Consider the following 288,358-nt stretch of genomic DNA (forward strand, 5'->3'; position numbering starts at 1 on the left):
CCTTAGAGATCCTGTGTTTGCATGGGCATATTTTTTTGGAATTTTCTTTAGGAGGTGTGTCAGGGCAGAGTGGGCATTCCTGCATTAACCAGTTAGCGCAGCTACATTACTACATGCTGATTAGTGCATGCTTAACAGAGGAGCCATTACTGCCTCCAAAATAGGTAACATGAGCGCATGGCCATTAATGAAATAAACGGAAAATAAGGGTTTTGGTTTTTTTTTACAGCCACAGTAAAACTGGCCTGTGTGGGAATGACCTGCATAGTAAAAGGACCCCATATTGTCTGAATGGCTGGAGAGAGAGAGGGAATGTGTGTATCAGTAATGCAGCATGCAAATGGCTGGATGCTGTGAAATACCCGATCACAACGTACGTGAGTGCAAGTGGTATTAATGGTGAGAGTGCAGCACGTGTTGAAGAATGACAAATATTGAGAAGCAAAGTCACGGAAAATGCCCCAGTATTTTCAATAAACAAAACACTAGTATGCTGCGGAGAAAAAATATTGAGATTTCTAAAATGGACACCATTATACTTACATTTACACTGTGTGGTCTACAGAGGAAGAGTCATCAGTTTAAAGTAGCTGCCTAAACAAACCCTTGGACAGAGAGACTTGCAGAACAAATGGGAAATGAAAAAAAAAAAAAAAAAAACACATGAAAGCAATTATTTCCTTTCTTGGGACTGGCAATTTCTTCCTGCTCCTTTAGCTTGCCAGCTAAATTGGAACCAGCCTCTGCTGGGCCATGGTGCCATAAGCCTTCCTGCATAACTACTTAGGTCTTTTCTCTTCGATTTATATCTCCCTCCCAACTCAGCTCAACCATCAAAAATGTCCTTGGCCAAGGGCTACCTGTGGGAGTTGACTAGGTATTGATCCTAGGCATCAGCATTGAGCATTGACTAAGATGTGCTGTGAACACTACTTTCACCACTTCCCCACAGTTAGTCAATCACTTGGCTGGCTCTAAAAAACAGGAGCTGGACCTGAGAATCCAACATAGGTCCTCTGCATAGCAGTGTCCAATGCTGCTACTGAGCACTGGCCCTGCCAGTCAGAGGGCAATTATATCTGATATGTTTAGTTATTCACATTTTCCAGTCTTAAAGATGGAACTATAGCTTTAACCATGTCTGACTGTGCAGTTTCCAACTGCTGCAGGCTTTACATTTTTTTAAGTGATTTGAAATAAATATTGCTGAACTACAGTATACACTTTAGTAAATTACATTTTCAGGCTTACAGATGGTTGTTTTTCAATCTTGTGTTGAAAGGCATATCAAGAAACAGGTCAATGAAAACCAACCCCTATAAACAGCATGCTTCAGATTATCTTAAAATACATATTCTGATGAATGCTAGGCTGCAAAGAGAGAGAAATAAGGAACAGACGACAGGAGACATTGATGTCCCTTTACAAGTCATTGGAGAGGCCCCACTTGGAGTATTGTGTTCAGTTTTGGAGGCCATCTCTTGCTAAGGACATAAAAAGACTTAAAGTGGTTCAAAGAAATGCAACGAAAATGGTATCCGGTTTCGCAAGACATATGAGAAAAGACTTGATGACCTGAATATGTATACCCTAGAGGAAATGAAGGATAGGGTTGATATGATACATTCAAATACTTGAAAGGTATTAATATATACAAGCGAACATTTTCTGGAGTTGGGAAAGCAGTAGAACTAAACGACATGAATTCAGGTTGCAGGGGGGCTGACTCTGGAGTAACGTTAGGAAGTACTTTTTCACAGAGAGGGTGGTGGATGCTGGAATGTAGTCCCATGAAAGGTAGTGGAGATGAAAACGGTAATGAAATTCAAACATGTGTGGGATAAACACAAAGGATTCCTGTATGTAAAGAGAATGGAATCAAAACAAACTTAGTAGTGCCTTAGACAGCAACTTCAGTAATTGGGGAAATAAGGCCAGACTTCTATGGTCTGTGCCCTGATTATAACTAGACCGATCAGAATTGGCTGGAGTTGGTTTTGATGTCAACTCCAGTAGCTGGGGGAAAAAGACCAATACTGGACAGACTTCTACGGTCCATGCCCCAAAAATGACAAGGACTGATCAAGATCAAGTATACATACGTTATAACGCATCATACCTTGTTGGGCAGAATAGATGGACCATGCAGGTCTTTATCTGTCATCATCTACTATTTACTTACACTAGCCCTAGAACTGGTGTACATGCTTGTGCCTAGATGCCGGAGATACATGTGTAAATTAGAGTATTCTATAAGTTATATGTGTAAGTCTGAATCCTGCCGACTCCGCCCATGCATATGCCTACCCGTAAAATAGGCACTATGGAAGATATACAGAATGGTGCATAGCCAGATTTTTGGCATTTACATGCATATCTTCCACTATTCTAGTCATTTACTGTAAATGTTAGCGCCTTTTTTATAGAATCACTCCTGACGTATTCATTGAATTCTTCATTAGCTAAAGTATTAGGAAGTTGGGGTGGGGTAGGGGGGTTCCACCTTGTTGTATGCAATTCATGGCAAATAATAATAACCTAGCAAACAACACACAAATAAACTGATGGCCTCACTCTGTGTGCATTGTGGGTATTAGTACGACACTATACTATTTGCAGAATACTTTTCAGTGTTTTGTAATTAAGAGAGCACCAGAAATACCACTGCTTCTTTGTGAAATGTATCTTTTGGGTCATTCTTCAGTTGCTCATGTTGTAACTGTATTGTAGATGTTTTTTTTAACATCTGGAGAAGTCCAGTAAGATACCTGGGCTGTGACTGCTGAGTTTATTGTATCAGCTTTTGCCTTAGATTAGGTTTTACTTCTCTCAATGCTAACTGAATGCTACTTCTGTAGTGCTGCTATCCTGTACACTTCTCTTATCACCTGCTCTATTTGGAGGGTTACTTAAAGTCTGTACTCCCAGCGGAACCATCTTCATTGAATAATGTATGCTTCTTTTGTTTAGCTTTCTATTAGAAAGAAAAAAATATATATATTGGATAACTGGAAGCCCATCCGATACATGTGTCCCCAGGGATTGCGAGCTAACTGATCCCTGTGTTGTGTTGAGGTCCCAGCTAAATCACAGTTTTATACTGCACTCTCTCGCTTAGTTCTTTCTTGTTAAATTATTAAAAAAAAAAATTATGGTAGAACATGAGCAAATCATGGAATTTCAGTTTTCTCTATTCTGGTCCTCAGTTGGAAGATGCATCAGTCTCCCACAACATACAACTCCTCTTGACCCATCAATGAATCCTTTGGTCACCAGCACAAAGGAGGCCCCACTGAGTACAGCCACATGTTTCTGTGACACTAGGGGGGATTTAAGTACACTCCACATGCCTCTGTGATTTTGGGGTGGGAAAGAGGGAAGGAATTTCATACCATCTGATAGTCACAGATAAAGAGGTGTTTCACCTACAGACGGTTATTTGGCTATAGAATAACTGACCAGTTTCAACAACCACAGCTCCTATTTTTATAATGACAAATCTATAGCAGCCTTGCTGCTCCCTAGCTCAAATTCCCAGAAAGGCCCATAACCAAGACTCATCAGTGACACTGCTACCGAATCTGTCCACCTTGGGACAGTTTCAACGGGCTCAAATAAGAAGTGTTAATACTGCCATATTTTCTAAGGAAAAAAGGGATGTATACTGGAAGAGCAGCACTGTACCCTTTGTAACCTCAATAAAAACTAAATCATGTTTGTCAGATTAGAGAGTGGGGTCAGTTGAACTTAGAAAATGTGCACTGTTCAGCCTAAGTGTAAAAACAAAGAGTGACACTCACATCCTTTGAGTACAAATGCTGGCACAAACAAAATAAAAATAATAAATATTTAGCTATTTCGTATTTCAAAGACTAAAATTTCCTTGAGTAGCCCTAAAAAAAATCCTTCTATCCTAAGAAGGGCCAGAAACATGGGCAAGAGCAAGAGGGTCTCAGGCAATAAGACCCACCTGCAGGACTGACAGGTCACGTAGGCAAATCACATGGTGATGGCTATTCCCCCCCAGTGAACCTCAGTCTGTTACCACAGAATAAAAGACCATATAAAGTATAATGGGGAGTGACACTCCCGGTTAGAATCTTTCATGTCAAATGGTTTGTCCAGCGACTGCATTTGGGCAAGCCCGTAGGTAACAATGTATAGTATAAACACCAGTTCTTATAAAAACAAAAAGACAGCGCCTGCAATCCAGTTTAACTCAATCTCTTTTCATGTTCTCTGGGAATATTCTGGTCTTTGTTCCTCATTTACAGAAGATGATCTGCATTTCCCATGGCGCTGGAGACAGCTACTGTTGTTCCCCCAGTTCGCAAAGACTTCTTACCATGTTTTTAAAAATGTTATAGCCCCTTCTTCTCCACTGTTTCTTGGGTACATTTCTTGGTGTATATTAGTGTTGTAATACTAGAGGAGAGTTGAGTATTACAACCCTCAAGGTCTAAAGATGTAAAGGTGTAGTGGAACTGACAGCCAAGAGATCATTGCACCACAAGATGTGGCCTTTAAAACAGGCAATTCCTGAGTCCATGTAAGGAGTTCAGGGCGATCTAAAGATGAGTTAATGACATCTGGTTACCAAGCAACATAGCACTGGCAAAAAACTGGAAGGGACTCCCATGACAGAGTTCTTCTCAGGGTCAACCACCAGAAGTTTCATTTGTAGTGCATTTTTTTTCCTGTAGTGTCTTTCTTTGATATTGCTCAGAAACGCCCTCTTCCCTGGTAGGATATTTTCCCTTGAGTAGAATATTGCTTGTGGTTTGATTCAGGCTCTTTCTGGAGAGTGCTTTTTCCTGCCCTCTGTGGCAGTGATGGAAGCAGCAGCTACCTGGTGTTCTGAAGCTCTTCTCTAAGCCACGTGGGCAGCGTCTGACCCATTTTATACAGTAGCTTGGAAAGCTCAATGTTGTGGTCCCTGTAATAGTCTCTCAGGAAGGCTCTAGACTGCAGGAACAGGAAAAAAAATAAAGAAATAATTAGTGATGAAGGACTGTATACTAAAAACTAGATAGCACGCAACTTGTCTAGTTCAGACTCTGGGCATTGGTTGTCTCAATCCATTATCTTTCCATTATCTGCAGTCTGTGTGTTTTATTACATGTAGCTAGGAGCCAGAGACCTTTTGTTGTAAGAAAGATATAGGGCTCGATTTTCAGCAGGTAGCAGGCAGTGATTTTTAAGGATCTGACCACCACGGGCTAAATTTGGCCCTCCTGGTGGTGATGGTTGACACAAAGACTGTACATGAATTCAACAAAGCTTGGGACAAGTATATGTGATCTCTTAGGCAGAGGACGAGATAGTAGATAATATGGATGGGCAGACTGGATAGGCTATATTTATATTTTTTGTTACATTTGTACCCCGCGCTTTCCCACTAAATAGCCTTTATCTGCCATCATGTTTCTATGAGAGAAATTCTATAAATAGCACCCAAAATTAGGCACCAGCAAGATCCGTGCTAGCCAATTCTATAAAGGTTGCTTAGCGCTAAGTAACCTTTATAGAACAGTGCTTAGTGCGGATTCCTTGGGCCAACGTTGAGCGCAAGGAATTTTGCCTGCTGAAACCTGATGTAAATGCTGGTGCAACCAATGGCAGCTGGGCACGGTAAATGACCATATTGTACAAACTATGCCCAAATTTTGAGAACACCACTGACACGCTCATGCCCCCTTCTGAGTTACATGTAAAACAATTTGTTGCAGTGGTTCTCAAACCTAGTCCTGGAGGCACCCCAACCAGTCAAGTTTTCAAAATATCCACAATTAATATTCATGAGAGAGATTTGCATGTAGTGGGGGAACTGTATTCAAATCTCTCTCATGAATATTCATTGTTGATATCTGGTGCTGAACTATCCATTGCTGTGGTTCTACTTTCCTTAGGTAGTTATCTGAACTCCAGCCCTGAGGATCGATAGAATCCAGATAACTTCTGGTCTCACTCAGCTCTGTCCCCAGACCATCTTGGCACTAATCGGAGAGTGTGCAGCAATCAGAGCAGATATACAGTGGCAGTCTCCAGTTAAGTGTTGATGGATATCTGCTCAAGAGCCAGTTAGTGCAATTTAAATTGTTTTTAATATTGACCCCATAATTTCCTAACGCAATATATGATGGCAGATAACAGAGTGGTCTATCCAATCTGCCCAACCGGTCACATTCATCATCAGTTCATGACTATACAAAGGTGCTTCTCAACTCAATCCTCAGGGCAGAGCCAGCTGGATTGCAGGGAGTTCACCATGAATATGCATGAGATAGATCTGCATACAAAGAAAGCAGTGCGTATAAGTTTATCTCATGCATACTCGTGTGTATCCTGAAAATCTGAATGGCTGGATATGTCTGGAGAACTGGATTTATAACCCAGGCTCTGTAAAATATACTTGAAGGAGAAGTTTGGAGTTTCTTATGCTCAAGGGTGTTATTCAGGGGTAAAGGACAGTAATTTGTTCAGACACAGAACAGGGGCAGACTGACCGTTCGGGCAACCAGACAGTGCCTGAGGGCCCAGAGCAATTGAGGGGCCCAGTACCTACTCCCCACATGACCGACATTTCTTTCCCCTCCATCCTAGGTCTGGCACTCCCTTTCTTTCAACCCCTCGCCCCCTGCGTTTACCTCAAAAATTCCTTTCTCCGTACATGGTCCTGGCATAGGCTGCCTGTCGCGGACCAAAACTTTCTCTCTGCCACGGCCCGTCTCTTCTGATGAAACATCCTGCTTCCACAAAGGAGGGCCACAGCAGACAGAAGGTTCATGTCAGCGGCAGACAGCCTATGCCGGGGGCCTGTACGAAGAAAGGAACTTTTTGAGGTAAATGTGGGTGGGGGGGAGCTGATATCTGGCCTTGGGAAGGAGAGCTGGATCTGGAGGGAGGCAGAGATGTTGGAACTGGTTGGGGGGGGGTGCTTTCTGGGGGAAGAGAGAAAGAACAAGATGGAAATAGTTGGATCTGGAGAGGGGGAGGGGAGAAAGATATTTGCTCTGGAGAGGAAAAAAGGGGAAAGAGATGTTGGGGGAAATGGAGCGAGAGATGTGAGACTCAAAGGAGGGCCCATGATCCTTATTGCCCAGGGGACCAGATCCCTCAGAATAACAACAAAGAAAAGGTAATACTTATTGCACAACTACCTGCATGCTTCTTTTTCTTCCTCTTCCCATATCATTACATTCTGATTTACCTGGTACCATCATTTTGAAATGTTTCTCCACATTTGGTGCTATGGGAAACACACTTCCCAGCATGCCTAGAGCCCTTAATCATTTTTCTCATTCAGTCAGAGCAGCATGGAGTAAAACTGACTGCATTATCAAAATATCAAAACTAGAGACAAGCTAGGAGAGAAGAGTTCTAGCTTTAGAGAAACAATAGACTCCCTCTCCCCTCCTCCCTACCTTTTCTTCAAGGAGGGCTAATGAGTGTATAACATTCAGAGACACTGATAGAAGAGAAGAAATATTGCAACAACAAGGCATTATTCCAATGCAATCTCTAATAAATGGCTTGTGTAATTTCTTATAATGTTCTTAGAAGAATTTTGTTTGTACATGATCAATATGTATAAATATTTCTCCAAAACTGAATCACTATGGCCAGACTCGGGCACTTTCATTGTGACAAAATCCCTGGTTTCTTCACCATCTGCAGGGCATGAGTACAATTTCCTCCCACGCAGCCATTGGAATTCAAACAACTCACTCCCAGATGGGAGGTAAACAGCAGCCTAACGTACGAGTCTTTTATGTGAACAAACATGTCATACGGAAGCATCTGAAGTGAGAGTAAAGCAATATTTTGGGAAAAAGAATGCTTTTTTTCATCACCATACAACTAGGGGACTACAGAACAAAAGGAAGAAAAACCCCATATGTGCTGTACTGGCAAGATTTCAATTTTGTAGTACTCTCTCCTTTCTCAAGATAGGTAGCTTCTTACTGAGAGTGAGTGCAGTTGTTTTAATGTGTATACCTCAGAATCCAGTATGAACGGAGATCACCCAGCACCAGCTGTTCTACAGATGTTTCTCACTGTTAGACAGTGGACAAAACCCAGAGAACTTCTAGTCTGCAAATGGGGGGCAATTCTATAACTTGGCCCTTCATTTGAGGTACCCCAATGCCGTGTACGAAGCGCCAATTCCACATCAGCATCTGGGTGCCATGATGCAATTATATCAGCATTGGGATGCCTAAACAGACACCATCAGTTCTGCCATATCTATGAGTACATAAGTATTGCCATACTGGGAAAGACCAAAGGTCCATCGAGCCCAGCATCCTGTTTCCAACAGTGGCCAATCCAGGTCACAAATACCCGGCAAGATCCCAAAACTGTACAAAACATTTTATACTGCTTATCCCAGAAATAGTGGATTTTCCCCAAGTTCATTTAATAACTGTCTATGGACTTTCCTTTAGGAAGCCGTCCAAACCTTTTTTAAACTCCGCTAAGCTAACCACCTTTACCACATCCTCCGGCAACGAATTCCAGAGTTAATTACACGTTGAGTGAAGAAATATTTTCTCCGATTCGTTTTAAATTTACTACATTGTAGCTCATTGCATGCCCCCTAGTCCTAGTATTTTTGGAAAGCGTGAACAGACGCTTCACATCTACCTGTTCAACTCCACTCATTATTTTATAGACCTCTATCATATCTCCCCTCAGCCGCCTTTTCTCCAAGCTGAAGAGCCCTAGCCACTTTAGCCCTTTCCTCATAGGAAGTCATCCCATCCCCTTTATCATTTTCGTCGCCCTTGTCTGCACCTTTTCTAATTCCAATGAGAGACCCACCCACATGAATACCCCCTCATATTTATGTGCTAAGAGGGAAATTCAATAAATGGTGCCCAAAGTTAGGCACTGGGATGATCCGCGTTACCAGTGGTGGACTTACCATTAGGCCAACTGAGGCAGGGGCAGGGCCGGTCAAACCCGGTAAGCGGGGTAAGCGCCGCAGGGGGGCGCCTGCCTTCAAGGGCGCCGCTGCGGCGCTGCGCCGCCATACCGCACTGCCCTTTGGTACTTTAAATCTTTAATTTACCTCAGTTCCAGCAGCCGCATCATTTGAAAGCCCTGCCCCGTCTCTAGCCTTCTCTCCCTTCGTGAGTTCGTTCCGCAGTCCCGCCTTCTGACGTCATTTCCTTGAGGGCGGGACTGCAGAACGAACTTACGAAGGGAGGGAAGGCTAGAGACGGGCAGGGCTTTCAAATGATTCGGCTGCTGGAACTGAGGTAAATTAAAGATTTAAAGCACCAAGGGCGGCGGGGGATGGGGGCGAAGGAGAATCGCTGGACAGGGGCAGGGTGGGAGAAGAGAGAAAGGAGATGCGGGGGGGGGGGCAGGGGCGTGCAGGCACCAACTCATAGTCTGCAGGGGGGCGCCAGAGACCCTAGGACCGGCCCTCAGGCGGCACTCTCCCCTTTCCTCCACGTTTACCTCAATTTTTCTTTTTCAAAAGGCGGGCAGTGGCAGCGATTCCCACAGGCTGCCCTGCCGCCAGCACCAGCCTCTTCTCCCTACTATGGCCTGCCTCTTGACGTAACTTCCTGTTTCATCAGAGGCGGGATGCAGTAGAGTGAAGAGGCTGGTGCCTGGTGCAGGGCAGCCTATGGGAATCACAACCGCCTTTTAGAAAAGAAAAAAATTCAAGTAAACATGGGGAAGAAGGTTGAGCAGGGAAGGGGAGGAGATGCCAGACCGGCAGGGGTGGCATCTCATCCTTGCCTCTGCCAGCAGATTGCCTTATGCTACACTAGTATTCTGTAAAGGGTGCTCTGCATGGAGTGTCCTTTATAAAATACTAGCTTAGCGTGCATTACACACCTATCTTTGGGAATGAGCATTTCCAACAGCCAAAGGCTGGCAGCTAGGCACAGAAATGCAGGTATTCTATAACACTGTATCTAAATACTGGGAACACCACGACCCACCCATGCCACGCCACCTTTGGAGTTGTGTGCTATGAAATTTAGGTGTGCAAGTTATAGAACAGGGTACAAGACAAGGCAGATCTGCATAACTCCTAATTACTGCCAATTAAGTGCTTGCTAATGCCAATAATTGATTGTTATCGCCTAATTAGGTAATTAGTTTATGCATGGATCTGGGATCCGTGCCCAACTTTGGGCAACATGTAGAGAATTTGGCGGTAAGCAATTTGTGCACGCAAGTCATATAAAAGCTCCCAGAACTCAAGTGCTAGTACCTACACATTTGGCATGCAACTGGTGCTTAACTTTAGATGCCAATTTCTAGAATGAGGGGTAAGTGCTCTCCATGACAGTCTGCACACGATATCCATAATGTCTGTGGGGCTACTGACCCCAGAAATTAGCAAACCCTGAAAGGAAAAGATAAGGCCTGGAAACTGCTTGGATTGTGCCTGCAAATGTGTTTTTTCAATGACTTACATCAGAATCCATCTCGGGGTATTTCCTTCCTTTGCTTTTCCCTAAGCACTTGGTTTTCCCTCCTTCCAGAAGCTGGCACCAAAAGCCTTTTTTTGGATCAAACCTTCACAAGGAATAAAACAATGAAAAGAATATAAACCAGGTGCAGAAAAAAAGAAAAGCTGTTTCCAACCAGCAGTGCTCTCACTGATGAAGGATTCAGAAATAAAAATTGTTATCAAGCACAAGGATGAACAATCTTGGCAGAGAGCCCACATATAAGCAAACAGAGTGAAAGGAGCCTAGAATGGATTTCAGTCAATTTAATTGGACATAACTTAATACATTTCTTGATTAGCTTTCGAAGGTTGCCCTTCTTCGTCAGATCGGAAATAAGCAAATGTGCTAGCTGACAGTGTATATAAGTGAAAACATTCAGCATTACTATGACAGTCTGACAGGGTGGGAGGATGGGGGTGGGTCGGAGGTATGCATGGGGACATCAAAGCATATCATTGATATTCTAACAGGATGGGTGTGGATAGGTGAGGAGTGGGGTGATCAACAGACATACAGCTTTATGGTTTATAATGGGCTAAGAACCCCAGATCCTTGTTAAGTCCTTTCTGTTGGGTGTTAAAATATTCAATCATTCTGACTTCAAAGGTCTTACGTTCTTGTATGGTTTTAAAGTTACCTTTCAGGATTCTCACTGTGAAGTCACTGGTACAGTGTCCTGGTCCTGTAAAATGTTGACCAACAGGTGTGGGAACCCTACTGGCACCAGCATTGTTCATGTGATGTCTATGTAAATTGAATCTTGTCTTAAGCATCTGGCCTGCTTCTCCAATATAGCATCCTTCGTTACATTTTTACACTGAATGATATATACCACATTGGAAGATGAGCAAGTGAAAGATCCCTTTATGTTGAATATCTTTCCTTGTGGATGACTTTGGGGTCCTGTGAAATATTTTGGCATAGTTTGCAACTGGATAAATTACAGGGAAGTGTGCCCTTCTGTTCCTTTTCAGTCTGTGATGGAAGTTTACTTCTGATTAGCTTGTGTTTTAAGTTGGGTGGCTGTCGGAAGGCCAGTACTGGTGGGGATGGGAATATCTCTTTCAGTAATTCATCCTCCTGGAGTATAGGTTGTAGATCTCTTATGATTTTCCTCAGTTTTTCCAGCTCTGGATTGTATGTCACTACAAGGGGGATTCTGTCTGTGGATTTTTTTCTCCTTGTACTGTAGCAGATTCTCCCTGGGTGTTTTGAGGGAGGAGGCAATATTCTTGGAGATATTTTGGGGTTGTAGCCTGTTTGAAGGATGCAGTCAGGCTTTTAAGGTGTCTGTCTCTATCCCCTGGGTTAGAGCAGATACGGTGGTATTTTGTGGCTTGGCTGTAAATGATGGATCTTTTTGTATGTGAAGGATGGAAGCTGGAGTTGTGGAGGTAGCTGCATCTGTCTGTGGGTTTCTTGTATATAGATGTTTGTATACAGCCATCACTGATTGAGACCGTGGTGTCCAAAAATTTGACTTTTTCTGGGGAGTAGTCAATTTTGAATCTGATTGTAGGATGGTATGTATTGAAGGCAGAATAAAATTGTTTCAGAGTTTCTTCACCCTCCGTCCAAATCATAAAAATGTCATCGATGTACCGGTAGTATTTTAGAGGTTTGGTCTGGTGTGTATTCAGAAATGTCTCTTCCAGCTCAGCCTTAAAAAGGTTGGCATATTGGGGTGCTGTCCTGGTGCCCATCGCAGTGCCCATTATTTGTAGATAGATATCATTGTTAAGCGGAAGTAGTTGTGAGTTAAAATGAATTTGATTAATTTTGTAATAGTTTCTGGTGAGTATTGATGGTCCAGTGTGGATTTTTTTTTTAGGAGTCTTCCACATGCAGCTATGCCATCCGCATGTGGAATGTTGCTGTATAGTGATTCTACATCCATCGTGACCAGAAGGGTGTTAGGTGGTGGTAGTTGCTTGATATTTTTCAATTTATTCAAAAAGTCTGTGGTGTCTTGTATGAAGCTGTTAGTTTTGTGTACGAGAGGTTTCAGAATTCCCTCTATGAATCCAGATATTTCTTCCGTGAGTGTGCCAATACCTGATATGATTGGTCTTCCCGGTTTGTGGATCTTGGGTAGCATGTAGAATGTGCCCACAGCAGGCTGGTTGGTATGAGTTTCTTCAGGTGAGGTTGGCGCTGTGTAGGAAATGTTTTGATAAGGTCTTTCAGCTGTTTTGTGTAATCCTGTGTGGGGTCCTCAGTTAGCTCTCAGACAATAAATACTACAGGAAACTGTCTGTGCCCCTCGTCAATGTATTTTTGTATGTCCATAATTACCACTGCGCCTCCTTTGTCTGCGGGTTTGATGATAATGCGTTCGTTAGTTTGTAGGGTTCTTAGGCCGCTCTTTCTGGTGGGGTAAGATTGTACAGGATTCTCTTTTGTTTGTTGGAAAGTTGGGATTTCACCCTATGTCTGAAACTTTCTATGTAATTATCCAGCTTGTAGTTTTGTCCTCCTGTGGGGTGAAATAAGTGTTCTTTTAAGACTGTATTCTGGTCTGTTTGGTGTCCCTTTATTATAGAAATGTGGTTTAAGGCGCATTTTTCTAAAGAATTCTTCTAGGTCTGAGTATAGTTGGAGTTCATCTAGTTTCCTGGTATGGGCAGAATGAGAGCCCTTTGGATAGCACAGATACCTCATGCTGTGATAATTGATGGTTCGAGAGGTTTATTAACCCCATTTGGTTTGCATCTGTAAAGGTGTGATCAGTATTCCCTGGTTTGTTTGGGCTCTGATTTTCACATGCCTCAGATGTGTATCCAAGTGTCTCCAAGGTGTCTGGGGATGTTGGTTCTGCAGAGCTGTAGCTATTCAAGGATAAGCAGTTTCTCTCTCTTTGATTTTGAAGAAGAGAATATAGCTTTATTTCCTTTTTGCGGATAGCAATGTATTGGTTTTTCTCCTTGGATGTTATGTAGGTCCTCTTTAAGTTGGTTCACAAGGTGTGGATGTAATTCCTCCATGTTCCTCATGATTACATCCTTTGGGTTTGTATTATTCTTTTTTCTTGTAGAGTTGATGTATAAGTTCATTTCTTAGTTTCCGACTAGTGCGTTGCAGAGTTTCTCTGCATAGTCAGAATTGTAAGTAGTAGCCAAAGGATTTTTGATCCTCAGTCCTTTGGGAATGATGTAATTCTTCTTGCAGATTGTCAGAAAGTAAAGATGACTGTTCACTTTTGTTTCTTTTTCCAAGAGTTTGTTCATTTGCTTTTCATGCGGCTGTATGCGGTATCTTCCATCTTAACTAGAGGAGTGTGGTAGCCGTTTTAGTCCACTCTTAAGGTTATCAATAGAAATCAAACAAAATAAAACATGGAAAAGAAAGGTATCATCTTATTTTCTTTCCATGTTTTATTTTGTTTGATTTCTATTGATAACCTTAAGAGGTGGACTACACGGCTACCACACTCCTCTAGTCAATTTAATGAATGTTATTAGTCTAGTATGTCAAAATACATTAAAAAAAAAATCTATGATCAGGTACAACAGTCCATAATGCAATCAAACATGACTGTTCAGATTTATTGCGACACGTTTGACTAAAAACGTTTGTTGACTCCCTTCTTGACTGCTCTCTTTTCCAGCTCCCTTGAGCTGTTGCTTGTTTTTCCTGCAAAGGGGTTTTACTCTGTTTGTTAGAGAGCCTACAAATGCAAAGGTGGCCTCTCAATGTTCTCTCTCCAGAACCTAGTCAATGAGATGTGGTAAGCTGTCAGGATTGATCCTTGCTCTTACTCCTTATGTAACCAAGAGGAAGTCATCTTAATTCACTGTTTCCCAAATGTACATTATTTTTATTTATTCATACTTGTATCCCACAATTATCCAAAAACAAGTTTGGTTCAATGTGGCTTACATTTAACAGTTGTTAGAGATTACACTGATTCAATTACATTTACAAGGTTGTATGATGCTGTGTTTTACAGTAGTTGGCAAGATGGAACATGGTAATAATGCTCCTATAACAAAAGCAATGTTTCCTTCTTTCTGGATTTAATTACTCACCTTTCCAAACCTATGCTCTGAGTTACAGTTCAGGTACAGTAGCTAATTCCTTGTTACAGAGAGTTACAAACTAAGGGGGTTGTTTACTAAAGCTTAGCTCAAGTTATCTGTAGCAGGTCCGGTAGGAATAAAATGAACCCTCCTGCAGATAACGTGAGCTAAGCTTTAGTAAACAGGGGGAAAATTGATATTGATGTGCAAGGCCACAGTAAGTCACTGGGATCTGATGCTTGGCTTCTATGTTTCTAACCATTGGGTCACACCTCCATCCTATGTTAGAGACCTCTTTCCTTCTGTGAGTCAGTCAGGTGCTTGGGGTTGTTTTCAACTGTAAACTTATACTCAAAGCACAGATTCTGTTCGCTCTGCCTTTTTTTTTTTTTTTTTTTTTACTGTTCACCATATTCGTGCTATCCGTTCTTTCCTGTTCTCTCAGTCTATTCGCACCCTTCTCCTCTCTTTGGTAATTTCTAAAATTGACTATTGTAATTCCCTCTAGTCCAGTCTACCCTTGCACGCCCTGAAATGTCTTCAACTTATCCAATTGACAGCAGTTAAAATTATTCATCGCCTACATCACTCCTCTCTGCCTTTAACACTGGCTACCTGCCTCTTTCCGTATTCGCTTCAAGCTTCTTATGCTAGTTTTCAAAAGGATGTCTCCCCTCTGCATATGCCTGCTTACATCAGCTTCTCATTCCTTACTCCCCATCTCACCTCCTGTGCTCCGCATCTGATCACCTGTTTTGTGTTCCTTCACCTACCACTCTTCACCTTACAATCTCTCGTGACACTGCTTTCATGGGCCCGAAGCTTTGAAACTCTCTTCCCCACCTCCCTTCCTTCATTTAAAGTCCTTCTTAAGACTCACCTTTTTTCCCTGGCTTTTGAATCTTCCCCCTCTTAGGGCCTCTCCCCTTTATTCTGGTTAGCATCTTCATCTGCACTGTACTAGAAAAATGTTGCCTGTTTGGATCTACTTTGTGGTATATCAAGCCCAAATAAATAAATAAAAATTAAAAGGTGAACATTCAGCTGGCGGCAGTGAGCATTTTTTTTTTTTAGCAGTTGTTGGTGTTTTTCCCAGATGTCAACACTGGGCCATGTCCAGGCTCCAGAACTGAATAACTGGGTTTATACAGCCAGCTCTCTCTTATGCAGTTAAGTGTGATATTCAGCAAAGACAAGACTGACTTTTATGCAGCTTGATTTAACCACCAAACTTAGGGGTCCTTTTACTAACCTGCAGGGAAAAAAGGCGAGCGGTAGCGGCGGGGGTCATTTTCCTCACATGCCAGGGCCCTTTTTACTGCAGTGGGTAAAAGGCCTCCCAAAAAAATGGCTATGTAGTGGGAAGCGCTTACCGACACAAGGGCTCCCATGGTAACTGGGATTACCACTGCGCTAAAAAAAAAAAAGAAAGAAATTTCCAGAGCACCAGAAATGGCGCGTGCTCGACTCGAACTACCGCCAGCAGCTGCATTGGGCCTGTGGTAGTTCAGATTTAGCGTGTGGTAAGCTCATGTTGGATTTACCGCCGCTTTATAAAAGACCCCCTTAGGCAGTTAAGTGCTGAATATCAGCATAACTTCATAAGTGTTGAGGCCGCCCCCAGACTACCCACAAAATAACCAGCTTTGAGTTTAACAGTCTGTGGTGATATTCAGCGGCACTAACTATTAAGTGCTGCTGGATAGCAGCGGAGAGCTCCACACCACCAATTTAAGCAGCCAGGAGCCATTTCTAGACGGTTAAATAGCTTGGAGTATCGACCCCTAAGTAGTTTGCAAATGTGAAAAATATCTCTGTAGCCATCCCTCACAGGTGGCAGCTGCTTATATCAGTCTGATCCTTGCCAAAGTTGTCATTTTTCATACAACACATGCTCAAATGATCATTTGCAACTAATGACAGTGCAGGACCCCAAACAGACTTCATGAGCCTAACCAGATGTTGTAAGAATAGGCACTTACGCTAGGGTTTTACGATAGTCAATGGTGTTCGTGACTCCAAGGAATTTCTGCACTGTCTCCATCATATTTGCTGGCTCTGTGCGGAGCAGTTTCCCATCCAAAACCAGAATCTAGAAAAAGGATAAACAGGCTGACAAAAGCTGGCCAGTCATGCTCCTCATGTATCTCTTGAGGTGCTTGGTGGGACAGGACAGCTATATAACATGCATGTGCATTCATTTGTGTGCTGAAAAGAATTTACTGCAGGCTAAATCAATTTATCGTGCGTTAACCTATGGATTAACAAGGTTAAGTCAATTAGTTCATATTAAAAAGTTCTAATGCAGATTAAAACATTTTTATTAAAATATGTGTTTAAAATGAACTGAAAATTTGCTACTACCTAGAAAATGAAGGGATGGTGGATGAACTGATATGTAGGGCGCTTTGAGGGCACCCCACCCTCTCTTTTCCTTCCAACAGTCCTGGCAAGGGTTAGAAAGCCCACCAGCCTGGCTGCTGCATGTGCATTGTTTTGTGTAGCCTGAACCAGGGAGGGGAAGAGGAAGGGATAGAGAGGAGTTTTAAAGGTCTGATTGGCAGCCTGTCAGCATTTTTGTTATCACACCGGGATGCTGAACATAGCCCATTTTGGTGTGAGGCCATTTTGGTCTGCCTTCCTCTATGGCTGTTCCCCAAGAGGGGATGCTGAACAGAAAAAGAACTGTGCAGCACAAAAGAAAGGGATAATCTCATTACCTTCGGTCTTCAGCAAACCCCCCTCCTGGAAAGTGGCAGCCTTCCAACTGAAAAGTCACAGTGGGTACTTGTCATCTTCCAGTGGTGGTGGGGGGTGGGGTCCCCATAACTCATTTAATGTCTGTCCCTGGCCATGACGCTTCATGCTTCCCCTGAGGTTATGAGCCTGCTTCTCAGTATGGACAGGCTTCTCACTTAGGCCCAGATGCACAAAACTTTAACGAGGAAATTTTAAACCATAGCATGCATTAAAGGCACTTTTCCGACAACACTAGCAGCTAACGAAAACGGAATGCAAACGAGAAACTACCATTGAAATGTGGACAATTGGGAATGCACTAGCATACCGACCATTTAACGAACCATTTACCATCAGAAATTTAATGTCAGCTCAGACCTGTCGTTAAGGCCTGAGCTGTCATCTCCCCGCTGCCCCCTGCACCATAAAAATCATGTGTAGTAGTAGTTTAAAAAGAAAAGTGAGCTCCCCGCTTTCCCCTGCATAAAATGTCTCCACAAACATTAAAAAAGGATCGGGAGGGGGCAAAGGCGCTCATCAGGAGCGTCCTGTGTGGACGGCCTTGCCCCCCCCCCCCCCCCCCCGCCTGAAGTCGCCTCTGCGCCCCGCTTCTCCATGTATGAAATACAAACTGTTAAAAATCTACACTTTAGAAGCGCCGGGCCCCCCTCCCTTCCTGTCTCTCTCTTCTCCTTCTGTCGCCAATGCTCCGCCTCCCGCCATCCTCCGCGCTCCGCCCCCCTGACAGAAGAACAGCTCAAGCACAGTCAATGAACTGGACATGTGTAGATACTCTACTGTGCATGCCAGAGATCACAGTAGTCCCTGAGCTACACTCCCCCAACAGGTGTACTCACTGATCAGAGTTCCCACTCTGCAAATCAGCTGCCCAACTGAAGACCATAAGAACGAGGTGCCATACTGGAACAGACCAAAGGTCTATCAAGCCCAGTATCCCATTTCCAACAGTGGCCAATTCAGGTCACAAGTACCTGGCAAGATCCCAAACATACTGAAAAACACCTGGTGCTTCTCTTTCGTGATCTCCGTCTCTGCAGCGTACCGCTGCGGGAAATCCTGACAGAACATGCAGCTGGATGCTCCATGGGGTTGGAACACCTTAACTGATGCACTCTGGTGACCAGTTATAATGCCAGAAATAGTGCCAAATGCCCTTTAATTACTAGAGGCTCCTTCTCTCTTCCCCTCCCTGGCCTGTCACCCACAAATGAAGATTGCACATGTGATAGCACATCTTGGTGAACTTTGCCCACACCTGCTGGGGCAGCCAGAAAGGGGAAGAAGAGTATGGGTGCAGCAACCTGGTATGCTAGCCGGTCACCCGCTGCCATGTTAATGGCGAGGTCGGCAAAGGCATGCTCTTAGTCCCTTCCGTTATTTCCCTAACCCTGGGGTTTTCAAGCCAATCCTCGGGACATAGCAAGCCAGTCAGGTTTTCTATATACCCACGATATGCATGAGATAAATTTGCATACAATAGAGGCAGACTGGTTTGGTGTGTCTCAAGGACTGGATTGAGAACCCCTGCCCTAGCCTGTTCTCCACGAGCTTTCATCAAAACAGATTCTGCAGCGTAATCTGTCATCTCATAGCCGGCTGCAATGTGATAATGTCTGAAGAATTATCCAAAGAGAAAAGCACAGTAAGGTTGCACATCTCATCCAAAAGATACTGTGGAGTAATTTGATAAAGTATGTTTTTAAACCAGGTGTGTCCAACCTTGGTCCTTGAGAGCCACAACCCAGTTGGGTTTTCAGGATTTCCCCAATAGATATGCATGAGATCCATTTGCACACATGCCTCCATTGTATGCAAATAGATCTCTATTTCATTGGCGGGAGAATCACTAGATGCAATTGTTGACAAGCTGGACTCGCAGTTGTTTATATATGGAATTGACTACTCTACCAAAAAAGGTTGTTGTTTGATTTGATAAAGATCTAATCTGTTTCTACAACTATCCGGTCTGCGAGCAGTCAGACTGAAGAACTGTTAATAAAAGATTTCCAGCTGTTGTCATTTGCTTGCTTGCTTTGTGCAGACTGCGGACTCTTGTTTGTTTGGTTTAAGTATTCTTTTAACTTACACGCATAATTGGGAGACATGCCCATGCCCCTCCCATGCTCCAACTATGTGCACACAATAGTATTCTTTAAGTTACACACATGACAGACACGCCCATGCCCCTTCCATGCTCCACCTACGTGCACACCCCTTTGCAGTTATACTCTAAAGCACTCACTTAGGTGCACATGGCATGCGTAAAGACATGTGTCCAGTTATAGAATTGCCCTTCACATATCTAGCAAGTCAAAATCTTGCTTCTGGTGATATTTTCTGCATGATTTTAAGTTCTTTATAAAATTGCGGGGTCGATATTCAAAACGATTTAACCAGCCAGAAACGGCTCCTGGCTGATTAAATCACTTGAGCAGGGCTATCCACTGATATTCTGCGGCACTTAACTGGCTAGTGCCGCTGAATGTCACCACAAACTGCTAAAGTCAAAGCCGGCTATTTTGTGGGCGACCCAGGGGCCAAGTCGGCATTTATGTGGTTAAGTGCTGAAATTCAGCAGTTAAATCAGACCACATAAAAGCCAGTCCTATCTTTATGCGGTGTCGCTTATGTGCTGTCGCATTTAACCGCATAACAGATAGATAGCACATAAACCCAGATACGACCTGGCATTGAATATCCAGGAATAACGCTGGCGGTGGTCAAAAAAACAAAACTCACTGCTGCCAGCTGAATATCGACCCCTACATTTGTTTTAATTGACCAATAAAATCCAGGCACTATTGCTCACCTTCAGGCCTTGTCCTATTAATTAATTAAATTTTGTAGAATTATCAAAACTCCACGTCCACCGATTTATTATTAAAGACATTGCCAGGGAAGGGGCTCGAATAATCAGCACAACTGAGAGAAACAATTAGAAAAAACATGAACATGACAGAGTGCAATTTAATAATCTACAACCTGAAGTCAATCCCTTGCTCCTTGTCCTACCTGGTTAGCATGGTAGTGGTTCAACCAGCGTTCAAGGTGGGTGGCATACCAGCCAGGTATCAGGCAACGGTTCTGTAGTGCCCGTAGCTTCTGAGGGGAATCGTGTCCTGCTGTTACAACCTCGTGGAAGGTATATTTCAGGGCCACCGGGTCATCATGCGCTCGCTGGTGCTTTTGAAAGGAAAAGGAAACAGTGAGCTTTTCTGTGAGCCTGCTGTGCACCACCTTCCGCTCCGACTAAAGCATAACTTCGCAGCTTCTTAGAGGGACCACACCCAGGCAAATTCTGCTCAGCTCAGAGATTTCTTGATTCTTGAGAGCTCACGTTACCAAGACCTTTAATTATATGACCAAAGAAATACAGGGGATTTATGTGACCTATAACTAAAGGGATCTACAAAAAAAAACCCTGAGTTCCTGTCGATGTGCCTGTATCTTTAAAGCGCTATTGCTTTCACTGGACATCGATAAGCAATTTTCAGATAAGTCCTTATGAATAATCCTTCGGATACTGTGTGGATCGCCCACATTTGGGTACAGATCCCATGGGTAAACTAATTAGTCAATTAGATATTAATTACTGGAGTTCACAAGCATTTAATTGGCAGTTATGAGGAGTTACATGTGGATCTGTCCTAAGCCCTGGTCTGACATGCATACCTAATTTTAAGGGTCAGGGGCATTCCCAGAAATTAGATGTGGTGTTATAGAATACTTGCATTTCTACGCCTAACCACCATCAGTTAGGCGCAAGCATTTACCCCAGCCTTTGGCTGGCATAATGCTCATGCCCAAAGTTAGGTGCAAACCCCCAGATTCTATATAGCGCGACTTAAGTTGCACGCGCAAATCCGGCTGTATTCTGGATTTGTGTGCGCAACTTAATTAGTTAACAAGCCAATCAGTGCTAATTGTCAATTAAAAAGTAATTATTGACAATAGTTGGCATTAGAATTTACATGCACAACTGTCTAAATGTATTCTGTAACGTGATACTCGTAAATTTTAAGTCGCGTAGTTGAAAAGCGGGTGTGGCCACGGGTGTGGAATGGGTGAGTCGTGGACATTTCTAAAATCTATGTACGTTGTTATAGAATACACCTGGCCCACGCCTAATTTAGGCGTCGGGATTTACACCAAGTTTTATTTGGCCTAACTGCTTGTTACTAAATTTAGTTGCACGGACGGGCACTCGGCGTATTCTATAATCCACACGGAAATTTAGGCTTAATTTAGGCATACTTTATAGAATATGCCCTAAGCGGCGGTTTTTTTGGTGCGGATTTTTCAAGCGCCGTATACAGAATCTAGCCCAAAATGTCCACCAAGCTAGTCTTCAATAAAGGAAGCTCCATGCAGATTGCTCTTTACAGAATACTAGTTAGTGTGGATCATCGAGGTACCAAACTTTTGGTCCCATGTATTGAATCTAGCCCAATATGTATTAGTTGGGCTGCTTTTCTAAATTGTGTTTTTAGTTTTGTATTTTTTTGACCACTGAGGATTGATTTTTGCATATTAAAAATTTAAAAATATGGACTGCTTTGTAGCTGGACTAAAACATTCTAAAAGAAGCTGCAGAGTGTGAATTGTCATTATAGCTGAAAAAACATACATGCTGCTCTTTCTCCACATATGCTTGCAGAATATTATGATGTTCTCTGCTTTTTTTTTAATGTTTTGTCTACCACTTTCAATTTTTATGCCACAAAGTCTATTCTAACCAGAGGATGAATGCTGTCTCTATACAGGTCAGTACTTGTCACCTGTTGGCTTGAAGGCAGATGCTGAAAGTGAAACTTCCTGTGCAGTTCCCCTTTCAAAACCGTTCATTGTGTGAGAGCGGTGGGAAGGTAAAAATGATATTCCACATTTGGATCAAACTAACTTAAAAAAATGGAATGAAGAAATATTTTAAAGAAATGTCATTATTAGTACCATGAATAATTTGTGAACACCACACATATTGGTCTGGGGGCTCAGTGGCAATACCGTGCGCTACCCTCCTAGATAGCTGGGTTCAATTCAAGCCCGGCTTCTGCTCCTGGAGCCAGCCAGGGCCTGGGAGAGTGTAGGGAGGATTGGTATGCAGATTGGGGGTACATGCATATGGGGTTCTAGAGGGAGCCGTGGTCTGTGGCTCCTGAAAGCCCAAAGGATGAGGGGAACACCCACAGTAAAAAGCATCAATTTTCAAAGCTATTTTCACTGCATGGTTCTATGAAAACTGCCCACCCTGTGCGTGGATAAAATTATGCATAATGTTCCATAAGACACACACTTTTACCCAATTCAGCAGAGCACAGTCAAGGTATGTATTGCAATAGCACATGTACATTGTTTTAGTCAGAAAAAGTACCTGTTTATTAGGGGGAAGGAAATTATGACTCCACAAAAACAACAAATGACTGTATCATTGCTTTATATATACCGTTGTATGTTTTTTCTTTGGCAATAGGGCGAGAGGGAAGTACCTGCAGTTTTCACAATAAAAGTACGTGTGTGGTTTCACTTTGGAAACCAATGCTAAAAGTACCTGTGCATTTTGCAGTAATACAGGCAGTGTGAAAATGTCCCTCAGACTGACTGCTCTTTGCTACTGTATGTTAGCATCTGCTGTTTTCAGTTTCTGATTTTGACAGGCAGTGTGATGCTGTTCAATATGAAACTGGTCATTTTGATTACCAGCTCTGCAGAATTCTGCACTTCACATGTTTTTGACAAGCTAATAGAGGACAGATTCAGCAGTTCATGTTGCTGCACACCAGTCGCATAGCCATATCTTCAAGTTTTGCTCTTTGCCCCCACTTCATCCTACTCTCTATGCCCCCTCCTGCAATCTCCAAATATACGCGCTGGTGACAGTGGCACAGGCAGAAAGTTTTAACGGGGGTTGAGCACTCCCCCCCCCCCGGGGTACCTTAAAATCCTCGTTTCCCTCCAGTCTTTGCCCAGCCAGCGGCAGTGATACTGGCACTCATAGGCTGCCTGCGGCCTGTACAGGGACTTTCTCTGTGAACCTTCCCGTCCTTCAGAAAACAAGAAGTTGTGTCAGAAGGGGCAGGACAGTTCACAGAGAAAGTCCTGGTGCAAGCCGCAGGAAGCTTATGAATGCTGCTGCCACTGCCTGGGTGGAGACGGGAGGGAGATGATTTTAAGTCACAAATTTCTTTTTGGGGGGGGTGGGTGTCTGACAGGGGATGTGTACACAACACATGCACCTAGAATAAATACGTCACTGGTTGGTGAGGATCCTCAAGTTCTACCAGCTGTCCTCCACTGGCAAACCTGGCAGATAGCGGCACTTTCCATGGCTGCTGCCTCATCACCCCCCACCCCAGTGCATGCTCAGTTTTGCAAACGCCAAGCAGGCGCAGTGCAGTGGTGGCAGCGTTTAGAAAGGGCCGACTGCCAGGCCACTAGTGGAAGACCTCTTTGGCTGGTGGCCCTTGGGGATCCCTGTCAGCCCTAGCAGCAGACGGTGTGGCAATTTGGGGGGGGGGTACTGATCCCAAAATGAGAGGGACCAGGCCTCTGAGGCTTATCACATGGCTTTGCCACTGGTGCACACTCCTTAGTTAATTTAAATATTTAGCTCTCCAGCATTCATTGGATCACATATGTATTTAGGAGCACTCTAGGTTCATTCCCAAGCCTTCACAAGACTGGCAGGAACCCCAACCTCCCCCCCCAGAAAAAAGCTGGGCTGCTGGAAGATACAGGAATGTACAAGGGAAAGACTTGACACTGTTTGAACAACCAAGGGAAGCAGAGACCCTTGGGTTGAGGAGGCGCACAAACCAACCTCTGCCCTTGCTGCCCAAGCTCCCTAGTTTTTGTTGCTGTGTGGGATAAAAAGTTGTCTCCACCCCATTCTGTTGCCTCTGCTAATGACTATCCTCACCTTCAAGAAGAAGAATGCAAGCTGGAACCCACCCTGCAGGTTAGTCTGAAGGGGCTGAAATTGAATGTAGAGATCTCATACAATGCAAAACTATTTGTCACTTTTTCTTATAAAAAGCATAAAGATGCTGCATGTCTACACCACATAGACAACACATTCATTTCTGTGAAGGTTCTTTGGTTCAATGGTAGGAAAAATAGCAAGGTACTTCCATCAGCCCACTGCAGATTACCCTCTTGTCTTCTGAACTCAAGTCCAAGCCCAACCAACAAGTCAGCAGTGAGCTGAACTGGCAACCTTCCCCAGTCTCCTGCCTTGCACTCTCAGGGCTGGCTCAAACACATGAACAACGATGACACAGTCTGTCAGCAGGACACCATGAGCTGTAAATTACAGATGAATGTGCACATGCCACAGGATTACCTGATACCAGGAATAGGCCCTATCAGCAGGGTTGATGAGGATTGTGAGGATTTTGGCCTTTGGCAGTAGGGCTGCAGCACGTCTGGGCGCTACTTCGGAGTCAAAGTAGTTGGCACTTTTCTCATAATAGAAGTCGGAGGTGGTGTTTGAAGGGATAGGAAAGAACTCCATGTACCTGGGGAACATAATTCAGAATACAATTTCTGTCTAAACTAGGGTTTGTAACATTGGTCTCTCTTGCTTCAGATGGTTCAGTAGATAGTGGAAACGTTATTGCCCAGGCCCTACCCAACATCTGATATCTTCTCCTGGTTTCTGTGGTCAGAAGAATGTGTCCGGATTTTTTCACTAGCTGGGTATTTCTCATTTGAATACCATTTAATGCTAAATTACCCAACAGTGAAAAATGTGGGCTATCAACTGTAAGTTCCCCCAGATAATGAGATAATAAAGATCAGGTGAAAAAAAATGTTAATAAAATTCATACAACAAAAAATTAGCATAACCACACCCACTCTACCACCCCCAAATATGCCTCAGCGCTATAAAATGCGTAGTGCCTTTTAATCTGTGATTAAGCATGCGTTAGTGCTTATCACAGTTTAGTAAAGGGCCCCAAACCGAGCACAAATTTGTGAGCTCAGTTTTTTGGAGAAAATAATCAAAGATAAAGGCCCATGTTTACAAAGCAGTGCTAGTAGCTGCCGGTGTGGTAATGCCAACACAGTTTCATTCACTTTGAATGGGCTATGTCGGCATTGCCAACATGGCTTGTAAACAGGGGGGATGTCTGTGCATACTTATATTTTTATTACTGTTGCAAACCCATGAGTTAAAAAGTACCAGTGGAGTTGTACTAGCACGAATAGTTTGATTATTGCCTCCCAAAATGAGGGTCTTCGCCGCAGCACATGTGGCTCCCAGCTCACTACTACTACTACTACTTACTACTTAACATTTCTAAAGCGCTACTAGGGTTACGCAGCGCTGTACAATTTAACATAGAAGGACAATCCCTGCTCAAAGAGCTTACAATCTAAAGGACATGTGAACAGTCAGACTGATAGGGGCAGACAAACTGGGGCAGTCTGGAATTCCTGAAAGGTAAGAGTTAGGTGCCGAATGCAGCATTGAAGAGGTGGGCTTTAAGCAAAGACTTGAAGATGGGCAGGGAGGGGGCTTGGCATAAGGACTCGGTGAAGGTTGTTCCAAGCATAGGGTGAGGCGAGGCAGAATGAGCGGAGCCTGGAGTTGGCGGTGGTGGAGAAGGGTAATGAGAGGAGGGATTTGTCTGTGAACGGAGGTTTCGGGTGGGAACGTAAGGGGAGATGAGGGTTAGAGGTAGTCGAGGGGCAGCAGACTGAGTGCATTGTAGGTAAGAAGGAGAAGCTTAAACTGAATGCCGGTATCTGATTGGAAGCCAGTGAAGTGACCTGAGGAGAGGGTGTGATATGAGTATATCGGTTCTGGCGGAATATAAGACGTTGCAGCAGAGTTCCTGAACAGATTGAAGAGGGGATAGGTGGCTAAGTGGGAGGCCCGGTGAGGAGTAAGTTGCAGTAGTCAAGGCGAGAGGAAATGAGAGCATGGACGAGGAGTTGGGTGGTGTGTTCAGAGGAAAGGGCGAATTTTGCTGATGTTAAAGAGGAAGAAGCGACAGGTCTTGGCTATCTGCTGGATATGCGTAGTAGAGAAGGAGAGGGAGGAGGCCAAAGATGACTCGAGGTTGCGGGCAGATGAGACGGGGAGGGATGAGGGTGTTATAACTGAGATAGAAAGTGGAGGAAAAGGAGAAGGGGGTTTTGGTGGGAAGACGATGAGCTTGGTCTTGGACATGTTCAGTTTCAGGTGGGGTTGGACATCCAGGCAGCAATGTCGGATAAGCGGAGGGCACTTTAAGGAGGGAGTTAAGGGTGCGAAGAGACGACGGGGTTGGAGCTGAGAGAATGGTCAATTGGGTGTAATAATCCTGTTTGGCAAGGAATAGGGAGGATTGGAAGGAGGATAGCATGAATTTGTAGTGAAGGAAATCTGAGTGGGTGCGGGATTTCCTCCAGAGGCGTTCAGCAGATCGGGCGCAGGACTAGCGAAGGTAACGGATGCAAGGGGTCAGCCATGGCTGGGAATAGTACGCTTAGTGGGACGGGAGGTTGGATGGTGCGAGGGGTGTCCAGAGCAGAGGAGAGTAGTGGCATTGTAAGCGGAGACAGCCTTGTCGACAGACTCGGAGGACATGATGGAGGGGAGGAGATTAGAAATACTACAGGATAGGGTGGGGGGTCAATAGCCTGGAGATCTGGAGGTAGTGGTTAAGTTGGACGGGGGCTGAGGGGGGGGGGGGGGGGGTGAAGAAGTGTGAAGGTGATCAGGTGATGATCGGAGAGAGGGAAGAGGCTGATGTGTGAAAATTGGAGGGAGAGCCGGAAGGACGGAGGACGAGGTCAAGACAATGGCCGTCTCGGTGAGTAGGGTGGTGGTTAGAGCATAGCTGGAGGTTGAAGGAGGATGTTAGAGTGAGGAACCGAGAAGCGTGAGGGTCGATTGGTCATCAACGTGTATGTTAAAGTCTCCGAGAATGAGGGACGGAGATGAGAGTTCGAAGAAAGACGGGAAGCCAGGCATCAAAGTCTATTTTTTTTGGTCTATTAGATGTAAGCTCCTGAGCAGGGACCTGTCTTTCTTCTATGTTTGTGCAGCGCTGCGTACGCCTTGTAGCGCTATAGAAATGCTAAATAGTAGTAGTAGTAGATAAGGAAGGAAGAGAGGGATTTATTAGGGGGGCGGGTAAATGACTGCCACTCTGAGTGACAATGGGTAGAATAGCCGGATGGAGTGTGCTTCAAGGATGAGAAAGCAGTGAGACTGCGGTAGGAGGAGGGGTTGGAAACTACAGGAGGGCGAGGAGTTAGAAGCCCGACGCCTCCACCGCAACCAGCTGGGCGGGGGAGTGGGGAGAAGAGATAACCTCCATGGCAAAGGGCCGCGGACTGAGGCAGTCATCAGGGGAGAGCCAGGTTTCAGTTAGGGTGAGCAGTTGAAGGGAACGAGAGATGAAGAGATCGTGGGTGAAGGGCAGTTTGTTGCAGACCGAGTGGATGTTCCACAGGGCACATGAGAAGGGGAGGGAAGAGGGGGGAAGGAGGGGAATAGAGACAAGATTGGAGACCTCACGGAATCGTTCGCGTGGATAGGAGGAGGACAGGTGAGGGGGGCCTGGATTAGGATTAATGTCTCCCGCGGATAACAAGAGGAGGAGCAAGAGTGGGTGGGGGAGGGTGGGGGAGGTCGGGGTGACGAAGACGGGATGCACGTAGGAGGAATGGCGATGGATTAATGGCGGGAAGGAAGTGTTGAAGGTTAAAAGCTAGGAAGGAGGAGGGGACGAGAGATGGTGAGGTGGTGAGGGATGGGGTGAATAGGGTATTGCCGTAGCGAGTGGGATGGGAGGGGACATGGGGGGGGGGGGGCAATGATTTCCAGAGGTAGACAGCGGTAGGGGAGGGGAAAAAAGATTAAGAAGGGACAGGGCAAGGTAGAGAATGTGGACAGGGGCCATAAGTAGTGATTAAGGTGTGACAGGTGTATGTGTAGTGACTGGGGTGTGAAGCAAACAGGTAGAGCAGAAAAGCTGGATTGGAGGCTTGGAATTGGTGAAAAGCACTTCTGATAATAAAACTTGATGCGGATGAGTGACTGGCATCTAAGGGTGTTACACAAGGCAAACTTTTATAGAGTGGGGAAAAGAAGGAGCAGTCGGGTTGATATTCAATGCGATTTAACTGGATAGAAATGGCTCCTGGCCAGTTAAATCATTTTGGAGGTACTCTAGCCAGTCAGGTTTTCAGGATACCCACAATGAATATTCATGAGAGAGATTTGCATGCACTGCCTCCACTGCATGCAAATCTATCTCATAAATATTTATTGTGGGTATCCTGAAAACCTGACTGGCTGGGATGCCTCCAGGACCAGGTTTGGGAACTACTGTGTGGGAACTTAACTGGTTAGTGCCACTGAAGATAACCGGTTAGCGCCAAACTGAAAACCAGCAAATTTGCGGGCATTCTGGGGGTGGAGTCAACACTTGGCTGGTTAAGTGCCAATATTCATCACTTAACCAGGCAGGCTAACCGCATAAATAGGACCACATAAAAATCAGTCCTATCTTTATGTGGTAAACCATACCCGGATAAGTGCTAAATATCTCACTTAACCAGCTATACGTTAGCTGGCTCTGCAAACCCAGAAATTTAATGCCAGTGCCCAGACATACCCCAGCACTGAATTTCCAGGTTTAACACCGGCAGCAGCCAGCAAAATGCTGAACACTGCCGGCTGAATATTGGGCCCAGTGTTTTTTTTCTAGCAAAAAAGGTGCCAGTACTCAAATGCCAGGTCATCTTTAAGGGGTGGGGTAATCAATGAGGGACCCACCCTGCAACAGTCAGGCCCCCTGCAATCACTCACAAAATCTATGGAAGGACATAATTGGTGCATAGAGCCTCAGCTCTTTCATTAATACTTGGGGACCATGGGTCAATGTTAGCAGGTAATGGAAAAGGTGCCGGTACTCAGTACCCTTAAGTACCCCATGAAAAACAGCCCCGAGTAGGAGTATGAATTACCAGTCAATGCCTTTGTGGTAATTGTGTCCATTAAAGAACTGGATCTCCTCGAAGGTCTCGGAGCTTGGGTAGTTACTGCTCAGGTCCGGGTGCATCCCCAGGAACAGATAGAGAGCTGTTGTCCCTGGTTGAGATAGAAAAATTAACAAACTGAATTCAAGCATAGGTGATCCTCTAAGTGGTATGTGCTGCCTGAAAACTTTTCAATGAGCTTGCCATCTTCTTGAGGCCTCCCTTCAGGTTCAGGCTCACTTTATTTGATATAATGCTAACGAGGATATCAGTGTACAATACAAACTACAAGAAAGTCTCAATCAGAAAAGAGCTACAATAATAGATGACTGTGAAGTGCAATCTATTCCGACAACTTAGTTATGACTTTGGTCGCACAAAGATATCTAATGTTATTGGCTCAACTCTATGGAATGCTTTACCCATCTACCTTAAGATGGGAGAATCCTTACAAAATTTTAAGGAATCTAAAAACCTTTTTATTTACTGATGCTTTTTCCCTTGATTAGCCCACCTGAAATAGACTGGATGACGGCAATGCCAGCTCTGGCTTTTGAATATATTTGATTTTATTAATCTGACCCTTGGTTTTAATCCCTATTTTAGTTATTATTTAAGTTTGATTTGTTTTCTCTCTCATTTCTCTTACTATTCCTTTCCCAAACTACAATGAATTTCCTTTCCTTTTCAATCTGTTGAGTATTAAATTATTGTAGACCGCTTATAAAATTCTATTCATAGGCGGTACATTAAGATTTTATTAAACGGAAACTTGATTTCCTTGCACACTTGAAATCATTTGAATCCTAGAAACTATCTTCTATGATCAGCAATGACTTAAAGAGGGCAGTATCGCACTCCTGCTCATTAATACAGACATGTCCTTCAGTGGCGTTCCGACCCTGACACCCGGGGTGGATCGCCGATGCGCCCCCCCCCCCCCGGGTGCAGCGGGACCCCCCACCCCCGGCGAAATGACGCACACCTGTTGCCCTGTCTCCGAGAAAGTTCGCAATTCGCATGTGTTCACTGCTCCCTCTGAGTCTGCCCCAGAACAGGAAGTAACCTGTTCCGGGGCAGACTCAGAGGGAGCAGTGAACACATGCGAATTGCGAACTTTCTCGGACTGAGACAGGGCAACAGGCGCGCGCCGCGGCACCCCCCCAGCGGCGTGCACCCGGGGCGGACCGCCCCCACCTTGGTACGCCACTTATGTCCTTCTTGCCCATGAGTCAGATCAAAGGGGAAAAAAAAAACATGCCTAGGGATAGCATTCTGGGCTGAGACAACCATTAGCCAGAGATCTGGCAGTCATCTAAGACAGCAGCTTCTTGGGAGCAGCAGAAAGAGAGCAAAACAACAGATCCTGACAGCTACACAAACTCAAAGCACATACTTTAAGTTACACACTACTTTAACCTGTGATAGAGGTCTGTAAGATAATGAGTGGAATGCAATAGGTCGATGTAGAGCGTCTGTTTATGCTTTCCAAAAATACTAGGGACAAGGGGGCATGCGATGAAGCTGCAGTGTGGTAAATTTAAAAAGAATCTGAGGAAATTTTTCTTCACTCAATGCGTAGTTAAACTCTGGAATTCGCTGCCGGAAAAGGTGTTAAGGCGGTTAACTTAGCAGACTTCAAAAAAGGGTTGGACAGCTTCCTGGAGGAAAAGCCATAGAATGTTATTGAATGGACGAGGGAATAATACAGTATTTCTAGGATGGGCAGGACAAATTGCTTGTTATTTTTGGCCACTGTCGGTGACAGGGTGCTGGCTCGATGGACCTTTGGTCCTGGCCCAGCATGGCGATGCATTATGTACTTATGCTTGAGTGATGATCTCGGTGGGGGCCGAAGGCTGCAGACTAGGGGCACAAAAGCTAATGGAAATACAAGGCTAAGGGTACTCATTACTTTTGCAGTAGCTCTGATGGCAGTCCATCAATACTATTAATAAAGAAATTCACATAAAATAAAATGACGAGGTCTCTACACTATGACCCTTATTTTAAAAGCCCTATTTGTGATTTACACATATAAATACCTGCATTTATACCGCACATATGTATAAAATCCAATTTTAGAAAGCCAGCATTTACATATGTATGCAGATTTGAAAGGTCTGGGTGAGGCTTGGTCAAACTAAAATCTACACCTATGATCTCCGTTTCATAAAGGAAATGTATGTGTATGTTCCTATATATCAACATCTGGCTTTACAGCTGCTCCCTTGCACATGTCAGTTTGTAAAAAGTGCTCAGTTGGGCCAGTTCCTTAACAGAGGGATTCTTCCCTTTATTCACCAATGCTTATTTCCCCCTCCAAAATTAAAATAAATAAGGATCAAGGCCTCTGTTGTTAATTAGCAGCATGTATACTGTATGTTTGTAAGATGGCAGAGTCACAAAAGTGTCAGTGGAGGAGTAGCCTAATGGTTAGAGCAGCATGTGAAAACCCGAGAAGCCTGGTTCTGAATCTACTACGGCCACTTGTGATCTTGGGCAAGTTCCCTAAACCTCCATTGCCTCAGGTACAAACTTAGACGTAAACAGGCAAAATCCATACTGTTCAATGTGATAAAGAAAAAAAGTGCTGCTGTTTAACACATGTAGAAGTCGGCTCTTAAATGTGTAAATTGCTGTGCTTTCTCCATCAAGTTCTCAGAATGTATCTTTGTAAAATGGCTGCTCCTACTAAATGTACATTCTTGCATGAATTGGGGAAAAAAGGCTCTACATCAGCCAGTGGCATAGCTACGTGGAGCCCCCTGCCGATGAGCCTCTCGACCCCCCCTCCCGCCGCCAACCCTTCCCCTCCCCGCTGCGCAGGCTACCTTTGCTGGCGGGGGACTCCAACCCCCCGCCAGCCGAGGTCCTCTTCTTCCGGCGCAAGGCCTTACGTCCTCAGACTCAAAGAAACAGAATGAAGCCTTGCAGATCAGCCACTGGCTGCGTTGCTGGCTGATCTGCAAGGCTTCGTTCTGTTTCTGTGAGTCTGACATCGGACGTCAGATTCAGAAACAGAACGAAGCCTTGTGCCAGAAGAAGAGGACCTCAGCTGGTGGGGATTGGGGTCGGCGGCGCGGAAGGGGGGGGGCTAAAATGTGCCCCCTCCCGCCGAAGTCTGGCTACGCCCCTGACATCAGCAGATCTTTTTCTAAAATAATACCAGAACTGCACACATCCAGGGTAATTCCATAAAAGGTGTCTACAATTAGGCACCCAGAAGGGCACCAGTAGGAGCTTATTCTATACAGGAAATAGGCACCTACTTTCCTTTATAGACTACTAGTGTAACCGGGCATATGCATGTATAGCATTTAGCACAAGCACTTATACCTGCCATAGAACTGGTGTAAATACTCGTGCCTAAGTGCTGGAGATACACCTATACCCCAGATTCTATAAATGGAGCGCAAAACTGCATACGCAAATTAGAGTGCACGCCCAATCTGAGCGTGCAATTTGAGTAACAAGCCAATTAATGCCAATAATTAGGCGCTAAAATTATTAGCGTTAATTGGCAACAACTTGGATTCGTGTGCACATCTTGCTAAGTGTTATTCTATAAAGATGTATGTGGGCAACTTTTTTAGCCTGTAACTGGAAAGGGGAGGAGCATGGGCGGGTCAGGGGTGTTCACTTAAGATGCACATAGTATTACAAAATACGGGGGATCTGTGTCTAATTTATGAATGAAGATTTGCATCAGGTTTCAGTTGGTGTAAATCCTTGCACTCAAAGTTGGGTGTGGATCCCAGTGCTATGCTCTATTCTATAACGGCGCCCAACACGGAGCATTATTTATAGAACAGAAGTCGGCACTCTTTTTTCACCGCCCAAATGTGGGCACCATTTACTGAATCTAGTCCGTGATGTATAGTATTCTATAAGTTACACATATATGTGGAAGTTCTGTCTGTGCCTTGCTCTGCCCCTCTGAATGTGCTCCCTGCTATCGAAGATGCACCCATATTTAAAGAACACTGCTTTGATGGAATATTGGCATGTAAGTACATACATACACGTTTGCACACATATGGTAACATTCTAAATATTTACATGCATATCACACACAAATGTTAGCACCTATGTTATAGGATTGCCCTCATCCTAATCTGAACATACCAATTCTGATTTCTACATTCTCTAAAATATTGTGCAGAAATGCTCCTAAGCAGCACCTAATCTAAATTACACAAATATTGTTAGAAGAAGTAAATAACTCGCACATTAGGACCTGGAATGAATGGCTACAGAAGTAACTGAACACACAGCAATGGCAAACTCTCCATGTGCTCATCTGCAGTTACTTGTATGAAATTCTCATACCAAAACCTCTTCCCGACACACCTGACCCCAGTGATAATACATCACCTATGCAAAGCCAATTAACGCAATGCTGGAGAATTTTATTCCACATGTGGTAGGAATGGCCAATTATCACACAATCGTGGTCATTAATTAAAGATTAGATAAGAAAGATAGTGAATGATACATACCTGTAGCAGGTGTTCTCCGAGGACAGCAGGCTGATTGTTCTCACAACTGGGGTGACGTCCGCGGCAGCCCCCACCAACCGGAAGAAGCTTCGCGGGCGGTCCGCACGCAGGGTACGCCCACCACGCATGCGCGGCCGTCTTCCCGCCCGTGCGCGACCGTTCCCGCCAGTTGAATGACAAGCAAAAGATGAAAACGCAACTCCAAAGGGGAGGAGGGAGGGTAGGTGAGAACAATCAGCCTGCTGTCCTCGGAGAACACCTGCTACAGGTATGTATCATTCACTTTCTCCGAGGACAAGCAGGCTGCTTGTTCTCACGACTGGGGTATCCCTAGCTCTCAGGCTCACTCAAAACAAGAACCCAGGTCAATTGAACCTCGCAACGGCGAGGGTACAACAGAAAATTGACCTACGAAGAACAACTAACTGAGAGTGCAGCCTGACCAGAATAAATTCGGGTCCTGGAGGGTGGAGTTGGATTTACACCCCAAACAGATTCTGCAGCACCGACTGCCCAAACCGACTGTCGCGTTGGGTATCCTGCTGGAGGCAGTAATGTGATGTGAATGTTGGACAGATGACCACGTCGCAGCCTTGCAAATCTCTCAATAGTGGCTGACTTCAAGTGGGCCACTGACGCTGCCATGGCTCTAACACTATGAGCCGTGACATGACCCTCAGAGCCAGCCCAGCCTGGGCGTAAGTGAAGGAAATGCAATCTGCTAGCCAATTGGAGATGGTGCGTTTCCGACAGCGACCCCTAGCCTGTTAGGGTCGAAAGAAATAAACAATTGGGCGGACTGTCTGTGGGGCTGTGTCCGCTCCAAGTAGAAGGCCAATGCTCTCTTGCAGTCCAATGTGTGCAACTGACGTTCAGCAGGGCGGGTATGCGGCCTGGGGAAGAATGTTGGCAAGACAATGACTGGTTAAGATGGAACTCCGACACCACCTTCGGCAGGAACTTTGGGTGGGTGCGGAGCACTACTCTGTTGTGATGAAATTTGGTATATGGAGCATGAGCTACCAGGGCCTGAAGCTCACTGACCCTACGAGCTGAAGTAACTGCCACCAAGAAAATGACCTTCCAGGTCAAGTACTTCAGATGGCAGGTATTCAGTGGCTCAAAAGGAGGTTTCATCAGCTGGGTGAGGACGACGTTGAGATCCCATGACACTGCGGGAGGCTTGACAGGGGGCTTTGACAAAAGCAAGCCTCTCATGAATCGAACGACTAAAGGCTCTCCAGAGATGGCTTTACCTTCCACACGATATGGTAAGCACTAATTGCACTAAGTGATTCCTTACTGAGTTGGTCTTGAGGCCAGACTCCGATAAGTGCAGAAGGTATTCAAGCAGGTTTTGTGCAGGGCAAGAACGAGGTTCTAGGGCCTTGCTCTCACACAAACGACAAACCTCCTCAACTTGAAAAAGTAACTCTTTTAGTGGAATCCTTCCTAGAGGCAAGCAAGACACGGAGACACCCTCAGACAGACCCAACGCAGCAAAGTCTACGCCCTCAACATCCAGGCCGTGAGAGCCAGAGACTGAAGGTTGGGGTGCAGCAACGCTCCGTCGTTCTGCGAAATGAGAGTCGGAAAACACTCCAATCTCCACGGTTCTTCTGAGGACAACTCCAGAAGAAGAGGGAACCAGATCTGACGGGGGCCAAAAGGGCGCTATCAGAATCATGGTGCCGCGGTCTTGCTTGAGCTTCAGTAAGGTCTTCCCACCAAAGGTATAGGAGGATAAGCATACAGGAGGCCGGTCCCCCAATGAGGAGAAAGGCATCCGACGCTAGCCTGCCGTGTGTCTGAAGTCTGGAACAGAACAGAGGCAGCTTGTGGTTGGTCTGAGAGGCGAAAAGGTCCACCGAGGGGTGTCCCACTCTCGGAAGATCTTGCGTACCACTCTGGAATGGAGCGACCACTCGTGCGGTTGCATGACTCTGCTCAGTCTGTCGGCCAGACTGTTGTTTATGCCTGCCAGGTATGTGGCTTGGAGGAGCATGCCGAACTGGCAAGCCCAACGCCACATCCCGACGGCTTCCTGACACAGGGGGCGAGATCCGGTGCCCCCCTGCTTGTTGACGTAATACATTGCAACCTGATTGTCTGTCCGAATTTGGATAATTTGGCAGGACAGCCAATCTCTGAAAGCCCTCAGCGCGTTCCAGATCGCTCGGAGCTCCAGGAGGTTGATCTGCAGATCCTTTTCCTGGAGGGACCACAGACCCTGGGTGTGGAGCCCATCGACATGAGCTCCCCACCCCAGGCGAGATGCATCCTTCATCAGCACTTTCGTGGGCTGCGGAATTTGGAATGGACGTCCCAGGGTCAAATTGGTCCGAATGGTCCACCAGAGCAGTGAAGTGCGGCAAACTGGTGGAGAGGCGGATGACATCTTCTAGATTCCCGGTGGCTTGAACCACTGGGAAGCTAGGGTCCATTGAGCAGATCTCATGTGAAGACGAGCCATGGGAGTCACATGAACTGTGGAGGCCATATGACCCAGAAGTCCAACATCTGCCGAGCTGTGACCTGCTGAGACGCTCTGGTCTGCGAAGCCAGGGACAGGAGGTTGTTGGCCCTCGCTTCGGGAAGGAAGGCCTGAGCCGTCTGGGTAGTCAGCAGAGCTCCTATGAATTCCAGAGACTGGGTTGGCTGGAGATGGGACCTTTGGGTAATTTATCACAAACCCCAGCAGCTCCAGTAGTTGAATAGTGCACTGCATGGACCGGAGGGCTCCTGCCTCCGAGGTGTTCTTGACCAAGCCAATCGTCGAGATATGGGAACACGTGCACTCCCAGCTTGCGTAGATACGCCGCCACCACCACGAGGCACTTTGTAAACACTCGTGGGGCAGAGGCGAGCCCAAAGGGCAGCACACAATACTGAAAGTGCCGTGCGCCCAGCGGAATCTGAGATACTGTCTGTGAGCTGGCAGTATCGGGATGTGAGTGTATGCGTCCTTTAAATCCAGGGAACATAGCCAATCGTTTTTCTGAATCATTGGCAGAAGGGTGCCCAAGGAAAGCATCCTGAACTTTTCTTTGACCAGGAATTTGTTCAGGCCTCTCAGGTCTAGGATGGGACGCATCCCCCCTGTTTTCTTTTCCACAAGGAAGTACCTGGAATAGAATCCCTGCCCTTCCTGCCCGGGTGGTACGGGCTCGCCCCGCATTGGCGCTGAGAAGGGCGGAGAGTTCCTCTGCAAGTACCTGCTTGTGATGGGAGCTGAAGGATTGAGCTCCGGAGGACAATTTGGTGGCAGGGAGGCCAAATTCAGGGCGTATCCGCACCGCACTATTTGGAGAACCCACTGGTCGGAGGTTATGAGAGGCCACCTTTGGTGAAAAAATTTTAACCTCCCTCGACCGGCAGATCGTCCGGTACGGACACTTGAGGGCGCACGCTGTTGACGAGAACGAGCGCGCTGGGGCTGTCCCTGTGCCTGACGAGGCCTTCGGGCCAGCTGGATGTACCTACGCTTTGCAAAAGAATAGGGTACAGCCTGCCGGGCCCGGGAAAAACGTCCACCTGCTGAGGTGGATGCTGAAGGCGCCTCGTGGGAGAGCTTGTCGAGGGCGGTTTCCCGCTGATGCAGTTGGTCCACCAGCTGCTCGACCTTCTCACCAAAAATATTATCCCCCCGGCAAGGGACGTCGGCCAGTCTCTGCTGGGTGCGGTTGTCCAGGTCAGAGGCACGCAGCCATGAGAGCCTGCGCATCACTATACCTTGGGCCGCAGCACGAGATGCCACGTCACAGGTGTCATAGATACCCCTGGACAGGAACTTTCTGCACGCCTTCAGCTGCCTGACAACCTCCTGATAAGGCATGGACTGCTCCGGCGGGAGCTTATCGACCAGGTCCGCCAGTTGCTTCACATTGTTCCGCATGTGGATGCTCGTATAGAGCTGGTATGACTGGATGCGGGTCACGAGCATGGAGGATTGGTAGGCCTTCCTCCCAAACGAGTCCAGAGTGCGAGACTCCCGCCCCGGGGGCGCCGAGGCGGTATCCCTCGAACTCCGTGCCCTCTTGAGAGCAGAATCCACGACCGCCGAGTCATGGGGCAATTGGGGCCGCATTAACTCTGGGTCCGAGTGGATTCTGTACTGGGATTCTGCTTTCTTGGGGATGATGGGATTAGATAGCGGTCTCATCCAGTTCCGAAGCAGTGTCTCCTTAAGGACATTGTGCAACGGCACCGTGGAGGACTCTCTAGGTGGTGATGGATAGTCGAGGACCTCGAGCATCTCAGCCCTCGGCTCATCCACAGAGACCACGGGGAAGGGAATGCAAATAGACATATCCCTTACAAAGGAGGCAAAGGAGAGGCTCTCAGGAGGTGAGAGCTTCCTCTCCGGTGAAGGCGTGGATCAGAGGGGAGGCCCGCAGACTCCTCTGAGGAGGAATATCTGGGGTCCTCCTCTTCCCCCCACGAGGCCTCTTCCTCAGTATCGGACATAAGCTCATGTAGCTGAGTCCTGAACCGGGCCCGGCTCGACGTCGAGGCACCGAGGTCTCGGTGTCGTCGAGCGGTGGACTCCCGCACCGGCGGGGACGAAGCTCCCTCCATCGACGGGGACTCCACCTGCGTGGCGGTCGAGACCGGCGCCGCAAGCGTCGACGGCGTCGACGGCCTCGGCACCGGGCTAGAGCTCGCCGGCGCCACAGTCATCGGCGCCGAGGTGCCGGCACAGCCTGGCGCATCAGCCCTTCCAGGATCCCCGGAAGGATGGCTCGGAGGCACTCGTCCAGGCTCGCTGTCGGGAAAGACGTGGGGCCGGTAGAGGCGTCAGTGCCGGAAGCTGCTCGGGTCCAGGAGAGTGCACCAAGGTGCTGAGACCCTGACGTGGCGGTACCTCCACCACCGAGGGGGACCTTTCCTCTCAACGAGGACGCTTCGGCGTCGACTCCTCCCCGGTACCGAGCGTCGAGGGCGACCGGTGACGGTGCTTCTTAGCCTTCTTGCGGTGCCCGTCACCGGTGCCAGGTGGTATGGAGGAGGAGGAGGTCGATCCCCCTCGGTCCCGGGTCAGACAGGGTTCGGTCCCGAGGGCCACGGGCTGAGGGAGTGACCGGGGCCGACTGCCCACGCGGCCTCTCACCCCTACCCTCACCGGAGGACCGGCGGGCCGACGGGACCTGTTCTCCTGGGGTCGATGCCATCGGTGCCGATTTCTTGGGCATCGATACCGGTACCGAAGGGCCGGGCGTCGATACCGATGCCGTCGAGGTCGACGTCGAGGGGCCGGCGCAAGTTCCAAAAAGACGGTCCCGCAGAACTTGCCTCGCAACCTGAGTCCGTTTCCGGAGACCGAGACACAGAGAACACGACTTGATATTGTGCTCCGGCCCGAGGCACCAAGCGTGGGTGTCGGTCTGCGAGATCGGCCGGCCGCACCGACCACACTTTTTAAATCCACTCAGGACCTTCGAGGACATCGATGGAAAAATCGCGTCGGCGAAGTTAAAGTCGTCGATGGTGGCGGAAATCACACCTCGGAAAAATAAATCGATCGCGCAGCCACAAGGCCGCAACGCAACGCCCTCGCTAGAAAACGAGGAAAAAAAGGAGCGCGTGCTCTTTTTTTTTTTTTTTTTCAGAAAAGAAAAACAGGAGCGCGCGGCAACAAAATCTAACGAAAAAATAAACAAAATCGCGTAAACGCGACGGTCTTTCCGGGGCTGCTAAGAGAGAGCGGCGACGGCACGACTCTCTCCAGGCGCGGAAAAGAAAAGACTGGTGTGAACGGTCGCGGCACGGGCGGGAAGACGGCCGCGCATGCGCGGTGGGCGTGCCTTGCGTGCGGACCGCCCGCGAAGCTTCTTCCGGTTGGTGGGGGCTGCCGGCGGACGTCACCCCAGTCGTGAGAACAAGCAGCCTGCTTGTCCTCGGAGAATATAAATCACAAGCCGGCACTAGTCCCTTATTAGGTTATTTCATTCGTATTATGCTGACATTGTATCTGTGTTATTTAAATGTTTTTCTATGCTGTCTATTACGGTTTCATTTGCATTGTATTGACACTTATTATATTTCTGTTAAATGATTGTTCTACAGTTCTGTTAAATGTTTGTATTTCTAACACTGTTTCATGTTAGTCCTATTACTAGGTTTCAAGTTGCTGTTTCCAAGTTTTCCTCATTTATTGTATTTATGTTTATATTTGGTTATTTTACTATTGTTATGCTGTTAACTAAGTTTTATGTTAAACTGTACCTGCTGTACACCGCCTTGGGTGAATCTCTTCATAAACGTGGTTAATAAATCCAAATAAATAAATAAATAGATCCTACTGGGATTTGGAGAAGGGAATGCAGACTCGTGTCCACTTACTGCAGGTAGCCAGAATTGCACTGGCATAGAAATGGAAAACTCCAACTGATCCAGCAGTTGATTAGTGGCTGGTCTACACTTGGGACATGCAAGAATCACATAGAACAGGTATGGAGCCCTTCTGTTGGAAAAATAAAATGCAGGATAGTAGAACCTATGGCAAGGACACTGATCAACTCAAACCAGCCCCAGAAGGAATTTAATCTAATTTGAGACTTCTCAGCCTCTGTTATAATGTTTGATGAATTCTAAGGGGTAAAAGTCTACCTAGCACACCAACGGTTAGGCGCCAAACTTTTGGTTTGGCAACAGGTTAGGTGCCAAAACAGGGCTGAATCGGCAGTTAGGCGCCACAACCAACTCTGCTGTTATAGAATACTTGCTTAGCGCCCAGTTTTCTGAAGCTCAACTTAAGCACCATTTATAGAATTTCCCCTCATGTGTCTGTGATACACAAACCCAATAGGAACTGAAAAAAAAACCAAAACAAAGATAAGCAACAGGAAGTGAACTGAACCACATCAAGCTGTAAACATAGTGAACAAGTAAAGAAAGTGATGGAAGTGTTATATGTGTGGCTAAGGAACCTCTTGCTCTAAAAAATAAAAATAAAAACAGCGTGAGCAAAATCCCTTCCCCTTCTCCTTAAAGAAAATTATAGGGGTCATTGGAAATGGTTTTTCTGTGGCTGATTGCTGTCACCATTTGAACCCCAAGTATAACTATAGGGTCCGCATTACCCAAGGCCTCAAAAGATCTCAGCATGTAAGAACAAGTAAAACACATTAGGGAAATCAAAAGCTACAATGAAGCATCGGCTGATTAATCCCAGAGACAACATAGTTATCAGTGGATGTCTGAAGTTGCTCCCCCCACTGGTGAGGTCACTCCACTTCCTATGTAAACTGAAGCTAAAGCAGCAATTCTCGCTACCCCTGTGAACTGAAGAGCCAAGACTGCAGCATCAGGGTGTTCCATACATTGCCCCACGGCCAGTACAAATTTAGGACTACTGATCACTAGCACTGAAGTACAGTAGGATATAAGACACTACAAGAGGTAGAGTCAAAAGCAACACCAGGAATGTTTTTTCATGGATGCCTGGAATGCTCTTCTGAGACAGGTAGTGGAAGCAAAAATGGTGCTGCCATTCAAAAAGAAGTAGGATGCACACAGTTCATCCGTGCAAGGCAAGACAATGCAAACTAAGCATAGAGCACTTCAGCTATGTAATGACTTTGCATGTCTAACCAAATCATGGGGAAAGTACCTTGCACTGTGAGGCAGGTACAACCTCAACAACCTTCCTGGGCTGACTCTATGGGCCATGCTGGTCTTTCTTTATGTTACTATGAGTAATATGCTACCTGTTTTCTGGGGTCCAATGATGAGAAGCTTTGGGAATCGGTCACAGGTTTTCTCTTTGGACCAGATGTCTTTGTGCCGCTTGTCTTCACAAGGATCCTGGTACAACACAAGGCAAGGATGTGTCAAACATATAACTGGTGAGGAGAGCATACATAGTGAAGAGGTGGTGGAATGGAGAGGCTCCATTTTTAGGCTCTTACATTTTCTTCGTACACAAATTTAATTCGTTTTCAAATTATCACAGCGAGTATAAAATTATTCTAGACCGGGGGTTCTCAACCCAGTCCTTGGGATATATACAGCCAGTCAGATTTTGGGATACCCACAACGAATATGCACGAGTTTGCAAGCATTGCCGCCACTCAGTACAAATCTATCTCATGCAGATTCATTGTGGGTATTCTGAAAACCTGACTGGCTGACTGTGTCCCGAGAAGTGGGTTGAGAACCTGTGCTCTAGACATCCTGCTGCTTGTATTCATATGAGCAAGAGATGGAACAGTGAGTACCACGTTAATCCTGGAGTAACTAATCCCACCCATCCAGGCAGGTGATGTCACACCTGGACAGTATTAGGAACCACTTGGGTAGTTCCTAATACTGCATTAATCACAAGTTCATATTGTCAACTCCAATGTCAAGGACGAATATGACTGGAAACAAATTCACATTAATACTGGAGTAGTTTCTCACAGTGAACAGTACAGGGACTGAAACCAGATTAACTAATGCAAATCTGGAGTGATTAATTGCCGTCAAGTTGAAGCCAATGCCTGGCGACCATATAAATGGACTTTCTCCAGAATGTCTTGTCTTCTACTTGTGTTTGGAGGTGCTTTAAGCGTGCATTCATTGTTGTTATGTGTCAATCCATTTTATTGCTCATCTTCCACACCCTCTTTTACCTTCAACCTTTCCTACCATAATTGATTTTTCTACACACTCTGTCCATCGCATAATATGTGAGCTTCTAGCGAGAATATAAATCTGAATACTGAACTAGCAAACTAATCTGGGAACAAAAGGGTTTGTGTGTAAGCTGTACACACAAATAATTTACATTAACAAGGAATGCAGCAATAAAGGCACAAATTATATTATGACCAAATGTTTTAGAACAATACATGCATTTTCTGCTACATTACCAGATATGAACAGCTGGGGCAGGGATAAGTAATGGAACCATTTAGGCTGCAATGCACAAGCCTAGAGAACTTAAGAAGCAAGACATGATAGAAGATTGAAGGGTAGAAGAACACCGTAACTCAGTGCAAGCGGGCCCAATTTTAAGGCCTATTCCGATATTTACTCTGGGATTCTCTTCTCTTGTTCTCCCATTAAGGCGACAATGATCCTATCAGTTCCTTTACCTGCCACAGAGGATCCTTCTCCTCAGGAAAGATCTGGAAATATCTCTGTGCAAGCTGAAATGGGGGCAGTGTTTGCAGCTTCAGGTTAGTCCACGAGTTCAGGAAGCGAACCAGGTGCTTGAAGGTATATAGGCCCAGGCGGTCATTTCCGTAGTTGGACAAGTGAGTCATAAAGATGCTGATCTGAAGTGGAAGAAGGGGAGTGAGAAAAGTTTAGAAGTCACCATTCCCACGGGCCTCCAAAGATCCTCAAAATGATGCTATATACGGTAGACATTGTTAACCTACATTTAAAATCTAAGAACAAACCAATATCAGTATGAGATTTAGGGTGGTAGTTAGGTCAAACAATATCTCCCCGGATGCAACTTTTCTCCATGGTATAATTGAATGCTGTAGGCAGACAAGGAAGGGATATGGTATGAAGAGGACTAGAAGGTTGAGCATGGAAAGCAGACTGGAGGAGTAGCCTAGTGGCCAGAGCACTGGACTGAGTACCAGGGAAGTCAGGGTTCAAATCCCCCTGATGCTCCTGTTTGATCTTGGCTAAATCATTTTGCTTTAAATTGCCTCAGATACAAACTTAGGGCTATGTTTTGTAATATTTGTTACTGGTAAATAGGTCCCACTGCCTAAAACAAGATCTGTGGTGAATAATGTGGATTAATGAGCAATAGTGACTTTTAGTAAATCTACATCTTAAGATTGTGAGCCCTCTAGGGACAGGGATGTACCTTCTGTAGCTGAATGTAACCTGCCTCAGGCCCCCTACAGAAAACATGCGAGCTAAGTCTAAAGAAATAAATAAAGGAGCAGCAAAAGAACTCACCCTGAGGGGATACTATAATCATAAAGTGGAGCTATTTATTTCAGTTTATAAATCGCCCAATTGAAGCTCAAAGCAATGTATAACAAAAATAAAATACAGTAACATAGTAAATGACAGCAGATAAAGACCTGTACGGTCCATCCAGTCTGCACAACAAGATAAATTCATTTACATGGTATGTGATACTTCATATATATATACCAGAGTTTGATTTGTCCTTGCCTTTCTCAGGGCACAGACCGTAGAAGTCTACACAGCACTGTTCTTGTACTAAGTTCTGAAGCTATGTCGAAGCCCCTTAAAATTTACACTCCAGCCACCATCCCTATCTATTCAGTCACAATCAGGGCCCAGCTCCCATTTTGTTTCCCAATTACCAGCGTCGCCACCCAATCTCTGCTAAGATTCTGTGGAACCATTCCTTCTAAACAGGATTCCTTTGTCTTTATCCCATGCATTTTTGAATTCCATTACCGTTTTCATCTCCACCACCTCCTGCGGGAGAGCATTCCACATATCCACCACCCTCTCCGTGAAAAAATATTTCCTGACATGAGTCCTGAGTTTGCCCCCCTTCAACCTCAATTCATGTCCTCTAGTTCTACCGCCTTCCCGTCTCCGAAAAAAGTTCATTTGCGGATTAATACTTTTCAAATATTTGAACATCTGTATCATGTCATCCCTGTTTCTCCTTTCCTCTAAGGCATACATGTTCAGGTCAGCTTGTATGGTTTGCAACGCAAATCCCATACCATTTCTGTAGCTTTTCTTTGCACCACTTCCAGTCTTTTTACATCTTTAGCAAGATACGGTCTCCAAAACGGAACACAATACTCCAAGTGGGGCCTCACCAACGACTTGTAGAGGGGCATCAACACCTCCTTTCTTCTGCTGGTTATGCCCCTCTCTACGCAGCCTAGCATCCTTCTGGCCACTGCCATCACCTGGTCGCATTGTTTCTTCACCTTTAGATCCTCAGACACCAACACCCGAAGGTCTCTCTCCTGAGTCAAGCTTACTAATCTCTCCCCTCCTATTCGCTATCTCTCTTTTGGGTTTCTGCACCCCAAGTACATCACTCTACACTTCTTGGCATTAAATTTTAACTACAAAAATTACCAGAAATCCAAACTAGTATATCCCTAAAGAAAAATTGTTTTAAAATTATTTTTTAATATGCAAATAGTGCTTCAGTTACTGGGCTGTCATTCGAACTGACTGGTAGTTAATTATAGTGTTAAGCCCGTCCAGCATCATCACACCACCGCCTCCTACCCTGTCTAATGAACTGAACTGGAGCTATAATCAACTATAGCCCCCACAGTGCTAATAACATATGGGCTTAATGGATTAAAGTCACTTATCTTATTGAAACGATGGCTGTAGGCTTTCTCAGCGTTCGGTGGTAGCCCACGAAGACCATGAATGTAAATATAAGGTGAAAAAAACATAAGGTAGAAAAAGTGATTAAAACAAGAATTCTCTTGTCAGAGCTTCAGTTCCATATCAATACTGTTGTTTCTTGTTCCCTGACATGCTGGCATGTTTCGCTATCCTTGTGTAATCAGTGGAACCAGTATCTGTAGTGTCTAAACAATAACGTAAAATAAAAAACAAAACCCTAACATTCATGAGTCACAAAAAAACCTGTCTTGTATAATAAACATATATAAATGCGTTAATAATAGCTTCTCAATTTTAATAATGTCAAGCAAACCTGTAGCTAGAGCTGCTCTCTCACACTCCCAACTGGCAGAAAACACCGGTGCATGCGCAGAAGTTTAGTTTGCCCCACCCTCTCTTTTATAGCTTTTATCAGAAGTATGTGATAGACCCCCAAACTCCTTGTTCAAACCCGTAGGACTGACCGTGTGCCAGTGATATATAAATTGTTGTTCTCTGTGTAACAAGGTGGACATTATTTCACCCCCCCCCCCCCCGTAGTACACTGATTCTGAAATAAAACCACAAACCGAAGATCTGTATCAACGTGTTTCATTTGTGTCCAATGAGCAACCAGTGGGGCCTCCATCTTCTGATGATGTAAGTTGCTCAGGTGTTCTGCTATGCAGTTAAATTTTAACTGCCAGACCCTCGACCATTCTTCTAAGGTTCGGAGATCCCTTCTCATCGTTTCTACTCCCTCCAGGGTATCCACTCTATTGGCTATTTTCGTGTCATCCGCAAAAAGGCAAACCCTTCCTTCCAACCAGGGCCGGTCTTAGCAAGTGTGGGGCCCTGTGCAGACCAACTTGGTGGGGCCCCATCCTAGCCCCGCCCCACCTAGCTCCACTCTTAGCCCCGCCCCACCCACCCTAGCTCCACCCCAAGGTATTAAAATTGTTTTAAAATATATGATACAAGCAACAAATGAGCTCCTTTTATTAACGACCATATGTAGATCCTTCAAGAGGTAGTGTGTCATGATTTAGGTTCTACGCCCTTTCTGATGTTTTGGTACCACTTCAGTAAGGCCAACACACAATCTGTCCACTGCAAAACAATATACACAAATGTGCAAAAACACACTCATAACCTTACCAAACCATAACAGCACTAATTTCAAGGACAGGACGAGCTACAACCTTATGCGTGGAAAGGCAGCACTATAATTACACCGGGCTGTAAAACACCAATACACTACCTAATGAAAAACAAAACAAAACAAAAAGGGCTGCAAATACTACACACTAGCAGAATACTGCACCTTGATCACACATGAAAAACACATGACACAACAGATATGAAAGCAAAATACTGAACTGGAAAGTTACCTCAAGAAGTCAGACTCAGCATGCAGCAATACTCGAAAAATTGAAACTTACATGCAAAATGTGACAGATGCACATTTCCAAAAGCTGACATATTCCAATTAATAAATTCTGAATAAAAAAATGTTTTCTACCTTTGCTGTCTGAGCATTTAGTTTTTCTATTAGCTTTGGTCCCAGTGTCTTCTGTTTTATGCAGTCTTCTTTCCATTTGATATTTTTTCTTTCACCATGTCCACCATCCTCCTGTGTCCTTATGCGTCCTATCATTTGTATCCCTGTCCCTATCATTCTCTAGTTTCAACGTCTGCCCTCAAAGCGTTCCAATCCAATCCTTAAATTCAGCAATTTTCCCTCCATCCATATCCAGCATTTCTCCTCAGTCCCCTCCCCTTCCCTCCATCCATGTGCATCTACTTCCTGTCTTCCCTTCCCTCCATCCATGTCCAGCATTTCTCCTCGCTCCCTTCCACTCCATCCGTGTGCATCTCCTTCCTTTGTCTTTCCTTCCCTTCATCCTTGTCCAACATTTCTCCTCTATTCCCTGCCCTCCACTCCATCCATGTCCTGCATTTCTCCTCTCTTTCCTCCCCTCTATCCATGTGCATCTCCTTCCTGACTTCCCTCCCCTCCATCCATCCACATGTCCAACAACTCTCCATTCTCCCTTGCCCTCTCCTCCATCCATCCATATCCAGCAAATTTCCTCTCTCCCCTACCCCCTCCATCCACCCATGTCCAGCAATTCTCCTCTCTCTTCTGCCCTCCCCTTCATCCATCCATGTCCAGCAATTCTTCTCTCTCCCCCTGCCCTCCCCTCCATCCATGCACAGCAACTCTCCATTCTCCCCTGCCCTCTCCTCCATCCATCTCCAACAAATTTCCTCTCTCCCCTGCTCCCTCCATCTATGTCCAGCAATTCTCATCTCTCCCCTGCCCTCCCCCTCCTCTCCAGCGATCTCTTCTCTCCCCCTGCCCTCCCCCCCCCTCCCCCTCCATGTCCAGCGATCTGTTCTGTACCCCTGCCCTCCCCTCCCATCCATGTACAGCGATTCTCCCTGCCCTCCTCAGCTTCCCGACAGCCCTCCTCTCTGTTCCTTCCTGCCCCACCCCGCGCGTTTAACCCTTTTACTCTCCGTCCAGGAGGCAGCGATCAGCGTTGCCTGCCAGTGCCTGCCCTGAAATTGTGCTTCTCCCCAGGCTCCGCCCCACTCTTTTTTTCACTCGTCACAAAGCGCTGCCATTCACACAGGCAGCTCCGCTCCCCTCTGCCACGTCCATCCGGCCCTACTAAACAGAAAGTGCATCAGAGAGGGCCGGATGGACGCGGCAGAGGGGAGGGGAGTGGAGCTGCCTGTGTGAATGGCATAGCTGCACGATGAGTGAAAAAAAGAGCAGGGTGGAGCCTGGGGAGAAGCACAATTTCAGGGCAGGCACTGGCAGGCAACGCTGATCGCTGCCTCCCAGACAGCTGTACCCGGAGCCGCGGGAGACAAGGCAGCGACAGGCTTGGATGGGTGGGCCTGGAGGCAGAGTTGAGGCGTACTGCGCGGGGCCCCCTTAAGCGCAAGGTCCTATGCGGCCGCCTCGGTCTAAGACCGGCCCTGCTTCCAACACTTCAGCAATATCTCCCCACAAATATATTAAACAGAATAGGCCCCACCACCTACCCCCGAGGAACTCCACTGCTCACCTTCCTTTCCTCCGAGCGGATTCCATTTACCACCACCCTCTGCCACCTGTATGTCAACCAGTTTCTTATCCAGTTCACCACTTCTCTGGGGGACCATATCAAAGGCTTTGCTGAAGTCCAAGTAGATTACATCTAGCACACGTCCTTCATCCAGTTCTTTGGTCACCCAGTCAAAGAAGTCAATAAGATTCGTTTGGCAGGATTTTCCTTTGGTAAAGCCAGTGAAGAGGGACCAGATCCGCTTGTCTCCAATCCCATGGAACCTCTCCCATCTCTAAAGATCTATCAAATAACTCTCTAAGAGGTCCCGCCAGGACCTCCCTGAGCTCCTTCAGTATCCTGGGATATATCCCATCTGGCCCCATAGCTTTGTCCACCTTCAGATTCTCGAGCTGTTTATAAACTCTTTCTTCCGTAAACTGCGCAGTATCCACTCCATTCCCAGATGTTCCCTTGGCAGCCAACCGCGGTCCTTCTCCAAGATTTTCCTCCGTGAACACCGAGATAAATAATTGTTTAGCACGTTCACTTTATATTCATCACTCTCCACATAGGCCATTCTCATTCAGGCTCGCAATTCCATTCCCATCTCTTCTCCTTTCTCCAATATATCTGAAAAAATGTTGTCACCTCACTTTACATCTTAGCCATTTTTTCTTCCGCTCGCGCTTTCGCTAGCCGTATTTCCCTCTTTGCTTCTTTAAGATTAATCAGATAATCTTTTCCATGATCCTCTCATTGCTTTCTTTTGTATTTCTTGAACAAAGCCACTTTTGCTCTTATTTTTTCAGCTACTTCTTTGGAGAACCATTTAGGCTTCCTGCTTCTCTTGTTTTTGTTTACTTTCCTCACAAAAACATCAGTCGCCATATTTAGAGCAGCCTTTAGCTTGGACCACTGTTTTTCCACACCTTCTGCGCCTTCCCATGCCAACAGCTCCTTCTTCAGGTATTCCCCCATTTTATCAAAATCAGGATGTCTGAAATCCAGTACTTTGAGTTTTGTGCGTCTGCACTCAGCCTTTGCTCTTATTTCAAACCATACGGTGTGATGATCACTATTACATAGGTGGTCACCCACCTGGATATTGGAAACACTACCCCCATTCGTGAGCACTAGATCCAGCATCGACCCTTCCCTCATGGGTTCCGTCACCATTTGTCTGAGCAAGGCACTTTGACAGGCATCCACGATCTCCCTACTTCTTTCCGATTCCACAGATGAGGGTATTAAAAAAAAACTTAAAACTACAAACATTAGAAAATCCAATCAAAATGAAAGTACCATAAAATCCTAGACTACTTGAAAACAATGAGGCTGATTCCACAGAATGTTTGTAGTCGTGGTGCGAAGCCTTACGCCTGCCAAAAACTGGTGTAAATCCTTAAGCTCAACTGGTCCAAAGGCAGGGGATTGGGGAGAGAGAAAGAGGTGTTGAATGCGAGGAGGGGACTGAGAGGAAGGTAGAAAACACTATCTATGGGGGGAGGCATGTAAGGGCCCCATCCAAGGTAACTCCGGGCCCACCCAAAATAGTAGGTCTGGTTACAACACTGGCATGAATTTACAGAATACTACGCATGTCAGCAGGGCATCTAAGCGCTCTTCTGTAAAGGGTGTGAATAAGTCGCATAGGGTCGGATTCAGTAAATGGCGTCCAAATTTAGGCACTGGAAAGATTCGCGTAAACTTGTATTCTATAAAGGGTGCTCTGTGCCAAGCACTTTTATAGAATAGCTCTTAGTGCCGTTTCCTCCGCCCAACTTCGGCACACCCTTTGGGTGTGAGGACTTACACCTGTTGAAACCTGGTGTAAATTCTGATGTGCACATTGGGTGCACTACCCTGGAACTCTATAATACTGCACTTAAATAGTTGGAACACCTCTAACCCACCCATGCCCCTCCCATGGCCACACCCCCTTTCAGGTTGCACATGACATACTTTGGGCATCCAGCGTTATAAAACAACATGTAGGCAGATGCACACATAAATCTAAATTAGTGCCAATTAATGCCAATAATCTGAATTGGCTTGTCAATTAATTTATGAATGCATCTGTCCTGCGCACCCAAATTTGGATGACTTTTATAAAATCTGGGGGATAATGAATACATGCAAGGGAATACACACAGGCACATCTCCCACTTGTATGTGTAAATTACAGAGCACTGTAAGTTATGTACATCCCTGTCACATTTATGCGACTGCAGATATGCCAGTTCTGTGGGTGTTGTAACTGCAGTTATGCCAGGTCTGTGGGTGGTGTAACTGCGGGCATGGGAATGTTAGGCATGCTGATGCCAGATCTGGGTGCCCAACTGCCATTACAGAATAGGCTCTCAACATGCGGTATCAGAACACCTAAAAGGGGGCGCCCAGTAATAGAATTGCCCCCTGACTATCCTAACACCATAAGCAGTGGCACTTGAATGCAGACGTCTCTGGTTCTCAGGTGGTTGCTCTAACCACTAGGCCACTCCAGCAGGCTGGGATGTTAACATTTATTACCCACTGCCCCCCCCGCCCCCCCCCGATATTCAAAAGCATTTAACTGTTAGGGGCACCTGGCTGCTTAAATGCCCCATAACTGACAATTTGTGAATTTTCAGCGGGACATGGCTAGCCATGACCTGCTGAAAATTTGCAGTTAGCAGCTAAGTGGTTTTCAGCACATTGCTGGCTAAGTTTGACAGCCATATTTGGCAGCGTGAATACCAGGCCTTTGGTCGGTTCAAACCTGACTGCTAAATAGCGGCTTGGTCGATTAAGTATGAACCGCATGCATTGAAAATCCAGGATCAGTGCCGACTGTGGGAGTTAACCGGGCTAACTTCTGCGGCCCTTGGAGTTTAAATGACAGCACAGGATATCAAACTAATAAATCAAGTGAATTGGAAATTGTTTTGCCAATGAAGTGGCTCAACAGCTTCACTGGCTAACTGCTCAATGCTTTCTACTTCTGTATATGCAACCATTGAAAAAGTATTTAAGGAAGCTTTAGAGGAGCTTTGTGTGAGTTAGGTTTGGGGTTGCTGCCCTGGGAGTGGTTAGTAGTAGTAGTTGGGTGAACAGTCACCATGTAGCCTTTGTATGACTGAAATGATCTTTCCAGTCTGATATTTGGCATTCCTTTTTTTTTGTTTGTTTTTTTGCTTTTAAATTGTACACTTAGTCCTATGCCTCAGAATAGGCAGTTTAGCATATCTAATAAACGAAGTGTTTTACTGAAAGAAGCTGGATCAGTGCAGATCCTTTCCTGGCATAGGTCTTTTGGCTTTAACAGAATCTGTAAATGCAGCCGCACTCACAGGGTTCAGCAGCACTGTCAGGAACAGTTCCCCTCCTGTTAATGATCTTGTCCAGCTCATTTGAACCACCTGGGTATTCATTATAGAAGATGGTGTGAGTGAACAAGCCACAGGTCTGGCGGGGAAGAACCTGCAAGGAAGATAGAAGAAAGAACAGTTAATGAGCCCTGGAGTAAACAACAGATAGGAAGAGATACACTGTGCACAGCCAGTGTATGGGGTAGTGGGTTAACCTTCAGCCCGAGACCCTGCCCCCTCAATTAACTTTCTTGGCCTAAGCCTGCTCCCCTCCCCCCCCCCCAAGACTTTGATAATTAAACTCAGCAATCAGGGTCATCAAACAAACATCCTATAAAAGGGCAGGTTAAAGTATTTGCTGATGGTTCTTTGACTTATTGTTTTGCTTTGACTGCAGCAGCTCTTTGCTGTCCCCAAGAAACTGCTGTCCTAATATAAGTGACAGCAAAAAAGGATCTGAATGGTCCATCCAGTCTGCCCAACAGTCACACTCATTATCAATTCATGATTAAATCAACAATGAATATTATGGCGTTTCTGGGGACACAGACCATACAAGTCCGTCTGGCTCTGTTCTTACCTTTCAACTACTGGAGTTGCTGTTGAAGCCCCTATCTGTCTGGTCATTTGTGGGACACAGACCGTGAAAGTCTGCCCAGCACTGTCCTCACATTCCAACCACTGAAGTTGCTGTTGAAGCCCTTTCCAGCCCATCCTAAACTGGACTGCAATATACAGGACACAGACCGTACAACTCTGCCTGGCACTAGCCCTAGTTCATCACAGCTGGAGTCACCATCTAAGCATCACTTGACACATCCATACACATGCAGCCATTTAAGTTTAGGTGATCCTAGATGATCACCTATTCTTGCCTAATAGTTAGGATAGCCCTGACACTGTAGATGATACAGAAAAGGCTAGGTGAAGACACATTTGATTACAGAAGCCAAAGATACTTAATGGAAGACTGTTGTACGCTATCATACACATCTAGAAAAGATAAGTCATGTCTAACTTATATTGTTACATTCTGGATTGTATTTATTTACAAGCTAGTAACAGATGGGGTGGCTCTACAGAGGTTTAGGGCCACTGAAGCTATCAGGATAGTTCATCAGGGGATTTCTTCTCACTCAAGTTTCTAAAAACTTAACTGGCCAGGTTAATTGCATAAATAGGACCATATAATAAGTCCCATCTTTATGCGGTAACCCATAGCTGGTTAAGTGCTGAATATTGTGCTTTAGCCAACTCTGAAAACCCAGAAATTCACAGCTGGTGGCCAGACATGGCCTGGCATTGAATTTCCGGGTTTAATGCAGGCAGTAGTCAGCAAAACATTCATCGCTGCTGGCTGAATATCAGGCCTGTAGAAAACAGTGATGTGTTCAAAGCCAACATATACATGTGTATATGTACGATGGCAACATAAATGGGTGTGTACTGGCACATAATCGTTTATCCTTGCAACTTAACTGGCATTTAAATGTTTATCTTGCATAAAAGTCCAAGTCCCCATTTTACAAAGCCAGGATATGCACATACCAAACCCAAGAACATGCAAATGGAAAGAGGGCATGGTCTGGCTGTGTTATGGATAGGATAAGGATGTGGCAGGTAAATACACGTTTATTCACTATTTCAGAAGAGAACTGAACGTCTATATCCTAGAAGGTTAACAACAGGAGTTACACCTATTATGAAGCACGTTTAGGATTTGATAAACAACTGCTTTTGAGCAGCACTTCACTGTAGGGAATTAGGAGGGGTAGTCCCCTTAATCCACCAGTGCCCAAATGCCAAATTGGCAAGGAAAACTGGTCCTCTGGCCAGATGCACTAAACTTTACGAGCCTTTGACGAGCCAATAACGAGCCATTAACGAACAAGTAGTAAACCGTGGCATGCACTAAACGTTTTTTTTCCGACGGCGGTTAGCAGGTAACGAAAATGGAATACAAATGAGTAACTACCATTGTAATGTGGACGATTCGGGATGGACTAACCATACCGACGATTGCACCGACGCATTTACCGCGATATATTTAATGTGTGGTCAGAGCTGTCGGTAAGGCCGGAACTGTCATACAGACATGTCATAACACGTCCTTGTGGGCATCCTTGCCCCCCCCCCCCACCCGAGGTCGCCGCTGCTCCCCGCTCCCCCCTGCATTAAAAAAATTGTGATTTTAGGTAGCCCCGGCCCCCCTCCCTCCCTTCCTTGCTCTCTTTCAAAACAGCTCTCGCCATCCTCCGCCCCGTGCCCTGCCCCCACCGCCCCCCCCCCCGAGGTCATCGCCGCCGCTCTCCCCCTCCACCAGCCCCCCCCCCCTTGTCTTACCGGGCCCTCGCAGCGCCTCTCACCTCTCTGTGAAGACGCTGGGAGGGCAAGAACAGCTGATCCTCTTCGCTGAAGAGTCTTCGGACGTCCCTCCTTTCGTTCCTGGACGAAGGAAGGAAAGGAGGAAGGAAGGGAGGGAGGCCGGGGCTGCCTAAAATCACGATTTTTTTAATGCAGGGGAGTGCTGGGAGTAGCGGCGACCTCGGGCGGGGAGGGGGGGCTGTCCTTAAAGGACGTCCATAGGCACTTTTTTTTTTTTTTAACATACCGACACTTTACCAAAGGTATTCATGCATCTGACTTTTGAATACCACACCGAACATTTCTGAGGTGTTTTTTTTAGTGCATTCTTCGTTTTTTCAAATTCGGTAAGAACTTTTACATTTTACATTCTTTTACGTTTGGTTGATGCATCTTGGCCTCTGTGACAGTGTCAGGATAATACACGGTTTATGCATGTATCAGACAGGAAAAGGGCTTGGAAAATTAGGGCCTTAAATTCATACAGAGTTGTTGGAATGTGTGACTGGACATGTTTCTGGGGTTTGTAATCAATGCTCTCCACAGCTGCTTGATGTATTGTTTGACAGTGGACAGAGGATCATTTCATCATGTGATACTATCTTGGAAGAATGAATGCACCAAAAGGCCAGACAGCCATTCCAGAGAATACAGGCCAGTTTAAAAAAAAAAAAAATCCAGGAGGCAACAAAAATCAAAATAATTCTGTTTTGTACAAAGTCAGATGGTGCTGAAAAAAAGTATCATTGCTACTGTTTGTGAAAAACAGGAATGGAGATTTACAAGTGTTAACAAAAAAAATCACTCATAGATAATAACAGAGGCGGAGAATTCTCAAGTGACCACAAAAATGTCATTCTTACTGCCTGCCAAGAGAGACCAAGCATTGAGCCTGCAGAAACAGGGAAGTGTTGCTAAAACCTGGCCAAATCAACATTGAAGCCTGCAGAGATTCTACATTTGGGTATATGGGCATTTGTGGATATGGAACGTGGTATGAAAGGTGTTCAGGGGCATCTTCATGGCACTTTCTTCTGGCTGATCCACACATCTTTTTTTTTTTTCTTCTCTCAGACTGATCTTTTACCATTGTGCTGAATATAGGAACCAGTTTTGTGGGTGCTTGAGCACCTCTAATATTGAGAAAACTCTTTGACTGTGTCCAAGGAGGGGTCATTTCCATTGGGTTTAGCACCCCAATCATTTTAAAAAGTTGGCTCCTATGGTGTTAAAACGCTTTCCTAATCTCTGCTGTTCCACTGTTGCCCTCCAGAGGCTAAAATGTTATTTGAGTGGATCAAGCCGTTTATGTAGATCAGCTTCTGTGTGGGACTAAGGCAGTTGATGTGGTTGTGAATTACACACAAGGGTGGTCTCTAGTAAAGCTATAGCTCAATTTTATCACTACTGACCCAGGGCTAAGAGTACAAAACCAGTAGCCATGATGCTCTCACCCCCAAAACCAAAGGTCTACAGGACCCAAACTCAAAATCCAAGCTAGATCTCTTTCATTTCTTTGTACGTCCCTTCTCACTAGATTCATGAGATTTTATGTGGGCAAAGGTGTATTTAGCCACGTAACAACGTGACTTGAAAATAGCTGTTTCTTTTATTGTGGGTAAGGATATTCACACAGTTTCACAGCAGTAAAAAGTGAACAGGGTTAGGTCAGAGGATGGAAAGTATGCTTTGCACCTGCTGGCCTACATTTGCAAAGAAAAACTCCCCATGAGATATTTCCTTTTAGACAGTTTGTGCCCCTTCTGCCTCCCCCCTCCACACACAGGTACAAAGAACTATGGACTGTAAGCGCAACTTGAAAGATGAAAATGACCTGACCCATGACCAGTCACAAATAGAGTGCATGTTCCACTGGATTCTGTATGGGTTGCCCAAATTTGGGCTTGGATCCTAGAACTGCGCATAAACTAATCAGTCAATTAGGTGCTAACAATTGTTGGACTTAATAAGCACTTAATTGGCAGTAACCAGGAGTTACTCACGGATCTGCCCTACGCCCTATTCTATAACATGTGCACCTAAGGAGGCGTGGACATAGGAGGGGCATGGGCAGGTCAGAGGAGTTCCCAGAAATTAGGTGTAATTGTCGCGCCTCTCGCGCTTGCCGCGCTCTCGAGGACCTTGGCATACCTTCAGGCTTCTTCCCCGGGAGCGCGGGGTTGTGAGTCCTTTAGGCAAAATCACCTTCCAGGTAGAGAGGAGATAAGACTGGACCGGAACTCCGGACTGGAGTTCTACACCGGAACACTCGGAACTGGAACGCACCGGACGGGTGCGCACTGGAGTGGGGCCCACTGGACTGGACACACTGGAGTGGCCCCACTGGACTGAAACATACGGGAGTGGAACCCGCTGGACTGGAACACACTGGAACGGAACCCGCGGAACTGGAACACCCTGGACCTAGGCTTCACCTACACTTGACGGCCTTCCCCCTCGGGTTGAGCCCTCAGGTTCTGGCAGCCGGTAGGACTTACAGGAACAGCAGGAATGAGGGTCCAGGGGTGCCCCCTGGCACCTAGGCGAAGGCAAGGCAGACAAGCCGGGTCTGTCCGGGTTCTGGCAGTCGGCAGGATTCAACACTGTCTCTGGAGGTGGCTAGCAGGACGGCTAGCTCAAGTCACTGTCTCCGCAGGAGGGCTAGCAGGATGGCTAGCCTAACACTAGGAACAAACACAGTCTTGGGATAGTGGCTAGCAAGGGCGGCTAGTCTAACACTAGGAACAAACACAGCCCTGGGATAATGGCTAGCAAGGGCGGCTAGTCTAACACTAGGAACAACCACAGTGAACTAGGAGAGCTATGCACAGGCTACAAGCCACACGGTGCCTAAGCTGGCTAGTCTATCACTGGAAACAAACACAGAGAACTAGCAGAGCTATGCACAGGCTACAAGCCACACGGTGCCTAAGCTGGCTAGTCTATCACTTGGAAACAAACACAGAGAACTAGCAGAGCTATGCACAGGCTACAAGCCACACGGTGCCTAAGCTGGCTAGTCTATCACTTGAAACAAACACAGAGAACTAGCAGAGCTATGCACAGGCTACAAGCCACACGGTGCCTAAGCTGGCTAGTCTATCACTTGAAACAAACACAGAGAACTAGCAGAGCTATGCACAGGCTACAAGCCACACGGTGCCTAAGCTGGCTAGTCTATCACTTGGAAACAAACACAGAGAACTAGCAGAGCTATGCACAGGCTACAAGCCACACGGTGCCTAAGCTGGCTAGTCTATCACTTGAAACAAACACAGAGAACTAGCAGAGCTATGCACAGGCTACAAGCCACACGGTGCCTAAGCTGGCTAGTCTATCACTTGAAACAAACACAGAGAACTAGCAGAGCTATGCACAGGCTACAAGCCACACGGTGCCTAAGCTGGCTAGTCTATCACTTGAAACAAACACAGAGAACTAGCAGAGCTATGCACAGGCTTACAAGCCAGACGGTGCCTAAGCTAACTAGTCATACACTGGAAACAAACACAGAGAACTAGCAGAGCTATGCACAGGCTTACAAGCCACACGGTGCCTAAGCTAGCTAGTATACACAAACATAGAAACTCACTCAGAGCAAACACTGAAACTGTGTACAGAGCACTCTATACAGCAGGACCTTTAGATGAGATCAGATGAGATGTGATGAGATCAGATGCAAAGGCCAGGACTGTAGTCTCCAAGTCATTAATAAAGCCCTCAACACCAGAGCTACAGCTGCAGCAATCACCTTGCAACCAAACAGAGGCTTGACACTCAGAACAGGCATCCCATAGAAAGTAACAGCGGGAGCCATCGTGGATACTGGCAGAGACGAAGAGGCGGCAGCCATCTTGGAAGAGGCATAGCCCACACAGGTGAGGTTCAGTAGGGCAATCAGCACACAGAGCCAGAGAGAACCTAGGACAGACACAGACACAGAGACAGAGACAAGCAGAAGCCAGCACAGACACTGACTCCCAGAAACAGGGTAAGTCTGAAGGTGGTCACGGCCACTGACGGGACAGTATCCCCTCCTCAAGACCCCCTTCTCGGCCTCCCGGAGGCGGTCAGGTATCCAGGGGTAACTATGGTGAAACTTCCTGATAGGTCTCAAAAGCCAGACATAGATCACTGGGCTGAAAGTCACAATGAAGTTCAAACTGGCAGACAAAAGTAGAACTTGTGACCAGGAAGCTCCTTCGAGTCACCACGGGGCAATCTCAGGAACATGGATGCATCAAGAGGAACACAATTCAAAAGTAACCCTCTCTTGAGGGAACCCACAATGTCTTGAATCTCTTGGCAAATCCATGACATGACAGGAACAGGGCTGGAATCACTACCCCAGCTGACATCAGAAGCTGGGCTGAGGCTCAAAGTGGCATTCCCATCGTGACAGGAGCTAGAAATTTGAACAGAAATGGATCTGGAACTAGCACCCGGGTTGGCCTCAACCCCTTGACTGGAACTGGATTCAGGAGCCTGACTGGAACGGGAACTCAGCAGAAAGTCAGCCTCCTGACGAACACTGAAACTTAGGACGACCTCAACATCTTGGTCGGAACTGGACACGGACTCAGCCTCCTGGCTGGAACTGGAACTCGGAACAGGCTCAGCATCTTGATTAGAACTGGAACTTGGAAGAGATTCAGCTGCAGGGCTGGACGCACCCCTCTGGCCGGACTGGAACGTCTCTCTAACATTAGCTTCGGGCGGCGTCTGCCGAGCAGGGTTCAAGAAGCGACGGCCCTGGTATCCCCAGAGCATGCTAGCAGGCTGAAATGCAGAAAATGGTTCTCTCCGGGCCTCCAGCCGTTGAACACACCTTCTCTCAGCCATTGCTTCGGAGGTCTTCTCCCAGGCTGAATCAAAACAAGGTCTCTCATAGTCCTCTTGGAACGTCATCTCATCCTCAAGAGCAGACTCAATATCTTGGCTGACCTCTGCACTCGGTGCAGATTCAGCATCTTGACTGGACTTGCAACTCGATCCAGACTCAGCATCTTGACTGGACTTGCAACTCGGTCCAGACTCAGCATCTTGACTGGACTTGCAACTCGTGACGCCCTCTGCCTCCTGGCAGGGACGTAACTTTAACTGAGGCTTGGCAGAACACACCCTTTGGACAGGGATCGGAGGCTCGATCTGAAGCGCCCCTCGAACTGGGCTTCGGAGCTTGATTGGAGGTACCCTCCAGACCGGAAGCGGAGGTGCCACCTGAACCACCCTGTGGACTGGCACCGGAGGCTTGGTTAGAAGCCCCCCTCGAACTGGACTCAGTGGCTTGACTGGACGGGTCACTTGAACAAGAACCGGAGACTTGACCCGAAGCGCCACTTGCACAGGAATCTGAGGCTCCATCGAAAGCTTCCCTCGGGCTAGACTCGGAGACTTCAGAGGGCGTGCCATTTGAAGGAGGACTGGAGGCTCGACCCGAAGCGCCACTTGCACAGGAATCTGAGGCTCCATCGAAGGCTTCCCTCGGGCTAGACTCGGAGACTTCAAAGGGTGCACCACTTGGACGAGGACTGGAGGCTCGACCTGGAGCGCCACTTGCATAGGAATCCGAGGCTCCATCAAACGCCTTCCTCGGACTGGCCTCGGAGACTTCAAAGGGCGTGCCACTTGGACGAGGACTGGAGGCTCGCCCTGGAGTGCCACTTGCACAGGAATCTGAGGCTCCATCGAAGGCTTCCCTCGGACTGGAGTCGGAGACTTAAGCTTCCTCGTTACTTGGACTGGAATTGGAGGTTCAGTATGAAGCATCCCCTGGACTGGACTCAGGTGCTTAGGAGGCAGCGCTACTTGAACTGGGGTCAGGGGCTTGGTCCGACGCCTCCCTCGGCCCGACCTCAGCGGCTTGGCTGGAGGCTTCACTCGGAAAGGCTTCCAAGGCTCCACCGGAAACCCTCCTCGACCTGGACTCAGCATCGGTGGACTAGGATCCCGACGAAGAGCTACCCCACCATAGTACGGCCGGCTACTCGGCTGAGGTGGTCGAAAAGACCCGGGCGGAGAACGTTCCCGGCGTCTTCTTTCGATCTTAGCCTCCGGAGTATCCCACAGAGCTGGGTCTTCCCGAAGTCTGAGGCGGTACTCACGGAGCGTGATGGCCGAATTCATGTCAGAAACTGGGTTATAGTGGTTAGAAATTGGGTTATAGTGGCCCAGACTCCGGTAGACACGCTTCTTCTCCGCTGCTGCTTCAGGAGTAGCCGAAAAGGCTGGATTCGACAGAAGTTCCTCTCGGTATTCCCACAGCTTTAAATCGTGATCCAAAATAGAAACTAGGCTGTCCCTGGAATCAAAAAAAAAATAATCAGACTTTCCCCTCGGATTGTCCATAGGGCACGGACTTATGGGCATGAAGCCCACCTGGACTGATGATCTCGCCAAACTCATGGCCTTTGCATCCTGTCGCGCCTCTCGCGCTTGCCGCGCTCTCGAGGACCTTGGCATACCTTCAGGCTTCTTCCCCGGGAGCGCGGGGTTTGTGAGTCCTTTAGGCAAAATCACCTTCCAGGTAGAGAGGAGATAAGACTGGACCGGAACTCCGGACTGGAGTTCTACACCGGAACACTCGGAACTGGAACGCACCGGACGGGTGCGCACTGGAGTGGGGCCCACTGGACTGGACACACTGGAGTGGCCCCACTGGACTGAAACATACGGGAGTGGAACCCGCTGGACTGGAACACACTGGAACGGAACCCGCGGAACTGGAACACCCTGGATCTAGGCTTCACCTACACTTGACTGCCTTCCCCCTCGGGTTGAGCCCTCAGGTTCTGGCAGCCGGTAGGACTTACAGGTCCAGGGGTGCCCCCTGGCACCTAGGCGAAGGCAAGGCAGACAAGCCGGGTCTGTCCGGGTTCTGGCAGTCGGCAGGATTCAACACTGTCTCTGGAGGTGGCTAGCAGGACGGCTAGCTCAAGTCACTGTCTCCGCAGGAGGGCTAGCCTAACACTAGGAACAAACACAGTCTTGGGATAGTGGCTAGCAAGGGCGGCTAGTCTAACACTAGGAACAAACACAGCCCTGGGATAATGGCTAGCAAGGGCAGCTAGTCTAACACTAGGAACAACCACAGTGAACTAGGAGAGCTATGCACAGGCTACAAGCCACACGGTGCCTAAGCTGGCTAGTCTATCACTGGAAACAAACACAGAGAACTAGCAGAGCTATGCACAGGCTACAAGCCACACGGTGCCTAAGCTGGCTAGTCTATCACTGGAAACAAACACGGAGAACTAGCAGAGCTATGCACAGGCTACAAGCCAGACGGTGCCTAAGCTGGCTAGTCTATCACTGGAAACAAACACGGAGAACTAGCAGAGCTATGCACAGGCTACAAGCCAGACGGTGCCTAAGCTGGCTAGTCTATCACTGGAAACAAACACAGAGAACTAGCAGAGCTATGCACAGGCTACAAGCCACACGGTGCCTAAGCTGGCTAGTCTATCACTTGAAACAAACACAGAGAACTAGCAGAGCTATGCACAGGCTTACAAGCCAGACGGTGCCTAAGCTAACTAGTCATACACTGGAAACAAACACAGAGAACTAGCAGAGCTATGCACAGGCTTACAAGCCACACGGTGCCTAAGCTAGCTAGTATACACAAACATAGAAACTCACTCAGAGCAAACACTGAAACTGTGTACAGAGCACTCTATACAGCAGGACCTTTAGATGAGATCAGATGAGATGTGATGAGATCAGATGCAAAGGCCAGGACTGTAGTCTCCAAGTCATTAATAAAGCCCTCAACACCAGAGCTACAGCTGCAGCAATCACCTTGCAACCAAACAGAGGCTTGACACTCAGAACAGGCATCCCATAGAAAGTAACAGCGGGAGCCATCGTGGATACTGGCAGAGACGAAGAGGCGGCAGCCATCTTGGAAGAGGCATAGCCCACACAGGTGAGGTTCAGTAGGGCAATCAGCACACAGAGCCAGAGAGAACCTAGGACAGACACAGAGACAGAGACAAGCAGAAGCCAGCACAGACACTGACTCCCAGAAACAGGGTAAGTCTGAAGGTGGTCACGGCCACTGACGGGACAGTAATGTTATAGAATACCTGCATTTGCACACCTAACTACCATGAGTTGGGTGCCAGCATTTATGGCATAAATGTTCACGCCCACAGCTAGGTAAGAAATACGCACTAAGTTAGCATTCTATGAAGGATGTTCCGTGCGGAGCCCTCTTTACAGAATACTAACTTAGCATGGATCATTCTGGTGACTAACTTTGCCCACTATTTTGTATAACCTTAGCAAATATAGTAAAATCCATCTAGTCAGAAGACCCAAGTTATATTCACCAAAGGTGATAAAACAGGAATGGATTCTAAAATTGGCATATTTCCCCACTCTTTTACATAACTCTCGCAGCAGGTTTCATTGTTAAGGGGCTGCAAAGATCACTCTGTCAGTGTCACCTACCATGATTCCATTATGGATAAAACCTCGCCGGTATCGAGCAGGTTTTAAATGGGGATACTCCTCCGTGCTTGTGATTTTAATACCCCAGATCTGCTTCCAGGCCTCATACAACTGCATATGCACTGGGTACACCCCAGAATGATGGGGAGCTACTGCATACCCCATATCAGCGGGGATGCCATGTTCCTGCCAGGAAAAGAAAGTAAAATGGTTATAAATTATGAAATCCAGCTAGATCTAGTACAGAAAGAGCTGATCTAGAAGTTGCCAACAAGAGCTATGTGACACAGCAATAACTTATTATCTATACATAGCTATGAAGTACTGAAAGCTGAACTTCATGGACCTCTGGTCATGTTTTTATCTGACTATACAACCTCCAGAAGACCATCCACCTTTCTTTGGCAGGGCTGCCGAGATGGGGGGGGGGGGGGGGGGGGGAGGGGGGCAGGCAAAATTCCCCAGGGCCGGGCCCAGTGCTGACAAGCTTCTTCCTGCCTGCCTGCTTCCGGGTCTGTCCTCTCCTGTTCCTGCATGCCGCCCAGGACCCAGATGATTGCATTAGTGCGATATTGCATTAATGCAATCATCCGGGTCCCAACTCCCGGAACAGACAGGAGCAGAAGAGGACAGACCAAGGGAGAGGGCAGGAAGAGGCTTGCTGGGGCCGGGCCTGAGCCCGGGCCCCCCCTTGGAGGAAGACAGAAAGGTAAGGGGGCGGGTGGGAGGGAGCAGTAGTACGAGGGGCAGTGTGCAGCGGTCTGGTTCTACCCCGGGTAAAGCTGTGTGTCTCGGCGGCCCTGTTCTTTGATCCCCAACCCGCAACTGGCCATACTCACAACAGCAAACTTTTTGTTCATCAACATCTGCTCAGCCAGAACAGACTGATTGTGGAAAAGGTGTGGCTGCATGTGGCTCCACATGTGAGGGAACCACCAGAACTCTCTGACATAGGAAAGCAGCAGGTCATCACCTTCATCCTCTGCATCAGTACCTAATGGGCCAAAGGCAGAACTTTGACTATGCAAGTATCAACATGTTATAGTATTTGATTGGTTGACTTTCTATATGCGATCAGACATTTAAAATATTTTCAGAAAATGCAGAAATGAGACTATAAGGGAATCTATAGGAAATTACTGTTCCCCTTAACAGCACTCCCTCACAGTCACAGAGCCACCTTAAAAGGCAGGCCACAGAACAAGTAAGAGATGGCCTGGAGCAGGGAGGGCGTGGTCAAGGCAGAATAAAAAGCATAGAGCAGTCAGGGTGGCCCAGAGGATAGAAAAACTCCAAGTTATGCCTCCACCAAAGGAAGTGTAAACTGCAGAAGCTCTAATCACTAGGCCAAGTTTATCTTGCAGCCCTGCTGAAACAGTATCCTTGGAACTAAGGGCCAAGCCTGGCCCAATTTTGCTTAACACTGGAGGACAGAACTTTAACTCTGGGCCCAAGACAAGCTGGTTGTGCTGCCTTTAGAGGGAGACTAGTGCACGCCGTGGCCCTGCCAGAACAGGCCATGGGAGAGAACTTTATATTGATTTTTTTGTGTTTATTTTCTCCTGACCTGTGAAAGGAACAGGTCACCCATTTCCCTGCACATAAAGTGATTTTTATTTTCATATTTAAACCTCTTGTGTGGTTGTGGTTTTTCAAGGCTCCAGGCCCGTCCTTGCTCACTCTGCTACAGATACCATGAAGAAACAATCAAAGAACATGCTAGCATAGAAACATTAAAGGCCTTATTTAACTAAGCACCTGTCTCATACACACAGCGAGGATCATTCTATAACAGGAAGCCCACCATAGGCACTGGTTATGGTGCCTTTCTTAAGCCACACAATAAAGAAAAGTAGGTGCCCACTTTCCTTATAGAACAGTAGTACACATGGCTGAAAATGCACAAACTAAGGTGTGATCACTCACACTAGTCCAGGGATTTTAAAATCCAATCCTCAAGGTCCACAACCCTGGTTTTCAGGATTTCCACAATGAATATATACGAGATGTACAGTAGAAGTCCAAAAATCTGGACTGCTCAGGGATCGGGTCAGTCTGGATTTTCTGGATTCTCAGGCAGCCCTGCTGCATCACTCTCCCAGGCCCCCCCCCCCCCAAATAAGGAACACTTTGACAGCATTAAAATTTGCCCGGTTACCTTAAGCAGGCTCAGTTAACCCACAGAGCAGTCTGGTGCAGCACATCCTTTATGTTGTCTCTGCAGCGCTGCCTCTTAATACTAGGGTTGCAGTTCAATTAAAAACTTTAATCATACGATTAGGGGCCTAGCCAGCTGTTCATGGAGGGGGTCATACATTTACTCTCCCTCCCCACCTCACATTAGATATCACCTTTGCTGGTGGGGATGCTGAAGCCAGTCAAAGAAATCCACTGCCAAAGCATCCTCCTTCCTCATTGTGCTGCCTCAGGAGTGAGGAAGTCAGTGGGGTGCCTCCAGCCACGATGCCAGCACTCCCTGAGCACCCTGTTGACTTCCTCACTCCTGAGGCAGTAAGAGGAGGAAGGGCAGTGGATTTCTTCAGCAGGGCTTTAGCTACCCCACCAACCACTGAACAGGTACTGCAGTTTTGGCGGGGGCCTTCACCCATTCTCTCCCTAATATGTGCCCCTCACCCCTGAGCCTTCACCCATTCTCTCTCTTATGCCCCCCTGTGCCTTCACCCATTCATGCTCTCTCTCTTTCTGTCCATGTGCTCCCCATGTGCCTTCACCCATTCATTCTCTCCCCATGTGCCCCCTGTGCCTTCACCCATTCATTCTCTCTCTCTCCCCATGTGCCCCCTGTGCCTTCACCCATTCATTCTCTCTCTCTCCCCATGTGCCCCCTGTGCCTTCACCCATTCTCTCTCCCTCCATGTGCCCCCTTGTGCCTTCACCCATTCTCTCTCCCTCCATGTGCCCCCTTGTACCTTCACCCATTCTCTCTCCCTCCATGTGCCCCCTGTGCCTTCACCCATTCTCTCTCTCTTTCCATATGCCCTCACCCATTCTCTCTCTCTTTCCATATGCCCTCACCCATTCTCTTTCTCTTTCCATGTGCCCCCTGTGCCTTCACCCATTCTCTCTCTCTCAAATGTGCCTCTCCTCCTGATCGCATCCTCCCTCAATTCCACCCTCCCTCGCTTGCTCGTCCACTCAATATCTCTCCCACATTGCTGACAGCTCTCCCCTCCCAGTTTACTTTGTTATTTAAGTTTTTGCCCTGCAGCGGCAGTGTATTGAAATGCTGCCTTGGCCTGCACCGGGCCTTTCCTTCTGACCAAGTGCCCCCTTCTGAAAACAGGAAGTTGCATCAGCCCTTCTTCCTCTGCAGCTCTTTCTGCCGGGGCTCCACAGCAGCAGCGCACAATATGATCAGCACAATAGTGGCAGCATCGGCAAAATGCTGGGGGTTGCCTACTGCCCCTCACTGCTGTAGTGCTGCTGCTACAAGGCTCTGCAGTGGTGAAGTTCGGCGGGATGGTGGGTGATCCCCAACAGTTTGCCGATGCTGCTGTTCTGCTTGTGTTCTGCGCAACAACTCTTGCTACTCTCCATTGAGCCCCCGGCAGAAAGACCTGCGGAGGAAAGCGAGTCCCAGGCAACTGAGGAGCTGGAGCAGCAGCGGCGCTATTGGGGAAAAGCGCAGATAGGGCACCGGAGAGAAAAGAAATCAGGCCAGGAGATGAGTAAAGTCCTGGTGCCTAAACGTCCTGCTCCCTTCTTCATGTCCCAGTCCAATTCTCCCACAGTAAAGTTGAGGGGGTGCTTTAAAAATGTATATATAAGGTGGTGGTAGTAGAGAGGAGGTGGGGGTTAGATACATTCCATGTTGGTCCTACCTCAGAGCTACAGAATTAACAAAGCAAATTCAGACTCAGCTCTTTCCCTGTTGACTCTGTGTCAGCTCAAGGACAGCTTTTGACTGGCAAAATTCAGATGACAGTAATTGAAGATGACCTGGTGATCATTTATGAAAAAAAAAAACAACTCTGTACTTTTAGAATCCTCTTGTGTTTATCTTAGCAATTGCATCTCACATTGCCTGGAGTAAAAGGGGGGGGGGGTCTGATGATGTCATTACTAAAATATATATTGACATTTTCAATAAAAACAAATTCAGTTTTACTCCTTGTTCAAAGGTCAGAGCAGGGAACTTTCCTGTACCAACATGTACATAGGGAGGGTAATGTTAAAACAGGATGCCTAAGCTGTGAAGGCACACAGGTGCCTATACTGTACTTATAAAGGCAAAGATCTGTGCCTAAAAAAACTTCATAAAATAGCTCCCTGGGAAGCTGCCGCACAATTTTACACCCACATGGAGGCAGGAATAACTTTGCCATGAATGTGCCAGTAAGAATCTATTATGAATCCTGTATTTTTATCGATGTGAATCCAGATCTGTATATTGCACTCTCAGAGGTATACAGTGGGGCCTGTGGGACGCTGTGGGAGTGGACGAGTAGTCAGTGGCCCAATCCTACTTCTCCCACCGATACTTCTTGTGACCTCACCCTCCACTGCCTCAGGCACAAATGTAAGGCCTCATGTACTAACCTGTTCTTAGGTCCAAGTTTCAAAAAAGCGCCCGTTTTTATAACGGCACCATAAATGCTTATGTACCTTTATAAAATGGTACCCCGAATCAGCCCCAGTAGTGCACAAATTGTTATCTGCTCCAAAGCGGGTTTGTGCAAAGTTTCTATGCGTGTGCCCCTATGTGATATAAAATATATATGAACATCACAACTCCGCCCGAGCTCTGCCCAGGTGCTCTTACGCGCAAGCCCACATAAAAATGTGGACAACCATTCAGCAAATGCACTTTGTACAATGTGTATACCGTCACGCAATTTGTAACACCTAGAAAAACTATTTAAAAAGTTATTCCTTAATTAACTAAGCCCCAGTGAGAATAATACGGTTTGTGTTACATCATGTGAATTAACTTGTATTAACATACTTTAACATATTAAAGCAGATTAGTAAAAGAGGCTCCTAGATTTAAAAAAACAAAACATCTTGGCAATGACATATCTACTGTACCTCTATGTACTCACCTTTGAGCTCAAATTTAGCAAGGTGAGCAATTTCATTTACAATTCAAATCTTAGTGGAATTCATGGCTAAACCAAGCCTGGGGCCATAGTCTTATTATACCTATGTATATCTTCAACAAAGTACTTATGATTTATAAATAGTTCAAACTTCTTTTGTAACATAGGAATGATGGATGGTGGTCGTAAAAAGCACACAAATATTTAAGAGCTGCAAATTCAATTTGAATGAGCAAAACCAAAAGAATTTTAAAATGACAGAATGGAAGAGGCTTCGACTGGGCAAACCAAGGTGTGTTAGCGTTTTTAGCTCGACCTAGAAATCAGCTGGTGCTAAACACCAAGATGCCCATTTTATTCCTATGGGCATCTCAGCGTTAAACTCCAGCTGATTTCTAGCACAAGCTAAAAACGCTAGCACACCTTAGTAAAAGACCCCCCAAGTGTAAGAAGCCAGCAGGTCCATTTTCCTGCACACTTCAAAAGAGCAACTGAATTTCCAGCACTTTCTGGAAGAGAAATATTTGCACATTCCCAGCAGAATTTCTGCCCAACTTCAGTTTGGGTGCAAGGTCTTACTTTTGCATGGAATATTTCCCTCTCAGAATCCACAGGAAATCCCATCCTTAGGCACAAGATACATTATTTTATTAAAAAAAGTGAAAGCGGCAGGCTTTATTTCCCCATTATATATGTCTTCACCCAATCTTTAAATCTAGCCCTTAAAATCAGGTGCACAAAATGCTATCCTGTTCCACACCTCTGCACTTCTCATGGCAAGAAAGTTCACAGGACAAAAACCAGTATCACCGGCAAACAGATTTTTCTTTTATGGGAATGATATCTGACACCTCTTAGATCTTCATCTATTTGTATCCACTCTGGAAAGTCAATTAACAAATATCAACTATTAGCAAGCACATTCCTAAATTGAGATATTACATTTCAAGAAAGCCACCACATCCGAGATATTCCACCGAGGCAGTGCTGTAGCCCCTTACCGGTATGGAAGAATTTCCCTGAGTAGCCCAGGTTGAAGGTGAAATTTGGGATGTGAGTACGCAGTTCTTTCTGTGCATCAAATAAAGCCTGGAATAGGGAAAGAGCATGGTTGAAATCAATGTCATCCCCATTCATGAGGTACAATGTTGAAACTCCCCCCATATAAGCTCAGCTGGATCCTTAAACTGGAGAACCAGAGTCGGGATCCACATAGAAAGACCCTAGGCCTGAGACTCTCACCACTCCTGAGGGCTTCAGAATCCACAAATTTTGGTCAAGATTAATATACACAAATGACTGGAAAGGTAATCTAAACTACTTTACTTTCTCAGTTTGATTGCTTTTTTGGAGATGGACCTTCTCTTATCTATTGTACCTGTATGATTTGTATTAATCACAATTAATCATACACTATATCCCTGTATTAATACATCTATCAGTGGTGGTTGGTAGGCCACAAGATAAGTAGTGTAACAGGCTGAAGTGTCCTCCTCCATTTTCTCCATCACTTTCTCTTTCCTTGCCCTTTGTTCCGCTCCTGTCTCTCCACCTACTCCCATTCTTATTTCTCTTATGAGGAATTGTACCTCTCTGTCTTAGTGACAGTAGAGGCTCTGAATTGCCTTCTCTTTTCTGAGTACCAGGTAAGCAGCAGCAGGGGTTCACTTCCTCCTATCTTGGAAATGTCTGGCAGTTGCATCTTTGGATGTCCTGCTCCACTAGATAGACTTCCTCCCTTCTGTACTGCAGCTTGTCTCCACCTTCCCAATAAATGTTTGAGTGCAGAGCAACTGAGCTAATTGCACCTGAGAGTTTAGGTACAGCCGTGCCGCTATTGCACAAAAGGCCTTTACCCTCCACTGGTCCTTTTCTTTGCTAACTGCCCTCAGAGCGACTGAGGGGCAGAAGAAGAAAACCATGTATTAGAGCCGTGTGCTGATGGCCGAGCGCACAGCTTCTAACACAAAAGAGACAGTTTTGCCTGGTGATGCAATAAACTAATCATATGCAAATTCAAAGCATGTGGAATTAGTGCACTAATCAGGATAAGCCTACAGAATGTATTTGCATAAATTTCTGCACCGAGGGCAGTTAGTACTGTGTGTATATCTGAGCCAAAAAAAAAAAGGGTTTCGGTAGGCATCTGTACATGGGCTGGAACATTACTCTGTGGATATATATCAGCCTCACAGAAATTTCTTACACAATTTTTTTTGCGATGCCCTTATTTATGCACAGAACATTCCAGAACATGTGTAATTTGTCATCTGCTTGGACCTGCGCACAGAACCATCACCTCATGTTTTGTCTTAAAAATTGAGGGTAGTTATCCTCCTAGTAAAAAGAAAAAAAAACCTGTCATTAAATCCTCACAGACCCGACTGCAGAATGAACTAACCCCTCTATGCCTCCTCAATTTCTAGAGTTCTGTTCACCGTAAAGTCTTCTGTATACTTCTTTGCATTGGTGCCAAATAAGTAATTGCTTCATTCCCTTCATTTTAATATGCTCTGTGCCAGTGTCTTATGTGTGGATTGGTGCAGCATTATCTTTGCATGAAACATATTTCTGCATCGTGCAACCATACAATTGCGCACAGACATCTCGCTAACCGTACTAGTATTCTACATCAGCCCCTGAGTTAGTCATGTCTAAGGATCTGATTACAGCCAGGCTGATATTGGACAAAGGACCTCCGCCCTTTTGGGATCTTGCCAGGTACTTGTGACCTGGATTGACCACTGTTGGAAACAGAATACTAGGCTTGATGGACCGGTCTGTCCCAGTATAGCAACACTCATGTTCTTATGTCCTTCACAGAACCCCTTCTTCCCTCCTTCCCATAAAGCAGTTCCAGGAGTACTCAGTGCTGCTCCAACAAGGGAAAGAGGATATACCTTAGCATGCTCCGCATTAAGCTTGTCTTTTCATTTACGGGAACAGGTATTTTGGTGGTGTGATTGTGCCATTGCACCTTAACCCTAGATACCACTGATCTCACTGTTTAACTTCAATGCCACTGTCAAGACTACAGAAGAATAAAACAATAATAATGATCAATACCTTCACATCTTCAACCTTCATACGGGTACCTTCCTTGCCCACAAAGATGTCATCAATATCCACCAGCACATAGCGATCCAAAGTAAGAGACAGCCTCTTGCCAGTTAGGAAGGAAATGGCATCCACAAACACCAGCTTGTGAAGCCAGAAGTTCAGATTGTTGCCAAACAGCACTCTCTGGATGCCGTCATGGAGGCCCAGGTCCTGTACCACAGTAGTATGCAATGCTGCATCTACATTCAGGTGCGGTATAGATTCAGCCGACTTGGTCTTGGCCTGCAGGACTGGCTCGTAGGTGGAATGATTCGACTGGAAGACAGTCCAGTCCTCGCCAGGGAGCAGGCCCTTCTCCACCTCACTGGGGCGTGTTATGTACAAGAGCGGTGACTTTGGATTGATAATGCAGTCTTTCAGTCCCAAGTTGGAGTGGAGAAAGAGGGGAAAACCCTTCAACTGGGCACTTAGTAAACTGTTTTCGTTGGCCTACAAAGAGAAACATACAATGGATATAAAGAATCTTCAGAGAAAGGAGAACCTGCAGAGCAAAGTGAATTAAAAGGACAGTGAGAAGAATGACAAGAGAATGAAAAGTAGTGTGAAAGAAAGAAGGAAGTTAATATCAGAGTGGACTAAATTAATATTGCATATACGTTGTGTCTAATTAATTGTGGCCTATACACTGTTCACATATCAATATACTAAACAGTGATAATTTAACATATATAATATTTTTAGCTTTATGCTCCATCTTCCCATCCCTCTCCATTTGCTTTTGCCCTTACCTGCTTCAAGCCAGGGTACAACCATTTTCAGGGGCAGCAAAATTCAAGTACCCAGTGATATTTATTTATTAAGATTTATTTACTGCCTTTTTAAAGGAATTCACTGAAGGCAGTGTAAAGCAAGAACAAATTAAACATAATAGGCAATCACAGCAGTAAAAATATTCAAATAATACAAAGTATGGCACAGTATACTACTTACAATGTCAACACAATACATAATAAACAATTTTAATAGACAGAGTAGGGTATAACAAAAGACAGAACATATAGATAGGTAAGAGAGTAAGAGGAGTTAGAAAATAAGGGGACTAATTTAAAGAAAGTTGCACATAAGGTGAAAGAGGTAATTAAATAGTATCTCAGCTAGGGTAGGAGTGGATAAACATGTGGAGAGAGAAAGAGAGATAGTGTGGTGTAAGGTCTGAGCCCAATGGCTGATGCCTCGAACCACTTGTTAAACTGACCAATCAACCTCAGGGAATGGTCAACAATTGCCATTTGTAAACCGACACGATTGTGGGGGGGTAAAGTGGGGGGGGTAGATTAAGAATATTTTAATGACATTAAAAATTAATAGAAAACCTTTTCCATTTGTTATGATGATTATTTGTTCTATTAGCAGAGTAAACCATTAACCATTGTCATCACAGTTCACAGATTCTATAAAGCACCTAGTACTACTACTAAGACTCTTGGGCAGTCGCTAGTCAAGCACATAATAAATATGAGCTACTAAAATACAATAAAGCATCTACTACTTCTAAATCACTTTATGCAATTCCTAGTGAAGCACCTAATAGATATGTGGCTATTTTAGAAGCTGTATTTGTGTTTTGGACATCTGAAAGACAGCATTTCAACAACCATATTGCATGAACGTCCAAATTCTGATTTTACACAGCCAAGATATGGATGTCAAACTGTTGTACATCCACATGGAAAGGGGTGTGGTCTGGGTGGGACTGCTACTATTTGGGTTTCTGCCAGGTGCTTGTGACCTGGATTGGTCACTGTTGGAAACAGGATACTGGACTACATGAACCAATGGTCTGACCCAGTATGGCTATTCTTATTAAGGAGGGGCCAAACTTTTGATGCTCAACTCCAAGTTCAGAAGGGGAAGAGACATCTATGTCTAAAAAGATGGACTTCTGTATTTAGACCTGGTACTTGGTGCGACCAGGTTACAGGAAAGTGCTCGAACTGAGCAATTCTCCACTGGATGGAGACAGGAAAGTCACAGTAGATATTTTCTGTCCCTGGAGGGCTCACACTGTAAAAAAAAAAAAAAAAAAAAAAAATTTACAGGTAGCTGCAGTGGGATTTAAAATGGCATCCTCTGGTTCTCAGCCGGTTACTCTAACCATTAAGGCGATTTCTCCACATGGATGTCTATATGGCCATTTTATGTTTCTCTGCTGCCACAAAAATGCCTTGTTTTGCCCTGTTCAGTTTGAATGTTTCAGTTAGTAAAATGTATATTCATGTCAGCAGATCCTGTTCTATGAAAAATGGACATCCATATCCACAGTTGGACATCCTTTCTAAAATGCCACTCATGAGCTAATAATGAAATAAAATAAAGCACCTACTACTACTGAGAAACATTAGGCAAACCCTAGTGAAGCCCGTTTCATCTACAATGTTGAGTGTTGGGACCAAGCCTGTTCTGTACAATATAATCATTCTGACACAAATATCTCTATATATAAAAGGCACCTCCAATGTTCTAATGAAGCCTCAGCCGGAAGTTTGAAGCGGTCTAGATATCCGGTTTCCCCATGAGTGTCTGCCCCGCCCTCGCGTCACAACGTGATGACGTCGAGGGCGGAGCAATGACACTCGACGAATCGCGATCTCCCCCTGCCCCTCGGCGGCCATTTTCAACAGGCAACCGGCATCACGGAGCACCGCAGCCAGGCAGGAACGTGGATCTTTCCTGCCTGCCACAAACATTTCCTAAAACACAACCGCAGTGGATGGAGGGGCAGGTGAGACAGCAGGGTCGCTGGCATGGGTGGCTGCAGGGGGAGATGAGGGTCGCCGCTGCACATAGGTGGCTGCAGGACATGGGTGGCTGCAAGGGGGCAGGACGAGAGGACGGTCGCACGACATGGGTGGCCGCAGGGGGGTAGGGGGAGAGCAGGGTCGCTGGACAGCAACGGGCATTTTTTACTAGTTTTAGATAATGGGAGTTGCTTCAGGTAACAGAACACAAAATGTCAACCACTTAACCCTCCATTGCCCCAGGTATACATAAGTACCTGTATATACTCTGTAAACTGATTTGAATGTATCTATAACCTGTGTGCCTAACTCCTAGGCACACCCCTGATCCTCCCATGCCGCTCCCACATCCATTCCCCCTAGAAAATGGGCATGATAGAATTTGCGAACACACCACCCAATATTTAGTGCTATTTAACCGGTTAGAACAGATGCTGACTGGTTAAATAGTGCTTAACCAGCTATCTGCCAATATTCAGCAGGGGGATAACCAGCTATCCTCTGCTGAATATCCGTGGTTATCAGCTGGCAGAGAACCAGCTATCTTCAAGCCAGCCGGAAAAAAACCCAGATATTCAATGCTGGTCACTGGAAACAACCCAGCATTGAATATCCGTGTTCACTGCAGACCGTGGAATCGGGGCCACAGCTTCTATAACAGCAACTAAGGGCAGTTGTACACACAACTGCTAATTAGTGTCAAGTAACACAGATTAAAGCCAATAAACTTCAATTAACAACCAATTATTAAATTAAGTGGTGTGTGCAACTGACCTTACTGTATAAATTATGCAAGAAAATCTACATGCTAGCTTAAATTTGGGCACACAAGTTTACAGAATTAAGGGGTTACTGTGTGAAAAGAAGTCTAGTCAGGAAACAAAGACAAACCAACCAACATCTTTAATGACCTTATTCAGGGGCCCTTTTACGGCTTACCGCTCGCCGCCGGGCTACCGCAGCAGTCCGGCGGTAGGTCCCTTCTCCAGCGCATGCCATTTCCAACACTGCAAGAATATTTTAATTTTATAGTACCAGTGTGTACCCGACGGTATGGCAGTGCTGGACGCTGCCCGGTTACCACCAGATTAGCGCAGGAGCCCTTACCATCACTGCAATGGGTGGCAGTAAGGGCTCCCCCGAAATGGCCATGTGACAAATGTCTCACTTACCGTGCGGCCATTTCTTGAAAAAAAAAAAAAAAAGACCTGTCTTTTACTTGTTGTAGTAAAAGGGGTCTCGGCTCGCATCAAAAACATGACACGCTGCCAGTGCAGGCCCCCTTTTGTTGCAGCTTCGTAAAAGGACCCCTCAGTGCCTCAAACTTCATTCTTTAGCTATAAAAACATCATAAACCACAAGTCTGCAAGGAAGCTGAGGTGGAGAGTTAAATGCTATGGGTGACTGATAAGAAGCATTTTGCATTAAAAAAAAAAAAAAATTTAAAACCATTGTACATTCTGTAGTGGTTCAGAGTGCAGTGATTTCCCTGCTCTAAATGCACAGTAACCATGTCATAGCACTAGAGGCATGTAGGGATTTGCACGTTATTCTACTCATTCTACCTATCACTCCATAACATTAAAGCCACCCAAATAGGAAATAATTCCAACAAGGCTAAATTCCTAGTACAATCTCTCTGAAACCACAAGGCAGATCAAGGCTCAAAACACCAAGATCCAGCAAAATAAATACCAAATCCAGCATCTGAAAATTAATTGTAAATCATCATTATAAACCTCTGGAGTCTGCCACATAGTCACATCATTGAACTGTTTAAAAAAAATCTTCCATAACAAATCCCCTTTCACATGTGACAGAATCCTAATAATAATTCTCATAGACCTGCCAAATAGGAAAAGTTTCGGATTATCTCAAACATATCTAAACCTCCATTATCCATGCTGCAAAGGTCTCAAATACAAAACAAACTATGCATCCAGCTTCTTCTATTTAGGTACAGAACTATGGAACGCACTGCCAAAAGGAGTGAAAACAATCTACGACCATCTAAACTTCAGGAAATCACTAAAAACTTACTTATTTAAAAGGGCATACACTACTGACCCAACATAGCTGACAATGCCCTGCAACGCAGCAAATCCAGCGATCGTACTGGACACTATTTAACCTTCCCTCTCTCTGATCCCCTTATGCCTGAAAGAAATGGACCCTTTATTCGACCACAATATCACCTTGTATTTGTTTCTCTACCATTCTTGGGCAAACGCCTTTGGTACTATGTAAGCCACATTGAGCCTGCAAATAGGTGGGAACATGTGGGATACAAATGTAACAAATAAACTGCTCAGTACTTTATACAGAGCTGGCCTGGTCCACTGCACATTACTCACTGAAATAAGGTAATCCTCAACTACATTACCTGTCTGACTTGTTTCCCTCCCTCATCGTGTGCCCAAGTTTAGCTGTCGTGCGCATGCTGTCAGCATGCTAGATAAAAATCAAACAATGATGATGTAGCAAGTGATTCAGAAACTGTGTGTTCAAGAAGGGTGGGATTGTATATCAAGTACAGGCAACCAGATGTGAGAACAAGACAAAGACCAAACCCCTCGCCAAGAGTTTTATGAAGTACACGCTTGATTAGTTCAGATGTGGTGGACTGGATTATTCTTTTGCGTGAAAAGAACAACATATTCACTGAGTGTTCAATTGCAAATCGATGCCATGACTTCATTAAGCGATTCTGAACTGCCAGCACATTATACACACTGTTGAAAGAGAAAGGCCAAGACACTGCAGCATGTCTGCTCCTATTCCCTGCAGGTTCATCTATTAATTGTGTGTTTTTAATGTTATTTCACCAGAACTTGCTCGCAAAAACACTACGCGTGTTGCCACTACCAAACTGACTCCAAGTGAAGCATTCCAGCTTACAACAAGCAATAAGGGGGCAACTGGGCACTTTTATTTAGGTGACCTGAGGCCACACGGTAAGCTGCCTAGGTAATGTTACAGAATAACAGTATAACCAAGGCTGTGGAGTCAAGAGTTGGAACCAATTTTGGGTGGGGCGGGGTGGGAATCGGAGGCAATTTTGGCTAGAGTTGGACTCTAGCTTCAAATTAAAAACTTATAACATTACAGTATATGGTAGCATTTATCATTTTATACTTATTGGGCCCGATATTCAGCTAATGGTGGGCAGCGCATTTGCTTCCCCCCGCCAGTGTTAAACCCAGATATTCAAAGCCAGGCTGTATGGCAACTGGCAATGAATATCTGGGTTTATTTTGGCAGCTAAAAAGTTAAATTGACTATGCTGCTATTCAGCGCCAATCGGTTAACTTTTTAGCAGTTAAAGATAGGCCTACTATTTAAACGGCCTATTTTGACTGTTCAACATAGCTGGTTTGGCGCTGAATAACCATGCCTAACTAGTTATGTCGTACGGCTAGCTGCTAACTGAGGTATTCAGCGGGAGACAATAGGTTACCTTCCATAGAATATCTGTGGTTAGGTGCTTAAATCCTCCTGGCTGATTAAATGGTTTGGAATATCAGGAGATTATCTATATATACAGTGGTGGAAATAAGTATTTGATCCCTTGCTGATTTTGTAAGTTTGCCCACTGACAAAGACATGAGCAGCCCATAATTGAAGGGTAGGTTATTGGTAACAGTGAGAGATAGCACATCACAAATTAAATCCGGAAAATCACATTGTGGAAAGTATATGAATTTATTTGCATTCTGCAGAGGGAAATAAGTATTTAATCCCTCTGGCAAACAAGACCTAATACTTGGTGGCAAAACCCTTGTTGGCAAGCACAGCGGTCAGACGTCTTCTGTAGTTGATGATGAGGTTGCACACATGTCAGGAGGAATTTTGGTCCACTCCTCTTTGCAGATCATCTCTAAATCATTAAGAGTTCTGGGCTGTCGCTTGGCAACTCGCAGCTTCAGCTCCCTCCATAAGTTTTCAATGGGATTAAGGTCTGGTGACTGGCTAGGCCACTCCATGACCCTAATGTGCTTCTTCCTGAGCCACTCCTTTGTTGCCTTGGCTGTATGTTTTGGGTCATTGTCGTGCTGGAAGACCCAGCCACGACCCATTTTTAAGGCCCTGGCGGAGGGAAGGAGGTTGTCACTCAGAATTGTACGGTACATGGCCCCATCCATTCTCCCATTGATGCGGTGAAGTAGTCCTGTGCCCTTAGCAGAGAAACACCCCCAAAACATAACATTTCCACCTCCATGCTTGACAGTGGGGACGGTGTTCTTTGGGTCATAGGCAGCATTTCTCTTCCTCCAAACACGGCGAGTTGAGTTCATGCCAAAGAGCTCAATTTTTGTCTCATCTGACCACAGCACCTTCTCCCAATCACTCTCGGCATCATCCAGGTGTTCACTGGCAAACTTCAGACGGGCCGTCACATGTGCCTTCCGGAGCAGGGGGACCTTGCGGGCACTGCAGGATTGCAATCCGTTATGTCGTAATGTGTTACCAATGGTTTTCGTGGTGACAGTGGTCCCAGCTGCCTTGAGATCATTGACAAGTTCCCCCCTTGTAGTTGTAGGCTGATTTCTAACCTTCCTCATGATCAAGGATACCCCACGAGGTGAGATTTTGCGTGGAGCCCCAGATCTTTGTCGATTGACAGTCATTTTGTACTTCTTCCATTTTCTTACTATGGCACCAACAGTTGTCTCCTTCTCGCCCAGCGTCTTACTGATGGTTTTGTAGCCCATTCCAGCCTTGTGCAGGTGTATGATCTTGTCCCTGACATCCTTAGACAGCTCCTTGCTCTTGGCCATTTTGTAGAGGTTAGAGTCTGACTGATTCACTGAGTCTGTGGACAGGTGTCTTTCATACAGGTGACCATTGCCGACAGCTGTCTGTCATGCAGGTAACGAGTTGATTTGGAGCATCTACCTGGTCTGTAGGGCCAGATCTCTTACTGGTTGGTGGGGGATCAAATACTTATTTCCCTCTGCAGAATGCAAATAAATTCATATACTTTCCACAATGTGATTTTCCGGATTTAATTTGTGATGTGCTATCTCTCACTGTTACCAATAACCTACCCTTCAATTATGGGCTGCTCATGTCTTTGTCAGTGGGCAAACTTACAAAATCAGCAAGGGATCAAATACTTATTTCCACCACTGTATATTAAGGCTTGTTTTTCCGAGGTAACTGTAAGGCTGTTTCTAGATGCATTGTTGCTATTTTAGATTCTTTAATTTGTAATTTTTCAATTTATATTTCTTATTACTTCTCATTCAGAAATTTTTTTTAGGGCTGCATTTCGATTAAAATTTTAAATCGGGTGATTAAAGATATTTTATTTACTTATTTTTGTTCCCACTCCAGCTTCTTGTGACTCTAGGCAATGAAGGTTTTAAGTGACTTGCCCAGAGTCACAAGGAGCTGCAGTAGGGGGAAAAGAAAAATACAAAAAAACTTTAATCGCACAATTACAATTTTAATCAAAACACAACTGTTATCTATATATATCTCTGTCATGGATCTAAAGTACTGAAAAATATATTTATTAGTACTTTAGATCCAAGGGAAGGAAGAAAGGAAGGAAGAAAGAAAAGAAAAATATAAACAACAAAATGTAAGGCCTAATATCAGTCAGAATTGGAGTCTGAGTCAGACAGTAGAAAAATAGAGGTGTAGGAGTTAACGGTTTGGTGTACCGACTCTACACCCCTGAGTATAACCCATCATCTGCGTAGCTAACATGTAGCAGCCTGCACTTGTACCAGCCATAGAACTGGCGTAAGTGCATGTGCCCGTGCAGCTGAGACATATAACCTACGCATGTAAGTGGGAGTTCAACCCTTATGTATGACCCTTTGCAAATATGCACGGTGTAAGTGACATAGGGATTTGGGAGAACGTTGGCATTTATACGCATGTAAATTTGAGCACCTGGTTTATAGAATTGTCCTGTGTGTCCAAATCAGGAAAGCAATGAACGCCTTGCCCACAATCTTATAAGAAATGTTAATTATAAATCCTTCAAGAAGGAACTCTCACACCGCTGGGATGACACTGACGATTTATTGTGCCTATAGATTTTACAATTTGCTGCCAAACGACAGCTTCTTGGGGATGTCTTGATTTGGGTTGATAGTTGCTGCCTTTTTTTTTGTTTGTTTGTTTGTTTCCAACAAGCATTTTATTGCATGCTGGAACACAGAAGCCCTATGGGCAGGTCCCAAAATGCTCTGTATTAATCTTGGAACCAGCTGCTGCTACATTGTTTTTTCCTAGTATAAAAACGGCAGGTGTTAGGATGGAGGTTTCAAGGCACCTATGCTTTCTGCAGCTTTCGCTGTGTCTAAACAAGCACCTGCACATCTATTTAATGCAACAGAAGCTTAGAAAATCAACAAGGCTGAAGCAAAGCCCCCCTTCCTGACCTGCGTGCCATCCTAATCCATTTTCAAACTCAAACACTTCTTCACCCCAGGCTAATTACTCCACTCCAGAGTTCTGGTTTAATTAACCTGGCTGCAGTCCCTGTTCTGTTCAAACTAGAAACTGCTGTAAGGGGACTGATGGATTAGTTTCCTATGGTGCTCAGACCTAACACTGCAGCTGGCTCCACTAATGTCTCCGCAATCTGGTTCTGACTGGTTATTCCTGAAACTGCTAATCCAGAAGTGGGCAACCATGGTCCTCGAGGGTCATAATTTAGTTGGGCTTTCCAGATTTCCTCAATGAATATGCATGAGATATATTTGCATACAATGGAAGCAGTACGTGCAAATCAATCTCATGTATATTTATTGTGGAAATCTTAAAAACCCAACTGGGTTGTAGAACCCAAGGATCATGGTTGCCCACTCCTGTGCTAATCCATGGCTGACATTACCCGTCTGAGTTTGGAGTTAGTTACTCTAAGTTTTTCTAGAACTCCCTCTCTAGAGAGCTGACTCAGGGATCCTTTTAGTAAGGTGCGCTGAAAAATGGCCTGCGGTAGTGTACACACGAGTTTTGGGTGTGCACAGAATTATTTTTAGCACACCAACAAAAAAAATGCTTTTTTTTCCCCCGAAAATGGGCATGCAACAAAATAAAAATTGCCACACATCCAATTTGGGTCTGAAACCTTATCGCAAGCAATTGACCTAGCGGTAAGGTCTCATGCGGTATTGGTCGCCGTGTGTCAAAAAATAAAAATATATTTTGCAGACGTGCACCAAAACTGAAATTACCGCACGGGCCATGCAGTAACTCCAATTTGGCACACGTTGGCACCTACGTGTCTTAGTAAAAGGGAAATGGGACTTGATATACTGCCCTTCTGAGGTTTTTGCAACTACATTCAAAGCGGTTTACATATATTCAGGTACTTATTTTTGTACCAGGGGCAATGGAGGGTTAAGTGACTATTAGGCATATTTTCAAAGCACTTTGGGAGGCTAAGTTCCATAGGTTTCTATGGAACTTTGGGAGGCTAAGTGCTTTGAAAATGAGCCTGTTGCCCAGAGTTACAAGGAGCTGCAAAGGGAATCGAACTCAGTTCCCCAGGATCAAAGTCCACTGCACTAACCGCTAGGTTACTCCTCCCCTCAGTGGCTAAAAGGCTGGGGCAGGGGAACTTTAAAGCATGAGTGAGGAAAACCTGAGTGCAAAGAAACCAAGGTACCTAAAAATTCTGAAGTGGCATCTGCTGTTGGCCAGGCCTAGAAGGAGGTACTGCTGTTTTGACCAGCCCAGGAAATTAGCACCGCTTGATGCAGCTTTCTGAGGTCCAAGAGGAGACCTGCTGCTGCTCTGGCAGGCCCAGTATAAAAAGGATTGTTATATAGATCAGTGCTTCTCAACCCTCAGCTGGAGGCACACCTAACCAGTCCGGTTTTCATTTGCACATGCTAGAGATTCATTGCATGTAAACCTATTTATGCATATTTACTGTTGTAATTCTGAAAATCTGACTGGTTAGGTATGCCTCCAGGAGTGAGTTAGGAAGCAGATTTAGATGATACTGGTTATATATCAAATTTCTAATAAACGACCAGTGGTGTGCTGAAGCCGGCTTGCAAGAGCCGGTTGTTAAATTTACTGGCATCTTGCGAGCCGGTTGTTGGCCCGTGCGAGCCGGCTCGCCTCTGCTCCCCCGCTCGTCCATCTGCCCTCTGCAGATCTACCGATAGTAGCCCTGGTTTCATTCTTGCCCCGCCGCCCTGCTTTTAAAATTTTTATTTCCCCTCGAGGCACGCCAGCATTGAAGTGAAGGCAGCAGGCTCAGCTCGGTTCCAGCCTTCGTTCCGTTCCTTCGCATCATAGCTCCGCCCTCGCCTGACGTATTTCCTGTTTGCGTGAGGGCGGAGCCATGATGCAACGGAACGAAGGCTGGAACCGAGCTGAGCCTGCTGCCTTCGCTTCAACGCTGACGCGCCTCGAGGGGAAATAAAAATTTTAAAAGCAGGGCGGCGGGGCAAGAAGGAAACCAGGGCTACTATCGGGGAGCAGAGCTGCAGACGGAAGATGGACGACCAGGGGAGTGGGGAGGGCTGGAAGAAGGCAGATGGAGAAGAGGAGGGCAGGGGGGAGACGAGGGTTGCTGGACATGGGTGGGTGGATGGAGGACAGGGGGGAGACGAGGGTTGCTGGACATGGGTGGGTGGATGGAGGACAGGGGACAGGAGGGTTGCTGACATGGGTGGGTGGATGGAGGGCAGGGGACAGGAGGGTTGCTGACATGGGTGGGTGGATGGAGGGCAGGGGGAGATGAGGGTTGCTGGACATGGGTGGGTGGATGGAGGGCAGGGGAGAGGAGGGTTGCTGGACATGGGTAGAGGAGAGGGAAGGGAGAGAGAAGAAATGCTGGACATGGGTGGAGGGGAGGGAAGAGTGAGGAATGAGATGAGAAGAGGGAAAGGAAGAGAGGAGAATAACTGCAAATGGATGGAGAAAATAGGCAGAAGCTGAGGTCCAGAAATGAAGAAGAAAGGAGGAAAGGAAGCCCTGGAAACGGAGTTAAGAGGACAGATAGCAGCAGAATCGGATACTGGGCCAGCATGAGCAGAAAAACAGTCACCAGACAACAAAGGTAGAAAAAAAAACTCATTTTATTTTCATTATAGTGTTTGGAATATGTTCACCTTGAGAATCAGGTGCTCAACATTAAAAGTTTATATTTATTTACTTATTTATGGCATTTTATCCCACATGAATTAGATTGGAACCTGGGATCATTTAATAGTTTTTTCCTTGACAGAGTAATGCATTGCCCCCCCCCTAGCCAGCTCTGCAATTTGGGGGGGGGGGGGGGGGCGCCGAGGTGGACCGGGGAGAGAGCTTGTTAAAAATTTACCAGCACACCACTGTAAACGACCCATAAAAGTCTCTATGGCCTGGGCTGTTCCTTCCTGCTCAAAAGAAGATAAGCTTGGTGAAAGGGAGGGTGCAAAAGCTTAGTAGCCATGGGAAGAGGGAAGAGAAAAAAGAAACAAAATAAAAACATCTGGAAAATAGAACAAATAAACAACAACAAAATCAAAGGTATATATATATATATATATATATATATATATATATATATATATATATATATATATATATATCACAAAGTCCTAAAAGTTTTGGCTGGCAGTCAAGTTTTGTAAATATTTTTCCTACTGTTGTTGAAGAGCAAATGTTTACAGCCTCCAGGGAATGGGAGGAAAGGAGACTCTTGCTATCACTTAACACCCAGCTGAGTTCCAGAGGGAGCTACTTCAATGGTTAGGCAGAGGGGGGAGATGGGTATAAATAGAAGAAAAGCTCCCAGTAGCTGCTGCTGAAGACTCCTGGGCCCCAATGATCAGAAGCAAACACAGGTGCTAGAGGCCATTAGCACCAGACTAGTGCCTGCATTTGTCTGCACCCCAGGATCAGAGCTGGTGAGCTCATGAAACAATGTGCTCACAGGCTCTGACCGCTAAATGCATGCAAATGATCAGCAGGCAGTGTACCAAACAAGGGCGTTACTCCCACTGCAAACCAGTTCAGCGCTGGCGTTAGGATTTGCCAGTAAGGGAGGAATGGGGGAGACCCACTGAAGAGGTTTGATAGGTCCAGGATTTTCTCCTGGACCTATCAAACCTAAGCCCACCCAACAAACACAAGGCCTCCTGAAGGTCCAGTGGACATCCAGGCCTCCCATCCCCCAAATGATACAGAACCCTGGTGGTCCAGTGGGACCGCCAGCCCTCCTTCCCGGCACCCCTTGCCCCGGCCTACCTCGTTGTACTAGTTGGAGGAGGGAAGGACTAGCAGTACCTCCCTCCTCTTTGGGTGCAGCCTCAAAATGGCGGCACCCTGCCCATCCTGGGATGCGCTGAGCGGGGCTTAACAGATCTTTAAGTCTGTCCCCATAAGCTTTATGACAAACACCACTGACCATTTTAGTAGCTGCCTTCTGGAAGGACTCCATCCTGTTTATATTTTTTGAAGGTGCAGTCTCCAGAATTGTACACAATATTCTAAATGAGGTCTCACCAAAGTCTCATACAGAAGCATTATCACCTCCTTTTTCCTACTGGCCATTCCTCTCCCTACACACCCAGATATTCTTCTAGCTTTCACTGTCACCTTTTCTAGACGTTTGGCCACTTTAAGATGATCACATCCAAGTCCCACACCTCTTTCGAGCACAAAAGTTCTTCACTCCCTAAACTGTATTGTTCCCTCAGGTTTTTGCAGCCCAAATGCAGGACCCTAAAATTTTTAGCATTAAATCTAAGCTGCCAAATGACCATTTCTCTAGCTTTGCTAAGTTCTACCTCATGCTATCCACACCATCAGGGGTGTCTACTCTACTCTATTACAGATTTTGGTATCATCCGCAAAGAGGCATACCTTACCAGACAGCCCTTCAGTAATACTTACAAAAATGTTAAAAAGAACTGGCCCAAGAACCAAACCTTGCAGCACACCACTGGTAATATCTTATTCCTCAGAATGAGTTCCATTTACCTCTACCCTCTGTCACCTTCCACTCAACTGGTTCCTAACCTAGGGCCAGATGCACTAAACCTAACAAGCCATTAACGAACAAGTAGTATACCCTGGCATGCACTAAAAGCCATTTTACGACGATGGTAGCAGCTAACGAAAACGGAATGCAGATGAGCAAATTGTGTAGAAACCCTATTGTAATGAGATGCACTAAGCTTTTCCGATTGCCTTAATGCTGGAAACTCCAACGAGAGGTCTGTACCTCTCGTTGGGGCTGCGCGGGATCGAAAACTGATGAAAAACCGCTATAAAAATCATTCCGCACTCCGCCGCAATAATAAAAAAAAGTGCAGTCGAGGCTGGCCATCGGAAAAAGGTGTCCGTTTTTGCAGTGGCGTACCAAGGGGGGGGGGGGGCGGTGGGGGCGGTCCGCCCCGGGTGCCAGTGGGTGGGGGGTGCTCCGCTCCCGCCGCCTCCTTTAAACAAAAATCGGCGAAGCAGCGTCGCAGGCAGCGCCTCGCCTGCCCTGCTTGTGAAAAAATCAAATCTCCTTCTCCTCGTCTTGACGTCGACTCGGGCCTTCCAATCAATCACTATGTCCCGCCCGCCCTCGCGGAATTTACCTTAGAGGAGGGCGGGACATAGTGATTGATTGGAAGGCCCGAGTCCACGTCAAGACGAGAAGGAGATTTGATTTTTTTTACAAGCAGCAGGGCAGACGAGGCGCTGCCTGCGATGCTGCTTCACCGATTCAGACAGTAGTGAGAACGGGACTGAGGTGGGGAAAGAGAGGGGCGAAAGGGACTCGGGTGGGGATCTCAGATGGGAGAAGGGGACTGGGGTGGGGGTCTCAGACAGGGGAGGGGAAAAGGGGACTGGAGTGGGGGTGTTCAGAGGGGAGAAGAGGACAGATCCTAGATGGAAGGGGGAGCGAGAGGGAGGGCAGACCCTGGATGGATGGGAGAGGGAGGGCAAATGGTGGATTGAAGGGGCAGAGAGAAAGGGCAGACAGTGGAGTGGATGGAAGGGAAAGGGCAGACAGTGAATGGAAGGGGCAGAGATAGAGGGCAGATGTGGATGGACGGAGCAGGGAGAGAGGGCAGACATTGGATGGCGGGAACAGCAGAGAGGGCTGACACTGGATGGCAGAGAACGAAGACAGATGCTGGATGGAAGGAAGATGGTGAAAAGAAGATGAGGAAAGCAGAAACCAGAGACAACAAACTGTAAATAAAATATATATTTTTGTTTTTTGCTTTAGGATAAAGTAGTATTGTAGCTGTGTTAATAAATGTTTATAATAGAACATGTAAACAAGGTAATCTTTTTATTGGACTAATTTTAATACATTTTGACTAACTTTCGGAGAACAAAACCCCCTTCCTCAGGTCAGGATAGCATACTGTAACAGCACTATACTGTACTGACCCGAGGACGGAGGTTTTGGCCTCTGAAAGCTAAATGTATTAGTCCAATAAAATGGTATTATTTTACTTTCTATATTTGTTTTATTTCTATTTGTTAATTTGTAAAGTGGTGATTGGTACTTGTTAGTTTTTTTCAAATTTACATCTGCTGTCTTTATATTTTGCACAGTACTAGGGGACAGTTTCTGTTTCTGTGGTGTTGCATTGTATGCAGAGTCTGGCATTGGGGGTTCAGTTTAATTTTTGTCTAAATAGAAAGTTTATGATTACTTATCCTATAGTGGATTAGGGTGTATCTGTGTTTGTGAAAAAAAGACATGGCTTTCAGTTGGCATTGACTGTGCAGGACCTACGATCTGTACTATTCTGTCTGGTTTCGTTTTACAATAGGTGAATTGATGTTCTAGTGCTCACTGTAGTGTTTTAAGATGCTTTCCTTTTCCTTCTGTGACTCGTAGAAATGACTGCTTATGGTATGGTAGAATTGCTCTAGAGGTCCTGAGTGTTTTGTATTCTCGGCATGCTTAGTACTGGATTTTTTTTTTTTTGGGGGGGGGGGGGGGGGGGGGTTGTTAAAAAATGGCCGGCCCCGGGTGTCAACTACCCTAGGTACGCCACTGCGTTTTTGCCGTCATTCCGCCCCCTCCGCAATATTAAAAAAAGTGCAGTTAAAGCCGGCCACTGAGAAAAGGCATCCGTTTTCGCCATCATTCATCTCCGCAATAATAAAGAACGTCTTTTTTGGCCGTGCTTCACTCAGCTGAGAGACCTGGAAGTCTCTGAGCCAATCAACGCGCTAAACGCGCTGTGATTGGCTCAGAGACTTCCTGGTGTCTCAGCTGTGAAGCACTGCCAAAAAAAGACATTTTTATTATTAAAAAGGGGGGAATGTGTCTTATTTTTCATCTGCCTGAGACTGCAACAATCTCCTATGAAGTTGTGATTTTGCGTGCCTCTTCTCCTACTATCTCTCTTCTTGAGTCAGATAAGAAACTGTTTAATATACTGTTAGCTGTCGCTTTGCATTTAATTGTTTCACATTGAAAAAATAATGCGCACCTGAATTATAATGAATGGTGGAGCTACGTCTGTGTGATAAGGAAATACGAAGCACTTCTTGCCCATAAACATCATAGAGTGAAGTCTGTCTTGAGAACTTGGGTTCGCTTAGACATTTTTTTTGTCAGGCATCCCATAGCCCTACTTGACCTTTGCCACTAGGTATTGTCATGGAACGTTCTTATATTTACACTTAGATGCCATGGTGTGTTTTTTTTGTTGTTGTTTGCTTTTGTGTATCCTTTTATGTTGTATACTATTTGCTTATGTGTATTCTTTTATGTTGTATTTTGAAAGCCTTAATAAAAATATGATTAAAAAAAAAAAAAGAACCTGGATGTATAAGGTAAAATTATGTATAATCATACCTGATAATTTTCTTTCCATTAATCATAGCTGATCAATCCATAGACTGGTGGGTTGTGTCCATCTACCAGCAGGTGGAGATAGAGAGCAAACTTTTGCCTCCCTATATGTGGTCATGTGCTGCCGGAAACTCCTCAGTATGTCGATATCAAAGCTCCATCCGCAGGACTCAGCACTTAGAGAATTACACCCACGAAGGGACACTCTGCCCAGCTCACCACCGCCGAAACGGGGGAGGGGAATTAACCCAGCTCATCCCCACACAAGTGGGGGAGGGGAATCCGTCCAGCTCATCCCCGCGGAGCGGGGGAGGGACACCACACCCGCCGATGCGGGGGGATCTGGCTAATCCTGCAACCGCAACCGCGGGAGGAGCTGACTGACCCTAACACCGCCGAAGCGGGAGGGGTACAAAGCTGCCCTACAGCCGCACGAAGCGGGAGGGAGTGCCGGCAGAATTTATGTCTCAATCCAGCCCCGTAAAACGGAGGGGAGAGGAATGCAGCAGCTCACTGTAACACAAAGTCGTCTCAACTCTTGAAGAATCCAAGTGAAAGAAGAACTTGAACACGAAGTCCTCCTGAAGTAACTGAAGGCTAAACTTGAACCTAAAATTCAACCAGAATATAAACAGTACAGATATCTGGGAGGGGCTATGGATTGATCAGCTATGATTAATGGAAAGAAAATTATCAGGTATGATTATACATAATTTTACCTTCCATATCATCAAGCTGATCAATCCATAGACTGGTGGGATGTACCGAAGCAGTACTCACCCAGGGCGGGACATAGAAATCCCTGACCTCAACACTGAAGCTCCAAACCGGGCCTCCGCCCGTGCAGCCACAGTCAAACGGTAATGCTTGGAGAATGTATGAGCCGAAGCCCACGTTGCCGCCTTGCATATCTCTTCCAAGGAGACGGATCCGGCCTCTGCCATCGAGGCCGCCTGAGCTCTCGTGGAGTGAGCCTTCAGCTGGATAGGCGGCACCTTCCCCGCGGCCACATAAGCCGCTGCAATGGCTTCCTGGACCCATCTTGCCACTGTAGGCTTAGCAGCCTGCAGACCTTATGAGGACCTGCAAACAGGACAAACAGATGATCCGATTTCCGGAAATCATTGGTCACTTCCAAGTATCTGATGATGACTCGTCTCACATCCAGATATTCAAGAGCGGAGTACTCCTCTGGGTAGTCCTCCCTACGAAAGGAAGGGAGACAGAGCTGCTGATTCACATGGAAGCGAGAAACAATCTTGGGCAGGAAGGAAGGCACTGTGCGAATAGTCACTCCTGCCTCAGTGCACTGCAGAAAAGGCTCTCGACATGAGAGCGCCTGGAGCTCGGAAACTCTTCTGTCTGAAGTGATAGCCACCAAAAAGACTGCTTTCAACGTCAGGTCTTTCAGAGATGCCCTCGACAAGGGTTCCAAAGGCGGCTTCTGCAATGCTCTTAGCACCAGGTTGAGATTCCACGCAGGCACCACTGAGTGCAGAGGAGGGCGCAGGTGATTAACTCCCTTGAGAAAGCGCACCACATCTGGCTGCGAAGCCAGGGAAGCACCCTTCAGGCGGCCCCTGAAGCAAGCCAGAGCCGCTACCTGGACTTTAAGGGAACTGAGCGACAGGCCTTTCTCCAGACCTTCTTGCAGGAACGCCAACACTGAAGAATTGGAGCAGTGAAGGGAGAAAGTGAGCCTGCTTCACACCATGCTGCAAAGATACGCCAAACCCTGGCGTAAGCAGTAGAAGTAGAGCGCTTCCCTCGCTCTCAGCATAGTGGCGATGACCTTGTCTGAGAAGCCCTTCTTCCTCAGACGCTGCCGCTCAATAGCCAGGCCGTAAGACCAAAGGGAGAGGGATCCTCCATCACCACGGGACCCTGATGTAACAGGCCCTGCTCCACTGACAGCCGCAGAGGATCGTCGACTGAGAGCCTGAACAAGTCTGCATACCAGGGACGTCTGGGCCAATCCGGACCCACCAGGATTACCCTGCCGGGATGCTTTGCCACCCGGTCTAGCACCCTGCCCAACACGGGCCAGGGCGGGAACACATAGAGGAGCTCTTGTGTCGGCCACTGTTGGAGAAGAGCATCTACTCCCAGGGATCGAGGGTCCCGTCCTCTGCTGAAAAAAGCGCGGCACTTGGCCATTGGCCGATGACGCCATCAGATCTAGGCTCGGCTGGCCCCAGCGCTTCGTGATGTCCAAGAACGCCTGAGCAGATAGTTGCCACTCTCCGGGCTCCAAGGTATGGCGACTGAGAAAGTCCGCCTTGACATTCATGACTCCGGCAATGTGGGCCGCTGAAAGCTGCTCCAGGTTCGCTTCCGCCCACTGGCAAAGACTCATAGCCTCCTTGGCTAGAGGGGCGCTCTGGTACCTCCCTGGCGGTTGATATAGGCCACAGCCGTGGCATTGTCCGACAGGACCCGTACAGGCTTCAACACGAGTACCGGGATGAACTCCAATAACACCAAGCGAATGGCTCTGAGTTCCAGGAGGTTGATAGACCACTTGCCTCTGCAGGAGACTAGAGCCCCTGCGCTGTCCTTCCCAAGCAGTGGGCTCCCCAGCCCATCAAAGAGGCGTCTGTCGTGACGACAATCCACTCCGGGGTCACCAGAGGCAATCCTGCAGACAACTTGTCTGTCTGCGTCCACCAGCTCAGCGCCTTGCGCACTGCTGGGTCCACGGGAAGGCGCACAGCATAATCCTCCGACATCGGAGTCCAGCGCAGCAGCAGAGATAGCTGTAGTGGTCTCATATGAGCCCTGGCCCAGGGCACTACTTCCATCGTGGCCGTCATAGAGCCCAACAGCTGCACGTAGTCCCAAGCCCGAATAGGAGAGGCTACTAGGAACTAGTCCACCTGAGCCTGAAGCTTGACAATCCGATTGTCTGGCAGGAACACTCTGCCCACTTGGGTGTCGAATCGAACTCCCAGATACACCAGGGACTGAGTCGGGCGCAGCTGGCTCTTCTTCCAGTTGATGATCCATCCCAGGGAGCTCAAAAGAGCAACTACCCGGTCCATAGCTTTGCCGCACTCTGCATAAGAGGGGGCTCGGATCAACCAGTCGTCCAGATAAGGATGGACTTGTACTCCTTCCTTTAGCAGGAAGGCCGCTATGACCCCCATTACTTTGGAAAAGGTCCGCGGAGCAGTAGCCAACCCGAAAGGGAGGGCTCTGAACTGGAAGTGTCGTCTCAGGACTGTAAAACGCAGAAAGCGTTGGAGAGGAGGCCAGATGGGAATATGCAGGTACGCTTCCTTGATGTCCAAGGAAGCCAAGAACTCTCCTGCCTTCACTGCCGCTATAACAGAGCGGAGAGTCTCCATGCGAAAGTGCCTCACTTTCCAGGCCCGATTGACCCCTTTGAGGTCGAGGATAGGCTGGACAGAACCTCCTTTCTTTGGAACCACAAAGTAAATGGAGTAACGTCCCTTGCCAATCTGATTTTTTGGCACCGGAACAACCGCACCCAGGCGGATCAGGTTGTCCAAGGTCTGCTGCACTACCACAGCTTGACCGGAGACTTGCAGGGAGAGAGTACAAACCCGTCTCTTAAGGGTTGGCAGAACTCTAGCTTGTAGCCGTCTCTGATGACTTCCAGCACCCACGCGTCTGAAGTTATAGTGGTCCACTCGCCCAGAAACGAGGACAGCCGTCCTCCAATCTGCACTGGGGCGTGGACCAAGGCCCCGTCATTGGGTACGAGACCCTGGGGGAGGACCGGAGGGAGCACCTCCGGGACGGCGGTCTCTGCGAAAGAAATGCTGCTTGGGGGAGAAATTCCTCTTGAAGGAAGAGGGGGCAGAGGAACCCGACTTGCCCGGGCGGTATGGAGGTATCGGGACGAGTACTAACCCGAGCCCTGACCTCTGGTAATTTCTTGCCCTTAGACGTGCCGAGATCGGTCACGATTTTGTCCAGCTCGACCCCAAAGAGCAGCTTGCCTTTAAAAGGCAATCTAGCCAGGCGGGATTTAGAGGCGTGGTCAGCAGACCAATGTTTCAGCCAAAGCCACCGCCGCGCAGAGACTGTCTGAGCCATGCCTTTAGCTGAGGCTCTCCAGCAGGGCCGTGCCGATGCGGTAAGCGAGGTAAGCGCCGCAGGGGGGCGCCCACCTCTGGAGGGCGCCGCCGCGGTGCTTACCATCGCCCCGCCGAGGCCTTTAAATCTTTTGGTCGCCCCGGGTGTCACCAGAAAGGGGGGTGCCGCCGCTCCCGCTGCTCTTCATCCTGGCACCCCCCCCCCCCCCCGCACCAGCCCTTTAAATTTATTTGCCGACGCGATAGCGAGCGCAGCACCTCGTGTGGAAGTAAAGGAAGCGGATCCGATCATCTCATTGGGCCTTCCCTCACTGTCCCGCCCTCCTCTGACGCAACTTCCTATTTCCTCTAGGGCGGGACAGTGAAGGAAGGCCCAATGAGATGATCGGATTCGCTTCTTTTACTTCCACACGAGGTGCTGCGCTCGCTATCGCGTCGGCAATTTCTTTTAAAGACGGGTGGCAGGGAGAAGACGAGCAGGGTGAGGGTGGGGGGGACAGATGGGGTGACCGTGAAGGTGGGGGAGGACTCGGATACCAGAAGGGATTGGGTGGGAGACAGATGGGGTGAGGGGGACTCGGATGGGCAGAAGGGACTGGGTGGGAGACAGATGGGGTGAGGGTGGGGGGCACTTGGATAGCAGAAGGGACTAGGTGGGAGACAGATGGGGTGAGGGGGACTCGATGGGCAGAAGGGACTGGGTGGGAGACATATGATGGGGTGAGGGTGCGGGGCACTTGGATAGCAGAAGGGACTGGGTGGGAGTCAGATGGGGTGAGGGGGACTCGGATGGGCAGAAGGGACTGGGTGGGAGACAGATGGGGTGAGGGTGGGGGGCACTTGGATAGCAGAAGGGACTGGGTGGGAGCCAGATGGGGTGAGGGGGACTCGGATGGGCAGAAGGGACTGGGTGGGAGACATATGATGGGGTGAGGGTGCGGGGCACTTGGATAGCAGAAGGGACTGGGTGGGAGCCAGATGGGGTGAGGGGGACTCGGATGGGCAGAAGGGACTGGGTGGGAGACATATGATGGGGTGAGGGTGCGGGGCACTTGGATAGCAGAAGGGACTGGGTGGGAGACAGATGGGGTGAGGGGGACTCGGATGGGCAGAAGGGACTGGGTGGGAGACAGATGGGAGAAGGGGCATGGAGCTGGAACTGGGGTCTGAAAAGTGAGCAGGAGGGAGAATGGGGTCATGCCTGGGGCAGGGGTGGATGGGAGAATCAATGGATCTGGAACTAGGGGCAGCCGCAGGTGGGAACTGGGAGCCGAAAAGAGGGGGCAGTGAGAGAGGGGGGATAGATCCTGGATGGAATGGGGAGTGAGAGGGAGGGCAGACCCTGAATGGATGGGAGGGGGAAAGAGAGAGGGGCAAATGGTGAATCGAAGGAGCAGAGAGAAAGGGCAGACAGTGGATAGAAGGGAGTGAAAGAGCAGACAGTGGATGGAAGGGGGCAGAGATAGAGGGCAAATGCTAGAGGGAAAGGAGAGAGAGAGGGCAGATGGTGGATGGAAGGGGGAGAGAGAGATGGCAGACTGGGGCAGATGGTGGATGGAAGGAGCAGAAATAGAGGGCAGATGTGGATGGAAGGGACATTAGAGAGGGCAGACACTTGAGAGCAGAGAGAGAGCGAAGACAGATGCTGGATGGAAGGAAAACGGTGAAAAGAAGATAAGGAAAGCAGAAACCAAAGACAACAAACTGTAAATATATATTTTTATTATTTTGCTTTAGGATATAGTATTTTAGCTGTGTTAATACATGTTTATAAATAGAACATGTAAATAAGGTAATCTTTTTATTGGACTAATTTTAATACATTTTGACTTAACTTTCAGAGAACAAAACCCCCTTCCTCAGATCAGGATAGGATACTGTAACAGCACTATACTGTATTGACCTGAGGAAGGAGATTTGGCCTCTGGAAGCTAAATGTATTAGTCCAATAAAATGGTATTATTTTATTTCTGTATTTGTTTTATTTCTATTTGTTAATTTGTAAAGTGGTGATTGGTATTTGTTAGTTTTTTCAAATTTACATCTGCTGTCTTTATATTTTGCACAGTACTAGGGGACATTTTCTGTTTCTGTGGTGTTGCATTGTATGCAGAGTCTGGCATCGGGGGTTCAGTTTAATTTTTGTCTAAATAGAAAGTTTATGATTACTTATCCTATAGTGGATTTGGGTGTATCTGTGTTTGAAAAAGACATGGCTTTCAGTTGGCATTGACTGTGCAGGATCTACGATCTGTACTATTCTGTCTGGTTTCGTTTTACAATAGGTGAATTGATGTTCTAGTGCTCACAGTGTTTAAGATGCTTTCCTTTTCCTTGTGTAACTCGTAGAAATGACTGCTTATGGTATGGTAAAATTGCTCTATAGGTCGTGAGTGTTTTGTATTCTCGGTATGCCTAGTACTGGATTGGGGGGGGGGTGTTAAACAATGACCGGCCCCGGGTGTCAACTACCCTAGCTACGCCACTGCTGCCGACGTCTCCCTTCCCTTGCACTCGTTGGTTCCCTCAGTGTCCCGCCTTCTTCTGACGTCAGAAGAAGGCGGACACTGAGGGAACCCAGAGCGCAAAGGGAAGGGAGACGTCGGCAGCGCTCCGCTTTCACTGACGCTGCTGCGACCGGAAGTAAAAGATTTAAAGGCCCCAGGGTGCGGAGGGAAGGGCAGAGAGGCATGGATGGGAGGGCAGGGCCCAGGGAGAGGACAAATTGCTGGAAGGGAAGGGGAGGGGAGAGAGGATTGCTGGCTATGGATGGAGGAGGGAAGGGCAGAGAGGGACAAGGATGGACATGGGGGCCCAGGGAGAGGACAAATTGCTGGAAATGGAGGGGAGGGGAGAGAGGAGGATTGCTGGGTATGGATGGAGGAGGGAAGGGCAGAGAGGGACAAGAATGGACATGGATGGAGGGCAGGACCCAGGGAGAGAGGAGAAATTGCTGGAAATGGATATAGAGCAAGAAATGAAGAAGAAAGGAGAAAAGTAAAGAAATAAATGGAAAGGAAGCCCTGGAAATGGAGTTAAGAGGACAGATAGCAGCAGAATCAGATACTGGGCCAGCATGATTGAAAAAAGAAAGTCACCAGACAAAGGTAGAAAAAAATTATTTTATTTTCATTTTAGCGTTTGGAATATGTCCACTTTGAGAATTTACATCTGCTATCTTATTTTGCAATGTATAGCAATTTGTTTCTAAGAATATTGCTGACAATTCCTTTCAGTGTGGCAAGTGGTGAGCGATCATTTTCATGGGGGGGGGCGTGATCATTTTCATGGGGGGGGGGCGCCAACTGATAGTCTGCAGGGGGGCGCCAGAGACCCTAGGCACGGCCCTGCTCTCCAGACATCATACAGCAAGTCTGCCAAACAGGCTAAGCCCGATTCCAGGGCCGGCCAATCAGCCCTCAAGGAATGATCCGAGGGGGAAGCCCGCTGCACCATAGTCCGGCACGCCCTGGCCACATAGGAGCCGCAAACTGAGGCCTGCAAACTTAAAGCAGCTGCCTCCAAGGACGACCTTAAGGCCGCCTCCAATCTTCTGTCTTGGGCGTCCTTTAGGGCCGTGCCACCTTCCACCGGCAACGCCGTTTTCTTAGTCACCGCAGTGATTAAAGAATCCACGGTAGGCCACAGATAGGCCTCACGTTCACTCACAGCCAAAGGATAGAGGCGGGACATAGCCCTAGCCACTTTAAGGCTCGTTTCCGGGACATCCCATTGAGCCGCAATTAAGGTGTGCATGGCATCATGCACGTGGAAGGTTCTAGGCGGGCGCTTCGTCCCCAGCATAATGGCAGAGCCAACAGGGGCTGAGGGAGAGACGTCCTCCGGAGAGGAAATCTTCAAAGTGTCCATGGCCTGTAACAACAGGTTGGGCAAATCCTCTGGGCTAAAAAGCCGCGCTGCAGAGGGGTCATCCGCTCCATCCGAGCGGGGATCTATCTCCTCCAAGGAATCCGCAAAGGATCGTTGGGAGACCTCAGACACGCTGCCCTCATCTACATCGGAGGAGACAAAAGTCCTCCAGGCCTGGAAATCAACCCGAGGGCGTTTACCTCTGGGAACCTCAACCTCTTTATCAGAAGAGGGAGCAGGGGCAGCGTTTTGCATGAGGAAAGACTGATGCAGCAGCAAAACAAACTCGGGGGAGAAACCCCCCAGACTGTGCACTTCCGCAGCCTGGGCAACAGCCCTAGACGCACTCTCAACCGGCGCTCGCAATAGCGGGGGAGAGACATGCTGCGCATCCAAAATGGCGTCCGGCGCGAAACTCCGTGAAGGAGCCGCGCGGGGAAGAACGGCGCTTAACTTTAGCCGCTTTTGTGCCGTCGCCCAAATTAAGGGCGTTCATGGCATTAATGTCTCCAACCTCAAGGGCGGCCCCGAAGAAGCCGTCCGAGCCGCGTGGCCGGCCAAGATGGCGGAGGCGAGGAGCGGGGGATGGGCGTTTATGGCGGGAAAAAACCGCCACGCCGGAGGAACGACCGGGACATTCATCGGTCACTAAACTATCACCCATCAAGGGCGAATCAGGTTGTAAAACCCCCGCATCCCCTCTAGAAGCGCTCCAGCGATCCGGGGAGCGACCCTTTGCGCCCTCGCCCTCCGACGCCATTGCCACGAGGAGAAGAATCGGGGAACCCCCTGCCCGCTATAAAAAGGTAACATTACCTGCTTGCCGCTCCGAGCTGTAACGAACTGGGTGTCCCAGTGAGTAGCTGCAATGAACGTTTAAAGAAACGTCGAATTAAACGCCTTTAAAGACGTTTAAAAATATATATATTTTTTTTTTTTTTTAAACGGAGCCAGCGGGAGGGGGGAGAAAAGGAGGGACCTGGCACCACCAGGTTTGCACTTGCTCAAAAGAGCCCTCAACCCCAGGCCTCAACAAAACCTAAGGATTAGGCTTGGAGGCCTAGCCAGAGCTGCTGCTGTGTGTGACCACCACCTGCTGAGATAGAGAACATACTGGGGAGTTTCCGGCAGCACATGACCACATATAGGGAGGCAAAAGTTTGCTCTCTATCTCCACCTGCTGGTAGATGGACACAACCCACCAGTCTATGGAATGCCGGGCCATTTCTGGCGAATGGCATTGAATATCTAGTTTAAAAAAAACAACACACTGATATTCAGCTCTAACTGGTTAACTTTTTAGCGGTTAAAGATAGGACAGCTATTTATGCAGTCCTGTTTGACGGTCAAACTTAACCGGTTAGGCGCTGAATATCGGCACCAAACCAGATAAGTAACGAGATATAGCCGGTTATATGCAAGGTGCTAACCAGCAATATTCAGCAGAGATAGCTGGTTATCTCCCGTTGAATATTAGGGGTTAGGCACTGATATGCTATTTAACCGGTCAGTGGCCTTATCTGGCCAGTTAAGTAGCTTTGAATATCGGGGACTGTGTTTAGAATGGAATTTATTTGTGTAGGTGCTAGGCACTAATTAGTGATGTCATTTAAGCACGTAACTGCATCTATTCTGTAAATGAGTGTGTACATCATACATGGCACCTAAATTTAGGTGACCCATATAGAATCGGCCTTTGTAACTTTTAATAAACGGATATCTTGATGGAAACAGAAAAAAAAGGGGGGGGAATGACGACCAGAATGGCTGGCCATCCAAAAAAAAAAAACATCCATTTTGGCCGTCATTCCCCCCTTGCAATAATAAAAACATTTTTTTTGGTAGTGCTTCACTCAGCTCAGATACCAGGAAGTCTCTGAGCCAATCACAGCGCGTTTAGCCGAGCTAAACGCGTTGTGATTGGCTCAGAGACATCCTGGTATCTGAGCTGAGTGAAGAACTACCAAAAAAAAAAAGTTTTTATTATTGCAAGGGGCCAAAATGGACTTTTCTTTGTTGATGTCCAGCCATTCCCCTCTTTTTTAATAATAAAAATGTCTTTTTTGGCAGTGTTTCACAGCTGAGAGACCAGGAAGTCTCTGAGCCAATCACAGCACGTTTAGCCGAGCTAAACGCGCTGTGATTGGCTCAGAGACTTCCAGGTCTCTCAGCTGAGTGAATCACGGCCAAAAAAGACGTTCTTTATTATTGCAGAGGTGAATGACAGCGAAAACGGACGCCTTTTCTCGATGGCCGGCCTCAACTGCACTTTTGTTTTTATTATTGCGGCGGGGGTGGGGTGAGCGGCATGGCGTCTTCGGGAGGCACAGGCCTATTTGGCATGCGCAGAGCAGCCAGCATAACGCTTTGCTGCTCTGCGCATGCTCGACCGGCCGACTGACCGACTGTTTTACGATGGAATTGAGAATGCAAGTGAGCTACGAGTAGCTCATTTGCATTCCCTTTCCTTGATGCATAGCCGTTCCCTACCGATTCGCTATGGAATTCAGTACGGAACGGCTCTGATGACGACTTTAGTGCATCTTGGCCCTAGTCAGTCACTTTAGGGCCAATACCAAGGGCACTCAGTTTATTAGTGGTCTATGTGAACCATGTCAAAGGCTTTACTAAAATTGTGCCTTCAAGACTCTTCTCAACTGTTACCACTTCACCCAGGTCAATATGGAGGGGGCAGTTTTGCTCCACTGCACGCATGAAGCTGGAGTTCTGACTCCCTTAAGAAAAGTGGGAACCTAAATATGAAATAATGCAATCCTTTTAGAATATTTGGATTTAACATATCCGTTTTTCTAAAAAATTAAGAATCAATATTCCAAAGGAATAATTATTTTTCAATCATCCTTCCCATCTTTAAAGTTTAATATTTTGATGCAGTCTTTAGGGGCAGTTCTGTCATTTGTGTATGCTGATATTACTGTTTTATTTCCATTCCCAATGACCAAACCTGATGCACACTTGAAATTATTACATTGCATGGCATTAATAGAGAATTCGGTTACTTCTCACAAACTTGAAATTGAATAAAACAAATAGAATTTCTCTGGCTTGCGAAACCACATCTGTGGGTTATAAACAAATTACTTGAGCGTGCTTGTTCACCGCCGCTGCCTTGATTTTCTCTCCTCACATGCTGTTCTTGACCCACTACAATCTGGTTTTCGCCCTCTCCACTCAACCGAAACTGCGCTTACTAAAGTCTCCAATGACCTATTACTGGCTAAATCCAGAGATCAATATTCCATCCTCATTCTTCTTGATCTTTCCGCTGCTTTTGACACTGTAGATCACAGCATACTTCTCGATACCCTGTCCTCACTTGGATTCCAGGGCTCTGTCCTTTCCTGGTTCTCTTCCTACCTCTCCCTCCACACCTTTAGTGTTCACTCTGGTGGATCCTCTTCTACTTCTATCCCTCTGCCTGTTGGCGTACCTCAGGGTTCTGTTCTTGGTCCCCTCCTCTTTTCTATCTACACTTCTTCCCTTGGTTCATTAATCTCATCCCATGGCTTTTCCTACCATCTCTATGCTGATGACTCCCAAATCTACCTTTCTACCCCTGATATCTCACCTTGCATCCAAACCAAAGTTTCAGCGTGCTTGTCTGACTCTTCTCTCTCCTTCTCTGCTCATAGCCAGCAGATTGCCAAGACCTGTCGTTTCTTTCTTTACAACATCCATAAAATCCGCCCCTTTCTTTCCGAGCACTCTACCAAAACCCCTCATCCACACCCTTGTCACCTCTCGTTTAGACTACTGCAATCTGCTTCTTGCTGGCCTCCCACTTAGTCACCTCTCCCTCCTCCAGTCGGTTCAAAACTCTGCTGCCCGTCTCGTCTTCCGCCAGGGTCGCTTTACTAATACTACCCCTCTCCTCAAGACCCTTCACTGGCTCCCTATCCGTTTTCGCATCCTGTTCAAACTTCTTCTACTAACCTATAAATGTACTCACTCTGCTGCTCCCCAGTATCTCTCCACACTCGTCCTTCCCTACACCCCTTCCCGTGCACTCCGCTCCATGGATAAATCCCTTCTTATCTGTTCCCTTCTCCACTACTGCCAACTCCAGACTTCGCGCCTTGTCTCGCTGCACCCTACGCCTGGAATAAACTTACTGAGCCCCTACATCTTGCCCCATCCTTGGCCACCTTTAAATCTAGACTGAAAGCCCACCTCTTTAACATTGCTTTTGACTCGTAACCACTCGCCTCCACCTACCCTCCTCTCTTCCTTCCCGTTCACATTAATTGATTTGATTTGCTTACTTTATTTATTTTTTTGTCTATTAGATTGTAAGCTCTTGAGCAGGGACTGTCTTTCTTCTATGTTTGTGCAGCGCTGCGTACACCTTGTAGCGCTATAGAAATGCTAAATAGTAGTAGTGGCTACCAGATTTGAATTATAAATTGGAAATTTCTTTCCCAATCCTCAGAGTGAAAGTGGACGCTCTTCTCACATTGAGAAATCAAGTAGATAACATTATTAAGAATTTATACTCCTAAATAAACAGAGAAGCTATAAAGTTTTTTGAACTACCAAGTACTTGGACACCCAGATAACAAATGAGGTTTCAGGGAGTGTGAAAGGGAGGAGCTGCAAGGGCTGGCTAGTGGTGCAGTGGGAGGAGTCTAGAGCATCAGTGAAAGAGAGCCCCAGGGGAGGGATAGAGGAAAAGGAGGAAAGGGAAAAGAAAAAGAAGCTTTAACTTTTGGTCAGTGGCCAGTTACAAAGCTGGCTCAATTAACAGTGGGGCCCCTAGGAGTGTGGGGTCCTCTGCAGCCACACTTATTGCCCTTGCTCAATGTTGTATAGTAACTAAGTAAATGTAACTAGTTACTGTACTTAAGTAAAAGTTTTTGTTACTTTTACTTGTAAAGAAGGATAACATTTGCTACTTTTACCAACGTAATAATTTCATCAATTACTACTTTTACTCGGTTACATCTGATGCTTGCAGTTAAAAGTAAAAAAAGTAAACGTGGAAGGAGATGTAAATGGCAATTCCTCAGTAAACCAAATGAAACAGGAAAACCTGGAACAGGATTTTGCAATTGCAAACCTCATCACACAAACAGTGAATCATCTCAACTTAAATTTTGCTGTTCAGCGAACATAGCCTAAAAGAACAATGGAATTGCCTGTGTTTGTTGAACTGGTTATTGGTCTTCCGTTGGGTTCTTTTAAACTGGAGAGGAAGCTGAAGCTAGTAGCAGTTCTTGGTGAACAGACATATGTATCTACCACAACAGACTGCTTGTCATACCATGGGAAATTTTACATTGGGGTGACTGTCCACTGGATTAACAAACAGTCTTTAGAGAGGAACTTTGCTTGTCTGGCCACAAGACTGAAAAGTTCCCACAAATTTGATGTTCTTGCATCAGTTCTTGAAGCTATTCAGAGTTTGACATCAGACAAAAAAAGTTAGATCAACACAATGATTCCAACTTTGTAAAAGCCTTCTTTGTTACTGGACGGCATGATGATGATAAAGATGAAGATGAAAGTGATGAATTAGACAGCACCACTTCTAAGGGCAATGATAATGACAATAATGGTGATACAATACTCTTAGTAAGTTCAATAAGTGTTTTGTCTACACCATGGGAATAAGTGGGGGAAGCAGACAAAGCAAATTCCCTTGATCATAACCTGCAGCTCCCGTCAAAAGACATCAGTAATATTCTAACCTGACCTGATTTGAAGGAACGTTTTTTCAGACTCAATACACTTTCTGCTAGTACAATTGTTGAATCTTTTTAGCTATGCTGGGTTAATGACTCGCACAAGTGACAGTCATTTAAAAAAATGTAGCTTTACTAAAAGCAAAAGTGGATTGAATTGTCAAGCAATAAATTTGTTGGCGTAAAAATATTAACAATAGTTACATTCATTGTAGTTGCGGTACTTTAACGTTTTACTCAAAAAGTATAATATTAGGCAATAACTTTTTTTTTTTACTTTTACTTAGTTTTTTTTAATGTGTTCCTCACTATACTTTTACTTTAGCATTTAAATATACATTTAGTTTTACTTTTACTTCCGTACTTTGAACAACACTGCCCCTGCTTAAGACCAGCCTTGCTGAAAACTAGAGTCCAAGCCTGTGCTAGGAGTCATTGCTCTAAGGTTTACAAATTTACAATGGTGCAAACGTTGCTCCAGGTTTATCAGTGAAAGCAGCCAGGTGATTTTAGAGAGAAACTGAAGCAATGTTTGCACTGTTGCAAAATGTGCACGGGGGATATAGGAACAGTAGAGCACAGCCTGGTCCTCACCTCAAGGACCACCTGGCTAATCTGGTTTTCAGGATATCCATAATGAATATGTATGAAATACAGACTTCTACAGTTGGGAGCTCAATTTTGGCTAAATTGTCACAGCAAATTAATTGTAAAGTTGCATGAGGTTAGATACATTTTCTTTGACCTGTAACAAAGTACTTCTTTTTTGAGTGGCAGACAAACCTATCATAGGTCTTTCCCTTCCCCTACTTTTACTCCTGAGTAATGTGTTAGTTGTTAATCCAAGATTTGTATTAGATTAGAAACTCATCACTTTTTCCTTTTTGGTACAATTTATTTTAGACTTTGAGATGGTAACACTCCCCATAATAGCTGTTTGGAGGATTTCATTTTTCATTTAATTATTATGTTCTGGAAATAATCTTGTATTTTGTTCCTCAGATATTTTTTGTAACAAGTTGTTACTTGGATCTTATAATTGTTGAAACTGTTGAAAAGAAAAAGAAATATACTTGCAGTATACCCAGGAATCAGTGCATGCATGAAAATATCTCGTGCATATTCACTGTGGACAATCTGAAAAGCCAAATCAGCTAGATATAGCTCAAGGACAGGGTTGAAAGTGAAACCCACTGCATATTGGTATCTTATATAGAAAAAAAGGTGTTACGTGAATCCAATTTGTTTTTCAGGCTGGCTGCTTCCTCCTTCCTTTAGATTTAAGCACAATCAGAACCAGCCTGTATTTCATTTACAATTACCTGGTGTTTATCCCTATTTTCATAGAAGAGTAGAACATGACAGCAGATAAGAATCAGTAGGCCCACCTCATCATCACAAAGTTCCCAGCAAAAAAATCCAGTTGTTTTCTTTGAGACCAATTCATAGAACTTTTGGTGCTATGGTTTCAGCAGAGAGCCCACATCCATAGCAAATGTTATTGAGATAAACTACTTCATAATCCAGCAATTTCTCCCCACCCCAGACATTTTAATGAGATCTACAGAACTCTTTTACCTGAATGAACTGTGCAAACAGATACCAGAAGCCTACTGTGCAATTTACACCTCTGTGAAAGGATTAACTATCCTTCTTATCTGACCTTTTGTTGTCTGTAATGAGGAGGTGGGTCACTGGGACCAGGTATCCTTCCCTCATCTCTGGGCTCTCCTGTATCTCCATAAGCACTTGAAAGCAATAGTCTTGTAAAATGATTTTCTTTTATGGTGTTGACACTTGAAGCAAACAAAATCATTAGCTTTCCCTTTACAGCACTACCACCATAGTCTGTAGACTGAAGTTTCTGAAAGTTCCTCCCATATACCATTAAGTAAGTAGAACTCAACAAAAGTGAAACCAATTTAAAAAAAAAGTCAACATAGGTAGAGGCGCCTCAAGCACTTTGGTTTATTTGACAGGGCCTGAACTATGAGCCCAGGAGGGTCCCTTGTTAACATTCTACCTAGCATGGGGGAAGTTGTCATTTAAATGCCATTGAGAATGTGCCAAATCACATGAATGGAGCACTAATAATAAAAATCCTACGGGGCTATAACAAAGTTCAAACTGTATTATTTCTCAGCAAAACTAATATCTCTATCAACTTATGACTATAGAATCACACTTTCTCATCAGACAGATGAGAAACCAGAACACTGTACCAGTGATTTCATGGTAAGAATCCTAAAAGGGAACTTTAAAACAATACAGGAACTTAGGACCTTTGAAGTCAGAATGATTAAATATTTTGACATCCACAAGACAGGACTTAACAAGATCTGGGGTTTGCAGCCCATTATAAACCATAAAATTGTACTGCTTTGTCACCCTTCTATCTCCATGCATATCTCCCTGACCCTCATCCACCCGACTCTTCCTCTCACCTATCCACCCTCATCCTGTTAGACTGTCACTGAAATGCTTTGATGTTTCACTTATATATATTGTCATCTACCAACATTTACTTATTTCTGATCTGACGAAGAAGGGCAACCTTCAAAAGCTAATTAAGAAATGTATTAAGTTATGTTCAATAAAAAAGGTATCATTTTCTTTTCAATGTTTTATTTCTATTGATTACCTTTAAAAGTGGACTAACACAGATACCACACCTCTCTACTCATCAGACAGAAAAACTACATATAGCACAAAACTTATTGTTGCAAATATCTTTTGTAGGACCATCAGAATGGCATATCTCAGATATGGAGTCAGAGTCAAAATACTCCTAATGCCTTCAATCTTCATCAGTCCATTTTTATATGTAAAACTTGATATTTATAAGCAGTGCGTTTTTTCTAACGTAAAAGGTGCCGGTACTCAAATGCCAGGCCACCCTTCAGGGGTGAGGTGATCATGAGGGACCCACCCCACAATGGTCAAGCCCCCTGCAACTAGTCACAGAATCTATGACAAGGCAGAATTGGTGAGTAGAGACTGAGCTCTTTCACATAAACTTGGGGTCCATGGGTCAATTTTAGTAGACAATGAAAAAAGTGCCGGTACTCAGTACCCCCAAGTACCCCCACAAAAAAAGCCCTGTTTATAAGCCTCACTGATGCATAAACACCTGAATAGTGCAGAATATTATATATATATATATATATATATATATTTTTTTTTTTTTTTTTTTTTTTTCCCCCCACCCACATTGTGTCCATTTTTGGAAGCTTAAAAGCTAAGTTTAAAAAAAAAGTGTGTGTGTGTGATAAATATATACTAGTGAAAAAGGCCCGTTTCGGACAGAAATGAAACGGGCGCTAGCAAGGTTTTCCTCAGAGTGTGTATGTTTGAGAGCGTGTGTGTGAGACTGACTGTGTGAGAGTGAATGTGAGAGTGTGTGTGTGTGTGACAGAGTGAGATTGGTTGCGAGTGTGTCCGTAAGAGAGAGAGTGTGTGTGTGAGAATTAAAGTGTGCCAGGGGCCCCTCCCCCCCTCCATCCCTTCCTCCGAGTTCCAGGGTGGTCCCCACCCTCCCAGTTCCAGGGTCACCTTCCCTCCCAGTTCCATAGTCCCCCTCCCTCCCGCCCTCCCAGTTTCAGTGTCCCCCTACCAGTTCAAGTGTCCCTCCCCCTCCCTCCCAGTTCCACGGTCCTGTCCACTCCCTTCCTCCCTCCGAGGTGCTTGGGGGGGGGGGGGGTTGCTATTTGCTGTCAACCTAAGGAGACACTGCTTCTGGCGTCCACCAGCTAATTCCTGTCCTGACCCAGAGGCAGCTGGAGCTCCCTCATACTCTTTCAGTGGCACACATTGACAGGCAAAGACGGGGCTGACGCAGCCACGGGCACTTACCTGGATAAACTTTGTATTGTTGACAAATGAGCTGAAAATACAGAGTTTAAAATTGCTGTTTGTACCACATAGAATAATTTTTAAAGCTGTTTTAGTGATATTTAATTTAGATTTCATGATATTCATATGTACAGATGGGAAGCTTTCAAATAAATTAAAAAGGTGTGCAATAAGAATCCAAAAACAAAAACCTTTTGTCCTTTACCTGTTAAGGTGCAGTTTATCCAGTAGAAACAGCTTTAGAAGTGTTTCAGATGGAAGAAGGAAAAAAAAAAAAACGACAATGTGGATCAGCAGCTCCTAGGTGTGCTTGGTTTTGAGTGTATGGGAATGACGGCTATGTTGGTTAGTGGAAACAGAGATTAACCAATGGGCTTCCTTGCTTACAATGTGTAGTAATCGTCCTGCAGCATGGCCAGATTTGGGGAGGAGAGGGAGGGCGGCGGAACGGTGAGCGAGGGGTTGCGGGAGGGTGGGTGAGGGGGACTGTGGGCTGGGGGATGAGGTCCAGTAGCGATTTTGTTTGGTTTTGAGTGTATGGGAATGACAGCTGCGTTGGGGAGTGGAAACAGAGATTAACCAATGGGCTTCCTTGCTTACAGTGTAGTTGTTGTCATTATGACCCGCCCTCGACGTCATCACGTTTGACGCGTGGGCGGGGCAGAGAGAGAGAGAGAGAGAGAGACTGTGTGTGTGTGAGAGACTGTGTGTGAGAGACAGAGTGAGTATGTGTGTGGGGTTCCGAGTTCCATGACCCCCTCCTTCCTTCCGAGGTCCAGGACCTCTCCCCCTCCCTCCCTCCCTCTCCTACCCTCCGAATTGTTGGCCCCCCTTCCCTCCGAGTTCCATGCCCCCTCCCTCTCCTCCCCAGCGTGTTCCATGCCCCCCTTTCCTCGGAGTGTGTATGGGTAAGAGATGGAGTGTGTATGTGAGAAATAATGAGGGGCTCCGAGTTATCATGACGTCTCATTGTTTTTTCTGCTACCTCCTTGGCCACTATGACTCCGTGATTTGCCACTGTGATTGATTGTCTCTAAGGTAACTCGCCTTCAGCTACAACTGGAAAGGTCTAAGCTAAATCCGAAATCCAATGCAATTATTTTACCACTTGAGCAGAGAATTTGCACGTCTAATTGCATCCATTAGGTAGCAGAGAGAGGATTTTTGTGCAATATTGCCAACCTGTCAAAGCAGATGACCACAGTCTGTCATAACACAGACTAACATTATAACTTGCAGTACAGCAAGCTTTAAACACACTGTCTGAGAAAATTCTTTTTGGAATTTATCCGGCAGTGCAAACTGGTTCCTTGACAGCTCAAAACTGTTTAGCATTTCATAGATCAGACCACATGAGCCCTGGCAAAGAAATCGCTTTTGAGTGCATTGCGTTAATGGACACTCAAATGAGGAGTGGAGTTGTGTGTTTGATTCTGCTCCCTTACCCCGCCCTAGGTCGCTTGGATTTTTCGATCTCGTGCCTGTGCGTGGTTAACTCACAGACACCATGATGGGATGCGAGCGTCTCACGGGTGGAGCTTAAAGGATGGAGGCGTGGTAAGTGGCGGTGGCGTATCGGGGAACTTTGGAGCCGGTTGCAGCACGCTATCAGGTGGGGCAGCATCTTTAGCTGTGGGAACTAATCAGAAGATGGAGGTTTTTAGAAGATGCGGGTTGGCTGGAGTGGGAGTGAGAGGGGTGCTGTGAGTGGCTGTAGTAGGTTCTGTAGCAAGTGACGTATTGTGTGGGGGGGGGGGCTGAGGGTGGCTGTATGATCAGAAGATGGAGGTCTCCGTTGCAGGTAGTTGATGTTCAAATCAGAAGATGGAGGTTTTTAGAAGATGCGGGTTGGCTGGAGCGGGAGTGAGAGGGGTGCTGTGAGTGGCTGTAGTAGGATCTGTAGCGAGTGACGTATCGTGCGAGGGGCGGGGCTGTGGGCGGCTGTATGAGTGGTACTGAGTGAGGTTATAAACACAACAGGGCTTCAGTGGAACGGAGTGAGCTTCAGAACGTTGGAGTTGCAAATTATGTGGGGGTGGGTGGAGCTATGAGTGGTGCTGAGACCCTGTGAACACTACCGGGGAGGCTTCAGGGCTTCAGTGGCACAGAGTGAGCTTCAGAACGTTGGAGGTGGGAATTATTTATATAGATATGGTAAAATTGTCTTACCTGATAATTTTCTTTCCTTTAACGCAGTAGATGAATCCAGGAACTAGTGGGTTAAGTCCACCTACCAGCAGGTGGAGATAGAGATAAAGAAACTAAAGGCAGTGATGCCAGACGGCCAGCTCCTTCCTCAATTAGTACGTCATTCATAAGCACTTGCCAAGGCCAAAAATATGAAACCAACAACAACCAGAAACCATCCTCACTATGAAAAACAGAGAACCAAATAAGAACTTCGAAATAACTGCAACTTGATCCAGAAATCGGAATCCTTTCCGTGTTCCCATATCTGTCTGAACTCTGCAAGAGAGAACCCGGAAGGAAAAAATAGCCACACTGTGCGGAAAATGAAAAAACCGTTGGCTGAACTAGGGAGGGATCCTGGATTCATCTGCTGCATTAAAGGAAAGAAAATTATCAGGTAACACATAATTTTACCTTCCTTGTCACTTGCAGCAGATGAATCCAGGAACTAGTGGGATGTACCAAAGCATTCCTTAATTAGGGTGGGAAGCCAATGCTCCCTGCACCAACACTCCCGCCCCAAAACTCGCATCCTCCCGAGCAGACACGTCTAGCCTGTAATGCTTCGCAAAAGTATGACGGGACACCCAAGTAGCCGCCTGACAAATCTCTTCCAGAGATAAGGCCGATGCCTCTGCCCAAGAAGTCGCCTGTGCCCGAGTACAATGCGCCTTCAGGGCCACTGGAGACGCCCGCCCTTGTAGCAGATACGCTGCTCCAATTGCTTCCCTAATCCAGTGAGCAATGGAAGCCTTAGAAGCCACCTCACCTCTTTTCGATCCCAACAAGAGCACAAACATGAGCCGAGCGTCAAAACTCATTACAGATCTGCAAGTACCGAAACAAGGCTCTCCACACGTCCAGGAAACGTAGTGAGGCAAACTCCCCCGGATAATCCTCTCTTCAGAAAAGACGGAAGATAAACCGCCCGATTGACATGGAAAGCCGAAACCACTTTAGGTAGAAACGATGGCACTGTCCGGATCGACACCCCTGCTTCAGAAAACTGCAAAAAAGGATCTCTGGAAGACAAAGCCTGAATTTCAGAAACCCTCCTAGCCGAAGCAATGGCCACCAAAAACGCTGTCTTAAGTGTTAGATCCTTCTCAAAAACCTTAACGGTGGGGCCTGGAGGGCTCGCAGTACCACATTCAAATGCCACGCTGTGCACAGCTGCTGCAGAGGAGGCCGAGATTGAGGTGCCCCGCGTAGGAAACGGACCACATCAGAGTGAGCTGCTAAAGAGGAACCATCCAGTTTGCCCCTAAAACAAGCTAGCGCGGCCACCTGCACTCAAAGGGAATTACATGCCAATCCCTTTTGAAGACCATCCTGAAGGAACTTCAGAATAACCGATTCAGCACGCAAAGCACACCATGCCGAGAAAGCTTTCCACAGTCACGCGTACGCTGCTGAAGTAGACTGCTTCTGTGCCCCCAAAAGATTGGCAATGACTGGTCCTGAAAATCCCTTCTTCCTCAGCTGCCGCCTCTCAATAGCCAGGCCGTAAGACCAAAGCGGGAGGGATTTTCCATCTGAACTGGCCCTTGATGCAGCAGATCATGAGTCACCGGAAGTTGCAATGGTGGCTCTGAGAGTGCTCAAACAAGATCCGCATACCACGGTCGTTGGGGCCAGTCTGGGGCCCCCGATGCGGCAAAGAACTCTCCCTATCAGAGGCCACAGAGGAAAAACATACAGTAGCTTTTGTTCTGGCCATGGCTGGAGAAGAGTGTCCAATCCTGCGGATCCTGGCTGCCGTTTATGGCTGAAGAACTGGTGAACTTTGGCATTGCAAGCCATGAGATCCATTACTGGTCTTCCCCAATGTTGACAGATCAGCCGAAAAGCCAAGTCCGACAGTGTCCATTCCGCTGCGTCCAAGAGTCCGGCTGAGAAAATCCGCTTGAACATTGTCTTGACCCGCAATGTGTGCTGCCAACAGACTCTTGAGTATGCGCTTCCGCCCATACTAGAAGACAAGATGCTTCCACTGCCAAGGGAAAACTGCGAGTGCCCCCCTGCCATTTGATGTAGGCCACCGTCGTGGTGTTGTCCGAGAATACATGAACCGCCTGCCCCTGCAGAAGGTCTTGAAAACTCCGCAGTGCATTCACGACTGCTCGCAACTCCAGACGATTTATCGGCCAAGTCGCTTCGAGAGGGGTCCATGATCCCTGGGCTGCTAGATGAAGACAATGGGCTCCCCAGCCCGCAAGGCTGGCATCCATCATGACTACCACCCAATTGGGAGACACCAGAGAAACACCCTTCTGCAAACTGGCTGACGAGAGGCACCACGCGAGACTGTCCCTGGCCCGGCTCGACCAAGGAAGGCGTCGTTTATAATCCAGTGACGTCGGCGACCATCTGCTCAAAAGGAAATTCTGAAGAGGCCTGTTAGCCCTTGCCCATGGAATGACCTCCATGGTCGCCGTCATGGAACCGAGACAGCGATGACTCAATAAGGTCCGTACCTGAGAAAGCAATTTGATCCTTCGCCCCTCAGGGAGAAACACCTTCCCCCACTTCGTATCTAATTGCACTCCAAGATACTCCAGACTCTTGTCCATATTGACCACTCAACCTAAGGATTGCAACACAGCAATCACTCGGTTGGTGACCACTCGACTCTCCTCTGCTGTCGTCGCCCGAATCAGCCAGTCGTCGAGATATGGATGCACTCGAATCCCCTCCTTCCGCAGGAACACCGCCACCACCACCATGACCTTGGAAAAAGTGTGTGGGGCAGTGGCCATTCTGAAAGGAGGGACCCGAAACTGGAAGTGCTGACCCAGCACCGCAAATCTGAGAAATCTCTGATGGGGCTGCCAAATGGGAATGTGCAGGTAAGCTTTCTTCAAATCGAGAGCCATCAAAAACTCGTCTGGTTGAACAGCAGCAATAACTGCCCTTAATGTCTCCATGTGGAAGTGACGATCCCGCAAAAACTGGTTTACTTTTCCGAGATCGAGAATAGGCCGGTTGGAACCACAAAGAAGATGGAGTACCGACCTGTGCGCCTTTCGAGAGGAGGCGCAGGCACGATAGCCCGTCCTTAGCAGGTCTCGCAAACACTGCAGAACCGCTGTCCTCTTGGCCCGCGATACACAGCAGGACTCCAGAAAAAAAGTCTGAGATGGGAGAGAAGAATTTTAGCTTGTAACCTTCTCAGATCGCATCGAGGACCCACTGGTCTGAAGTAATTCTAGCCCACTCTGGAAGAAACAGAGAAAGCCGACCACCGATCTGCTCTCCTCCCGAGTGGACCTGCGCCCCCATCATTGGGAGGCCCGAGGAGCCCCCTGACGAGAGGGGGGTCCAGCCGGACGCTTCTCGTTGCAAAAGGAAGAACGCTGCCCAAAACGAGGACATTGAAAGGCTGCGTTGGACCGCCCCGGGCGATACCGTCGCATCTCTCTGAAACGTGACCTCGAGGCTCCCTGCCAGGAAGACGCTGACATTTGGAATCCCCCAAATCTTTAACAATCTTTTCTAGGTCTTCCCCAAAAAAGCAATTTCCCTCGGAAAGGCAATTTAATGAGCCGTTGCTTAGAGGCCATATCTGCGGCCCAATGACGGAGCCATAGAAGACGCCGAGAGGAAACGGTCAAGGCCATGAGTTTGGCGGAAGCACGGACCAAATCATACAAGGCATCCGCCAAGTACGCCAGCCCAATATCCATCAGTGACATCTGAGGAGTTCCCAGCATATCAGACTCCGAAATCGAATCCATGACAGAATGTAGCCAACTGAGACAAGCTCTAGCCACATAAGAACTGCAGTATTAAGATGTTTATACATTGGTGAGGCTTATCAGATATCAAGTTTTACATATAAAAATGGGCTGATGAAGATTGAAGGCATTAGAAGGAGTATTATGGGGCTCATTTTCAAAGCCTTCCAAAGTTCCATAGGTTTCTATGGAACTTTGGAAGGCTAAGTACTTTGAAAATATGCCTCTGACTTCTTATATATGATATATGCCATTCTGATGGTCCCCTCCAAAAATATTTACACCAAAAAAGTTTGTGCTACAGGTGATTTTCTGCCTGATGAGAAAGGATGATTGGGAATGTGATGTCATTATTACTATCAAAAGAGAAGGACTGTACCTCCTTAAAAACAAAAAGCCACAAGTGTCTACAAAAGAGACCTTGGAGGTCATCAAACCTTGCATCTTTGAATATTTCCATCTCTATTCACTTACTTTCACTTCCCTTCCAGTAATGTTGGAATTCTGTCCAGATCAACCCTGAACTACTGAGGGCAGCCACAATTGAAAATTTATGTCACTAACTACTTCTTGCCCACTGGATTAGATCAGACCAAATTGGTTATGTCATCACACATGGCATTTACATATGACCACTGAAGGAACCACCCAGACCACTTAAGAATTTAAGGTCCAGTTCTACTGTTCCAGCACTCAACTCAATCGACCTCTTACTTTCCCCAAGATAGAATGGTCTGATGTATGCAAATTAATTGCAAGAATATTCATTATAGACATCCTGGCTACAGTAGGCATGAGGTCTAGGCACAGTCCCACAACTTCCTGCAGCAGCTCATGGATAGATTTTGTGGTTACGAGTCAGAAAATTCTGCAGGACACTATAAAGTTATTTTTTATGTCTTGTATGTGTACAGATATGTTTTTTTATTTTATTGCTCTTGGTGGAAGTCAAAGGATCTTAAGTGATCAGTGCTGGGGAGCGAGGAAGGGGTTTTGGCACAGTTATGGGATATCATGGAAGGAGCATCACAGATGAAGAAAGAGGAAGAAAGTTCCATGATGGACAAAGGATGAGGTATCTAGAATCAGAGAAGAAAGGATCAGGAAGGGTGGGAGGATAAAGTGAGAGGGAAGGAATCCTTTTACCTGGTGAAGATCCCCTTTCTTGAATACCCCCCCCCCCAAACACCACACTTCCAGTGCTAATTGCCTCTCTCATACTTCCTCCTCTATGTAGATTACCTTAATCCCACACCACACACATTCAACACTCACAAAAGCATATTCACCCTCCAGCTCATCTTTTCACATACATATACCATCAAGCCCCTCTCTCATACATACAGACACAAACAAACATCCTTGCCTACCCACTCTTCCACAACCCCTCCACATAGACCCCAGTACTAATCCCCTCATTCATACTCCTTCCACCAACTTGATTCCCTTTCACTCACACTTAGCCACTTTTCATGCACCCCCCCAAATCCAGCTCTCCTCATCCACACACACCTCGCTCGTCCCCATTTGCTTTCCCTTACAAACTATTCACCTCATGCCAATCTATCTTCATTCTCAGCCAGCCCCTGAATCTTCATTCACTCTCCCACAGGCACTCATACTTTTCTGCTCATCCTTTACACACCACCCCACAAATTCACCCCCTTTCACCCACCTCTTCCTGTCAATCCTCCCCACCCCTCATGTTGCCAATGTTTCCGGTAACAATCCAGAATAGCAGGCAAGGGATATCAGTGATGACTCAGGCTATGTCACACCGGGCCCTACTTTAGGTCGAACCAAATGGGACATACTAGTGCTTGGCAGTTCAAACCCACCATCAGCTCCAGGAAGCAACGAGACAGCCCAGGGCACCATTGCTTATCACATCCTATTTCCAGCTAATCAGCATAGAACAGGAGTTGCATACACTCATAATACCCCTCTTCTGCCACTTCTCTTGGCTGACTGCTATTTTAAAGAGCTATAGCATTACACAGCATGGGATGTGTTTTGATACTCTTGCTGGACCTTGGGTCTGAGATTAAGCACAAATGATGAGTGCCAGTTATGATTGTATTCTACTGATGTAGACTATTTTCTTTCAAGAACTAAAAATGCAGAAATTCCATACAGACCACAGAACTGGCTGCTGCTGTTACCTTGAAGAATCCAATGATGCCTACGCCATACTCAATGCAGTATTTATCGAGCAGTTCACGATTCCAGGCATCCAGATTAACATACTTCAAGATGTTCTCATAAACAATGAGGGCAAAGCGCCCTCTGTCCTTGTCGGTCAGAGTTGGCATGTCCCCTTTTCCGGGGGCAATTTCTGTTCGATATTTGAAGCGGCTCGATTCCAAAATGGCCACGATTTCCTGACCCAACTGGGAATAGAGGCTTTCCACAAAAACAAGCACCAGAGGATCCGTACGAGATGAATCAACTACTTTGAGGGACTTTAGCGGGAGTAGGCGAGATGGGGCTATTTTAGGCTCATCACAGTCTGGGGCTAGAGCATCCCCTGAGGGCTCTAGCCCTCTATTCCACCCGTACAAGTAATACGCAGAAATAAAAACACTGAGAAGGCAAAAGGCAAAGAGCAAAAATAGCACCATCTGAGGGCTGACTTGTCGGTAAAACCTCCGCAACCTCAAACACACAGTCATCATTGCTTTATACCCAACCTTATTTTTTTGTCCCCCCCTCAAATCATTTAATAATTGAAAAAAGGAAAGCAATAAGTTTTTTTTTAAGTTTATATTTTCCCTCCAGTTGTTCCCTGGCTTTTCATGTCACCATGGCAAGTCCATTGAGAGTCCTCTTCCAGTGTGAAAGAATCATCAATGTTCTGGAGACGGCTGTCCTGGCTCTCTTCTCCTCAGGCTGATCCTGCTCATTTCAGTGCACCAGGTTGAGAAGAAAGTAGGTCTTCCAAAAAGGCAGATATCCATCTCGGCTATATTGTTGTTGTGAGCACGTACTGTGAGCGTCACATGCTGTAAGGAAGAGAGAAGGAGAATCAATGAGTTATCCATCCTATCTAGTATGGTTTACTGAAGATTTATATACACTGCCTCTTTTGCAAACACAAGTCTACAATTCAAAATTCCAAGAAAAATGAAAAGAACTCCATAGTATAAAGGAAAGATTCAAACAGGGAGATAGAAATATTCTAAGACAGTCATAACTGCTCAATCCAACCGAGCCTAGACTAACTGCCTAGATCCTCCTCACCAGCCCATCAACTGCCTTGTGAAAATAATGTGGTTTTAGTAGGGTTTGAAAAGCTTTATAGGATGGTTCAGATCATAGAGATAAGGGTAAACTGTTCCAAAGGCGGGAAGCCAGAAAATAAAACACAAACTTCCGAGAATTCCCAATTGGCTTGAGACCAGGAAGAACTAATCTGTGATTGCTTATAGAGTGCAGGATGCAAGCAGGAGCATAGGACAGTGATGGTGAACCTTTCAGAGACCGAGTGCCCAAACAGCAACCCAAAATCGAATTATTTATCGCAAAGTGCTGGTATTCATTATGGGCGGGGTTACCACATATGACTCCACCCCTATGATAGCCACACCCCCTACACCAGCCATGGCGCATATAAGCAGACATCATTGAAAATATTATACTAGTATAGGAGGAAAAAATAACATGATTTTTTTTCATTATAAATCATTTCTGTAAGCTCTTACAGCTCCAGTATACCCAGTGCAAAATAAGACAGCAGATGTAAATTCTCAAACTGGACATATTCCAAACACTAAAATGAAAATAAAATGATTTTTTTCTACCTTTGTGGTCTGGTGATTTTGTTTTTCTATCCATATTGGTCCAGCCTCTGATTCTGCTGCTATCTGTTCTCTTAACTCCGTTTCCAGGGCTTCCTTTCCATTTATTTCTTTACTTTCCTCCTTTCTTCTTCATTTCTTGCCCTCCATCCATGTCCAGCAACCCTACTACTACTACTATTTAGCATTTCTATAGCGCTACAAGGCGTACGCAGCGCTGCACAAACATAGAAGAAAGACAGTCCCTGCTCAAAGAGCGTACAATCTAATAGACAAAAAATAAAAATAAAGTAAGCAAATCAAATCAATTAATGTGAACGGGAAGGAAGAGAGGAGGGTAGGTGGAGGCGAGTGGTTACGAGTCAAAAGCAATGTTAAAGAGGTGGGCTTTCAGTCTAGATTTAAAGGTGGCCAAGGATGGGGCAAGACGTAGGGGCTCAGGAAGTTTATTCCAGGCGTAGGGTGCAGCGAGACAGAAGGCGCGAAGTCTGGAGTTGGCAGTAGTGGAGAAGGGAACAGATAAGGATTCATCCATGGAGCGGAGTACACGGGAAGGGGTGTAGGGAAGGACGAGTGGAGAGATACTGGGGAGCAGCAGAGTGAGTACATTTATAGGTTAGTAGAAGAAGTTTGAACAGGATGCGAAAATAGATAGGGAGCCAGTGAAGGGACTTGAGGAGAGGGGTAGTATGAGTAAAGCGACCCTGGCGGAAGACGAGACGGGCAGCAGAGTTTTGAACTGACTGGAGAGGGGAGAGGTGACTAAGTGGGAGGCCAGCAAGAAGCAGATTGCAGTAGTCTAAACAAGAGGTGACAAGGGTGTGGATGAGGGTTTTGGTAGAGTGCTCAGAAAGAAAGGGGCGGATTTTACGGATGTTGTAAAGAAAGAAACGACAGGTCTTGGCAATCTGCTGGATATGAGCAGAGAAGGAGAGAGAAGAGTCAAAGATGACCCCAAGGTTTCGAGCTGAGGAGACAGGGAGAATGAGAGAGCCATCAACAGAAATAGAAAACGGGGGGAGCGGGGAGGTGGGTTTGGGGGGGAAATGAGAAGCTCGGTTTTGGTCATATTTAATTTCAGGTGGCGTTGAGACATCCAGACAGCAATATCAGACAAGCACGCTGAAACTTTGGTTTGGATGCAAGGTGAGATATCAGGGGTAGAAAGGTAGATTTGGGAGTCATCAGCATAGAGATGGTAGGAAAAGCCATGGGATGAGATTAATGAACCAAGGGAAGAAGTGTAGATAGAAAAGAGGAGGGGACCAAGAACAGAACCCTGAGGTACGCCAACAGGCAGAGGGATAGAAGTAGAAGAGGATCCACCAGAGTGAACACTAAAGGTGCGGAGGGAGAGGTAGGAAGAGAACCAGGAAAGAACAGAGCCCTGGAATCCAAGTGAGGACAGGGTATCGAGAAGTATGCTGTGATCGACAGTGTCAAAAGCAGCGGAAAGATCAAGAAGAATGAGGATGGAATATTGACCTCTGGATTTAGCCAGTAATAGGTCATTGGAGACTTTAGCAAGCGCACTTTTGGTTGAGTGGAGAGGGCAAAAACCAGATTGTAGTGGGTCAAGAATAGCATGTGAGGAGAGAAAATCAAGGCAGCGGCGGTGAACAGCACGCTCAAGTAATTTGGAGAGAAAAGGAAGGCGGGAGATGGGTCGGTAATTAGAGGGACAAGTAGGGTCGAGTGAAGGCTTCTTAAGGAGAAGTGTGACCACAGCATGTTTAAAGGCAGCAGGGACAGTCGCAGTGGAAAGTGAGAGGTTGAGAATGTGACAGAAAACGAATAAGAGCAGGAGAGATGGCATTAAGAAGGTGGGTGGGAATGGGATCAGAGGAACAGGTGGTACATTTTGAGGAAGAAAGGAGAAGTGTAGTTTCCTCAATAGTAACTTCAGGAAAGGAGGAAAGGGAATGAGGGGAAGGAAAGAGAGGAGAACGGACTAGTGGAGGGAGAGGTGGTGAGGTAGAGAAAGCAAGGTTTATCTTTTGAACCTTGTTGTGAAAGAATTCAGCAAGGGTCTGAGGAGATAATGAAGGGGGAGTTGGGGGAGGGGGCACCTTGAGGAGAGAGTTCAATGTGGTGAAGAGAAGTCGAGGGTTAGAGCCAAGAGAGTTGGTCAGTTGGATATAATAATCCTGTTTGGCACATAAAAGAGCAGATTGAAAGGAGGTCAGCATGAACTTAAAGTGTAAGAAATCAGCAAGGGCCCGATATTTCCGCCAGAGGCGTTCGGCAGAGCGGGTACAGGAACGTAGGTAGCGGATATTAGAAGTCAGCCAAGGTTGGGGTTTTGTACGCCTTATAGGGTGGGTCATCAAAGGTGCAAGAGTGTCTAAGGCAGAGGATAGAGTATTGTTGTAAGAAGAAACAGCCTCGTTGACAGACGTGGATGGTGCCACAGTAGAGAGAAGGTTTGAAACATGGGAGGATAGAGATGAAGGGTCAATATCGTGAAGATTCCTGGATAAATTAGATAAGATAGGACGGGACTGGGAGGGAGGAGATTTAAGTGTAAAGTTATAAGATGGTGATCAGAGAGGGGAAGATCAGAGGCAAGGAAACTAGAGGGTGAACAGTTGGAGGAGAAGATGAGATCAAGACAGTGACCATTTTGATGAGTGGGGGAGGTGGAGCATAGCTGGAGATTAAAGGAGGATGTTAAAGCGAGGAACTTGGAAATATAAGAGTTGGAAGGATCATTAGCAGGAATATTAAAGTCACCAAGGATGAGAGAGGGGGAGGAAGAATCATGGAAGAAGGCAAGCCAGGCGTCAAAGTCACTGAGAAAGGATGAAAGGGACTTATCAGGGGGACGATAAATGACCGCTATTCGAAGAGGCAGAGGAGAGAAAAGGCGGATAGAGTGGACTTCAAAGGAGGAAAAACAATGAGATTGAGGTGGAAGAAGGGGTTGAAATCTGGAGGAGGGAGAGAGAAGTAGTCCAACACCGCCCCCGCGACCAGCAGGGTGAGGAGTATGTGAAAATAGATAACCGCCATGGCACAGGGCTGCGACTGAAGCAGAGTCATCAGGGCAGAGCCAGGTTTCTGTTATGGCGAGCAGATGGACGCGAGATAAAGAGGTCCTGGATATAGGCGAGTTTGTTACAGATAGAGCGGGCATTCCATAGGGCGCAAGAGAAGGGCAGAGAAGAGGAGGGGAGTAGAGAAATAGAGATGAGGTTAGAGAGGTTGCGGTGAGATCTGTAGAGTTGGGATAATAGTTGGTGAGGGGGGCCAGGATTGGGATTGATGTCACCGGCTGAGAGTAAGAGAAGGAGTAAAAGAGAGCGGAGGAGAGTAGGAGAGGTGTGGCCATGAAGGCGTTGAAGGCGAGAGGTATTTAGGTGAAATGGGGAAGGCAAAATGGAGGGAAGAAAGAGGCGGAGATTAAAAGCCAAGAGGGAGGAAGAGGGTAGGAGAGAAGGTGAGGTGATGAAGTCGATGGATGGGCAGTGAGTTCCTGTAGTGGAGAGAGGTAGGGGGTGAGGGAAAAGATTAGGAAGGGACAGGGCTAGGAAGAGAATGTGAATAGGGGCCATAAATGACTGAGGTACTTTAGCAACTGGGAAGAAGATTAGATGTAAAGAGAAAAATGCCCTGGCGCGCGGCACCTAGAGCGGAGGCCCTGAGTGGATCTGAGTGGACCTGGGTGTCACCCCCTCTCCCCCTGCCCTCCCTCCCAGCACCAGGCAGCCCTCCCTCCCAGCACCCAGCAGCACCCAGTATCAGGCCTGCCTCCCTCCCACCCAGCACCCGGCCTGCCGCCCTCCCACCCAGCACCCAACATCAGGCCTCCCTCCCACCCAGCACCAGGCCTGCTGCCCTCCCTCTCAGCACTCAGCAGCACCCAGCCTCCCTCCCTCCCACCCACCACCCAACATCAGGCCTCCCTCCCACCCAGCACCAGGCCTCCCTCCCACCCAGCACCCAGCAGCACCCAGCCTCCCTCCCTCCCACCCAGCAGCACACAGCACCAAGCCTCCCTCCCACCCACCCAGCACCAGGCCTGCCTCCCGCCCTCCCTCCAACCCAACAAGCATCAGGCCGCCCGCCCGTCCTCCCTCCCTCCCAGCACCAGGAACCCCCCTCCTCCTGTGAAATTTAAAAAGCGTACCGTCCTCCTCGGGATTAAGGCAGCGTAGCGCATGTTCTTTGCTCGGCGCACCTTCGGCCTTTCTGTCTCTCAAGCTCTGGTCCCACCTATGAGGGGCAGGACCAGAGCTTGAGAGACAGAAGGGAAGGCCGAAGGCGCGCCGAGCGAAGAACATGCGCTTCGCTGCCTTAATCCTGAGTATGGTACGCTTTTTAAATTTCACAGGAGAAGGAGGGGGTTCCTGGTGCTGGGAGGGAGGGAGGACGGGTGGGCGGCCTGATGCTTGTTGGGTTGGAGGGAGAGCGGGAGGCGGCGAACTGGTGTTCGGAGGGAGGGAGCGTGGGTGGACCAGCAACGGCGCGCGTGCCAAGGAAGAGGGCTCTGCGTGCCCTCTCTGGCACGCGTGCCATAGGTTCACCATCACCGGCATACGATATTGTAAGAGAGGTAGATGGAGGCACCATAATATAATAGAGTGTCATGGGGTGAGGGGAGAAGTGTGTCTTACAAGGTACCTAAATTAGTTTTATTTTCTGTTTTTCCTAAGAATTTTGTCTGTTCATCTTCACATAAGCTAACATAAAACTTTATTATCCTCATCTGCTTTATCCATAATGCCACTGTATATTCCAGTATCTTGCCAGGTATTTGTGACCTGGATTGGCCACAGTTGGAAACCATATACTAGGCTTAATGGACCTTAGGTCTGTCCCAGTATGGCAATGCTTATGTTCTTATGTTATGTAAGTGGGTTCTCCAATTGAAGAGCTCTAAGCTCCAGGACAGGATATCTGCCCACAAGAATGAATTTTTTTTTGTAAAATGTCCATCCAATTCTAAACTGTATCTTCTACCAACTCCTAAATCTATAAGCATCTCCATGTGAGCAGAAACTCAACAAGAGCTCCAATCTTGCATAGCTCCTTGAAACAAATTACTACTATAAAGAGAAAAGAAAAAATAAAAACAAAATGAAAGCTTCATGCCAGTTTTGGTTGTATCTTCCTTTCCAGGCACTGAGATGTTGTACCCTCTTTTCAGGCACAAAGATGTATCTCTGATTTCTCTAATCAACTGGATGAAATGCAATTATTTTAAATTTAAGTTCAATTTTAAAAAAGAGAAAAAAGAAAGGGGTAAGTGGATTTTGCATGGATTTCCCAGCCTATACCTCTCACACAGAGACAGTTCATCACATTTTCAATCCTGCTTTAAGAAAAGTTCATGATACCCCCATCCAGCATCTCCACTATATATCACCATCATTCACCAATATGAAGTCTGATTAAGATAAAGATTCAAGAACCTCTACTGTCTTATTCCTGTCACCTGAGATGATATGTTTACACTGTGAAAGAGTGCTAAAAAACCAGAATGATCTCAAGTGTTTACTTTCATTTTAGAAAAGGAATTTACAAAACAGGATCAATCTATTACAGTTTCACACAATAAGGAGACCGCATACAAATCAGGCAATTTCTTTAAAGCAGTCATGTAACTGATGTCTTTCAGGATTCTCCCTTCTGTAAGTTTTACAAAACTGATTCAGAATCAGAAGACTCAGAGGAGGGAAATATGGGAAATTTTTGTAAGGGCCTATGCAGAAAATTTGACTTTATAATGCTTTAGGATAGGAAACGAACACAGAACTTGACAAAGACATCTTGGTAAATCTACTGCCATTAGGCAGTAGATTTACCAGGCACACAGACTAGACAAACAAGAGACTTGAGGAACTGTATTGGTTATAGAAAAATGCTTAAAATCAAAAAGGCTATGATTAAGGAGTGCCAGGGCTTAAGATTTCAAAGCAGCCTGAAACAGGTGGATTTTTATGCAGGCTTTGAAGACTGCGGATTACAGTGTAAAACCTGATTGTACAGAGAATGGACAACACACAAATACAGATATACACACAGTTCCAGGCTGTCCTTTAATCCAGTGGTTCTCAACACAGTCCCTGACTCTCAACTGATTAGGTTCGGTACATCCTCAATTAGATGTGCAGGAATCACATCTCAAGCTTTTTGATATTTTGATCTCCATTGCCCTGCAGATGATTCTAGGCAACTGGAAAAATGCAAACATGTTACATTCTGGATACATATTTAAAACAAGATTTGTTGACATTCTATTTATGGATATATAAAGGCTTAAGACAACCAGTGTCATATCTACTCGTACCCTTTAATTTTCACAGAAAACTGCCAGTTCACTCTGTCTCTGTATAGCATCTTCCTTCTTTTCTTTTTTAATTTTTTTTAGTATTGTTTTTTTTCCATAATTGTTTTAATAGTTCTATTCATTTGAGCAAGTAATGTATTTATCAATGAAACATCATTTTGTATACATGTATACATATTTTTGTTACTTTACTTTAAAAAAATTAACAAACAAAGATTTGAACTCAACCCAGTCCCTGGGCATTGGATTGAAAACCCTAGTTTAATTCACTCCTTTCCCAATAAAAAGAAAACATTTAACTACTATAGATAACTTGGTTTTAGAAAGGTAGGATGTTTGTAAAAATATATATTCCAGAAACTATTTTCATTCAGATAAATTGTCCAGCTCTATCTAGTCTTTGCTGTGTCAACGTTCAGGTTTTTCAGTTTTGACCCTGCTTATATCTTGGTCTCCAGTACTCTGAGATTGAATGCCTGAGGTGCCTCCTTTCTCTACCCTTTTTTAATGTTATTACTCCAAACAAATCACTTTGCCTGTTCATGCCTGCAGATAATTTGCCTCTAAAATGAGGGACAAATGTTCACTTCATTCACATGGCCTCATGCCTGAAGGCAGGGTTGCCAGTTAGCTTTATTCCCTTTCTCCTTCTCCCCTTCCCACTACCAGGCAGATTGATCCAGCCCTGGTTTAGTACTTACAATTTCTCTAAGGAAAGTGGGAAAACCAAGCATGCTATGAGAGCAAAACCAGGTTTGAATCAGTTTATCAAGCTAAGAATGGAGTATGTTGGCAGAACTACCTGGAGATATGGAAAGACGAATCAAATAAGAAATGCAAGAGAGAAAAAGGGGATATAGAAAGAAGAAAACAGCAATTAAAGCATTTAAGATGAGAAGAGTGAGAAAGAGAAAATCTACATTCTCCTTGGCAGCAGGACAAATCAGATTTTATTTTATTCCTCTTATGTATACCAGAGTCTAAGAAGAAGAAAAGATGAACTTAATTTCCTTTCAGATTTGAATCTGTGATCTAATTATTCACTTTTCTCCAAAACAAACTAAAGGCGATTTATGATCAGGCACAGTAGGTATTTCCCAGGGGTGTAGCCAGACAACAGATTTTGGGTGGGCCTAGGCAAGAAGTGGGTGGGCACCAAGTGTTCTCCCACCACCAAAAAGTATCTCAGCTGGCGGGAAAACAGTTCTTTCCACCATGGCAGTCTGCAGCAGACATGCACTGAAAACTGAGCATGTGCAGGTGCCAGTATCATGGAGAGTAGCATTTTCTTTACCATCAGGGGGCACTCTTCAGCTGGTTGGAATCCCCACCAGCTACCGCTAAATGTGTGTTACTGTTGGGTGGGCCTGAGCCTTAAGAGGGTCACCTCTGGCTACGCCACTGGTATTTCTGTAGTCAAAGATAGCTTATAGTCTTCGTTTTTACCTCAGTCACTAGAGAGTGAAGGCACAAGAGCAAATACTCAAACATTACCTCACACCTCCTAAAATCTAAAGTAAATGAGACCATGAGAACAGGAGAGAATGTACAGCCAAAGCTTGCTGAGGGCCTCTCTTTAGCAAATATGTTCCTCCTCACCACACACAGTCCCAGGCTTTGAAGTTTAAGCCATGAAAAAAAAAATCATAAATTATGATGCAATTTTATGATGTTTAATATAAAATCACAGAACCAAAAATAAGTCATTGTTCTGTGGTTTTTATATTATATACCATAAATAGGGAGCCTACAAAATCAAAGGAGAAAATAGAGACTGAACGGGAAGGAGAAGAGAGTTGAGTCAGACGAGTTTAAAGTGCAAATCTGCCAGAATTAGGGACCGAAGTATTGACTCTGCATTTTATAGGAATTTATGAGGGACCAAGGAAAAGACTCCCAGCTTTCTCTGCCCCTGGGTGGACCACTCCCAGCTTTTCCCTATTCTCCAGCTTTCTTTTTTTCTCTCTGCCTCTCCCTCCAAGCTTTCTTTCCCCATCCCTCATCTTTTTTTCCCCCCTCAGCAGTTCAGTACCTATATCAATCTTTCTCATCCCCCCCCCTCCCAACACACACACCCCTCCTTCGGAACACACACAGCCATAGCGCTCTTGCTCACACTCCGTGACACATATTCCAATTTCAAGTCTGCCTGCTTCTCTTACTCCACTCCCCTTGCACTAAATCAACCATGACAAGCAACACCCTTTCCAGCTACACCCCATCCTCACCATTCCCTCAGTTTTCTTTCCCAGCTCCGTACCCAACCCACATTTAAAAGATCTTGTAAATTCAATCAAAACATAACATGTGTCCTATAACTTGTTAAAATTCAAAATAAAACAATACGCATTACTTTGTTAAATATGCAAGAAAAACATTGATGCCCCAATATTCAGCACTTTTGCTGTCCCCAGCATTGAATATCCAGGTTTTAAAAACTGCCAAAAAGTTAATCGGTTATGCCAATAAGATAGCTATTTATACGGTATTATATGTCTGCTAAACTTATCCGGTTAGATGCTAAATATCAGCACCTAATCAGATAAATCCAGTGATATAGCTGGTTATATACTATGCACTAACTGACAATATTTAGCGGGAGATAGCCAGTTATCTCCCACTGAATATTAGTTCGTAGGTGTCGATATGCTGGTCGTTCCTGACCAATTAAATAATGCTGAATATTGGGGGATGTTTATTATTAACAAGGACTCTGTTCTGCCCTTCCAATGCCTGGCACGAATGGCATGCAGCTTAAGCCAGAGTATAGAACTTCACTATGAGAACTCTTGAGCCAACATTTTCTTTAACGATGTAATCAAGCGAGGAAAAATAACTTACAGTTCAGATGTGCTGGACAAGAGTTTTTGCCTTGCAAACTGGTAGGCAGATGCTCCAAACTCCGGCGCTGTACCGAACAGCGTCAGAGAAATACTACCAAATCAGCACAGAAAAACAACTCCCTAATGCTCAACGCTAATCAGATGAAAATACAGGAACGCTCATAGCGCTGAGCATTAGCGAGTTCGGCAGGAGGATGGTGCCTGGTGCATGCACTCAACAGTTGTGTATTAAACAACTCTTGAGCACATGCCCAGAACACCAGATGGGGAGGAGAGGAGGAGGAGGAAGAAGTACCAGTAGTCCAGCTCTGAAGGCAGTGGCTCTCATTCCCTCACACTTCAGTGTCCGCATGGGCCAGAGTGACCTCGACTAAGAGATGGACCTGCTGAACCCGTACTTGGGGGCGATGGAGAACACATGGAGGGGGTCACTGCTGGACTTGATCTCGCCTCTGGGGATGGCAGTGTGGAGCCTGGGCACTGGCAGTGGCGGTTGCAGCGCTTCTTCAGGGCTTTGCCTAAGCCATAGGATGATAGTGTGCAGTACTTCCCCTCGGAGGATGACGTGATTGAGAACTTCATGGAAAAGGACTTCCATCATTTCTGGAGCAAGATCAATGTGCCTGTTTATACCCTAATGCCAGCTCAGAGCTGGCATAGGGTTTACCATGACAGGGGCTCCCTTGTTCTGTGTGCGTTTTTAAAGCAAATGACCTCTTTTTGAATACATTTCCATATAATTAGCGTTGATCTAGGGCAAGCTCATTAATTCCCACAGGAGGTGCATCTGAGCATTGTGTGCTGGCAAACGCAGGTGCTAGTGCGGCACTTATCGCCTCTAGTGCCCATGTTTGCTTCGGAGCATCGGCGACCTGGGACTCTGTTAACCAGCTCTCTTTCCCTGGAAAAAAAAAAGCTGGGAGGAATTCAGCAACACGCCCAAGAGTAATGATGTATATACGTTTGTACTCGTAAAATATTGATAGCATCACAGTGGTTTAAAAAGGGGTCATATAGGAAAGTACAGAATAGGCAGATTCAGTTCACAGAGGAGATAATGCTGTAGACTAACTCTCACAGACCGATGGAGAGAGAAGGGGGGCTAACTAGCCCAGCATGTACAGAAGAACAAAGCAAGCCAACAGGAAGAGTCCCATAAGAATATGGATTTGTGACATGTGCTCTGGAAGAGCCTATTACAAAGAACTATAAGATTACAGGGATTGGTAGTTCAAAGTCTCATTCTTTAGTTTAAGGTACAGGTAATGAATCTGTTACAGACAACGTTTAACATATATTCACAAAAACAGCCTGCCTACATACAAATGGGAGCAGAACAGACTGATAAAAAAAAAAAAAAATTTTAGCCCAAGTTTTGATGTTTCAAGTTTCCGAATCACGGTGTGAATGGGGACATAATTTGGTCCCCATCCCCATTCACTTTTGATCCATCCCCTGCCATTCCCATGGTATTAAAAACCGTTAGGCTACCAACACTACAGATTCCTGTGGGTTTCCCACTGTCCCCATCTCCCTGCACACCTCTACTGGGCAATTCTATTTAACATTGCAAGCAGCAGTGATGGGAAACTATGGAGAAAAAGTAATCTATTTTCCAAGCTGAGACTCAGCCTCTTCCCTCACTGAGGTGGTAGGTCAGCAACCCCAGTGCACATGTTCAGCAAGCAGAATATAGCATCAAAGATGGTGACATGGTGCATCGGAGAAATGATTACCCTGAATCTAGCCTTTGTCGTCTGCTAGCAGTGCATGGTTCACAGTGACTAAGTAATGCGGCACCTTAACTCCCATACTGACCTTGTATTGTCTCACAAGACTGTGAAACTGGTGGAGAAGTTTAAGCACTGTGTGGATCAAACTTGCTGAGAACTGTTGTTAAAATGGGTGTTAGATGGTGGAGAGACAAAATGTAATTTGAACTAATCAAAATATTTATATTCCTCTTGTGCAATCTTTGGACCATGCAAGGCAAATTACATCATAATCTTCACAACAATAACATTTTGAAAAAAGCTAGAGATGAGCACAGACAGCATTTTTCAATTTGTTTGGGATTTTTTTCTTCCTGACTTTCGGTCATTTTTCAGTTCATTTCACACATTTGTTCTAATAAAAAATTTTACGCAGCTAAATTGATTCACCATTAGATTGGTTTTGCACACATTAATTTAACAAATGCACGTCTCTAATAAAAGTAAAGGACATTCAGAACAGACATGTCCTGGCACCAGGGTGAAATGTATAGGCGGCTTGGTGGCCTGGCCTGAATGAATGCAGTCTCTGCATGATGGGGATAAACAAGTTGATCTCTGGAGATCTTTTACCATTCTATTTTTCCTCTGATTTTCTGTTTTATTCGGTTACAGTGCCCCTTCGCCAGAGTGATAATATTCTCCAAGCTAATCTATATTTCTTATTCTTTTGTACATATGGAATTAAAATATTACAACATTTAAAGCCAGGCCAAAACCCCCTAAATATCATTTTGTGTTGCTTCTTTCAATTGCAAAACAATACAGCACTTGAGCTTTGCACATTTATACCAATGGCACCATTTTACAGATCTTCCTCTCTTGCCAAGTCTCAGTGTTTGAGATGCATCACCCTTGGTATCTGTAAACATCTATTCAAGAATCTGGAGATGAAAAACTTTGCAGCATAACCAGGCATTGTACAATGATATAAGAATGGTGATATTATTTGTTCTCGGCTCTGGTATACTGCAGTGCATGACAGCAGCAGAAAAGGAGGAGGAGCAAAGTGATGTTATCCGGTCACAGCTGGATAATCTGAAGCATAGGCAAGTCAACTGATTTGACCAAGGTCATACAGAGTCAGTAGAAGAATTAGGCCAAGAACCAAGATTTTATGTCCCTCAGTTGGGCACCTCTACTGCTTCTCTTAGGCTACGGCAATGAAAGGAAAAGAAGGAGACAGGAGATAGTGCTGTTACTATTAAATGTGGCTGAGACCACAGGCCTTTCAGTCACAGGATATATTATACGACAGACACAGTATGGCAGAAGGCATTTTATAAATAGAGGGAACACCTGCCCAGAGGACTCTAGTCCTACAGCGATGCCTTTGCAACATTTAAAAACAAACTTCCATTGCATTTCTCCAACAATACAGAACTAAAAGTTCATTTTCTCTCTTCTCTCTGCAGTTTGCCCCCTCACTACTCCAGTTCCAAGAGTTAATCAGCTTCAGGGGAGAGTGTGTAATTGCATTCATTCTGCTCAGTGGATTGGAGATGCTTAGTCCACAGTTTACAAAGAGCAGTTTTCAGGCCCATGTTTAGAGGATATTTGTGCCAGCCTCTTCTGTGGGTTTTTTTTGTAAGTTTATCGGTTTTTATTCTGGATCAAAACCACCGAACATCAAACTCTACAGCAAGTCTAGGCAAAGGTATCAATCTGTTACATGATAATGAGCAAACAAAAAGAGAAAACACCTTAACAGTATAAAACTGGAAAACATATGATCCCAATTTCTGAGAAACTCACTACTGCCCTACCCCATAACCCTTTTCCTTTTAAAGTACAACTGAAGGCCATTGTCTGGACTGTTATGACCCCAGGCCACCACTGAAATGAATGTGTCCAATATTTCCTAATCGCGCCCCCCCCCCCCCCCACAATCCAGGCAGAAGACCCTCAAAACTGCCTTTTGTGGGACAGCCACCAAATCATGGATATGCTCCTGAACCTATTCAGTACTGCTCTTCTGACTTTGTAAATAGTAATTCCAAACAGACAGAAAAGTATTTTTTCCTCCTTTGGGTAGCTTGAGCAGCCCACACCTCCCACATTAAGACATACAATCTGCTTCTCCAATACCAAAAGGAGGGAGGCTCATTTTGCAACCAATGATTAAATATGCACTTCTTCCCAAAAGCATAAGCTTTACTAAGAAATAAGTGCGAGTTTTTATCTGGAATCCCATATGCTTCCCACTTATTGAATAAGACTCCCTTCCAAGAAAAGACTACAAGCTGACCAAAAATAGTCCCCAAGTATCTATGGCGTGATCTCCAAAGAGCTTGGTTACCATCACATCTCCAAAAGGTATGAAAGAAAGTATTGCGCCCCCCCCACCCCCCGCTGAAATTTAGGGCATGGGCAAGAGGCACCCAACCTGCTCTAGAGGCTTGATACTATGATATGTATGCCCTGTGAATCACTCTCTTGGAGTTCGGCGCTATTAACCTGTTTTGGGATATCCTTAATCAATTTAGGAAAGTCTACCCCCGCCAAATCATACCCAAGGTCTCTACTCCAAGCCTCCTTAAGAGGACCATACTCCCGTGGAGGGAGAAGAGAAACCAAAGCTCTAAACAGACCAGATACAGAGACCTGTCCAAAAACGTCCCCTTGTAAAAAATCTCTGACCCAGTCTTGTTTTCAAGGCTACCTGATCTAAGCTATAATAGTAATGGTATAGTTGCATATAAGCAAAGTAATCTTGGCAAGTTAAAGAAAGCCTTTGCTGTAATTCTAAGAATAGAAAGCACTCTCCTCATTGAGAAGATGCCCTGTCAGGGTGATACACGATACAGACCATCTCCTAAAGAGACCAGGCTCTATGCCTGGCATTTGCGTTTATAGTGGAACCCGGGAATGTAATTTATGATTAATACTTCAGTGTGCAGGATTCTTAATCGAGTCCCGCAATTACTGTTATTATATAAAGCACCGGTGAGAGCACCGTAATCGTCTTCAGTGAAACTGAGGGTCCACTTTTTCACCAGTAATATTTATACAACAGATTTTGCCATGTCACATTCTCTCTATGTATGTTATTTTTATTGATTGGAAGAGCCATTTAGTTATTTGATTTTTGTATCTCTCTTCTTATAGAGTTTAACGAGGAAAACTAATTTTAGAGAGATTAATCCTCCCCATAAGCGATTAAGGTAAATGGCTCCATTTTTCTTTCTTGTTGTTGTTAAAAGACTTCCCTATCATCAGGTGCTTTTAATAATCTATTCTTCACCACCCCCTCCCCAACTCCCTCTTTCCTTAGGATGCCTGAATTAAGAATATGAATTATTTATTTGAAATTCCTCATATGTTTTTCAGTGAATTACATTCAGGCACAGACCTAGTTAAGGGGCCCTTTTATCAAAGTGTGGTAAAAAGTGGCCTTAGCATGCCTTTATATGGGTCATTCACATGTGCTAAGGCCATTTTTACCACTGAAGTAAAATGGGCAGGCTACCACTAACCATTAAGTAGGTGGTAAGTGTTCACGCACTAATTGGTTAGTGCACGGCAATGTAGCTGCACTGATTAGCATAGAACATGCTCACTCTCCACTCCAGACCTGCCCCTAAAAAATAAAATTTTACTTTTTTAGCGTGTGGCTAGTATGTGCAGATCTCAAAATTACTGTCAGATGTCTAAACACACTCCATGGTCCGACATTTTTGCTGTGGTTAACAAGTGTTAGTGCTTATCGCAGCTTGATAAAAGCGCCCCTAAGCGACTTGCCAAAGAGCACAAGAAGCAACAGTGGGATCTGAACCAGGCACCCCTCGATGTCAAGCCCTGTACTAACTACTAGGGTACTACTCCATTACAAATATAGAGAGATATTATTTCTTTCTATAAAGGTATCTGGTGATCAGCACACAAGTCGATCAAATACAGCATGAGGATGAAGGCACAGTGTGGCAATACTGTACTTACTTTAATGATGTAGCCATGCAGCTTTCTGACTTCTTTATTCAAATAAATTAATCTTCTCCCCCAACAGCTGGAAAAGTGCTTAGGCACATCATCTCCTTCTACCAGGCCAGGTCTCAAAAATTACCAAGAGCACCCCCATTGTTCTCGCCCTTCCCCGCCTTCTCTCAACAAGATGAAGTTTCACCCCCTTTCCTCACTGTCAATAGTCTGTCTATATGCATGTTTTGTTATACTCTGGCAGATTAGTAAATCTAAAAACTTGAAACGAGCTGCAGGATTTAGTTGCTTTTATTGCAAGATTTGGTCATGTCAGCAGGGGATGATGCACTTAAGAGCCTCTCTGGCTGAGAGGGAAACGGACTACATTTGTAAGGTTGCACAACAACACTTTTAAACAGTATCTGCCATGCTCACCTCTTGCATAAATTTAAGGATTTGGGGAAGGCAAGAGTTTTCCCACCAGACATGAGGGGCTCTCACCCTCTCCCTTTCCACAAACAGAAGGAGAAGCACCTCCTGAAACAATTCATGCCAACTGTTCGCCAAAGCACAGGTCCTTCTGGGAATCTTCAGGCTACTACATTCATAGACAGGCTTAAAGTTTTGTGATGGACATAATCAAAGCAGCAGAGAACACCCCAATGCAAAACAACCTCTCCCCCATGCCACAACAAAGTACACTATTGTTAAAATCTACTTGCAAAGGACTGGAAAATAATACCCTGTGATGCCTACTGGAATCAGATAGAGCTCAATGTTATAGTCCATTGTTTATTCTGTTTAGATCACCAGTGTTATATTGTTCATTATTATCTGGAGAACAAAGCACTCACAGGAACAAGAGCTGAGCGCTCTCAGCAACTACAAAAGAAGAGGGGAAAGCATGCTAAGCATGGCACATGGAATTCTTTCCAACTGCTCTGCAACTATGTGTGTGCACATTTGCACTGTTTTTATGGGCATGCGTGCATCTGTGCTGCCTTTCACCTAGAAAAGACAGGGGAGGGGTAGTTAGAATGGAATAGAATCCAGACATTCCACTTGTTTATAAACAATAATAAAATGACATGAAGGGTGATAATGTATTCCATTGGACATCACTCTTAACAGATTTCAAAGTACAGATTTTACATTTTAACCACAGGGTGCCACTGTCCCAAGACAACAGGTATTGCTGTGCTTCTTCACCACTAGGAATTCTATATAAGAAAGCTATATGGGTGAGTCATTAGGTATCACAGCACTTTTTATAAAAAAAAAAAAAAAATGCACATCAATCACCAAGATCCAGCCCAGCAATGATGGGGAACAGTGATGGGAGAGGAGGTGGATGGGTAACGCATGCAGCGCACGTCTTGTGAACTGTCATTGGAATTATTTTCAGCCCCTGTGTACGAGTCTGTTTTGTCTGTACATCATCTGTTTTATGTTTATACCTTTTGTTTGTTTATGTGTGTACCTGATTTGTGAATGTGTGTTTAGGTTCCTGTATGTTTCTATGCCTGGGAGAGAAAGTGAGACAGGAGGGTAGTTTGAAAGACTCAGGGCCTGATGCACTAAGCTCACCAGATCACCGCAAATGTGCTCCTTGGGGGTGCGGGGGGATGCGGGAGGTAGTCCAGTGGACCACCACGGGATTTTGTGCAAGCTGTCAAATGGCTTTCACAGCTTCAAGTCATAAACAGTGATGGATGCACAAAGGGGAATCCAGGCATCTAATTTGCACGCAATCCCCTTTGTCCACTGGTCGCTGTTCACGACCTGGTATTTTTTTTCCCACGGCACCCCTATTTAACAAGTGCCACTGTGCATCGGCCCCTTAATTCCTTAACGTCTATATTACAGTGAATCTATGTATGTTGCAGCTGTTAGTCTCCCATTGTGCCATATTTTGGGGTGGGGAAGCGCCTTTATTTCCCTGGAACCACTAATCTAATCTGGCCTACTTTCGAACTTATGTATCTAGTCACCAGTTTCCTTTCCATGCCAGTTTTTCTCTCCCTTGTCTCATCAGTCAGCTCATGTAAATTCTGACAGCAGTTGCCCAACCGCCAAAATATGCATACATCCCTCTCCGTCCCAGTCATACACAGCTCTTTCCCGATAGGTCCCAGAGATCAGGACTTGCAGCAGCATTTGCAAAGGAAATTAGTTGTCTATTCCTTGCTGCATCACACACCTCTTTGGGAAGCTTGCCAGGTGCCCTTGGCCTGGATTGGCCACTGTCGTGGACAGGATGCTGGGCTCGATGGACACTTGGTCTTTTCCCAGTGTGGCAATACTTATGTACTCTTCGATGTTCTACCCTCTCTGCACAGATTTCCTCTATGTTGTCCTTGGAAAGAGCATTATTGCTTTGTAATTTAACTTCTTGTCTAAGTAAGATTACAGAAGTAGACTACTTTTTTGGAAAAGAACTGTAAACAAATGAGCAGATTATTTTGTATGGTTTATTTTTTCACTTTTACTCGGCAGATCAGCAACTGAGAACAGATCCTTTCCCCAATTCCTACTGGTTACAGTGATCAAATGGGTTTCTTTTGCACATACTTTGACACTAATGAACCTCATTAATAAGCCAGGGCATATTAGGTTCCTGCTTTAATACTTGCTGAAGCTCACACAGGAACACATCAAGATAACAACACAGCATGTAGGAGCAGTTCACCGAATAGAACAGAGAGCTGAGAATAAGGGAAGACTGTTCAAATCCCACTACTGTATCTTGTGACCTTGAGCAATTCACTTAATCCTCCATTGCCTTAGGCACAAACCTTGGAGTCTATATAGTAACCCTGTGTTAGAGCTGTGCATTAAAATTCAGCGCGCTGTTAACCAATTCAAGCATAACACAAAAATTGTTGCGCGCTCCAATGTAATGAGCAAATAGCACGCAAACAGGGCAAGTGCAAAAATGTGCAGTAACATGGGAGAGTACTCTGGATACAAGCGTACATCAGTCTGCAGAAGTGGCAACTATACTACTACTTATTTCTATAGCGCTACTAGATGTACGCAGCGCTGTACACTTGAACATGAAGAGACAGTCCCTGCTCAACAGAGCTTACAATCTAATTAGGACAGACAAACAGGACAAACAAGAAATAAGGGAATATTAAAGCGAGGATGATAAAATAGGGGTTCTGAACAAGTAAATAAGGGTTAGGAGTTAAAAGCAGCATCAGATTTGAAGACGGCCAGAGAGGGAGCTTGACGTACCGGCTCAGGAAGTCTATTCCAGGCATATGGTGCAGCAAGATAAAAGGAACGGAGTCTAGAGTTAGCAGCGGAGGAGAAAGGTGCAGATAAGAGAGATTTACCCAGTGAACAGAGTTCCCGGGGAGGAATGTAGGGAGAGATGAGAATGGAGAGGTACTGAGGAGCTGCAGAGTGAATGCACTTATAAGTCAATAAGAGGAGTTTGAACTGTATGCAGAAACAGATAGGAAGCCAGTGAAGTGACTTGAGGAGAGGGCTAATGTGAGCAAAACAACACTGGCGGAATATTAGTCATGCAGCAGAATTTTGAACAGATTGAAGAGGAAAGAGATGGCTAAGTGGGAGACCTGTGAGAAGCAAGTTACAATAGTCTAAGCGAGAGGTGATAAGAGTGTGGATGAGGGTTCTGGTAGTGTGCTCAGAAAGGAAAGGGCGAATTTTGGCGATATTATAGAGAAAGAGACAACAGTCTGCAGAAGCGGCAACTATGTCTTGTGAACAAAAAAAAACCCTGCACTGGCACTTGGCAGATTGCATGCGCTTACAGCTGCACCTCTGCTGAAATGCAAAAACTATACGCACAGAATAGCAATAGCAATGCACAGAGTAGAATTCCAGTACAATTGTAGGTGCATGTGTTTGCAACTCCAACAAGTGCCAATATCTATTTGGCAAGAGTCTAACACTTTACTCTCTCTTCAGCACAGGGACATTGCCAGATACTCAATTTTCAGTGGGCCTGAGCCCAAAGTGGGTGGGCACGATAACCCTCCACTCCTCCCTTCAAGTGGAGGAGTGGCCTAGAGGTTAGAGCACTGGTCTTGCAATCCAGAGGTGGCAGGTTGAAATCCCACTGCTGCTCCTTGTGATTGTGTTAAGTCACTTAACCCTCCATTTCCTCAGGTACAAACTTAGACTGTGAGCCCTCCTGGGACAGAGAAATATCCAGAGTACCTGAATGTAACTCACCTTGAGCTACTACTGAAAAAGTTGTGCGCAAAATCTAAATAAATAAAGGGACCTGGCATCTCTCAACTCCATCCCCCAACCCCCTTCTAACCCTTTAAAGCCTTCAGTTATTCACCAGTAGTGAGCAGTGACTCGTATCTATTGCTCACGCAGGCCCAAAGCATTCCTTCTGACCTGGTTCTGCCTGTGCGAAAACAGGAAGCTGCGTTAGAGGGAAAGTCAGGGCCCGCACAAGCAGTGTGTATGAGTTGCTGCTCACTGCCAGTGAAGAACTGAAAGCTTTAAAAGATACCGGGGTTGGGGCAGTGGAGTTGACAGACCTGATTGCCTGTGGAGGAGGGAGGGGGGAGCAATGTAGGGAGTCTTCAGCTGGCGGGGCTTGAGGGTCCCTGCCAGCCACATCACAGCTGTGCCAGGTGGTCCTGTGCCCACCCATTGCTGTGCCACTGCTTCAGCATACCTCCCCTCAACTCTGTTTTACTTATTTTAAATCCATGTGCTTCATGGAAGCCAAAAAAGTTGCAGGCCCTTCTGCTCACAGTAGGGAAGAAACAAGCATGACATTTTCATTAACACTACCGCAGAAGGAGTTAAAGCTTTACTCCTCCTCAGACCTTGCATAAAAAAAACCCTCACAGTTGCACTGGGCTCTCTAGTCTTCTGCACACTTCTCTGCATTGGCATAGAATAGCTAACAGCTTCTTTATGTTGTGCATTAATGTCTACCTGAAGCTTTTCACACAGTTAGCTTGTGTGTAAAACTTATTTCTATATAGGGCTCACTATTTCGCTGGCCCCTTAAACTGTAAACCCTCAGGTCAGAGAAACACCTACTGTACTTGAATGTAACTGGCCTTGAACTACAAAGGAAAAGGTGTGCGTTACATCCAAAATAAAAATAATTGTAGATGAAGTGCTCTATCCATAATGCCTAAACTGGGATTTCCCTCTCTGGTACTCTACTCCTTGGGGGTAGATGCAGGTAGATGCATGGGGGAGGGTTCCTCCCCCCCCCCCCCCCCCCCCCCCCCCCAAAAAAAGCAGGATGGTTACTACTATTTCTGTAGCGTTATGCTCCATTTTCCTGGTCTTAGACCGTCTCTCTTGGCATTTGAGGACCTTTTGCTCTCCAAATGTAGTACAGAACAGCCATGTGGTCCCGATACATCCAAGCAACACTGGTCTTATGTTTTACCTCCTTCGTCCACTGAATTTGGTTCTCTCACATCAAATCTGTGCTGCTTCCAATTTCTTATCAAGGGGGCTCTTGCCAGTGCTGCTCCATTTAGTGAGTCAACCTTTGGTTTTAAGAAATTTATTGAACAGCTCCCAAGAGCTGTCAGGACCCCTCCCTCCCACCCTCCAGCACCTCATGCTGTTTTCCAATTTTGCATCCATGGGAAATCTCTTTAGAAAAGTTCAGTGTGACTTTAAAAAGTCAATATGACACATTTCTGCTGAACTTCAGGGAGGTTTAATCCTTTTTTCTGGCATGAAAGCAATCCAAGTATAATCAGTAGTAGATTAGTAGTAATTGGTAGCCTTTCATAGTTATTTTGCATGAAAATAAAGGTTAACAAAAATAGCATAAGGAGATACATTTATTATTGTACTAACATAATGCATTTCTCAAGCACCTGCTGTACACTGCTTGGGTGAATCTCTTCAGAAAGGCAATTAAGAAGTCCCAATAAATAAATAGCTTTCAAGAGTTGGCATTCCTTCCCACAGGTTAGAACAGAATCTAGCTGCTGCTTTCCGGAGTAAGGGATCAGTAATCTGTAACTGATATGGACCCAGAGACTCCCAGAAGGGTGACGTCAAACGTCATATGAAGCCTTCTTAGTTCCTCACTAGAGATTGCTCTTCTGAATGACTGTCAAAAATTGGCCCTTTGATCCCCCCCTCAGTGTGTAAATGTAGAGTTAATATTAATTCTCTTGGCTATGCTATTATTAATATAATGGGATACAGCACAGTAGTGCTTATTAAGCGGGAAACTTATCTGCTGTCACGCTTCTCACGGAAGCACTGGGTTGTGAGCCCTTGGACCACTGCCGTGGAGCGGCAGTGGCAGGCAAAATCACCTCCAAACCAGAGACAAGGCAACACAGGACTGGAACCCTGGACTGGAGTTACAGCAGAGGCAAACAAGCTGGAACAGGCAGAGCAGAAAAAGCTAGACTTCACCTGCGCTTGACCGCCGTTCCCTGGGAGTTGAACCCCCAGGTGCTGGCGGCCGGCAGGACTCTCAGGACAGGGCAGGAACTGGATACCAACAGGAAATCCACGGGATCTAGAATACCCAAGGGAGGCTAGGCAGAATACTAGAATAGGACCCTCAAACAAATACCACACTAGGTAGAAGCAGACGGGGTTAGAATCAAGACAGGGGTGCAGGGCTATGGCTGGAGCTCCAGTAGCTGAGAAATACAGGCAGAGGACAGGACTATGGCTGAAGCTCCAGTAGCTGAGAAATACAGGCAGAGGACAGGGCTATGGCTGGAGCTCCAGTAGCTGAGAAATACAGGCAGAGGACAGGACTATAGCTGAAGCTCCAATAGCTAGAAATACAGGCAGGGAGCGGAGCAATACTGAAAGCTGCCAAGCAGCCACTAAGAAAGAAACCCAAGCCAGGAATACAGACCAGAGGCAAGACTAGAAAGAAACCCAAGCCAGGAATACAGACCAGAGGCAAGACTAGAAAATAAGCAATAGAACCAAAACTAGAATAAGCTACACACAAGCTAACTAGAATTCAAGCAAGAAATTCAGACTAGAACTGGACTAGGAAGAAGTGCACAGCGCACCCCAAAATACCAGGGACCTTAGACGATGCAAAGGCAAACACAGAAGTTTCTAGGTGATTAATAAAGCCCATCAGCAGCTGAGGCTCAGCTGCAGCAATCTCAAGGCAGCTACGGGTGCTGTTCAGGCTCAAACAAGAAAGACAAGTCTGGTAGCCTGGAAGATCCGGACTTGACCAGGCAGGGACAGCAAGACGGTCCATGGCAGCCACCGGTTCTGGCCACCAGAGGGCGAGAGGAGCACCACCTAAGAAGCAGGCAGAAAGCATACTGAAGCATAGAGAAGCTCAACATATACAGGTGCAGCACAGAGGAGCAATCAGAGCCATGCTGGAAGCAGCCAGCACTCAGAGACAGAGCTAACCTAGAAAGAACAGACAGAAGCCAGCTTAGAAGCTGACCGCCAGAAGTAAGGTAAGTCTGAGAGGGGTCACGACCACAGACGTGACATCTGCAGAGCTACAAAATCGTTTTTAGGAAAGCACAAATTTGTTAATGCGCGTCACTACCAGAAATGTTAAATGTTTCACTGCTCCCTAAATGTCCTGATGGGTCAAAAGGAGATTCATTACTTCTCTATCCTTCAGAAGTGAGGAGTAGCTTAATGATTAGCACAGCGTGCTAAGAACTGGGGGCAATCCAGGTTCGATGCCCCCTGTAACTCTTTCCGACCCTGAGCAAGTCACCTAACCCTCCACTGCACCAGGTATTAAACAGACTGAACCCTCTAGGGGCAGAGAAAGTACATGTATGTAGTATGTAAACTGCTTTGGTTGTACCACAGAAAGGAGGTATATCAAAAACCTAATAAAATAAACATTGTTGTGTCATCTCCATTAAGCCATGGGTACAAGTAAAATCTTGGGAAGCACCAAGCCGTTTATTTAAAACTCTATTTCTGGATATTCAATACTGGGTCTTGTCCGGGCACCAGCATTAAATATCCAGGCAAACGTTGCCGGATAACACGTACGTGGTTAAGTGCAATAGTCAGCACTTCTTAGTGGCTTAACTGGAAACAAACTCCTGCCCAGTTATATCACTTCTTCCTGCCCTATCTGCTGATAGTCAGCAGCACTGAATGGGAACAGTGACAGAAAAACTGTATCAAGATTGGACTGCTTTTTATATGGCCAAATTTATGTGGTAAACTTATGTGTTTAAGGGATGAATATCAGTACTTAACTGCATGAGTACTAAGTACAGACTCTGTCCCAGGATTTATTTGTTACATTTGTACCCCACATTTTCCCACCTATTTGCAGGCTCAATGTGGCTTATATAGTACCATAAAGGCGTTTGCCAATTCGGTTGATAACAAATACAAGGTTATATTGTGGTCAAATGAGGTAGGTGTGAAATCAGGCATCATGAGGGTCGAAGGGAATGAAGATTGTAAATTGTCCAGTACAATCATTGGTTATGCTGTGTTGCTGGGTGTGGGAATTTACGTTGGATCGGTGGGATAGGCCTTTTTGAAGAGGTGGCTGTGATGTGGCTGGCAGGGATCACCCACATATTAGGCTCGGGTATTAAACACAATCTGGTTAAGGGCTGCTGAATATTCATAGTTAGCCCTGGACAAGCTATTGTAAACTGTGTGGAGCCTCTTTTGGATGTTTAAATTGCTTTGAATTTCGGGTGGTGTTGGGGGTGGGGAACATGAAGAATCCGATAGTTAACTGAGGGGAGCCATAGAGCTCAAAGTTCCTCTATGGCACTCAATACTCTTGTTACAATCAAGGTGGGTTGTATATTATATACAGGTACTTACTTTGTACCTGGGGCAATGGACGGTTAAATTACTTACCCAGGGTCACAAGGAGCTGCAGTGGGAATTGAACCCAGTTCTGCAGGATCAAAGTCTGCTGCACTAACCACTAAGTGGAGGAGTGGCCTAGTGGTTTGTACCTGTATATAATATATAACCCAACTTGATTGTAACCACAGAAAGGCAATATAAAGTCCCATCTCTTCAGACACATATACACACAAAAATGGCTGTATAGAATCACTCAATACTCTTGCACTGGCCCTGAGTGTGCCAATGTGCCTCTCTTTAACTGTTAATGACATTCCTTGATTGAAAGACTTTGTGCTTGGGAAGCAGTAGGACTGGAAAATGATTCAGTCGGCAGTGTGTCTTGTAACAGAGAGCCGTGAGTTGAAGCCTTGATAAGTAAGGGAATGGAGCTTACTGAATTATTTACCCCCAGCTTTACCCTGATTCTGGCCCTACAGCTGTCGTGTAACTTTTCGGTGTGTGCTGTTCCAAAGGTCATTGTCAGCCTGCATTAAAGGGACAGGATGGACACAGTAAAGAACACTACTGTGTCCCTGTGCCAGAATTTAAGCTAGCCGGGCATAGAAGCCAGCTTTTAAAATGATGATGGGGGGTGTTAAGTTCAGCACATAACACTCCTCCCTAGACACAGTATTGGGGATGCTCAAGCTCCCATTGCAGCCATAGAGGCCTCTACATTACAGCAGTCTTAATTCTGACTGGCCTTCTCAGAAACAGGTGGAGAGGTAGAGGAGCTGGATCAAATCCAGAGGGACCAAGATCTTCCAGAAGTCACTTCCTCCGGTCCATGGAATATGTATCCTACTGCAGATTCAGCTGCCATGGTGGCCATATTAATTTAGGGGTAAATATTCAGCCGGCAGCAACAAGGTTTTTTTTTTTTTTTTTGGGGGGGGGGGGGGGGGGGGGTGGGTAAGCTGCCACTGGCTTTATGCTCCATTCATTGCCACACCATGCCTGGGCATCAGCTTTAAATGTCTGGGTATGTGCAGCCGGCCCTTAAGCAAATAACTGAAACCAGACAAAAATAAGACTGTTTTCTGCAATCAGATTTGTCCAGCTACATTATGCAGTTAAGTGCTAAATATTGGCATTTGGACCACTCACAAAATAGCTAATTTCGGCATAGGTGGTTAGAGGGAATACTTGGCGTAACCATCCGGTTAAGTGCCGCTGAATATCGATGGATAGCCCCACACAGGTGACTTACCCAGCCAAGAGCCTCTGCCTGGTTAAATCATTTTGAATATTGACCCCTTAAGCATTATCTCTTGCAATATACAATGGCACTGAATATTATAGGCACAACACTGAATATGGCTGTAATGCAGTTACTCCACCGGAACACTCTCATTTAAGTCTGCTAATCAACAGAATCTGAATAATCTGGATAAATTTAATGCCTGCTCTTGCTCTGACCCAACCCAGTCCCATATTTTATGAATAGTATTGGGCCTGATTGCTATCCAAGTCATTTAAAAAAAAAATAGATGGATAGCAAAGTTAGTCATTCACAGGCAGCTGTTTGAATATTGGGTTGCTAATGGCAAAATGCCATGTATCTGTTAAACACTCAAGACCGAAAACATTAGATCTATTTCTTTCCATTTAGAGAACCGGGAGGCGACAGAGTTCTAAGATGAGGGGTTGGAAACTTGGGTTGCGCTCTCTCAATATGTCTTGCTCTTCTGCATATGTTCCTTGCATTGACACTCTGCTCTAGTGGCGCTGCACTCTCGTGTTCAGGTCTACCAGTGCTGAAGTTTCCTTGGAAGAAATGATAGCTCCTCAGACATGGAGCTTTTTCCCTTCACCCAGGAAAATCTCTCATCCCATGTGGCCAATTAGCTTCCTCCAGGCTTTCTGTTCTGTTTCTCTTCTTTCCGACCATGGCTGCCTAGTGCTTCTGTGCACATTCAGTGACGCGGTTGGGGATGCTAAGAGTAGTTTGTTTGTCTGCTTTCTACACCTGTCACCGGTCTGTGTCTATACCTGTGTGTACTACTGATGTCCTGAATGTGAACAGAAAAGGGGCAGGTGTTTTGAACAGGAAGACAAGGCTGGCAGAGGCTACCAAGAATGCATATGAAGTCACAGATCGAAAGAAAGGCTTATTTTAAAATAGCGGGCGATGTCACCTGAAACATTTTTCTTATTCTTTCTAACCCAAAAGGCGCTGGAAAGAATTATACAAAATGGTTCAATAATATTTGTATGGGGTCTGTGTGAGAAGATGTATGAGAACAGACTTAAAGACCTGAACATGTGTACCCCATAGGAGAGGAGAAACTGAAATGAATGATACAAATCAGGGTTCTCCCCAGGACCATTTGGATGGGTGTGCCACCAAACTGATTTCACTGACCATCTAGGTAACCTAACAGAAAATTGTATAATACTACACAGTACTCCCCTATCCCATTCAACTACTCCTGAATGCCACCCAACTGGCAAAACTGTCTGGGGAGAACAATAAAGATACTCAAATACTTGAAAGGAATTAATGAGCTAACACATTTTTTCAAAAGACAGGGAATTTCAGGGAAATAAAATTAAAATCAACATCAGATCATCATTTTTTATGGAAAGGGTGGTAGATGCCTAAAACACCCTCCCACTGGAGGTGGCAGGGACATAAACAATGACAAAATTCAAAAAAAGGTATGGGATAAACTCAGAATCCCTATCTAGCAAGAGGATGGGATCAAAGCAAATCAAAGAACAGAGAAGGATGTAACCTGAAAAGAGAGGCATGTACATTCCTAAACAAAGGCACAGAGGAGGTTTCCTGCATGTTCTACACAGTGGCAGGTACCATTCACTGTTGGACAGACTAGATAAGGGTTGTCCAACTTTGGTCCTAAGGGCCACAATCCAGTCGGGTTTTCAGGATTTCCCCAATGAATATGCATGAAAATATATTTGCATGCACTGCCTCTATTGTATGCAAATAGATTTCATGTGTATTCATTGGGGAAATCCTGAAAACCAAACCTGACGAGGGCTGAGGTTGTTCACCTCTGGACTAGAGATAGTCTTTATGCTGGTCTTTATCTGCCGTCTGTTACTATGAATAACAATTGCAAACAATAAACCATACAACTGAACCAATTCATCCAGGGTACACAAAAGAAGAACTGAAACATGGAGGATTCAACTTACTTTCCTAGTGATTAAGGCTACAGAAAAGAAAAAAAAAAAAGGGGGGGGGGGGAACAACCTTTGTACAAAGCAGAAGATACACACAAACAGCAAAGGTGACAAGAGTCCCAAAACAATGGTGTGGTGATTGGTACAAATGACAATATGAGCCGTATTTTGGCTGTAAGGCCTGCCTCAGGAGTCTACAACAAATGATAAAATCATATATATGTATGCAAGCAATAGATAAATAGTACATAAAAAATATTACACAATAAAGTATATATAAAAAAATCATTAAAATTGTAGAACATCCAAAAATAAAGATAAATATAAATACAATATGAAATGAAATAATGAGATACTACTACTCTAATCACAAAAACCAAGGAAAAAAAATACCAGTACCAGCAAATACACAATGGTTATAGTTGAGTAATGCAAACAAACAAACTGCACTAAAAAGAAAAACAAAAAAAGTATTATGTTTCTTAGATACAGTGAATAGGAAGAAAGGGGGGGGGGGGGAATTATCTTAATCAAAAATAAAACACATACGCTTCTGGGACACATAGAATGAATAGAAAGGGAATATCTGGATAATAAATGCAACAGAAACCGCAAAAATAACTTCTAAAAGTGAAAGCTCTTTGTTGTATTGCCAACCATAAAGTATGGATGAAGCGAAAATACTTACCTGTAGCAGGTATTCTCCGAGGATAGCAGGCTGATTGTTCTCACATGTGGGTCGACGTCCACGACGGCCCAGGAAACTGAGCAAATTTTTGAAGCAAAAATAAAAGGTTTTGCCCAGTCTTCTGGCGCGTAAATCATGCGCTTGAGCATGCTCCTTAGTTAAATCAGAAAGCATACAACTAACTAGTAACAACTCCAAAGGGGAAATGGGCGGGTTTGTGAGAACATTCAGCCTGCTGTCCTCTGAGAATACCTGCTACAGATAAGTATCTTCGCTTTCTCCGAGGACAAGCAGGCTGCTTGTTCTCACGTGTGGAGTATCCCTAGCACCCAGGCTCACTCAAAACAATGAACATTGGTCAATTGGGCCTCGCAACAGCGAGGACATAACAGATTGACCTGAAACCATAAACAACTAACAGAGTGTAGCCTGGAACAGAACAAAAATGGGTCTAGGGGGGTGGAGTTGGATTCTAAACCCCAAACAGATTCTGCAGCACTGACTGCCCAAACCGACTGTCGAGTCGGGTATCCTGCTGAAGGCAGTAGTGAGATGTGAATGTGTGGACTGAACCACGTTGCAGCCTTGCAAATCTATTCAATGGAGGCTAAGTGAGCCACTGATGCAGCCACGGCTCTAACATTATGAGCCATGACATGACCCTCCAGTCAGCCCAGCTTGTGCGTAAGTGAAGGAAATGCAATCTGCTAGCCAATTGGAGAGATTGTGCGATTTCTGATGGCGACTCCCTTCCTGCTGGGGTCGACTCCCTTCCTGTTGGGGTCGAAAGAAACAAACTGGGCAGACTGTCTGAAGGGCTTCATCCGCTCCATGTAAAAGGTCAATGCTCTCTTGCAGTCCAAGGTATGCAAACTGCTTTCGCCAGGGCGGGTATGAGGACAGGGAAAAAATGATGGCAAGACAATTGACTGGTTCAGATGGACCTTACGAGCTGAAGTAACAGCCACCAAAAAAATGACCTTCCAGGTCAAGTACGTCAGATGGCAGGAATTCAGTGGCTCAAAAGGAGCTTTCATCAGCTGAGTGAGAACGACGTTGAGATCCCATGACAGTAGCGGAGGCCTGACAGGGGGATTTTAGAAAAGCAAACCTCTCATGAAGCGAACAACTAAAGGCTGTCCAGAGATAGGCTTACCCTCTACACGGCGATGAAAAGCACTAATCGCACTAAGGTGCACTCTTACAGAGTTGGTCTTGAAGGTATTCAAGCAGGGTCTGTGTAGGACAAGAAAGAGGACCTAGGGCCTTGCTGTCACACCAGACGGCAAACCCCCTCCATTTGAAAGAGTAACACCTCTTCATGGAATCTCTTCTGGAAGCAAGCAAGTCTCGGGAGACACCCTCTGAAAGACCCAAGGAGGCAAATTCTAAGCTCTCAACATCTAGGCCGTGAAAGCCAGAGACTGGAGGTTGGGATGTAGAAGCGACCCCTTGTTCTGAGTGATGAGGGTTGGAAAACACTCCAATCTCCACGGTTCTTCGGAGGACACCTCCAGAAGAAGAGAGAACCAAATCTGACATGGCCAGAAGGGTACAATCAGGATCAGGGTTCCGCAGTCTTGCTTGAGTTTCAGCAAAGTCTTCCCTTCTAGAGGTATGGGAGGATACGCATACAGAAGGCCTGCCCCCCAATGTAGGAGAAAGGCATCTGACGCTAGTCTGTCGTGGGCCTGAAGTCTGGAACAGAACTGAGGGATCTTGTGATTGATCTGAGTGACAAAAAGGTCCACCGAGGGGGTGCCCCACGCTCGGAAGATCTTGCGGACTATGCCCATGTTCAGTGACCACTCGTGAGGTTGCATTATCCTGCTCAACCTGTCGGCCAGACTGTTTACGCCTACCAGATAAGTGGCTTGGAGAAACATGCCGTGACGGCGAGCCCAAAGCCACATCTGGATGGCTTCCTGACACAGAGGGCGAGATCTGGTGTCCCCCCTGCTTGTTGGTGTAAAACATGGCAACCTGATTGTCTGTCTGAATTAAGATAACTTGGTTGGACAGCCGATCTCTGAAAGCCTTTAAAGTGTTCCAGATCACTCTTAATTCCAGGAGGTTGATCTGCAGACCTTTTTACTGAAAGGACCTGGCTTCCTGAGTGTGGAGTACATCTACATGAGCTCCCAACCCCAGGAGAGATGATCCGTCATCAGCACTTTTTGTGGCTGAGGAACTTGGAATGGTCGCCCCATGGTCAAATTGGATTGAATCGTCCACCTCTGAAGAGAATTCTGAAAGTCGGTGGGCAGTTGGATTACATCCTCTAGATCCCCCGCAGCTTGAAAAAAACTGGGAAGCTAGGGTCCATTGAGCTGATCTCATATGTAGACGTGCCATGGGCGTTACATGAACTATGGAGGCAGTGTGCTCCAGAAGTCTCAATATCTGCCGAGCCGTGACCTGCTGAGACGCTCGAACCATGGACACCAGGGACAGAAGGTTGTCCGCCCTTGCCTCAGGGAGATAAGCTCGAGCTGTCTGAGTGTCCAGCAGAGCTCCAATGAATTCCAATTTTTGGACTGGGGTGAGATGGGACTTGGGATAATTTATGACAACCCCCAGTGTTATGATTGGGGTCAGAACCCCTCTCAAACGTACCTCTTTCCTGGGGGTCAGCTTCTTAGATGGCTTCTGTTTCTTTTCTCTGTCCTTTCTGAGCTGGCTCTGGCTCTCTGTGCTGGCAGCTTCCAGCAGCATGGGGTTAATTGTTTCACTTTACTACAGCTGTGTGTGTGGACGGAGCTAGCTCTAACTCTCTTTGGGTGTACTGGCTTCAAGTGCTTCACGATGTTGCATTGGTGTGGGTTGGGCCTCTATGGGTTTCAGTGTGCTCTCTGGGTCAGTGTGCTGTTGCCTGGGTCTAGGGAGTGTGACATCATCAGGGAGGGCCTTGATAAGGAAGTGGTCTTGTTTCCTTCAGGGCCTTTGCAGCGGTTGTGTTTGCTTTAGGTAGGGTGGTGCAGTGTGCACTTCTGACTTTGTGTCTAGTTTCCCTGCTTGATTTTGCTAAGGTCCAGGTTAGTGTTAGTGCAGTGTGCACTGGTGTCTGTGTGTTTAGCTTTCCTGCTTTTCCCTTGTGGTTCCCCTGCTTTTCCCTCTTGGTTTGGAAGCATTGCTGTGTGTAGGGCTTTGGAAGCTCTGTTGCTGTTAGAAGTACTTCAGGGTTTGGTGCTGTTAGGAACACTACATATTTTGCTGTTAGAAGTACTTCTGGGTTTGGTGCTGTTAGGAACACTACATATTTTGCTGTTAGAAGTACTTCTGGGTTTGGTGCTGTTAGGAACACTACATATTTTGCTGTTAGAAGTACTTCTGGGTTTGGTGCTGTTAGAGGCACTTCAGTTCACTGTGAGAAGTACGTCAGTAGCTTGGTGCTTAGTGGAACCTGGGTTAGGTTAGTGCGGTGGTGCACTGCTGTAGCTTGGGGGCTTAGGAAGCTCCTTTGCTAGCGTGTGTTTGCTTTCCTGCTTTTTCCTTGTACCTTCCCTGTCTTCCCTTTTAGTGCTAGGAGCTCTTTTGGTTGTTTGGTGCATAGGAGCACCTTAGTTAGTTTAGAGTTGTAGAGCACTGCTTGTAGCTTGGTGCTTAGTAGCACCTGTGTTAGCTTGTGTATTTAGTTCCCTGCTCGGTTAGTTTAGGGCTTAGGAAGTCCCCTTCTTGAGCAGGGCTTAGGAGCTCCTGGTTAGTATAGGGCTTAGGAAGTCCTTTTGTCAGTTTACTGTTAGGCACACTCCTGCTGGTTTAGGGCTTGGGAGCACGTAGATCAGTTTAGGTTTAGGAGTACTTCTGTTTCCAGTCCTGGTCCCTGTGTCATCCGGTATCCAGTAAGTCCTGCCGGCTACTCGAACCCAGGAGCTCAACTCCTGGGGGGCTTAGTAGCTAAGTGCAGGTGAAGCTGTGTGGACCAGTCCGGTGTGCTCCAGTCCGGTGTTCCAGTCCTGTGTCCTCCAGTCCGGGGGATTCCAGTCCAGTGTTCCAGTCCGGGGGGTTCCAGTCCTGTGTCCTCCAGTCCGGGGAATTCCAGTCCGTGTGTTCCGGCTCGCTGAGCGGTGCCTGCAGTCCCTGCCGGTGTCGGTGTGCTTGCCCAGTGTTGGTTGGTGGGTTTTGCCTGCTGCTGTCGCTCCTCGTCAGCAGCCCAAGGGCTCACGTTTGCTCCAGCGCCCGGCCCCGCGGCCTCTGAACCTGAGAACCTGACACCCAGTAGCTCCAGCACCTGAATAATCATTTGCATGGACTCCAGAGCACCTTCCTTTGAGGTGCTCTTCACCAGCCAATCGTCGAGATAAGGGAACACATGCACTCCCAGTCTGCATAGCAACGCTGCCACAACAACTAAGCATTTTGTAAACACTCTGGTCATAGACGCCAAGCCAAAGGCAGTACAAGGTACTGAAAATGCTGTGTTCCCAGCCAAAAATGTAGATACTTCCTGTGAGCTGGAAATATCAAGATATGTGTGTAAGCATCCTTTAAGTCCAGAGAGCATAGCCAATCGTTTTCCTGAATCATGGGAAGAAGGGTGCCGAGGGAAACCATCCTGAACTTTTCTCGGATAAGAAATTTGTTCAAGGCCCTTAGGTCTAGGATGGGACGCATCCCCGTTTTCTTTTGCACAAGGAAGTACCTGGAATAGAATCCCAGCCCTTCTTCCCCTGGTGGAACGGATTCAACCGCTTGGGCATATAGAAGGGCAGAGAGTTCCTTTGCAAGTACCTGCTTGTGCTGGGAGCTGTAGGACTGAGCTCCCAGAGGGCAATTTGGAGGCTTGGATTCCAGATTGAGGGTGTATCCTGTCACATCCCTCGCTCCCTCCGGCTGCTCCTCTGCGGGAAGCAAGGGCCGGGAGGAAGGACCCGCAGCCAGAGAAGGCTTACCCGACGGTTTCCCGGATGGGTGCCGGTTCCGGGTGCAGTCGGCGCCGAGCCGGTGTCCATTGCGGCAATAGCCGGCCTTCTTGAGGCCGCAGCTGAGAGCCAGGGCTGGCCGCGATGATGGCCGCCTTGTCCGGGGCCGAGCCCGTGGGCCGGCGATCGCGGCTTCCAGGCTCTCGGTCGCCGGCTATGGGGTCTGTGCTTGCGCCAGCGGGGAGGATGGTGCCGAGACGCGATGGCTGGCGTCTTCTCCACATTCGGGCGCGGGAACCCGAAGCTCCGCCTCAGAGGAACCAGATTGGGATGCCGGTGCTGTAGCTCCGCCTGAGAGGCCGGACGGAACCAACCAGAGGGATTTCTTCAGTAGCCGGGTTTCGATTGGCCGGCCATGTCGGCTGGGGCTGGGCGGTTGGATGCTGACAGTATTTAAGGAGCGGGGCTGAAACAGGACGTTGCTTCAGGTTCTGTTTCCCAAGGCCAGTCTTTGTGTGTTCTTGTTTCAGTGCGTTCCCTTGCTCTCCTGGTTTGACCTTTGGACTGTTTCTGGACAACTCTGTTAGCCACCTGCCCTGACCTGTTGCCTGTTTGTGGACAACGCTGTTAGCCGCCTGTCCTGACCTGTGGCCTGTTGTTGGACTACTCTGTTTTCCACCTGCCCTCCCCCGGTACTTGGTCAGTTCGTCAACCCCGCGGTTCCGGAATTCCCGTTGGCCGCCTGCAGCTGGGGGCTCAACCCCCGGTGAACGGCGGTCGCCGCGGGTGAAGACTTGGGGTTGCATGGCTGTCCTCTGAGGTCCTTCGGGGCCTTGCGGGACCTAAGGGCTCACCTTCTTTAAAGACAAGACATATCCTAACTGGACAATTTGAAGAACCCACTGGTCGGAGGTTATAAGAAGCCACCTTTGATGAAAAAAATATTAACCTCCCCCCCCAACCGGCAAGTCGTCCGGTAAGGAACATGTTTACTGAGGCTATGCTGAACTGGAGCCAGTCAAAAGCCCGTCTCTTGCTTTTGCTGGGGAGCCGCAGTGGCCTTAGGTGCACGCTGAGAACGAGAGCGCTGGGACTGAACCTGGGCAGGCTGCCAAGAAACAGGAGTGCACCTATGCCTAGCATAGGAATAGGGAGAACTCCTCTTCCCTCCAAAAAACCTCCTAGATAAGGTAGTAGCAGAAGACGCCCAGTGGGAGAGAGAATCCACAGCATCATTGTGCTTCTTGATCTGGTCAACTAGATCCTCTACTTTCTCACCAAAAAGGTTATCCCCCCGGCAAGGAACATCCGCCATCCGCTGCTGGATAGAATGATCCAGGTCAGAGACACGCAGCCATGAAAGTCTGCGCATCACTATACCTTGGGCAGCGATCCTGGATGCTACATCAAAAGTGTCGAACGTACCCCTGACCAGGAACTTTCAACACGCCTTCTGCTGCCTGATCACCTGGCGAAAAGGCTAGGCCTGCTCCGGAGGGAGTGCATCAACCAAGCTGGATAGTTGCCTCACCGAGTTCCATAAGTGGATGCTCGTGAAGAGCTGGTAAGATTGAATTTTGGCAGTGAGCATAGCGGCCTGATACGTTTTCCTCCCAAAAGAATCAAGAGTCCTAGCTTCTCTGCCTGGGGGTGCCAAGGCATAGTCCCTAATACTCTTGGCTCTCTTGAGGGCGGAGTCCAACACCATGGAACTGTGGGGTAACTGAGACCTCATCAATCCAGGTTCACCATGGATCAGATACTGGGATTCAGTTTTCTTCGGGATCACAGGGCCAGAGGGAACGACCAGTTCCGCATAAGGACTTCCTTCAGTACCTTATGTAGAGGAGCCGACACAGCCTCTCTAGGTGGAGAAGGATAACCCAAGACCTCGAGCATCTCAGCCCTGGGCTCATCCTCAACTTCCATAGGGAAAGGAATAGCCGTAGCTATTTCCCAGACAGACTCTCCAGTGGAGATAGTCTCCTTTCTGGTGGAGGGGAAGGGTCAGAGGGAATCCTAAAGGACTCTTCAGAAGAAAAGTACCTGGGGTCTTCCTCCAATTCCCACGAACACTCCTCTTCCATATTGGATAAGACCTCCCTCAGGGCACTCCGAGACTGAGCTGCCTCGATGCCTAGTCACGCCCGCCTAGACTGCGGTGAAGCTTCCTCCACTGACGTCGAAGGGGAGTCAACCTGGGTGGCAGCCAACGTCGATGCCCCAGAGACCTCTCTGCAGGGGAAGAGCCAGATGCTGCCACAGCCGGCAGCATGGAAGGCACAAGCACCCCAGACACCGAAGCAGACTGGCACAGCAATCCCTCCAGAAGCTCTGGAAGCAGGGCCCGGATGCGTTCATCGAGAGCCGCCACCGGAAAAGGCTGCGTGGTTGGTGGAGCAGCCGGTGGCAGAATCTGTCGAGGCTCAGAAGGAGGTATCGGGCTGCCACGAGATCAACGCATCGGCACCTCCTAGAGGGGGAGTGGTCCTCTCAACACAGACGCTTTTCAGGTGCTGACTCTCGACGCCCAGGAGATCCCGGCACCGTGTGTCGAAGGAGAACGATGATGGTGCTTCTTAGCCTTCGTGCGACGCTCGTCATCGAGACTCCTCGGTACCAATGAGGACATGGAATCCTCACGTCTCCTCGGGGCCGGGGCCTGCATAACAGGAGGCCTTGAGGCAGGTGGAGACCCACTCGACTCCTCACTGCTCCCGGCATGTGGTGGTCTCAGGGCAGCCATTACCTCTCCTTCCAAAGTCGATGCTCCTATCGATGTCGACGACGCTGACCTCGGAACCGATGTCGACGTTGAAGGACTGGACCAAGCCCCAAAAAGCGTTTCTTGTTGGGCTTCTCGAGATGCTTGTGCCCGTTTCTTCATACGAAGAAACAGACTACAAGCGGCTGGGCTATAGTCAGGCCCAAGGAACTGGATACACCAGGCGTGGGTATCGGTACCTGAGATGGTCCGGTTGCACCGAGTACAATGTTTGAAGCCGCTGGGTGTCCTCGATGACATGGACGGAAAAACAGCTTCGGCGAAATCAAACGACACGATCATGCCAAAAAAGCAAAGGGCACAAAAAGGGAGGCCGGCCGCGTTGAAAAAGAAAGGAAACTTAAAAACAGGTTGAAAACTAAAAGAAACTACGGGTAATAGTTTTTAAGAAAATGACAAAAAAGTCGTCAGTCTCTAGTTCCAGGGCCCAAAAAACAATGAGATCAGAAAACAACCTGTTACCTCATTGCAGACGAAAAAGAACAAGGGGGGCACGCTCACGCGACGGGCAGGAAGTTATTTTTGCTTCAAAAATTTGCTCCATTTCCTGGGCCGACGCAGACGTCGACCCACATATGAGAACAAGCAGCCTGCTTGTCCTCGGAGAAAGAAAGATACCATAATATATGAGAGAAGTCACAAAAACGTATATGAAAGTACCAAAAACATAATGGCCATCACAAATGTAAGTATACTAGATAATATAAATTAGAGTCAAGAATATAAGCGGTATATTTGCCCTCAATAATATATAAAGAAAAAAAACCGACATAAGGGAAAAAAACTGGTTAACATGGCAAAGAATGACTATGGAGAACAGACTATTGTGCACTGCATGACGCCATTTGCAGCATTAAAAAGATTAAACATGTGCAAGAACAAAAAAAAAAAAAAAGGCAGCAACAAATCAACAGAAATCCAAACACCAAACCGTCATCAATGTTCAACCTGCAGCTGACCCAACTACAGTATGAAATCCTAGTCCCCTCCTCCCCCCTCCCCCCAGAAGCAATGTAGCTCCAGCTTTATCTAGATGATCAGCTCCTGAACACCCATTATCTGCCTTCTCTATGGCTATGTTTCAGGCAGCACCAACAGTTTCACACAATCAAGAGGTCGCAGTCTTGCAGAGCTTCCAAGTTACCAGCTCCAACAGGGAGATCTTAGACTAGTCCAGGATTTCTGCCAACCTCATCTTCATGCATTATGGGACCTGAGGAATTGATTTCAATAGATCAGGGGCTACAAATCCCACACTGCTTTGGGATATGTTTAAAACCCAGGACTGGCCAAAATGTTTGCCCCCTGGAACTGGGTAACTAGGCAGCCCTGGTATTCGTCAAACCTGAATTTCTGCTCCCTACTAATATTCTCCCAAACTTTCTCAAGTCATTTTGTATGAGAAAGTGATGCAGGTCTCTGCCAACATATCACAACAATACTTCCTCAGCATGCAGCAGCCCATTTACCAACTGTTCATACTGGCATGGCATCAACCAAGCCGGATCTTCCCCAAGAAGCATCATTAAAACTAAAATTAGTAAAGGCAGCCTAACAATCTGGAAGATAGCAGAGAGCCAAGTAACACAGTTCCAGGCTAGAGACTTTTTTCCACTTTTGATTTTGAACTTGCATCCCAAAGCAGCGTGGGATTTGCAGTGCCTGATCCTGCTCACTAGAATCACTACAGCAAACCCCATAATGCACCAGGATGGGGGTGACAGAAATCCAGAACTGTCTCAAAATCTCCAGTCAAACTGGGTAACTTCTACGCAAGGAGCACAGGAGCCAACTTTTCAAAATGATTGGAAGTGCTAAACCCAACAGAAATTATTTCTCCCTGGGCACTGTCAAGGAGTTTGCTCAATTTTGGGAGTGCTCAAGCACCCACAGAGCTGGATACTATGTCTCTGAGATAGTAGACCAGAGGCATACCTAGTATATTTGACACCTGGGGCTGATTTTTTTTTTAAACACCCCCTCCCTCTGTATGAATATTTTTAGTAATAATCCATGAATCATGCAACAAGGTGTACCTAGGAAAAGATAGCATTTTTTTAAAATTTTTTATTTATAACCATTTAAATTTTTACAAGCAATAAAACAACTTGCTGGAAATACAGAGAAAGTAATATGTAGGAATTATTTCAGTCAGGTAATTCTATTCTCTTCCTTAGACCACTAAATAGGGAGAGTGAAACAAGATAAGGAGATCAATTAAACAGTAAACAGAAAAAAAAAACCCGTATTAACTTGATTGTCCCCAGATATTACTCATCTAATTCATTATTCCACATTGATCATCTGGTTGGCTTTTTCAAGGCCAATACAGTGTATAGTCAAATCATTTCATTGAAAAACATACTTATTGTCCAATATTAGTTAGAAAGAATACATCTGATTACATTCTCTCTCTTTTAAAAACCAGAAGTTATTTAACAATATAAATACTTAAGTCTCTAATTCAAATCCCACTGATTAAAGTAATCCGTTTTCACAGACTTCACGCCTTTTAAAGTAATAATTTGAGGAAATATTTCTGAGGAAAACTTTAGGAGTCATACCCAGAACTCTGGGAAAAACAATAATCTCAATATTAATCATCTATAATAATAATATTCATTTTATTATTCAAAATTTCTGGTCTATTATCATAACCACTTCTTGCTCACGTAGAATCATTTGTTATATCAATTTTTTACTTGCGCCTTCCAGATGGTATTCAATGTAACCTCCATGGGAGCCAAAAACTCCAAGTTGATTTCTCATAGGTGTTTAGGAGTGGTTCCACCGATTTGGGTTCAAAGATAGCATTTTAAACATTGCAGTGAGCACTAGAACATCAATATACCCATTGTAAAACTAAACAAGCCAGATTAGTACAGATTTTGCACAGTCAATGCCAACAGAAAACCATGTCTTTTTTGCACACACAGAGCACAGATACACCCTCATCCAGTATAGAATAAGTAACCACAAACGAAAAATAGAAATATGCACACAAAAATTAAATTGAACCTCCCAAGAAGTCAGACTGCATACAATGCAACACCATAGAAACAGTGATGCATGTCCCCTAGTACTGTGCAAAATATAAAAGGCAGATGTAATTTGAAAAAAATCTGACAAATGCCAGTCACCACTTAATAGAAATAAATCAAAAATGGAAAATACTATTTTATTGGATTAATACAATTTTCAATTAGCTTTCAGAGACCAAAACCTCGTTCCTCAGGTCAGTACAGCACACTGCTGTTAAGATATTCTGTCCTGACCTGAGGAAGGGGGTTTTGGTCTCTGAAAGCTAATCAAAAATGTTAAAATTAGTCTCTTCTCTTCTCTGTCCCCTCCCCCCCCCCCCCCCCCCCCCCCCCCACACCAATACTGCTGGTGCTCCAAACTAGCAGCAGCAGCAAAAGAAGTTAAAAACAGAATATCATAAATTGCAGGGCTTGCATTCAACTACCTGGGAATGCTGGCTCTGCTCTGGAACTGGGAAGTTACATTAAAGGGGCGGGATTGGCAGCAGCGGGATGTAGAATGCAGACCCACTATTTGACACCGTCGCTGCTAATCTGGAGGCGAAAAAAGCAGAAGGCAGCCCAGTGGAGGTACAGAATGCAGGAAGGTGTGAATTCCATGGAACTGATGGCTTGGGATCACACTTAGAGGGAATGGTGGTGGGGAAAGCAGTAACCAGCCAAGGTTAGGGTTAGCAAATGGCTCCAGACACCCCCTTATGATCTGCACCCAGGGCACTCTGCCCTTTGTACGCCACTGTAGTAGACTATACCAATGTATAAAAACGTGGCAAAAAGCCAATAGATATGCAAAGCACCATGGGATCAATTATTTAAAAAAAATAAACCCCAAAAACAACAAAAACCACACCCACACACACAGTAAGCAACCTTCCCAATCTAAGAAAAAAAATTAGAGGTTGTCTATGGCAAAGTACAATAAGAAATACAATGCAAATTCACAAAGCAGTAAATGTGCTTAAAAATACTGTTGCTTTGTATGAATGTACTTGTCTTTTCTATCCAATATATGGCATCCTACCAAAAATTCACAATCAACCAACATACCACACCACATTGAAACAACTTCAAATACTAGGAATCATTCTTGACAAACATCTAACACAGGACAATCAAATACCAGCAGTAACATCAAAATGCTTCAGGACACTATGGAAACTGAGAAGAATATGAGACCATTTCCTTAGACAATCTTTCCGGATACTGGTCCAATCAAGGTTACCATTGAACCTAGACTACTGCAATGCAGCATAAGTAGGGTGAAAGGAAAGCACACAAAAATTGCTGCAGTCCAAAACAAGGCAGCAAGACTGATTTTCAATAAATGGAAATATGAAAGAGCAACCTCACTTCTTGAAAACACTACACTGGCTACCAGTCAAGGCAAGAATATTTTTCAAAGCGAGCACCATAATCTGACCACCCTAATCTTCAAGATACTATTCGGAATGGCACCAGAATATATGCTTAATATGACTGAACTATCCTCGAGAAATGCCAGCCCAGAAAACAGGAACTACCTACTCCTACATCTACCTAACTGCAAAAACACCATCTACAAAAAAGCGAATGCTACATACCTGTAGAAGGTATTCTCCGAGGACAGCAGGCTGATTGTTCTCACTGATGGGCGATGTCCACGGCAGCCCCTCCAATCGGAAACTTCACTAGCAAAGGCCTTTGCTAGTCCTCGCGCGCCCATGCGCACCGTGCATGCGCGGCCGTCTTCCCGCTCGAACCGGCTCGTGTTCGTCAGTCCCATATGTAGCAAGACAAAGACAAGGGAAGACACAACTCCAAAGGGGAGGCGGGCGGGTTTGTGAGAACAATCAGCCTGCTGTCCTCGGAGAATACCTTCTAAAGGTATATAGCATTCGCTTTCTCCGAGGACAAGCAGGCTGCTTGTTCTCACTGATGGGGTATCCCTAGCCCCCAGGCTCACTCAAAACAACAAACATGGTCAATTGGGCCTCGCAACGGCGAGGACAAAACTGAGATTGACCTAACAATTTATCCAACTAACTGAGAGTGTAGCCTGGAACAGAATAAACATGGGCCTAGGGGGGTGGAGTTGGATTCTAAACCCCGAACAGATTCTGAAGCACTGACTGCCCGATCCGACTGTGGAGGTAGAAGCTGAAGGCTGCCGGCGGGAGAACTTGTCGAAAGCGGTATCCCGCTGGTGGAGCTGCTCTACCACCTGTTCGACCTTCTCTCCAAAAATATTGTCCGCACAGCAAGGCGAGTCCGCAATCCGCTGCTGGATCCTATTCTCCAGGTTGGAGGCACGCAGCCATGAGAGTCTGCGCATCACCACATCTTGAGCAGCGGCCCTGGACGCAACATCAAAGGTGTCATACACCCCTCTGGCCAGGAATTTTCTGCACGCCTTCAGCTGCCTGACCACCTCCTGAAATGGCTTGGCTTGCTCAGGAGGGAGCTTGTCCACCAAGCCCGCCAACTGCCGCACATTGTTCCGCATGTGTATGCTCGTGTAGAGCTGGTAAGACTGAATTTTGGCCACGAGCATAGAGGAATGGTAGGCCTTCCTCCCAAAGGAGTCTAAGGTTCTAGAGTCTTCGCCCGGGGGCACCGAAGCATGATCCCTAGAACTCTTAGCCTTCTTTAGGGCCAAATCCACAACTCCAGAGTTGTGAGGCAACTGAGTGCGCATCAGCTCTGGGTCCCCATGGATCCGGTACTGGGACTCGATCTTCTTGGGAATGTGGGGATTACTTAAAGGCTTGGTCCAGTTCGCCAGCAATGTCTTTTTTAGGACATGATGCATGGGTACTGTGGACGCTTCCTTAGGTGGAGAAGGATAGTCCAGGAGCTCAAACATTTCAGCCCTGGGCTCGTCCTCCACAACCACCGGGAAGGGGATAGCCGTAGACATCTCCCGGACAAAGGCCGCAAAAGACAGACTCTCGGGAGGAGAAAGCTGCCTTTCAGGGGAGGGAGTGGGATCAGAAGGAAGGCCATCAGACTCCTCGTCAGAGAAATACCTGATGTCCTCCTCCTCCTCCCACGAGGCCTCACCATCGGTATCAGACACAAGTTCACGAACCTGTGTCTGAAGCCGTACCCGGCTCGACTCCGTGGAACCACGGCCACGGTGTGAGCGTTGAGAGGTAGACTCCCTCGCCCGCACCGGCGAAGCTCCCTCCGCCGACGTCGTCGGGGAGCCTTCCTGGGAGGAGACCGCAGTCGGTACCGCAAGCGGCACCGATGTCGGAGACCTTACCCCGGGCAAGGGGCCAGCCGGCGCCTCACTCGACGGTACCGGTGGCGCAAGCACCCCCGGTACCGGAGGGGAAGGGCGCAACAGCTCTCCCAGGATCTTTGGAAGAACGGGCCGGAGACTCTCGTGCAGAGCGGCTGTGGAGAAAGACATGGCAGCCGATGCAGGTATCGAAGTCAGAGTCTGTTCCAGGCGTGGAGGCTGGTCCGGGCTGTCCAAGGTGGAGCGCATCGACACCTCTTGCACAGAGGGTGAGTGGTCCTCCCGGTGCCGATGCCTACTGGGTGCCGACTCCCTCGGTGACCCAGAGCTCTCGGTACCGACGCGGGAAGGAGACCGGTGTCGATGCTTCTTTGACTTTTTCAAACGAAGCATGTCACCGGAGCTTCCCGGTACCGACGAGGACGTAGAATCCAGCCGTCGGTTCCTCGGGGCCGAGGCCGAAGGTCGGTCTCGGGGGGGCTGTACCGCAGGAGCCCTCAGGGTAGGGGGAGACCCACCCGAAGGCTCACCGCCACCAGCAGGGGAATGGACAGCCCTCACCTGCACTCCAGTCGAAGCACCACCGTCCGACGACATCAGCACTAGAGGAGGTCCCGGTACCACCAACGCCGACTTCCGATGTCTCGGCCCCGAAGATGCAGAGGGTCGATGCCTCGATGCAATCGATACAGTCGCGGCCGAGGGCGGAGGTCTTGACGCTGTCGACGTTGATGCACTCGATACTCCCGGTGCCGATGCCGACGAAGAGCCCGAGAACAAAACGTTCCACTGGGCTAATCTCGCTTCCTGAGTCCTTTTCTGTAAAAGGGCGCAAAGACTACAGGCCTGCGGGCGGTGCCCAGCCCCCAGACACTGAAGACACGACGCGTGCCTGTCAGTGAGCGAGATTACCCGGGCGCACTTCAAGCCGCTGGGAGACTTCGATGACATGGGCGGAAAAATCACGCCGGCGAAATCAAAACTCGTAATTGCGGTAAGGCACCAAAAAGAAGGGGAGAAAAAACTCGACCCGAGGCCTCAAAAGGGCCTACCCCGAAAACGAAAGAAAACTTAACAGGGGCCAAAAACTAGAAATACGGGAAAGGGAAAAGACCGAAAGGCCCTTTTCCGAAATCCCTTTTTTTTTTTTTTTTTAAAGCGAAAAGTCAAAAAGACGCGCGAGGGTCAACTTAAGGGGCGCGAACGGCGCAAACACGACCGTACCGAGCGCGGACAAAAGAAGACTGACCAACACGAGCCGGTTCGGGCGGGAAGACGGCCGCGCATGCGCAGTGCGCATGGGCGCGCGAGGACTAGCAAAGGCCTTTGCTAGTGAAGTTTCCGATTGGAGGGGCTGCCGTGGACGTCACCCATCTGTGAGAACAAGCAGCCTGCTTGTCCTCGGAGAAAGTATCCTACACAGCAGGATTTAGATACCTGGGTTCCAAATGGTGGAACTTGATACCAAAAACCATAAGAAGCATTAGTCTCCTCCAATTCAAATAAGAAATGAAAACCTACCTCTTCAAAAAATTCTATAGCTAATCACAAAGATATCGGCTTCCTTTCAAATCTCTTTCAAAAACTCTATGAATAAATATCACCAAAACTCTACAACGGAACACAAAAGCTACTACTACCTTTTCAAATCTATCTCTTCAAAATCTCTATGAATAATCACACAAACCGTAGATGACCTCTGCACATTGCACAACACTATTGCAACTCTACCAAAATGTAAATTGTAAGCCACTTTGAACCAAAACTTGTTTTTGGATAATAGTAGGATAAGAGTGAATAAATATTCAATATTCTTTAGATTGTAAACTGCTTGGTCCTGGGCATTAGAAAAGGCAATCTAGGAAATCTGAACAAATGAACTGTAATTATAATAAAAGGCAAATAATAAAAACAAAAGCCTGGTAAAGGCCTGCCCTGGAAATCAGCTACAAAGTACAAACATTAAAATTACCAACTTATCAAAATGATTGGGAGACTAATCAACACTGAACAAGGTACCCTCCCCCCGGACCCCATGAAAAAATATTCTATACTGGGGGTGCTTAAGCACCTGCCAGAGCTGACATCTATGCCCCCAAGCTGAAAAACAGGGAAGCTGATGCCATGTAACCTCACCTGAAGTGAAGAAATCATTCCTGTAAACAGATGATGAACAGACACAGGGACAAGACACTGCTTTGGAAAAAGGCCAGGCAGGAAACTAAAATTGCTCGCCTTCCTCTTCCTGATTAAGAAGAAAAAAAAAAAAAAAAAGACCTGCTCAGTGCCAGACACATGCGATTTGTAGTCTTCTGATCATTACTGAACTATGTTGAGCAAGACTCGGAGACGTGCAGAGTCCAACTGACGTGGAAAGAGATTATCTAGAAAGTTATGGGAATACCAGATGGCTCAAGGGATTTGGCACCTTACATCTCTCAGTCACCCATTCAAACACTGCTCAGGGTGGGCAATCAGTCCAATTCCAGGGACCACTGCTGAAGTGTTCCTAGCATAGCTTCAGACAGATTTCACCAATACGAGAAAGCTGCTGTCTTGTCACAGATGCAGTGGTTCTCCTAGACAGAAATATTTGGGGTGGAAACAGTGAGGGAAGGGGGAGGGGGCAAGCCAAAAGCAACATTTCCACACATCATGCCTACCACATCACACCCCTCTACTTTTAAACTAGCAATATAAGACATCAGGGCCTTCTATACATAACTTAGCCAGTTTCAACTACTCAGTAAAACCACCATTATAATTCATAGCATCATTCAACAAATTCTTCTATATGGGCGTGAACTCTGGACTCTCTACAGATTGGACAGAATCTTAATAGAAACCATGAAGCTCCAGTTCTGTATCACAAACTCCATATTCCCCAGCCATGGAGCAATTCCTCTTACAACTCACCAGACAAAAAATACTCAGATTGCGATCATCACCTCAGGAACAGCACATGCTCTCTTCCACTTCCAACCACATTGTTTAAAGCAGTTAGGTTTTTGCTTGTGTGATGACTCTACAGGATGTGGAGACCACTGGTCCTGAGCATGGGAAGCAGGAACCATCTTTGGCAGCCCTTGCTCCAGTAAAAGGGCCAGTTTGCAAAATAACAAAAGTCCTACAAAATGTATCTATATATAAAAACTCACACCATAACAGTTTTAAAACCCCAGGATTCAAATTGCAGCAATGTCAACTATGAAAAAGACAGCACTATACACTAGGTCCTAGAGCACCATTATACCTACTACTGGGACAGATTCCTACACAGACACTACGTGCTAGCAGAATTTCACCTTGGTCACAAATGAAGAAAATGGACTGACCCTAACCTGATAGGAAACCACAAAAATACAGAAAAAAATAAAATGGAGACCTCCAAGAAAGTCAAATTCTATAAAGCAGTGCAATACTGGTAAACGAGAAACAGAAATGCATTTTCTCCCATACTTTGCAAAATACAAAAACAAGCTAATACATTTTCCCGTGATTTCCTGTTTTATCCAGTTAGTTAATGCCCCTTCCTCAGAGTGCTACAAAAATAGGATATATGTACATTTAAAGTGGAAACCCTTGCCAAGTTTCAAAACAGTTTTTTTTCTTTTCTACCCGAGGCTGTTTACTAAGCTGCACTATAGGCACACTGTTTCTAGCATGCACTAACACTAGAGACACCCACAGGAATATACGTGTCTCTCTAACATTAGCGTGTGCTAAAACGCTAGCATGTCTTAGTAAACAGGGCCCTTAGTTGTTTGGGAATTTTAATTTTTCTCAATGAGCTGATCCTATTCTATTTTCTACTTTCCTTGTGTCAGTCTTCTAAAATCTTTTTTTCAAAATTTCCCTTCCATTTTTTCTCTCTCCGCCTGTCTTCTTCCCTTCCTTCACTGGTCTTCTTTTCATCTTTTTTTCTCACTTTCTACTCTGTTTCTCCATTCTGGTTTTATCCTTAATTTTCTCCTGCTTTCACCTGTCAGTCCTCAGTCTCCTTTCTTTTCACTTCTCACCCATCGGCTTTCCATCTCCCACTCTCACCCCTCCCAAACCCTCCCACTTTCCTCTCCTTTCTCAAACTTCCCAAAATTTTCCACTTCTGTCATCTGTACCTGCCATCTTTAGGTAAATTTCACTCTTCCCCTCTCATAAGAACATAAGAATAGCCATACTGGGTCAGACCAATGGTCCATCTAGCCCAGTATCCTGTTTCCAACAGTGGCCAATCCAGGTCATACTTGACGGAAACCCAAATAGCAAGATACCATGCTACCAATCCCAGGGCAAACAATGGCTTCCCCATGTCTAAGTCAATGGAGAACTATGGGTCTTTTCCTCCAGGAACTTGTCCAAGCCTTTTTTTTTTTAAACCTAGATATGCTAACCGCTGTTGCCACAGCCTCCAGCAACAAGTTCCACAGCTTAACTATTCATCGAGTGAAAAATATATTTCCTCCTATTTAAACATATTTCCATGTAACTTCATTGAGTACCTCCTCTAGTCTTCGTAATTTATGAAAGAGAAAAACAAAATTGATTCACTTCTACTCATTCTACACCACTCAGGATTTTGTAGACCTCAATCGTATCTTCCCTACAGCCCTAACCTCTTTAGCCTTTCCTCACATAAGAGGAGTTTTATCTCCTTTATCATTTTGGTCAATCTTCTTTGAAACATTTCTAATTCTGTTATATCTTTTTTGAGATACAGCGACCAGAATTGAACACAATAGTGAAGGTGAGATCACACAACGGAGTGAAACAAGGTTATTATAGCATTCTTGGTCTTACCATCCTTTTCCTAATAATTCCTAGCATCCTGTTTGCTTTTTTGTCCACTGCTGCACTAAGCAGATTTCAGCGTATTGCCTACAATGAAACAAAGATTTTTCTCTTGGGTGCTGACTCCCAAGGTGGACCCTAGTATCAGGTAACTATGATTCAAATTATTTTTCCCAAAGCGCATCACTTTGCATTTGTCCACATTAAATTTCATCTGCTATTTAGACGGTCTTCCAATTTCCTAAGTTTTCCCTACAATTCTTCACTGACCGCATGTGTTTTAACAACTTTGAATAGTTTAGTGTCATCTGCAAATTTAATCACATCATTTGTCATTTTGATTTCCAAATCACTTATAAATATGTTAAATAGCACCGGTTCCAGTACAGATCCCAGTGGCACTCCACTATTTACCCTCCTCCATTGAGAAAAATGACCATTTAACCCTACCCTCTGTTTTCTGTCCAATAACCAATTCCTAACCCATAAGAGAACAATGTGGGCAGGCCTTAATTTAGGGGGAATGTAGGGCCCAGGGTGAACCCACTAAAGCAGTCCCCCATTCAAGATGTATTTCTTTCCCTTGATTATTTGCTTCGGCAATGAAGTTTGAAGCGAGGTACAAACAAAATCAAATGAAGATTGAAAGGGGGAGGGGTCCCCCCAGAGATTAAAGAACTGTACCTGAATCCCTACTGCCACTGCATAAGCTGTGCAGAGGAGGGTAAAGCTATTGCAACCAAGCAGGGCTCTGAACAGTCTTCCCAACTTCTCTCCCTGTCTGTTTTACCAAAAGGTTCATAGAAGGGTGACCAAAAACGATTTAGGAGATGGAACTCCTCTCCTATGAGGAGAGGTTTAAGAAGTTAGGTCTCTTCAACTTGGAGAAGAGACAGCTGAAGGAGGTCTGCAAAATCCTGAGTGGAGTAGAACAGGTAAAAGTGAATCAAAAATTTTATTCTTTCAAAAAGAACTACAACGAGGGGAAACACATGAAGTTACATGGTAATACTTTTAAAACAAAAAAGAGGAAATATTATTTTCGCTCAACGAATAGTTAAGCTCTGGAACTTGTTGCTGGAGGTTGTGGTAACAGCAGTTAATGTATCTGGGTTTAAAAGTCCAGGAGGAAAAATCCATAATCTACTACTGAGGTAGCCCCTGGGAAAGTCACTACTTTCTTGGGATCCGTAGCATCGAATCTTACTATTATTTGGGTCTCTGCCAGGTACTTCTGACCTGGCCACTGTTGGAAGCAGGATACTGGGCTAGATGGACCATTGGTCTGTCCCAGTATGGCTATTCTTATGTTCTTATGTCCTATCACACAACTCTAATTTTCTTGGGAGTCTCTCATGAGGGACATGTCAAAAGCTTTCTGAAAATCTAGATACACTGCATCAACTGGTTCATTCATGAAGAAAGACTTCCCTTGGCTGACTCCATCCCATTAAACCATGTTTATCTATGTGTTCCATAATATTTATTTTATTTTTTATAATAGTTTCCAATATTTTGCCCAGTACTGATGTCAGGCTTATCAGTCTATGATTTTCCAGATCACCCCGGGAACCCTTTTTAAAAATCAGCATTACACTAGTCACCTTCCAATTTTCAGATACTATGGATAATTTTAATGACAGGTTACAGATCAGTAACAGCAGATCAGCAATTTTGAGTTCTTTTAGTACCCTTGGGTGCATGCCTTGCAGTCCAGGTGATTTACTACTTTTTGATTTGGCTCAGTATACCTTTCAGGTTCACGGAGATTTTTCAGTTTCTCCACATCATTTTCCTTGAAAACCATGTCCAGTACCATTTTTCTCATAGATACCCTTTCAAAAATTAAATGCTGCTACAGCAGATTTCCTTTGTGACTTCACTCCAAATATTAGCTCAAATTTGATCATGTTGTGATCACTGTTTCTCAGCAGACCCAGTAATGTGACCTATCATACTATGCTCTGCATTCCACTAAGGACTAGATCTAAAATAGCTCCCCCTCTTGTTTGTCCTGGAACAGTTGCTCCAAGAAGCAGTCATTTGTTACGACTACAAATTTTACTTCTCTAGCACTCCCTGATTTAACATCTATCCAGTCAATACTGGGGGTAATTGAAATCATTCATTATTATACTGTTGCCCAATTTGCCAGCTTTCCTGGTTTCTGTAAACATTTATTTTATCTGTCCGCTCGTTCTGTTCTGGCAAACAGTAGTACAGCCCTAGTACTACTAATCACTTCTATAGCACTATGAGGCATATGCAGTACTATACACATTACATGCAGGTACTTTCTCTGTTCCTAGGGGTTTTTTTGTACTTGGGTACAATGGAGGGTTAAGTGACTTGCACAAGGTCACAAGGAGCTGCAGTGGTAATCAAACCCAGGTCAATGTTGACAAGTGCAAAGTGATGCATGTGGGTAAGAGGAACCCGAATTATAGCTACGTCTTGCAAGGTTCCGCGTTAGGAGTTACGGATCAAGAAAGGGATCTGGGTGTCGTCGTCGATGATACGCTGAAACCTTCTGCTCAGTGTGCTGCTGCGGCTAGGAAAGCAAATAGAATGTTGGGTGTTATTAGGAAGGGTATGGAGTCCAGGTGTGCGGATGTTATAATGCCGTTGTATCGCTCCATGGTGCGACCGCACCTGGAGTATTGTGTTCAGTACTGGTCTCCGTATCTCAAAAAAGATATAGTAGAATTGGAAAAGGTACAGCGAAGGGCGACGAAAATGATAGTGGGGATGGGACGACTTTCCTATGAAGAGAGGCTGAGAAGGCTAGGGCTTTTCAGCTTGGAGAAGAGACGGCTGAGGGGAGATATGATAGAAGTGTACAAAATAATGAGTGGAATGGATCGGGTGGATGTGAAGCGACTGTTCACGCTATCCAAAAATAATAGGACTAGAGGGCATGAGTTGAAGCTACAGTGTGGTAAATTTAAAACGAATCGGAGAAAATGTTTCTTCACCCAACGTGTAATTAGACTCTGGAATTCGTTGCCGGAGAACGTGGTACGAGCGGTTAGCTTGACGGAGTTTAAAAAGGGGTTAGATAGATTCCTAAAGGACAAGTCCATAGACCGCTATTAAATGGACTTGGAAAAATTCCGCATTTTTAGGTATAACTTGTCTGGAATGTTTTTACGTTTGGGGAGCGTGCCAGGTGCCCTTGACCTGGATTGGCCACTGTCGGTGACAGGATGCTGGGCTAGATGGACCTTTGGTCTTTTCCAGTATGGCACTACTTATGTACTTATGTCACCAGGATCAAAGCCCACTGCACTAACCACTAGGCTACTCCTCCACTTAGAAAACTCCTTCCCTTCACACAGGAATTTCTATCCATAACGATTCCATGCTGCTCTTTAACATATATAGCCAATACCCCCTCCAATTTGATCTACTCTATCATTGAAATGTAAGTCCCATTGATTGTCCTCCTTCTACAAGGTCTCTGAGGCCCCGATGCTCAGAAGCAAACGCGGGCGATAGAAACCATTAGCGCCGGAATAGCACCCGCATTTGCTGGTGCACAATGCTCAGAGCCTTTGAGCTCGTGAAAAGAACAAGCTCACTGAGCTCTGAAAGCAAATGCACTCTAAACAGCTCATTCTTGTTGGGCACAATGGATGGCCCATACAGGGCTTTATCTGTCGTCATTTACTATGTTACTATGTTCCCTATTTCTCCTCAATGCTCAAAGGGCAGCATGCCAAAAACGGGTGATCTTCCCACAGCAAACCCTAGGGTTGTCCCAAACAGGGGAAAAACGCTGTCACACATCCCTGGAGGTTCATTGAACCCCAGACCCCCCCCCCCCCCAAAACACATAAGGTGGATCCCAGAACCCAACCCCCTCCACGCACGTACGGGCCTGGAGGTCCAGTAGACCCCCTGAAATTAAATACAACCCTTGTGGTTCAATGGGACCCTTGTCCCCCCCCCCCCCAGGATGCCCTGGGTGGAGCACTGCCATTTTGAGATGGTGCCCATAGGAGGGAGGGAGCTCTAGTCCTTCCTCCTTCTAGAAGGTAGGCGGTGGTTGAGGGTCCACCGCTAAACCACCAGGACTAGCCTGCGGTGTTGGGGGGGGGGGGGAGATTAGGTCAGGGTCCTGGGAAAGGGTCCTACTGGACCACTAGGGTTGTATATGTCAGGGGAGAGGGTTTATATCTCGTGGGGGGGGGGGGGGGTCCACCGGACCTCCAGGGCTTTAGATTTGACAGGGCTGGGCTTTTCTCTTCCGGGACTCTCTCATCAGGTTGATTTGATGTATTTTATTGATTTGATATACCATCTTTTACTATAAGTTTTAAAGCAGTTTATAACAAAATAGCATATAAATTAAACACACACACACTAAATTCAACTTAAAAATACAATGTTGAAACTTAGCTAACACAAGCCCTCAAATTATACAGTTTAAAAACTGCTGAAAGCCTCTCGTGTGCTCAATGTTGGTTTTCCTCAGCAGTCATGCTCTTCTCAGCTTGCTCCCTCTCTGGTGCCCCTCTCTTAAGGGCAATGATGCACAGACTGATGAGCCCAGCAAGAGTGCAGCTGGCAAAGACCATCTACAGCAACCTGTTGCATGACACCAAGGGTCCTCAGGTGCTCACACTGCCAATTAAGACTTCTAGGAAGACTAAGTCAAGGAACTCCCTATTGTGGAACAGGCCATGCTGCACTGGATCTAAAACTTTCTTCTTAAGCTGCCAGCAGGGCAGGATTTGAGATTGGTTGACTTGTTAAAAAAGTTTTTTTTTTTTTTTTTTTTTTATCAGGGTAAAGCAGTGACCATGAGCACAAATCTCTGTTCCCTCACCTCCAGCCAAGGAGACTTTGGAACTGAAGACAGGCCTCTGGTCCACTAGTAAATACCTGGACTTAAGTGCTTAGCAAACAGTGTTTACAACAGTGAAAGGATAAAACAATGCCTTGAGTGTGTATGGGGGTGCGGGGGGGGGGGGGGGGGGGGGGGGGCAGGGGAAGCATGGAATGAGAGTGGTTATTCTCAGATTGTTTTGCAAACTAGTTCACTCATGGGTTGTGAAACAATCATACCATATTGATAAGGTTAATAGAGGAGCACAGTTAGCATGTTAATCTGCTTTAATGCATTGACAGAAGGTTCAGAAAACAGGTTGCAGTTATACCTGTTTACAGGCCTAGCTTAATATATTTGCAGCTAGCTTGATACTCTTTCTCTCAGCGAAAAATAAATAGGCAGATCTGAACAGAGACATCATCTGAAAGGTCGCATCGTCCAAATCAGATTAGCTGATTCTGCCATTTCCTAGTGAAGACGCAGATCTTCATCTTCAATTCGGCCATGCATTAATCTGAATAGGATTTATGAGGAGCAGTGGAGAGAAAGGGCGCTGAGCCAGGGTTACATCGCTCTCTGCTACAACCACCAGATTTTAAAAATGTACTCTTTTGCAAAGCGGTGTTCCATGGAGCCCAGTGCACAGAATATAGTTTTCACTCTTAATATAAGGGGTACGAGGCCTGTCCACTGGTTCAGTTTCAGTACAGTATGCTCCCGTATGAGAAGCCTATGCTTGATTCTTGAACCTGGGTTTCTGCTCCTCAGGCTAGCCATGCTGGGGGTACTGAAGTGGCAGTTTTCACATACTGTGCAACTGTGATACTTACTGGCTAAGAGCAGACGTGTCTTGAGGGAGCCATGGTCTATGCCTCTCAGCTGAAGGACTGTCACTGGAAAGCTGGGCCTATATAAAAGGGGAGCAAAAATATAGGAAAACCCCAAAGTATGGGTCACATCTGATTCATCTGGAAGCCCAAAAGCAGGAGGGGGATGTTTCCAAGTCAGAAACCTTTACAAGGCTTACTGCCAAGGCTGTTATAAGCACCAGAGCACTGCAGCTTCCGGGGTTTTAATACCACACCTGGCACCAGCCTGGGCAAAAGACATGATGCAGTCAGGCCTAAACCAAGGAGAGCTACTACTTCCAATGCTACCGCTAGGCTGGGACCAGGCCAACAAGAGCTGTAGGGAAGACACTGGCTTGAGTGAAAAGCAGGGGAGGGGGGCAGAGGAGGGAGGGTATGTGGCTAAAAGGCAAGAGTAGTTAGACACGCAAAAGTACTGGGAATGGGAAAGGCTGGATAAGAGAAATGGGGGAGACCAGCAGGAGAGAGGAAGGAGAAGGAAACATAATCCAGAGGAATGAGAGAGCAAATATGATCATGCGACGCTTCTGAAGGCTTCTCATTGATTGCCTCTCTCTCACCATATAACCTACAAATTAGTACTCCTAGTCTTCAAAATTAGTACCACAGAGAAACCAGATTTTTTCCTTGACTGCTGACACCCTATATACCCTCAAGATCACTCAGATCTTCAGACACATCGTTGACAGTCCCTACTTTCAGAGAACAAGTGTATGACATCAGATGCTCCATTTTCTCAGTACAAGATCCTGAGCTCTGGAATAATCTACCAGAGCACCTAAGGCTACAGACATCCTTAGATTAGTTTAAGGCTGATCAGAAAATTTTCACAGATGCCTTTCATTAAGCCTTAACCCCTCTTCCAGTAAGCACTGGAAGCAGAACATTCTGGCAACACAATTACCCCTCGTGTGTACCCCCCCCCCCCCCACATCCTATCATTATTGCAGTTCTCCCCTCCTTCCCACTTTTGTCATATCTGTCTTTCTATGATGCTATCCTTTTATTACCTTAAAAGCCACTCAGATGGCGTTCCCGATGGGCGAGGTAGTAAAATACAAATAAGCTTGAAATAAACTTGAAAAGAGCAAAATAAAAAGAATAAAATGAGTGCCAAAAAATAAAACCTATACAAAAATATTAAAGAAGTAAAAACAACCCTGGCTCCTAAAAGTCTTGGTTGGCATCCACATTTTCTAAATATTTAGGGAAGGGAAAGGGAAATGGGACTTGATATACTGCCTGAGGTTTTTGCAACTACATTCAAAGCGGTTTACATATATTCAGGTACTTATTTTTCTACAAGGGGCAATGGAGGGTTAAGTGACTTGCCCTGAGTCACAAGGAGCTGCAGTGGGAATTGAACTCAGTTCCCCAGGATCAAAGTCCACTGCACTAACCACTAAGCTACAAACTTTAGACAAGATGGCCTCACTGCTGAGCAATCTGCCTCTGAACACCTCTTAGGCTATATATCACAACAGCCGAGGCTGCTGCTCCATATTTATTTATTTATTGTTCGCTTATATCCCACATTTTCCCACTCATGCAGGCACAATGTGGCTTACAAAACATAAAATAAAAAAAAATTACAGAATAGGAAGCTTAGAAAAGTTAACAAGGAGTAAGCAGGGGGAAAAACATCTAACAGGGTAAACTAGCGGGGTAAGAGACAGGAGGGGGCGTATCAGTCAGCGGTATAAAGTGAGGGGTAGGTCTTGGCAAAGAAGTATGTCTTCAACAACTTCTTAAAGAGGGCGTGGTCCGCTTGAGTTTTGAGGTGTTGCGAAAGAGCAACACATAACATGACAGCAGCTAAAGACCATGCAACCCAGTCAGTCTTTCCAATTGTACCTCCTATTCAATCTTTTCTTCATTACCATTTTTCTTTTTTTACTACATCAAACAGAACCTCTAAACCTAAGCACTTCACGATCAGACCTTCAGAAATGTTCTATACATGCAATTTCTGCTGAAGTCAATGATTGGGCATTATCCTTTTAGAAACACTGTGCACTAAGCTCTCACAAAATAAAGAAATAAAAATAAATAAAATCACACAGGTGTGCCAAAATCCACTACTACATAGCTGCAAACAATCTGATTTTCAGGAGCTCTCTAGTGCATATGTGTGAGATAGAAAACTACAGAGAACAGGGTAGAAAAGTGTAAGCTGAGAGACAGAAACAGAAATAGATAGGGACAGGGTGGGAGGGTGAGAGACACAGACACCCACAGAGCAGTATGGATAAGATAGGAGGCTGAGGGAGAAATGACTGGTGGTGACAGGAAAAAGGAATAGAAATCAAGTGGAGGGGGATGAAGAGTGGTGGTCAGGAAGCAAATGTTCAGCACTGAGGTGATAGACGTGTCTGTCCCAAGCCTTCTTAAACTCTGACACAGTCTTTGTCTCCATGACCTCCACCGGGAGGCCATTCCACATATCTGCCACTCTTTCCGTGAAAGAGTATTTCCTCACATTCGTCCTAAGCCTGTTTCCTCGTAATAGGCTTAAAGGGGAGAATAGGACCCTCTAGGGAATTTTATTGGAACTCAGCTAGCTCTATTATAATTTGGCATTTATTTTCCCACTGCAACAAAGAGAAAAACTCAATTGAGCCTTGAACATTGCAAGACACTAAATTCTTCATAGTGGCCCCTAGGACAATCAGGTGATGGAGTCCCTCAATACACTTCTTTTGTTGGTACCTTCACTTTCCCATCCTTTATTTCACTCAAGGCTTAAAGGTGGAATTGTGCTGTTTTCTCCATCTCTCTTTTCAGGGTTTTTTTTTTTTTGGGGGGGGGGGGGGTCTCATCTTCTGACATTCCAAAATCTGAAAGAAACAGCAGGGGGAAAGCAGACAACAGGGGCAGACTGACATACTCAGGGGGAGAGTGTCTGTGTGTGAGCCGGCTGCAGCTTTTAAATAGTCCTCACCACAGTGGTCCCTCTGGAAACCAAAGCATAATACCAGAACAAAAGGTCTCCCCCAAATGGATGCTATTCAGGCCCCTTTTCCTAGCTGCAACACTGGTTTTGTACCACTGTCATTCTGACATGAATGTACTGACTGTTAGGGATCATTTAGTCTTACCAGATTAGTGCATTCAAGAAGACTTAAGTCATAATAGCAAAGGCTAGGCTTTGTTATGGTTATGATTTGTTTGGGTTTTTTTTAAATATAATGTTCTATACTACTGAAATAAAGTTTACTATTGCCCATATATTTTATCAATTGGGATTGCTGTGGTGGCATGCATTACAAAGGACCTCTAATGTACTTCACCTTCAGACTTTACAAACATTAAAACATTTCTTCTGGACAATGTCACTGCAAGTAATCTAAGCCCTAGACTAGGCCAATACACAAGAGATTTGGGAGGATGGAATGAAGGAATTAGGTTCCTTTGCTATTCTTATAACTAGTCAGTTGCATTTGGCTAGACTGTGGGCCTCATGCACATTTATATCTATGGCAAAAATGAATTTGGGCATCTGGCCCTTAGGTGCAGAGTACAAATATGCAAGGGGCAAAACATTTTTTTTTCCTTTGGTTTGTTTCACACGTTCACTTTGATAAACAATGTTTAAATGTACATTTTGCTAATCAATTTAATGCACTTTAATTAGGTTAACATGTGTCAAATTGATTTAACGTGCACCAAAGGCACATTAACAACCCAAACTCGCACTAAGGAATTGACTTCCCTACTATAGAGAGAAAAGTCATTTGCCTGATATCACACAAGGAATAAAAGATGTAGGTATAGAGCTTGCAGTTCCTCATTCCTCATCCTTTCCAAGCATCCTGTTCCTTTTCCCCTTCTCACCCGATTCAGTTTGTGTCATTAAAACTTCCTCTGAAAATTAAAGCAAATGTCAAACACAGGACTCCAAAAATCACTGCATTAATCTAACAGCAGGAAGAATCATTGAGCAAGTATCTACCATGCTGAAACAGCCTGGCTGCTGACAATGGCAAAAATGGATGACAATAAAAATCACCTTAGAAAAGAAGCAGGGAGCTGATAAGAAAATTGCTAAATTAAATCTGAAATTTTAACTCTGGCGATGAGTCTTTAAATTGTAAACCTTTTAAACACCTTTAGATCTCAAGGTGAAGGTTATGAAGGTGTTTGACCTCTTGCACTTTTGTCTTTTCTTGGGTTGGTGGGAATTATATTTTCCTCTCCTACACACCACTGGGGTTCCTGAGGTCTCTCGGTCTGCTGGGCCAAGGCACATTCTGTGTGTCAGAAGCTCCTTAGGCAAATTTAACTGGGTAGCACTACACTCCTAATAGACTCTGTGTATCAGTAATCTTACCAGTTGGCACTGTAGGATTAAACGTTTTAAGTCACGTTCATTGTTGATTTAAATCTTGAATTGATAATGAATGTGACTGTTGGGAAGACTGGAGTACCGTTCAGGTCTTTATCTGCTGTCATTTCCTATTTTACTACGTAACAGTTCTGAGAGAATAGACCTTTTAAAGTTGTAAATTCAGACCAAGCCTGGAAATCAAAGGTTTCCAGTAACAGAGAAACAAATGACTGTACTTTGCACTTTGCTATATGCTGCAGAGAAGATGTTGGCCATTTGGTAAACTTCTGTCTCTACTACTTACTGTAAAGAAGCCTAGTAATTTAGCTGAGTTTTTAAAAGATTTGGAGAAATTTCTGGACACATCCATTAACAATTATCCATCTCTTAATTCTGGAAGTCAGCAACAAAGTAGAGGGCTACACAGGAATGGGGACTGTGGGAATCCCATAGGGATGGAAGAAGTTATCACAGGATTTCTGCAGGAGTGTAGTCAAAATCTCTGGCAATTCCAGAATGAGATTTGGAACATACAGAGACAGGCAGCTAGAGCACCAGAATAAGATTTGGAACGCTCAGAAAGGCAGCTGGAACACCGGAATAAGGCTTGGAACATACATTGGTTGAGTGTATATCATCCAAAAAACCATGGGAAGTAGTTGGGGTTGGCAGTAAACAAGTGAGCAAGTAAATAATAGTGTTGAATCCTGTGAGTACAGGTGTGGATATAATGGATCTTAGCGGGTACGGATGGGAATGGGTTAGATTCCACTGGGGATGGATGAAATTTCTGTCCCTGTGCAACTCTGTATAACAAAGAAGGAATTGTCTCATTAAATCTGTGGAGTACTTGCAAGTATCTCAGACTGACATATGCAAGACAGGATGCTGGACTCAGCCACTGATCTGAATGGCACCATCATGTCTTATGTTCTTATTTCTACAGTGCTAACGACTTATACATAAAAAGACAACCCCTGCACCACGGAGCTTACAGTCTAGTTATGCCAGGCACACAGACAAGACAAACAAGAGACTTGAGGAAGTATTTGTTCTAGAAAACATATTTAAAAATCAAAAAGGCTATGATTATGGAGAGCCAGGGCTTAAAATTTCAAAGCAGCCTGGAACAGGTGGTTTTACTATGCAGGCTTTGAAGACTTCAGATTACAGAGTAAAACCTGATTGTACAGAGAATGGACAACTGCCTTGCACAACACACAGACACACACACAGTTCCAGGCTGTCCTTTAATCCAGTGGTTCTCCACCCAGTCCTCAGGGCACACACAGTCAGATTTCAGGATATCTACAATGAACATGCATGAGGTAGACATATACCAAGGGGGCAGTGCATGCAAATTTCTCTCATTCATACTCATTGCGGATATCCTGAATACCTGACTGGCTGTGTCTTCGAGCATGGGTTGAGAACCATGATTTAACCCACTCCTTCCAATGGAAAAATCATTTTAAATTCCTGTATTGCAACTGTTTTCAGAAAGGTAGGATGTTTGCAAAAATATACATCCCATGCAAATTGTCCAGCTCTACCTTGTCTTTGCTGTGCCATTTGGGGACCCTTTTACTAAGCCACGTAGGAGCCTATGCGCGCCCAAGGCACGCCAATTCAGAACTACCGCATGGCCTGGGCTGTAATTTCATGTGTTACGCATGTCCACTACGCCCGCTGGAAAATATATTTTGTTTTCCTGTGCGTGGTGCTAACTGGGCGGCAATCAGCATTGTACGCACACTGACGATTACTGCCCGGTTAACACACAAGACCTTACTGCTAAGTGAATGGGTGGCAGAAAGGTCTCGGGCCCCAAATGGATGAGCGCCAATTTTCATTTTGCCAAACATCCATTTTTGCCCTCCCCCTCCCCCCCCCCCCCACACACACCAAAAGGCCTTTGTTGCAGGTGCGTTGAAAAACAAAATGGACCTGGACATGTCCAATATACACACTTACACCAGCGCAGGTCACATTTCGGCACACCTTAGTAAAAGGACCCCTCAGGATTTTTGGTTTTGACCCTGCCCATATCTTGGTCTCCAGTACTCTGAGATTGTATGCCTGAGGTGTCTCCTTTCTCTGCACTTTTTAATGTTATTACTCCAAACAAATTACTTTTGTCTGTTCATGCCTGCAGATAATTCGCCTCTAAAATGTGAGACAAGGGTTCACTTCATTCACATGGCCTCATGCCTGAAGGCAGGGTTCATTCCCTTTCTCCTTCTCCCCTTCCCACTACCAGGCAGACTGATCCAACCCTGGTTTGTACTTACAATTTCTCCAAGATAAGTGGGAATACAAAGATTGCAATGACAGCAAAACCAGGCCTCAGCAAGCTTATCATGCTAAGAATGGAGCCTATTGGCAGACTACCTGGAGATATGGAAAGATGAATCAAATAAGAGATGCGAGAGAAAAAAAAAAAAAGGATATAGAGAGAAGAAAACAGCAATTAAAGCATTTAAGATGAGAAGAGCGAGAAAGAGACGCAATCTACATTCTCCTTGGCAGCAGGACAAATCAGATTTTATTTAATATCTCTTACGTACACCAGAGTCTAAGAAGAAGAAAAGATGATCTTAATTTCCTTTCAGATCTGAATCTTTGATCTAATTATTCACTTTTCCCAAAAACAAACTAAAGGCGATTTACAATCAGGCATAGTAGGTATTTCCGTAGTCAAAGATAGCTTACAGTCTTTGTTTTTAACTCAGTCACTAGAGAGTGAAGGCACAAGAGCAAATACTCAAACATTACCTCACACCTCCTAAAATCTAAAGTAAATGAGACCATGAGAACAGGAGAGAATGTACAGCCAAAGCTTGCTGAGGGCCTCTCTTTAGCAAATATGTTCCTCCTCACCACACACAGTCCCAGGCTTTGAAGTTTAAGCCATGGAAAAAAAATCATAAATGACGCAATTTTATGATGTTTAATATAAAATCACAGAACCAAAAATAAGTCAATGTTCTGTGGTTTTTACATTATATACCATAAATAGGGAGCCTACAAAATCAAAGGAGAAAATAGAGACTGAGCGGGAAGGAGAAGAGAGTTGAGTCAGATTATGTAAATATAACAATAGCATACAAACCATAACTATAAAGGAACAGCGCATTTCAGTTGAGTTTAAAATAAAAATCTGCTGGAATTAAGGACAAAATACTGACCTTGCATTTTACAGGAATTTATGAGGGACCAAGGAAAAGTCTGAAGGGGGTCTCCCTGTCTCAAACCAGCGGTTCTCAAACTTTCTTCTGTTGCAACACACCTGACAATGTTCATGTATGTGGAGACCGGCAAAAAGGAAAAAACACTTAGGAACAGAAACTTGTTAACTTTAAAATGGATACATTTAAGGCCCTATATATCTAGAAGAAAAAAAAGTGCCATTTAATAAAAATAAATAGATGGCTGTGCTAAAAAAACTAATGAAGGGAAAATTAGGTTCTTACCTTGGTAATTTTCTTTCCTTTAGTCATAGCAGATGAATCCATTACGAGTGGGTTGTGTCCATCAACCAGCAGGGGGAGATAGAGAGCCCTGAAAAACCATAGTGCCTCATGGCCAGCTAGCTCCATCTGCCTCTTCAGTATTTGAAGCTTCCAAAGCAGTGTGACACCGCAAAGCATAACAACATGAACTTTCCTCACAGCAGATGAATGCCCCAAAACTGGAGCTATAATTCAAAGGAGGGAATGAACTCATCCTCCTGGAGGGAATGAACTCATCCTCCTGTAACTGAACAGAAATCCTGAAGACTGTTTTCCAACTTCTGCCAATGAGGGAACATATCTACAGGAAAAACTGAACATAAATCACATAATGAACCACTGAGGGAGGGCTCATGGATTTATCTGCTATGACTAAAGGAAAGAAAATTACCAAGGTAAGAACCTAATTTTCCCTTCCTTGTCATCAAGCAGATGAATCCATTACAAGTGGGATGTATCAAAGCAAACAAGCCACACCACACGCCAGCACTTGTGCTCCAAAATGCGCGTCTCTCTTGGCAGCCACATCCAGCCTGTAATGTCGGGCAAACGAGAGCTTAGAAGCCCAAGTAGCTGCACTACATATCTCTTGAAGAGAGTGCGCGCCAGTTTCAGCCCAAGAAGAGGAAATAGCTCTTGTGGAATGTGCCTTAAAGGCTTCAGGCGGAGGCCGGCCAGATAGCAGATATGCTGAAAAGATAGCTTCTTTGAGCCAACGGGCTATAGTGGCCTTAGACGCTGGAGACCCTCTGTGTGGACCTGACAAAAGAACAAAAAGATGGTCAGAGGTCCTGAAGGCATTTGACATGCGCAGATATTGCAACAGAGCCCTTCGCACATCCAGAAGGTGCAACTGCCCATAGGTTCTGGAAACTCCTCTTTAGAAAAGGAGGGCAGGAAAATAGGCTGGTTTAGGTGAAACGCTGAAACCACCTTGCAGAAATGGGTCTCGACAGGACAGCGCCTGGAGCTCAGATACCTGTCTCGCGGATGTCACGGCCACCAAAAAGACCGTCTTTAAGGTCACATCCTTCTCCAAAGCTCGCCTAAGCGGCTCGAAGGGCGAACACTGAAGGGCCTTTAAAACTAACCCCAGGTTCCAGGCCGGACACGGAGCCTGCACGGGAGGACAGATCCGAAGCACCCTCTAAGAAACCGTGTCACATCCGGGCAAGCAGCCAGAGAGAGGCCAGCGACCTTCCCTTGAAAACATGCTAAGGCTGCCACTTGAACACGCAGGGAATTATAGGCCAAGCCTTTTTGTAAACCATCCTGCAAAAAGTCAAGTATCGGCGAGACAGAAGCCCACATGGGTGTGATCGCTTTAGAAGCACACCAAGCCTCAAATTGGTGCCAAATCCTGGCAAAAGCCATGGAAGTGGAACGCTTGCGGGCCTGTAGGAGAGTGGAAATGACTTTAGGAGAGGAAACGGCAGGGGATCCTCTACCAGCATCCGCCGGAGGTCCGCATACCATGGCCTCCTGGGCCAATCCAGGGCAATGAGAACCACCTCTCCTTGGTGGAGCCGAATCCGCAGGAGTACTCGCCCTATCAAGGGCCACAGAGGGAACACATACAGGAGGCCTTGAGGCCAGGGTTGAGCCAAGGCATCCAACCCTGCCGAGCAAGGATCTCTCAGTCTGCTGTAGAAGCACGGACTTTGGCATTTGTGCTTGACGCCATAAGATCCATTACGGGCTTTCCCCATTTGGCACATATCTGCAGAAATACTTCGTCTGCAAGTTCCCATTCCATTGGGTCGATTTGATTCCTGCTCAGATAATCAGCTTGCACGTTGCTCTGACCTGCAATATGAGCTGCTGACAGAAACTGCAGATCAAGCTCGGCCCAGTGGCAAATCTGCGCGGCCTGCGCTGCTAGTGGTGAATTATGTAGGCCACTGCTGTCGTGTTGTCTGACAGAACTTAGACAGCAAATCCTTCCATGGTCCATTGAAAGGCCAGAAGCGCCTGGAAAATCACTTTCAACTTCAAGCGATTGATGGACCACTCCGACTCCTCGGTTGTCCAAAGACCCTGGGCATGCCTTCCCCGGCAATGTGCACCCCAGCCCTTCAGGCTGGCATCTGTTACCACCAGGCACCAATCGGGGAGCGCTAGCGGCATTCCTCGCCGCAGCATGCTGTCTGAGAGCCATCACTCCATACTGAGCCGGGCCGCAGGGAGACACGCGAGTCTGCATTGATAATCCTGAGATATTGGAGACCACCGTAGAAAGGAACACTGCAGAGGTCTCAGGTGCGCTCTCACCCAAGGCACCACTTCCAAAGTGGCCGTCATCGACCCCCAACAGCTGGACAATGTCCCAAGCTCGCGGGCGAGGCATCCTCGGGAGCAGACGGACCTGGTTCTGAAGCTTGCACCGCCTTTGCTCGGGTAGGAAGACCATTCCCCGAGGCTGTGTTGAACCGGACCCCCAAATATTCTAGAGATTGAGAGGAGGGTCAGGTGACTTTTGGCTATATTGACGACCCAGCCCAGAGATTGCAGTACTGAGACCACTCTGGCTGTAACCTGATGACTCTCTTCTGCAGAGTCTGCTCTGATGAGCCAGTTGTCTAGGTACGGGTGAACCCTGATACCCTCTCGCCTGAGAAAAGCAGCTACTACCACCATTACCTTGGAAAAGGTTCGGGGAGCTGTGGCGAGGCCAAAAGGCAAGGCCCGAAACTGGAAATGTTTTCCCATCACCGCAAAACGCAGAAACCTCTGGTGCGGGGGCCAAATTGGTATGTGCAAGTAAGCTTCTTTCAGGTCCAGAGACGTGAGAAACGCTCCTGTCTGTACCACCGCTATGATGGAGTGCAGGGTTTCCATGTGAAAATGCCGCACGTTCAGAGACTTGTTGACTTGTTTTAAGTCCAGGATAGGCCGAAAAGACCCTCCTTTTCGCGGCACCACGAAGTAAATGGAGTAACGGCCAGAGCCGCATTCGGCGGGAGGCACGGGGGAAACCGCCCCAATGTGAATCAAGCCTTGCAAGGTCTCCTCTACCGCCGCCCATTTGGTGGCAGAACCGCATCGGGACTCCACAAACACGTCTCTTATCGGGGCACTGAATTCTATTCTGTAGCCTTCTCTGATCAGGTCCAAGACCCACTGATCTGAGGAAATCTTGGCCCACTCCTCGAGAAAAAGAGAAAGTCGTCCTCCTATCACAGGAATCGAGGAGGGGGCCGGCGCACCATCACTGAGAGGGTCGCCCTTGAACTCCAGGTCTTGAGCCTGCTGCTGCGGAATGTTTGTCCGAGCGAAAGGAGTTCCTCTGCTGAAAACGGGCACACGAAGTGAACCCAGCAGAATGCCCTGGGCGGTACCTTCTAGCTTCATGGAAGCGAGGTCTGTAAGAGGAGGGAACCGCCTGACCCTTGGAAGAAGGCCGCGGCCTATCCTTGGGTAAGCGCTGGGGTTTGGCATCCCCCAGGCCTTTCACAATTTTCTCCAACTCCTCACCAAACAGGAGAAGGCTTTGAAAGGGCAACTTCACCAACCTTTGCTTAGAGGCCATGTCAGCTGCCCAATGCCGTAGCCACAGAAGACAGCGAGCCGCCACCGCTACAGCCATCTGTTTAGCTGAAGCTCCGACCAGATCATAAAGGGCATCAGCCAAAAATGACAAGGCCGACTCCATCCGCGGTGCCACCTCCGTAAGGGGCTCCGCTCCATCTCTGGGCTGTTCCACTGCCTGTTGTAACCAAGTGAGGCAGGCTCGGGCAGCGTAGCAGCTACATGCAGACACCCGTAAGGATAGGCCTGAAATTTCAAAGGACCGTTTCATAGCTGCCTCTAGGCGACGGTCCTGCATGTCCTTCAGGGCAACTCCTCCTTCCACTGGGAGGGTAGTTTTCTTTGTCACAGCCGTGACTAGGGCATCCACTTTAGGCACTGCTAGCCGCGCCAAATGCTCCTCACTTAGAGGGTATAATTGCCCCATAGCCCTGGCGACTTTCAAAGGCCCCTCGGGGTCAGCCCATTGAGCTGTGATAAGTTCTTGGATGGAGTCATGCAAAGGGAAGGCTTGAGCAGGCTTCTTAGTACTTGCCATCCTCGGATTACCAGAGGAGGTCTCAGTACTCCCAGGGTCTTCTATACAGAGGACCTGCAAGGCATCAGTAATAAGTGCTGGCAGCTCATCACGGTGGAAAATCCTCACCGAAGGATCATCTGGATCCGGTGGCAATCCTGCACCTTCTTCTGGCTCTCCAGACCACGAAGGCCTGCTAGACCCCACAGAGTCCTCACATCCCGACCACGGGGGGTGGGGGTGTGCCACTCTCTGAAGGGGAATCCACCCTTCTGCGCTTGTCTTGTGGCCATCTGTCAAGGGAAAACGCGCCTGACGGTAATCCAAGGCCAGACTCCACTGGAGGGGATACAGAAAGCAGGGCCGCAGAGGACCACTGCAGAAGAGCTCTTTTTAACATGTATGCATTATGCAGCAATAAAACAAATTCAGGGGAAAATGGCTCACGAGGCGCCCCTCCAGGCTCAAACCCTTCCGCCTCAGCGGGGGTCGTGCCATGCTGTTCCAAAATGGCGCCCGCTGCCAGCTCCACAGAGCGGGAAGGAACATCGCTCGCCATGTTCAGGCCGGCTCTTCCGTCTGAAAAGCACGCCTTACAGAACCCCGCTGCAGATTTGCGCTTGCCACAAACGGAACAGCGCTTTACTTTCTCAGCAGCCATTGCCGAAAACGGCGGAAATTCAAAATGGCGGTTTCGCGCCAAAATCGCCCTGAACGTGGGCCCTCCCCGGAGGAGCTACAAAATGCTCTTACCTCACCAGAGTCTCCGAGCTCCGGTCACGCTGCACAATCAGAAGAAAACCTTTTTTTTTTTTTTTTTAAACGCTGTGAGGAAAGTTTGAGGCGACAGCGAAAGAGGCAAATTTCCAATTCCGGAGGATCAGTAGCGTGGGAAAGGCAGGGAAAGGGCGAACCTATGTGCCTGCATCCACAGCGTGGGAAAAGACAGGGACAGGACTATTTGTCTACTTCCACATCGGGGGCTGGGTAAGGCAGGGAAAGGGCTAACTTATTTGCCTTTAAAGTGGGCACCATCAGCCACAACACCCCTGCTACAACTGGCAAAAGCACAGGCGCCACCCCACGCAGATTTTCTGAAGGAGCTTGAACAAACTGCAACCACCCTGCTGGGGAGATACTGAAGAGGCAGATGGAGCTAGCTGGCCATGAGGCACTATGTTTTTTCCGTGCTCTCTATCTCCCCCTGCTGGTTGATGGACACAACCCACTCGTAATGGACTCATCTGCTTGATGACAAGGAATAAGTGGATATACTAAAATGTAAGTACTAAAAATGTTGTTAGAGTTGATCTACAATCAATCTCTAAAATTAACTACGATGTTAATGTGTTGCGGTAGTGGATTGCTTTCTATTCCTTTCTCGAAAGACTGATTTCCTCCTCTCCAGAACTTTTAAATCATTGATTGCATGGTTGTAAGTATTCCAGTATTCAACTATAGGTGCTGAAGTGATTGATGCAACTTCTGTGTTCTATGATCCTTGTTTTGACCAACCGTATTGTTTTGCCCACATAGAGGAGTTCACAGGGGCATTTGATGATGTGACACATGCAGTATTGCAATCTGATGAATGTTGTAAAGAGATGGTCTTGTTTGACTGCGGGTGGATGAAAACATTGGTGCTAATGGTATGTGTAAAAACGCTGTACCTCCCGCAAGGTCCCCCCCCCCCCCCCAAAAAAAAAATATCAAATGGTAGGTTCTGGAAGTAGATAGGGCTGCTCTCTGTACATGGGACTATTATCTCCTTCAAATTTCTCTCTTGCATATGCAATGGCCAAATCTTAGTTCCTAAAACACTCATGTCATTCTAAAGTGTTCCAATGTTTTCTGATGATTTTTTGTTGTATTTGGGCTGCTACGTGGGAACACTGCAAAGTACACACCACATCTGGAACACACTTTCCTTGATGTTCAATCAAGATATCACTTCTCATCTTTTGTCTTGCTTTATTTAAACCCTCCTGGATGCAGCTGTCAGGGTAGTCTCTCTTGTGGAATCTTTCTGATATGACTGGTGATTGCTCCTCGGAACTGGAGGAAATTTCTTTTCAACCAAAAAAATTGGCAATATGGAAGGTTCCTTTTTAGAGAAGACTGGTGTAAGATAGGAAAACGTTTCTATCTTACACCAGTCTTCTCTATCTGTAGAGTGCTGTCTCAAAACCATAGTCTTTTAAAAATAATTAAGTCCAGGAAGCTGATTTCAGATGCATCGTATTGCATTTTGAATGTCAGATGCTGATCTTGTTGGTTCAGCCATAATAAGAAATCTTGTAATACAGTGACATCCCCTAGATATTGGATAAAAATATCATCAGTGTACCATTTGTAAAAAATGGCCCAATTCTTGTATGGATGATCTTATAAGTGGATACCTTCAAAACGTGCAACAGAGGGTATCAGTATCTGGAGCCATGGGTAACACTTTTTCTGTCTGCCACTGCTATTAAACCTGGATATTCAATATCAGGCCATTTCTGGTGACTGCCATTGAATAACTGGGGCTTTTTTTAACCACTGAAAAGTTAACCAGTTATACCGATATTCAGTGCTAACTGGTTAAGTTTTTACCAGTCAAGGAAAGGACAGCTATTTATGCAGTCCTATTTGACCGCTACTTATCTGGTTAGGCACTGAATATCGGTGCCTATCCAGATAAATCACGCAATATAGCTGGTAGTGTGCTAGGCGTTAAGCGGCAATATTCAGCAGGAGGAAGTCGGTTATCTCCTGCTGGGCATTAGCGGTTAGACCCCGATTGTCCCGTCTTCCGCCGGGACCAACGCGCGCCTGCTCGCCGCTGGCGCCGGGGGACCGTGGGACCCGGGGCCGCCAGGGATGGCCGGCCTTCGCCGCGGGTCCTCCGGTGGCCGGCCATCGCCAGCCAGAAGGGAGAGGCGGCCATTACCTTAGTCCGGCGGCAGAGGATCGCCGGTTGTTCCCGCCTTGTTCCTGCCGGTGGCCGGCTTTCCAGTTCCGCTATGGAACCCCTGCAACATGGTGCCGGCGGTAGATAGCCGGCGTCTCTTCCGGTTGCGGGGCCAAGCAGGGGAAGTGGTGACTGGCGTCACCTTGGATTGGATACGTAAAGGCTCATCCGCAGGAAGCACCAGCTGGGGCCCCACGCTAATGGGAAGGCCTACTTAAGGAGCACCACTCCTCTTGGCCAGTGCTTCGGCTTCTCGTTCCTGAGAGCTCCGCATCGTTGGATGGAACTCTGTACCTTGCTATCGGACTTTGCCTGTCTCGACGACTGCCTGCTACTGACTCTCCTGGACCGCTGCCTGTCTCGACCACTGCCTGTTACTGACTCTCCTTGACCGCTGCCTGTCTCGACCACTGCCTGCTACCGATTCTCCAGGACCGCTGCCTGTCTCGACCACTGCCTGCTACTGACTCTCCTTGACCGCTGCCTGTCTCGACCACTGCCTGCTACCGATTCCCCTTGTTCACTGTCTGCTTCTTCCAGAAGCCCTGTCCGCCCCCTGTTCCCGAAGCCCTGTAGGCTGCCCGCACCTGGAGGCTCAACTTCCAGGGAACGGCGGCCTTCCCAGACGAAGAGTGGGGGTGGGTCGGCTGTCCTCTGGAGAAGGAGGGGTTTACTCCGCCGTCTCCGGCTGGATCCAAGAGCTCACACCCGTAATCTGCTCAACCTTTGGCGGAGCAAGACACCGATATACTATTTAACCAATCAGTGGCTGTTCCTGACCAGTTAAATAGCGCTGAATATCAGGGGGATTCTTATTATTAACATGGACTCCTCTTTTGATTTAAACAAAATTACTTCAGTTGAGGTGTTGTGTTTCAAGTTTCCAAATCACAGTATGCATGGGGACATAACCTGGTCCCAATTCACTTCTGACCCATCCCCATGGTATTAATGACTGTTAGAATCCCAAGTAGAGGTGTGGAGGGAGATAGGGACACTGGGAAACCATGGAAAAAAGGCAATCTATTTTCCAAGCTGAGACTCGGCCTCTTCCCTCAGTGAGGTGGTAGGTCAGCAACCCGAATGCAAATGTTTGGCAAGCAGCGTGTCGCATTAAAGATGGCGACATGGTGCATCGGGGCAATGATTACCCTGAATGTAGCTGTTTTTGTCCGCTGGCAGCATATGGTTCACAATGAGTAAGTCATGCGGCACCTTAACTCCCATACTGGCTTTGTGTAGTCTCACAGGACTGTGAAACTGGTGGAGAAGTTCAGGCACTGTGTGGCTCAAACTTGCGGAGAACAGGTGTTTTGTTGGTGGAGAGATAAAATGTAATTTAATCTAATCAAAATATTTATATTCTTCCTATGCAATCTTTGGTCCATTCAAGGCAAATTACATCAATCTTCACAATAACATTCTGATTAAAAAGTTAGGGATGAGCACAAGATATTTTTCAATATGCTTTGGGGGAGGGGGGTTCCCTGACTTTCGGTCATTTTTCAGTTCATTTCACACATATAGCACAGCTAAACTGACTTCAATATTAGACTGGTTTTGCACACATTAATTTTTTTAAAGTGTGCTAACAAATGCACATCCCTAAGTAAAAGGACATTCCGGACTGAAATGTCCTTGGTACCGGGATGAAATGTGTAGGTGGCAAATGCTGTCTATCAGATGGGGATGAACAAGTTGATCTCTGGAGATTTTTACCATCCTATTTTTCCTGTGATTTTCTGTTTTATTTGGTTACAGTTCCCCTTTGCCACAGTGGTAACAATTCTCTAAGCTTATCTACATTTCTTATTCTCTTGTACATATGGAATTAAAATATTCCAATTTAAAATTAGACCCAAACCCCTTAAATATCATTTTATGTTGCTTTTTTTCAGTTGCAAAGCAATAAGGAATTTGCAGCTTTGCACATTTATACCAATGGCATCATTTTACAGATCTTCCTCTCTTGCCAAGTCTCAGTGTTTGAGATGCATCACCCTTGGTATCTGTAAACATCTATTCAAGAATCTGGAGATGAAAAACTTTGCAGCATAACCAGGCATTGTATAATGATATAAGAATGGTGATATTATTTGTTCTCGGCTCTGGTATACTGCAGTGCATGACAGCAGCAGAAAAGGAGGAGGAGCAAAGTGATGTTATCCGGTTACAGCTGGATAATCTGAAGCATAGGCAAGTCAACTGATTTGACCAAGGTCATACAGAGTCAGTAGAAGAATTAGGCCAAGAACCAAGATTTTATGTCCCTCAGTTGGGCACCTCTACTGCTTCTCTTAGGCTACGGCAATGAAAGGAAAAGAAGGAGACAGGAAATAGTGCTGTTACTATTAAATATGGCTGACACCACAGGCCTTTCAGTCACAGGATATATTATACGACAGACACAGTATGGCAGAAGGCATTTTATAAATAGAGGGAACACCTGCCCAGAGGACTCTAGTCCTACAGCGATGCCTTTGCAACATTTAAAAACAAACTTCCATTGCATTTCTCCAACAATACAGAACTAAAAGTTCATTTTCTCTCTTCTCTCTGCAGTTTGCCCCCTCACTACTCCAGTTCCAAGAGTTAATCAGCTTCAGGGGAGAGTGTGTAATTGCATTCATTCTGCTCAGTGGATTGGAGATGCTTAGTCCACAGTTTACAAAGAGCAGCCTTCAGGATCATGTTTAGTGGATATTTGTGCCAGCCTCTTCTGGGTTGTTTTTTTTTCTGTAAAGACTTCTCTATAGTCAGGAGCTTTTAACAATCTATTCTTCACCACCCGCTCCCCCTACCAACTTATTCAGGCCTCTTTCATTGGGAGGAATGAATTAAGAACGGGTTATTATTTATTTGGATTTTCTCACATGTTTTTCAGTAGTATCTTAAGATGAAATACATTCAAGGACATTAGATATTTCCCTGTCAATGGTTAAGGGGCCCTTTTACCAAACTGCAAAGTGGCCTTCGCATGCTCTTACACGTGTCATTTCCGAGAACTAAGGCCATTTTTACCACAGAAGTAAAATAGCCAATTTTCCTATTTCCCTTATTAATGGCTATGCGTTAAATTTTTCCATTAGTGAGTGAGCCCCTACCAACATCCATTAAGTAGGTGGTAAGGGATCACACACTAAGTGCATGCTAATTGGTTAGCGCACAGCAATATAGCTGCGCTTAGTGCAGAACATGCCTTCTTTTCACCCCCAGCCCTAAAAAATAAAATGCGTGGATCCCAAAATTACTGTGGGACACCTGAGCACATCCCATGGTAAGGCATTTTGCTGTGGTTAACAAGTATTAGTGCTTATCGCAGCTTGATAAAAGCGTCCCTAAGCGACTTGCCAAAGAGCACAAGAAGCAACAGTGGGATGTGAACCAGGCACCCCTCGATGTCAAACCCCGTACTGTAACCGCTAAGGTACTCCTCCATTAAAAATATAGACCGATACGATTTCTCTCACAGGAGCAGGAGAAGAGTGGAAACAGAATCAGGCTCTTCAAAATACAGACCAAAGGTGTCCAACGTAGCCTTTGGTCTGTTTTTTTTTTGTTAACAGCCTGATTCTGTTCCCACAAGTATCAACCAAGCAGGCCCAGTCAAGAAGAGTGTCCAGCAACCCCACAGCATAGCAATACTGTACTTACTTTAATGGTGTAGCCATGCAGCCTTCTGGTCTCTTTATTCACATTAATTAATCTTCTCCCCCCAACAGCTGGAACAGGTCTCAAGATAAGAGCTGCAGGATTTAGTTGCTTTTATTGCAAGATTTGGTCATGTCAGTGTTATGGTATAAGCCAATCATCAGAATTAAATGTGTAGCATGATGTTGTGTTGGATCAGATACATATATATACACCAATATATTTGTGCAGCTTTTAAAAATATATTTTTGACACTGCAGCAGAGAAAAGTTTCATTTCAAGCCCCTCTCTCCCTATCCCTTTTTCTGGGAACTTCTGATAGCAGGGATAGTCAATTACAAACACTTAAAGACAAAAGAGAGATATATAGCTTCCTCTGCCCTCCCACCTAACAAAAGCTTGACTAAGGTGGGCACCTGAATACCCCATTGAAAACAAAGAACTCAGAGGAAAAGCATAAATAGAACATTTGCCTGTCATCAGAGGTATACCTGCCCCTCCCATCATCTATCAGACAAATGGACGCCAGGACATCTGCAGAAAGAAGGACTTATAATATGGTCATGTGAACAGACTACATTAACCATAATGCCTTGCAAAATATCCAGGACATGCACACACCATGCTTCTCTGCTAACATTATAAAAGGCCTGGAAACAGCCCAGCTCGTCCTCTTGGAACCTGCCTCCTCTTGGGACCTGCTGCTCTCTTTGGGGTCTCCTGATGCCTTGCTCATCAATCAGCTGGACCACAGCATACTTGTAACAAGGACTTGTAAGTTAACCTACCTGCTACTTTGTTCTATTTTATGCACAAATTCTCTGTTCTAAGATCCTTTTAAAAACCTACCTCTCGTGTGCAATTGTATATTAAATCAACCTTTTTGAAGCTAAAAATACGGTCTCTTTGTGTTCTGAGTATATGGTATCTTTTATATATACTTAAATTTATTGCAATTATCACCTTTGGTGATTGGTGGAGAAATTAATATCCTAAAACTTATAAAATGAGCACCTGCTCTTAAATTATAAACAGTAGCGAGTGCTCTAGAGCTCTTTTCCCCAAGATAAATCATTTCTTGTAACATCAGGAGAGGATGATACACTTAAGACACTCTGGCTGAGGGGGAAACGGACTACCTTAACTGAATACATTTCTAAGGAGGTTGCACATCAACACTTTTAAACTGTTTGCCATGCTCACCTGCTGCTAAAAATTTAAGGATTTGGAGAAGGCACGCGAGTTCCCAGCAGACAGGAGGGGCTCTCAGCCAAATTTTGTTTAGAAAGGGGTCCTAAATTTGAACTCATGCCACTACTTTTCTGTAATAAAGCATACTTATTTGTAGAGTGACCTAAAAAGTTTAAACAAAAAAAAAAAACAGATCTCCAGTTTCAAGAAAAATTACAGAGATCCTCAGGTAGGAAATATGCTAAACCTCCCATTGCATAGTACTGTGACTCACTCTGTCCAGCTTTTATTCAGAGTTTAATTTGCTGCATGCAACCTGTAAAGTAAGTAATTAAGTAAGGATTTCTACCCTTCTGTGAGTGTAAACGCTGGAATGATTAGATCACTATGCAATAGGACTCCTTAAATGTCAAGTGGAACTGGGAGGTGCCCAGACTTAACTTTGAAGAATATGAGCATGGGGTTTCTTCTGTACTGGTGTCCTACTAAAACCCATATCCTGAGCTCAGACAGTACTAGTTCAAGCCCTGTACCTGCAGCTTGAAAATTTCCAAGCACACTGTACTTTCCACATGAAGACAGAAACAAAGTTTGGTTGTAAAGAAAGATACTTTAACGATAAAGACATGAAAATTCCTTCTTTCCGATCAAGAATTCTAGAAAAGTGTATTGTCTTTCTAAAATTCTCCTCGGTCTTCCAGGGGAAAATATTCTCATAAAATCCCAGGTTCTTCCTCCTTTTCTAGAACATGGCTTCAAGAGGAAGCAGAACTCACTTTTCTATCAGGACTTTCAAATTTCACGCTCTTGCCTAATCTGAGATGCCTGACGAACATCACCACCGTCAATGTAGAGTTCCATGTGAACCTCCACAGATTCCGTGCTGAACGAAAAGGCCATTATCAATGCCAAACCAAACTTGTCTTCCTCTTTCTCTCAATCTGCATCCCCTCTTCCTTTCAAAGCACCTCCTGAAACAATTCATGCCAACTGTTCTCCAAGGTGCAGGTCCCTTCAGGGAATCTTTAGGCTGCTGCATTCATAGGCAGGCTTAAAGTTTTGTGTTGGACATAATCACAGCAGCAGAGAACGCCCCAATGCAAAACAACCTCTGCCCCATGCCACAACAACAGTACACTATTGTTAAAATCTACTTGCAAAGGACTGGAAAATAATACCCTGTGATGCCTACTGGAATCAGATAGAGCTCAATGTTATAGTCCATTGTTTATTCTGTTTAGATCACCAGCGTTATATTGCTCATTATTATCTGGAGAATGAAGCACTCACAGGAACAAGAGCTGAGAGCTCTCAGCAATTACAAAAGAAGAGGAGAAAGCATGCTAAGCATGGCACATGGAATTCTTTCTAATTGCTCTGCAACCATGTGTGTGCACATTTGCACCGTTTTTATGGGCATGCGTGCATCTGTGCTGCCTTTCACCTAGAAAAGACAGGGGAGGGGTAGTTAGAATGGAACAGAAACCAGACATTCCATTTGTTTATAAACAATAATAAAATGACATGAAGGGTGATAATGCATTTAACCATTGGACATCACTCTTAACAGATTTCAAAGTACGGATTTTACATTTTAACCACAGGGTGCCACTGTCCCAAGACAACAGGTATTGCTGTGCTTCTTCACCACTAGGAATTCTATATATTAAAAAAAAAAAAAATTAAGAAAGCTATATAGTTCAGTCACTAGGTTTCACAGCAGAATTTACAAAAAGAAAAAAAAGAAATACACATCTGAATCACTAAGCCCATCAGGGATGGGGAGAGGCAGTGCGGGAGGAGGCAGATTGGTAAAGTCTTGTGAACTTCCCTTGTGTATGTGTCTGTTTTGTCTGTGCAGTGTTTTTTTTTTGTCTGTGTATGTGTCTGTTCTATGTTTATTCCTTTTGTTTGTTTATGTGTGTGTCTGATATGCAAATGTGTGTTTGTATTTAGGCTACTTTGTGCTTCTATGATTGGGAGATAAATGAGAAGGGAGGGTAGTTGGAAAGATTCAATTCCTTAACATCTATATTACAGTGAATCTACGTATGTTGCAGCTGCAGGAACTACTTCTCCCACTGGGCCATATTTTCGGGGGGGGGGGGGGGGGCTTTATTTCCCTGGAACCACTAGTCCAATCTGGCCCACTTTTGAACTTGGCATAGAAGGAAAAGCAGTGAATAGACAAAAATCTTTTCTCTCCCCTGTCTCATCAATCAGCTCCGACTGATTCATTCTGTCAGCAGTTGCCCAACAGCCACAATATGCATACATCCCACTGTGTCCCAGTCATACACAGCTCTTTCCTGATACGTCCCACAGGTCCAGACATGCAGCAGCATTTGTAAAGGAAACCTCATTCCTTACCATACCACCCCCTCTGCACAGCCTCCCCCTCCCTCCACTGTTGTCCTTGGACAGAGCATTAGAGCTTTGTAATGTAACTCCTTGTCTAAGTAAGATTGCAGAAGTAGACTACTTTCTTGGAAAAGAACTGTAAACAAATGAGCAGATTATTTTATATGGTTTATTTTTTCACTTTTACTCAGCAGATCTGCAACCAAACACAGATCCTCTCTCTAATTTCTACTGCAAGGGTAACTTCCCCAGGCCTGGAAGTCCAAAGGAGTTTCCCTCTCTGGTTACAGTGATCAAATGGGTCTCTTCTGCACATACTTTGACACAAATGAACCTCACTGATAAGCCAGGATATATTTCTGCTTTAATATCTGCTGAAGGTCATAGGGTGTAATAAATATATACAGGGAACATCAAGGTAACATAACAGAGCACAGAGGAGGAGAAGTTCACTGGTTAGAACAGAGAGCTAAGAATCAGGGAAGACAGTGTTCAAATCCCACTGATTTATCTAGTGACCTTGAGCAATTCACTTAGTCCAAGCCACTGCTTGCCTTGGGATTGGTAGCATGGAACAGAAATACAAATCATGACAGCAGAGAAGGGCCAAATGGCCCATCCAGTCTGCCCTTCCCCATTAACCACTAGCTCCTCCTTTTCCTAAGGGATACCACCTGCCTGTCCCAAACTTTCTTAAATTCTAACACAGTTCTCATCTCCACGACCTCCACCAGGATGCCATTCCACGCATCCACTACCCTTGTGTGAAATAGTATTTTCTCAGATTTTGCCTAAGCCTATTTCCTCTTAACTTCATCCTATGCCCTCTCATTCCAGAGTTTTCCTTCATTTGAAAAAGGCTCACCTCCTGTTCATTAACGCCACTGAAGTATTTAAATGTCTCTATCGTATCCCCTCTCTCCTACCTCTCTTCCAGCGTATACATGTTGAGCTCCATAAGCCTGTCCCTGTATGTTTTATGACAGAGACTGTTTACCAATATGGTAGCCGTCCTCTGGACCGACTCCATCCTAGTTTCCAGAATTGCACGCAGTACTCTAAATGTGGCCTCACCAAAGACTTATACAAGGGCACTATCACCTCTTTTTCCTGCTGGTCATCTTTCTGCTTATGCACCCAAGCATCCTTCTGGCTTTGGCTGTCACCTTTTCTAACTGCTTGGCCACCATAAGGAATTGTTGCTACTATTTCAGTTTCTGCTAGGTACTTGTGACCTGGATTGGCCACTGTGGAAGCAGGATACTGGGATAGATGCACCATTGGTCTGACCCTGTATGGCTATTCTTATGTTCATTGTCTCGACTACAAACCTAGGAGCCTATATAGTAACCCTGTGTTACAGCTGTGCATTAAAAGCTGAGTGTGCTATTTCCTAATTCAAGCATAACACAACAATTTTGCTTGCCAATGCAAAAAGTACATAAGTATTGCCATACTGGGACAGACCGAAGGTCCATCAAGCCAAGCATCCTGTTTCCAACAGAGGCCAATCCAGGTCACAAGTACCTGGCAAGATCCCACAAAAGTACAATACATTTTATGCTGCTTATCCTAGAAATAAGCAGTGAATTTTAATAATCGTCTATGGACTTTTCCTTTAGGAAGCAATCTTAATAGTATGTAAGCAGACCAAGTGTAAAAAATGTGCAGTAACATGGGACAGAACTCTGGACACAAGTCTGCGGAAGTGGCAACTATGTCTTCTACACCAAAACAAAAAACTCCTGCACTGGCACTTGGCAGATTGCATGTGCATACATCTGCACCTTTGCTGGAATGCAAAAACCACACACACAAAATAGTGATAGCAGGGGAAGACTGACAGTGGGGCCCCCGGGCAGTAAAGGTCATCGGGCCAACCCCGGCCATCGCACCACTGTGCTGCCGCCCTCCCCCGTTCTACCTTGAAGGACCTGGGGTGAACTAGTGGCTTCTTCAGGTGCAGGAAAGAACCTCACTCTTTTCTGCCCGCTATCAGTACTGTGCCTGGCAGCGGAGGCGCATGTTTTTCAAAATGGCTGCAGAGACTAACCACAGTAACCTCAGGAGTCTCTGAAGTCTTGGCAGCCATTTTTAAACACACAGTGGTGCTGATGCCGCCATGCAGAGTAGCAGCAGCAGGAACGAGTGCGATTCTTTCCTGCCCCCACAGACCCTTCATGGTAAGACCAGGGAGGGATGCAATGTGCTGCAGCGGCAGCAGCAGTGGGTAACCGGGAACAGCCTCTGGGCCCTCAGGCACAGCTGGTTGCCCGAATTGTCAGTCTGCCCCAGAGTAACAGTAATAGTTATGCGCTTGCTACGCCAACAAGTGCCAATATCCATTTGTCAAGAGTCTAGCACTTTTCTTCAGCACAGAGTGACAGCCAGACACTCAATTTTGGGTGGGGTAGCTCAAAGTGGGTGGGCATGAGAACTCACCCCCTGCCCAGAATTCCTCCCCTCCTACCTCCAAGCGACTTGGCATCTCTCAACTCCAACCCCCAACCCCCTTGTACTTTTTAAAACCTTCAGATATTCGCAAGTACTAAGCAGTGACTCATATCCACTGCTCACGCCGACCCCCGAGCATTCCCTCTGATTTGGTCCTGCCTATGTGGAAAAAGGAAGTTGCATCAGAGCGAAAGCTCGGGCATGGCACAAACAGTGTGCATGAGCTGCTGCTCACTGCCAGTGAAGAACTGAAAAGCTTTAAAAGATACCCAGGTTGGGGCAGTGGAGTTGACAGACCTGACTGCCTGTGGAAGAGGGAGGGAACAATGTCAAGAGTCTTCAGTTGGCAGGGCTTGAGGATCCCCACCAGACACATCACAGCTGTGTTGCTGCTGGTTGGGCCCGAGTCCATTTTGGGTGGTCATGTGTCCACCCATGGCTATGCCACTGCTTCAGCACACCTCCTCTCAGTTCTGTTAATTTTTTTTGTTGTTTTTTAAATCTATGCTCTTCCTGGAAGCCATAAAAAGTTACAGGTCCTTTTTCTTACAATAGGGAAGAAACAGTAATGAGATCCTCACTAACGCTACTGCAGATGGAGTTAAACAGCAAACCCTGCATGAAAAAAAACCTCACAGTTGCACTGGGCTCTCTTGTCTTCTGCACACTTCTCTGCATTGGCATAGAATAGCTAACAGCTTCTTTATGTTGCGCATTAATGTCTACCTGAAGCTTTTCACACAGTTAGCTTGTGTGTAAAACTTATTTCTATATAGGGCTCACTATTTCGCTGGCCCCTTAAACTGTAAACCCTCAGGTCAGAGAGACACCTACTGTACTTGAATGTAACTGGCCTTGAACTACAAAGGAAAAGGTGTGCGTTACATCCAAAATACAAATAATTGTAGATGAAGTGCTCTATCCATAATGCCTAAACTGGGATTTCCCTCTCTGGTACTCTACTCCTTGGGGGTAGATGCAGGCTGGTGATGCTCAAGACAGTTACTACTATTTCTGTAGTGTTATGCTCCATTTTCCTGGTCTCAGACTGTCTCTCTTGGCGTTTGAGGACCTTTTGCTCTCCAAATGTAGTACAGAACAGCCATGTGATCCCAATACATCCAAGCAACACTGGTCTTATGTTTTACCTCCTTCATCCACTGAATTTGGTTTTCTGGCACCAAGCCTGTGCTGTGTTTCCCAATTTCTTATCAAGGGTCTCTTGCCAGTGCTACTCCATTTAGTGAGTCATCCTTTAGTTTTATGAAATTTACTGAGCAGCTCCCAAAAGCTGCCAGGACCCCTTCCACCCTCCAGCACACCTCATGGTGTTCTCCTATTTACATCCATGGGAAATCTCTTTAGAAACTGGGTTCAGTGTGACTTTAGAAAGTCAACATGACACATTTCTACTGAACCTCAAGGAGGATTAATCCTTTTTTCTGGCATGAAAGCAATCCGAACATAATCAGTAGCAGATTAGTAGTAATTGATAGTTTTTCATAGTTATTTTGCATGAAAAGAAGAGTCAACAAAAACAGCATTAAGGAGATGCATTATTATTGGACTAACATAATGCATTTCTTAAGTACTTGCTATACACTGCTTGGATGAATCTCTTCATAAAGGCAATTAAGAAGTCCCAAAAATACATAAATAGCTTTCAGGAGTTGATATTCCTTCTCACAGGTTACAACTGAATCTAGCCGCTGCTTTCAGAAGCAAGTTGATACCAAGAACAACCCAGAATGGTGAAGCCAAATGTCATACGAAGCCTTCTTAGTCCACCATTAGAGGTCGCTCTTCTGAATAAAGACTATCAAAAATTGGCCCTTTGATCCCCCTCAGTCTGTAAGTGTACAGTTAATAATTCTCTTGGCTATCCTTTTATTAATATAGTGGGATACAGTACAGTAGTGATAAGGGGTGATCTATCTTTATCTCCAGATCTACAAACTTTCTATCATTTTCACCAAAAATTAGGAAAGCACAATTTTGTAATACGTATCACTACCAGAAATGTTACATGTTTCACTCTTCCCCAAATGTCCTTATGTTTCAAAAGGAGATTCATTACTTCTCTATCCTTAAGAAGTGGAGGAGTAGCTTAATGATTAGCATAACGTGCTAAGAACCGGGGACAATCCTGGTTCGATGCCCATTAACTCTTTGCGACCCTGAGCAAGTCACCTAAACCTCCATTGCACCAGGTACACCACCAGACTGAGCCCTCTAGTGACAGAGAAATTACCTGTATATATTATGTAAACTGCTTTGGTTGTACCACAGAAAGGCAGTATATCAAGAAAGGAAGCTCTGGAACGAGGGGGGCATAGGATGAAGGTAAAAGGGGACAGACTCAGAAGTAACCCGAGGAAATACTTCCTCACGGAAAGTGTGGTGAATTTGTGTTACAGCCTCCCGGTGGAAGTGATGGAGGTGAAAACAGTAACTGAATTGAAGAGAGCTTGGGACAAGTACACAGGATCTCCAACTGAGTGATAGGGAGAGTAGATGGCATGGATGGGAATAGGCCATATGGTCTTTATCTGCTTACATTTTTCTATGTTTCTAAACATCGCTGTCTCAGCATCATTAAGTCATGGGTACAAGTAAAAACTCGGAAAGCACTAAGGCATTTATTTAAAACACATAACCTGCACTATCTACACCTTTTTTAGGTAGTTTACAAAGTCATATACATAACAGCAAAATAATACTTCTACCATATACAAGAGATATACCATTTCTGCCATTATTTACTTTATTTGTTACATTTGTATCCTACATTTTCCCACATATTTGCAGGCTCAATGTGGCTTACATAATACCGTGAAGGCATTCGCCAATTCCGGTACGGGATTAGTACAAAATGTTGTATTGGGATAGGGAAGATAAAATTCAATCAAGTTGGGTTGAGGCAAAAGAGTTTGTCAATGTTCAATACGATCTTTGATAGTGAAGTGTTGCAGGGTTGAGTCACTTAAGTTGGGTCACTCGGATATGCCTTTCTGAATAGGTGAGTCTTTAATAATTTTCTGAATTTTAGGTGATCATAAGTTGTTTATATATGCATGTATAGTTGTTTATATGTGTATATCAAAGACAGTCATAAGGCTCCATGTCAAAACCCGTCACACCTGCCAAAAAAAGATACACCTTTAATTTCTTACAAAAGATGGTAATATGAATAACATTTCTAAGATCCACTGGAAAGGAATTCCACAACTTTGGCCCAGCCACTGCAAAGAAGCACATAGCAGAAGGGAGGTATGTCTAGCACGTACGAGTCTGAAGATGTCAAAACTAGGGGTCTGATAGTCAATACAAAACAAATATTGACTGGAGCATCACTACTCAAAGTTTAAGGAAACCAAGATTTTGAATCTTCCAGATGATCAGAAGCCAATGAAACTCGTACAATTAAGGGGCAATATGGTTTGTCCTTCAAGTGCATGTCAGATGTCAAAACACGCACTTCTAAATTTTCAACAAGCTGAATGGCTTTTAAAGAAGATGCAGGAAGGCCCAATTATAGGCAATTACAACAGTCAAAACCAGAGATAACTAGTGATTGTACAACAATGTGAAGATTTTCAAAAGATAAACAAGGGGGTAAAGCATGCAGAGTGTAGCTTATGAAATTCTTTAACTCGTGTGTGCGTGTATGAGTGTCTCTGTTGTGTGTTCTGTCTATGCATAGAGCTCCAGAACAAGGAGAGGGAGTCACACAGCGTCAAAGTGTAGGGAGAACAAGTAGTCTTTATTCCAAAGCACCAACAGATATCTGTTGTTGCTTCGGAATAAAAAGACTACTTGTTCTCTGTACACGTTTGAAACTATGTGACTTCCTCTACCTGTTCTAGAGTTCTGTCCAATCTGCATAGAGGTTCTCTCCCGTTTTGTTACCTGTACTTGCATAGAACATGTCGTGTCTGTGGCTGGTGGTGGTGCAGTTTGCATGGAGCATTTTCGGGATGTTGGGGCAGTTTCTGGAGTGATGGTGAAGTTGTAGGGCATAGTATTTAGGGTGAGGCAGTTGTGGGGCTAGGATAGTCATGTGGAGTAGTTTTTAATCTAATATAATTTGAACATTTAAATTTCGTTTAACCTCAAATTGACGCTTGACGTATCAAAATGGGGTGAAAACAGCAGGAGAGAGTTTTTTTGGAGATGGGACAGTTATGGGGTAATTTTTTTGGGGTGGTGTGGGGTGTGGTCCAATTCAGGGAGGCTAATTTTTGTAGCTAGGGAAGTTCATGAGGTGCTGGTGCCATTGCAGGGGCGGGTGAAGGGGGTAGAATTTGGGGAGACAGCAGTTTATAGAGTGATATGGCATTAATGGGGGCTGTTTCTGGGACAGTGGTAAAGTCACATGGGGTAGGTTTTAGAGGTGGTGCAATTAAATGGGGTGGAGGGGTAGTTGCAGAGGTTAATTTTTCAGGATGAGTAAGTTACAGAAGTAATTTTATTTTATTTTATTTTTTTTTTTTGGGTGGGCAGTTTTCAGGAGCATCTGAGGGGGATATTTCTTGGGGCTGGGGCATTTTGCAAGTGGTTAGTGTAGTAGCAGGGAGATAATTTAGTGGGGTGAGACAGCTAACAGGGTGATGGTCAGCTGTGGTGGCAGTATAGTTCTGTGGGTAGTTTTAGGGGTTGGGGACATTTGTGTAGTGAGTAGAGTTTGGGGTTTGGGAAAGTAGAGAACAGGGAGAGGCAGTTTGAAAGAAGAATTCCTTAAATGCTGTGTTACACTGTATGTAAAGTTTATAGCCTATAGAAGCTGAACTCCTCCCACATAAATGCAGTGAGTCCTTTTTTTTGGAGGGGGGGGGGGGGGAATTGGCTTATTTCTCTGGCATTCCCAGTCACTTTTGACCCATTTTCAAAACTTTTTGTGCCTTTCAAGCGGTTTTTCCCTCATGTTGAGTTTCGTTCCATTCTATTTTCAGAGTTATTTTGCCATCAGACAAATTTTTGAAATATTTTGTTTAATTCTGTCCAACGCCTTTTGGGTTAGAAAGAATAAAAAGGTTTGAGGTGACAATCACCCTAATAAGCATTTCTGACAACAGCTTCAACCTGGCGACTTCATGTGCATTCCTGGTAGCCTCTACCAGCCTTGCCTTCCTGTTGCAAACACCTCCCCCTTTTCCATTAAATAAGCACATAAGTATTGCCATACTAGGACATACCAAAGATCCATCAAGCCCAGCATCCTGTTTCCAACAGTGGCCAATCCAGGTTACCAGTATCTGGCAAGACCCCAAAACAGTATAATACATTTTATGCTGCTTATCCTAGAAATAAGCAGTGGATTTCCCCAAGTCCATTTTAATAATGGCTTACAGACTTATTTTAGGAAGCTATCCAACTCATTTTTAAACCCTGCTAACTGCTTTTACTACATTCTCTGGCAGTGAATTCCAGAATTTAATTACACGTTGAGTGAAGAAATATTTTCTCCAATTTGTTTTAAATTTACTACTTTGTAGCTTCATCATGTGCCCCCCCAGTTCTAGTATTTTTGGAAAGAGTAAACAAGCGATTCACGTCTACCTGTTCCAATCCATTCATTATTTTATAGACCTCTATTATATCTCCCTTCAGCCGCCTTTTCTCCAAGCTGAAGAGCCTAGCCACTTTAGCCTTTCCTCATAGGAAGGCATCCCATTCCCTTTATCATTTCGTTGCCCTCGTCTGTACCTTTCCTAATTTCACTATATCTTTTTTGAGAAGTGGTGACCAGAATTGAACACAATATTCGAGGTGCGGTCGCACCATGGACAGATACAAAGGCATTATAACGTCCTTATTTTTATTTTCCATTCCTTTCCTAATAATACCTAACATTCTATTTGCTTTCTTAGCTACCACCGCACACTGAGCAGAGAAGGATTTCAACATATCAACGATGTCTAGATTCCTTTCCCGGTCAGTGACTCCTAATGTGGAACTTTGCATTACGTAGCTATAATTCGGGTTCCTCTTTCCCACATGCATCACTTTGCACTTGTTCACATTAAACGTCATCTGCCATTTACATGCTCAGTCTTCCAATCTCATAAGGTCCTCTTGTAATTTTTCACAATCCTCTCGCGATTTAACAACTTTTGTCATCAGCAAATTTAATTATCTCACTAGTTACTCCCATCTCTAGATCATTTATAAATATGTTAAAAAGCAGCAGTCCTAGCACAGACTCATGGGGAACCCCACCACCTACCCTTCTCCATTGAGAATACTGACCATTTAACCCTACTCTCTGTTTTCTATCTTTTAACCAGTTTTTAATCCACAATAGGACACTACCCTCCTATCCCATGACTCTCCAATTTCTTCTGGAGTCTTTCATGAGGTACTTTGTCACACTTCTTCAAAGAAATGTAACAGATTGATGAGGCAAGATTTCCCTTCACTAAATCCATGTTGGCTTTGTCTCATTAATCCATGGTTTTGAATATACTCTGTAATTTTGTTCTTTATAATGGTCTCTACCATTTTTCCCAGCACCGACGTCAGGCTCACCGGTCTATAATTTCTCCTCTGGAACTTTTTTTTTTTTTAAACGGCTTTACATTGGCCACCTTCCAATCTTCATGTGCCATGCTTGATTTTAAAGATAAAATTACATCACTAATTACATTCACAGACACAGCATCAGTAACACACACAGGTATAGACACAGACCGGTGACAGGTGTAGAAAGCAGACAAATAAACTACTCTTAGCATCCCCCACCGCGTCACTGAATGTGCACAGAAGCACTAGGCAGCCATGGTCGGAAAGAAGAGAAACAGAACAGAAAGCCTTGAGGAAGCTAATTGGCCACATGGGATGAGAGATTTTCCTGGGTGAAGGGAAAAAGCTCCATGTCTGAGGAGCTATCATTTCTTCCAAGGAAACTTCAGCACTGGTAGACCTGAACACGAGAGTGCAGCGCCACTAGAGCAGAGTGTCAATGCAAGGAACATATGCAGAAGAGCAAGACATATTGAGAGAGCGCAACCCAAGTTTCCAACCCCTCATCTTAGAACCCTGTCGCCTCCCGGTTCTCTAAATGGAAAGAAATAGATCTAATGTTCTCGGTCTTGAGTGTTTAACAGATACATGGCATTTTGCCATTAGCAACCCAATATTCAAACAGCTGCCTGTGAATGACTAACTTTGCTATCCATCTATTTTTTAAAAATGACTTGGATAGCAATCAGGCCCAATACTATTCATAAAATATGGGACTGGGTTTGGTAAGAGCAAGAGCAGGCATATTACATTTATCCAGATTGTGGCGATGTTCAACCACTATTCAGATCCTGTTGATTAGCAGACTTAAATGAGAGAGTGTTCCGGTGGAGTAACTGCATTACAGCCATATTCAGTGTTGTGCCTATAATATTCAGTGCCATTGTATAGTGCTTACGGGGTCGATATTCAAAACGATTTAACCAGGCAGAGGCTCTTGGCTGGGTAAGTCACCTGTGTGGGGCTATCCATCAATATTCGGCGGCACTTAACCGGATGGTTACGCCAAATATTCCCTCTAACCACCTATGCCAAAATCAGCTATTTTGTGAGTGGTCCAAGTGCCGATAGTTAGCACTTAACTGCATAATGTACCTGGACAAATCTGATTGCAGAAAACACAGTCCTATTTTTGTTCAGTTATCTTGGCCGGCTGCACATAGCCAGACATTTAAAGCTGATACCCAGACATGGTCTGGCAATGAATGGAGCATAAAGCCAGTGGCAGCTTAAACCCCTCCCCCCCCCCCCCAAAAAAAAAAAAAACCTTGTTGCAGCCGGCTGAATATTTACCCCTAAATTAATATGGCCACCATGGCAGCTGAATCTGCAGTAGGATACATATTCCACGGACCAGAGGAAGTGACTTCTGGAAGATCTCGGTCCCTCTGGATTTGATCCAGCTCCTCTACCTCAACCTGTCTCTGAGAAGTCCAGTCAGAATTAAGACTGCTGTAGTCTAGAGGCCTCTGTGGCTGCAATGGGAGCTTGAGCATCCCCAATACTGTGTCCAGGGAGAGGTGTTATGTGCTGAACTTAACACCCCCCCATCATCATTTAAAAAGCTGGCTTCTATGCCCGGCTAGCTTAAATTCTGGCACAGGGACACAGTAATGTTCTTTACTGTGTCCATCCTGTCCCTTTAACGCAGGCTGACAACGACCTTTGGAACAGTACACACTGAAAAGTTACACGACAGCTGTAGGGCCAGAATCAGGGTAAAGCTGGGGGTAAATAACACAGTAAGCTCCAATCCCTTACTTATCAAGGCTGCAACTCACGGGCTCTCTGTGACAAGACACACTGCCGACTGAGTCATCTTTCCAGTCCTACTGCTTCCCAAGCATGAAGTCTTTCAATCAAGGAATGTCATTAACAATTAAAAAGATGCACACTGGCATACTCAGGGACAGTGCAAGAGTATTCAGTGCCACAGAGGAACTTTTGAGCTTTATGGTTCCTCTCAATTAACTATCCGATCCCTCATCTGCCCCACCCCCCCAACACTGCTTAAAACTGAAAGGGATTTAAACAGCAAGAGAGGCTCCAGGCTGTTTAAATCACTTGTCGGGAGCTGAATATTCAGCAACACTTATCCAGATTGTGGTTAACACTGGAGCCTAATTTGTGGGTGATCCTGGGGCAGTCGGTACTTACTTCTGTAGTTAAGTACCAATATTCATCCCTTAACCGCATAAGATTACCACATAAATTGGGCCATATAAAAAGCAGTCCAATCTTTACACAGTTAATCAGTGTCACTGTTCCCACTATGTGCTGCTAAATATCAGCAGATAGGCAGGAAAAAGCAATTTAATTGGGCAGGAGGCTTTCCTGCCTGGTTAAACCACTTTGAAGTACTGAATATTGCACTTAACCCCATGTTATCCGGCCACATTTGCCTGGAGATTTTATGATGGTGCCTGGCTACGGCCCAAACAATGAATCTCCAGAAATAAAGCTGGTAGCAGTAAAAAAAAAAAAAAATGCTGACCATCCCTATCGGCTGGCATGCTTTTAAATAATATGAACAATTTCCAAAAAGTCATTTACCCAGATAAATGGAATATTTAAAAACCCTCCCTGCAGGTAAACGTATGCACTGATGTTCTTACAGTTTGTATGGTTGTCGGGATCTACTGTTTTACTTTGAGTAGCTGCTGCCCTAGGTGACTGCCTAGTCTTGACTAATGGTTGGGCCAGCCCTGTACTCACTTAGGATGTGATGGAGTATCCCAGAAGCTGAACCTCTTGCTGGCACCTGATCCAGGCTGCTCTATGATGAGTAGTAGTAGTCACACAGAGCAGTGGAACCCATATCTGTATTGGATAAAGCAGCAATTGCACAATCACCACTCCCACTCCTTCCTTCCAAACCCACAGATACAACCATCAAAGCTTTTCAAGATGTTGAAAAGCTGCCACCCTGTCTGCTAGACTTTTCTGCAATGTTTCCTGTCATATTCGAGTCCATCCTCTCCAGATCAGAATTACAGTAAATAGCCCATTCCTGGAAGCAGCGTCTCCCACATTTGAAAGGATCAGATTTAACTAATATTTTATGTGCCTCAGTGACAAAAACTCTCACTGGGTTTCCTTAGTGAACAGCAACTGCCCTTTCTCAATAGTATTCACTTTACATCCTAAAGAAGAGTGCAGTCTCCCATGTTTGAGAAAAGCAAAATAGAGCATTATTTGACACTCTCGGGTAAATCCGTCCCCCAGGTGTCTACAGATTTCCTTAAGGCTTTGACACTGCACATCACATACTTCTAAAGCTTTTAGTATGTGAATTGAAGTGGAAGGGCTCCCTACACATCACCGGGATGGTCACTTTGGTACTTGGCTGGGTCTCATGGTTAGAGGGGAATTACAATAGCTTGGCACATAAAAACTGCTTTAAAAAACATGGTTATATGTATTATCTGGATTTTGCTCACATCTTTTTCAGTAGTAGCTCAAGATGAGTTACATTCAGGTACATAAGGTATTTTCCTCTCCTTGGAGGGTCAGGACCACAAAGAGCAGAAGTATTGGGATTTGAACCAGTGACACCTGAGTATCAGGCCCAGTGAACTAACCACTAGGGTGGTTCCCAAGTCATTTTAAAGCTGTGTGCGATGATGGACGGAAAACACACCTGGGACAAGTATAGGAGAGTGATGGTAGTTTTAAGTATTTTTTTCTAGTTCAATACTTTATTAAAATTTTGAGGTGAATGTGGATAGTCTTTGAAAAAGATGGAACTTCCATTCTTGTATGGGTAGTCCATAGACTGAGCTCAAACAGAAGAACAGGACATGGATCTGATCGATATCATCAAAGTGTGAATGGAGAGGTGATGATACAAGCTTGACTTGGCTCAAGAAAAAAAAAGAGACTATGGAAAAGCTCTCTTTTCTGGCTCCTTTCCCACCAGGATTAAATGTCTTTAGTTCATTCAAAATACCACTAACATGATCTGAGAGAATAGAAATCTCATCATGTGACCCCTTATTCTAGCAAAGCACCTCTGGCTCCCCACTGCCTTCAGAATCAAATTCAAAATCTTGACTTGCGCCTTTCAAGTTTTACTCACTAAACTCCTGACTCCTTACTTTCCCTATAACCACTCAGAACTTCGCATACCTTGCCCTATGTATTTGAGGATGACGTGTACTTATTCTACCTTCAAATCAGCATTGAAAACCCAGCTTTTTGAGCAGGCCTGTGGTTTTATTTATTTGAAAATGTATAGCCTATGCTACCATTCTAGACACACAACTATTAAACATAATAAAATGAACAACATAAAACAGAATATATTTAAAACATTAAGTAACATGTCAGTTAAGTCAAAAGGCTCACTTACAGCGCAATCAACAGAGGCCGACACAGTTAACACTGCAGGAGACAGTGAAAAGTTTTGCTAAACAGAAAACCTTTAAGGTGCTTCTGGAACTGGACAAAATTAATACTATGTAAAGGAGTATGTTCCAGAGCATCAGGTCAGCAACACAGAAAAGTTCTCCCTCAACAAGCTTCACTTAATATCTCATGGCCTAGAGGCGAGGCAAAAAGTCCATCCCAGCTGGAACCCACTAGATTCCCTGGGATCTGTCAGGATGTCTAGGAGGTGTTTTTGGCATCCACCTGTAGACTGCCAGACATCCTTCAATAGCAGTCCCTCCCTAAGCCTTTTCCTAGGATAGTTCTTTATGAATATAAAATTTCCTTCCCCCTCTGTACAATGTCTGACCCCTCAGTTGCAACCCTTTCCTGCTTGTCTTTTCTTTCTGATTCTACACAATTTTCAATGGGGGGGGGGGGGGCAGGGAGGGCAGGGAACAGGGTAGGAAAGTGTAAGCTGAGGGATAGAAATATAAATGGATAGGGACAGGGTGGGAAGTTGAGAGAGACAGAGACACACAAACACACACAGAGCAGTATGGATAGGAGGCTGAGGGAGAATGGTGGTGAGTAACAGAAAAAGGGGATAGAAAGTGAGTGGAGGGGGATGAAGAGTGGTGGTCAGGAAGTAAATGCTTAGCACCCAGGTGACGGAGGAAAAGGGAGAACAGGACCCACTAGGGAATTTTATTGGAACTCAGCTAGTTCTGCTATAAATTTGGCATTTATTTTCCCATTGCAACAAAGAGAAAAGCTCAGTTGAGTCTTCAACATTTGAAGACACTAAAATCTTCATAGTGGCCCCTAGGACAATTGGGTGACAGTCCCTCAATACACTTTTGTTAATAACGTCACTTTCCCATCCTTTATTTCACTCAAGGCTTAAAGGTGGAATTGTGCTGTTTTCTCCATCTCTCTTTTTCAGGGTTTTTTGAGGGGTGTTATTTTTTTTAATTTTTGGTCTCTCATCTTCTGACATTCCAGCATCTGAAAGAAACAGCAGGGGAAAGCAGACAACAAGGGTAGACTGACATACTCAGAGGGAGAGTGTCTGTGTGTGAGCTGGCTGCAACTTTTAAATAGTCCTCACCACAGTGGTCCCTCTGGAAACCAAAGCATAATACCACAACAAAAGGTCTCCCCCCAAATGGATGCTATTCAGCCCCCTTTTTCTAGCTGCAACACTTGTACCACTGTCATTCTAACATGAATGTATGGACTGCTAGGAATCATTTAGTCTTACCAGATTAGTGCATTCAAGAAGACTAAAGTAACAGCAGCAAAGGCTAGGCTTTGTTATGGTTATGATTTGGGCTTTTAAATATGTTCTATACTGCTCAAATAAAGGTTACTATTGCCCACGTATATTATTTGTCAATTGTGTTTGCTGTGGTGGCATGCATTACAAAGTACCTCTAATGTACTTCACCTTCAGACTTTACAAACATTAAAACATTTCTTCTGGAGAATGTCACTGCAAGCACTAGACTAGGCCAATACACATGAGATGTGGGAGGATGGAGTGAAGGAATTAAGTTCCTTCGCTATTTTTATAACTAGCCAGTTACAGTTGGAAAGACTATGGACCTCATTAACTAAAAGAATTTTCCCATTTGGTATATATGGCAAAAATGAATTTGGGCATCTGGCCCCGAGGTGCAAAGTACAAACATGCAAAGGGCAAAAATTTTTGGTATGTTTTTTGCCTTTTTTTTTAAAGATTATTTTTTTTCTTTTGGTTTGTTTCACACGTTCATTTTGATAAACAATTTTTAAAATATACATTTTTGTTAATCGATTTGTAGGTTAACGTGTCAAATTGATTTAATGTGCACTAAAAGCACATTAACAAACCGAATGTGCACTAAGGGTTTGACTTTCCCTACTAAAGAGAGAGAAAAGTCACTTACCCAATATTATACAAGGAATAAAATATATGGGTATAGAGCTTGCAGCTCCAAATTCCTCACCCCCTCCAAGCATTCACTGTTCCTTTCCCACTGCTGAAATTGAAGTCAGTTTCCCCCCTTCTCACCCAATTCAGGGTTTGTGTTGTTAAAGCTTCCTATGGAAATTAGAGCAATGTCAAAACACAGGACTCCAAAATCATTGAATTAATCTAACAGCAGGAAAAACTGAAGAATCAGGGTCTGATGCACAAACCTTACTAGGACAGCAACGTGCATTTCTGACTGGTTCAAGCCAGTTTAATGAGCAGGGAATCCAGCTATGAATGCACAAAGGTGCTCTGTGGATTTTTACCATGTGCAGCAGCAGACAACAGGAACCTGCTACTAATGAGCTCTTTGGCATTCAAATGTGCATTCAGAGGGATGCACAGCAAGGACCACCACCTTTAGCGACAGAAATTTTACAGGAGGTCTGGAACAGCCGTAGAGGGAGGCAGAGAAGGCTGCGCTCAGCCAGAGTCCCGACACGACGAACATCCTGCTGCAACAGAAGAAACAGCCGGATAGCAAGCACTGGAAGCAAGCATTTCCTGTTCTCTGATCTTACAAACCCTTCCCCTATCAGCCTCAGAGAAATCCCTGCACATCTCACTGATCTGTCACAACAGACAGATGGCTGTGGAATTATTGCTCCCTTTCCAGCTGGGACTGTCCGCTTCATCCCCGGGGTAGCAAAAGCTTGAACCCAACAAAACAAACAATACATCAGTGTGAGCCCGCCCCTCTTCTGCAAAGATACTTCCCATGTTGCCCACCCTCCTACCTAACCCAAGCATCATACCTTTTTCCAAAGCACATTAACCTCACTGCACAAGGCTTCTTTCAATACCCCTCCTCGCCTAGCACCATGCCTTGCAGCTTTCATGAACCAAAATAAACGCATGCATGGGGCCAAGCTTATTAACTCTCTGGCCAACTACAGAGCGCCTTTCAGCGGTGGAGGAGGTTTAATAACTCTGGTCAACCAGGAAGCACCTGTCAAAGATGGGGACAGGATTTTAAACAACTATTGGAGCAATGTTCAGGGCATGCGCATAGCTGGCACGCTTACCGACCTTTCCCTACCCGAGTTGCACAGTAAAAGCCCATGCAGCTCATATGCGTGTGATTTATTTTGAGCATCACTCACTATTTCCACCACGGTAATTTTTACAATGGTAGTGACTTATGTATCGGGACCTCAGAGAGCAAGTTTCTACCATGCAAAAACAGCCTGGCTGCCGACAATGGCAAAAAAGGATAATAAAAAATTTCTCTACAAAAGAAGTAGGGGAGCTGATAAAATTTCAGATCTATACTCTGCAGGTGAATCTTTAAATTGTAAACGTTCCAACACACCTTTAGAACTCCACGAGAAGGCCACAGGAAGAATTCTGTAATTCTCAAGGCTGAGAAATGTTCCTTGGGCTCCAGAGTAAGTACATGTTTGGCTATGCTTAGCTCCCTAATGCCCATTCAGCATGACAATCCTCCTCTGCAAAGTGCAAAACCTTAACTTCCCCAACTCCTTTACCTAACACAAACCAATTTGTTTACGATTAATTTAGATTAGTAACAGAATGAGCTAGAAACTTTTAAGCATTAAAGTTCTGTATTTATGACAAACAGTGTTTCAAGAGTTTTCATCTGACTAGTCATAATAGAAAGTTGGAGGGCAAGGACACCCATGGCACCACTGAATTTCGATTGGATATTTTCCAAATCAAAACTTATATTGAGGTGCACAAGTTATTTTCTGCCCAAGAAGGATCACAATCTAAGTTGTCTCCGAGGCAGTGGAAGGCAAAGTGACATGCCCAACTCACAAAGAACGTCAGTAGGAGAAGCAAAATTTTTACTCCGATTCACAACTTGCTACTCTAACCACAGATACTCTTCCACTCCACTAGATGGCACTGTAGAAAGTAGTGTCAGACTAAGAGAGTCAGTAAACAAAACATTAGGATTTATAGACAGCATACATGAAGTACATTTTGGTTATCAAATTCTCTAATAAAGTGTTTTAATGTTAGAAAATATGTTATATGTATATAAGCTGTTTTTAAGTATTGCCTTTATTTCATTTTATATGTTCTGATTTCATTCTGATTTGCTTAGAATATTAGGCTGGGTAGAATAAAACCAGCATAAATACAATTTATTCACCATTTGTTATACCTCCATCCCCAGACATCAAAGCAATGTACAGAACCAAATTTGTACAGAATACAGTAAAAAAAACAAAAAAACAAACCCAACTTCTTAAGTCACACAAACACTGACCCAAAAGGGAAGTGATGCATAGCATGATGAAATATAACCAGTGGTGTGCTGGAGCCGGCTAGCAAGAGCCGGTTGTTAATCTTTCTACCAACTTGCGAGCCGGTTGTTAAATATTGCGAGCCGGCTCTGGCTCTCCTCCCTCCCTCCAGATCCGCTCACCGATTCCTTGTTCTTCTAATTCTTCGGGGCAGGCAGTCTTGCCTGCCTGCTGCCAGCTGACTCTCCCCGCTGCCGATTCGTGCTTTAAAAATGGCCACCGAGACTTCCAGAGGCGGCCTCGCGAGACTTCTGCTGAAGTCTCGGCAGCCATTTTGAAACACGAACCGGCAGCGGGGGAGAGACGAGAGTCAGCTGGCAGGCAAGACTGCCTGCCCCGAAGAATTAGAAGAACAAGGAGTCGGTGAGGGACTGGATCCGGAGGGAGGGAGGAGAATTCGCTGACAACTCGGGAGGGGAGAGAACTAAGGGTCGCGCTGGGAATGGGTGCATGCAGGGCAGGGGAGAGGGAAGAAATGCTGGACATGGATGGAGGGGAGGAAAGAGTGAGGAAGGAGATGAGTTGAGGGGAAAGGAAGAGAGGAGAAAAACTGCACATGGATGAAGAAAATAGGCAGAAGCTGAGAACCAGAAATGAAGAAGAAAGGAGGAAAGGAAAGAAATAAATGGAAAGGAAGCCCTGGAAACGGAGTTAAGAGGACAGATAGCAGCAGAATCGAATACTGGGCCAGCATGATCAGAAAAACAGTCACCAGACAACAAAGGTAGAAAAAAATCATTTTATTTTTATTATAGTGTTTGGAATATGTTCACTTTGAGAATCAGGTGCTCAACATTAAAGGTTTATATTTACTTATTTATGACATTTTATCGCACATTAAACATGAATTAGATTGGAACCTAGGATCATTTAAATTTTATTTCCTGGAGCAATGCATTGCCACTGCCCCCCATGCTCTCTCCCCGGCTATAGCCAGCTCTGCAATTTGGGGGGGGGGGGCGCAAGGGGGACCGGGGAGAGAGCCTGTTAAACATTTACCAGCACACCACTGAATATAACCACAATACTTGTTAGAAATCAGCAAAGACCACATAAGGCAAGGGAAAACTAATTGCTTCCTGGATTCAGCACCATCAAAGGTCATTCAACAACTTTAAAGAAAAACCAGGACTTCAAAAGTAGAAGTTATGCCTTACCTGATCATTTTTTTTTTTTTTAGGTTAGCGACACTGCTCTGAACCAATGGGTGTTATCCCTTCCTACCAGCAGATCGAGGTAAAGAAAACTGAATTCTGCCAGCGCCATCACCAGCATAAGGGAAGGTGCTCCCTGGAACAATCCAGTATACATCTGCCTAAACAGCAGAAGATCCCTTTGTAACCCATGTCCCATCAATAGGGTTACCATATGTTCGGATTTACCCGGACATGTCCTCTTTTTGGCAGCACCACCTCCAGTCGCAGCCATAAAGCCACAAGCTACAAACAGTCCCAGATTGTGGGCTACAGAAGCTCACACAACCAGCGCCTCTGCGCCCACAGCTTCTCTACCCGCTCCTCTGAGAAACCATCCCCCATCTCGTGTCTAAGTGGACTCCCAGGTACTCCACAACCTGAGACACAGTGAGGTGGCTTTTGGATCAATTCATGACCCAGTCCAGAGACTCCAAGAGATGACCTAAGCAGTGGCATGACTGGCCTCTGCTACTGAATCCGCTCGAATTAACCAGTCATCCAGGTACAGGTGAACTCAAAACCCTTGGCACCAAAGAAGCACAACAACCACCAGCACCACTTTGAAGAATGTGTACAGCACCGTAACCAGATGAAAAGGTAAGGCCTGAAACTGAGTGCTGCCCCCACACTCAGAAGTGCAGATATCCTGTGATGAACCTCAATGAGAATGGGGAGATAAGTCTCTGCAAGGTCCAAGGAAGTCAAAAACTCCTCAGGCCGCATCAACATGGTGAGTGAGCACAGAGCCTCCATCCGAAACTGCTGGACTCAAAGGAAAGCATTGACCCCTCTGAGGTCCAAGATGGGCCAGAAGGAGCCATTCTTCTTTGGGACTCTAAAATAGATGGAGTACCTATCCAGGTCGCGCTCCATTGGCAGACCAGGTTCTGCCGCTCCCTTATCGCAGAGATGCTAAACGGTAATAATGACAACCTGATGCTTTAGAGCCAAGCCACAGGGAGAGGTTATGAAGCACCCCCCGTCGACCACCACCAGAACCCACTGATCTGAGGTGATGTGGACCAACTCTTTTTTTTTTTTTTTTTTTTTTTTTTTTTTTAAGAGAGACTGCTTGCCTCCCACTGGAAAACGAGAGACTTGGCGCACTCTAATTGAGCAGGCCGAGAGGCTGCGGTCCTACTACAGGGACTCAAGAGCCTAGCTTGCTAGGGGCCTCAAAAGGATCCCCTGCTTAATGGATCTACTCTCTTCCCACCCCGGGCTGAAGGGCACCGAACAGACCTGAAGCAGCCCACCCTCTTAAGGCTGAGAATTACTGTGTAGCCTTGCCGCAGCTCCTTCATATCTTTAACAAAGTCATCATCAAAATGCAAGCGCCACCTAAAGGGCAGCTGACTCAAAATTTACTTGGGAAGGGGGAAATGGGACTTGATATACCGCCTTTCTGAGGTTTTTGCAAATACATTCAAAGCGGTTTACATATATTCAGGTACTTATTTTTGTACCAGGGGCAATGGAGGGTTAAGTGACTTGCCCAGAGTCACAAGGAGCTGCAGTGGGAATCGAACTCAGTTCCCCAGGATCAAAGTCCACTACACTAACCACTAGGCTACTCCTCCACTGGCACATCCAAACCCAGTGAAGCAGCCACAACTATCGGCAACCTACAATGCCGTCACTGAGCAGAAAGGCAGATCAGTTGAGTTGATCTATAGGACATCTGCCCAAAAACACTAACCCAGACTCCAGGTAAGAAGTCTCCACGGACTCCGGCAACTGCTGGAACCAACATAGCATGGAGCTTCATAACCACCACAAATAGCATCCTAAATGCTGGGGCCCCCACTGAAAAGACCAGGTGGAGCTACTGCTCCACATACTTTTCGTGGAGCTGCTTAAGGGCCAGGCTTCCTTCGACAGATACAGCTGTCACCTTCATGACCACCATAACCAGGGTGTCCACCTCTGGCAAGACCCAACACTTTTCCACCTCCTCAGCAAAGAGACGAGCAAGAGCCCTTGCGACCCCGAGGGGACTATCCAGGGACTCCCACTCCTCCGTCATTTAGCGGCTGATGGTCTTATGGAGCATAAAATGCTTCAGGGCTCCAAGGAGTCTGCAATGGAAGGCTTAAGCATAGCCAAGGTCCCTGTGATCTCAACTAAGAGGCGAGACAGCTTCTCATGACAAAAAAGCCGGATTCAATGGGATCATTCTTACACAGCCTCCCTAGAACAAGAGTCCATGAGGGCTTGGGAGCCCAAGAGGACCTACCAGACACATTTTACAGCACGGAGACCCCCAAAAAGGGGCCTCACCAATCCTCTCAGGACCCCTAGGTGCCCCCCACCAAGAGGATGAGGGTTAGGGTAAGGGCTAGGATTAGTCCCAATAGGAGACCTATGCAGGGCCTGCTTAACCATCTGGGTCAAGCTCTGAATCCAAAAAACCATCAGACCCCCAGGGGTCCCACTGGGACCCTCTCCCCATACACAGACAGGAATGAAAATGCCTGTCACATGACTGAGGATTTGTCTTCCCAGTCTGAGTGAATTGGCAGCAGGGTTGCCAGGTGGAAAATTTTTTTCCAGCCTAAAGGAGCCCAAAATCCAGCCCAAAACCCGCCCAAACTCAAACCCCGCCCCTGACACCCCCGCCCCCGCGTCATCACCCCCGCCCCCGCCGTCATCAACCCCGCCCCCGCCGTCATCGGCCCCGCCTCCCCGTCATCGGCCCCGCCTCCCCCGTCATCGGCCCCGCCTCCCCCGTCACTAACCCCGCCTCCCCCGTCACTAACCCCGCCTCCCCCGTCACTAACCCCGCCCACCGCGGCCGAAAAGCCGGCCAAAAAACCGCCCAAAAACCGCAACCCCCCGCGGGCAAAAATTTCCCGCGGCGGGTCGCGGAAAACCGCCCAATTGGGCGGTAAAACCGCCCACCTGGCAACACTGATTGGCAGTTAGAATCCTCTCCTCTTAATATACCTTGGCAGGTACACTGTAAGAGAAATGTATCCATTTGAGCTGAAGGGGGGGGAGGGAACAGCAAATGTAAAATTCTCACTGAGAGAAGACACAGAGACTGAATGACACACTATAAAAATAATCCATTAGCCCTGCTCAGCTGCTGGCTCCAGGGCCGCCGAGAGGGGGGGACAGGGGGGACAAAAGTCCCCGGGCCCGGGCCTCCAGGGGGGCCCGGCGCCGAGTCCGTGGGTGGTCGCCCCTCCGTCCGACTCCTAGGTCCCTCCCTCCCTCCGACTCCCAGGGCCCGCCCTCCGTCCCTCCCTCCGAATTGCAAAAGCGATCTTGTTCTTACTTCGTCGGGGGTTACGGCGAGAGCAGCACGCAGACGCAGTGAAAAGCGTGCAGGCTCCCGCTTCAGCCTTCCCTCGTTGTCTGTCTCTCAGCTCTGGTCCCGCCTTTGAGGGCGGGACCACAGACAACGAGGGAAGGCTGAAGCGGGAGCCTGCACGCTTTTCACTGCGTTCTCTTCTGCATGCTGCTCTCGCCAACCCCCAACGAAGTAAGAACAAGATCGCTTTTGCAATTCGGAGGGAGGGACGGAGGGGGGCCTTGGAATTCAGTCGGATGGACGGAAGGAGAGGGGGGCCTTGGATCTGGGAGGGAGGGAGGGAGTTTAGTAGCGCTATAGAAATGATAAGCAGTAGTAGAAGGGCCTTGGATCTTGGAGGGAGGGGGGAGGCCTTGGATCTCGGAGGGGGGGCAGGCCTTGGATCTCAGAATGGGGGAGAAAGAAGAGATTGCTGGACAAGAGGGCAGGGCAGGGGGGAGAGAGAAGAGATTGCTGGACAAGAGGGCAGGGGGGAGAGAGAAGAGATTGCTGGACAAGAGGGCAGGGGGGAGAGAGAAGAGATTGCTGGACAAGAGGGCATTGGGGAGAGAGAAGAGATCGCGGGACAAGAGGGCATTGGGGAGAGAGAAGAGATCGCGGGACAAGAGGGCATTGGGGAGAGAGAAGAGATCGCGGGACAAGAGGGCATTGGGGAGAGAGAAGAGATCGCGGGACAAGAGGGCATTGGGGAGAGAGAAGAGATCGCGGGACAAGAGGGCATTGGGGAGAGAGAAGAGATCGCGGGACAAGAGGGCATTGGGGAGAGAGAAGAGATCGCGGGACAAGAGGGCATTGGGGAGAGAGAAGAGATCGCGGGACAAGAGGGCATTGGGGAGAGAGAAGAGATCGCGGGACAAGAGGGCATTGGGGAGAGAGAAGAGATCGCGGGACAAGAGGGCATTGGGGAGAGAGAAGAGATCGCGGGACAAGAGGGCATTGGGGAGAGAGAAGAGATCGCGGGACAAGAGGGCATTGGGGAGAGAGAAGAGATCGCGGGACAAGAGGGCATTGGGGAGAGAGAAGAGATCGCGGGACAAGAGGGCATTGGGGAGAGAGAAGAGATCGCTGGACAAGAGGGCAGGGGGGAGAGAGAAGAGATTGCTGGGCAGGGCAGAGGGGAGAGAAGAACTGCTGAACATGGATGGATGATTGGAGGGGGCAGGGGAGAGAGGAAATTTACTGGATATGGTTGGATGGAGGAGAGGCCAGGAGAGAATGAGGAGTTGCTGGACATGGATAGATGGAGGGGAGGGAAGTCAGGAAGGAGATGCACATGGATGGAGGGAAGGGAAGAGAGAAGAAAAGCTGAACATGGATGGATGGAGTGGAGGGCAGGGAAGAGAGAAGAAATGATGGACAAGGATGAAGGGAAGGAAAGACAAAGGAAGGAGATGCACACGGATGGAGGGAAAAGGAAGAGAGGAGAAATGCTGGATATGGATGGAGGGAAGGGAAGACAGGAAATACATGCACATGGATGGAGGGGAGGAGAGTGAGGAGAAATGCTCAATTTAAGGGCTGGATCGGAACACTTTCAGGACAGATGCCGAAACTTGAGGAAGGATAGGGACAGGGCTACAGATGATAGACAGGACGCATAAGGACACAGGAGGATGGTGAGAGAAAAAATATCAAATGGAAAGAAGACACTGCATAAAACAGAAGTTGGGACCAAAGCGAATAGAAAAACTATGATCAGACAACAAAGGTAGAAAAAAGTATTTTATGCAGAATTTTATTAATTGGAATATGTCAGCTTTTGGAAATGTGTATCTGTGATATTTTTTATGCAAGTTTCAATTTTTCTAGTATTGCTGCATGCTGAGTCTGACTTCTTGAGGTAACTTTCTAGTTCAGTATTTTGCCTTCATATTTTTTTATTTCTAGTTCCTTATGTCATATCTGTTGCCATGTGTTTTTCATGTGTGATCAAGGTACAGTATTCTGCTAGTGTGTAGTATTTGCAGCCCTTTTTGTTTTGTTTTTTATTAGGTTGTGTACTGGTGTTTTAGAGCCCGGTGTAATTATAGTGCTGCCTTTCCACGCATAAGGTTGTAGTTCGTCCTGTCCTTGGAATTAGTGCTGTTATGCTGTTATGGTTTGGTAAGGTTATGAGTGGGTTTTTGCACAAGTTTGTGTATAGTGTTTTGCAGTGGAGAGATTGTGTTTTGGCTTTACTGAGGTGGCACCAAAACATCAGAAAAGGTGTAGAGCCTAAATCATGACACACTACCTCTTGAAGGATCTACATATAGTGCAAGGGCCCGGCAGTGGGGGTGGGGGCCCAGGGGCGGCCTTGTCCCGGGCCCGGCCCAGTCTCTCGGCGGCCCTGGCTGGCTCTGAAGGCTGCGCAGCGTGTGCTGCTAGCATGCTCTACCACATGGAATACCCACACAGGCCTGACTGCTCCAGCCTACCTCAGCCCAAGGTTCCAAAATCTCTGCTTTCCTCAGCTCTCAGGGTGCGTCTAGAGAGAAATTCCCTACTTTGTTCTTACCATAGTATTTGCCCCTGACAAAGAGCATAAAGCTAGCCAGGCCAACTGAAAAAAATATTATTTTTTGGTATATGTGCTGCCAAAGCGAATACTTGAAAAGCCTGGGATCTGTAGGGGCAGCCTGTGGGGTGGGGCCCCACACCCCTCACGCAAGGCCCTGCAGGATCAAGTCAAAGCCTCACACAGTAGCGACTGGAGGCTTCAGAGACAAGCTCAGAGCTCAACCAGGTGGGAGCAGCTGTTATGCTTGACCATGCTGTGTGGCCGTGGCCAGAAGAGCAGGGAGCTAGGCCAGGGACAGAAGCACCATCAGAACAACCTACCACCTACTGAAGGTAGAGTAAAATACTGATTGTTCCAGGGAGTACCTTTCCTTATGGTGATGATGTTGCTGGCAGAATTCAGTTTTCTCTACCTCCACCTGTTGGTAGGAGGGGATAACACCCATTGGTACAGAACAGTGGAGCCGACATTAAGAAAGCCAATTTAAACTGAATAATAGAAGGATCCAAGCACAAATATTCCAATAAATCCAAGCTAATGCATAAGACAGAAGGAACAACCAATATAGTACGGACAGATAATTCTGGGGTCTGTTTGCAAATCTATGATGTGAAGTAGCATGTATCATCATATGTCACAGGTTAGTAACTAGAGCCCTTTAATTTGGCTCTTAAGAACCATAAGTTGCCAATGTCCACATGGTATAGGGTGGCTTCTCAAGGTTCAATCACAAGCTGTAGAGTTGTGCATGTCTATTTAGTGGCACTGGCCAGTTACATGCCAACAGCCCTCCTCCCCTCTCTTTGTTTGGAAAAATTGAAACCTTCTAACCCCCCCCCCCCCCCCCCACCAGGTTCTTATGTATTCTCTCTTTCTACATCTCTGAAGAAATGCCTAAAATAGTACTTTTCAAAGTTTATATGGCTACAACCCTATTTGTTATGCTACACAAAGCGCATGATACCTTGTAGGATGTCTTATGAAGGGCCCACCCAGGTTTCAACTCCAAATGCAGGTTTCTTGACCCAATTTCAGATTACAATCCATAGTATGGGAAGTTCTGGCCTAATGTGTAGAGAATACAGTCAGAAAGCCCCATATTGCGAGTTGATCTGAGTTGAGTTGTTTAAGTTAAAATCCCCTTCTCAACTCTGACATTTGAAGAATGCAAATATGACACAGCCAGAATAGATAATGAAAAAGGACCCAAGTTATTTGTTTTTAAGAATGGCCTTGTGCAACTTGTTTATGATGTACTGCAGTCATCTCTATTTTTTTTTAAGTCCAATTACAAAAGCATACAGTTTTATTCTACTTTCCCAAATTCCATTCTCTTCAATTTAACAAAATCTACAACAATCTTCCCTTAATTTCGCTGATTTAAGTATTGTATGAATAAATTATTCCCTAATAATGTTGAAGATTTTCTAACAGTTGCAATATTTAACTATTTTCTAGGTACAACTGTTTGAGATCATTTTCACTAGGACACTAAGAAAATTTAACCTAAAAAGTAGTAAAAGTAGATAACTTGTATACACAATTCAAGGATTTTTCAAGGGTCTGAATCACAAACACTTAGCCACAGAACCACTTGTAAATCAGTTAAGCAGAAAGACAAAAAACAGCTACCAGAGTAAAGCAATTATATCCAACTCAGAAACTATTGTCCTTTTACAACTGCATCCGACCATGGGGAAGCCATACAAATAAAATGTTCATTTCTTCAGAACCAAGAGGTAATCATACTTGAGGAATTTTAATATAAATTTTAAAGTGCTAAAGCTTCTTTATAAAGTAACCATCCACCCTTTGAAACTTCATTAAGAATGTGTTCGTTTAATATATCCTGGGAGATGTTCCATGTGATTGGAGAAGAACAGATATGGTCCCTGTTCACAGAAATGGTGACAGAAAATAAGTTGGAAACTACAGGTTGATAATACTGACTTCAGTGGATGGAAAAGAGTGAACTTTCAAAGGGTTGTAAGATCTCAGAAAACACTGGTTTTACCAGAAAAATAAATTAGAAATGGCCGTTTATTTACTCGGCTTCACTGTGGTTGAGTGGCTTGTAGAGTGGAAATAGTGTTCGAGTCCCTCTGAAGAAGTACAGCGCTTTTCTTCAGTTGGACTTCCTCCATCCACTTCTGGGGGTTCACACAACCTGAGACACCACAGGTATAAAATGCAGAAAGTGAAACAAAACCCCATCTAAAAGCTTCTAGTTTCCCACGGTTGAGATCTTCTGGTCAGATCCATTTCAAGAGTCATTATTGGTATTCTGGTACTGCAGGAAGGAAGGACCCAGCCCTTATGAACTACTTATTTTGGATTATGCTAGAAATCAAAAGTAATCCACTCACACCAGACCTCAAATTCCCAAGTCTATCCTTAGCGTGTTCAGAAATTTACCAGAATGTGTAGCTTCATATACTGAGATAAAAGAGAAGAAAGATAAGCACACCAACAGCGCTCTCTTCCCTGTCTGATGAGCCTGAAGGGGGAAGTTATTAAACGTGGGCTACCGTTAAGATGGATTATTCTACTGTTAACCCCAGTTATTAGTAACTAGGTCTCACTACATAAAACGGGACCCATGTTAAAATAAGACGAGTTGGAGTAAAACAACCAATCTTAATGGTAGCCCATGTTGATAACTTCCACCTCCTCCACTCCACCCCCCCCCCCCCCCCCCGGTCTCTCAGGTTCATAGAGAACACATTTTCAAAAATGTTTTTACTGGGACAAGGACCATGAGTGCTCTTCACCTGCAGACTTTGCCAGTTCTTAAACATGAAAGCACCTGTGCACTCTCTCTGCAGTTCATTACTGATGCAAAGTCACCTGTTTGCTGTGCTTGAAAAAAGTACACTGTAGACTTGAAAATGAAGTCAACGTGTGCCTTTCCTTCACACCTACTACTAGTAATCATTTCTATAGCTTTACAAGATGTATACAGCGCTGTACACTTGAACATGTAAGAGACAGTCCCTGCTCGACAGAGCTTACAATCTAATCAGGACAAACAGGACAAATAAGGGGTAAGGAATTATTAAGGTTGGAATGATAAAACATAGGTACTGAACAAGTGAGTAAGGGTTAGGAGTTAAAAGCTGCATCAAAAGGTGGGTTTTTAACCTAGATTTGAAGACTGCCAAAGATGATGCTTGACGTACTGGCTCAGGATGTCTATTACAGGCATATGGTGTAGCAAGATAAAAGGAACGGAGTCAGGAGTTAGCAGTGGAGAAGAGTGCAGATAAGAGATTTACCCTGGAACGCTTCTAGCATTATGGTTTGTGCAGCGGCCTGAGAACCAGGGATACTGGGTTGTTTCCACTGCAGTTCCTTGTAACTCTGGGCAAGCCACTTAATCCGCCATTGCCCCAGGTACAAAATAAGAACCTGTATAATAATATGTAAAGCACTTTGAATGTAACCACAGAAAGGTGGCATATCAAATCCCATCCCTTTTCCCTTTCCCTCCTCTCAACACCTGATTTTTAGCCACATAAAGGGAGAACAATGTTCAGCCAGGTTTCTAGGGTCTCCCTCACAAAGATCAAAGATTTTGTTTTAGAATCAAAATAAAAAAAAAAAAAAGAAAAAAAGATTAATATTTACTCATTGGTATAATCAAGATTTATTGTTTCATGGTCATTTGCCATTGGTACAGCACTATCCACTTTACAAATCACATCTCAGTGGAGGAGTGGCCTAGTGGTTAGAGTGGTAGACTTTGGTCCTGGGGAACTGGGTTCAATTCCCACTGCAGGCACAGGCAGGTCCTTGTGACTCTGGGCAAGTCACTTAATCCTCCATTGCCCCAGGTACAAATACGTACCTAAGCCGCATTGAGCCTGCCATGAGTGGGAAAGCGCGGGGTACAAATAAATAAATAATACATAGTCCTAGACAGCTATGCTGTATATATCAGCTTGGAGTTTGTCCTGATCTCTGTGGCACCAGCCCCAGAATGTCCAAACAGTGAGGCAGCATATGAGCCCACAGTTCTCATCCTGTCAACAGACTGAGCAGGGCATAAGTGTATTTCTCAAATCACGTGATACATTGAAATTGTCAAGCTCTATTCCACAGAATTGAGCACCACCTCCCAAATTGGACTTTCAAATTCTCCTCTCTGTAACAAGCTGGGCAGAAATAGCCAGAAAGCAGACCCTAGTTCTAACCTAGAGCAGGGCCTGCTAGAAAATAAAATTATTTTTGTTTGTAATGTATCATTCTTAAATTAAAAAAAAAAAAAAAAAGTACTACACATTACCCAGTAAATTTAGTTCAATTGTTCAAGCAAGCATCGCCCCAGGTTCCTTTACTATACAGCAAAGCAGTGAAGACAAAGACAAGATCAGAGGAGGAGCTAATGTTTTGTTACTGAACATCTCTGCCCCTATACAGTATCAGTATCTGAGCAGGGATCCTATAAAGACATGAATTTTAACCCTTAGAGACAGTATCAGTATCGGAGCAGGGATCCTATAAAGACATGAATTTTAACCCTTAGAGACACATACTGACAAAACAACTGTGCGATCAATATTCAAAGCGATTTGAATGGTCAGAAATGGCTCCTGGCTGTTTAAAATCGCTCTTCCAGGGCTAACCTTTGTGGGCATTCTTGGAGAAGAGACCACATTTAACCAGTTAGGTTAACTGCATAAAACACAGTCCAATCTAAGTGGTTCATCTTAGCCGGTTATGTGCTGAATATCTCACTTATTTATTAGGATTTATTTACCGCCTTTTTGAAGGAATTCACTCAAGGTGGTGTACAGTAAGAATACATTAAACATGAGCAGTAGGCAATTAAAGCAGTAAAAATATTCGAATACAAAGTATGGCATGGTATAATAACTTGCAATGACAACACAATATGTACTAGAACATTATAATTGGTAATGAGGGGTAAGGCAAAGTTGTAACATATAGATGAGTAAGAAAGTAATTCGATAGGTTCCGGCCGCTTATGGCCAAATATTCAATGCCGATGCCTGGCACTAAATATCTGGGAATAAAGCCAGTGGCAGTCAGCAAAACACCCAGCTGAACATCGGGCCCAGGGGGAAGTGCAAGATAACCAAATTTTCTGATACTCCACTACAGAATGAATCATTGTATATCTGAACTACAACTACTGCATATAAATATGCCTCCCCTGTAGGGATAACAGAAAACCAACAAGGAGGAGGGAAAAACCTCACGAAGCCGAGAGAAACAGAAACAAACCAGTGAGGTAGGTCCAAAGAGGAAAAACTATTGAAATTGAAAAATAACCCGACACGGCTGTGTTTCGGCCCAAAGGCCTGCCTCAAGGGTCTTGTAAAATCTCTGATATCGTGGAGGATGGTGGATGTCAAAATAAATTGTAGAAGTAATCTAGTAATGAGATCCTTCAGCAATCTTCTGTCTTGCAAAAGCGCTGCAAGAAAAGACAATGGCCTTTGGCCGAAACACGGCCGTGTCGGGTCATTTTTCAATTTCAATAATGTTTCCTCTTTGGACCTACCTCACTGGTTTGTTTCTGTTCCCCTGTAAGGATATGCACACACAAGAAGAATTTGGTTACTTTTCATTTTTTTCACAAACCTTTTAGTTAGTTTCACACATTTGTTTTAATAAGGAATTTTTGGTCCACACTACATTCACTTAAGATGCTCTGACAAACTAAGGTGTGCTAAGCAAATCAGTGCGCTTTAAATTTATTTGGTACATACTATGAGCTCCTTTTACAAACCTGCACTACCATTAGCAGTGCACTGATTATGAAGAAGCCCAGGGGAATAGAATGGGCTTCTTCGCATAAAGGGATCCTTTTACTAAACCGCACTAGCAATTCCCGTGCAGCAATGCCGATAAAGCCCATTGAAAGTGAATGGGTTTTGTCAGCAATGCCATGCATCGTTAATGCAGCTTAGTAAAAGGGGCCCTTAATGAAGCACTAATCAGTTCAGCACCTTTGTAAAAGGAGCCCTACATTTTTCTAAGGCACACTGATGAACTGAATGTGTACTAACAACCCCTAGCAGCTTTTCTAGCACAGGGCATGTAGGCTGCTCTCAACAAGCAATAATGTGGTCTTTAAGCAGTGTACAAACATATTTGGGTTTGGAATTTAGATTTATTTTTTCTACATCAGAGCTCAAGGTGAGTTACCTGTGCAGGTACAGGAGTTATTTTCTTGCTCACACTGTTTTGCAGTCTGGTTGTAATCAGGGGTGATGAGTAATATTTTATGAGGTTTAAATGGGCAGGAGAGGTTTCTACCCACTTAAAGCCCATCACTGTATATTCAGCAGCACGGACCGCACAGCGCTGCTGAATAACCTTTCCGACTGCTGCATCACTGTGTGGTTAGAGCCAGGGCGGTCCAAGGGCAGAATCGGGGAGAAACTGGCAGTAATGTGGGCACCAGGCATATTCAGTAAGCAGATAGGACCAGAAAAAGTACTCCTATCTTTGCCAGAAGTACTTTGCCAGACTAGCTACGTGGGTGCCAGCATTCACACAACTTCCAGGTCTGCAGCTGACCCAGATATTCAACCTGATATGGCTCAGCATTGAATATCCAGGTAAGGTCAATGGCTTTAAAACCACTAGCTGAATATCAGGCGCTTCTATTGTTCTCACTTGGATATTTTAGACTGAGTATACCATCTATCCTGGGTTACCACTCCACACACAAACCTGCCAACTAAAACCAAACTAGGTCTTTCTGGAGGCAGCAAAATCCAGCTTTGTTTTAGATGGCAGGTTTGTGTGTGGAGTGGTAATCCAAGATAGATTACCATGGTTTTTGTGGCTGCACAAATGGGGCTGAAGCCACAGAAAGATTGATAGGTCCCTTCCCTTAAAGCATGGTGCTTCTTATAATAAGTTAGTCTCTTATAAATCTCTTCCTTTAAATCATGGTGAGAGAATGATGTATTGTTTTCTCTACAAACCTGATTCTCTGATTCTCCCATACGGTTTGCTTACTTCATTGATTCTGCAGCACACCAGAGATAGCTCTTGGAAGATCCCATCTGCATCCCATACACTTAAACTACTTCCTCAGAGACCTTAAGAAAGCATTTCAGCTGTCCCCCACTGGGGGAAGTCTGCTCTGGAACACCTGTTAGCTGTTCAGGCACACGCACACACAATATTAGTCTATTGTGTCAGACCCGTTCCCTCAGCCAGCTAGCTCTACAGTCTTTAGACAGGCAGTTTAAATGCCTCCTTTGTACACCCCACGCAGAAAGGCGCTTGAAGCTTCAACACAACTCTTCTAAATTCACCAACAAGCTTAGTTTTGAGACTCCAAAAGCCCGGTTAAATGCATACTTCTTTTGGAAGGCATCAATGTGGTGAAGTGACTAGACCACAGAACTGCCAGGTGTGGAAACACGGGTGAACCTTCTCGACTTCCCACACTGACAAAAGCCACAACCTCCCTCTGCTCAACTTTCAAGACGTAAGTTCTTTGAGAGGAAACCCAGACAGACAATGATAAATGAGGTACAGTAACAACTGTAATCATCATTATTATAAAACCTCCAGTAATCTTTTCTCTGTTACAGAAGAGCCCCCTGAACCACCCCTACTTCCTTACATACGCTCCTCACCCCCCCCCCCCCCCCCCGGTGGGTGGGAGGAACAGAGCAGGCAAAAACCAAAAGTCACAAGATTTTTGCATCTCCCTCATTTCCAAAGATACCAAGACAGACGCCGAGCACCCCTCCTTCCTCACATGCATTCGGGGGCCGGGTCTCCCGTTGTACGCGGTCTAACAAGTCTCCCTCTGTACTCTCTGCCCGCTATCCGACACCTCTCCCGTCAAACTCATACCTGAGGGTGTCCACCAATACAGCAGCTTTCCTTCTCCAGCTGCCCCGTCCGCTATGACACAACTCCAGTCCTCTCTCTCTCTCGCTCTGCTCTCTGAGGCGTCCCGCCCTCCTCTGACGATACTTCCTATTTCCGGCAAGGCGGGACGGCGAAGGAAAGAAAGCTGCGGGGCATGTTGCGGGTGATCATCATCTAACACCTTGGAAAGCTGCTCGGGAACGGGTTTATGGGAATCCGGCAGGGATAGGAATCAGAGGTCACCTGGTTTACTGGCGCATGCGTGTGGCGACCTGCACGTGCAGGCAGCTCGCTGCACGTGGAGGTTGGTCGGCTCGTCGTCACACCCACGCGCGCGCTGTAGATCAGGTGATGACTCCTGATGTCGCTGGCCCGTGAGGGTTCGTGTGAGCCTCGCTTCATCGCCCGGGCAAAGAGTAAGTGTGGCTGCGCATAATTATTGACGCGAGGACTTGTTGCACAGTGCCATTTAACCGTAGGTTTTGCCACCAAAGCCGTAAGTGCTACAGTAATGCACAGGGAGGTTGTGTGCTTTTTGTTTCGCGGCGGCAGACTGGGGGCCAGCATAGGTTATAGGTAGAGCATAAAAAGTTGCTCTGAATGTAACAAACCAACTAAATAAAAGCTTTACCGTTATAGGCATGAATGGTGACAAAGTTACTGCTTGTGTGGATTAAGGGGATCTTTTACTAAGGCACGCTATCAAATTTAGCTTACGCTAAATGATAAGACGCCTGTTATATTCCTATGAACATCTTATTTAGCGTTTTGCTGTTGCTTGTTTTTCCTATGTATTTTGCAGAATTTTTGAATAAAGAAACTGTAGTCTATCGCTTTATTTTTATTAATGTCTGTTTCTTTAAAATAAACTAACAAGCAATCACAACACTTCATTCATTCATAATGATTGTAGAAATTTAAATAATGGAACCCTGAATATGAGATAAAGAAAAGAACTAGTGGTACAGAAGGAAATAATGTATAATAGTAACAGTAAAATGAAGTTATAAAGGCAAAGACTGTGCCATATTATATTCTGTTGCTGGTTGTTATTTTTCCTGCTCAGATTATAGCTCTGGTTTGGTGGCAGGATCCAACATATTTTATTGCCATAGCAGCTGTTCCTCAAGTTTCCTGTAGGATTAAGGATTTAGGACCTCTTAAGCAGCACTAGTGGTCCCCAGTGCAGTAATGCCAACAGAGCCCATTCACTTTAAATGGGTTTTGTCTGTATTGCCACATGGGAATTGCTAGTTCGGTTTGGTTAAAGAGGCCCTTAGTTTTCCTGTAATTCATTCTGGTACAGATGAGTTATCTTTAAGTACTTGTACTATGCAATGACTTAATTTTTCTTCCACTTTTTTCTTTGGAATTTTCATATATATGTATATATGTGTGTGATCTACCTTGCTTGCATGAAAATTTCTATTCAATATTTTGATGTAGTGAAAAATGCAGTCAGTTAGAATGAACCCAAATTAAATATGTGACTTGAAGTACAGCAATATTTATTTATTGCATTTGTATCCCACATTTTCCCACCTCTTTGCAGGCTCAATGTGGCTTACAATGTGTCGTTGTTATTAGGAGATACCAGTTAGTGTTAAATGGAAAGTAGCATCATTGAAGATTAAGCAAGTGAAAATAAAGGCATGGCACCCAAAAATGTTTCCCAGTTGGTATTGTTCTTCAGGGAGAATTAGATTGAACCCTAACATGTACAAAATACATTTGAGGCTGTGGCAGAGACCCATTTATAAAGTATGTATTCTTCTCAATATTTGAAATTAATAAAGTACATTTGCTTATTTGGAACTATTAATTGGGAAGAATACATACTTTGTAAATGGGTCTGTGCCAGAGCCTCTAATATATTTCAGTAGCATAATTAAAATAACAACTTCTGAAGGTTATGGGTATGGGTGGGGATGGAGAAGATTACTTGTGGGAATGGGTTAAATTCAGTGGGGAAGGGTGAAATTTCTGTCATTCAGTTCTCTAGGTGGAATGTGAGGGTGGGGAGTTTGAGAATAAGAGAGAGATGCTGCATTGGGGGTAGGGATTTGGTTTTGAGATAGGGAGAGATTCCGAACGGGGATGGAGGGGGAAGGTGTTGCGTGTAAGTTGTTGAGTGTCTTTTTCTTCCGTTTTGCCTCTTACCGCACTAGGAGTTTGATGCTCAAAGCTGGGCGCTAAAGCTTGCAATCACAAGAACACAGAAAAAGAGCTAAGTGATGCTCAAAAGAAATCTTGTGCAAATGATATGTGCAGTTAATTGAAGCTAACAAACCAAAATGAAGGGGAGGATCATGCCTGGCACTTGTGCACAAAGTAAGCTTGGCTCAAATGCGCATGCCTAGACAAACCCAGAAGTGCAAGCACACATTGATCAGACTAATGGGCCATCTTGTCCAGTATCCTGCTTCCAACAATGGCCACTCCAGGTCATTACCTGTCAGAAACCCAATTAGTAGCGACATTCCATGCTACCATTCCTGGGGCAAGCAGTGACTTCCCCCATGTCTATCTCAATAACAGAGGACTTTTCCCCAGAAAATTGTCCAAACCGAGATATGCTAACCGCCGTTATCACCCTCTGGCAGCGAGTTCCAGAGCTTAACTACTTATTTTTTGAGTGAAAAAATATTTCCTCCTATTTGTTTTTAAAGTATTTCCATGTAATATCATTGAGTGTCCCCTGGTCTTTGTACTTTTGGAAAGAGTGAAAAATCGATTCACTTCTATCCATTCTACTCCACTCAGGATTTTATAGACCTCAATCATATCCCCCCTCAGCCATTTCTTTTGCATTTTTAAATATGAGCCTTTGAAAAATTGTTTGCACTTTAAATATTTGAAAGGCTCATATATTTGAGCACAGAAAGACAGGTACCAAAGTGTACTTTAACTTTCGGTTTTGGTCGAGATTGTGCACATGCTTGTTTTCATTACCAATGCTCAAACTTGCATGGGCTTCCTTCCACTTGCAAAAGGAGATGAAAAATTGCCAAGAAATCTTCTCCTGAAAACTTTCACTAGTGTAAGTTAGCTTTTAAATTATAATTAACTAGTTAAATTTTTTAAGATTCTTACATTTGATTTTTGTTTCATATCTAGGGGATCAGCCTTAAAACAGCTACGGTGAAGCATGATTGTGTCAGCACATGTTCCCCTTTAGTATTAAGATAAGTATTTGCTATATAGAATTCATAATCAGTAAAGGTGTTTTTGAGAATGATTAGATAAAATATAAAATATGATTTAGAACTTGAGATGGACTGATGACAATTTGAAGTGATAATTGCTATTGATGGGAATTATATTTACTCAGCAACAAATTGCAGCTCTGATGGTCCTTTACCTGAATTAAGAATTATAGATGGAATGGTGGTTTACATGCAACTTGCTTCATTTTGGTGTTGGAGTGCAATGTAGGTAGACACATTAAAAGAGATAAATTGAAGACTGGATAGTAAGAAAAAATTAAATCTGGACAAAGGCAGAACAAAAATTGAAGAAAGCTTAAAGGAAAAGGAGGAAAGAAAAATGACAAATGGACAGGAAATCCTGGCACGAGAGTTAAGAGAAGATAATGGAAGCAGAAATCAGAGACTGGGACAAACACAATTAGAAAAGTAAATGACCAGTATTATTTTTGGTTTAGGATAAAGTAGTGCAGTAGCTGTGTTGATAAAAGTTACTAGAAGTATAAAATGGAAATAAGGTGATATCTTTTTATGGGACCAGTTTTAATACCTTTTTGACTAACTTTGGCAGATACCGACCATTATACCTCACGTCGTCCAAAAATACATTATGTGTATCGCATTAATAATGCTTGACAGTGAGTTGGCTATACCAGATTTAATTGAAGTAATACTATCATGATTGACTCGGAAGAATCGACTCAACATATTTACAAACTTGAAACATGGCTCTTTTGCCCGCCAATTGACCAGAGTAAGACATATACAAGAGGTTTGTTCAACTTATGTGCCTATATCGGTTTATTAATTAACACCAGATCTGTAGTAAAGCAAGTACAATTAAATGATTAGATAGCGAAAGAACAACTGGGCCTGTTTCTAGTGATCCTCTTGTCAGTGATCTGGGTCCAAATGGATATTTATTTATTTTTACATTTATGTCCTACTGTAACCAAAGCAGTTTACAAAATTAACATACATATTTAAACCATAAAAGCGAAGCCCAGAAAGTCCAAATAGTAGTGACTAACATTTACCACTCTCATTCTAAAAATGCTTTCACAAAGTAGTGAGCCTTTAAGTATCTCTTAAACTGGTGAGCATTTGCACTCCGATAAAACAGCCTTGTAGCAAAATAGCCCCTCCCATACAATAACCCTTGACAAAATAGCCCCCTTAACAAAATTGTCCCCTAGAAAAAATAACACATTACAAAAAAAGATGATAAACTACAAGTACAATCTTCACTGATAAAGGCTTCTACCAGCATTTGCATTGTGTAAAGCATATATAAATAAACAAAATTCTATAGCTACCAGCTGGTATTCATGATCTGTTCTGCTGTTTAAGGAAACTATTCTTTCATCAACATGGTAATTAGAAGAAAAAACAATATTGTCATCATTTTCATAGTCTTACCAACTTTATCCTGTTTGGCAAGGTAAGATTATTAGGGGAAAAAAATGCAGTGCCATATTCTGGGCAGCCTGATCGGGCCTTTTTGTCGGGGGGCTAATTTGTCAAGGACTATATTGTGGGCAGGCTGTTTTGTCAGGGGCTATTATGTCGGGAGCTTTTTTGTCAGGGCCATTTTGTCTTGGTACCAATCATAGAGTACCTGGAAGTTTATTCCACGGCAAAGGCCCAACTATTGAAAGGGCACGGGCACAAGTCTCTGCATAAGGATACGCTGTGGCAGGCGGAACAACCAATTGATGCGTTACTTCCGAGCACAGCAATCAAGTTGGCTGGTAAACATTCAACACTTTCAAAAAATACACTGGATCATTTGCATAAATTCTCTGATTGATTAATACCAAAATTTAAAATATATTCTAAATGTTACTGGCAACCAATGAAGCGACTTTAAAAGATGATTCACCGACCTAGGGAAATATGGAAGGGAGGGGGCATAGCATTAATCTATAGTCATTCCTCGATGTTCAGATGAAACTCACTTTTATGTCATTTTCATTAGAGATGTTATCCTATACTATTCAGGATGCCTCTTTAGAAGATTCACTTTGCTGTATCCTTTATTTTCCACTAGAAATAAGGAAAAATTCTCTTGATAACTTTATGAATTTTATATGAGCACTTAATATGTTCTTACTAGGGGACTTGAATCTACATTTAGAACAATTCTAATGCGCACTGCTAAAAGGGCATGGCCATAGGCGTGGAATGGGCAGACCGTGGGTGTTCCAAAAATCTATGCGCACTATTATAGGATATACCTGCTCTGTGCTTTAGGCGCCAGTATTTGCATCAAATTTTTCTCGTTGTAAATGGATGTGCCTAGAGTTAGGTCAGGGATGGCCACTAGGCATATGCTATAAACCAGCTAGGCATATTCTATAAACCGCGCCTAAATCTAGGTGCGGTTTACAGAACACACCTAGGAAATATTTTTGGCGCCAATTTTTTTTCAGGCACCATATAAAATCTAGTCCAAAATTCCTTTCTGAACTCATTAGATATATTACCCCATACACAATCACACATTCAAAGGGTCATTAGTTAGATCTCTTTGTATAATTTTTATGTCAGAACAACACAGTCATTTGGTCTGATCATTATACACTATTTTATAAGTCAAAGGAAGGAAATTAAGAAAAAAATTTCAACATGTCAAATATTATGTTATACTACAAGAGGTAAAATTGATAATACTTTCTGGAGTAGGTTAAATGATAGTTTAGAACAACAAGTTGATTTGTTATTACTAAACTGGAATGATCTTGGCAGAAAAATCTTAGATGAAATAGCACTACTGGTTAAGAAAAAGTGACCTGACAAAGTGAGGCAAAATTGGTTTAACGAAAAGCTTTTAAAAATTAAGATTTTGTAAGAAACTTGAAAGAAAATGGGCAAAGGTTTAGACAAAGGAAAACAGATTGCAATGGAGGGCAGTAGTAAACAATTATAAATCTAAGGTGAAGCAGGCTAAGTTATCCTACTTTATATCCTTGATTAGGAAGGAAAGTTTTGATGTCAAAAATTATCAAAACCAACTCATCAGAGTTATTATCCACTGATATCTCTTCTCCTTCGGCTGAGGATCATGCCCTGTTCTCTAATGGTAAAAACTGATAAAATCAGACAAGTCCTTATTCCTTGTCCATTTGATTTAACAGGTTTAGATGATATCTCTTTTGAAAATAATGACGATGTGGTGTCAGAAACTGGAACTGTTTCAGCCCTCCTTCCCAAACTTTAGTTACCATGTATTTGAAAAAAATATTCCTCTTCTCGACAACTGCTCAGTATATCTAATGAGAAACGCGTCAGGAAATTTAGCTAACCCACTGTCTGGTATATGTGCTTAACACCGGCTTTTTTCCTTGCAATATTGGTTATATTATACCAACATCTGTCAGTAAAAATTCCTCTTTAAAGACATAAGTAACATTAGACTGGTGGCATCTATAGGGTGATCAAAGCCTCTGGGGAAGTACAGGCTCTCAGGTAAGTGAAGTATTAAATACCTCAACACAAATGGGGAAAAAGGGGCAACGTCTGGAAAGCAGTATACTGTGCACCTACTACACAGCACTGGTGTATCCTACTGTGCTCAGTATTTTAGCCATCTCCTGCAGATGCTAAGGTTGTTCAGGTTGTTGCTCCTGATCCCAGGCCTTTGCCTCACAGCTTGCTGGAGCCTAATGGTTGACTCTCAAGTTCCCGGATCCACGGACCGGACTTGGTCGAGTGTGGAGTGCTGCTCCGTTGCCTCCAAGGATTGCTTGATAGTGGCCACTGGGTGAGGTTTACAGTGGGGCCCTGTGATATGGTGTTCCCCCCCCCCCCCCCCCCCCCACACTCACACTTGCACCTGCTTGGTTCCTCTCCTGGGCTCCCCTGCAGCTCCAGCCAAACACAAATTGGACTGAATTTGCCTGGTTCAGCTTTCCCCTGTATAGGAAGTCTAAAATCATTTCTAGATTCTAAACAAATTTAATAGTTAAATAATTTGGGAATATTTGCGCCACCTTATTTTCCTTATATAAGTTTAATTTAATATTTCTTCCCTAACTCTGTTCGCCTCAGGATTAAATGTGGTCTAAGGAAGCTTAAAATATATGTCTGTGACAATATGTATTAATTTCTTTTTAGTTTTAATTGCTTATATGGGAAATTATTGAATTTCTGTTAATGTAATTATTGCTGTATTTCAAAACAAGTGTAATCTTGTTAAAAATTGAAAATTAATAAACAAATTGAAATAAAAGAAAAAAATAAAGTAAAATGGAAACTGCTTTTGCAGTCTTTAGAGGCACAGCATACCTGGAGGAGCAAGCAGGGGGTCAGTGAGAATAGAGAATGACAGGGGAATAGGGACAGATCCTGCAGGGGTGGGGCGGGGGCAGGAATGGGGACAGAGCCCGAGTTTGTCCCCTTGTCATTTTCTACTTTGAAGTCTGTTAATGAACTGGACATTTATGTTGAGTGATTTTATTTTTGAAAAACAAGCAAACATGCTGGCCAGAACTAGCAAAATTTGCATGGGGAATCCTATACATTCCTGCTACCAGCACATCTTCTAAGAAGACAAGTTGCTTGTTTTTATTATACTAGACATAGCACTATAGAAATAAGTAGTAGTAGATTTATAAACAACAGTTGCACAGCATATTGTTCGTTTTTATAATTTAATAAAAAGGTTTAAATATAAAATCATAAGTGTTCGAGGCTTCTGCAGATGAGGACAGAGCCCATGGGGATGAGGGGGGGGGGGGGTTAGGGACAGAACCGACAGAGAGAGGGCACAAGGGGATGGAGACAGAACCTGCGGAGATGAGGTGGGGAAGGAGACAACCCACGGGGACAAACTTTGTCCCTATGTCATTCTCTAAGCGGGAACACTGGAGTCCTGGGCCTACAGTTGGCACATGTGCACAGGCAGGTCACAGTGCTCTGGCCATGTGGCCGTGCATGCCAGCACTCTAGCCAGTGCTGTGGGAGCTGGTAGCTCAGTACAGCTGCCAGTTCCCTGTGCCCCTCCTGTGACAGACCATTTTGAGGGGTTGGTGGAGGTCTGGGGCAGCTATGCCATGATTCACCTCTCTCCCACCAGGTTCTGGAGCTCCTGGGAATCAGGTTTGACCTGACAAGGGGGACTGTGTTCCATCCAGAGAAGCGCATGGCTAATTTCCAGGATCAGAAGCACAGCCTGTATGAACAGGAGACTCCTAGGACCTGGGATTATTTGCAGCTACAGGGGTCTGTGGTGGCACCCCTGCGGCTGGAGCCTTCATTGCACTCTCGTATACACCTCCCCTTCAATCAGCATCTTTGCTGTGCTGGGTGCTAGCCGTTTTCAGTTTTCACCTGCCAGTTTCCATTTCTTTCCAGGATGTGGTGTAGTTTGGACTGGCAAGACAATCCCAGTCTTCTTCTGAGGGTTCCTTTGGACCCATTCGATTGGGTAGTGGTCACCACTGATGCAAGTCTCCTTGGTTGGGGAGCTTGCTGTTTGGGTAGAGTAATGAAGGGTGTTGGTCCTCGCTTGGGTCTGCTTGGCCCATTATCTATCTGGAGACCCAAGCAGCCAGATTGGCTTTGGTGGAGTTCTTTCCCCTGCTTCGGGGAAAGGCGTCCAAGTGATGGGAGACAGTGCCTTTGACTCCCTGTGCAAGTTTTTTGGCCTCGTCAGTAGTCCACTTCACCAGTGAAGATGATGTTGCATCAGACTTCTTCCATTGGTCTCTCCTGGATCCAAGGAAGTAGGAGCTGGGTCATGTGGTCTTCAGCTCCTTATGGACCCTGGAGGTGGCTGGTTGTCGACCTCATGGCCTCGAGCAGCAATGCCAAAGCTGAACACTTTTCAGTCACTAGAGGGCAGTGACCTTGTAGGAGCTAGATGTCCTGGTTCTGCTGTGGCCCTGAGAGGAACTCTTTTGTATGTCTTCTCTCTGTGCTCTTGTTAGGCTAAGTCTTGTGCAGGATTGCGCGTCATTCCTTTCTAGTGCTCTTGGAGTTGCTGGATTTGCATCACAGGTCATGGTGTGCAGACCTGGTTTGTTTGTTGGTAGGTGATCCACTTCCTCCTCCAGGGATCCTGGATGTCTTAGACACAAGTCTGGTACAGATGGAGTATCTGGATGCCTTTTGGCTTTTGGTTTGGCGCTTAGCGAAGAAAGGGTTTTGTCACCTTGCATAGGGCATGCAAGTCTTTTTCATTCTTGGGTCTAGGTCTGGATTTGGAAGGTCTTTAAGGGCTGGTGTGTCCAGCGCTCACCTTCCCTTTGGAAAGTGCATGTTCTCCAGATTCTGTGCCTTCTGCAGCAAGGTTGAGCACTTGGAAGGTTTGGCTGCTGGGTCGACCCAGTTTTCATAGAAAGATCCTCTATCTTTGTCTCTATCTCACTGCTCATGCAGGCGTTATTCGGTTTGTGGAGGGGGTTCACTCCTTTGCACCCCGCTCCCCATGCGTGCTTCTCTTTCCTCTTGGTTTTGATCTTGTGGCTCACTCTTTAATCTTTTGTGAAGCCTTTAAGTTGGCTTTGATTAAGGACCTTATTCTGAAAACTGTGTTCCTAGTGCTGATTTCGTCAGTCGGGAGAGAATCAGAACCTAAGGCTCTTGTTGGGACCCTTATCTCTCCTGTTCAGAGGATTCAGTTTCTATCTGCTCTGTCAGTGCCCTCCCTTCTGTTTGGGGGTTTGGGCACTACTTCTGTAGGCTTCTCTGGGGCCAGCTGCAGACAGCATGTGTGAAGTTCTAACTCTGCCAGTGCCCTTTAGTGCTAAATTCAAATTTGAAGGTAGAACAGGGGCACTGAGAGAGAGGGAGATATGCTAGGGCCAGGGAGGGAGGTAAGAGAAGGAGCAATGCTGGACCATGGGGGAGGGGGGGAGGTGAAGAGAGGAGATGCAAGACTGTTACTCTCTGTGCCAGAGTCCCCAAACTATTGTCCTAGAGCCTCTGCTGCATTTAGAAACCAAAATATGCCGATATTTCAAAGTTTATACCCCGGATACTCCACTGGAAAACCTCACTCATTGGGCTTCAATCTCACTCTTTGCAGTGAGCCACCCTTGGCATCTCTGCATCTCCTGTCGGGCAGCATGAGAACAGTGCTCTGGGGGGTCTCCCATTTCTGTGCACCCTAACAATGAATGACGGTTAGGGATTTGTACAGAAATCAAGCAGACCATACTGCGCACCGGAATCACTTGCAAAGACACAAGAAATCGCTTTATAAACAGCAGCGGGACGCTTACGCGCCACTGACGAATTTGCTCTCACCCCTTTCGTTTCTGGTTTGGAAATTTTGTAACCAATCTGAGGATCCCCTGGGTTTTTTTTTTTTTGTTTGTTTGTTTTGTATTGTGAAGATCCCCCTAGAGATCCAGGAGGAAGGCGGCCCAGATCCAAACTCCGATCTCTGGGACTCAGTCACCGACCGTCCTCTAGCCCTCACTCCTAGCCCGTTCTCACCCTTTTGTTCACCCAAGTTGATCCTGGAGTTGCAGAGGAGGAAGAGGGCTGCTGTGTGCCTCGCACACTCCAGTACCCACATTTAACTTTAGCCCCATGCTTCAGTTAGCAGCCAGCAGCAGGCCTGAAGGCTTCTCTCTGCCATCTCCCCTCTTCTCCTCCCCCCAGCCCCATTCATTAGTGGAAAGAGAAGAAAGGCGCAGGGAGCCCTCGCTCCTCCTTACCTGTTGTGTTCATGTTCCTGGCAATCCGGGCAGGAGGAGGAGTGCCAAGCCCCGGTGCTGGCTGGCTGGCTGGCTCCCTGTCTCTGTGCTGCTCTTTATTTGGCAGCCTCTGGCATGCTGAATGCCGATCCAAGTCTCTGAGCTCGCCCTGCTGGCTGCCTGAGCATGGGAAGTGTGGGGAAGGCTCAGGGAGGGTATTCAGTTCCTGCAAGACAGCAAGAAAGCCGGGGGAGGGGGCTGAATACATTACACCAAGCCCTTCTGAAAGGCCAGCCCGATCCCAGCTCCCTGTTAACCCCCTGCAGCCCGAAGGAAATCTCAGGCAGTGCTCTGGTGCACGTCTGCTTTTCTCGTTAGCTACAGCAGTGGGAGAGACATTGCTGCTAGCATAAATATTTTTTTCTTCAACTTGTCAGCTTTCCAAACCCGTTTGCCATTGGGGAGACCTGTCAAAATCTTCATCTTGAAAAATGGGAAGGGAACTTAAGCTGGTACCCGAAAACCTGTGCAGTACTGAGGTATAGTGCTCTGTGCACTGTGAAAAGAGAAGGTGGAGTTTTATAGTAAGTTATTTGTTTTGATTTTGAGAACCTGGACACTCCCTCCTCCCCCTGGAATCTATCAGATGCCTGCAGCCAGTGGCACTATGTTCCAACCCCAAGGGCATCTCCAGAAGGAGAACCATGGAGACAATACCTGGTTGTAACTTTCTGTTTTAGTGTTACACACCCAGAGGCATCATGCTGTCCTAGGTAAGATATTAAGTCAGACTGATGAAATGGTCAAACATATGTTTTTATATTCATGCCCCCCCCCCCCCCAATGAACCTCCTAAGTGAATCTTTTTCTTGTGCTTCTGCAGTTTTCATGTTTGGAGCTCTGCTGAGGAGGCCTTCGCCTTCATCCCTTCTCACAGATGTCACTTTCAGAGCGTTTTAGGACAAAGAGTTCCCTGATACCCTAAGAACATGACCATCATTTCTGTGCCCATAATACCAGCAACAGAAATCCAAATACAGAAAACAACAGCACAGATGATAGGGAATATAAATTGGTACCAACTACTTTGGGAAAAGCAAGTACTTGCACTTGAAGGTGTCCAAAAATGAAGCCCAGGTCGGTGGCAACATGACACTCCCCCCCCACCCCCCCCCCCGAGTATAAGAGCAGCTGAAGCATAATTTAATGGAGGCATCTGGTTGACCTTTTTATTTATAAATTGGAATGAGTCATTAATTATATCCTAGTTATATTTCTTGTCTAGGATCTTAAAAAGCATAATCAGGAATCTAGATGTAATAAAAGTTACGATCTAGATAGCTCTGCAAGAGTGCAAATTCTGAGGTGGGGTTGAACTTGGGTAAAAGCAATGCTTAGGGCAGTGAAAGATGTACTGTATAGAAACATAGAGCACAAGCAGGTACATCATTTCTCTTGTTTTCTTTTTCACTTTAATGCCTTCTTCATATTGTTTTTGGGCTTTCATCTGACGTAACAGGTTAGTAGCCCACACTGTCTGAATTCAATCTGCTTATTAAGTGATGACTATGACATTTCCTTCCCAAAGATTGAACAGGGACTAACTGTGTCTACCCAGTGAGAAGAAAAAGTGGGACTTGGGAATCAAATTTGTCCCCCCCCCCCCCCCACACAAACTCTTGCCTGGCAGCATGCAGCATGTCCACAGGGCCACTGGCTGGCGTACAAGCTCTTTTAGATACTTGAAGGAGGCTGTGTTAAGGCTGTGGGGGGTTTTGCTTGTTTCAGAGCATCATACCTCTAAAAGGATATAAACAGGCTGCATGTGGTTCAGAGACAAGCAACCAAAATGATGCAGAGTCTGTCTCCATCAAAGATATGACTTGAGACTTAAGGACCTACATATATAGCAGAAGAGAGGAAAGACATGGTGCTCTGGTAGAGACGTATACCTCCAAGGTATAAATCAATCAAGAGAGAAAAGTCAGAGCAAGAATACTATAGAAGCTGTGAAACTCCAGAGGATATGCTGAGGAACATGATCAGAAAATAGTTCTTCATGGAAAGGTCGATGGATACATGGAAATCACTCCCAGGGATGGTGGTGGATACAAAGACAGTAATATTTATTTATTTATTTATTAGGATTTATTTACCGCTTTTTTGAAGGAATTCACTCAGGGTAGTGTACAGTAAGAATAAATCAAACATGAGCAGTAGACAATTGTAGCAGTAAAAATATTCAGATAATGTCATAGAGGGGCATAATTGAACGAAAACGTCTATCTCCATGGGCGTTTATCTCCGAGAACGGGTCTGTGAAGGGGCGGACCGAACCATATTTTCGAAAAAAATAGACGTCCATGTTTTATTCGACAATTTGTGAGCTGGGCGTTTTTGTTTTTCAGTGATAATGGAAAATGAAAGCGCCCAGCTCAAAAACGAATAAATCCAAGGCATTTGTTCGTGGGAGGGGCCAGGATTCGTAGTGCACTGGTCCCCCTCACATGCCAGGACACCAACTGGGCACCCTAGGGGGTACTTTTACAAAAACAAAAAAAAAAGGTAAAAGAGCTCCCAGGTGCATAGCACCCTTCCCTTGTGTGTTGAGCCCCCCAAATCCCCCTCAAAACCCACTGCCCACAAGTCTACACCATTACTATAGCCCTAAGGGGTGAAGGGGGGCACCTACATGTGGGTACAGTGGGTTTGGGGGGGGGGGTTGGACGACTAAGCATTAAGCAGCACAATTGTAACAGGTGGGGGGGGGATGGGCCTGGGTCCACCTGCCTGAAGTCCACTGCACCCCCTAACAACTGCTCCAGGGACCTGCATACTGCTGCCAGGGAGGTGGGTATGACATTTGAGGGTGAAAATAAAAAGTTGTGAAACATCAGGTTTTGTGGTGGGAGGGGGTTAGTGACCACTGGGGGAGTCAGGGGAGGTCATCCCCGATTCCCTCTGGTGGTAATCTGGTCATTTAGGGCACTTTTTGGGGCCTTATTCATGAAAAAACAGGGTCCTGGAAAAGTGCCCTAAATTCTTGCTACAAATGCATACTTTTTTTCAATTATCGGCGAAAGGCGCCCATCTCTCGGCCGATAACCACGCCCCAGTTCCACCTTTGCCACGCCTCCGACACGCCCCCGTCAACTTTGTACGCTTCCGCGATGGAGTGCAGTTGAAAACGTCCAAAATCGGCTTTCCATTATACCGATGTATTCGTTTTTGTGAGATAAACGTCTATCTCCCGATTTGAGTCGAAATCTAGGCGTTTTTCTCTTTCAATTATAAGGTGGATAGTATACTAATTATAATGTCATCACAATATGTAATAGAACATTTTAATTGACAGTGTAGGGTATAAGCAAAGATGGAACATATAGATAGGTAAGAGAGTAAGAAGAGAATAAGGTGACTAAATAAAGGTGCACATGAGGTCAGAGAGATGGTTAAATATTATCTCAGCTAGGGTAGGAGTGGATAAACATGTCCTGCTGCAGTATATGCAGCCCGTGTCACTCGTGTGTGTAAGTGAGGCTAACAAGTTAGTTACGTCTTCCATTAAAGGCCTGGTTGAAGAGCCAAGCTTTCACCTGCTTCCTGAAGTAGCGATAGTCTTGTGTTAAGCTGAGCCTTTCAGGGAGTGCATACCAGAGTGTGTGGGCAACTCTGGAGAAGGCTCGCTTGTGGGTATCACATCATGTAATGTCTTTTGGAGAGGGTGTGGTTAGTAATAGTCCTTGAGAGGACCTCAGTGCCCTTGGAGGTGTGTAGAGTATCATCCTATTCTTCAGGTACTCTGGGCCATTTCCTTGAAGATCAGACATAGTGTTTTAAATTTAGCCCTATATTGTACTGGTACCCAGTGAAGTTTTTGCAAAAATGGTGTCACTTGCAACCTTCTGTTAGTCTTGCTGCGGCATTCTGTATCAATTGGAGCTGGTGCAGACCCTTTGTACTCAGTCCGTTGTAGAGTGCATTACAGTAATCCAGTCTTGATGTTATCATAGCATGCACAACTGGAATAAGATTTACCTTCTTAATAGAGGGAGAGAGGCATTGTAGCTGTCGCAAATAGTAGAAGCAGTTCTTGAAGGTTGCTTGGATTTGGGGAATCATTTAAGAGTCTGAAGGAGGTGAAAGGCTAGGGATCAGTTAGGGTCTGTAGCACTCCTTTGGGAGAAAAGTGGGTGGTGTAGACTAAATGGGCTTAATGATTCTTGTCCGATGTCACATTCAATGGCATTGGTAGGACCAGGTTTGGGACTCTTCTTTACCAGCATCGAAAGCATGTTTACAACTCACAGGCCAGTATTTTCTGATGCTGATCTTGTGATGTGTAAAAGACTTGGGTGGGAAACCTTGTCTTACTAGGTGATGGGAAATTTCAGCCTGAGCTGTATAATTTCAGCAAGATAGATATGTCACGGACTATCCTTGAAAAAACTGTCTAGTCATTCACTCTTGGGACTTCTCAACACAGGCAGACTTAAAATTCAATAGCATAGGCTTTACACTTCGCTGTATATCTTGAACTGTTGTGCAACTCCTTGCTGTAAAAATCACCCTTCTCGCTCTCCCTAGTCGCATATTATAAACAGGATATAGAGTAATTACCTATGTCGCCAAACCAGGACTCCAAGTCCTTTCTGAAGGCAGTAATGGGCTCAAACTATGTATGTTGTGCCCACGGGTCTGGGTTGGGAAATCCTTCCAACAGTAGAAAGCCTTAACTTCCACAAACCGTGTCCCAAGGACAGAGAGGCGCTGCAGGGGAAGGTGGGAGTTTGGAAGGGGCGGGCCACCATATCCTTCTAATCCAAGGGCGAATCAGACAGCACAGCACTAGCGTGGGGGAGAGGGGCGCCACAGAGGAAGGTAGGAAGGTGGCGAACAGCAAAGGCAGAGGAGGAGCACGCGGGAAGGGCAGACGGGCCTTTTAGTATAAAAAAATGCTGTGCAGGTGGTGAGTAACAAAAAAAAAATCAATTTAACGGGGAAACAAATCGTTGCCAAAAACAAATCGTCAAATAGATTTGAATTGCGAATTGGACTTCACTAGTTGGGAGATTTACAAACATCACTTTGCATTCCCTCTCAGGTAAGGCAGAGAAGGATACACCAAAGAGTGAATAAAGTCTCCAGTTTGACAGTAACCTAATGGCTAGAGCAGTGGGCTCAGAAGTATTTATTTATTTATTTTATTGCATTTGTATCCCACATTTTCCCACCTCTTTGCGGGCTCAGTGTGGCTTACAATACATTGTTAATGATGGAAATACAATTTGTTACAGTACTGTTATGGTTACATAGTGAGGAGTTATGTGAAGGCAAAGTGAAAATCAAAATATCATTTGGGAAAATAGAACAGTGGAATGTATCAATGGGGAAATGATAGGGCGATAGAATGTAATTTTGGAAGTAGAACAGTGGAATGTATCAATGGACAAAATATCATTTGTGGATAGAACAATGCAGTGTATCGATGGGGAAATGATAGGGCGATAGAACAATAGCAAGAGAGCATTAGGGTATAGCAATTTTATCTGAGGGTAGAGTTTTAGGTGTGGTGAAAGTACGGGGAAGAGAATTCAGAAGAGAGTGTATTGATGCACTTTTATTAGTGTGTATGGAATTCATATGTTCTGATCCTAGCAATAGATTTTTTCGAAGAGATGAGTCTTCAGTAGTTTGCGGCTGGTTCAGATCCCAGTGCAGTTCCTTGTGATCTTGGGCAGGTCACTTAACCCTCCGTTGCCTCAGGTACAAACTCAGATTGTGAGCCCTCCAGGAGCAGAAAAAAACACTTTCAGTAGCTTTCAGACTTGCAGATGGCTTTTAAAAAAATCTTAATTTCTTATATACCATTTTTAAAATGCTGAAGGGTGTATGTGCTTGGGCGGTCTTTGTATTTGGTGTTGTCAGCATTCCTTGAAGTTCCATCGTTCAAGGATTTGTCATCTCTTCAACTCATTCTCAGGTATTTTCCGTGGTGGGTCATCAACTCATGGAATGTCTTAACTTCTTCACTGTATTGATAAGAAGTTTATTAAGTTCAGGAAATTTTTTTCTTGTTCTCTGAAGTATTTACATAGTAACATACAAAGAGGCATATTTTCAAAGCACTTTGGGAGGCTAAGTTCCATAGGTTTCTATGGAACTTTGGGAGGTCATGCTTTGAAAATGAGCTTGATAGTAACATAGTAGATGACGGCAGAAAAAGACCTGCACGGTCCATCCAGTCTGCCCAACAAGATAAACTCATGTGCTACTTTTTGTGTATACCTTACCTTGATTTGTACCTGCCATTTTCAGGGCACAGACCGTAGAAGTCTGCCCAGCACTAGTCCCACCTCCCACCACCGCCTCTGCCACCCAGTCACGGCTAAGCTTCTACTATTAAGTTCAGGAAATTTTTTCTTGTTCTCTGAAGCATTTGATTGAATAAAGCTGTAGTTGAGTGTACAGTTTGCTGTTCTGTATCCTGTTTGGCTTGTCTTTGTTTTATGATTGATTTTTAGTGTTCAACTCTAACCCACCCAGAATTGTTGAATGGGTGGGATATAAACTCTTGATTAAATACATACATATCGTAGCCAAGAATGTGCATATCATCAAACAGCAAGGCAACCAGAAAAAAAAGATTGATAGTATCAGAACAGTAAACAGCATGATGTAAATCTGTCCCTTCAAGAAGTATCAGATAAACCAGAATTTATAGTCCTTAAATGACACAGTAATCGAAGACTTACAGGGTTCTAATATCATCAGAAGTGCAGGCTTATCTGGGAAGCAACTGCTGCAATGTTTTGCTTTAAAGCAAATTTAGATAGCAGGAATCATTACTGGTGAAACAAATGTTTTTAAATAAACCATCTACATAATTAGTGGATTACAAAAAAACATCAAAACACAACAAATAAGATACAACAAATAAGATACAAACAAAACAGACAGAATAATACATTACCATAAATATATTAATCACATTTAAGCATTTCATATAACAATAACTGATGCAAAAAGCCTTCTGGAATAATACGATTTGACCTGTTCTGATTAATATTGATTGTGTTAATTGATAATATATTCTATTTTTTCTTATTTCTGTTTTCCCTCTTTTCTTTTCTCCCTGACATTTTTCAGAGTTACCGTAAGTTGTTCTCTAACCTATGACCTCAGATAGGACCGGAATGGAATTCTGCCTCGGGCCTCTTCTGGAGGGAGACTGAATCATATTTTGTCTAGTTGGAATTTTCTGGTATGGATTCCCACCCAGGTAGAACTGAGCAGAGACCCATCCATTCGTATCACCATGAGCACCAGGATCTTAACTAATGTCAACGTCTTGAACATTTTAGTAAACCTTCTACCTTCGGTGCCAGCCTAAAAAAGGGGCACCATTCATAGTCCTATTTTTTCCTTTTTTGTTTGTCTTGATTTTATCATTATCACCTTAAGTAATTCCCTTATCCCTTATTTGTTCTGTTAGCTTGTAAGCTCTTGTCGAGCAATGACTGTTCAGCGTACAGCGCTGCGTACGTCTAGTTGCGCTATAGAAATGTTTAGTAGTAGTTCTATTGAGACAACAGGATTACAAACCCTTTAAGGTCAGAATTCAAAGAAAAGCAAAGCAACAATCCCTAATGACTAGAGAAAAAACATCTCCGTTCTTGATCCTTACAAAGTCTGTTTAAACTAGACTAACTGATTCCTGGGGAGAAAGGTAATGGCAAATACTTAACTTTGAAACTATCCCTGGGTTAAGGGGTTAATCCAGTCTGTTACTTTTTGTCTGCTAGGCATCATAAAAGTAAGATAAATGGAGGGATGTGTTGTATCCAGATGCCTACAAATTGGAATTTAATTGCCATTAGCCTGGACTAGAAGTAACCTGAAATAAACTCTTCTCTGTCAGGCTCCAGAAATCAACAGTCAGATAGTATTGTTCATCAAGACAGACAGTCTGTATAATATTCTCTGTTTGTGACATGGCTTTATCAGATATGGGAAGCACACTTTCTATGCACTCTAAGTAGGAAAAACCTTTATGTTTGGCCCAGAATGGGACAAATAGGGGTTGATACAGAAACCTTGACTCACTTATGGCCCTGTTTACTAAGGCGTATTAGCATTTTTAATGTGCCTATAATTAGCGCACGATCTAACCGTGTAGGCGCTTATAAGGATATTATAGGCACGTACATGGTTAACAAGCATTAAGAACGCTAACGCGCTTATAACCTGGCTTAGTAAACAGGGCCCTTAGTGCATGGCTTTCTAATGCAAGAGTAATGCCATAAGTTTGCCCAGTGCAGTAACCAAATAGAATGCAAAGCGGCTGTGTGCAAAAAAACATGCACTAACATGGGAGTGTGCACTGTACGCACGCAGAGTTGCATGTGTGCACAGGTGCTGGAACTATTCTGTGCATAGCATTTTTCCAGTCTCAATATTCGTGTGGAGGTGCCCTCTCTGTCTGGCATTTATGCTTTCTGTATCAGCACACACATGCCCTAAAAAAAAAAAAAGAGTTGTGGATCATTATGCTCACAGTAAACGGAAGAAACAGGCATGAAATCCTCATTGAGAGTAGCTTAGAAGTTCTAACCCAAATTTTATACCACCTCAGACATTTATTTATTTATTTATTTAGATTTTGCTCACACCTTTTTCAGTAGTAGCTCAAGGTGAATTACATTCAGGTACACTGGATATTTCTCTGTTCCTGGAGGGCTCATAATTTAAGTTTATGCCTGAGGCAATGGAGGGTTAAGTGATTTGCCTAAGATCACAAGGAGCAACAGTGGGATTAGAACCGGCCACCTCTGGATGTCAAGACTGGTGCTCTAACCACTAGACCACTCCTCCACTCAATAGCTCAATACACCATAGGCTCATTATCATCAATTTTAAATGTGCTGCATCCTGGTGTGTGCACTAGGTTTTGTGCATGACTAGGTCATGTGCAAAACCCTTTTTTGCATAGGATGCACACAAAACTGTGCACGAAAGCCGAGCTAACTGGTGTGCAAAACCTGTCCTTCCTTGTCATCAAGCAGATGAAGCCATTACGTATGGGTTGTGTCCATCAACCAGCAGGGGGCGATAGAGAGCACTCAACTTTTCACAGTGCCTCATGGCCAGCTAGCTCCACTGCCTCTTCAGTATTCTCTATCTCCCCAAGCAGAGTGGCTGCAGCTTCTTCGAGCTCCATCAGAAATCTGCCTGGGGGTGGCTCCTGGCTTGCCAGTTGTTAGCCGGGGTGTTAGAGGCTATAGCAGCTTCACTTTGAAGGCACATAGGTTAGCCCTTTCCCTGCCTTACCCATGCCCCCGTGGATGTGGACGTATTAGCTTGCTTTTCCCTGTCCTTTCCCACTCAGTGGATGCAGGCACATTGGTTCGCCTTTCCCTGCCTTTCCCACTCATCTGAGCCTCCGGAGTTCTTATTACCTCTGCTTTCCTCAAAGCGTTAAAAAAAAAAATGGAACAGAGGTTTTCCTTTGATTCTTCTATGGGACAGGAGCTGTGATACTCGGTCCAGTGAGGTAAGAGTGTTTTCTAACTCCTCAGGGGTGGGCCCGCGATTGGGGCGTTTTTGGCGTGAAACCGCCATTTTGAATTTTCCCGCCGTTTTCGGTGATGGCTGCAGAGAATGTAAGGCGCTGTTCACGGTGTGGCAAGCGCAAATCAGCAGCGGGGCTCTGTAAATCGTGCTGTACAGGCGTAAGAGCTGGCCCGAGCATGGCGAGCGATGATTCTTCCCGCTCAGAGCTGGCAGCGGACGCCATTTTGAATTCTCCGCATGGCGTGGCCGCCGTAGAGACGGAGAGCCCTGAGCCCGGGGGGGGGGGGGCCTCGAATTGAGGCTATTCAGGGAGCGGCTAACCCCGGATGGGATCTGGGTGCCCAGGGCGAGTTTTTCTCCCCTGATTTTGTGTTGTTATTGCATAAAGCATACATGCTGAAAAGAGCTCTCCCTCAAGGGTCGTCTGAGGCCCCTTCTATTGTCCCCCCCCCCCCCCGGTGGATTCTGGCCTGGGACTGCCCGCTGAGGCTATTTTTCCCTGATAATTGGAATAAAGAAAAGCGTAGAAGGGCTAATTCCCCTTCAGATTGTGGTGCACCTCCTCCACCCCCCCCCCCCCCCCCCCCCGTGGTCGGGCTGTGAGGATTCAGAGAGTTCTGGCAGGCCTTCGTGGTCTGAGGAGCCAGAGTCAGGTGCAGAATTACCACAGGATCTGGATGATCCCTCCGTGGTGAGGATTTTCCACCGTTATGAGCTGCCAGCGCTTATTTCAGATGCCCTACAGGTCCTTTCTATTGAAGAGCCTGTGGAAGGAGAAGTTGCCCTGAAGGATATACAAGACCGTAGTCTGGAAGCAGCACTTAAACGGTCCTTTGAAATTGCAGGTCTTACTGTTCGGACATCTGCATGCAGTTGTTATGCTGCTAGAGCCTGCCTGGCGTGGTTGCAACAGGCAGTGGAACAGCCCGGAGATGGAGCGGAGCCCTTCTCGGATGTGGCTCCGCGGCTGGAGTCGGCCTTGTCCTTTTTGCCTGATGCCCTTTATGATATTGTCAGAGCTTCGGCTAAACAAATGGCAGTAGCAGTGGCGGCTCGCCATCTTATTTGGCTATGACATTGGGCAGCGGACATGGCCTGTAAGCAAAGGTTGGTGAAGTTGCCCTTTCAAGGCCTTCTCCTATTTGGTGAGGAGTTGGAAAAAAAAAATTGTTAAAGGCCTGGGAGATCCTAAACCCCAGCACTTGCCCGAAGATAGGCCGAGGCCTTCCTCCAAGGGCCAGGCGGTCCACTCCTCTTATAGACCTCGCTTCCGTGAAGCTAGAAGGTACCGCCCGGGGCGTTCTGCTGGGTTCACTTCTCGTGCCCGTTTTTCAGCAGAGCAACTCCTTTCGCTCGGACAAGCGTTCCGCAGCCACCGGCTCTAGGCCTGGAGTTCAGGGGCAACCTTCTCAATGAAGGTGCGCCGGCCTCCTCCTTGCTTCCTGTCATCGGAGGACGTCTTTCCCTCTTTGCCAAGGAGTGGGTCAATATTTCTTCTGATCAGTGGGTTCTGGACCTGATCAGAGACGGCTACAGAATAGAATTGAACGCCCCAGTAAGAGACGTATTTATGGAGTCCCGATGTGGTTCTGCCGCCAAACGGGCGGCGGTAGAGGAGACTTTGCAAGGTCTGATTCAGTTAGGGGCCGTGTTCCCGGTACCTCCCGCCGAACACGGCTACGGCCGATACTCCATCTACTTTGTGGTGCCGCGAAAAGGTGGGTCTTTTCGCCCTATTCTGGACTTAAAAGAATTAAACAAGTCCCTGAGAGTGCGGCATTTCCACATGGAAACCCTGCGCTCCGTCATTGCTGCGGTACAGCCAGGAGAGTTTCTCACGTCTCTAGACCTGAAAGAAGCTTACTTGCACATACCAATTTGGCCCCCGCACCAGAGGTTTCTGAGGTTTGCGATGTTGGGAAAACATTTCCAGTTCCGGGCCTTGCCTTTTGGCCTCGCCATAGCTCCCCGAACCTTTTCGAAGGTAATGGTGGTAGTAGCTGCTTTGCTCAGGCGAGAAGGTATCAGGGTTCACCCGTACCTAGACGACTGGCTCATCAGAGCAGTCTCTGTAACAGAGAGTTATCAAGCTACAGCCAGAGTGGTCTCAGTACTTCAATCTCTAGGCTGGGTTGTCAATATGGCCAAAAGTCACCTGACCCCCCTCGCAATCTCTAGAATATTTGGGGGCCAGGTTCGACACAGACTCGGGCTATGTATACCTACACAAGCTAAGGCGGTGCAAGCTTCAGAATCAGGTCCATCTGCTCCTGAGGATGCCCCGCCCGCGAGCTTGGGACATTGTCCAGCTGCTGGGATCGATGACAGCCACATTGGAAGTGGTGCCCTGGGCGAGAGCGCACCTGAGACCTCTACAGTATTCCCTACTTCAAAGATGGTCTCCAGTTTCTCAGGATTATCAATGCAGACTTTCTTGGCTCCCTGCGGCCCGACTCAGCATGGAGTGGTGGCTCTCAGACAGCATGATGCAGCGAGGAATGCCGCTGGCGCTCCCTGATTGGTGTCTAGTAGTGACAGATGCCAGCCTGAAGGGCTGGGGCGCACATTGCAAGGGGAAGCATGCCCAGGGTCTATGGACACCCGAGGAGTCGGAGTGGTCCATCAACCGCCTGGAGTTGAAAGCGGTGTTTCAGGCGCTTCTGGCCTTTCAAATGACCCTGGAAGGATTGGCTGTCAGAGTGATGTCGGACAACACGACAGCAGTGGCCTACATAACTCGACAAGGCGGCACTCAGTGCAGAGCACTGGCCGTTCAGGCCGAACAGATTTGCCACTGGGCCGAGCTGCATCTTCATTTTCTGTCGGCAGCTCACATTGCAGGTCAGAGCAACGTGCAAGCCGATTATCTAAACAGGCATCAGATCGATCCAGCAGAATGGGAACTTGCAGACGAAGTATTCCTGCAGATATGTGCCAAATGGGGCAAGCCCATGATGGATCTTATGGTGACAAGTTCAAATGCCAAAGTCCTGTGCTTCTTCAGCAGATGGAGAGATCCTCGCTCGGCAGGGTTGGATGCCTTGACTCAGCCCTGGCCTCCGGGCCTACTATATGTGTTCCCTCCGTGGCCCTTGATAGGGCGCGTGCTCCTGCGGATTCGGCTGCACCCAGGAGAAGTGGTCCTCATCGCCCCGGATTGGCCCAGGAGGCCTTGGTATGCGGACCTCCGACAGATGCTAGTGGAGGCTCCCCTTCCTTTACCTCTGGTACCGAACCTATTATCACAGGGCCCGGTAGCCATGGAGGACGCCTGCCGCTTTGGTCTTATGGCATGGCGATTGAGAGGGCGCAATTGAGGGACAAAGGCTATTCAAATACAGTCATTTCCACTCTCCTGCAGGCCCGCAAATGTTCCACTTCCGTGGCTTATGCCAGGATTTGGCGCCAGTTTGAGTCTTGGTGTGGTTCAAAAGCGATCACACCCATGCGGGCTCCTGTCTCGCCGATTCTGAACTTTTTGCAGGATGGTGTACAAATAGGCTTGGCCTATAATTCCCTGCGGGTGAAAGTGGCAGCGTTGGCCTCCCTTCGTGGTAAGGTTGAAGGTGTGTCTTTAGCTGCTCATCCAGATGTGGCACGGTTTCTTAGTGGGGTGCTTCGGCTCTGGCCTTCCGTGCAAGCACCCTGTCCAGCTTGGAACCTGGGGCTAGTTTTGAAGGCCCTGCAGGCTTCTCCTTTTGAGCCGCTTCGGCGAGCGTCGGAGAAAGATTTGACACTAAAGGCCGTTTTTCTTGTGGCCATTACTTCAGCGAGACGGGTGTCAGAGCTCCAGGCGCTGTCCTGTAGAGACCCATTTCTGCAATTCTCAGAGTCCGGGGTCACGGTTCGGACCGTGCCTTCCTTCATGCCTGAGGTGGTTTCAGCGTTTCACCTAAACCAGCCTATTTTCTTGCCCTCCTTTGATAAGGAGGAGTTTCCAGAATCTTTTGGGCAGTTGCGCCTGTTGGATGTGCGCAGGACTCTGCTGCAGTATCTGCGAGTTACTATCTCGTTCAGGATCTATGATCATCTGTTTGTTTTGCTATCAGGTCCTCGCAGAGGGTCTCCAGCGTCTAAAGCCACTATTGCCCGCTGGCTCAAAGAAACTATCTTTTCAGCTTATCTGCTTGCCGGCCGGTCTCCGCCTGTAGCCTTTAAGGCACATTCTACCAGAGCGATTTCTTCCTCTTGGGCTGAAACTGGAGCACTCTCTCGTCAAGAGAAAAGCAGTGCAGCAACATGGGCTTCTAAGCTCTCTTTTGCCCGACATTACAGGCTGGATGTGGCTGCTAGGAGGGATGTGCATTTTGGTGCACAAGTGCTAGCGCATGGTGTGACCTGTTCCCACCCTATATAGGGATTGCTTTGTTACATCCCATACGTAATGGCTTCATCTGCTTGATGACAAGGAAGGGAAAATTAGGTTCTTACCTTGGTAATTTTCTTTCCTTTAGTCATAGCAGATGAAGCCATGAGCCCTCCCTGTATGATTGTCTGTATGCTGTGAATCTGTTTCAGGTTCTGTTCTTGTTTCCTGAAGTTCCTTCCTTGGGAGAAAGTTGGAAAACAGTCTTCAGGATTCATGTTCACTTAGGGGATGAGTCCATTCCCTCCAGTTTATGTTTTGGAGGATGAGTTTATTCCCTCCAGGAGGTTGTGTGTATCCCCTCCAGTTATACAATAAGGAGGACAAGTTTATTCCCTCCAGGAGGATGTGTTCATTCCCTCCTTTTGAGTTCATGCCCTTTTTAAGGGGCCATTGTTCGCTGTGAGGAAAGTTCATGTTATTCCCATTGCGGTTTGCCATACTGCTTTGGAAGCTTCAAATACTGAAGAGGCAGAGGAGCTGGCTGGCCATGAGGCACTGTGAAAAGTTGAGTGCTCTCTTTCTCCCCCTGCTGGTTGATGGACACAACCCATACGTAATGGCTTCATCTGCTATGACTAAAGGAAAGAAAATTACCAAGGTAAGAACCTAATTTCCCCTTATTTTCTATATCAGCTCCTACGTTCCAGGAACTGAAAACATCAGTAAATAGCTTTCACCAACAAGTCAAAGGTATTTGTAAGTTATGATACCATTCATTGAACCAACATAAGAATAATCAGCAGAGATAGCCTGGTGATATGTACACCATGCTATATAGAGGACTTGGATTTGATCCCCAGGCTGGCCATCTACTGTTCAAGGGGAAGGAAGAGGGAGGCTTAGCAGTTGATCAATGATGATACATTTGTGTCACATTTTTTGGGTTCTGGAGTGGTCCTGGCTCAGGACTACTCCTGGGATGAATTGAGAGAGAGAAGGGCTCCCTGGAGATATTTTAGGACTCCAAAATATAGGAAAACTTCATAGGAGCAAGCAGGACAATTACAGAAACATGTTTTGACAAAGCACTACAACAAATTCAAATTTTTTGCACTTTTAATTTTTAGGGCATCAGAGAGTCATGTGCTTAAAACAGATCAAAGGACATTTTTGGGGGAGTATTTTTATTATTTGGAGTGGGAAGTTAAGGATTCCCTTTTTTTATATGATATTTTAGGGCTCCCATTGCATGGTTGCAAATGAAAGATTATAGTGCTGTAGCCCAGTAGCTCCAATGGAGCAAAAAGGAGCAGGAAGAAACTGCTGGGCAAAAAAACAAAGTAGAAATGAGGAAGGGACCTACCGGGGCAATTCTGTAACTCTGTGCCTCGATTTAAGCATCACAGTGGAGTGTGCTTAGCGCCAGTTTAATAATGGCACTTTGGGTGTGCCCACTTATGGCAGGTTAATGGCTGGTATAAGTCAGTGTGCCTAAGTGTGCTATGCAAGTGTATATGTCACATGGTGACACCCCATGGCCCCACCCATGCTTCGCCCACATGTGCGCCTCCCCCCCCCCCCCCCCCCCCCCACAGGTAAGTGTTAAGCAAATTTGGTACATTAATTAATAGAATGGCCCCTAGCATTTAGACAACAGTCTTAGGAGCTGAAGATCTAACAACGCTTGTATATCTTATATTCTGTATATTATTATAATAACATTTGCAAAATTATGAAAGGAGGAAAAAAAGACCTCAAATGTCCCAGCATGGCAGCAAGTAATGAAATCTTTATGTCAGTGTATGTTGGACTCCAATCACATCATTGGTCTAAAAAACCTCCTTACAAAATTTCCTATTGTCAATTTATTATAAATTATAAATTTTTAAAACATTTACTATTATGTATCGTGCACTCGATCTTCTTATATCTTTATCTTGTTCTATTTAGATTTACACATTTCTTAATTAAAACACTTAGGGGGTTGTTTACTAAAGCTTAGCTCGAGTTATCTGCAGCAGGACCCATAGGAATAAAAATGGGCCCTGCTGCAGATGTCTGGAGCTAAGCTTTAGTAAACAGGAGGGTTAGCTTTTCATTCTTTCATGCTTTATAAGTACATAAGTAATGCCACACTGGGAAAAGACCAAGGGTCCATCGAGCCCAGCATCCTGTCCACGACAGCGGCCAATCCAGGCCAAGGGCACCTGGCAAGCTTCCCAAACGTACAAACATTCTATACATGTTATTCCTGGAATTATGGATTGTTCCCACGTCCATTTAGTAGTGGTTTATGGACTTGTCCTTTAGGAAACCATCTAACCCCCTTTTAAATTCTGCCAAGCTAACTGCCTTCACCATGTTCTCCGGCAACGAATTCCAGAGTTTAATTACGCGTTGGGTGATGAAAAATTTTCTCAGATTTGTTTTAAATTTACTACACTGTAGTTTCATCGCATGCCCCCTAGTCCTAGTATTTTTGGAAAGCGTGAACAGACATCCACCTGTTCCACTCCACTCATTATTTTATATACCTCTATCATGTCTCCCCTCAGCCGTCTCTTCTCCAAGCAGAAAAGCCATAGCCTCCTTAGTCTTTCTTCATAGGGAAGTCATCCCATCCCCGCTATCATTTTAGTCGCCCTTCGCTGCACCTTTTCCAATCCCACTATACCTTTCTTGAGATGTGGCGACCAGAATTGAACACAATACTCAAGGTGCGGTCGCACCATGGAGCGATATAACAGAATTATAACATCCTCACACCTGTTTTCCATACCTTTCCTAATAATACCCAACATTCTATTCGCTTTCCTAGCCGCAGCAGCACACTGAGCAGAAGGTTTCAGTGTATTATCGATGACGACACCCAGATCCCTTTCTTGGTCCGTAACTCCTAACGTGGAACCTTGCATGACATAGCTATAATTCGGGTTCTTTTTTCCCACATGCATCACCTTGCATTTGCTCACATTAAACGTCATCTGCCATTTAGCCGCCCAGTCTCTCAGTCTCGTAAGATCCTTCTGTAATTTTTCACAATCCTGTCGCGAATTAACAACTTTGAATAACTTTGTGTCATCAGCAAATTTAATTACCTTGCTAGTTACTCCAATCTCTAAATCATGTATAAATATATTAAAAAGCAGCGGTCCTAGCACAGACCCCTGAGGAACCCCACTAACTACCCTTCTCCATTGTGAATACTGCCCATTTAACCCCACTCTCTGTTTCCTATCCTTCAACCAGTTTTTAATCCACAATAGGACTTTTCCTCCTATCCCATGACCCTCCAATTTCCTCTGTAGCCTTTCATGAGGTACCTTGTCAAACGCCTTTTGAAAATCCAGATACACAATATCAACCCCCTTTGTCCACATGTTTGTTTACTCCTTCAAAGAATTGAAGTAAATTGGTCAGGCAAGATTTCCCCACACTAAAGCCGTGCTGACTCGGTCTCAGTAATCCATGCCCTCGGATGTGCTCTGTAATTTTGTTTTTAATAATAGCCTCTACCCTGGCACTGACATCAGACTCACCGGTCTATAATTTCCCGGATCTCCCCTGGAACCTTTTTTAAAATGGGTGTTACTTGGGAGGAAGGGGTGAGAAGATTAGGACGGGGGGAGGGAGAGGGTGGGGGGTTGGGTAGGGGGGTTCTAGAAGGGTGGAAAGGGTCCTTGTTAATGGGAAGGATCATTTTTGTAATCACTAGAAATTTGATTTTCCATTTTGGTATAATTGATAATTGGTGATATTTTGTTACTTCCTCCATAAAAGTGTTGGGAATTATAATTTGATGACATCATGTAATTATAGGAACACTCCAGATGTATTTTGTGGATGCACTTTTGCTACCGCCAGATGGTTGTATAATGTTACTGTATTGTTTTGTCATCAATAAAAATCGTTGAAATATAAAAAAAAATGGGTGTTACATTGGCCACCCTCCAATCTTCCGGTACCATGCTCGATTTTAAGGATAAATTGCATATCACTAGCAGTAGCTCTGCAAGCTCATTTTTCAGTTCTATCAGTACTCTAGGATGGATACCATCTGGTCCAGGAGATTTGCTACTCTTCAGTTTGCTGAACTGCCCCATTACGTCCTCCAGGTTTACCGTGAAGTCAGTAAGTTTCTCCGACTCATCCGCTTGAAATATCATTTCCGACACTGGTATCCCACCCAAATCTTCCTCGGTGAAGACCGAAGCAAAGAATTCATTCAATCTCTCCGCTACGTCTTTGTCTTCCTTGATCGCCCCTTTTACCCCTCGGTCATCCAGTGGCCCAACCAATTCTTTTGCCGGCTTCCTGCTTTTAATATACCGAAAAATTTTTTTACTATGCTTTTTTGCCTCTAATGCTATCTTTTTTTTCGGAATCCCTCTTCGCCTTCTTTATCTGCACCTTGCATTTGCTTTGACACTCCTTATGCTTCTTGTTATTTTCAGACAGTTCCTTCTTCCATTTTCTGAAGGCATTTCTTTTAGCCCTAATAGCTTCCTTCACCTCACTTTTCAACCAGGCCAGCTGTCTTTTGGAGTTCCGTCTTTCTTTTCTAATTTGTGGAATATGCTTGGCCGGGGCCTCCAGGATGGTATTTTTGAACAGCGTCCATGCCTGTTGTACAGTTTTTACCCTCTCAGTTGTCCCACTAAGTTCTTTTTCCACCGTTCTTCTCATTTTATCATAGTCTTCTTTTTTAAAGTTAAACGCTAACATATTTGACTTCCTGTGTATAGTTTTTTTTTTTTTTTTTTTAATATTTATTAATTAAACAATATATACAAGAAACTTCTTGTGTTGGAAAAGTGTTAACATCAAACTAAATTTGATACAATGATCAAAGGAAAAAGGAGAAAATAAAATTACATTCTCAAAAGGATAAATGACACTCAAGTCCATAAATTGAGATCCAAGACTTCAGTAAATCTAAGGAAGAGAAATAAGGAAAACATGTGTATAGTTACTTCAAGGTTGATATCAAAACTGATCATATTATGATCACTGTTATCAAGCGGCCCCAGTACCATAACGTCCCTCACCAGATGCTTTAACTAGAAATGTGTAAATGATGAGGACTCCCCGTTCAAGGGGGGGATGTGAAAGCTGCCTCCACAGCATCTCCATCCAGCAGGGGAATCAGAAGACCTGACCTAGGGATCTTCCACCGAACCACCAAGTCAGTCTTGAACATCTGTTGTTACAGTATTTTTTGAATTACTTTTATAAAGAATTTGCTACCCAGGGGCTGGATGCTAGAGAGGAATGTTTCTCAGACATGCCTGGGGTACTGCTAGCCAGTCTGGTCTTCAGGATATCCACAATGAATAATCATGAGAAATCGTGGTGAGAAAGTGGAGTGGGGGTGGGGGGGGGGGATTTCTTTGTAACAGTAGCATTGCATATATTCTTTCAAACTTATGTCGTTGGGTCTTGGTTTGCTTGTCATCTTTTTTTTTGCTTTCATTAATTGCTCTTCTATTTACCCTAATTTTTATTTGTGATGCTTTTTGAGGTATAACTGGTATTTATTTTTATTATAACACAAATGTTTCAAGAATTACCAAACTGAGGAGCCGATGCACAGAGGCACCTGTTAAATACGGGTGCCATGGGAAAAAATACCGATTCACAAACAGTGACCAATGCACAAAAGGGATCACATGCAAATAAGATCCACGAAACCCCCTTTGAGCATCAGTCTCTGTTTGCGACTTGAAGCTGTCAAATGCATTTGACACTGCTGTCAAATACATTTGACAGCTTGTTCACCAGTTTTTGAGATGTGCGGAGGTGGGGGGGCTTGAGAGGGGGTCCACCAGACCCACTTCTTGAGCCTCTTCCCCCCCTCACTGCAACTCGGAAAATGCCCTGGTAGTCTAGCAACAGCCTCCTGATCCTCCTCACAGATCTTTTAAAAATTCCATGGTGGTCTGGTGGACCCAAACCCCTTCCTGAACCCCCCCCCCCCAAGCAAAAGAATTCTGGTGGTCCAGTGGACCGACTCCCCACCCCCACGTTTATCAAATACGCAAGAGGTGGGAGGGCAGGAACAAAAGCCTCCTCACTCATGCCTCTGAGCCCTGCCCTCTCAAAATGGCACCAGCCCCTGCCCGGTGCATCCTGGGATGCACTGGGAGGGGCTAACCACCATCATTAAGCCCCTCCCAGTGCATCCCAGGATGCACCGGCCAGGGGCTGGATGCTGCCATTTTGAGAGTTCCAGATCGAGAGGCAGGATGGACAAGGTGTTGCTCCAGCCCTCCCACCTCCTGCATATTTGATGTACGTGGGGGTCACTAGACCACCAGAGAGTGATGGTTACAGTGAGGGGGTCAACAGGCGGTCTACTGGACCACCAAGGTTCTTTTGCCTCAGGAGGGGGAGCAGGGTCCACTGGACCACCAGGGAATTTTTAAAAGATCTTGGGGTTGAGGGTCGGGAAGTGGTCCACTGGACCATCAGGGATTTTTGGTTTAAGGGGGGTCAGGGAAAAGAGGTAAGGAGCAAAATCAGGCAGCCTTTGCATCTGCCTGTGTTCCCCTCCTCTCCCACAGCTCCAGAGGAGCCATAAAATTAGCTTGTTAAAGCTAGGTGCTCTGAATCTGTGCATGGCACAGAATGCTCATTAGAATACTTGTGAGCTCATTGTAATAGATTTGCATAGGGTTCTCAGTGGCTGCTAAAGGGGGGGGGGTATGTAAAGAGTATGTAGGACAGGCCCCAAAGGAACCCTGGGATAGGCCAGAATACCCCCGTTATAGGCAGGCATTCCCCAGGAAAAAACTAGAAATAAAGAACTACGACTCCCAGCATGCCCCAAGGAAGACCGGGGATAAGAGAAACTATCTGCATTCCCAGGAGTCTCCAGAGGAGGGCCGCAGGGGAAGGAATAAGGCTGATTCTCCAACCTGGTGGAAGAGGTGGTGGAACAGGTGGGTGGAGAAAGAAGAGCCACCAAAGAGCTTTAATGAAAGAAAGGGTGAGCAGCTGGGAGAAGGGCGGGGCGAGGAGAATATGGATTGGGCTCCTGAGGAGAGGGAGGCAGAGAGTGAGCCTTGCCCTATGGAGTTGACTGAACCGGAGAACACCCTGGAGGAGCCGATGGACTTTTCAGCTCTGGCTCAGCGAAAGCCAAGGAAGAAGCCGGGTCAAGCGGGAGGAGGTCAGGTAGGAGTATGACTGACCAAGAGGGTGGGACCCTAGGCTTTGAGCCCGCGCAAAGCCATTACTGTGTTTTTGAAAGCCTGGCTAAACTGAGCTGTATTTTGGAAAGCTTGGCTAGAACTGAACTGTATTTTGAAAGCCTGACTAAACTGAGCTGTGTTTTGAAAGCTTGGGCCTAAAAATGGAACTGTGTGTTTTTTTGAAAGCCTAGCTGGACTGAGCTATGTTTTTGAAGCTTGGCTAGAACTGAACTGTATTTTGAAAGCCTGACTAAACTGAGCTGTGTTTTGGCAAGCTTGGCTAGAACTGAACTGTGTTTTGAAAGCCTGGCTAAATTGAGCTATGTTTTGAAAGCTTGGGCCTAAAATTGTACTGTGTTTTTTTTTGAAAGCCTAGCTGGACTGAGCTATGTTTTTGAAGCTTGGCTAGAACTGAACTGTGTTTTGAAAGCCTAGCTGGACTGAGCTGTGTTTTTTGTAAAGCTTGACTAAAAGGTGAACTGGGTTTGGAAAAACCCGCTACACTGAACAGGGTATTTGTTTTCTTTCTTTTTTTTATTAGGTGCTGCTACTCTCCCCCAGGAGGGAGGGAGAGGCAGCAGCTGTGGAAGCCGGGACTGGGAAACTAACCGGCTTGAGAAAGGTGAACGATAACTGTGCTTTGTTTTGTGTTTTGGTGCCACAACTGAGGGAAGGAGGGAAACCCCTTCTAGGCAATAAAAAGCTTCATTGTTCTGAGGAAAGAAGGGAGCGGTACTGGAAGGTGTTCTTCAGGTTGTGGAGAGCTGCAACCGCTGAGAAAAGAGGATCCACTTTACAATTGGTGTCAGGAGTGGGATCGCTTCGCGGACCTGTCGCTCGAGGAGGCCAAGACCAGCAGGACAGAAAAGCCCGACGGAGGGGCCAACGCTGAGAAAGGCGCAGACCCGTCTGGGGTTCCGGTAAGCGGGGCCTAGATTGGGGGGAAATAAAGGGATCCTAGTAGAAGGGGAAGCATAAGTAGTGAAACCGCACTTGGAGGTGTCCTCTGTTTTTTTTCCCCCCACCAGAAGTCGCTGTTCCGGAGCAAGGATGGACCCCAAGGAGATCTTCGCTTGGATGACGATGCAGTTCCAGAAACAGCAAGAACTGAAGGGGAAGATGGTGGAAGACTCCTTGACGGCGGCACGAGAGCAGCAACAACCGGTGCTGAATATGCTCCAGGACTTTTTCCAGCGAGGGATCGAGGCTCCCAGGGGCGGGGGAGCCGGAGCAGCTGGACAGGGGCCAGGAGGAAGCGGTGCGGTAGGCCCTTTATCCCTGAACTCACTTGGGGAAAGTTGTCTGAGCAGGATAATGTAGATGATTTCCTGACCGCCTTCGAGAGGGTGGCAGTGGCCGCAGGGTGGCCACAAGAGCAGTGGGCCATGCGGTTAGTGCCTTCATTATCTGGGGAGGCTCTAGGAGCCTTTAGAGACTTGGCTCCTGGGGACGCTGCTAACTATGGGAGGTTGCGAGAGGCCATTAAAGACCGGTATGGACTGAGTACCCAGGCTTATAGGCGTAAGTTTCGGTCCACTAAATGGGAAAAGGGGGAAACCTCTAAAGCGCTGGCCACTAGACTGATGGACTTGGTAAAAAAATGGTTGGAACCTGATCGCCACCCCACGGGAGAGATTCTTCAAGAATTAGTAGTGGAGCAGTTCCTGCAGGGCCTTCCCAGGGAGATTCGGGCAGGATTGGTCCAAAGGGGCTGTAAGACGGTGGAGGCCGTGACAGCCGGGTTGGAGTGTTATTTGGAAGCCCAACATTGGGGAGGACCCGACCTGGAGGGTGGGAAACCCCGACCGGGGGGAGGCTGGGGTTCCAAAAATTCCCTCTTTAAGACAGATCCCCACGGGGGGAAACCAGATTACGGCTGGGGTGATAAAAAACCCGTAGTGCCCTCAGGCCCTGGGAAAAAGACCCTCTCGTATGAAGGAAAACTCTGTTATAAGTGTGGGAAGACTGGGCACTTCCGGAGGGATTGCCCAGGTCGAGAGGGATGGACCTCGCAGGTTGCCCAAGGGTTTAGACCGCGGTATACGGCTAAGGTGGAGGTTGAGGGTTTACCGATTGTAGCCATGTTAGACTCCGGGGCAGACCAGTCCATGATCTCCAGGAGGTTATGGGAACAAATAAGGAAAAGGAGGACAGGAGGTAAGGATACCTATGAGGGAGCAGTGGCTATTCAATGTATACATGGGGCCAGTACTCGTTATACCCTCCATAGGGTTCACGTGAAGGGGCCCACCGGGGAGATAGAGATAGCCATTGCCGTTCTGCCCAGATTGCCACAGGAGATGATTTTGGGAAGGGACTGGCCCCCCTTTACCGAGTGTATTAGTGAAAAAAGAGTGTTGGTCACTACCCGCTCTCAGGCTCGGCGAGACCCTGAGGTTGAGGAAGAGGGAATAGGAGGTATTTTTCCTTTTCAAGGGGAGGTTTTAGGGGAGCCGGGAAAAGAGAGAAAGGGGAAAGCTTTGAAAAAAAAGGAGCAGAGGGGCAGACGGGAGGCCTTGGAGCAAGCAAGAAAAGAAAGTTATCTGCCAGTGGCCCCGAAAGGATTGAGCGAGCAGTTTCCCCAGTTTCATAGGGAGCAGGCCACGGACCCTACTTTAGAATATGCCTGGGAACGGGCCCGACAAGGGGAGGGCCAGGAAGCCCCGGGGTTCATGATAGAGGGGGACATTCTATATCGCAGGGTACCCAATTGGGAGAACTCTGAAGCGGGGAGACAGCTAGTAGTCCCCCAAGCTTTCCGTCCCCTAGTAGTAAGGCTCGCGCATGATCACCCTTTGGGGGGGCATAAGGGTTCCCAAGCTACCCAGGACTTTATGGGGAGGTGGAGAGGTATTGCAAGTCCTGCCCCAACTGTCAGAAGGTGGCAGACCGGCTACCGCCTAGGGCACCGTTAAAACCCCTTGCTAGAGTGGAACAACCGGGGAGGAGAGTAGCCATGGATATTATTGGCCCAGTAACAAAATCTCAGAGAGGCTTCCTCTACGTTTTAGTGGTTATGGATATGGCCACTAGGTACCCCTGGGCCATTCCTTTGAGAAGCATATCAGCAAAGGTCATTGCCAGGGAATTGATAAAAATCTTTTGTGAGGTAGGATTCCCCCAAGAAGTTTTGACCGACAGGGGGTCCAACTTTATGTCAAGTACCTTAAGGCAAGTGTGGGAGGCTTTTGGGATACAACATATCCGTACAGCGGCCTACCATCCTCAAACTAATGGGATGGTGGAACGTTTTAATAGAACTTTAAAGGGTATGTTAAAAAAAGCGTTAGGCGAGGATAGGACGGGTTGGGACCAACTGTTACCCTTCATGCTATATGCCTACAGGGAGAAGGTGCAAGACTCATTAGGAGTTGCGCCTTATGAATTGATGTTTGGACGGAGGCCCAGGGGCATTTTAGATATTTTACAGGAACACTGGGTACCCCCGGACACCTCCGATCAGTCAGTGGTCGAATACCTACAGGATCTGAGGACCAGATTAGATAAGTTACAGGAATATTCCCAGGATATGCTTGAACAGAGCCAAAATCGTCAAAAGGAATATTATGATAGGGGATCTCGTGAGAGGGAGTTTGTAATAGGAGATAGGGTCCTTATCCTAATCTCGGAGGATCCTCATAAATTTGCCTCTAGGTGGAAGGGTCCCTGGGTGGTGAGGAGGAGACTTGGGCCTCTTACATATGAGGTGGCGAACGAAAAGGGGCGGGTCCAAACCTTCCATGTTAACCTGATGAAACCCTGGGTAGCAAGGGTAGGCTTTCAGACCCGGGGAGAGGAAAAGGAGGGAGAAGAGTTGGGACCGCAAATAAGAGATATTTTCAAGCCCGGTGAACCAGGGGTTAATCCCCGGTTGACACAAGTACAAAAGAAAGAGATAGGAAGGCTCCTGAAAGGGTTTGATGATGTGTTGACGGCCTGCCCGGGAAATACTCACCTAGTGGAGCATGACATCATAACGGAAAGGGGTAAAGTAGTTCGGCAAAAGCCATATAGGCTGTCCCCCATGAAAAGGAGGGAGGTGATAAAACAGGTCCAGGAAATGTTAGACTTCGGGGTGATCGAAGAGTCAAATAGCCCCTGGTCGAGCCCAGTGGTGTTAGTACCAAAACCCGAAGGGGAGTGGAGATTCTGCATAGATTTCCGCCAGCTTAATAATATCTCGCAAGCAGATGCATATCCTATGCCTTATATTGAGGAGCTGGTGGACAGGCTAGGATCTGCACAATATCTCACCACCCTGGACTTGACAAAAGGGTACTGGCAGATTCCCCTTACGTCAGGGGCACAAGCTAAGACCGCCTTTAGTACGCCCATAGGCCTGTATCAGTTCAAAAGATTGCCCTTTGGCCTTAATTCAGCAGCTGCAAGCTGCCAGAGGTTGCTGGACAGGGTTCTCCGACCACATCAGGCATATGCCGCCGCCTATATGGATGATGTGGTAATACATAGTGGAGACTGGAACACCCATTTAAACCAGGTAGAGGCAGTGCTGCAGGCTTTTAGGGAGGCAGGTCTCACCCTGAACCCAAAAAAATGTTATTTTGCGCAGTACAGGGTGAAGTATTTAGGGTATAATGTGGGAAGGGGAGAGGTCCGGCCCTTATTGAATAAGGTTAAAAGCATCCAAGAGTTTCCCAGACCAAACACCAAGAAACAATTGCGTAGATTCCTGGGGATGGTAGGGTATTACCGCAGGTTCATCCCGCATTTTTCCGCAATGGCCACTCCCTTAACTGACATGCTGAGAGGGAAGAATCCGGACCACTTGAGGTGGGGAGTGGAGGAGTTGAGGGCATTTGAACAGATGCAGAGGGCCCTGTGCCAGGAACCTGTGCTGAAGGCAGTTGATTTTGAAAAGCCCTTTATCCTTCAAACAGATGCTTCAGGGAGGGGGTTAGGCGCAGTACTGTCCCAAGAGCATGCAGGAGAGGAACACCCGGTGCTTTATTTAAGCCGGAAGCTCCTGCCTCATGAGGAACATTACTCCACCATAGAAAAGGAGTGTTTAGCCATACGATGGGCAGTGCAGGAGTGTAGTGTCTATTTAGAAGGGAGGAAATTTAAGTTGGTAACGGACCATGCTCCCCTGAAATGGTTGAATGTAATGAAGAATAATAATGGGAGACTAATGCGTTGGTACTTAGCATTGCAGCCTTTCCAATATGCTGTGGAGCATCGTCCCGGGCGATGTTTAGGAAATGTTGATGCTCTGTCCCGGGTGGAGGAGGAGGAGGAAAAAGAATGCGGGGGTGGAAATTTAAGGGGGGGGGGTATGTAAAGAGTATGTAGGACAGGCCCCAAAGGAACCCTGGGATAGGCCAGAATACCCCCGTTATAGGCAGGCATTCCCCAGGAAAAAACTAGAAATAAAGAACTACAACTCCCAGCATGCCCCAAGGGAGACCGGGGATAAGAGAAACTATCTGCATTCCCAGGAGTCTCCAGAGGAGGGCCGCAGGTGAAGGAATAAGGCTGATTCTCCAACCTGGTGGAAGAGGTGGTGGAACAGGTGGGTGGAGAAAGAAGAGCCACCAAAGAGCTTTAATGAAAGAAAGGGTGAGCAGCTGGGAGAAGGGCGGGGCGAGGAGAATATGGATTGGGCTCCTGAGGAGAGGGAGGCAGAGAGTGAGCCTTGCCCTATGGAGTTGACTGAACCGGAGAACACCCTGGAGGAGCCGATGGACTTTTCAGCTCTGGCTCAGCGAAAGCCAAGGAAGAAGCCGGGTCAAGCGGGAGGAGGTCAGGTAGGAGTATGACTGACCAAGAGGGTGGGACCCTAGGCTTTGAGCCCGCGCAAAGCCATTACTGTGTTTTTGAAAGCCTGGCTAAACTGAGCTGTATTTTGGAAAGCTTGGCTAGAACTGAACTGTATTTTGAAAGCCTGACTAAACTGAGCTGTGTTTTGAAAGCTTGGGCCTAAAAATGGAACTGTGTGTTTTTTTGAAAGCCTAGCTGGACTGAGCTGTATTTTGGAAAGCTTGGCTAGAACTGAACTGTATTTTGAAAGCCTGACTAAACTGAGCTGTGTTTTGAAAGCTTGGGCCTAAAAATGGAACTGTGTGTTTTTTTGAAAGCCTAGCTGGACTGAGCTATGTTTTTGAAGCTTGGCTAGAACTGAACTGTATTTTGAAAGCCTGACTAAACTGAGCTGTGTTTTGGCAAGCTTGGCTAGAACTGAACTGTGTTTTGAAAGCCTAGCTGGACTGAGCTGTGTTTTTTGTAAAGCTTGACTAAAAGGTGAACTGGGTTTTGGAAAAACCCGCTACACTGAACAGGGTATTTGTTTTCTTTCTTTTTTTTATTAGGTGCTGCTACTCTCCCCCAGGAGGGAGGGAGAGGCAGCAGCTGTGGAAGCCGGGACTGGGAAACTAACCGGCTTGAGAAAGGTGAACGATAACTGTGCTTTGTTTTGTGTTTTGGTGCCACAACTGAGGGAAGGAGGGAAACCCCTTCTAGGCAATAAAAAGCTTCATTGTTCTGAGGAAAGAAGGGAGCGGTACTGGAAGGTGTTCTTCAGGTTGTGGAGAGCTGCAACCGCTGAGAAAAGAGGATCCACTTTACAACGCGTAAAACCATTCTTTCCAAGGGAAATACTTTGTAACCTGGTTCAGTCCATGGTATTAAGCCACGCAGATTACTGTAATGGAATCTATTTGGGATGCAAGGATCAAATCATAAAGAAACCAGACCGCCCAAAATACAGCAGCCAGGCTTATATTTGGAAAAACACGTTTTGACAGCGCCAAACCACTCAGAGAAAAACTGCACTGGCTACCAATCAAAGAATGCATCACTTTAAAATCTGCATGACTGTTCACAAAATTATTTACGACGAGGCACCGGGATACACCACAAAATCTGCACGATCATATCTAAACCTCCACTACCCAAGCAGCAAAGGACTCAAATACAAATCCACCTATGCAACCAGCTTTTCCTACCTAAGCACACAACTATGGAACTCATTGCCAAAAGCAGTAAAAACTACGCTCGACCACCTAAATTTTCAGAAAGCACTAAAGACAGACTTGTTCAGAAGAGCATACCCCACTGACCCAACATAGAAATACCGGTCACTTGCGACACAATGTAACCAAAGACCGTAACGGACATTACCTGACTCTTCTTCCCCCTTTCCCAAGTTCCCCCCAACTGTTTCCTACCATACATATACCTCATTATACCACAATATCACTTTGTATTCATTCATACTATGTATTTGTTCAAACCGTAACTGGCAAATGCCGTTAACGGTTATATGTAAGCCACATTGAGCCAGCAAAAGGTGGGAAAATGTGGGATACAAATGTAACAAATAATAATAATAATAATTTCATTTTCTCAGTGTCTCATCCATTGTATTTCATTTCCAAAAGTAATGTTTTAACACTGGTTTAAAGAAGGAGGAATTTAAATGTGAATGGCAGACCAACAGGAGAAAAAAAAAGTAGAGGAATCTCATAGTGGTTAAAGAAGTGGGTTGCAAAGCAGGGTTCGTATCCCACTTTTCCCACTGAAACTGTAACCTTCTAAAAGTCAGTTTACCCTTTGTTTCCTCAGGTGCAATTACAAGGAAATAACTTGTACCTAAGATTGTAACTCACCTTTACTCGAGCCTGGAATAGGCAAATAATACATCCAAATATGTAGATGGGTGTCCCAATGCCTATTTTTAATTCTTTTCAACCAAATGGAATGTTAGAAAGAAATTATATAAAAAGTGTTCAGAAATGACTTGTGTTTGGGTGCAGCATAGCCAGTGGTGTGCTGGAGCCGGCTCGCACTGGCTCGCAAGAGCCGGTTGTTAAATTTTGTAACATCTTGCGAGCCGGTTTTGCAGGGCGAGCTGGCGCCGGTAAATGAGGTAAGAGTGGCAGGAGGGTGCCACAAGCCATGCTTACCCCATTTACCTCACCTCCCACCACTGCCCTTGTTTGCCTGCGCTGCCCTGGGGGGGGGGGGGGGGTAAAATTTTTTACAACCTCCATCTGGCAGCATCATTGAAAGCCCTGCCCGACTCTAGCCTTCCCTTCGTGAGTTCATTCCCTCAGAGTCCCGCCTTCTGACGTCATTTCCTTTTTCCGCGAGGGTGGTACTCTGAGGGAATGAACTCGAAGGGAAGGCTAGAGACGGGCAGGGCTTTCAATAACGTGGCCGCTTCGACGGAGGTAATCAGGGGAGCAAGGAGAATCGCTGGGTATGGGTGGCTGGAGGGGGGACAGGGGAGAGAAGAGAATCGCTGGGTATGGGTGGCTGGAGGGGGGCAGGGGAGAGAAGAGAATCAATGGGTATGGATGGAGGGGAGGGCAGGGGGAGAGGAGGGTTGCTGGACATGGGTGGATGGAGGGGAGGGCGGGGGGAGAGGAGGGTTGCTGGACATGGGTGGATGGAGGGGAGGGCAGGGGAGAGGAGAGTTGCTGGACATGGGTGGATGGAGGGGAGGGCAGGGGGGAGAGGGTTGCTGGATATGGGTGGATGGAGGGGAGGGCAGGGGAGAGGAGAGTTGCTGGACATGGATGGAGGGGAGGGCAGGGGGGAGAGGAGGGTTGCTGGATATGGGTGGATGGAGGGGAGGGCAGGGGAGAGGAGAGTTGCTGGACATGGATGGAGGAGAGGGAAGAGAGAGAAGAATTGCTGGACATGGATAGGAGGGGAGGAAAGAGTGAGGAAGGAGATGAGATGAGAGAAAAGTAAGAGAGGAGAAAAACTGCACATGGATGAAGAAAATAGGCAGAGAATCAGGTGTTCAACATTAAAAGTTTATATTTATTTACTTATTTATGGCATTTTATCCCACATTAAACATGAATTAGATTGGAACCTGGGATCATTTTTTTTTCCTGGAGTAAAGCATTGCCCCCCCCCCCCCCCAGGCTCTCTCCCCAGCTATAGCCAGCTCTTAATTTGGGGGGGGAGGGGCGCAGAGGTGGACCGGGGAGAGAGCCTGTTTTTAAACATTTACCAGCACACTACTGAATATAGCTCAAAATAATAATCATTAAAAAACAATATTTATTTACTATCTCTGCAAGATAGCTGTAGAACAGTTTACAACAATAAAAGATGAACAAATCTAAAAAAAAAAAAAAATGTAACAGAAATGGGACCAAATTTGTTCTGGGTGAAAAACAGTGAAAACAATGAAAAGTGGTCCAGATTGAACAAGGGGAAGGGGGTGATTCCAGAGAAACAAACCCTTAAACAATTGGCCCAGTGTATTTCTATGGACAAGGCCATTTCATCTTCTGCAGCACAGAAACACTGAAACATACCAGTTAGGGAACTGCTCCTTTTAAATGACTTCCCCCTTTTCTGTGCTCCTGTTCACATAAAAACAGAGCAAAGAGATATATTTAATAGACCCAGATACACACACAAAAAACACACGTAGATAGAAATGCATGCACACATGGAACAGGCACAACAGTAAGACCCACACATACAGCAAAAAGGACATTCAGGTACACGCATACACAATTAACACATACACACAGACACATGGTAAGGGATTAGAAATAATTCCATAAAGCATGTCATGTTACACATGCTTTCCCCACCATTCTCTCCCCCCCCCCCCCCCCTCCCAGTGCTGCTGCTTATCCTTGCTAGGGTGGCTCTTAGTGATTCAGATGTGTATTTCATTTTCTTTGCTGTAAATTCTATGATGAAACTTAGGGACTAAAACCATATAGATTTCGTAATGGTTGCTATATACAGTGACATCCAGTGACTGAATCCTGTAGTTTGCTACTGGTTGCAGAGTGTACTGGCAACCAGTGGTTGAAAGCACGGCAATACTTATTGTTATGGGATAGTGCCACCCTGTGGTTTAACTATAAAATTCATCTGAAATCTGTTGACGGTGACATCTAATGGTTTGATATATTATTTCACTTTTGTTTCATTTTATTATTGTTCTCAAACTAGCATAGTTTTTAGCTATTGCTCCATTTAAATGGCCTGTCTATATAAAAATCATGAACAGTAAACATGAATCGATTGTTTATTCTTTCAAAAGTACAAAGAGTAGGGGACGTTCCATGAAGTTATATAGTAGCAAATGTAAGATTGTCTTCAGATTACTGTGACTGCAACAGTTAAAACTACAGAAAAAAATTAAGCAATACTGTTTTGGATAGTCAATGACATATCAAAAAAAGGGGTTAGTAAGACTCCATTAGGAAGGCTACCTCAGGCTAGCCTAGTGGTTTGTGGCAATGCTGTGCACAGCCAGGCAGAGGGGCATGGCTTTGACACCTGGGCCAAGATTCTGTTAGGCAAACTGGGACCCGGAATGTTGTGGAGATAACAACATCTAAAGACTCAGGGTGGGGGGGGGGGGGGGAGTTACAGATTAGGATTCTTTTCACCTCACTATTCTTTGTTGTTTTGCAACAGTGACACCTTGTGGGCAGACTAAGGGCCCAACAGAGGACTTGCTACAAATGGCTGGGTTAAATGATTTGGGGGGATATTAAAATAGGGGTAGGTTCCCTGGGAACATGGGAATAAAGGCTTGTGGGACTTTGAATGTTCTCAACACTCAAAAATTAGTGCAGGAAAATTGGTGCTACATACAGTAAATGTATACAAAACGAGAAAACAACACCAGAGAAAATGGCTAATCCTACTGCAGTTTTTAAATTTTTTTAAAGGAGAAAACCCCTCAGAACCTATCGAACGTGACGTCCTAGGTTTACAAACTGCCTAACTGTGGCCATAGATAGTTTCTATCATGAGGGTTGAATTTCTCTTTGTTTTTATACGTGCTTATACATGCTCAATGCTGTGCTTCAAAAAAATAGCATTTAAATTTTGACTGAATTCTAATAAAGGCTTAATAAAAAGCGCCAAGAGATATAAGACAACACTTAGCTTTCGTCCAACAGCACCACCGTTTCACCTCAATGTGGCTTCCTCAGGGACTTGGTGTTGCGATTGCTGCTCTCAATTGTCTGAAAAAGTAAAGATTCGGTCAACAGTTTGTAAATACAGAATACAGAGGATGAATCTTAAACATTGGTTCACATACTCTCAAGTCATACACTTCTAAGCAAAATGGCGCTGTTACGTCACATGCCAATGGATCCTTTAAATAGATCTCAATCAGCTGTTCACAAAATGGCTGGCAATAAAATTCTAATTATTGATTATTCAATAGAACACATGCCAGTCAATTTTGTTATTTAGACCAGATGGTTCTAATGATCTTAATTTATGAGTTCATTTCACTTCCTTCCTTTGGAGCATTAATTTTCTATTGCCCCCTCGTATGTTCCCATCTACCTTTTCAAGGATGCAACAACGTAAATCTTCAAATTTAAGTTTAGATTTCAAACAATGTTCAACTATCGGTTCTTTGACATTTTGTCTCATGATGTTTGACCTGTGTTCTAACATTCTTATTTTGAAAGCTCTCGTCATGCCAACATATAGTTTACCATCCACAATATAATACCCAACTCATCTATTATTTACTTAGATAGTACTTTAAACCATTTTAAACGGTATTCCTTGTATAAGATCTATCAGATACCTCTGTCACCACCATTCAGGCTAAAGGAGCCAGGCACTTTTATGGTGGGCAGATACTCCTCATTTGATCTTATTTTTTCCATTACAAATTCAATTCAAACTTTAATTTAAATTCTACTTAGCTTTAAAATTGTAGTGTCACTATATCTATATCTCTTCCTTCAATATTTCTTCAGTTTTATTATGGAGACAATCAATCTGACATGATCTCATGTTTCACAATAATAGCTGTTTCAAGGTGTGTCTCCTTATTTAAACTGGAATATATCACCGTGCTTTTTTCTCCATATATCAAAAATGGCCGCGGCGTTTTTACTATTTATATAGTGCATTACATTTAAAAGATATCTGTTCTGAGCAATGAATATAACACAATTATTGTTTTGTTTCATAGGGGACAGTCCTTGAGGCAGCTCAGGTTTGAGCGAAACATATGTCGGACAGTTTTACCCCTGGGTCCGATGATAAATGGAACTAAGATAAGTTAAAAAGTTTAATGTGAATCTATGGATAAGAAATTTATATAAAAGTTTAAAAAGCTCAATATGATAGAGCTGACCTATGAGGATGATGAATGTTGTTAACATTGCCATATAAGATAACTATAGTTGGCAATGAACATCGCTGAGGTCAATTTAATGAGTTGATGAAAAACCTACATGAGATGTGAAAAAAAGTTTTTATGTATTTAAAGTGTGTTAGGTACTTATTATTTGGACACTTGAAGAATATCATTTAATAATTCCACATTTATAATGGCCATCGATTTTTCTCTGTTTGGAGGATCCTGATGGAAGTGCCGCAGGGCTTAATTCTTCTTTAAGATTTTTGCCTCTTGCAAATGCAATGCGTAAGTTTGTGTTTTTGAACGTGGGATTAGTTTGAATAATTTCCCACCGTTTCCTGATAATTCGTGTAACTTCTGGACTTGACACTGTATGCTTCAAAACCATGGTGCAAAGGTTTTCTTTATTTTCCTTATGGCATGCGCCTCCTAGTAAAAGATCCCTATTGTTAAATTTGGCTCTTTTATATGCCCTTTTGATCGTATGTTTAGAGTAACCTCTAGCTGAAAGTTTTTTTGGACAGGTTATTTGCTTGTTGTTTATAAACATTATTGACCGAATATATCTGTTTTATTCTCAGCATTTGTGATAGAGGAAGACTGTATTTTAATTGCGTAGGATGACAGCTTGTGTTGTGTAAAAATGTGTTTCTGTCTGTCAATTTTTCATATACCCATGTTGAAAGATGTTGATTTTCTACATTAATTTCTGCATCTAAAAAATGGATTATTGTGCTAGAGTACTGATAAGTGAATTGAATGTTCTCATCACAGCTGTTAAGCCAAGTGGTGAATTTCATCAGCTCACTATTTGAACCATTCCATACCATAAAAACATCATCAATATATCTCCACCATCTATGGATCTTGTGCAGAAATGGTGATCTTTCTATCCATGTTTTTTCAAATGTGTTCATGTACAGGTTTGCGATGGATGGGGCGAACGTGGCACCCATTGCTACTCCACTGATCTGTAATGCTGCTCTACCTACAAACATTATGGGCTTGGTGCCACTCTTCTTTTCTTGGTCACTGTGGAAACCAGTTTCTTGGACTGTGAGGATGCTCTCTTTTTCACATCTTGGCTGATGCAGACTGAAGAAAGGCTCCTTGTGGACATGTCAGGGCTCCCACTGCATAGCAGTTTGTCATGCAGGGTTTAAAGCTCAATCATGCATACCTGAGGCTTTTTGTTACCTGTAGAGCTAAAATTTAGAGTTTGTTAGCTGCTCACATGTGATTAACCTCATAATAAAATCTGGAATGACTACAGATGTTCCCAGGCCATTTCTATGTCCTTGATGCATCCACTTCGGTGACTCACCAAATTTATTTATTAATTAAAAATGCTTGATATACCACAGAAGATGCAAAAGTATATCTCAGCTTAGGTTGCCAACTGCATCCAGATTCACCTAATAGGGTAGATTCAGTCCTAGGTTTACCCCATCACATGCAGGGAATTGTAATCTTGCTTCTCTTAGGGCATGCAACAGGGAAATCAGAATTACAAGTCCCTGCATGCAATGAGGTTAACCCAGGACTGGATACAACCCTATTAGATGAATCTGGATCCAGTTGGCAACCCTAATGTCAGCAGTTCACATAGCTATAAAATAATACATCATAAGCCAACAAAAGGAAAGGGGAAACACTGAACACACACAAGACAAGCTTTAACAACAACCAAAAAACAATATTTCTCTCAATGCATTACACAGGCTGCCAATTCATCCAAGCAGCTGTTCAGTATAGTAAACAGCCTACTGCAACCCCCACAACAGAACCAGCCAGCCCATTCTAAACTGAACTGCAATGATTTTGCCTCATACTTTGCCAACAAAATTAAAAGTCTCCGTCAGGATCTACAGGCAATCCCTCCCAGTCTCCAATCAGTTAACACAAACTTGCCCCCTCCTGACAGAGACAGATGGGACACTTTTAACCCAATGACAGAGGAGAGCCTTGACAAAATCCTAAGAGACCTTTGACCAACTACCTGCTCCCTCAACCCCTGCCCATCAAAGATAGTATAGCAGGCAAGTATGGGCCTCATAGAAAGCGCCACAAAAATTGTGAACGCCTCTCTTTCTAATGAGCAACTACCAACAGCATTAAAAAGGGCAGTGGTTCACCCTTTGCTAAAGAAAAACAACTTTGAAAGTTACCGGCCAGTATCCAACATCCCATTTCTAGGAAAACTTGTAGAACAGACAGTCTGTGTTCAACTCAGTGATTGGCTAGAAGAGAGAAACTGGCTAGATCCATGTCAATCTGGATTCAGACCCAGTTATGAAACAGAAACGGTCCTCGTATCCGTACTAGATGATCTTCACAGAAACCGAGACAAAGGATTCGCTTCGGTGTTAGTACTGCTAGATATCTCAGCAGCTTTTGACACTGTGGATCATGATATCATGCTAACACGACTTACTGAAACAGGTATCAATGGAACAGTACTTGCCTGGTTCAGATCCTATCTATCAGACAGACAACAATCCATAATGTTTGGCAGCAACTCATCACCGCCATGGGGACTGACCTGTGGGGTACCACAAGGATAGATACTGTCACCTATTCTGTTCAATATCTACCTCAAGCCACTAGCTGAGCTGATTCGGTCAATGGACACTCAGTTCTACATCTACACGGATGATGTGTAGCTACTCATACCCATTGAACCTGACTTACCTACAGCCCTGAATAAACTGATTACCTGTTTAACACCAATTCAAGAATGCCTGAACCCAAGTAAAACTGAGTTTCTCTTGGTCCCTAACACAAATGGATACATACCTGACATCAAAATCCCTTTTGGGAAGTATGAACTCCCCCTCAAATCACAAGTCAGGAACCTTGGAATACAATTAGATTCCATGCTTACTCTGATTCCCCAAATCCGAGCAACCTTCAAGAGCTGCTTCTACTATTTACAACAGCTACACTGCCTCTCTCCTTACATCGAGAAGGTAAATCTTATCCCAGTTGTGCATGTCACGATAACATCAAGACTGGATTACTGCAATGCACTATACAACGGTCTGACTACAAAAGGCCTTCACCAGCTTCAACTGATTCAGAATCCTGCAGTAAGAGTCGTAGAAGGTTGCAAGCAACGTGACCATATCACACCATTCTTACAAAAACTTCATTGGCTACCAGTACAATACAGGGCTAAATTTAAAACTCTTTGCCTGATCTTCAAGGCCCTTCAAGGAAATGGCCCTGAGTTCCTGAAGAATAGGATGATCCTTTACACATCACCAAGGACATTAACAGCGGCATAATTGAAAGAGAAGGACGCCCATCTTCTGACACAAATCAGGAGATGGGCGTCCTTCTCTCAGGGTCGGCCAGATCGGCATAATCGAAAGCCGATTTTGGAAACCCTCAACTGCTTTCCGTCGCGGGGATGACCAAAGTTCATGGAGGCGTGTCGCCAGTGTACCGAAAGTGGGATGGGGTCATGATTAAGAGATGGGCATCGTCGGCCGATAATGGAAAAAAGAAGGGCGTCCCTGACGAGCATTTGGCCGACTTGGTCCAATTTTTTTCATGACCAAGTCTCGAAAAGGTGCCCAAACTGACCAGATGACCACTGTAGGGAATGGGGGATGACCTCCCCTTACTCCCCTAGTGGTCACCAACCCCCTTCCACACAAAATAAAAAACATTTAAAAAACATTTTTTTTCCAGCCTCTATGCCAGCCTCAAATGTCATACCCAGCTCCATGACAGCAGTATGCAGGTTCCCGGAGCAGTTTTTAGTGGGTGCAATACACTTCAGGCAGGCGGACCCAGGCCCATCCCCCCCCCCACATCTGTTATACTTGTGGTGGTAAATGTGAGCCCTCCAAAACCCACCCGTAAGGGCTATGGTAGTGGTGTACAGTTGTGGGGAGTAGGGTTTGGGGGGCTCAGCACCCAAGGTAAGGGAGCTATGCACCTGGGAGCAATTTCTGAAGTCCACTGCAGTGCCCCTTAGGGTGCCTGGTTGGTGTCCTGGCATGTAAGGGGGACCAGTGCACTACGAATGCTGGCTCCTTCCACGACCAAAGGGCTTGCATTTGATCGTTTTTGAGATGGGCATCCTCGGTTTCCATTACCGGCGAAAACCGAGGTCGTTCATCTCTAAGGTCGACCATCTCAACATTGGTCGACCTAAATGTTGAGATTTGGGCATCCCCGACCATATTATTGAAATGAAAGATGGACGCCCATCTTGTTTCAATAATACGGGATGCCCCGCCCCTTCGCGGGGACATCCTCAGAGATGGGCGCCCTTAGAGATGGGCGTCCCTGTTCGAAAATGCCCCTTTAAGGTCCTCTCAAGGACTATTACTAACCACATCCTCTCGAAAAGACATTACACGATGTGATACCCGCAAACGAGCCTTCTCCGGAGTAGCCCCCACACTCTGGAATGCACTGCCTGAAAGACTCCGCCTAACACAAGACTATCTCTACTTCAGGAAGCAGGTGAAAGCTTGGCTCTTCAACCAGATCTTTAATGGAAGAAGTAACTAACATGTTAATCTCACTCACACACACAAAGAGTGACAAGGGCTGCACATACTGCAGCAGTTCATATTTATCCACTCCTACCCTAGCTGATATAAAGTTTAACCATCTTTCTAACCTCATACGCACATCTCCTTAAATTAGTCACCTTATTTTCTAACTCTTCTTATTCTCTTACCTATCTATACGTTCCATCTTTGCTTATACCCTCCACTGTCAATTAAATGTTCTATTACGTATTGTGTTGACATTGTAAGTAGTAGACTATGCCATACTTTGTATTGGTGTTTGAATACTTTTACTGCTGTAATTGCCTATTGCTCATGTTTAATATATTCTTACCGTATACCGTCTTAAGTGAATTCCTTCAAAAAGACGATAAATAAAAAATAAAGACAACAGAAAGGGGATTACTATGTACAAATAGTAACGCTTGGGAAAGATCTCTGTGACCATCTTTCTCCTTTTACATGTGGTGAAGACTGAAGGTGGTCTTTGATCCTCTCATTCTGGCATGTTTTGAAAAAAGTTCTCTCTGTGGTTCACTATGTGCAGTGGAGTGGGTCTCTCTGATTCTCTCTCTTATTCTTTTAGTGTTTTGTGTACCTATCCCAGTAACTGAGCACTAGGTTAAGAGCATCTTCATAGTGTTTTGACATTTGACCCTTCTGAGGTAGAACATCTTGAGAAACATCTACCAGACTTTTGCTTGTAAAGTACAGAAAATCTATGCGGCAGCTTGAAGTGACACAACTCTTTCTGCCACAGACATTTTTGGGCAGCCTCTCACTTAGCAGCTCTCTGAATGAAAAGCCATTCAGCTCTCCTCACCCTCCAAGTTTTGGTAGGTTGCTGGGGCCTCACATCAACTCAGGATTTCAAACTATGACAGAAAGATATCCCCAGGCTGTTATTCCAGCTGTTGAGAGTCAAGATTTATTCTGGTCTTAATCTGCCTCAACCTGCAAAGATACTGTTTTTATGCTTAGACGGGAGACAGCATTGCAAGGTTTATCTGTGGCAGCCCTTGAGGCCTGTGTGGACTTTCACTGAGGCAGGGCCATCAGTAGTCAAATATAGTGGTCATTTTACTAAGCTGCGGTAAAAAATTGGCCTTATTGTGCCCTTGTGTGGGTTTTTCCTGCACACTAAGGCTATTTTTACCACAGCAGTAAAATGGCTGATTTTCCATTTTTGAACTAATGGCCGTGCCCTAATGTTGTCATTAATGCGTGGCCATTAAAAAAAATTACCCACATAACAACATCTATTTTGTAGGTGGTAAGGGCTCATGCAGTAATCCGGTGCTAATCCACAAATCATAAGGGGTAAAGTAAATAACATCAAACAAACCCAGTGTCACTCTATCAGTTCAGTGTTCAAGGTTCTTAAAAGATCACCTAATAATATTCTTGAAAAAGGAGGAAAATCACTGGCTTAAAAAAAACCCCCAAATACCTTCCCCAAGTTTTAATTCATATGTTGAAATTTTTTAAAATTTTAGTTTTCATAAAATCACTTAGGGATCCTTTTACTAAGCTGTGGCAAAAAGTGGCCTGCGGTAGTGTGGGTGCGTGTTTTTGGCGCACGCTGGGTCAGTTTTTACCGTGTCTGGGAAAAAGGCTTTTTTTTCCCAATGAGCCGGGAAAAGGGCCTGCGGTAAAATTGAAACCAGCGTGTGCCTATTTACAGCCTGAGCCCTTAACACAACCCATTGGTCTAGCAGTAAGGGCTCACGCGCTACACACACGGTAACCGGTGTGCGCCAACTGCAGAATAACGCTGGAAATGCCACGTGCAGTAGGAAATAAAAATCATTTGTCCTGGTGGTATGGGCCGTGCACCAAATATGAAATTACCACCAGAAAGGCACACTAGCCTGGCGGTAGTCTCATTTTGGGATGTGGTGCACGTGCATAGAGCCTACCGTGTCTTTGTAAAAGGGCCCCTTAATGCCATTTTGAATCAGCATGGAGATCAATATTGAGCCTTGAAGCATTTTTATGAAGGTCATTACCCCCTGAAGCAGTGGGATTTGGCACCCTGAAATTGAGGCCAGTGTTGGGGAGGCCTTGATTTACCATACAGAAGTGAAGTAATTTTATGCAAACCAAAATTTTAAAAAATTTGAATTAAAACTTGGGGAGGTTAAATTTTTTTTTTTTTTTTTTAAAGCCAGTGATTGAAAGATAGGTATTATTTGCAAGCACATTTCTATCTACTTCTGAGGCTTTTTTCCTCCTTTTTAATGAATATTAGGTGATCTTTTAAGAACCTTGAACACTGAACTGGTGGAGTTACACTGGGTTTATTTGATGTAATCCTGTGCTAAACAGTTAGCATGCAGCAATGTATCTGCACTGATTGATTATCACAGGAATGCTCACCTTTTGCCCCCCTGATATGCTCCTGCCAATGTAAATGAAAAAATATTTTGTAGGGCACACTGATCTGAAACTTACATGAGTATGTCCTGCGTTAAGCCATTTTAAGCTGTGGTAAGTGCACTCTAGTGCTTACTGACGCTTAGTAAAACAGCTCCAGAGGTAGTTAGTGATCAGCCAAATGCATTTATGTTATCCAGTCCATAGTGTAACCCCGTTCCCTCACCAGTCTGCTTCTCAGTCTTCTCACGTCTGTGACTCCAACTGATCACACTTTCTTTAGGTATAAGTACATAAGTATTGCCATATCGGGACAGACCAAAGGTCCATCAAGCCCAGCATCCTGTTTCCAACAGTGGCCAATCCAGGTCACAAATACCTGGCAAAATCCCAAAACAGTACAATACATTTTATGCTGCTTATCATAGAAATAAGCACTGGATTTTCCCCAAGTCCATTTTAATAATGGTCTATGGACTTTTCCTTTAGGAAGCCATCCAAACTGTTTTTAAACCCAACTAAGCTAACTTCTTTTACTCCATTCTCTGGCAACGAATTCCAGAGTTTAATTACACGTCGAGTGAAGAAATATTTTCTCCAATTTGTTTTAAATTTACTACTTTGTAGCTTCATCACGTGCCCCCTAGTCCTAGTATTTTTGGAAAGAGTAAACAAGCGATTCACATGATCTACCTGTTCCACTCCACTCATTATTTTATAGACCTCTATCATATCTTCCTTCAGCCGCCTTTTCTTCAAGCTGAAGAGCCGTAGCCGCTTTAGCCTTTCCTCATAGGGAAGTCGTCCCATCCCTTTTATCATTTTTGTCTCCCTTTTCTGTACTTTTTGTAATTCCACTATATCTTTTTTGAGATGCGGTGACCAGAATTCAACACAATATTCGAGGTGCGGTCGCACCATGGAGCGATTCAAATATTATAACGTCCTCATTTTTGCTTTCCATTCCTTTCCTAATAATACCTAACATTCTATTTGCTTTCTTAGCCACCACCACACACTGAGCAGAGGGTTTTAACGTATCATCAACAACGATGCCTAGATCCCTTTCCTGGTCGGTGACTCCTAATGTGGAACCTTGCATTACGTAGCTATAATTCGGGTTCCTCTTTCTCACATGCATCACTTTGCACTTGCTCACGTTAAACATCTGTAATAAGCAGGTTGATTTCTGTCATGAAAATTGCTAATACATTCCTTGTGATATTTTTAAAAAGCTAAAGCATCTGAAATGTATAACCTGCATGGTCAGCTGTTAAAAGCCTAAACACCCTACTCATATGTATGCAATAACTTTGCACTTTTGTGTCTCGTGTTCGACCTGTAGCTCACATGCAGTTGGATCTGCTACATAGAGAAATCAGACTGAGCATAAGAAATAAATGGTGTATGGATGACATTCTACCAGAGATTTTCCTGCACACTGGTTTCTGGAGATTTGACACTTGTAATCTGATTCTCCAGGGATTATGCCCCCAACTCCCATTCAATGTGGCTTACAATACCAGTAATCAAAGAACATTTATAAATCCAGCTTGCAGGGCTGAATTTACATCTCACATATCCCTAAATACAAGATCTTTGGCACTTCTTCCTCCCCCTAGCATGCAAGTGGAAGAGGTTTGCGCAGGGCCCCAGTCATCATGGATTCCATTTAGCAATATTGTTGAGCTCTTTTAGCATTAAACACATGAGATACGATTCTTGTTTGACTTCAAAATGTTAATAAAAATAATTACAAAAAAAATAAGCTTACCTACCCACTGTTTTTAGTTCAGTTTTTTTTTAATTTTATCATCAATGTAAAAGCAAACACAACACAAAAGAAAATAACATCAAAAACTTGGGACCAGTGAAACACTTAATACTGTCTGTGTCTACAGACAACAACTATTAAAGTTAAATTCATATTTGCTGACAATACAGATACAAAGGAGCCCAAAGTTTCTTAAACATTGAATACTTCCATCTTTTAGCCTGTTTGCCCTGTGCAATGCTGCAAACCTTATACCTAAAGGGAAATCTGACTGTGCCTGTTGGGTTGGAAGGTTTATGTTTATTCAGGCTTGATATACCGCCATATTTCAAGCAAAACAAAGTGGTTTACAATTTTAAAAATTTTGAAAATATATAATGGAACTGCAGATGTATTTATTTATTAGGATTTATTTACTGCCTTTTTGAAGGAATTCACTCAAGGCGGTGTACACTGTTTCATACATTGAACGCTCATATATTCTTCAGCTTCCAAACACAGCCTGGCAAGGTGGTGAGCAGGTGTGTGGCTCCTCTGCATGGCTCAGGAGAGCTGCCCTCTTTACAAACCAGAATTTGCTCTTCATTCGGGCTGGCAGCTTCAGTAAATACTTAAGCATTTTGGGATCTGTATGTACCAGAGAAAAAGAATGGCTCCGAGGATGTGGTGTGAGGCTGGGGGAAGGAGGGAGAGTGGAGGAGTATTCTGCCAGGAGGACAAGAAGTGCTATTAATGTTGGAAGTTGAACGAGCTTCTCCTAAAAGATTTGACTGTTACTGAAGATAAGGTAAATAGTTTATATGACCTTGGACACTGGGAAACATCTTGTTGATGTGAACATTTCTGGAAAGTTAATCAGACTAGTTGGAACTGTCTGGCTTATTTTGGTCAGCTTGAATGGAGCATCGCACAAGGACTAATAACCAGTGTGACTCCTCACTGTAAGCTAGACGCTAACATTTACATTTGCGTTACACATGTATGTGTTTAGAATACAAGCATATATGTGCATATATATATATATATATATATATATATATATACGCACGCATATAAGCTACCATGCCACCTATGCTCTATCTGTAAATAGCTGCTTAACTTCTATAGTTTGTATTTGCAAGGTAGTGTACACAGCGACGGAATATAGGTGGGACATAGGCGGTGCTGGCCCTTACAGTATGGGAGGAATTCTAAAAATAGGTGCCAAAAAAAATTGGCACTAAGTGCTATTCTACAAAGGATGTGCACCCTGTATAGAATAAGATATAGCGCCGATTCCTGCACCTATCTTTGGGTGCCAGACTTACATCTGCTGAAAATGCTGGTGCCCAAGTTAGGAATACTTACCCACTGTTCTCTAACTATGTATGTAACGTTTTGTGCCCCTGACACGCCCATGACCTCTTGTGGCCGTGCCCCCTGTTGGGATGTGCCTAATAGTATGCAGCCAATTGAGTTCACAGATTTTAATGAGTGCCAATTAACATCAATAATTGGTTGTTGACATCTAATTATCAATGGTTAAGAGCTCATTTCGCAATTAATTTACATGCGCTTCTCGGCAGTGCTCTCAAATTTGGGTGCCATGTGTAGAATGTAGGGGTTTGTGTGTAACTTACAGAATACTGTTGCATGAGTCCCTGCTGCCTTTAGTTGCTCACGCATCAGCTTTCTAGCTGGCATAAGTGCAAGTGCCTAAGTCATAGGCGTAGACTGGGGGGGGGGTGAGGGGGGGCAATGCCCCCCCAAACGACGATGAGGCGCCGCCGCGCCATTAGTTAAAAAAAAACAAAAAACACATGCACGCACGCGCTCCTCTCCATCCACTTGGCTTTCCTGCTCTCTCTGTCTGCGTCCCGCCTTCCTCTGACGTCAGAGGAAGGCGGGACGCAGACAGAGAGGGCAGGAAGCCAAGCGGAGTAGCGGACAGAGAGGAGCGTGTCCGTCTACCCCTCTCTCTTCCTCCCTCCCTCCGCCGCAGGCAGCAGTCTTTTTCAACGTTCCTGGCAGCGGTAGCGATGTACACGCTGCCTTTGGCTCTGCCCCGAAGCCTTCTCTTCAAGTTCCTGTTCCTGCATAGGTGGGAACAGGAACTTGAAGAGAAGGCTTCCGGGGCAGACCGAAGGCAGCGTGTACATCGCTACCGCTGCCAGGAACGCTGAAAAAGCTGAAGACTGTTGCCTGCGGCGGAGGGAGGAAGAGAGGGGGTAAACAGAGTCACCATCTTGGACCTCGCGGGGGGGGGGGGTGGGGAGCAGAGGGAAGATGGATGGGACTGGGAGGGGTGGGAAGCAGAGGGAAGGAGCAGGAGATGAATGGGACTGGGAGGGGTGGGAAGCAGAGGGAAGGAGCAAGAGATGGATGGGACTGGGTGGGGTGGGAAGCAGAGGGAAGGAGCAGGAGATGGATGGGACTGGGTGGGGTGGGAAGCAGAGGGAAGGAGCAGGAGATGGATGGGACTGGGAGGGGTGGGAAGCAGAGGGAAGGAGCAGGAGATGGATGGGACTGCGAGGGGTGGGGAGCAGAAGGAAGGAGCAAGAGATGGATGGGACTGCGAGGGGTGGGGAGCAGAGGGAAGGAGCAAGAGATGGATGGGACTGCGAGGGGTGGGGAGCAGAGGGAAGGAGCAAGAGATGGATGGGACTGGGAGGGGTGGGAAGCAGAGGGAAGGAGCAGGAGATGAATGGGACTGGGAGGGGTGGGAAGCAGAGGAAGGAGCAGGAGATGAATGGGACTGGGAGGGGTGGGAAGCAGAGGGAAGGAGCAGGAGATGGATGGGACTGCGAGGGGTGGGGAGCAGAAGGAAGGAGCAAGAGATGGATGGGACTGCGAGGGGTGGGGAGCAGAGGGAAGGAGCAGGAGATGAATGGGACTGGGAGGGGTGGGAAGCAGAGGGAAGCCTACTGGAAAGAAGACACTGAATAAAACAAGACACTGGGACCAAAGCGAATAGAAAAACTAAATGATCAGACAACAAAGGTAGATAAAAGTATTTTATTCATAATTTATTAATTGAAATGTGTCAGCTTTTTGAAATGTGCATCTGTGATATTTTGCCTGTAAATTCAATTCCTTCCTCCACATTAGCATATTCATTTGCATATGTATATATGCAAATGATATGCTAATATGCTCCGCCCATTCTTTGCCCCCCCAAATGAAACAGTCAAACTACGCCTATGGCCTAAGTGTTAGGCATGTTGATGCCAGGTTCCACTTTTATTCTGTAATGGAACCTAGGCACCTTGGTTCCCTTATAGAATAGGCTCCTACTGTGCATACTCAGAGTGCCTAAATGTAGTCACTCAATTTAATGAGACAGAGGGGCTCATTTTCAAAGCACTTAGCCTTACAAAGTTCCATAGTAACCTATGGAACTTTGTAAGGCTAAGTGCTTTGAAAATACGCCTCAGAGTCAGCATGGATTCAGCCAAGCGGTTTACATAGTATATACTGGGGCAATGGAGGGTTAAGTGACTTGCCCAGAGTCACAAGGAGCTGCAGTGGGAATCAAACCCAGTTCCTCATGCTACTCCTCCATCTGGCACATGCTTGTTGAGGGAGGCAATCTGTGCATGGGGGCCCACAAGTGGACACAGGAAAGACCGCTGCTGGAGCAGGAGACAGAAAGCACAGAGAGTCGGACTATCCTATGCCAACTTCTTATCCACAGTTCACAACTAGTTGTTGGGGAGCCTGGGGTAAGTCCATGGTAGTACCCTGGGCTTTTGGTGGGGGTACCCGAGCCAGAAAGGAGCAAGATGGACTAGAGACTGAGATTGGCTGGGTGCCCTGCTTACAGGGCCGGTGTACCCCTAGGGGCAATACACGGCTTCGTGCTCGAGCTTGTTCAGGTGTGGGATGGGACTGTCTTACTTCATGGCAGGCACCACTCCAACCCCACTCTTCATTCGACAGTGTGGATGGCCTTGCTGTGTCCTAGTGTTTTACCACTAATCTTCTCTTGGTGGAGCTTATGTAGCCTATTGAGGCAGACAAGAAAAGTAGGAGTCAGTAATGACAGGAGAAGGGGAAGGTCACGGCTGCCCATGTTAAGGTAGTCGAAGGGCCACAGTGCATGACAGACGAAGATAATGGGGCACTGTGCCACCTTACCCCACGTCCACCCCTGAGCATGAGCGGCTTCCAGATATCCCGAGAGCCACAAGGAGTCATGTGACATCATCTGAAGCCTGGAGGCCGACGGGAGCTGGAGGCAGCAAGTTAAAGGCAACCACCGCATGGCACAGCTTCCCTGTCAAGAAAGTGTCCCAGCTCACCCACCCCAGACATAGAGAAACCTTTGAACAACAGCTGTCACAGTGGCGGGAGTACCCAAGCCAGAAAGGAGCAGGATGGACTAGAGACTGGCTGAGAGAGGGGTGACCTGCTTGCAGGGCTGGTGTACCCCTAGGGGCAATGAATGGCTCACGCTCGATCCTGTTCGATTGTAGGATGGGGCACCACCCCAACACCACTCTAAATTCGACAGTTTGGATGGTCTTGCTGTGTCGCATGGTGGACCTATCTTATGATTTAATAATGAGTACCAGCTGGCTTGGGTACTATGCATTAATACACGTTGGTGTATAAAGCTGCGGCCTAGTGTTTTACCGCTAAGAAACAGTGTGACTGGTCAGTCTTCTCTTGGTTGAGCTATACGTAGCCTATTGAGGCAGAGGAGAAACATAGGAGTCAGTAATGACAGGGCAAGGGGAAGGTCACAGCTGCCCATGTTATGAAACACTATTTCTTCCTGAAAGAGTTACTGTATGTCAGGCCATCCTGAATCTTTAAAGGACTTTGAGGGCTATTATCTTTCTAAACTCCTCCAGGCATTATTGAAATCCTTAAGAATCCTGAGGCTGTTAACAGGATAGAAGGGATCATTCTGCTGCTGGCTTTTAAAAGTAGTTTGTCTTTGAGGTGCCTGGAGGAAGTTCTGATACTGCAGAGAGCATTTATTACTTGTTTCAGTCTGGCAGGCCAATGGTCAGAACTCCTGCACTTAATGGAACAGCACCCAACCAACACCGCAAGAGCAGTGCAGAAAATTAGTTCCCCAATGCCCAACTGTAAAAATTCTGAAATTGATTGGTGGTCGCTGATTTGAGCACTGCCCTATCAGGATATGGAGTTCTTGATCAGCTGTTAGCTATTTAATAGATTGGTTCCGGTCTACACACTGCGGCCATTTTTTTCAAGAGCACAAGTGGAGAAGGAGATGGTATAGTTCTAGTTGTTATAGAGAATGATTTAAATAACTAAAAAAGAAAAAAAAGCAAAAAACTTGTTCATAATGTAGGCAGCAGTTGTGTAATTGTATAATTTTTTTGTTGTAGCAAACCTCTTCCCTGAAGAAGGACGACGAAACCTGACCATGTTGGCAGGGGTTTGACTCAGTTGAAAAGTGCTGCCAAAGCTAAGTACTATGCTAATATGGATGCTAATATGGATTTCAAGTGCTATGGCTGTATGCTATTTTAAAAATTGGATGAACATTGATGAAAAATGATAATTTAAACAAGCAAAACTGTTTCTTAAAAAAAAAAAAAAATAAATAAACGGGTTGATCTATGAGGATGTATACAGCGCCATGATATATGGGACGCTGTTCCCAGATGGAATTTGCTGCTTTTTAATCTGATGATCCCCGTATTAACTGAGTAAGATGTTAAGAATCTCAGCTTGAACTATATGATATGAATAATTATTGAGTGTTTGGGATGCTAGGATGATTTATCAACTGTAAAAAGATGCAAATGATATATGCACTGTTTGACTAAAAGCATAAGAACATAAGAATACCTATATTGGGTCAGACCAATGGTCCATCTAGCCCAGTATCCTGTTTCCAACAGTGGCCAATCCAGGTCACAAGTAACTGGCAGAAACCCAAATTAGTAACAACATTCCATGCTACCAATTATTAGTATGACATTTCTACCCCACATTTTCCGAAGAAGTCAGGCTCAAAGCAGGTTACATAACAAAGTAAGAAAAAGCACTACAAGACAATTAATACAAGAATACAACAGGAGCTAAAATAGGCACCAATGTGTGCTTTCTCTTTCAGGTTCTGACTCATACACATTTGTCTCTCACTACCTGCATGTGGGCTTGCAGGCAGGGGTGTAGCCAGACCTCGAGGGGAGTGGGGGGCTAGAGACCAAAGTGCAGGGGCACATTTTGGCCCGTCTCCCCACCACCGCCCTCCCACCGCCACCTCTGCCCCCCCCCCCCCCCCCCCCCCCCCCCGCAAAGGTACCTTGGCTGGCGGGGGTCCCCAACCCCTGCCAGCTAAAGCGTTTGTCCAGCGCTGGTCTCACATTGCCTGGCACCCTGTTCTGTTTTCAGTCGTTGTGCACGCTCATTTTAATGAAACTGAGCATGGAATTACATGAGACTGTAAAAAATTCAAAGTAGGTATCAACTTAATGGAATCCTGGGCTCTTAATTTTAAATTGAAACTTAATACTGATAAAACAAAGTTTGTAACAGTAAATAGCCCTTATCACCCAATAACCATCTCAAGCTTTAAGATTGATAATGTTACTTATTCTTTGGATTCAACAATGAAAATCTTGGGGATCTTAATTGATCAGTTTCTTTCTTTTGATTACCAAATTTCCAAAGTAGTCTCGAATGTCTTTAATCTGTTGTGGAAACTTAAAAGATTAAGACCATTCTTTTCATGATCAGTCTTTTGCACTTCGGTTCAGTCATTAGTCTTAACCAAATTTGACTATTGCAATTCCTAAGAAAACGACAAACTGCACAAAACACAGCTGCCCACCTTATTTATAGATTTCCATGTTACGATAAAGCATCTCCTTTTCTTAATGATTTACATTGGTTACCTATCAATTAAAGAATTTCATTTAAGCTCTGTGTTCTTGTTCATCAGATTCTTTATGGTATCTTTCCATCTTATATGATAGATCTCATTAAGTTATCACCACAAAATGCCACCTCATCATCTAGAGAATATCTGATATTACATTTCCCAAGTTGTAAAAACTTAACCTACAAAATTATCCGTAATGCTAATTTTTCTTACCAAAGTACAAAACTGTGGAACTCGTTACCCAAGTATATCAGACGGCGCTTATGAGACGGCATGTGACGTTATGAGTTTTTAAATCGCACGCCATTTTGCCAGTCCTTTCAGACACGGGAGCACTGTTCCAGCGAAGCAAGTATTAGACTGCTTAGAGAGAAATATTGATGTGGTTATGTCGGCAAGATTGTATGATGTGACTGATTCTGTGCTCTTTTTTAGATATACCAGTTAGAGTCCATGCACCAGTTAGAGGCCATGGTAACCCTGAAGCAGTAAACGAAACCTTGGCCAAAGTCGGGCCGTGGGTAGTCTCAACCGAATAACTAGACGGGCTGTGGGTAGTCACAACCGAGCAACTGGACAGCTGGAAAGCTAAGTTTTTTCAAAACTATCTAAAGAAGTGACTTAAAGAATTATAATAAAGTAATGAGCCAGGAGGTTTTTTGCCAGTGATGAGTCCGCAGGCCTCCCTATAGTTGATTTATTAACAAATGGAGTGCCTTAGCGGTTCATTTGAGGCTTTTTCCTCCATTTAACATTCATTTTTGCATATGTAGATACCTCGTATTTGATTGGTTATTAAAACATATTGGTATTCCACAAGCTTCACTATGACATTTAGATTCAACCCTCATAATAATAATAGGCCAGATTAGCAGGGAAGGCTATGAATAAAAGCAGATACTGTAAAATGAAATGGATGGTTTTACTTTTAGTATGTTAGCATATGGCTTACTGTTGGGCTCATTTTCAAAAGAGAAAAACATCCAAAAAATGGCATGTCTGCATTTGGACGTTTTTCTCACAAAAACATCCAAATCAGCATTTTCGAAACCTATTTTTAGACATTTTTTTCCAAAGTACGCCAGAAGTACATCAAAATCTCAAGGGAGAATGCCAGGGGCGTGTTCAGGGTGGAACTTGGGCGTTCCTAAGACTTAGACGTTTTTAGCCATAATGGAACAAAACAAAACTGTCCAGGACTAAAACATAGATGTTTTGAGCTAGACCTGTTTTTATTACGAATAAGGCACAAAAAGGTGCCCTAAATAACCAGATGACCACAGGAGGGAATCAGGAATGACCTCCCCTTATTCCCCCAGTGATCAGTAACCCCCTCCCACCCCCCAAAAATGTGATGAAAAACATTGCTTACCAACCTCTTTGACGCTGCTTTTAAGTCCTAACCACTGCTCACTTGCCTGTATCTTTATCCCCTCCTCTTTAATTCCCCCTGCCTCTTAGTTGTTCTGTCTGTTACCTGTCTTATTAGATTGTAAGCTCTTTTGAGCAGGGACTGTCTTTATGTGTATGGTGTACAGTGCTGCGTATGCCTGGCAGCACTATATAAGTATTAAGTAGTAGTAGTAGTAACCTCTATGCCAGCCTCAGATGTTATACTCAGGTCCATTATAATAGCATTCCGGTCCTTGGAGTAGTCTAGTGTTGGGTGCAGTGCACTGCAGACAGGTGGACCCAGGCTCCTACCTCCCCCTACCTGTTACACTTGTGGTGGAAATTATGAGCCCTCCAAAACTCACCAGAAACCCACTGTACCCACATATAGGTGCCCCCTTCACCTGTAAGGCCTATGGTAGTGATGTACAGCTGGAGGTAGTGGGTTTTGGGGGGGCTCAGCATACAAGGTAAAGCAGCAATGGCGAGATGTGTACCTGGGAGCATTTTTTGAAGTCCACTGCAGTGCCCCCTAGAGTGCCCTATTGCTGTCCTGGGATGTCAGGGGGACCAGTCTACTGAAAATGCTGGCTTCTCCTACATCCCAATGGCTTGACTTTGTGCATTTTGCACTTGGACCTTTTTTTTAAGTTTAATTTCTTTTATTGATTTTTGAGACAGATACAATCAAGAGCTCACAACATAACAACAAGTAACATTTTACAAAGTAAGGCAATACCGTAGCTCACATGTAAGAAGTAGCAATCTACATCCAGAATCAAATTAAGTGAAAACAAGAGAGACCAAAAAACAAAACAACCAAATCACAAAAAGTTGTTCGGAACTGTATTTTCAACAACAAAAGATAAACGTTTTTCTCTTTCAAAAATGACCTTCTCTCCTATTTGGATTTTGGACGTTTTTCGCAAAACGTCCAAAGTCGGACTTAGACATCATATCGAAAATGCCCCTCTATATGAAGTATACACATTTCTTCCATTGGGAATTGAAGCCAAGTGCAAGAAACAGTTAGAAGCTCTTTGTGTTGCTTCTTCAATCTGTCTGATGTTGGTTCTATATGTCCTTGATGTGATCTACCCTTCTTTCATCTGCTTTCTCTGATATGAACACTGTTCTAATATTACATTTAGATTTGGTTTACTGTATATCAGGCTATCCTGACTCCCTAAAAGACTGAGGTCCATTATGTTTCTAAACTCCTCTAGATATTATTAATATTATATGTTCACCAACTGCCATTGAATCATCAGACTAGTTGGAACTGCCTGGGATTGAAGAATTGGCATATGTTGGTTATCTTAAACGGAGCACTGCACAAGGACTAATATCCAGTGTGACTCCTCAGCTTTAATCCACCATGGGGGCAATCCTGTGACCTAGATGCTACCATTTACATGTGCATTACGTGTTTAGAATACTAGCATATTCGCATGTCACAGAAGGTCACTCAGCACTGATGTGAAACTGCACCTTACAGAGCAGCCACCCAGCCATACCTTTCTGCTTCCTCCCAGATTGCAAGGAGGTGGGGGCGGAAGGGAGGAAGTACACTTTCTCTCTAATTCCCTTGAAGGGTGTGGATTATTGGGCGGGAAGGATGGGTCATGCATTTTCTCTCTTCTCCTCCCCTTCCTTGTGTATTCTCACACATTCTTAAATGTTCCACCCTGAGGCCTGACCCTAGGAGTCTTTCCCCTTCCTCTCTACCCCCAACCCTAGAACTTTCTCTTCCTTCTCCCTAACCCTAGCACTCTCCCCTTTCCCTACTGCTAGGTGAGACCCCCACATGCCTCCTGTTCTTACTCTTTCTCATTCCTTCTCCATGTGGACCAATGCTGGCATAGCCTTCTGGCTCGTGTAGGCTGGTGCCAGGTCCTGTCTTTGACCCCAATGAATGAATTCGGCTGACACTTGGAGACTCCCAGCATTTCTCTAAACACTGTACCTGGCACTTTTTACAAAATTTAATTCTTCATGTGAAACTCGGAGAGTTTCCATGTAGAGGCACAGCCCTCCTCCCTCCATAGTGCCCAAGGGACCCCATCAGGTTTCGACACAAATCGGAAGATGGGCATCCTCACAGGGTTGTCCAAATCGGTATAATCGAAAGCCAATTTTGGACGTCCCCAACTGCTTTCCGTCACAGGGAAGGACAAAGTTCACGGGGGCGTGTTGGAGGCAGAGCGAAGGCGGGACTTGGGCATGCCTAACACATGGGCGCCCTCGAACCATAATCGAAAAAAGAAGGGCGTCTCTGACGAGCACTTGGACGACTTTACTTGGTCCTTTTTTTGTTACAACCAAGCCACGAAAAGGTCCCTGAACTGACCAGATGACAACCGGAGGGAATCGGGGATGACCTCCCCTTATTCCCCCAGTGGTCACTAACCCCCAACCACCCTCAAAATGTTTTTCAAAATATTTTTTGCCAGCCTCTATGCCAGCCTCAAATGTCATACTCAGGTACATCGCAACAGTATGCAGGTCCCTGGAGCAGTTTTAGTGGGTGCAGTGCACTTCAGGCAGGCAGACCCAGGCCCATCCCCCCCCCTATCTTGTGGTGGTAAATGTGAGCCCTCCAAAACCCACCTGAAACCCACTGTACCCACATGTAGGTGCCCCGTTTCACCCGTAAGGGCTATGGTAGTGGTGTACAGTTGTGGGGGGGGGGGGGGTTTGGGGGGGGGGGGGTTGTGGCTCAGCACACAAGGTAAGGGAGCTATGTTCCTGGGAGCATTTTATGAAGTCCACTGCAGTGCCCCCTAGGTTGCCCGGTTGGTGTCCTTGCATGTCAGGGGGACCAGTGCAGTACGAATGCTGGCTCCTCCCACGACCAAAGGGCTTGCGTTTGGTCGTTTCTGAGATGGGCGTCCTTGGTTTCCATTATCGATGAAAATCAGAAACGACCAAGTCTAGGGACGACCTAAATTTTAAGATTTGGGTGTCCCCGACCATATTATCGAAATGAAAGATGGACGTCCATCTTGTTTCGATAATACCGGTTTCCCCGCCCCTCCATCGGGACATTTTGCGAGGACGTCCTCAGCAAAACTTGGGCGTCCCTTTTGATTATGCCTCTCCACGTCTTTCAAAGGCAGGCTAATCCTGGATTTCCCACAATGCATATGTAGGCTTGCGGGTTTTTAAAAATTCTCTGCACAACATGTAAAGAAAGACAGGCGTGTATGAACAGAAGACGAGCTCTGAAATGCAAAACCAGTTATGCAGTTAAAGCGTTAGCAGAAAAGTACGTCCTCCAGTACCAATAAAAAAGAAAAGCATATCAATTTGACATGAACTAGTTTTTTAACGATCCGTGTGCTACCTCCATTACAGGGCTTCTACACAATCGGAGCCTTCAACACTAAATTCACTAAGTGCTCCTTATGACATGAGATCACCTCTGCCGACTCATCCACCAGAAATGCAGACCCCAAGAGTGCAACAGCCCATTTGTTACCACTCTGGTGGGGGCTATCTGACCTTTCCATCCCCCCAAGGGAGCTCATGTAAATGCTTTACAAGATGCTCAGTGAGGACGGAAAGAAGGGGAAGCTTTTCTGCTCCATTTGGATTTCTAATCTTCATACGAGTGGTAAGGAAAGAAATTGGCCATTTGAGTTACATGAGCAGCAGCTGCAAAACCCACTACGAGAATGTGACTGTCACAGCAAACATTTATCATAGCACGCATCCTGAGATTTACAATAGTTGTTTACATATTTAAAGTGCCTGTAGTCCACTTACACATTCAGAACTCTCAACATATTAAAAAAAAAAATCTTAATTTGAAGAATAGAAAAGTTTACCAGATGGCTCAGGCATAAGCAAGTTAACTTTGGGGGCAATGTATGTCCCAATGTATTCTGGATGATGTTGTTCAGCTTCCCTAAAGGAAGGAATTTGAGGGCTTTTGACCCTATGCTTTCTAGTGATAGGAGCCTGTAACACTGGTTTTCCTTGCATAGTATATTATAGGATACACAATTCTATGTAGAGTACAACATGTGGACAACTAAATTTCAAAACAAAATTACTGAAGCTTTGAAAATTGACTTCCTATAATCGCATGCTCTTTGGGATTCATAAGTACCAGGATGCACTGGGCTAGTAGTTAATAGCCACTTATGAGTACACAGAAATGCCAGGTGAGCCAGTCTGTGGGGGAAGACTTAGGCTGGTCCTGATTCTGCCACCTACTCTTTCTCCCCATATAATCCCTGTGTCATTAATTTCAGATGAGATAAGCAGGATTGCGAATATCACAGTTCAATGACTGACTAGAGGGTAGGTAGTCTAGTACAAGTTGGTTAGTTTCGGACACCCTAAAAATTCTTGGAGTTACCATTGATCGACACCTCTTGAGAGTTACGCGAAAAACACAACCAAGAAGATGTTCCATTCAATGTGAAAATTAAAAAGAGTAAGACCTTTCTTCGCAAGAACCGTCTTCCGCAACCTGGTACAATCAATGGTACTCAGTCATCTAGACTACTGCAACGCACTCTACGCTGGCTGCAAAGAGCAAATAATCAAGAAACTTCAGACAGCTCAGAACACAGCAGCTAGACTCATATTCGGTAAAACAAAATATGAAAGTGTGAAACCCCCACGAGAAAAGCTACACTGGCTCCCACTTAAAGAACGCATCACGTTCAAAATATGTACCCTAGTTCACAAAATCATTCATGGAGATGCCCCAGCCTACATGTCAGACCTGATAGACTTACCATCCAGGAACGCTAAAAAATCATCCCGCACATTCCTCAATCTTCACTTCCCCAACTGTAAAGGTCTAAAATACAAACTAACGCATGTGTCAACCTTTTCCTACTTGAGCACACAATTCTGGAACGCGCTGCCACACAGCTTAAAAACGATCTATGAACTAACTAACTTCCGTAAACTACTGAAGACCCATCTATTTAAGAAGGCATACCACAAAGATCAACAAATGTGAACTCCTACATATATTTCCAGAACTGTATCACAATATTTGCTTGTTACACTACTATCATGTTTTGTCACTATCATGCCACCCAAGATCCTTATGTAATACTAAATGTATATTTTCTTATATATTTCCACCATTCATGATGTATTGTAAGCCACATTGAGCCTGCAAAGAGGTGGGAAAACGTGGGATACAAATGCAATAAATAAAAATAATAAATAAGAATGAACCTCACTCCTAAGCCAGGATATTTGGAGTATATCAGTCTCTCAAATTTACTGCTCTCACCGTAGTACTCACATTGTGCCAAAGAGAGCTTCTTTCTGGACAGTGGCGTAGCTATGTGGGGCCATGGGGGCCTGGGCCCTCTCAAATTTCCTCTGGGCTACTAGTTTTGTTGACGGAGGTCCCCATCCCCTGCCAGCTAAAGCCTTGTCCAGCGCCGGTTGCCGCCGCGTTGCCTGCCCTGCTCTTTCTTCCCCCTCACGTCTTTATTTTACACAGTTTCATGATCACAGTGCTTTTCCGATACACTGATGCTGTAATGCTTACAGAATTTCCAGTGAAAGAGATGTGCTACCTTGTTGTGCCTTTCTGTATAAAAATTTTCTGCCGTTATCACTTTGCAGCCAGCGACGAGATGAATAACTCTTTCTAGTTCATTTTTTTACAGAATCTACAGATGTGTGTTGCACTAGTTTTTTTCCATGTTTGCCATAAACCATCTTGTCTGTAATCTGCAGTCCTGAACTGCAACTATCAATCGCTTAGGTTTCAAGTTACCTGTCCTTAACCATTCATGTGTCCAATGTTGATCCACGAATGGTTCCTGGAGTAACATTTTGTATTTCCCGTTGTACTTATGCTTTTGCCACTTGTTGTTTCTCCCCTGCTGATCTAATTCCTTGAAGATTTTGTAAATCTTCCTTTCTGTTGCTTCCTTTCCTTTTGGTACTGATGGATTTCAACCATTCCTTCTACTTGTCGGAATGCTTGTCCAAGTTTAACGATGGAACTGAATTCTGGAAGTTTTCTTTCATATCTCAACACCTTTTTGTGCATTGGGATCTGATGATCAGAGAGAGCTGTTTCCGAGATGCAATGATTATTCATTGTCTGCAGCAAACAAGCCAGACATAGGGCTTGACACTGAGAAGTCTGAACTTTTAGTGTCTAACCACAACATTACATTACTAATCCCAAATCAGCCATTAAACCAAGATGCTTACCAGCATTTAATGGCTTGGACAGAAATGGATTTTTTTATTTTTTTACGGTTTATCAGTTCACAGATCTATTTAAAATGCTAGCCCAACAGCACACTGCAAAACTCCAGTCATTATGGGGAAGGTTTATATATACAAATAATTTGGATTCACGTAGCATCCAATCTGCTGTACAGTTTAGTTTTACTGCCTGTTTTCTTATAAGGACTCTTTGAAGACAGAGACCTTTTACTTAGTTAAAGTGATCCACTCAAATTCTGTCTTTAAAAAATGAGACATTTTTAAAGTCCTAAAACGATTTTCCCTGTGCGTGAACTTAATTGCTGTCTATCATAATCAAGTTGTGGACACCTCTTCTTTGTTTTCTCTGCCTTGATCAGATTGTAAACCCAATAGAACAAGAACTCTCTCTTTTCTCAGTCCATACAGTGCTATATATGTAGTGTAGCACTATATATAAATATGAAGAGTAGTACAATTTAATACTTCGGAACACTCATGCAGCCGTCTCTGGGGTGGACAGTCTAGCTGCACTGTTTTGGAATGTGAACCGAGTTATTATAATTAGGAAACTATATTGGGTGAAAAAGGGA

General features: G+C 45.3%; 1 protein-coding gene across 1 annotated transcript; it reads right to left on the reverse strand.

Annotated features, from left to right (window-relative positions):
* Positions 1 to 2,123: 2,123 nt before the first annotated feature.
* On the reverse strand, positions 2,124 to 231,706 carry NDST1 (N-deacetylase and N-sulfotransferase 1). Its single transcript, XM_030212418.1, is given in 17 exon segments — positions 2,124 to 4,965; positions 10,443 to 10,545; positions 16,483 to 16,592; positions 20,273 to 20,443; positions 24,600 to 24,774; positions 29,225 to 29,348; positions 41,448 to 41,544; positions 42,819 to 43,001; positions 51,422 to 51,457; positions 51,459 to 51,551; positions 62,258 to 62,443; positions 63,097 to 63,251; positions 68,319 to 68,406; positions 70,384 to 70,866; positions 112,527 to 113,366; positions 166,008 to 166,084; positions 231,472 to 231,706. Coding segments are annotated over 15 exon segments (2,637 nt in total). The 5' UTR covers positions 113,040 to 113,366; positions 166,008 to 166,084; positions 231,472 to 231,706; the 3' UTR covers positions 2,124 to 4,845.
* Positions 231,707 to 288,358: the final 56,652 nt, after the last annotated feature.

Source organism: Microcaecilia unicolor, chromosome 8 (genome assembly GCF_901765095.1).
Source record: "Microcaecilia unicolor chromosome 8, aMicUni1.1, whole genome shotgun sequence".
NCBI classification, from domain to species: Eukaryota; Metazoa; Chordata; class Amphibia; order Gymnophiona; family Siphonopidae; genus Microcaecilia; species Microcaecilia unicolor.